The sequence below is a fragment of the Camelus bactrianus genome, chromosome 35 (genome assembly GCF_048773025.1).
Source record: "Camelus bactrianus isolate YW-2024 breed Bactrian camel chromosome 35, ASM4877302v1, whole genome shotgun sequence".
NCBI classification, from domain to species: Eukaryota; Metazoa; Chordata; class Mammalia; order Artiodactyla; family Camelidae; genus Camelus; species Camelus bactrianus.
In genome coordinates, this window is record NC_133573.1 from 17,892,405 (window position 1) to 18,180,762 (window position 288,358).

Genomic DNA, 288,358 nt, shown 5'->3' on the forward strand with positions numbered 1-288,358 from the left:
TCAGTGTTCAGTCAAGTTCTAGATTTCAAAGATACTTTGCGAGGAAGGATCTTGAATATGCTGAATGCCTTTTTGGCATCTAGTCAAGTGACCATACTTTTTCGTCAAGTGACCATACCTTTTCTTAAGATGGACGGACTGACAGACGGCCCGTTTGGTCTTCCCGAATACTCATTTGGACAACATCATGAATGATCCATTTAGGCGATCAACACTATCACAGAATTGTTTATGGTTCTCGTTTTTTGAGGGGGAAGAAGGTATAACTTTGTCCAGAATGTCCCTAGATGCTTTTCAGGGGAATCTGATCGGCATGGACTGACCCACTGAGCCCAGCCAGGGGACAGAGAGGACCAACTAGAGGGCTGATAACTAACAGGCCTCTTTCTAAAGCCAGAAATTGAGAAGTTGCTACCTTGACTTCAGCCTGAGCCTCAACTTTCTTAAACTGCTTCAGTGAGCTGGTGTCTGTGGGGGAGACCTCTTAGTCACTTTCCCTCTCAATTTCGGCGCCGGAGCCTGCCGGCCTGGAGATGCTATCCTCGTGGCAGGAGCCCCAGGTAGTCTGAGGGAGGCTCTTGGGAGAAGACACTGCGCACAGGCAAGGAGAATTTGTTTCTGCAACGTGGCTCTGTCCGAGAGGGTTCCAGCGATTCCAGGGCCTCCCCACTGCCACCCGGCCCCAGGCCGAGTGCCAGGAAGGCCCTAGCGGTTTTGACCACCTGCCTGGGGCCCAGAGACCAGCGCGGGGCGGACTGCGCGGCCTCCAGTCCCCCGCGATCTCGGGGGCCAGGAAAACACTCTTCCAGGGTCTGGAAACGAGTCACGGGCGGGCTGGGATCCTCGAAGCGCCCGCTGCCTCCTCCTCCTGCCGGCCTCGGCCCGCCCCCTGGGGAGTCCCGCCCCGGCCGGGAGCGCCCCAACCTGCGCCCCGAGGGGAGGATGCAGACGCCCGCGTCTGGCCCAGGTAGGGGCTGCGCCGCGGCCGCGGGTGCGGAGCCAGGCAGCTTCCCGGGCCGCACAGGACGTTTGGGGCGCGCGGGACCCCGGGAGTGCGAGAACCCCAGGCCCACCCTGGGGAAACCGGACCAGGAACGAGAGCGGGACCCGTCCCGGCCGAGCCTCGGGAACCGGTGGCCGGCGCCTCGGCGGGTCACCCTGAGGAACTCCTGTTCAGGGCTGATTTCTCTGGCGGCAGGTCGGTGGAGCTGGGGTCCCTGTCACTCCAAACGCCTCTGTTTTAAAAAGTATTCTTTTTACGGAGTGGAAAAGTGCAGACAAGTGTAGAGACATCCTCCCAGAGACGTAGTAGTTTCTGTTTGCACCTTTCTAAAATTTTCCTTCGAGAAATTAAAAAAAAAAACTTTCAAATAATATTTTATTGTTAATAGGACGATAGTTGGACTTAAGCCTTGAAATAGACTTTGTAATGGCACTAAAATATATCTTAAAAAGATTTTTGAAAAACTATGAAAACCCAAAGAAACCTCATGGATTGTTTGTTGTTGTTGTTTCTGCAGTTTTCTTGGTGATTGTATGGGTGCTTTTAAAGCCTCTTAAAATTTTTTAAAACTTTTCATTGATTTAGTAACTTTAGAGTTGTTTTATGCCAGCACAGGATGTGAAGTGCTCCTTGTTAGTTGTGTAAAAATGCTAACCCTGAGGAATAAATTATCGTCCTGCCGTACTACCTAAATGCTTCTAAGTTCAACTTCTGCACACTATCCCCAGATCCTTGATGCTTATCCCTGTAACACCTGCACTTTGTTGTGCGTGACAGGCCCAGGATCACAGGGGCAGCCTGGACGCTTACTCTGGGTCCCGATATCTGAACATTATTATGCATTATTTTCAAGCTTTGCCAAAAGTGGGTGATTAAGTCAACAAGCTTCTGAATTGGCTGGAGCCTAAGTGCCAAGTTTTGACAGATAAATGACGGTGTGTGTTATTCATGCCATATTGATTTTTATTACATTATAAAAAGATAATTGTTTTCAAATGGGAAAATTTAGAGGTGTATAAAATTTCAGAGATAGCTTGTTCTTTATGAGTATATTGATATGATGTCTAGGATGTGAAAAATTACTCTCATTTGTCTTAGTCCGTTTTTATTATTATTGTTGGGAACAAAAAAAAGTGCAAAGTGGAAGACTCAGTGTGGTGATCTTTAATACCAGATTGTATCTGTTTGGAGGGATTGTGGTCACGTCACAAAAGGAGAAGATTCATCCTTCACTTTTCTTTTTCTACTGTATCTTTACAGCCTACTTTTTTGTGCAAATATCCTTTGAAAAATAGCTTTTATCTGTCAAATCTGAACTATTTGAAAGTCCATTCGTTGCTACTAATAGTGTGATAAACAAATATTTGAAAGTGCAAATATACTTTAGACTGTAAGTGTAAATTATATAAAGTTTTGTTGTTTTATTATTTTAATAATTTCTGCAATGTCAGTGCTCTAAACCGTCACTTCCAGGTGTGGGGTTTTGTTTTGTTCTGTTTTAACAAACAAGAGTCTCTTCATTAGTTTTTTTCCCCTGGATTGATAATTTCAAAAATTGTATCTAACAAATCCCTTTCCTTAGCAATAAGAAACAAACTCAGTTATTCCTTAGAGCATAAAAAGGTTTCCTTTAGGTTTTCAAACTAAATCATGGAAGAACCCTTACCACTTTGGGGACACATAGGAAGTCAGGAACCACAAGTGGGAAGCATCATTCTTTTGAGCTGAAATCATCACGGAACATCAAATTTCCACCATGAACAACCTGGTATGCCTGGTTTGTTTCCTGACTCCGCCATTTATCAGCATTATAACCTTAAAAATTCTCCAATCCTCAGTCTTCTTTTCTGAAAATGGGGGTTTCAGTAATGCTTTTCTGAAGGATTTCTTACGAGTATTAAAATTAAATGGTATAATGTGTGTAAAACTCTAAGCCCAATAGGTACCTGGCATATGATGAACAGTCAGAAAAATGCTAGCCACTCCTATGGTCCAATTTTCCTGATGTCAGAGGGTGATTACGCCATGGGGAGGGTCTTGTTTATTGGCCATTTTTAACAAAGAACACAAAACCTCATGTAGACGTCATAAGCTGGTTGCATAAAGGCTGAATTTGGCTGGATTTGATATGTTTATTTGCATCAGCTTAGTACTTTAAAATAATTGAATACTTTAAAACTATTTACCAATGTTTTAAAATGTATAAAGTTTATGTAAATTCCCAGAGTCCTCACTTCTGAAAAAACGAGACAACCGGGCAAGGCTGGGCTTGCTGCTGCCAGCCGCTGAAGCCAGGACGTGGCCGCCCGCTTTGGAAGGGGCACGCACTCTCCACTTTGCCACCAAACATCTCCACTGCCTGCTCTTATTTCATCCAGATGTGCTTCCTTCCTGTGTTTTACCTCCTTTCCCCTTGTGGACATTTCCGTTTGTGACTTCTGTCTCAGAGAATATCCCCTACTAATTTGAATAGGTTATTGTGTGGCCAAAACTATACCCCAACTTACATCCTTAAAAAAAGAGGAGAGTAGTCCTGGATTAGAATTTACGAAGCATCGTTTCATCACAGGACTCATTTGATATTTGTATCAACTCAGAGAATTAGTTCAGACATACATTCTTCTATTTTACAGCTGTGAATATTGAAGTTTTATAGGTTTGTACTAAAACTTAAAATACTGTTCTGATGACAGTTTTTTGGGGTTCTCATTAATGTCACTTTTTAAATATGGAGACATTTTCTAGGAAATGATAGCATTTTCTTTTCTTTTCTTTTCTTTTGGTTCCAGTGTTTACTCATGTACTTTTATCCCAGTAATTAGGGAATGAGAAAATAAGTGGTGGAAAGCAGAGTACATGGATAGAAGTATATAAATAGAAAATGTTAAGCAAATTGAAGGGAACAAAACATTGGTTATGGCTCATTCAAAACAGACCATATGTACAACTGAACAAGTTCTGCTTTAAACCATACTTTATTGCCTGTGTTATTGGAAAACTGGAAGGGGATGTCCAGTTCATCTGGTCTGTAGTTAAGCGAGACCAGAGATTTCTGTGAGTCTGTGTTTTAAAGTTCTGTGTGAAAGAGATGCTTGAAACTTGTTTGGCGATTCAGCCTGGTGTCTCTGGAAGGTGGTTTTATATGGCAAACTCACTTTTCTGTAGGCTGCTTTTAACCAGCAAGGCTTTATTTTATTACTTGTATGATCATACCAGGAGACTAACCTATACAAAAAATTAAAATCAGGGACAGTTTCACTCACAGGTGCAGTAGCTGTATGTGCTCCTGATGAGATGTGACTGGGTCTGAGAGAAGCTCAAGCCAGCCATGCGCACCATTGGGGAAGTGTGTAGGCAGAGGCTCTGGGAGGTCCTACAGCAGAGAAGAGTTTACAGTGTTCCAAGACTTATCAAAAGGCAGCTGAGGCTGAAGTCACTGTGAGTGGTGAAGAAGAACATGGATTGAGTTTAGGGAGGTCAGAAAGAGCCAGGTCATTCAGGATCTGGAGGACTTGTAAGCATATGGACTCTGAAGGATTTTTAGGAGGAAAATAATGTAACCTGGCTTCTCTGTTGAGGTCCTTCTTGCCGCTCTGCCTGTGGAGAGAGACAAGTTCTGTAGCTGCCCTGCTGACGGTTCCAGAATCTCTCTCCCATTATAAGCAGGAACTGCCTTGAAATCTAACGTAAACTGTATGAGATGCAGTTTGAACAGCTTGGCAGAAGTGGTTGCATAAAGGGAAGGACCTTCCAACAGTAATCTGCAGGAAATGTATGACGTGTGCTTTTAAAACAGAGAATCACAGTACTAAAATATTGCTTGGTTTTGAGTAAAGCCATCTGCTTTTCTTAGCATCTTCTATATTATGGGCAGATTGCATTTTCATTGAGAAATGGTGTTCTCTGCCTGGATTTTGGAGAAGTTAACAATTAAGCTGATTAATGCTTGTATTTTATTAGACAAGAAAATGTGCTCATGTTCGCTTATGAAGCAGTTATCCCTAAATTGGGTTTCCAGCCCCTTCTACTGATAAATTTGGTCATTACATCTAAGGTATTAAAAGGTACTTGGAGAGAGTGATGTTCTGATATTTAAGAACTTACATACTCTCCTTAATGATTATATGAGTTAAGAACTGAGTGTTAAGAATGAAGGCCCATTAATGCATACATTGCAAGAAAAAAATAACTTTTATTTTTCTATTTCTTCCCTCTCTAATATTATTTCTACGCAATTGTGCATTTAATCTCAGTTTTTAAGTTTCTTGCTACAAAATTCTATCCTTTTATGATCTTTTTAGTCTCTGCTATAATTTGTTAGTGTTGCTCATCTGTACCATCTCTTTTGTTTGTTTTTTCTTGATCAGTGTTGTCTTTTTCTTGATCAGGGGCTTATCTATTTAAAAAAATTATCTTTGAAGAACTATTGTATTTATCAATCCTTTAATCAGCCTTATTCATTTTCTGTAATGTCTTTAATTTCAACTCTTATCTTCATTTTTTTCTGCACTCTGCATTTATTCTCTTCCGCAAAAGGTCTCTTTCTCAGGGGTTATTGTTAAACTCTATTTATTTTGGTGAAAAATATCTTTAATTTGCCTTTGATCATGAAAGATACTTTTGGGGTTTTTTTCTAGATTAACAGCTATTTAAGCATTTTGAATATACTATGTTACTGTTTTCTATTGAAATGTCAGCAGTCATTCTAATTGTTTCCTCCCATATGTAATATATCTTTTCTATCTGGAGAGTTTTAGGAGCTTCCTGTTGTCTTTGGCTTCCTATAGTTTCATTGCAGTGTGTTTGATGATGGATTTTTTAAAAAATTTATTGAGCTTCCTAAATTTGAATGTTCATACCTTTCACCTGTTTGGGAAATTTTCATTATCTATTGCCTTTTCTCCATTCTCTCCTTCTCAAACTGATTAGATGTGTGTTAGACTGAATTAGTCAGGAAAATAGAATTAATATCAAGTTGTTCAACAAAGGGAATTTAATATGGTGCTATGGTCTGAATACTTGTATCCTCCTAAAATTTGTATGTTGAAGTCCTAATCACCAAGGTAATGGTATGGGAAGGTGAGGTCTTTGGAAAGTGATTAGGTTATGAGGGCAGAGCCTCATGAATGGGATTAATATCTTGTAAAAGAGACCCCAGAGAGCTGGATCCTCCCTTCCACCATGTGGAGTTACAGCAAAAAGGCAGCCATCTAGAAAGTGGACCTACACCCAACACCCAATCCCAGTACCATGGAATGGGATTTCCCGGCCTCTAGAACTGTGAGAAAGAAATGTTTGTTGTTTATAATCCATCCAGTTTATTTTTATTAAAATAATAGAGCAGACTGAACAGGCTAAGATTTATGGGGAATTCGTTACAAATGTTTTAGGATATCTGAAAGACAAAGGGGGAAGAAAGAGGCCATCTTAAGAGTTAGCAATAGCAAAACACTGCCATCACTCCTCAGGCTGCAGAGTTACAACAAAGAGATAGTCTTTCCAGAATGAGAAGCTGAGGCCATCTAGACCATGGCAGGTCTGCCCTGTGGAAACAGGGTAATCAAGGAGACAGCTGCTGATGGAGGCTCTACATGACCAGAGGAAGCAGAGGGAAAACACCACCCCCAGCCATCCAGGCTCCTGCCTGGCACTCTCACTGACAGAATGAGGCAGGAGAGGAGGCCAGTGGGACAAGGAATGTGGGAAATACAGTTTTGAGAAGTCAGCCCCCAAGTTTCAGGACATGGAAGGTCATGCATGGATCTGAGAGCAAGCCCACCATTCCAGCCACTCTTCCGTATCTTTCAGTTTGGCTTTCCTCTTTTCCATTACTTTGTTTCCCTATACTACATCCTGAATAATATTTTTATTGTGGTAAAATGACATGACATGCAATTTACCCTTTTAACCATTTTAAAATGTGCAGTTCAGTGGCATTAAGTACATTCACATTTTTGTACAAGGATCACCACCATCCAACTGCACAATAAGTTCTGCCTGTTCAATAATAATTCCCATTCCCTTCCCCGGCTCCCCTAGCAACCACAGTTGTACTGTCTGTCTCTGAATCTGACTGTTCTGGGTACCATATGTAAACAGAATCATACAATATTTGTCCTTTTGTGACTGGCTTTTTTCCACAAAGCATAAGGTCTTCTAGGCTTTTCCATGTTATAGTATGTGTCAGAATTTCCCTCCCTTTTAAGGCTGAATCACATTCCATTATATGTATGTATTTATCCATTCATCCATTAACAGACATGTGGGTTGCTTCTGCCTTTTAGCTATTGTGAATAATACTGCTATGACCATGGATGTATCTCTCTGAGACCTTGTTTTCAATTATTTTGGATATATCCCCAGAAGTAGAATTGCTGGATCATATGGTAATTTAGTGTTTTCTTGAGGAACCACCACCTCATTTTCACAGCAGCTGCACTATTTGACATTTCCACCAGCAATACATTAGACTTTCCATTTCTCCACACCCTCAACAATGTTTGTTTTTCGTTGCTTGATAATAGCCCTCCTAATGGGTGCAAAGTTGTATCCCTTTAAGGTTATGATTTGCATTTTCTTAAGATTAGTGATGTTGAGGATCATTCTCTATGCTTATTGGCCATTTGTATATATCTTCTTTGGACAAATGTCTGTTCAAGTCCTCTGTCCATTTTTAAAAGTAGATTATTTTGTTGTATTGTAGGTGTTCTTTATATTCTGGATATTGACTCCTTATCAGGTATATGACTTGCAAATATTTTCTTCTATTTTGTGGGTTGTCTTTTCACACTGTTGACAGTGTCCTTTGATGCTCAAGAGTTTTTAATTTTTATGAGGTCCAATTTATGTATGTTTTCCTGTTGCCTGTGCTTTGGTGTCATATCCAAGAAATCATTGCCAAATGCAGTGTCATGAAGCTTTTCTTCTATATTTTATTCTAAGTTTTATAGTTTTTAGCTCTTCTGTTTAGGTCTTTGATCCATTTTGTGTTAACTTTTGTATGTGGTGTAACATGAAGATTCAATTTCATTCTTTTGCATGTGGATATACAATTTTCCCAACATCCCTTTGTTAAAGAGACTTATTTCCCCACTGAATGGTCTTGGCAGTGTTGTCAAAAATTATTTGACTGTATATGTAAAGTTTTATTTCTGGGTTCTCCATTTTATTCCGTTGGTCTACATGTCTGTCTTTTTGGCAGTAAACTACTATAGTTTTGCAATAAGTTTTGAAAGCAGAAAGTGTGAGACCTCCAACTTTATTCTTTTTCAGATTTCTTTGGGTTATTGGAAGTCCTTTGAGATTCCATGTGATTTTAGGATGGATTTTTTTTCCTATTTATGCAAAAATCTCATTGGGATTTTGATTGGGAATGCATTGAGTCTACAGATTGCTTTGGGCAGTACATATTGACATATTAATTCTAATATCTTCCAATACATGAATGTGGGATGTTTGGTGAAGCCATTTGAAAATTTCTGTTTCCTGTTTTCTGTTCTCTGTTCATTTCTCTCCAATATTCAACAAATACTTATAGAGTACCAGCCATGGCTTTGGAGTCTTTGGGATACATCAGTGAACAACTTGGATAAAATTTCAGCCCTCATGGGCCTGACATTCTAGTAGCATAGACAAATAATGAATAAAATTTAATAAACAAGAAATGGTGTAGTGTGCAAGGAAGTAGTAAGTGTAATGAAAATAGAGCAGGGTAAGGGGGACCTAGAGTTGGGAGGTAGGATGGGGTGGAGGAGGACAGGTTGAGACTGTAAATAGGATGGTCAGGGTAGGATTTGTTGAAAGGTGAGGGCTGATGTAAGCTGAAGGAAGTGAGGGAGTAAGTCATGTGGATATTTGGAGAAAGATAATTCCAGGCAGAGAGAAGAGACAGCCCAATGAGAGGTTATCCTTGCTGTATTTTAGCATGAGCCTACAGGCAGTTTGGTTATTTTGTAAAGAAGAGTTAAGTGCAGGTTTATTAAAGCAGTCAGAATAATTGCTGAGATGAATGTTACAATCCTGAAGTAAGTTCATTTTGTATTGTATTATGGTCTCTTTTCTATCATGGAAAAAAAACCCTCAATAGCTTAATATATAATACATCAATTCAAAAAGATGATTCTTCATTTCTAAAGGTATCTTTGCAAGTACTTTTTCAGAATTATGACAAATACATATATCAGAATACAGTAAACGTGTGTCAAAAGTAATTTTTAAGCAATTATGTTTTAGTTTTATGAGCTAGAGAATTATTTTTTATTCCATGAGTGCTAAAGGTCTAGGAAGAAAATGAACATTGCTATGTAGAGTGCAATTTACTGTAATCATTTAATAATTAATTATTTACCCACTGTGACTTTTTTTATATTCTTAAAGAATAAACAACTGGGTATTCCAAAAGGTACAGTTTAGAAGTTGTAAGATTTGTTTTAATTCTTACTCTTGAAATTCTTTACTGTTTAATTTTGAGGAAGTCACTTTAGGCTTCATTTTTTCCCTACTTGTTGGGAGTTTTGTTTGTTTTAAATGAGATTTGTCTAAGCGCTTTCTGTTTCTGAAATGCCTGTGCTTTTGTCATTCTGTGATAATTGTTTTATATTGTTTTATCACATAGTAATGCACTGCTTTACATATTTGTCTTATGGAGAACTTTAAAGAAGAAATTATATTTTAGACCAATTTCTGTTCTTGTCCGGTGTCCAGCTCTAATACTGCTTATTTTCTGTATCTTTTCATGATACTTCAGAATTAATTGCTTCTTCACCTGGGCTACCTGGGTTAATATTTCTATTAACACTTTTGATAATATATTATAGTTACGTTTTTATTTACCTATCCATGAGTTACCTATCTTTGTATCCCCAAAACTCTAAAGTACTTTGTGCACATTTGGTGTTCAGTCACTTTTAATTGAATTCTCATGCCTGTATATTTAAAGACCAGTGGTTAATTTCTGATAGTTAAAATAGCAGAAATTAAAATTGTGTTCAATAACATCACCACTTGAAAGGCTGTATTCCATAAATGAATGTTTCTTCTGGTTGAAAACTCCTTTTCCAGACATTTAACAAGATTTAATTTGGTCTTTTGGTCTGACTTTTACATTATATGGCTGGCATAAATGCTTATTTGCATGACTCAAGTAGGTAGAAGTAAGAAGTAGTTATCTTGTCACTGATTGTGAAATCACTAAAGTGGATGATTATTACTGATTACCTCCTACTTGTTCCTTTGCATTTTGGATCAAAAGCCCAAATTCATAAAGATTAAGTGTTCTAAGAGTTATTCATAAGTGTGTTTTTATGTAGTGATATAATTTTCAGCAGGCATTCATAACCATTTACTGGATGATGACCCCTTAAATATAATGAATCAGAATATGATCCTTATTTTGTTTAGATTTTCTAATTCTTTTCAGCTCCTCCTAATCCACATCTCTCTCTCATTTAGAAACTTTTTTAAAGAACTGTTGATTGATTTATTCAACAGCTGTATGTTTAACATCTACTATATGCCAGGCACAGAGTTAGGCATTATTAGATTTGTAAGTGAGCAAGATAGATAAGGTCTTTGCTGTCAGAATTAACAGATAAAGAAACATTTGCCCTTTTAGCCAGCATTTCCTAATTATCTACCATACCAATAGGTGTCATTCTGGGAACCGTGGATACAGTAGTAAAAATAACAAAGACCATACTGTCTGTAGCTTATGTTCTGATGAAGAAATAAAATATACAGGGAAGACCTTTCTGAGAATGTGATGTTTAAGCTGAGATATGAAGGATGAGATGGAACCGAAGAAAAAGACTGAGGCCAAAGAGCAATTACTAGGGGAGGGTGTAGCTCAGTGGTAGAGCACATGCTTAGCATGCATGAGGTCCTGGGTTCAATCCCCAGTACGTCCACTAAATGAACAAACAAACCTAATTACCTCCCCCCCAAACAAACAAAAATAAATAAGTAAAATAAAATCTATTTTTTAAGAGAGCGACTACTGATAATACGTGGAATGAACTCCTAATGTTTGGTGCACATTGGTTCGTAGATTTTGAGATGTGAAGATTAAGGAGTTTATTATTGCTGCCATTTTTTCACTTAATTATTCGATGAGGGCATTGGGAAGTTTTGGGGAGGGGATGAACAGCAAAGAGGCAACACTTTGTGGAGAGAGAAATTTGAGGAGAGGGATCACTGTGAAATAGTCTCTCCAGAGAGAAGGGGATGTACAAACCCGGGAAGCGCAGTAGGATTGCTGGGCGCTGCTGAGAGTCTAAGTTTTCATCCTGAATTTAAAGTGAAACGATTCAGTGTGGTTGTGTGGTTTTCTCCAGCTACAGGTGCAGGTGTGAATAAGATGTAGAGCTTAACCAGAGTTGGTTTTTTCACCCCAGGATGCTGGTAGGGGAGAAAGAGAGGCAGAAGAGTGCTGAGGGCATTTGCAGGGAAGTCCTAATCATTCAAGCTGTAGAAGTTATGTGGGGGAAGGAGAAAATGAAGAGGGAGTGAGGACTGAAGAGAGTTGATGAATATAAAGAAAGTGAGGAAGCAGTGGATTGGTGGATTGGATGAGGTTGAAAGTCCTGGTCAGACAAGTCAATTTCATGGGCCAGTATTATTATGTGATAGTAACACATTTATGAAGAGATGTGCTTCTATGGGTATGCGCACACATACAAGCACTACTGCAGTCAACTTTTTAACATTGAAAAGAGTGAGCTTTTGCATAGGTAATTTAAAAATTCTGAGGGCTGCCACAAGTTCTGTTTGCTCTTTCTGTTCCTTTTTTTTTTTTTTCTTAGTCATTTTATACAAATGGTTGAATGCAATATACGGAGAATGTGAAAGGTTGAAAGCACCACTTGGAAGATCTTACCTCAGGTTATATATAAAATTTCCTTTTTAAAATCACTTGGCCTCATTGGCCGTATTCTCTCAACTATTTCAGCCCTGTGGCAGGTGCTGGGCATACAGTGATATCAGATCAGGGTGGGTTCAGAGTGCCCTGGAGTACAGAGGTGGGCATACAACCCAGATGGGATGGAGGGTGGATCCATCTGGAGGAAATGACCTCTAAACTAACATCTGGAAACATAAATAAGAATTAGAATTTAGCAGAGAAGCCACAGGCAGAAGTGGGAGGAAATTGTGTATATTAAGATCCTCAAACAAGAAAGAAGTAACCTAAGGGATCCCAAGTGGCTGGTCTGTAGTGTCTGAGGGAAGATGTGTTGAGACATGAGGCTAGAACATTAAGCAAGGACCATATATTAAAGAACCTGGTAGGATGTGGGAAAGAAATTTCATCCTAAAAGCATTGGGGGATTACAGGGTTTTGCATAGAGCAATAATATAAAATACAATCATTTTAAAGTGTGCGACTTGCTTTGATGAAGAAGTTGAATTTTATCATCTCTAAAGTTAACTCTAAAATTCTTTGATTCATGAGTATAAAGCAGTAAATCAAAATGATTTAAATATGTGTCTCATTTTAATCTGAAAATAATTAGTAGCAATTAATATGGGACTGTATTAAACATAGAAAGCCCTGATTACAAAGCATTATTAGACTCATATTAATCTGTTTGCAAAAAAGAATTGAAAGTAAAATTTTCTGTGACCCCGAGGACATTTGGTTACTGCTGTGTATTTTCCATCATATCAGTGAAAATGTTAGATAATTTCCCATGAGTCTATGTGTGCTGTTTAATATCACCAATCAAATGTAGATTAAACTCTGTTCCTTTTCCTCTCCAGTGAATTAAACTTTTGAGATGCTTCCATTAATTGGAAAGACAATCATCTTTGATAACTTTCCCGATCCTTCTGACACATGGGAAATCACTGAGACGATTGGCAAAGGGACATATGGAAAAGTTTTTAAAGTGTTGAATAAGAAAAATGGCCAAAAAGCAGCAGTCAAAATTCTGGATCCGATTCATGTAAGTCACACTGGTTTGTTTGTTTGTTTGTTTGTTTGTTTGTTTGTTTTTCCTGCTAATTAGCTTTTGAAAAAATCTGTATTAAACAGGCAAAATGTCTGTAGGCAACCTATCTTGATTTATCACAATATCAGTTGCAATTTGAAGACAATGTTTTTTTTTTAAAAAAAAAAAAAGTCTACTTGTTAGATTTTTCTTGTTCATATGCTTAACATGTATAATAGGGCCCAATACATACTTCATAAATGAGTAAATATATACTACAAATAAGTGTATAAATAAATACAGCTCTCAACAGCTCAACAGTTGATTTAAGATCATTTTAGACTTTAGAAAGTTGTCCGAATACAAACTCATGGGTCTAGACGTAATCCTAAAATGTCATCTTGACCAGATCTCCTTTTCTTCCTGAGTTTATTTAGGACTTCAGGCAGAATTCCTTTTATGCCAAACCAGAAATATATTTTTAATTAAATTTCTTTCAAAGAAGGAAAATTAATTTCCAGGTTTACTTAAACATTTCTGAAATAAAAATGGTGTTCCTTTATAATCAGGGTGAGATTCCTTGTGAAGAACAGAATTTCACTTTCAGCCCTTATGGCCTCTTTTCCAGCAGTGCCCCCAGTGGGATATTTCTTTGGTTTTTTTGGAATAGCCATGGTGATAACACACCTCATCTTTCTTTCTAAGTGAAGTAAGTCAGAAAGAGAAAGAAAAATGCCATATAATATCACTCATATGTGGAATCTAAAAAAAAGGAAAGAAAAAAGGATGCTATGAACTCATCCACAAAACAGAAACAGACTTGCAGACATAGTAAACAATTGTATGTTTAATGGAGGAAGAGGGTGGGAAGGGATAAATTTGGGAGTTTGAGATTTACAAATGTTAGCCACTATATGTAAAAATAGATTTAAAAGTTTCTGCTGTATAGCACAGGGAACTATGTTCAATATCTTGCAATAACTTTTAATGAAAAAGAATATGAATACAAGTATATGCATGTATATGCATGACTGGGACATTGTTCTGTACACCAGAAATCAACACATTGTAACTGACTGCTCTTCAATTTAAAACAAAAGAGCATGATGTGGTGAAGGAGGTTCCTCTTTCTGGGAGTGAGAACTAGACTTTGGGAGCATCTTCAGCTTCTGGGACGTAGCTCTCCCATGGCATGCGGGGATCAGAATAAGCTCAGTGATCCCATAATACCCAAACCTCTATTGAGAGCAGCTTCTCCTGTTACTCATCTCTTGCCCATGTGATGAGAGTGTGACATGCTGGAAATGATGTGATGTGTGTGGGAAGGGCGTCTGAGTCCTTGTCATAGCTCTTACACTAACAAACTGTGGGACCCTGCAAAAGGTCTCTGGGACTCTGCTCATTTGGGGGTTTCTCTTCCTTCTTTGACGGTTAATTTCTGGTAAACCCATTATAACTACATTGTTTCATATTACTTTGAGCAGAGGAGGGAGAGAGTGAAGGTTTCTTTCCAAGCAATGAATTAGATACACTGAAGGGGGAAAATTGAGAAGCACTAAAGCCCAGGTTTAACTGATGCTGAATGTCTTCATAGCCCCTGTTGGAAAGTTCTTACCATTTAAACCGAGTGAAGAGAGACACAGATTAAGCTGTACCAAAGTAATTTTGGGCTTTGCAACTATGGGTCTGTCCTTTGGCCTCTGCTATTATGGGTTGGGGTTCATGGTGGCAAAAGAAAGGCTCCAACCTGATCCGTGTCTGGGCCCATAGTAAGTGTCTCTCTCCCATCCCTCTCCTTTATGGGTGAGAACAAATGGTTGGTGAATACATGTAGCTGTTATTCTTTCATAATTTATTCATGTTTGATATCCTTCTAACCTTATAAATCATGCTTTTGTTCTATTGCTTTAATGAGACATACTGATTTCATAACAATGGTATAAAGTGTGTTCTGCTGCTGCTTTTATTCTTGTCATGGAACATGTATATTTTTCTAAGAATTACTTATTTACTCTTCATTCATCATGCCACAAGTCAAATAAAAAAGATTTATAACCAGAAGATTATAATCTTCATAAAATAAATTTCAGTGCATCCAAGCATTTTAAAGAGTGACTTTTTGATTAAAAGCATCTTACTGTTATGGATTTTGAACTAGTAGTTTTCTCTCCAAGAGAGGGATGAAATGAGCAGGACTAGAAGGTAGTAGGCATTAGGCTAGTCCTGAATCTTACACTAACCACCTCTGTGACTTCCCTGAGCTTTAGTTTCTTCCTCTCAAGTTAGAGCTCTGGTCTAGAATTGTTTCCAGCTCTGTGATTCTGGAATTAAATGTTAGACATTAAATGTTACCGTAAAATCTTAGAAGGTTTTTTCTTATTTATGACTCAATGAGTTGTTTTTTTAAATTTAATTTTTTATTTAATTGCACACAGAAATAGCCTTTTATTTATTCCTTTTCAATGAAATTAACTACAGATATATTTGATTAGCAGGAACATCACAGTTTCTCCCATTAAACAGTCTAATAATAAACTTCAACACATGGTACTGACCCCAGTAAAAACTATCCTGACCTTGCTTTGACAAAATAAAATTCTGTATTTGATAGTCTTTAATATGCTTCTTTGACTTTACTCCTGTTTTTCTCACAGTTCTCTTCTTATGACTTTTTGAAACTAGGATATCGATGAAGAGATTGAAGCAGAGTACAACATCTTAAAAGCACTTTCTGACCACCCTAATGTGGTGCGATTCTATGGCATGTACTTTAAGAAGGATAAAGTAAATGGAGATAAGCTGTGGTTGGTCCTTGAGGTATGTGTTTCAGCATTATTTTAGAGGTGGAAATTTGCAAGGTGGTCTTGGAAGGACTTCATGTTTATGTGACACTGACCCCTTAAAGTGGTGCTTCCAGTATGTTCCTGACTGGTCACATCCTCGGCAGAATGTTGTGCCGAGTTCTGGCCTTGCCATCTTGAGACACATCAGGAAATGAAAGAAAATGGACTGAAGATTAAAATAAAACATTTCTGCAATCAAAGACAAAAGAAAGTAGGGTTATTTTTCTGGCAGAAGAACAAGCTTAAAAGGGACTTCATTGTCATTTTTATTTATTCATCCGTGTTTTGTTCAACTAACACGTGACTGATGCTCGGCACTGGGTGCTGTGATATAAGAGAAAATGTATGTAGCTGAGGCTTCATTAGACAAAAATGGTGAGCTGCGAATTTCTTTTTCTGGCTTCATTGAGTACTAATGACATAAACTCCAGAACCAGGTATAGTTGGTCCTCTGTATCTGCGGGTTCCGCGTGGTCAGACTCAAAACAGCTGTGATCGCGGATACAGAGGGTCAACTGTATGTACATTTATGGGGGAAAAAAAACCTTACTAGAAATGGTGAATACCGAATAAGCTACCAAAGGGAAACTGTAAAGTCTTCTTTTCCAAGTTTGGAGAGTAGGTTGGGACAATTCTTTCAATGCAGAAGTCCTAGAAAGTGCCCCCTAGGGTAACTGCCAGTCCTAGAAGACTGTGGTTTTTCTAATGTTCACTGAATATTTTTACCCTAATGAACTAATCATTAATTCCAATAAAATAAAATAAAATTTATAAAAATGTTTGAAAGTTGCTTTTATTAAACTCAAAGCTAGTAAAACCTTTATTTGATCCCCCCTTAGCAATATCTATTGATTGCATTCACATTATTTTATTAGCGTTTGACTGTTCCATTTCTTTTTTGCAATGTGCTATTGGTTTTCCTGCAGCTCCATTGGTTTTCCTGCACAGTAATCATTTATAAATTATATTGTCTTTATACTTTATATTTTTTTCTCTTACAGTGTTTAAATGATTCTACAAATAAGTCATCCCTGTAGGAAATACTTGAAACTATAAAAAGGAACACTCTTAACACTGAACATATTTCCTTCATCTTTTTTGTATGTTTAAAATGATTGATAGTTTTGCTTATGAAATTATCCTTTTTTCCAGTTCATATAATTTCAGATAGACTGAATCATTTTTATCTTAAAGAAATATACATTCACTTGATTAATAAAAAGCGAGTAGAACTAAAGGGCTTATAATACAGAGCAGTACTAATGTAGATCCAGGCACGTGGAGCCCCTTCTCCTGGGCTGTTGCTGTGCTGATTGCTGTACCTGGAAGTAGATGGCTGAGCTTGTCTGCTCTTCCATTTCCTAACCTGTGTTCAGAATCTTGGCATGATTATTAATTGCGGCTCTGGAACCCTGTGTCCTCCTGCTTCATTATGGAGGTCTGCCGGGTATCTGACCTTTGATATCTCTCCACTGCTCACCTGGGTGGAATCCACTGCTTCCCAGATGGTCCCTTGGCCTCCACTTTCCAGGTTTACTTCTCTGTTTTGCACATCATGTAGTTATGTGCCTTCCTCTCATTACCCAGTGCCCTGATGTCACCAGATCTTGAGTCCCTTCAGTATGGTTTCTCTGGGGAACAAAACTTCCAGTCCTGTGTGCTGGTCTGTGTGTGTGTGTGTGTGTGTGTGTGTAGTGCTCAGGCAGGCTCCTGGATGTTGATGCTTTGTATGTGGGGTAAGAGGGTGTCAAGTCTTTTGATTAGAGACCTCCAAAGGATCCCTTGTTTTCTGCCCCTCCCCCACCCCCTCCGCTGTCACTGTTACCTCACCCTGTCTGGATTAATCTGCTCAGGTGACCTCAAAATAGCACCTTAGTGTGTGGCTTCCTCTGCTTTGCTAAATCAGCTACCGTTCAGTCACCTGTGTTCCATGTCAAAAAACTTTGTTGAGATATTCTCTCCATTTCTTTCCCTTTTTGTTCTCTTTTCTCTTGTGGTTTTATACTGTTTTATTCCTTTATTAGCATTTTAATGGCGGTTCATGGGTGAGAGGAAATGAACTTATGTTTTTAATCTGCCATTTTTAATTGAACTATAGAGCCTTTCAAAATTATGAAATAGATTTCTCAAGAACCTTTTCAGAATCTGAAGCTGTGTATTATATTATTTTATAGCAGTTTAATTTTTTTTCACTTCATGTTTGTGTGTATTTGAGATGTAATGCTGTGCAAACCCTTAATGTAGCCTTGAATAAAATTTTGTATCTTTATATCCTTTAGACTATTTTTGATAAGCTTATCTGTAATTTTTTTCCATGTAGAATCATTGGCAAATTAGCATTTGAAGATTCAGGTGTTCTGCCTAATGTAGGCCTAAATGGGCAAGAACACAAGGTATAAATCTTTGTCCAGAATTTAAAAATACTGAATGAGATCAATCATTGTCTTTTATGCCTAACCAACTCCTGTTCTAATTATATTGTCATTTCTCAGTGTTATCACTTGGAATTAGGTAAGAACTGGAGACTCCTGATCATAGTTAAATGTTCTTTGGCAAGAGCTGAAAAGATTGATTAAAATGGTTTTGGAACATCCAGTACAAGCAAAGTGGCTTCCTGATATAATGAATCAGCACAGACTTAACAGCTTCTTTGAACTTTGTCCTTATAGTTTATTATCAGATGGAGGCATTGGAAATATCCCTGAAAGGCTTGAGAAAAAAGAATAAATGGTAGTTTATTAAAATAGTGTTTCAGACATCTGATCTATCTGAACTTACAAAGCGGGGAAAAAACATAAAATAAGAAGTTGGCAATCTGTGTATAAGACAATTGATTTGCATATGTAAATAGGCTAATTACATATACACATAAGTGGCTAGATGTACAATTACCTGATTTATAAACATGAATGGTGCAGGTGCTGCTTTAGAGGCACTTTCAGAAAATTGGCTTGTGGCATCAATACTTTATTCTACAAAATGACTGCTAATTATACCTCTTATCATAATAAAACCTAAATAGATTATTTTGCATGAGGATACCAAAAGCATGGCCGAAGAGGGGCTGCGGTGTTACCCAGAGAGTCATGCTAACAATGCTAGACTCAATGCTAGACTTCTCCTGTGAAGCTGCATAAAGAAGGTGTGTCCTGGAGGGGCTGAGCCACCAGTGACACCCTGGCTTGTGGGGTGGGGCAGGGGCTGTACCCGCTTAGACAAACTCCTGCCCAGAGAGTCTTCATCATGAAAAAGTCATTTTATTTATAGTTCAATCTAAAATTGAAATTCTAAGAAGAGAATACTTACCCAGATTTTCCCTGGGTTATTCTTTATTCTCTATTATTTAATTACAATTTTTGAATTATTTCTTCCATTTTGATACAGTTTTTCTCCTTCCTGTATTTATTGTTGTTGTTGTTGTTACACTGTAAATTTTTGAGCATGAATGATATACAGGGCTCTGTTTAGGAATTATTTCCTTCTAAATTCTCTTTATGTTCATTTTCAGAACATACAGAAGAGTCCTAGCTGCTAGCCCTATGAAACTCCAATTGCATACTTGTAACGAAGCTACCTAGGAAGAAAAGGGGTAGAAAGTTTTCTGCTGTGGGAACTGTCTTTTTTTTTTTTTTTAACAAATCACCTAGGGGGATTTTTGTTGTCAATACTTTACGGTTTCCTGATGATGTCAGCATAAAGGGAGAACTAATGTTTTGTTGTTTTTGTTGTTTTATTTATGTTTCATTTTGAAATACCATGCTTAGATTAATTTCTGCTAATTGCTATCATGTTTCTTGACTTATGTTCTTTGTAAAATGTAAAACCTCTTTTGCTTTGTGTTTCCTTTAACTCCTAGTATCTACTGTTGCAGGTCCGGAGCAGGACGGAGGGGGACCTCAGGAGGTAGCAGTTGGTTAGGTTTCTGCATGTGCTTATCACTAAACCAGGAGGCTGAAAAACAGCCAAAACTGAGTTAAATCAGCCTGGAGTCAGGCATTTGCTACTGATGAGCACAGAGGGCAAAACTGAGATTTAACTGTAATTTCCCCCTTTTTGTTTGGATGAACAGCAACACCTTAAGTATATAAGTAAGGAATCCAGTCTTTTGTCCCAGAGTCTGTTTGTCTAGTGTGTCCTCAGCCATACTGGAACCAAAACTCAGAGTTAGGAAGGAAGGAAGGACATCTTTCTGTTAAAAGATGCTGTCCCTCATAATCCAGTCTTAGCTATAATTGCTCCTTTCATGGTGGGAGTACAGACTGCATTCTGTTGTTTATCTGAATTAGTCCTGATTTGTTCATTCTTAATAGTGACACTGCTTTCTCTCATTGCTTTCCAATTACAGCAATTTTTCTATTTGAAATTATATCCTTTTCAAGAGTTCAAAGACTGGAAATCACAGGTGGTGTTTGGAAGCACAAAACTTCAGTAAATAGTCATAAAGCCCCTCAAATTCACATTTCTGGTAACAGAAGTGGTTTTCATGAACTTAAATATGACTTTCATATGTCATACATTATTGGTTATTCTGTTTTTATACTTATATCTAGTAAGTAAGATACGGTCCATCATGAGGAAAGGAAAACTATAAGATGACAGAAGGAAAATGAGTTAGAATGACCTAGCGATTTCTGTTTGTTCAGCTATTAACCCTTCCATGTTTCTGCCCTGGAGGTAATTCGTACTCGGAAGGGGACAAGAAGCCCCTGCAGGCTTGTACATGGCGGCAGAGGGGGGCAGTCCGGGGAAGCAGGGAGGAGTAGAAAGCTGGGCTCTGAGCTGCTCTAATAGCACAGTGTCATTTTTTTCCTTTCTGTAGCTGTGCACAATTGCAGTGGAGCAGCAGACTGGACAGGGTGATTCCTTTCATGTTCTTAGGGGCTGGAACAGCCATTCCCAGCTCTTGTATAAAGGGCTGTTATTTGGTGTACTTGCAGCAGAACAAGACAGACAATTACCTAGAGTCATCTCATTTTATTTTTTGTTTAAAGAGCAAGATGGAAAAGCAGTGTAAATGTACTTCTTTGCACTCTTCTAACCCAGAAAATACTAAATAATTTATATATGATACTTGTAGGTGTTTTTCCCTTAATACTACTTCAGTGCTTGCAAAAGCATCTGCTCTCTGAATAGGAGTGCAACCTTACAGTATTAACTCGGAGGAAAAATATGAGATGATTTGCCATTTGATGAATCAATATATGTTGACCATATACATTAAAATATTTCTCCTAAGTTTTTTTCTTTTTTATCATAGATTTCTTGTTGCTGACGTTACCAATGTTTGATGGTATTTTCCCAAGAATTTTGAAACGTTTTCGGGTGAGGGATATGCCTTTGTATCTTGATTTAGGGGTTACAAGATCGTATACAGTTATCAAAATACATCAAACTGCATGCTTGAATGAGTCAGTCATAGTGTATGTCAGTAATACGTTAACTTTGCATTTTATATTTTTTAGTATCTTTAAAAGAAAAATCACTGTCTGAAATCACAATTATAACTATATATTATAGAATCATAACAAGCAGAACTAAAATGCGTGCCAGCAACAGCGGAGGGACAGGAGAGGAAAAATGGAAATTAAAACACAGTTTTAAGGGTCTTACATTATATATGAAGTAGTATAATGTTGTTTTAAGGTATATTGTGTTAAGTTAAAGATGCATGTTGTAAACTCTAAAGCAACCACTAAAAATAAAATAAAAATATAGTTAGTAAGCCTGTGGAACACTGCAAATAGTCAAACCAAAAGAAAGTAGGAAAATAAGAAAAGAACAAAGAACAGATAGGACAAAAAGAAAACAAATAGCAAGATGGTAGACCCTAAGTCTATGGAAATGGTCTAAACTCTTAATGGTCAATTAAAAGGCAGAAATTGTTAGACTGGATGAAGAGGAAGACCAACTACAAATCTGCTTTAAATATAAAGACAAAGATGTATAGATGAGTTAAGAGTAAAAAGATGGAAAATATCCTGCATACATTAATCTTAAAAAAACTGTAGTGGCTATATTAATATCAGACAGAGTAACTTCCAGGCAAGCAGTATAATCAGTGACAGGACATTTCATAACAACAAAAGGGTCAATTCATCAAAAGAATAAAACACTCCTAAATTTCTGTGTGCATGATAACAAAGATTTAAAATACATGAAGCAAAAACTGATATAACTGGAGAAAAAATAGGCATAGATATATCCACAGTATTAAATGGAATTTCAACATCCTGTCCTCAGTAGTTTAAAAAACACATAGAAATTCAATGAGAATAGAGAAGACTTGAATATTATGTACTAGAAAACAAATCTCAACATATTTAAAAGGATTGAAATCATAAGAAGTATGTTGTCTGATTATAATAAAATTAAATTAAATTTCAATAAAATTAAGATATTAAGAAAACTCCCAAATATTTGGAAATTGGACCACACACATTTCAAAAACCACCCTTAGGTCAGAGAGGAGAATGAGAAGAGATTTTGAATGGAATGATAATGGAAACATAGCATATCACAATAGTGGGGTGCAATTAGGCAGTGCTTAGAAGGACAGTTTTACTTCCTGTCCATGTCTATATTACAAGAGAAAAAAAGTTCAATATCAATCATGTAAGATTTTTGCCTTAAGATGCTAACAAAATTGAAGCAAATTAATCCCAATGTAACTTGAAAAAAGGAAAAAATAAATATAACAACAGAAATCAATTAAATAGAAAATGAACAAAAACAAAAGAGAAAATGGACGCAAAAGTTGGTTCTTTGAAAAAGTCAGTAGTTAACTTGATAAATCTCTCTAGACAGACCCAGAAAAAAATGAGAAAATATAGATTACTAATGTTAGGGATCAAATAGGGAAAATCACTATTGAATCTACAGACATTCACATGATAGTAATGAAACATTATGAACAACTTTATATTAGTAAATTTAGCAACTAATGTGTCTTCCTTGAAAGACACAAACTGTAAAACTGACAAAAGAAGAAATAGAATAAGTAGCTTTGAATTAATAAAAGAAATTTAATTAAAACCCTTTTACAAAGAAAATGCCAGGCCCAGTGGCTTTGCTGGTGCATTCTGTCAAATATTTATACTAACTTAATTCCAGAGAGATATAGAAGTGTTATTCCCGTGTAACTCACCTCTGTCTTCCTCCTTTTTATGCTCTTGTTTTTGTGCATATTATGTAAATAAATAGTATGCTTTTCAAATTATTACTGTATATAATTTTATGTGTTTTAAAGAATCTCAGAGAAGAAAGGAGAGCAAGTATGTAATTACAGAGTTTGTTATATTAACTTTCTTATTTAACATTTCTAGTTCTCTTCCTTTCTTCCTGTGAATTTTGGTTACCATCTGGTGCCATTACTTCAATATAGCTTTGTTCCAACCCACTTCTTTTGTGCTGTTATGTTAAATATATTGTATTTCTGTATACTATAGGCCCAACAATACAATTATGTACATATTGTTTTATACAGTTGCTTTTAAAATCAGAGAAGAAAAAGAAATATGCATTATACTGTCTTTATAATCCAATAACTACCTTTATTGGTGCTCTTTGTTTTCTTATGTGGAGTCAGATCACTATCTTTCATCCTTGAAGAACTCGCTTTAATATTTCCTGGAAGGTGGATCTGCTAGCAATAAATTCTCTAGGTTGTGTTTACTTGTGAATGTCTTTATTTCTCCTTCATTTTTGAAAGATAGTTTTGCTGGAAATAAGATTCTTGGGGGACAGTTTTTTTTTTTTTCTTTAGCACCTTTACCATGTCATTCTTCTTTCTTCTGCTCTCCATTCTTTTTGATGAGAAGTCAGCAGTTAATCTTTTTGAGTATCTTTTTTACATGACAGTTAATTTTTCTCCTGCTACTTTCAAGATTTTCTTTTTATCTTAGGCTTTTAATATTTCCATTTTATGTAACTGGCTGTGGATCTCTTTTGTTAATCCTACTGTGAGCTTCTTGGGTGTGAAAATTAATATTTTTTAAATCAAATTTGGGAAGTTTCAGCTATTTTTTTTCAAATACTTTTTTCTTCTCCTTATTCTCTCTCCTCTCTTCTGGTATTCCCATTACATGTATATTGATAGATTTCTCTGAGACTGTTCTTTTGTCTTCATTCTTTCTTCTCTCTTTTTATGTTTTGTAATGTGGACTCTTTCTTCTGTCAATTCAGATCTACTGTTGAGTCCCTCTAGTGAATTTTTCATTTACATTTGTATACTTTTCAACTTTAGAATTTTCATTTTTTTTTATTTCTGTCTCTTTATTGGTATTCTGTATTTGATGAGACATTGTCATCATACCTTTGGCTACTTCTTAAAGTATAGTCTTACACATGTACAAAAATTAACTCAAAATGAGTTATAGACCTAACTATATGTAAAACCTGAAACTATAAATCTTCCTGAAGAAATTATAGGAGAAAAATTTTGTGACCTTGGATTAGGCAAACATTTGCTTGATATGACACACAAAAAAATTCCATAAAATTTTTTAAATGATAAAGTTAGAACTCCTGCTTTTCAAAAGATACTTAAAAGGGCAAGCCACAGAATGAGACAAAATATTTACCAAACACCTAATAAAGAACTTGTATCCAAAAATATATAAAGAACTCTCAAAACTCAACAATAATAATAAAAAAAATTAAAAAATGAACCAAAAATTTGGACATTTCACCAAAGAAAGTAAATGGACAGCAAATATATATATGAAAAGATGGTCAGCATTATTAGTCATCTGACAAATTCAAATTAAAGTCACATGAGATACTAAGCATTTAGAATAGAATGGCTTTTTTAAAAGTCACAATATCAAGTGCTGGTGAGGATGTGGAGCAACTGGAATTGTCATTCTCTGCTAGTGGGAATGCAGAATGGCAAATGCCTAGAAGGTCAAACATGTGATCTATAGGACCCAACAGTTCCCTCTCTTATGTATTTACCAAAGAGAAATAAAAACTATATTCATGGAGAAGCCTCGATGTGAATGTTTACAGTGGTTTTACTCATAATTGCCCCAAACTGGAAACAGCCGTGGTCCTTCAGTTAATGAATGGATAAACTAACAGCGGTTTGTCAATTTAGTGGGATACTCAGCATTAAAAAGGAATTAACAACATTAAAACAGGATGAGAGAAGGAATGTGCAGCAACATGGGTGAATCTCAGATTCATTGTGCTAAATCAAAGAAGCCAGACTAAATGGGCGACACGCCCTGTGACTCGGTCCCCATGGCAGTCCTGCAAAGACAAAACCATAGGGACAGAAAAGAGATTAGGGGTTGCCAGGGGTTGGGGGAGGGGTTTCAGTACGAAGAGCCATGAAGGTAGATTTTTGTGTGACGGACTTGTTCTGTATCTTGACTGTAGTTGTGTTAACATGACTGATAGTTTTGTCAATACTCAGAATTGTGTGCTAAATTGGGTGAATTTTATTGTATGTAAATTATACTTCAGTGTACTTTAAAAAAAAAAAAACTGAAATGTGTATCACAAAGAATCCTGTATTCTCAACTTTACTAGTTGGGGAAAATAACTATGTCACAGAAATACTGATACCAGAAAGTGATATTTGAACTGCTTAGTGAAAACTCTATGATCACATTAGTTCTTTTTTTTTTTTTCAATTTTAGTTTTATTTCCTGCATATTCTTTATGGCTCCTTTATTCTCTTTGTAAGATCACAGATGTCTACTCTTTTTTTTTTTTAATGGAGATACTGGGGGTTGGACCCAAGACCTCGTGCATGTTAAGCACACTCTACCACTGAACTGTTTACTCTTGTACTAACGTAATAGTCAACCACAGTAGATGCCGCCAAAGAGAGGCCACCCTTCGGAGATCTAGGAACAGACATTTAGTCTCCCTACAATGAGGTTTGGAAATGTTAAAGCTGGTCCTAAGACTTGGTTTTTTTAAATAAATGCTTTGCAATTTAAAGGACTCTGAATTTCTTTTCAGTCAATTTTGAATTATTTTGTGAACCATTAGTGCTGGGCCACCGTGAAGCAGTGGGACCCTGTAGTCTGCTGCCAGGACAGCAGCACCGCTTATCCAGTTACAAGGTGTTCCCTCTCCTGCAGAAGGAAATGCCAGGTTTGGAACACTAGGGCTGCACCTACTCCTGTAGAAGATGAACATCGTCTTTCTACGTAGACAGACTCCAGTTGTACATGGGGTTGCATCTAAATGCTCATTTGTGAGTTTGTGTTTAGATGTTAAGCACACTTACAAAAACGATATCATACATGGTGGTTAGATCCACCAGCCCCCCAAGACAGCCTGTCGAGGGATCACGAGATGTCATGGTTAAATGGAAGGCTGGGCCCTAGGGTCAGAATGCCTGATTTCAGGTCTCAGCTCTGTCACCCCTGTGTAGTCTTTTCCAGGTTACCTTATCATTTGCACCTCCCTTTCCCAATCTTTAATACGGAAATGATAATAATACCTGCTTCACAGAGTGGTGAGATAGACAGGTAATGTGTGTAAATGGATTAGAAATGTGCTCGCACAAAGTACGTGCCCAACACAGCTGTCATTGTCCAGCCCATGATGGATCCCAGATGTTCAGGCATCCAGTAAAATCCACTGACTGTGTTAGAAAAAAGTTGGAGAGAAAATGTCTTGAGTATTTCAGGCCAGGATGCTAGGACACACTTCCTCTCACCTTCTTTCTCTGCCTCCCTCTGTCAGTAAAGGCAGGGAAATGATGGCTGGCTCTTAGTTCCCAGGCCCTGAGGTGGCAGAGGAGCCCCAGTAGGTCAGGGTAAGGGTGAGGGGACCATGGACCAGAGCCCTAGGAGGAGAGGTGGGCCTGACAGCAAAGGCTAAAGGATCAGAAGTTGGGGGTCGAGCGCTCATGGGGCCAAGTTTTGTTGGGACCATTTGCCTGGTTGTCTCCCGTCTCACGTTCCACTGCTCGTGTCAGTGTTTCTGTTCTGCAAATACACAGCTCCTTTGAAAGTTTTCGGTGGGACTTTCTGTTACCTAACTTTGGAGAAACCTGGATGTGAAAAATTCCCCTACCGTGTGCCTCCCTCCCAATTTTCCTTTTAGATTCCTCTTCTCTTTGGAGAGCGGTGAGGAGGAGGCATGACATTTAAAACAGTTTTCTAACACACTATTTGGTTTTGCTTTGCTTTGTTTTGTTCTCTTTTTTTTAAAAAAATTAAAGTATTGTCAAGTTACAATGTGTTGATTTCTGGTGTACAGCATAATACATTCATTTATAATACATATATTTTTTTTTCATGTTCTTTTTATTATAGGCCATTGCAAGGTATTGAATATAGTTCCCTGTGCAATACAGTAGGACCTTGTTGTTTATTATATGAATAGTAGTTAGTATCTACAAATACTGAATTCCCAATTTATCCTCCCCCCATACCCTTTCCCCACTGGTAATCATAAGTTTGTCTTCTGTGTCTGTGAGTCTGTCTCTGTTTTATAAATAAGTTAATTTGTGCCCTTTTCTTTTTTTTAAGATTTCACATATAAGTCATATCATATAGTATTTTTCTTTCTCTTTCTGGCTTTCTTCACTTAATATGACAATCTCCATGTCCACCCATGTTGCTGCAAATGGCATTAATGTATCCTTTTTATGGCTGAGTAGTATTCCAATGTGTGTGTGTGTGTGTGTGTGTGTGTGTGTGTGTGTGTGTGTGTATCACATCTTCATTATCCAGTCATCTGTCTAAAATATTATTTGTAATCCTTAATTCAGTGTACTCTGAAATTTTACCAGAAAGAAGGTGTATTTTTTAATTAATGCACATATGAAACAGTATATAGCCATGGATTGAGGTCATAGACTCTATTACACTATTAAACTATCAGAAATCAAGAATGCTTTTAAGCCCTAGATCCTAAAATTGGGGATGAATTTATAGAATCAAAATTCCCATCTTTGAATTTCAAAATCAAGGGCAGTACTTCTCCAAATTCTCTTCTAAAAATTAATGCATGTGAAAACCATACTCCAATAATTAATTGTACACTAGTACAAGTGTATGTGTTCATTTCATTTATGAAACCATAAGGATGATGGGAATAATCATTTGAAACAAAAAATTGAAAGAATTTTTTTAAATGTTTTGAGGAAACCTTTGATAGCAAGTACTTAAAATGTCACATCCGTTTCATACCTATCTTGAAATACTCCGTTACAGCTGTGCAATGGAGGATCAGTGACAGATCTTGTGAAAGGATTTCTGAAGAAGGGCAAAAGGATGAGTGAGCCCATGATCGCCTATATCTTACGTGAAGCACTATTGGTAAGGCAGTTTAAATTGTTCGTGCATTAATTATGAGGCAGTTCTAGTTAAACTTTAAAAAAATGTGGATCCTATTTTTATAAAAATATCACTACATTAGTATTTATTGATGCAAGAGTAAGATACAAAAATCTGAAGTGTTAGCATAATGAATTCCTTTTTTCCATTAGAAATCTACCCTCCTTGTGTCAACAGAACCCTGAGTTTTGATCTCCTGGTATATTTCTGAGGTTGATTATGACAAAGGTTGATAATGTGGTTTTTTTTTACTAATAGTTGGATTTTCATTTGGCATTATTTCAAATAGCTATATAGAATGTTTTCTTCTTTTGAGATCAGCACATTTGAAATAAAAGATTTGCTAAGGGCTAAGGAGTATGCTCTGGTTTTTTTGGATTTTTATTGTCAACTGAAAAAAACACTCAGCCTAAAGTTAAGTTAAGTTTTGTTTGGTGGGAGGACTCGAGCCGGGATGACAGCCTCTCAGATCGCGCTGAAGGACTGCTCCAAAGAGGCAGGGGAGGAGCTAGGATATGTAGGAGCTTTACAACAAAGACCAGGTAGTTGGAACAGTAAAAGATTGCTTGTTATCTAAAGAAAACCTGGCATCTCAAGTTAAAGAAGGTAGTGGTTTTCTATGTACAGGAGGAAGCAAACATTTGGGCTCATTGTATTCATTCCTTTGACAAGCACCTAGCTGTCTAGGGCCAGTATCCTGTCCTTTCTTATTCTGAGTCTGCTCAGAGGGCACCGTTGTGAGTGGCTGCAGAGGCTGGGCTGCAAGCCTGTCCTCACTGGGGGGGACAGGGTGGCAGCCACTAATGACTTGGTTTCAGCATTCTTTGCTTACTGATATGGTTGCAGTATTTTCATTCACATTGCAGTATTTTAGTTCACATTATACGGTCCAAAGTGGAGATGAAATGCCTTGATTTGACTAACTCAGTATGAAACATCTAAAAATGTTTGAAAGTTAACTTTAACATGTTTCCTACTGATTTTGTATAAATGCATCCATCTGAAAAATGTGTTTTCTTTTGATCCTTTCTTTCAAAGGCGTTATGTATTTACTTCCCGTTTCTAGGGACTTCAACATTTGCATAACAACAAAACTATCCACCGTGATGTAAAAGGAAATAACATCCTATTAACCACCGAAGGTGGAGTCAAACTTGTTGACTTTGGTAAGTTTTGTTTGAAATGCGTGGATTTGGGCTGCGAAATTAGTAGTATGATCTGATTTGATCATTTTCCATCAGCCTTGCTTTCTAGGCATTGAAAGTAGATAAAAAACAGTATCTCAGTGAATTGAGAAAGGGCAGGGATTTTTTTACATTTGGCAAATGAGAGATTCGCAGGAGAAAGAGCCACTTGCTTTCAAGTCAGCCAGCCTGCGCGTGTGACACCAGTGCAGCCGCGTGTGTGCTTGAGTCTCTGAAACAGATGGGCCCCCGACGATTACACGAAGTCCAAATGATAAGCCCATGGCCGTTACTGCTGTTGGCTTTCCTAATGGGCAGGTGCCCAAATCCAGGATTTTGTGATGTGAGGGGAACCCTTTAAACGTCTCTGGGGAAATCTTCCATCCTAAGGCAGCACAAGGTGGTCTCTTTCTTCCTTGGGACGTTCTGTGTCTTATTGTGAGCCTGCAGCCACCTTGTTCTATCCTGAGATGTTCCTCCATCCCAAGTGGAAAGGCAGCCCTGAGAGACGGTAAGAAAGAGGGTCCTTGATGACATAATTCAGCCACTAAATCAGCTTTGGAACCTGCCCTATCTCTGGGCCTTTTGTTCTGTGAGATAATAGGTTCCTGTATTCACTGAGCCGGTTTGGAGGGTCTGTGTCAGAGCCAGAGGCACCACAGCTGATACCTCTGCTCTTCAGCAGGGTGGTTGTTTTCCAGTTGTGACAGTGCTGTTCCCCTCCCCCTCACTGGGTCCCTGCTAATTCACTGCACCTGTGAGAGTGGGCAGCATCATTCTAGGACATTAAGTGTCCTTGTCATTCTCCCCTTCCTGCACTCAGGCTGGGTCAGGTGTCTTTCCTTGTGCTTCTGTACCCTTTATATTTCTCCATTTTTGTGTTCATCACATAGGATTATAATGATCTATTTAGTCTTTATATGTAGATCAAGATACTTGGACAGATAGACAAGGTCCTTAAGAGGTGGGATCGTGTCTTCTATTTTGTAGACCTAATGCTTTGGGAACAGTATTTCAGTAATAGTTGAATGAATGAGTGAATCTTCCTTCATTTTGCATTTTGGAAAATGAAGCTTAGGGAAGGTAACTGACTAACTTTAGAATTTAATTGTTTTAATATCTGGGTATGTATCACTCTCTAGTGATCTGGCTGAACCCAGGAATGAACTTCAGGGCATCTAGACAGGAAAAGTTGAATAGGATATCCATCAAATGACCACACATGTACTTTTTTTCCTGCAGCTGAGCATTTGAGAACTCCGGAGCAGCAGTGAGCTTGACAGTCAATTCCTGATTAATAACAGGGACACAGCTAGTATGTGTTGCTAGTTGAGTTTAGAGCTGTGCATTTGAACAATTTGGATGGGCTAGGATACTAAGAAAAAACCTGTTCCTGAAAAAAAAAGAAGAAAAAAAAAAAAAGGCAGCAAAACACTCTTCACTTTATCCACTCTTCCATGGATAAAGCCATGACTCTCCTCAGACAGTAATTTTGGCTCCACCAGACCCAAATGGAGAACTTAATATTTAAGTTAAGATCTCATAATTCCCTTATTCTCAAAATTGGCTACACTATATATTGCCCAGGTGAAAGTTGTTAAAAGTGTAAGTAAACATCTTCTTCAGTCACAAAAGAAAAATGGGGTAAACCAGTAGCTCTGAGAAATGCAGCTTCCTGGGACACCTTCCAGAGTAATCCAGAGTGAAAATACACACCTAGATAATAAATAAAATGGCCTTTACCATATCTTTAGAAAGGAGTCATAAGTTAGCTGACAAAATGAGAGCTTTGGTTTTATATTAATTGACTTAAAGACTGCTTTCAGTAACAATTAGAAAAGAGGGCCAGTTGCCTATTAAAGGTGTTCCTAGTGTCTCATACTGAAATGCTATTGTTTGCATATGGAATGATGCATATATTTCTATTCTCCATGGTAAGAGGATGTGGATTCAGGTCGCCTAAGATAGTTTAAGGTTTTCATGTGAATTAAAACCCAAAGACGGAAGAGCATGCCTAGTGAGACTTCTCAAGGGCAGAGGGAATAAGATGTACTAAGCCACAAGCTGCAGAATCAAACTGAAATCAATGTCATCATTTTATATTTGGATCAGATTTTCAGAGAGGGCCACAGCTGGGAGTGAAGAGTTTTAAAATACATTCTATTTGAATTTCTCACCTCATAAAATATACGGTAGGCTCATTATTGGATATTGAAGCTCTGTACTTGGATGGCTGCCAGTCCTCTCAGAATGTCCAGAATGGAACTCCACCACCTCATCCATCCCTGGAAATCTGCCTCAGATCAAGAGTTTCTTGTCTTAGAAAAAAGGTCATTAGTATTTATTTTGTTGCTCAAACCAGAAATCTTAGGCCTTCCTTTGTCTTCACCTCCCATGTCTACAGCGAGTCACAGAACTCTTTCTCTGTCGTAAATCCCCAGACTGCATCTTTATTGCTCCTCCCTGGTCCTGGCCATCACCTCTAGCCTGGGCTCCTGCAGCTGCACTTTCCTGAACCCCCTGCATCTCATCTCATTCCCTTCCTTCCAGGCTGTTCTCCACACTGCAGCCAGAAAGGTCAGCTGACCCTGCCACTCGCTTGGCATAAGGAGAGGGACATTCCAGGGCTACACCGTAGGGTTTCCTGTAAGAGAGAGCAGAAGAGGGAATTCTCAGGTAACTGTGAAAGGTGAAACAGAGCAAGAGGCTGGACGGTGAGATGAGCTTTTCAGAAGTGAAGGTGACAACAAGGGCAGAAAGGACTCACCCTCACCCTTCCCCCCACTGTCATCCAGAGTAAGCCACCTCAGAGTCGTGGTCCAGACTGCGTGAGCCGCACCAGCCTTGCCTGGAGGTGTGGAGTCATTACGTAGAGGAAACACTCAAGCCGCGCTTCTCCAAACGGCTACCCTTTGTTCCCAGAAAACCAGAAGCCACTGTCAATCTGGCTGGGGAGATTCTCCAGGGAGTTGCTCAGGATGGAGAGTGAGACATAGAGCAGATCACCTGGGCCAGGTCTGAGTAGGAGTCCCAGCCAGACCTCCAAGCCTTCCCAGCCCCAGCTGAGGCCAACCTGAGCCCCGGTCTGCCAGGAGGCTCTTCAGGAAGCCCTGCCTGCATGAGAACAGGCCACAGCTCACCGGATGCAGACGCTGGCATGGGAGGCCAAGGGGGAACCATCAGGCAGTCAGACAAAGGTACATGGCCCCAGGGACCAGAGACCTACCACACCCAAGAACCCTCTCTCTTCTCCCTGCCTCAAGGTCGTAGAAGCCACCCCTCATCCCACACAGACAGTACCGTCTTCAGGGGAGAAGAAGGAAGGGTGTCAGTCGAGGGATGGAGCAGACACTTCCATCTGAGAGACCGAACTCCATCTAAAAGGACTTAGGGTTTGGATCTTTACTTCTCCCAGCCAGCAGGGAGAGGCACAGGGAGACGCCATAATAGTTAGAGGCAAGATGAAGAAAATTACCGTTACAGTTTGTCTGTGTATCTTATTGGTGTCATTGAACTTTGTGACCTGTTACAAACATGATGCTTTCCCTGCATGGAAACTTCCCCTCAGCCCTGCACCCAGCTAACTTCTGTCTGCCTGGCTGGGTGCCCCCCACCACGCTCTATTTTCTCTAGCCAACCAGTTGTCACACTTGATTGTAATCATCTGTTTAATTCGTGTACCTTCCTTGCTGAGCTGTAAGCTTCATGACACCAGGGTCTGTGTCTGGCCTGTCACTCTGTCCCTAGAACCAAATATTGACTGACACATTGGAAATGCTCAGTAAATACTCCTGAATACATGAATGAATGGGAGGCAGAACATCCCATACATTTGTGTGACCTTGAGAAGGTCACTCAGAGTCTCCAGGGACATCAGGTATGATAAAGAACAGTTTGTACTTCACACGGTTGACAGCTGTGGAGAGTAAACGAGGTGATACAGGTGGACGACCCAGTATAATTATTGAAAGTTTGCAATTTAAAAAATCTGAGCTCTCACCAAAATCATGAAATAATACTCTCATCTCGCCCCTAGCTCAGTGTTGGTCATATAGTAGGTACTTAATAAATAGTAAATAAATACTTTATTTAAATAGTTGCTAAATAACAAAAATCTGAGTTCTCAAAATGGGTGCTTCTTTCTGCTTGAAATAAATTAGCCCTTTGCTGGAGTAAACTGGGCATTAACTTTAAATTAATCTAGCTATTTAACTGCACTAAAAGTAAGATCCAGTTCGCTGATATGTTGTGAATACAGCCTTTAGGAAAAGCTTACTTTCTTGTTAAGTGGGCCGGGCTTTCACATGAAACCAGTAGACACCTCAGAGACTAAAAAGACAAGTGAGCTTGCAGACGTTATTAATGAAACACATTAGCAGTCACTTGTGTGTATGCTCAGTCAATAAATAATATGCCCTCCCAGGAAATAAACCCCTTTCGGCAAGTCAGCTAATGTCTGAAAAAGCAGTCCTTGTTTGGGATAGAAAATGGAAGAGAGACTAAACTTAAAGGGCAGTTCTCAGTTCTCATCTCTACAGATTTCTCTCTGGAGACCTTCGTTTCTAATAGAATAGTTAGCATTTCAGTACGGAAGTACGGAATGTACTTCTTGTGATTTATTTAGACATCGTTCTTATGACAGAATATTTTATGGCTTTAAATCTCTTATTACCCACATGAGCAAATTTAGACCAAATCCCCAATGAGTAATGTAGGTCAAAGAGAAGTTGTGATTTATTTATTAACAGCCTGCTTCTGTAGCATCAAGTGAGGCAGGTACACCTGAACTTAAAAACCATGGCGTTCCCTTCATCCCTTCCTTTCCTCCGGAATAATTCAGAACCAGAGCCATTAGATGGGGCTGAGTAAGTGTGGGACCCAGGGAGCAGCTCGGCACGTGCTTTGGGCCTGAGATGGGTGAGGAAGGTGGCCACGCTGGGAGGGTGGTGGCCGTGGTGGCTCTGCATGGGGTGTTGCATCCCCAAGGATATTTGTCCAGGGGGATGGTGGTGACCCCAGTCAGGTTGTCAGAGCCTGCATCTGCATAGGGGTCAAGATGGATATGGGATAGATTACATAAAGGGGGCATAATACGGCCAGGAAATATAATGAGGTTTCTTACTATTAGAGATAAGAATTACAGATGTGGAAAGGGAAAAAACTGAGCCCAGTGATGTTGGATTGGAATTGGAAGTATTAGTGTGAGCTTCCTGTTATCAATATATATAGAGGGATATAAAAGTTAATATAATGTGAGATGTATGTGGGGTGTGTTGTGTATGGTGTGTGTGTGCCTATGTATAGGTTATCTAGCTACTTCCACTAAAAGGACTTGCAAGCTTGATGCCCCAAGAGCAAACACATGAAGCCCCTAGCTATTAGTTTTTAAATACAATTCTCAACTAATAGGAAACAAGGGTTCTTGGAGAAAAGCTGATTTTTGTGGCTCTACAAGATGAATCTGGAACTTAATGTGCCAAAAAGTAAGGAAAGGAAAGAATGATGGAGACAATGTCAAAGGGACACAGAAGCCAGACTGAAGCAATTCTCCCTGACCAAATCTGGGACAATTTGAACATCAGAATAATAATAATGATGGTAACAGTGGTATCTCTTGAATAAAGTAGAAATCCATTAATTCATGCTTGCATACTTATACACATCAATAAATGAATGGAAAAAAGCAAAAGCTACTGTATTTTAAAGAAGAATGGTAACTAAAGAGGAGGAGTAGTAAAAAAGAATAATGAAAGTTTTAGAATTATCATTTGGCAACCATCATAGTAATAAGTAATTCATCCAAAAACTTCAGTGGATGCTAAACTAGTGGGTTAAGTTTTGATTAGAAATAGGATATTTATGTAGTCACAAAAGACATCCCACAAAATACTTAATTACAAAAGAAAAGGAGAAACTTCGCACAGAAGGCTGGCAGACACAAACTGAATCAAGTGAACAGAGTGCATACAAGCAGTGATGCGAGGAATGGAGATCACATTCCACCCGACAGGGTGCAATGAGAAGACTTCACGTCCATCATATTCCTGCCAAAGTATAATCACGAGGGAATATCTGACCAATCCAAATTCAGGAACATTCTACAGAGTAACTGGCCCGACATCTTAAAAAAATATCAAGGTCATGAAGTTCAAGGGAAGATTAAGGAACTCCTCCAGGTTGAAGGAGACCAAAGAGACGTGACATCTCAACACAACCCATGATCCTGGGTTGGATCCTTTTGTTGCAAGGACATATCTGGGACAATTGATGAACTTTGAATGGAGTCTGTAGATGGTAGAAATGTGTCAGAGTTAAATTTCCTGATTTTATTAGTTGTATTATAGGTACGTAGTAGGGGAATGTCCTTGCTTGTAGCAATCATACACAAAAGTATTTGGGGGTAAAAGGGCAACCTGTTTACATACTTACATACTTAAATGGTTCGGGAAAGTAAATAATTTGTACTTCTCTTGCCAGCTTTTCTCTAAGGTTGAAATTATGTCAAAAATGTTTTTAAACTCTGGAGTAGAATTGGAGACTTAGCACAGACATCTAAAGATATTTATGTATATGTCTAAAGATTGTATATATACACATGTGTATCTACCAAATATCCATATTTGGTAGTTGAATGTTATGAATCTAGAAAATGCGAGAGCTAGTGCTTTCTGTAATGAAATGATATATAGGGGGAAAAATCTAGACGGAAGAACCATTTTTTAAAAGTTGGCAGAGCTTTAGAATTTTCATACCTATATAAAAAATTAAGATTTTCCTCAGCTAGAATTTGTCTTTGTACTTCAGGGAGGTGACCTTTATTTGAAAGGAAAGACGTTTTTAATTCTTTCAGTTTGTAAACAAAACCATGAATAAATGGACTCTTGTTTTAGACCTTTGTGGTTCCACCTGAACCTGTGGGCTCAAGTGTTCCAAACTGAACATTTTCTGAAGTTGAATTAAGCTGTTCAACATCATGGACAGTGCTGTATGTCTTGGTCAGGGGTCTTTCGGTTCTAAGGACATGAACCCCAAGCCAGCTCCGAAGAGGAGTGGGTACAAAGGGCAGTCTCGTAGATGAGAAGAACTGGAGGCGGGGGCTGGAACGGGTGGAAGGACGGGAAGCAGAAACCAGGACTGCTTGTTGCCTTTTACTTCTCCCTGGAGGAACCGGATCGCTCCGCTTTGACTCTCTTTGAGCGTCTGCAAACTAGTCTCTGGACTTTTCATGTTGCCCAGCAAGGCTTCTCAGAAACAGCAGCCTCCAACCTCCTGGCCTTCATGACCTTATGAGTCTAGTGCCAACAGCTAACTGGCCCAGACTTTTAGCACCATAAATTGAGGGAATTTGGAGTGGGAGAAGGAGATCAGTTGGACAAGCTGGCTCAGATAGCCCCTTTGATCCAATCAGGCATGAGGGGGGTGGGTGGAGGGGGTTAGGTGGAAGGGGGGGATGGGCTGATACAATCTGCTTGGTTCTTCCTATCCTGCAAGTAACTAAATATTTATTTTTTTTAAAGAGGGTTATGGAAAGGGGGAGACAAAGGCATTTTTAAATATCCTAGAGAGTATTTTTTTCTTAATTGAAGTACACTGCCCTATATTCTGAGACGTTCAAAAATTTAATCTTTAATTGTTGCAAATAAATTACGTACTTAACATACACCAAAAAATTCTATTATGAAGTTAAAAACGAGGTTTCAGACATTTTGAAAGAGTTTTTTTTAGCAATAGATAAAAGGAAACTTTATAACTAGGGATTTACTTAACACAAAAACAAACTAATCAGCTCAGTACAGCTTGGAAATGTTAATATAAGTCACCAATTCTGCCTTTCCATGAGGTGATAGCTCTAGGCGAACCAAAGAGGACTTTCCTTCCGTTTTTTTTTTTAAGAATCATCTCTTTGCCTTCTCAGTTTTTCTTGTTGTAAAATAAATGTTTTGATTAAATGATGTAGTCTGCAGCTCTAAAATGTAAATTCCTGAAGAACTTCAAGTAAGTAGATTTTTATGAAGGAGCAGGAGACAGGACAATGGGAGAGGTCAATGGGGAGAAAAAGGAATGAAAAAATAAAAGGCCAGTGATAATAGTGTAGCATAAATGCAGAGCATCACATATACTCAGCTCTCTATAACTGAGGTCCAGTTCTGTGCGTATATACACACGTCCAGACTCATACAGGATTGAATGGCCCGGACAGCAGAGGTGCATAGTTCACATGTTCAAAGCAGAGAAAGGACAGCGAGCAGTATGGTCTTGATGCCTTTAGAGATAGCACTGCACCGTCTCCATTATAAGAGATGAACTGAATATTAAAGAAAAGGAGAGTGCCGGGTGGACTGGAGAGGGGACAGATTTTCAAGGGAAATCATATTAGTATTGATAGGAGTGGTGATTGTATAGAATCAGCTACCTGTGTCATTTTATAGATTTATTGGATGTTAAAGCTGGCGGTAACCTTGAATGTCGTTTTGTGTATTAAGTACAGAAATGTCGGAAGATGTTTGACATCCCTTATATGCAAAGCATTGTGTGAATGTGAATTTCCTGGTGAGAAAGTATAAAGCTTTCACAAAACTCGCTGAGTAGTTGTGACCCAAATGTAATAGAGAATCATTGATTTATTCCAACCTCCTAAATTAACAATGACAAAACAAAGCCTGAGCTCATTCTGAGATGGACCTGAACTAAAGCTTCATTGCTCACCTGACCTCTGTTAAGTCCCAACTCTGACTGGGGGAACACAGTGACGTTTGGGGTCTCATGGAATTAGTGTCAGTTCAGAGTTAGTGTCCAGTAATCCCAGAAAAGTCTGCTTATTTCCTTTTCCCCCATGCACACTTTTCCTCTGGTAGAGGGCCAGTAGTCCCTTTAGGGAAGGCTGTGAGAAAGATTAATAGTATGAATTTTTGGCAGTGAGCTGGAGTCCTTCCTTAGGGGGCCAACCTCCCCTTCATTTGGGGAATTCCAGGTAGGTAAACCAGCTCAAGTCTTGGCATTGACTGAGGGGCCATGACCATCTGTTTTTACGTTTCAAGTTAGATTTTAGTTCACCTGGCTTAGAACGGTTTTGCTTATGGAGGTCAAGTAAGACATGTACATCACTGCCAGTCTGCTTCTCTTTCGGGAACACCACGATCGGTTAGGCAGCACCATCGGTCCCTGCAGCTCAGACTGTTCTGAACGCTGCTTCGGCTCTGTCATCCCTTGGCCCCTGCCACTCTGTGGTCCATGACTCCCATTGAATTTCTGGTTTCCAGCTCAGGGGTAGCAGTTGCCTTTGAGAAGAGTGATAACAGAGCTCTTGAGAGATGCCGGGGCTGCCCTCAAAACTTACTCTCACAGTTGTGTCCTCTGGACCATCCCATGTTGGGTGGTAGGTCTTAAATGACAAATCCACTCTTAACATTACAGTCTTCCTAAGCCTTTGAACCCCTTCTTCTGGAGTAAGCCAGTGTAATTCTGGCATTTCAAGTTCGTTTACTGGGGCCAGTTTTTGATCCATGTCTGAGCCAAGCAACCAACCAAACTGTTAGACGCCACGTGAGAAGCAGAGTGTCTGCTTACTGGGCCCACATCAGTAAATTCAGCCTGATTCAAGTTTATGTTCCTTCTACTGTTACCCCACACCCTTAATATCCATCCCCCACGGAGTCTCTGAATACCTGTGTGTATAAGTTTGAAAAATCAAGTAGTTCTTTGGACTTTTGGACCTCACCTTTAGGGTTCTGCTGGGACTTGAGTTTGATTATAGGTTTAGAAGCAAAGAGAGGTGGTTGGGATGGGTCCTGAGAATTCTCAGTGTCTTGTAAGGCAGCTCCATCAGAGGAGGGCGAGTGCAAGCTTAATCTCCTCAGAAGGGGTTAGAGATTTGCTTAGGGGACAGAGAAGACGCATCAGAATCTAGGGGTTCAAAGCCCCTGACTTCAACACACCCAACTTTCAGGATCCTATTTCTTCTGAATCCATGCCTTCAGTTTAATAGCAGATACCCTGTGAGGGTAGGAATTCAGCTTACATCATAATTTAGCCACTTGCAAGATGAGATTCTGGATTTGGCTTTCAGCGATCTCAGCTCCCTGGCTACGGGAGAGACTGGTCTCTTTCAGGGCAGACACATGAGTTTTCAGGTCACTGTACAACACATGAGCTGGGAATTTGAATTCCTGAGATCATCCTTCTCTTTCCTCACTTTGTCCAGCGATATTAGAAACAACCAGCCACTGTCAATACTCTCGTTCATTTGGTGGAAATGTTCAAAGATATCACGTGCGTGGTCACCCTGAACTCTGCCTCTTGTTGATGCAGGAAAACGGATGTGGGGCATGAGGAGGGCTGTGTCCCAGGTCTCGTTTGAGCCCCTGGAACATGCCCTGCCAAGTGTGGGTCCTTGGCTTTGTGCAGGAAAGAATTCAAGTGTGAGCCACCATTGAGTAAAGGGAGATTTATTTAGAGAGATACACACTGCATAGAGTGTAAGGCATGAGAAAGGCAAGGAAAGAGGTGTGGGAATTGGGTGCTCAGGTTAAAGTAAAAGTAGATACACACTCCATAGACAGAGTGCGGGCCGTCTCCAAAGAGGAGGGAGGGGAAAGGGCAACTAGGCATGGTGGTGTCAGTATTTATGGGCCAGTAGCTTCACCATTCCAACAGCCCTGGGGAAGGGGCTGGGATTCCCATGAATTGGGCCATTCTTTGGCCTTTTGTGTTTATCCTTGGGACTGTCATGGCGCCTGTGGGCATGTTATTTGATCACGCTGTTACAATGAGCATATAATGAAGCTCAAAGTCTCCTAGAAGTCAAACCTCTTACTCCTCAAGGCCAACTAGGGGGTGAATCTTCCACCATTTTGGTGAATCTTCTACCATTTTGGTGTTAAATTACTGTCATTCCTGGAGCAACTGTGCCCTGTCCCCTTCCCTCCTGTCTCACTGTAAGTGTGTAATTGCAAGTGATCAGTGATGACATCTTGTGTGTCTCTATTGCCACATCATGCCTTGGACTGTTAGTGCTCTCTTTCCTCCTGGAAATGGAGCCATTCATGTCTTTTAATCTAATCAGATCTGAGGGTCAATTCCAGAAACCCCAGAACCAATTCAGAAAACCCATCTTTAATATTCTGTGCCTCTACAACCATCCTCAGTACTAAAATCTGGACTAGTCAGAGTTCTCCAGAGAAACAGAGCAGACAGGATGCTTATGGATATACAGAGAGAGATGCCTTTTTTTTTTTTTTTTTTTTAATGGCTTATGTGACTGTGGAGGCCTGATGACTCCAAAATCTGATTGGAGGCTGGCAGGCTGAAGACCCAGGAAAGAGTTGCCAGTTGAGTCCAAAGGCCATCTTCTAGCTGGACTCCTTATCCAGCAGAGGTCAGGCTTTGTTCTGCCAAGATCTTTCACTCAGGCGATGGGGACAACCCACATTATGGAGGATAATCTGTTTTACTCAGAGTCCACTGATTTAAATGTTAATCTCATCCAAAAACCACTTTCATAGAAACATCCAGAGGAATGTTGTATCAAATATCTGGGCTCCATGGCCCAGCCAAGTTGACACATAAAATTAATCATCACACTGTCTTAACCTCACCAACAAAATGAAGGGATTAGATGGTATAATAAATTTTTTGGCCCCTACTGTTGCAAAAATTCTATAGTTTTATGACTTCAATTCTCATTCCTGCAGTATTTTGCTTTTAGCAATAACAGCAAAACCCCATGCTCTTCCTTTTGCTCTCTTGAGATGTCAAGCAAGGGCTTTGCCTTGACAAATGGTTATGGCAAATCAAGTTCCCTGAAGCCATCTGGTCTGTTTGAACCAGTTTGGAAACTACATATCTGATGTTTCTTTTGACTGAAGAGTTCTCCTGACCACAAGTGTGAAGCCTGCATGTTTCTCTCCCTGGAAACAGGACTTACTTATGCCATAGAGCTACTGTATAGGCATCAAGTGGCCCAGGAAGCCTCATTGGAAGGACTTGAAAAGTCCCCAGCAGTATAATCAAAGCAAAGGGCTGAAGAATCATTAACATAAGCCTCCTTCGTGTTCCTGTGGCCTTGACTTTTAATGGATTATTGCCCTCTCCTCTAGCTTGCTTTCTGTTCACCCCTGATGTCTTGTGGGCCTCTTGTTTCTTCCAATATCCTCTCTCTATCCCAACTTTCTGCCTGGAATTTTCCATCTTTGGCATCTTCTCCTCTGAGATGCTTATGTAACTGTTTACTTAGGTGACCTACTCCATTAGCTCCTCCCTGCACAAGATGATTTTCCTAATCTTCCTTACTTCCTAGGGCTCCTGAACTCATAATTTGAATTGCCTTTTAAAGTAATTTATGTCAATCATTTCTAATAGAATTTTACATTTTTCTACCTTCTGGGCTCATTTTCTTGTGAGAATTTAAGTAAAAATGCCGTTTGTCCTCAGGAGACTCATTTTTCTCTCCAGCTGAAATTTACTAGCCTGAAAATGTGCATGTTAGATGTTATGACCATTAAGTTGCCTTCTAACTCTGAAGTAGTTGGTTGTGTTGCTAAAATGATCTTGAGGTATGACAGTCATCACAGAAGCGTTCAACAAACGTGAAGACCTTCCTTTGTCACTCTTTCATAATTATGTATGTGTCCCAGTTTTAATGTGATAATCATCCGGTATTCTCAGGCTCAAGAATTTCTTATTTTGCCTACTTGCATTGTTCCTTTTTCACTTATATTGAGACTTTTTGTTTTTCCTTCTTCACATTCTGGACTGAATTTTTCTTGTTTCCATCCAGTTTACAGGAACCAGGTGTAAAACATTCTTTCATAGGCTCCCAAAGACGCTAAACAGTATATGAGGCTCCATTGTAATTCATTATCCCAGATGCCACTGGAGTGTAGAAATACCCATACCTGATTAAGGAATATTCATAATACATTTATTATTTTAATATCATCCTTTAAAATTATCTTTAAACATTTCATAATGTATATGGTAATACACCAGGAAATACATAGAAAGTTGTATGTATATTGAATATGCTCGCTCAGAAGTTTCTTGTTGTTTGGGATGTGTGACAGAGTTTGGAGACCAAATGTTTGCTTTAGAAAATTCTTAATTTGTATTAATACAGATAAATATATAATCTCATATTAACATAAAACCTAATGACTCTTAGGCTTTGTAAACTCATTATTGACTACTACCTGTGTTGATTTGCTCCTTTATATGTAAAATCACTAGGTTCTTGTATTAGTCATGGTTCCTTGGCTACAGGCAAAGAAATTTATCTCCCACCAACTTAGGTGATGATACTGGAAACGACACTGCGTGACCTACAAAGTCACGGGAGAAACAGGACAATCCAGCCTCCTAAGAAAAGAGCTCTGGCATCCCTGAACCTCTGAAGCAGCATCGCCTGCATGAATCCTTAGAGCCCTGACATTGGGTGACTTGCTCCAGTCTCCTCCTCCCTGAGTGTCTCCACTCAAGAATCACGTTTCCAAGAAAAAGTCTGAATGGTCTATCTGAGTCACATGCCACACCCTAAAAACTTTTCTCAGCATCCTTCCCTGTATATTTCCTGTGGAGTGTGGAAGGATGGTCCTTTCCTGTCATTTATATCTATAAATTCAGGTGCCAGTGTGTGACTGCTTGCTGAAAAATGCCAGTTCTAGTGATATAATCTTCTCTTTATCTCCAGAAAGAGGAAAAAAGTTTCATATGATTAGTCTAAAATGTCACTTTCTTGCCAGGAGCGAAACTTCAGATATTTTAGTGAGTTACGGTTTTTTCCATCCCCTTTACATTTCACTTAAATGACATTTGAATTTTTTATTAAACATTTTTTATTGATTTATAATCATTTTACAATGTTGTGTCAAATTCCAGTGTAGAGCACAGTTTTTCAGTTATACATGAGCATATATATATTCATTGTCACATTTTTTTTCTCTGTGAGCTACCATAAAATCTTATATATATTTCCCTGTGCTAATACAGTATAATCTTGTTTATCTATTCTACAATTTTGAAATCCTAATCTATCCCTTCCCATCCCCCACCCCCTTGGCAACCACAAGTTTGTATTCTATGTCTGTGAGTCTATTTCTGTTTTATATTTATGCTTTGTTTGTTTGTTTGTTTTTCTTAGATTCCACATATTAGCGATCTCATATGGTATTTTTCTTTCTCTTTCTGGCTTACTTCACTTAGAATGACATTCTCCAGGAGCATCCATGTTGCTGCAAATGGCATTATGTTGTCAGTTTTTATGGCTGAGTAGTATTCCATTGTATAAATATACCACATCTTCTTTATCCAGTCATCTGTTGATGGACATTTAGGCTGTTTCCATGTCTTGGCCTTACCTCTTCATTGTAATCCTTCTGTGTATAATCTCTCTAAAGAAAAAGGGCTGATTCTATTGATGGTGTTGGTTTAAGGAGATGTGGTTAATTAGAAACTTCCAGTCAGGTGTGATTTGTCCCAAGTTGATAGATGAAAAATAATTTTATTTACAAGTCACCTGCTTTGTGCATCCCACCATATAAAACACTCAAATTCACCAGAATTTAGTAGTGGGCAGAGGGAAGAGGGGGTGCAGGTAGCCATACCACTCAAATCACAACAACATGCCAAGACATGCAAAACAGACAAATAGTTTAAAATCTAGAAAGCCAAAAGATATAGCAGTTAGGGTGATCAGAAGCAGATTAAGTCAGATGGGGGAACTAAAACTTGTAATGGGACTTTAAGGATGGATTGATTTGGATATGAGAAATAGAAAACAGGAGGACCGTTGTGTATCTTGGCTTTGCAGACATCCTGACTTTAAGGTGAAGTTCAAGTCCAGTGGCAGATGTAAGGGATCCGAATTTTAGTATTAGCTCATAAGCAGATCTATTGTGGTTGGAATCTCCTTACATGAGTCACAAATGCGAGAAGTAAGTCTCATCTCTTCCTTCCAGGTGTGTCTGCACAGCTCACCAGCACCTGGCACCGTCGGAATACATCCGTAGGAACGCCGTTTTGGATGGCTCCTGAGGTCAGATAGAGTTTTTTGCTTTTTGTTTTTTAAACTGGAGTACAGTCAGTTACAATGTATCAACTTCTGATGTATAGCATAATGTCCCATTCATGTCTGTGTGTGTGTATACACACACACACACATATTTGTTTTCATATTCTTTTTCATTCAAGGTTATTATAAGATATTGAGATAGAGTTTTGAAGGAGACAAATGTAGTATTTGATCCTTTCTGACTTTTGTTTTCATGCGCACTCTATCTCCATGTGGTTTTGGAATATACCAGAAGAAAATGTCAGTTATGTTGTTTTTATGTGAGATTTTTGCATGTGTGAGGAGGGACATGGGAGATAAGTGAGCTGTGAATGAATATGTAAATAAGTCAGGCAGGGTGAAGAGAAACTACAGTTGAACAGCACAGGTTTGGACTGCGGGTCTGCTTATACGCACCCTTTTTTTCCCCCAATAAATACAGTACCTGTATTTTCATTTTACAGATCTTTCAATTAACTAAGTGTGGGGAAAAGTTTGTGTTTGATCAGGGCTCACAATACGTGGAATCAAAAGACCTAGGGTTTGGGGGAGGGTATAGCTCAGTGGTAGAGTGTGTGCCTAGCATGCACGACGTCCAGGGTTCAATCACCAGTACCGCCATTAAAAAATCAATCAATCGATCAACAAACTGATTACATCCCCCACGGGAAAAAAATTAAAAAAAAAAAAAAGAACTAGGGTTTGTGTCCCGAGTCTGTCCAGACTGTTTCAGCCTCCCGCCCTAGGGGGAGTCATTTGTCAGCGCCTTTGTTTTTGAGCAGAGTTAGCAGTGTGTGGATTTTCAACTGTGGGAGGGTTGGCACCCCTACCTCCATATTGTTCAAGGGTCAGCTACACATGCAGCCTTAATTTTTCATTAAATATACTTTTAATTTCTTAACTTGTATCTCTGTTAATGATATTTAGATTCTACTTTTAACTTGGATAGAAATATAGAAGATCAGATTCAGGCCTATGAACCTGTGTGTAGTAGGTTCCCATAATGAGTCACTCTACTCAGGGCCACATGCACCTCGGTAGATTCTTTTCACCGTTACCTTGGGGAAGTTGTAGAGAAACTGCTATAATAGTTGAAGAAAAATGTTTTCTAGAGTCACATCTTCTCTCCACAGTCACTGTTAATGCCTTGAATCCTTTTGATTATGTTTCTCGGTAAAGAACACTGATGTTTGAAAACTCTCTGCAACCTTTGGGAAAAACTCTGCTATTTACCTACAGCTTTCTAGGGAGTGAAGGGAGATAATACTACATTAATATTGCAAAATCTTAGAACTAAATTTGTTTGAGGATGAAGTCCTGGTGTACTGTTTCTATTTTAGTACTAATTCAATTACTACTTGCAAAAAAGGTTAAAATGTAAAAGGTTTAAAGTAAAATATGGAGAAAGGATAAATTACCTTAAGAAACCTGAAACTTCCAATGGCTTCAAAAACTTTTTAATAGGGAGAACATCTTAAAATAAAGGTAGAAATTATAGTCATATAAGCAAAAACAAAATTGAATAAGAATATCAAATGAGGGTTTCTTCAGTTTGTTCTGATATGTTACTAGTATTTAAAAGCTTATGAAAAAAATTTTTAATGAGAAGTTAATAAAATTTAGCTATAATTCCAAGCTTTGTATCTTATTCCCATATATTAATAATTACTACAATAAATACCATAATATATAATAACTGTATAATTAATATTAAATAATTAAGTCTCCCTTTATCTTTTCATATGTTAATTTATAGTAACAAAGCCATTATTATATTTTAAGTTTGCCATTTAGTGACAGCAATTTTGATTAGTAGATCTTGGAACCACTATAATCTATGAATAAAAAGAAATACTTTGATCTATCTAGAATTTAACAACCAGAGTAATAAATGAAATAATAATTAAAATTGATACTCTCTAATATGCAATTGCTAGATAGTCATCTTACTGATAAGTCATTATTTATTACTAGTAAGCCTATGGTAGCACAAACAGGGTTTGAAAGTGCTTACCTACTCAGCAAACCAACGGATATTATATCAAAAAGAAAGGTTCACTGCAGTCTTTTCAAACTGTCATGTGAATATATGTTCAAGATTTTCTGCATATAATATTCCTCTCTCTGTAATAAGCATTTTCCAGCTTGTGAATGATTGGCAATGTTTCAGTAAATCTCCACTTATCTAGAATTACTGAAGAATGTATTTTGAATAACCAGCTATCTAGTTAATGAAGACATCACATATATACCAGCTCTATGTTATTAACGTCACATTTCTAAGAATTAGAAAACAGTAGGTAAACTAATTTAATATAGTCTTCATAATTAATGCATAGAATTATTTCAGTGTTTTTAAGGTCTCAAAGGCAAGCTTGCTCAAATCAATTATCTTGAAAAATCAAAAAGTGAAATTCTTTTTTTTTTTTTACTTTTAACTTGTCACCTTGTTTATTTTTTTATTTTTATCTTTTTTAATTGAGGTATAATTGACATATAACATTATGTTGGTTTCAGATGTACAACATACTGATTTGATATTTGTATATATTGCAAAATGATCACCACAATAAGTCTAGTTAACATGAAAAGTGAAATTCTTGATTTGACATTTTTTTCAATTTAATTCTAGATCAAAGGTAACATTTGTTGGTTACATAAAGTCATCCTTCCCAAACTTGAGTATGGGGGACAGGGGGCAGGGGAGACAGTGGCTGTGGTAGGTGACCCTATAACTTACTGTACAAGCCGGGACACCTTGGAGAGTGAAAGGAGGTGGTGTTTATCATGACTCTAGGGAAGCAAGCATAAACCAAGAATGTCGTGGGCAAATTGGGGCATAAATTCACCCAAGCCTATGAGGAAATTTTCCCAGACCACATGTGTGAAGCCATAAAATAATGGATTATCCTGAAGCAGTCATTTTCACTAAGAAAAAATAAACTGGTGGGGTGAAAAATATTATTTTTATACTAAAGCAGACAAAAATATATTACACAATAGAATAGAAAATTCATATGAATATATTTTTATTTTTAACAGCTTTTTTGACATATAATTCACATAGCATATAATTCACTCATTTAACATGTACAGTTTAATGATTTTTTAGTGTATATTTGCAGGGTTGTGCAACCGTCATCACAGTCTAATTTCAGAATATTTTTATTCCCCCAGAAGAAACCCCATTCTCACTAACAGTCACTCCCCATCTCCTCCCAAACTCTCCTAAGCTAGATAGCCACTAACTTGCTTTCTGTCTGTTTGATCTGGACATTTCATATAAATAGAATCAGCTGGTCTGTATCCTTTGTGTCTGGCTTCTTTATCTTAGTGTCCATCCATGTTGTACCCTATATCACTCCTTTTGATGGCTGAATAATATTCCACTGTATGTAGAAATCACATTTTGTTTATCCATTGCCAGTTGATGGACATTTGGGTTGTTTTCACTTTTGGGTTATTATGAATAAGACTTTTATGAATATTTGTCACATGAGGTTTTTTTTTCTTCTTTTTTTAGAAAATTGCAAATAAAAAGTTTAATTTCAGAAACTGAGTTCACCATTTTTAAATACACTAAAACACAGTCAGTGCAAATTCAGGTTAATAGGTATGGTATTTTAACAAAACAACAACTTTTGCAAAAGGTCATAGGCAAATCAGTGACGTGTTTCACCCAGAATATTTAACTGGTTTGAAGTAAGAAAATGAACCCTTCTCTAGATGTTGAAGTAAAAACTCTGAAGATGAATTACTGTTAAAACAACCTGACAACCAACACTCCATTCTGATGTCCAGGAGTCTAAATACCCCACTGATGGTTGAGCTGTCCCAAGTATAAAAAATAAAATCTTAACACCTAAGGCTAGTCTTACAACTGTCCTATAATAGTTTTCTTCCCTGTTAATAAACCATTTCTTCTAAAAAGAATTTTATACATAATTGATCAAATTGGGGGTCAGCGCACAAATTTTCAAGACAGCTTCATGGTGTAGAGTCGCCGAGTCATAGGCTTGGAGGTTTAATCAACAGGATGCTGTAAACAGGTCACCATGTGCACCACCTACACCACAGGCACCACTGGCGCTCACTGCAAGTAGTTGGGATGTGTCCGAGCTAGCGGACCACGTGTCACATGAATTGTTAGTAGAAAACTTGGGACTCTTGCTTCCAGTAGTTCAGGCTATGCTCTCTGATTTCAGCAACTCACTCTCCTGTGTTAATAAAAATGCTTTGGTGGGAAAAGTTGAGAAGGGCTGTGTAAGGTGATGGCCCCATCCTCATCAAACTGCCTCTAAATTGGGAAAATATATCCTGTTTCTCTCTTTCCACACACATGCGTGCACGCGTGCACACACACACACACACACACACAATTTATTTATTTATGTATGTATTATTGGCCTTCAGGTGCTTAGAATTGGTTTGGGTCATGGCTTTCTTGTTTATTTGCCCATGAACTCACCACGCAGCCCAGGACGAGGATGTCACCTCTAGTGCACATTTGCTTCTCTGCTTTTCCTCTGTCCCATCCTCTGACCCCTCCCTCCCTGGAGTGATCTTGTCCCACATGTTGTGTTTGTCATTGCCTCCATTTTACTTTTAATCACACTCGTATGTTTGTATTTAAACTCTTTTTTTTCATTGCTGTGAGTGTCAGGTATGAATAAAGATCTACCTGGGAAGGTGTCACCCTTCCTGGATGGCACATGTGTAGATGTTACTGACTAGACTGCACTGTGCCAACACAGGAATTTTTTTAATGTGTTAAGCCTGATATTAAGTGGAGTCAGAAAGATGAAATATTGTTCCAGACAGGACCTTAAATTTCCTTCACTTTGCATGTCATTTCATTGCACTATAGTTAAATGATAAAACTCTAACCTGCCATTGTCTCCAAATCATTTTTTTATTTGTCTTGTGAGTTGGCTGGCATTCACAAAATGTAAAATTTATTTTAATGTAAAAAATAGTTCTAAAATTTTAAAGTTGAATTTTCTTTTTGTTATCACTCATTGATGTCACAATTATTATTTGCAGTCCATCTTATTTATAGTATATATTTAGAAATAAATGGTGATGTAGCTATGTAATAATTCTTCTGTGTTATATTATGTCACAATACTGCAAAAAAAAAAAAAAAAGCCCACCTTTTTTCCTCATTTCTGAGTGATGTCTTTAATTACTGGAATTTTTAAAAACCTGGTTGTAGCTTGACTCTTCAGTGTTCTCCCAGAGAAGCTGCTGATAAAGCCTTATCAGTGTTTGTTGATTGATTGATTGATTGATTGGGGGAAGGTAAGCAATGTTTATCCTAGGAAGAGCAACTCATTGAGAGATAAAACCGTTTCAAAGTTTACAGATATGTTTACATATCTGACAGTTTAGAGCTTTAGCTTTTTAAACTTACATAGTTATCAAAGGAATAAAGCCAACCACAAAATAAGAGTCAACAAAATGCGGTAATCCAGTAATAAAGGACAGTCCGATATGCTTACACATATTCAAGAAATCAATCATCTAAGTTATAAATAATAAGTAGTTCATTTGTATCCCTTTTTCCTAGATTCCACATGTAAATGGTATCATATGGCATTTTTCTTTCTCTTTCTGGCTCGCTTCACTTAGAATGATGATCTCCAGGGCCATCCATGTTGCTGCAAATGGCATTATTTTATTCTTTTTTATGGCTGAGTGATGTTCCATTATAAATATATATGTGTGTGTGTGTGTGTGTATACATATACATATATACACTACACCTTCTTTACTCAGTCATCTGTTGATGGCATTTGGGTTTTTTCCCATGTTTTGGCTATTGTAAATAGTGCTGCTATGAACATTGGAGTGCATGTGTCTTTTTGAATTATATTTTTCTCCGGGTATATGCCCAGGAGTGGGATTGCTGGATCATGTGGTAAGTCTATTTTTAGTTTTTTAAGGAATTTGCACCCTGTCCTTCATAGTGGCTGCACCAATTTACATTCCCACCAACAGTGTAGGAGAGTTCCTTTTTCTCCACACCCTCTCCAGCATTCATCTTTTGTAGACTTTTTGATGATGCCCATTCTGGCTGGTGTGAGGTCATATCTCATTGTATTGATTTGCATTTCTCTGACAATTAGTGATGCTAAGCATCCTTTCACGTACTTGTTGGCCATCTGGATATCTTCTTTGGAGAAATGTCTATTGAGGTCTTCTGTCCATTTTTTGATTGGGTTGCTTGTTTTTTTGATATTAAGGTGTATGAGCTGTTTGTGTATTTTGGAAATTAAGTCCTTGTTGGTTGCATTATTTGCAAGTATTTTCTCCCATTCCGTAGGTTGTCTTTTCATTTTGTTGATGGTACTTAGCTGTGCAAATCAATGTTTATTTTTATCCAGTTTATTTTTCTCTTATTAATGGTGTAAGCCTTTTTACATTTCTCCAGACTTGTCTCATTCCTGCCTTCTAGTTGTCAGAAAAGGTCAAGGCCATTTAAGTAGACTGCTCTAGAGCTTAATTTTCTTTACCTCCTTCTTCACTTTTAACTCATTAAAGATACATTCTTCATCTTTGCCATGATGAATGACTCGTCCACTCATCAAATGTTTACTGAGCTCTTGTCATTGCACAAGCTTTAGCTGTGTGATTGATCCCATCCCTTCCCATCCACTGGGGACACTGTTTCATTCCCCTTTCTGTTTTGCATTTTCAAAAATATTTTTTCCCATAGGCTTCTTCCCTTATATATGCAAACCTGCTAAGATATTCTCTGTTCTCAGAATAAAGTTGCTACTACAGGTTGTGATGTGAGCTTTTACTCCCCCATGTTACTGCCTTTGATCGTAGCTATTAACCTCATCAGCTTGAACTTCCACACTGTCCTGAGCTTTTTGCTTTGTGCTTGTTAAAGTCACAAATGTCACTTTTTTTTTTTTTCTGTTTTCTATTAGGTGATTGCGTGTGAACAGCAGTTGGATACCACTTATGATGCCAGATGTGACACGTGGTCCCTGGGGATCACAGCCATCGAGCTCGGGGATGGAGACCCTCCACTAGCCGACCTGCATCCCATGAGAGCGCTCTTCAAGATCCCAAGGTCAGAGGGCTCTCACGTGCGTCTGGCACCGGCAGCCCTCCAGCCACTGACGGCTCGTCAGGCTCCTCATGGAAATATCCAGCTGTACTTCACCAGACTGGGAGCAGGGTGGTCTGGAATATCATTCTGCTTCTTCCAAGACACTCTTATTGTCCCACAGTTTCATTTCTCTAGTCTAAGTAAAAGAGCTTTCTCTGGATATAATGTGTCTTTTTCCCTTCGGTAAGGATTTGATCTCAGAAAACAGCAGTTCCTCCCATTCTTGGTCCACTTCCTCACTCGTCACTGAGGCTCCCTGATCCACAGTCAATGCCACAGTGATGTGCTGAGTTTCGCTCCATCAATCTAGTAATTTTTGCTATTTGCTTAGACTTCCCTTTGTTTAGAATTTTAAAATAATAGCATTAAGAAAATTATGAATAAAATTTACTGATCAAATAATAAGGATTTTAAACATGTTGCTGTTCTGAATATATTAATGTAAAACACTAAGCTCTTTGGAGCCAGGAAGGCACTTTCCTCTGTAGACCCCTCCCCTTCAATGCGTTTATTGACACACTTTCCTCAGCTTATCTGAGAGCTAATTAATCACTCTCTTATATATGTTTTGGTTAATTCCTAGATATTTCAGAAAACTGATGTGAAAAGTCTACCTATTTTTATTATAAATCTGTTGTCTTTTGAGGACTTTTTTAGGGATTTTGCCTGGCTCCTTAACTTTAATGAAATGCATAGAAAGGGCCTGTGGTGACAGGGTCCAGGGCAGAGAGGTAAAGTATGTTACAGTTTGTTACCACACGCTCCATTAACTAAATTTTGTGGTCCTAATGCCCACAGAACATTGAATCATATGTACAAAGCCCTGGTGGGGGTGTTTCCAGTCCTAAAGTAATAATGCCAATATGATTTATCCATTTCCAAATAGATCCATTTGGAATATTTGGCATATACTTAAATTGGTATAAGACCAAAGCATTTGAATTTGTTTTTAACCTTACCTGGGAGTTTCCTGCCCTATTTATATATTGTGAATTGTAATACCCTAGATAATCTATATACCATCCTTTACATAACAATTTCAATGTATCTCTCTGGTCTTACTGTTTGTGAAATATATTGTTTATTTGGTAAAGAGGGAAACAAGATTATTTAAAAAAAAAAAAAAAACAGGAAACCTGCTCTATACCAAGTCTAAGACATTTCATTAAATTTGAGGAAAACAAACAAACAAAAAATCTGTGTGTCCTAACTCCTACTGTCATTCAGTATGTATGACGAAGGACCATTCTTTCTGAACCATCTTTATGGTCAAATGACTGTAGTTAGCTTAGTGTTACTGCCCTTGGTGATGATGCCATGCAGAGGAGGGAACGCTAATGTTGATATATTTTCTAGCAACAAGCAAGGAACTTCTGGAAACTGCTCCATCTTAGTTATTTCTCATTACTTCTACCGTCAGTATGTCTCTAAGATGGAATTCTAAGAATACGGACTGTAGAAATAATTAGGGGAAAAGGGCATCTGAAAAGCTACCCAAGTTCTGAATTGTTCTAGATCAAAGCCTTGTTATACTCAAAGCAAGCCAATAGATCTCTTAGAAAGAAAATTATCAGGAGAACAGGAAACAAGGCATGATTGTCGGAGAAAAGAATTGCTTCTTTTAATGTGCAAATCAGCAATCTTCAGATAGTCCTGAGGGTCATGAAATGAGCTGTAGGTGTGATCTCGGGTAGATGAGTCGCTGCACTTTCCTTTAATGAGCCAGTACAGACTGCACATTAATTTCATTAGAAGCCGTTTGAGGAGTAATGCAGAGCTGAAGACAAAGTGCTTCCATTCCACTAATGAAAACAGAGAGCCGTTCGAATTAACATAAAGCAGTACTTCAGCAAACTCAACTCTCACAGCTGATCAGTGGTGCTTGATTACAGTTAGATTAGCCTCATTTTCAAATGATGTTCCTTTGTATTCATGAACATACCAAAAAGGAAAAGGTTTGCTCAGCTTAAGATGAAAGGAATTAATAACAAAATGTTCTAAGTGGCATTCAGAGCTTTATTGCTCATCGTATTTTCCAGTTCCTCGCTTTTGTAACCTTGTTTCCAGCCACCCAGTAACAACAAAACAGGTCTTAAAGTCATCCTGCAAGAAAGGTCCCTCTCTGCTGCAGTTGTCTCCATGTTCTGAACAATTCTCCTTTCAGGCCACCTCTGGGTACCCTGGATGTTCCGCAGAGTCTTCTGCAGAACCGAAAGTAAAAAATCTTTTCCCCGGTAATCATTGTTTCTATTTGGCTAAGTATTTATGTTTTCCTCTAGGGCTCTCAGTTCAAAGCAAGAAGATTCTTTCAAAGAAAAAAAAAAATGAACAGTTAGAAAAAAATGGGTCATGTATTAAGTGCTTTCAGAGAAACAAGGAACCTGTCATTCCACATACAGAATGATTAATAACTCATGATCCTTCTTTGAATTGGAAAATGATGGTAATGCTTGATTATACCAGGCAGAGGCTGGATGCAGTCATGTCTGTCCAGCCTGTCCAGCTCTGCCCCTTAATTTTGTCCTGACTGAGCGGTGTGCACAATCCAACCTTGTATCTTACTTTTCTAGGAATCCACCCCCAAAACTGAGGCAGCCTGAGATATGGTCGGCAGAATTCAATGACTTCATCAGCAAGTGAGTAACAATAGAGTCTTTTAAAAGAACCAAAGATCCCATCCTGCTATAATTTTGAAATGTGCCTTTTATAACAATTCCTCCACCCTTCTGAATCTCCTCCTTATCTTTTAAATAGCTCCAGGAGTTTCCATTATTTTCTTCAAAACAAGCATTTGTAGTGTCTTCTGAAATGTTCGGTGAACTCATTGTTGTTCCAATAATGACCTTGGGGTCCTGTTCATCTGCTTATTGATGACAGTGCTTCTGCGGACGTTGCATCGTCCACGGACATGCTCTCTGTGCACCTGGCTTTTGTAGCCATGCCCTCAACACCTCCCACCTTCTGACCATCATCTTATTCAGTCAGTTATTTAGCCCTTCATTTATCTGCATCGCTAATTCTCATCACAGTCAGGGAATTTTCATTGCAAGTGGTGAGTCAGATAATCACATAGATAAAATGCTTATACATTTGAAATTCATTTTTAATATGACAGCTACTTAGGACAAGTGCACTGGCCTCCAGACAGTTGGCTGGAAGCTATGAGTCAGCCCTTTCTAAATCTGTCCATGAACTTTTCTCGTAATCTTTATTAGGACTTCACCTTGGAAGACTAAGGTGAGGGATGACTCTGGGTTGTAAGTGGAAGAGAGGGGTCATTAACTTTTGATGTGTCACACTTCACTCAGAAAATGTGAAAAAGAAACAAACTGTCAGGTATCAAATAAGCTACGAGGATGTACTCTACAACATGAGGGATAGAGCCAATATTTTATAATAACTACAATTGGAGAATAACCTTTAAAACTTGTAAACCACGATATTGTATACCTGTAACATATAATATTGTACATCAGCTATACTTCAACTTAAAAAAAATGATACTGTAAAATAAATACATAAATAAAGTTTAAAAAAAAAGAAAATGTAAAAAGAGCAAAGAAAGCAGAGAGACCCATCACACGTGCCCCTACTGCTACGGCTGGTTTTCCCACCAACAATAGCTACTTGTTTCTATAAAGACAGAGGCTTATTTAAGGGTTATGAAGGTGCCAGAAGGATTGATAATCTTTTTTTTTTTTTTTTTAGTTTTCACTTAACTAGTTATTTCTGAGTATGTACTGTGCTCTATAGGATAGTCACAGATCTCTTAGGAGAATTTTTGGTAACTTCAAAGGGCTCCCCATCATTCAGTCATGCCCACATCTGCAGATCCTTCCATGCGGACTCTCATCGGGGCTGGGTACATTGACATATCCCACGCCGTTTCACCTCCTGAAACACATCCAGGTTTCCTCCAGGCAGGGAGGGCCCTGCCGTGGGTGCTCTCATTGCACTTTGCTGCACCTGCTCTGGCAGCATCACCTCTTTTATTCAGCTTCCTGTTTAGAGGTCTTTCTCCCAAACGAGACTGTAAGTAACTCTAAGGCACCAAATGTGCCTTACTTGTCCTTATGACTTCAATGTTTCACAGGGTGGCTGGTACCCATCAGCTATTTGATGAGGTTTTACTTGAATAAAATAATCCCATATGTGACTGAACTCAGTGCGTAGCTACACGTGCTGCAGGTGGCAGAAATTGACATATTCTCTTAGACAAAATGAAAACTAAGAGTGTCATCCTCATTCCTTAGCATATGTTAGCATCCCTGGGTACGATCTTTTTAGTTAAGCCCAATAGAATAAATTGCCAAATTCCCATCCCAGGAAGATGAACAATACAGATGAGAAATGGCACGGCTCAGGTCAGGCATGGGTTCCTTCTTATTTTTTTCTTGTTTTCTGTCCCCACATGACAGCCCAGCTGTGACCAGTGTTCTCATAATCATCGATCCTCAGAACCTCAGGGTTGGAAGGGTATCCAGAGCATGAATCCTTCTAGAACATGTGTGCTGAGTGACCATCCAATCAGTAAACCCCTAATAAAAATAATCATGCTTCTCAGTGCATCCCGTTCCATCTTTGATAAGATTGACTGTCAACAAGTTCCCCCTTACACTGCCCAGAAATCTGTTCTCTCTTAATTCTACCAGTGATCCTAGGTTTTTTGTCCCTTGTGACCACTGAAAACTAGTCTAATTCCTCTTCCAAATATTTGAAGACAGCAGGCTAAAGATCCAGTGTTTGTTCAAATGCTCCTCTTTGATGCTGTCACCTGGTTGATCCTATCAAGACGTGTGATAGTGCACTCGTCCATCTACTGTAGGACCTCATGAAACATTCACTGTGCTATTGTGGAATTCCAACACCCCCAGCACATAAGCCTTCGCAAATGGGTTAGCAGTTTTATCACGTAGAAAGAAACAGATCAATTGAGAAACCTTTAAAAGCATTAGTGAAGGGACACTGAAAATTTTGTTTTAATTTTAGATAAGCATTAAAACTATAATGACTTCATTGTTGTTTATCTTTAGCTACTGACTTGTAAAGGAGTCTTTGCAGTGGAGACTGAGTTCAATTATCACTCTGCAATAAGACTTGCTGGGAGGCTAGGGAAGTGGAATTTAGTGGAAGTTGGTATCACTATAGCATAATCACTCAGGGATATGTGCACTTTCACAGACATTAATTCATCCTGTTGCAGTTTTAACATTTTTTGAGATATGTTTCTTGGGCTGAGCATTGATGGAGAGCATCATTCCATTGTGTTAGAGTAGTTTTTAAGACTGTGAATAATAATTTCAAAGCTCTAACTTATCTAACAATTGCATGTTCTTTTTTTGCCAGTGCAGGTGCTTGACTAAAGATTATGAAAAGCGTCCAACAGTGTCAGATCTTTTACAGCATAAATTCATTACTCAAATTGAAGGCAAAGATGTGATGTTGCAAAAACAACTCAAGGAATTCATCGATATTCATCAGTGCACGGGAGGCACAGAAAAGGCCAGGTAATCAAATCATATCTTGACTCCAAAAGTCCAAAGATCATCTAAAGAGTTGGGCAGTTAGATGATGTGGTGGTTGTTAAGGTGAGTAAGGAACTCCTTGGTTTAATTATTTAAATTTCCTACTTGTGGTTTGGAGATAAGATGGTATTCGCATGAAAAGTGAATGTCACATGATGAGTTGCAGTCTGGTGTAGGTAAAATTACTGGCAGCATTATTTAAACAACTTCATCAGAACAGAGAATGTAAACCTCAATAGGTGACTAGTATTGGCTTATATTTTCTTGTGTTTTCTGCTCTTCTGTGGAATAAGATATCTTAAATTTGGAATTTAAAAAGGAACATAACATTTGAAATACTTTTTGACACTATGATTTTTTTGGTATCATTTTTCCCTGTTTGAATTATATTCAGAAGTAACTTTTAATATTTTTATTTATGCTTCCTATTTTGATTTTTAATGCACTACTATGTGTAGTTTTTATAATATTGAATTTTTTTACTTATTATAGATAGTATATAAGTTCATTTTATGAAATTTAGAAGATACATAGAAGTGTACAACATAAAACTGTTTATAACATTTTGATCTATAACATTCTAGTATCTCATGAATGGAAACACATTTAAAAACAAAATTGGAATATGTGTCCTGAAACCTGCCTTCTTTCACTGAATAATGAATATCTATGTCTATAAATATCCTTCTACCACAAAATTTTTAATTGCTGCTCAACATTCTCTTGCGTGACTTATTCAATGATTGATTTAAATAATCCCCTATTATTAGACACTTAGGTTGTTATTTATTGTTTTTATTCTAATAAGTCACACTGTAAGGAAGAGTTGTACACAAATCTCTTATCATTTCCTTAAGATAAATTCCTGTAGATGGTACTGTTAAGTTGAAAAATAATCTTTTGTAATTTAAATTTATTCTTGAGGATCCCATTAATTTCATCTCAGGAGCATATATCACTATTTAGGGAGTTGGGAGAAGTGGGTAGAAAACAAGGCATGACCTAAAAGGCAGTTGTATTTGAATTCCTAATGCAGTTTAACACATTTAATTCCTATTTCTTTAATGCCTACTATGCACAGGACATTATGTTAGGACTTTATATGATGTCATGTGATTTTACAACAACTCCAAGGGAAATGTTTTATGATCCCAGTTTTCTCAGCTGAGAAGAACTGAGGTTTGCAGAGGCCAATTAACTTGTATGAAGCTGCACAGGTGAGGAATGACTTAGCAGGGATTCAAATCCTAATCCCAGAGACAAAGCTTTATTCACACGAGTGTCAATGGCCAATGATTGTGGACAGTCTTGGGAGGTAACAGTCCCTGCCTAAGTGAGTTTACAGCCTTGCTGGAGAGACCTTCAGTGGGGAAGAATTTAAGTTGTGAGTGGAATAGAGTGCCAAAAAGAAGGAAGCAGGCATGCCGTTTATAGTGGGGAGGTAGTTGTGGGTTCATCCATGCCCATCTTTGTATCTTTGTGTGGATACTGTTCCACAGTCGGCCATGCTTCCCAAAGCAAATGGACAAACAGCAAGCAAACAAACAAAACAGAGATTGAGGTGAACCAATATTATATGGGATGTTCAATGTCAACAGTTCTGAAGGATCTAAGATTTTCTCCCACTTGCAAGCTAACAGGTTGACCTGCCCATTTCATAAATGCTGGCAGAAGATACAAGACTCCTGGATCAGAGACAGGGGACTTTCTTACTCACAGTTAAGCCCACAGTGTGAGTTTTATGTTCATGTCAGTTGTTCTTGCCCCATAAGTCCTCGGGGTGACCTGGAATGGCCTTGGTAGATGCTGTGTACACAGTGGGTTTGCCTCACAGTTTGGGAACCTTAAGCTTGGGAAACTCTAATCTTTTAAAGGGATTGCTAGTATATCTCCCTAAACTTTGCCCTGGAGCAGACGTTTTCTTCACTATTCTGGACAGCAAACAAAATTTCCATATATTCTGGAGGGAGACACTTTCTTTCACTTCCAAGGCTGTTTGTATAACAAACATAGCAAATATAGTCTAGAACAAAAGCTAATACAAGACATGAAGAAATGTGAGAGACTCTTGGAGAATTGCCTCCCAGCATTCAAGCATTATAAGAATGGTTGAACTATACAATATTCAGACTGAAAGCCTGGTGCTCTAAGTTCTAGTGATTAAAAAAAAATTATTGAAAACTACTGTTTTCTGCATCCCAATGTTCATAGCAGCATTATTCACAATAGCCAAGACATGGAAACAGCCTAAATGTCCATCAACAGATGACTGGATAAAGAAGATGTGGTATATTTATACAATGGAATACTACTCAGCCATAAAAACCGACAACGTAGCACCATTTGCAGCAACATGGATGCTCCTGGAGAATGTCATTCTAAGTGAAGTAAGCCAGAAAGAGAAAGAAAAATACCATTTGAGATCACTCATATGTGGAATCTAAGAAAAAAACACAAAGCATAAATACAAAACAGAAATAGACTCACAGACATAGAATACAAACTTGTGGTTGCCAAGGGGGTGGAGGGTGGGAAGGATTAGACTGGGATTTCAAAATTGTAGAATAGATAAACAAGATTATACTGTATAGCACAGGGAAATATACACAAGATCTTATGGTAGCTCACAGAGAAAAAAATGTGACAATGAATATATGTATGTTGATGTATAACTAAAAAATTGTGCTCTACACTGGAATATGACACAACACTGTGAAATGATTATAAATCAATAAAAAATGTTTTAAAAAAAGGAAAAAAAAGAAAACTACTATGTTTTCGACACTGTGTTAAGCTCAGTACTTCTGTTTGAGTCACAAAATATATTCTTCTTTATCCAGTTAAGAATTTAGAACGTGCTTTTGATATGAGAACTCATGACTTACTCAGTTAAGGAATTTTTTCAGTCATTAGTCCTTTAAATATTGATCCTCTTGCATTCTTTTTATTTTCTGCTCCTGAGAGATGAGTATTGGAAGTCCTAATTTACTTTAAATATCTTATTTCTCTTTTGTGTTTGTCATCAGTTTCTGAATCTCTGCTGCATTTGAGATGATTTCTTCATAATTGTTTTCCGATTCACTAATTCTCTGTTAGACTAGACCTAGTCTAGAGTATCCTATATACTGATTTTTCATGCTGATATTTCTATCAACACCTGTATTTTTCATTTCTAGAATTTCTCACAGTTTTAGTTTTTAACCATTCTTTTCTCATGTCTGACTTTTGTATCTGGCCATTCATACCTTGCTAATTTCTTTTTCTTTTTGTGAATGTAATTCTTCCCTTTTTCTCTTGATCTTAGACTGTATAACAGTCATTTTTTGATTTGTATTTCAACAAGGTTGTAGTGTCCTAATTAATGAGTTTGTTTGCACAATATGTGGTTTCCTTCTGTGGTTTAGGATTTTAGTTTGTTCTTCCATCTTTAGTAGGTGATGTTTTGTTTTGCTTTTTCTTTCTGCATTCCATTCTCCTGTTTTTGAGGTTTTGCCTTTGCTATAATCTGGCTTCAGGAGCCCCCTAGTCCAAATTGCCCTTCACGACTTTGAGGATATTGAAAATCTAGTCACTCAGCCAGTATGGCATAGACCCCATGTCTCTGCTCGGTCCTGCCAGCTCAGGTACTTGGCTCCATAAAAGGAAGAGGGTGCAGAACTTTATCAGTCTTCTCTTCCAGACAGGGCATACATTCAGCTCCATGCTCCCCACCAAGCCCAGGTCAGGGCCTTCGTTGTGAGGGTGTGTTTTGCTTCCTTACCTTCCAGGTACCTTTCTACCTATTTCTAGTCCTGGACTTCACATCACCTATAGTTCCTGCCCTCTTATCCAGTGTGTGTCTCATCTGTTAGGTCCACTCTCATGTTCACTTGTTTTAGAGAATGCTTTTGTCATTTTAATTCTGCTTAAAAATATTTTAAAAAGTATCTTTCACCAGTGTGTATTTGGAGGGGTTGGGAATGAAGCTTGAATCATGACCCCATAGCACTCTTTGCCCACAGATCTATGACTTTATAGGAGAGGGAAGAAAAATGCTCTCAGCATTTTCATACTAGTCCCAAAGTGTGAGGCATACTCTGGTGAAAGAAAAGAGACTGGAATGCTGGCACCACCTTGGGCAAAAGTAGCCCTCTTCAAGATCTTGCAAGATTATTTGATTTGTATAAGTTCCCAGCATTGATAAAACCAATCTAAAATCCGACTGTACTAAATCAACGTAGCTGATTCAAAGCTAACATTTGTTTATATGTGATACTAACCTTTGGAATTGGATTGACGTATGTGTTGGGCAAGATAATTTTTTTTTTAATTCACAATTCAGTTTTAAAGAGGACTGTCCTATAAACTGAATACAAACTGAGTTCTTTAAATGTCTTGATGATGGGGAGGGGTGGTGGTAGAAGGTGGTGTGGAATGGAACAAGAACTTCCTATTTTAAGTCAAGGCCCGAGTTTAACAAACAAGTCGCTCTTATAATTACTCACCTGTTCTGAGGACTTGCGATGCATGTGAATGCAGCAGCCTTGTTTGTGGCAAAGTCCTCAGCTGTGGGATTGCATTTTTCACAGGAGTTAAAATTTAGGATGTTCACGTGCAGGCTGAATCAGTGAAAAACATGAATTATAACGTATTTCAAAAGAAAAGTTTTACTCTTGAATCCACTATTTTAAAATATTCAATTATCCAATTTAAGGGGAAAAGATAAAAGTCATTTGTAATTGAAATGCACTATTCAGCATCTTGACTGAAAAACAACATAAGCCAACTTGAGAAGGAAAGTAATTTTGTGAAAAATACTGGATGGCTCAGAGATCTGAGAGGAAGGCAAAGAGTAGGAAGCGAAGGAAGCAGGGGCCTCAGACATCCTTCCTCAAGAACTGCCTGCTAAGAGGCCACCACAGATACCCACCTTCAGCACTGCAACATTTCCTGCAGCAAAGCAACACTGGTTTCTTGAAAGCCACAACCACCTCAAAGTATTTATAAACTGATCTGAGCTTTGTGTCACTCCCTTGATGTTCTGAGTTCATTCCAGGACCATTGCTTCCCCAGGCATAGGTCACAGGCCCTGCTGTATGTGAAAAATGAAGTGAGAAATACTGGGTCCTCCCTCACTTCCGGTTTCTAGACTGAGAGGCAGAGCCCTTCCTCACAGCCGTCCCGGAAGGCTATTTTTAGCTGCTGAAGCAATGAATACCCATTATGTGGAATATGCAAACAGGGTCCTAAAATTCTTTTATCTATCTTGAACATTTAACTACAAATATTATTTAAGCAATGATTTGCATATCTTGTAAATAAAGGAAAAACCTAGCCCCATAACTACTTGAATAATAAATTCCCAATTAAAATTTCTTTTTGTGACAATGATACTCTAAACATGTTATCTTTTAAAATTTCTTATATGCAAAGCAAAATAACTTGATACCCTTAATATGTTAGTGGTGATTGTCTTTGATATGTATAAATTATATTTTGCATGTAATTCTATAGAAGCAAAAAGGAACATTTATAAGAATTTAGTAACTCAAATATAATTATTTCTTAGGCCAAAAATAATGGCTTTTTTTATAGTGCTGCTTTAATCATTCCACTCGTCTCAACACATATGGTTCCCAAACCGGGATGTAAGGCATATTTGAGACACAGCTCAAAGGATTAACAAATGAAAGACAAACTAGAAACTTGTCCAGCCATTCCGTGCTAAAAGGGCCTGGTTCAAGCTGTCATTTCTTTATTTTGGTATGGGACTTGATGTAATATAAATTTGCTAGAATGGGATTTTGATTTTATACAAAAAAAAAAAAAAAAAAAAGAAGGAAGGGAGGGAGGGAGTGAGGAAGGAAGCAGAATATCAACAGGAAGTAATACTCAGGTTCTTTCAGTTCCATGCAGTGCATAACCCCATTTTACTTTCCGTTTTCTGGGCAAGGTAATTTTCCTCTAATGGCTGTGACTATGTTGTGGCGAGAATTATTCACCCTTTGGAATATTTGCTCCTTGATACATAGGACTTCCGAAATGCTCTCCTGGCTGCTCTCGTAATAACGCCTTTTGATTCCTGTCTCCACTGAGTATTTCAAAGATGCTCTAAACTCAACCTGTTCAAAACTGAACTTCTGCAGTCCCATCATACATTAGTTCTTTGTTCCTTTTCTTATTGGTGTCACCACCACTCGTCCTATTATGCCCACCAAGAACCTAGGGATTATCTCAACACAGTCTTCTCCTACTTCCTGTTTTCAGTCCATAGCAAGGCTACGTTTCTTACACACCTGCTCAACCCATTACCAATTGTGATATACTTCCTGCTACCATAGAAATTTTGGGTTGAGACAACATTCACATTGTTGCCATATTAATTGAGGCCATTGGGTAAAGCTCTGGATGAACTGCCACGCAAGGGCCTGACAGCTGAAGCAGCTGTAGGCTCTGTGACCTGAGTTATCTGTCTTGGACAGACACGCCACCAGTGAGGGACATTGATGAGACATTTTCTCCTAGATTTCACACAGACAATTCCCTTTCCTCCTTACTTTGAATAAGACAAGATCCTAAATAGTATCTTCCTTTTTAGTGAAAGGGATAAAAACGAACGTATAAATAACCACTATACAAAGTTGGACGTTTCCATACCATAAAAGGAACACAAATAATGTCCTGTGCGAGGTGTAGAAGAAGCAGAGAGTGGAAGAGACAGGGGGCTTGTGCAGGAAGTGGCCTTGAATCAGCACTGCAGGGAATAAGCAGGACTTAATCATGTGACAGTTAGGGTTACCGTTACACGAACATTATTGCTGGAGGGAACAGCCTGAGCAGAATCATGAAAGCCAGGAGACAGACTCACAGCAAGGCAAGCAATTAATCAAAGTTATATTATAAGGGTGAAAACTCAGAAATAGGATTGGAGAGACACGCAGAAACCAGTCCAGAGAGAGCACTGAAAGTCAACTGAGAGGTCTGACCTGTGTTCTTGTTTTGTTTGTTTTATGAGGGGGTGGTAATTGGGTTTGTTCATTTCTTTCTGTTTGGAGGAGATACTGAGGATTGAACCTGGGACCTCACGCATGTCAAGCATGCTCTCTACCACTTGAGCTATACCCTCCCCCCAGACCTGTGTTCTTGACAGCCCCATCGAGGGTGTCCGCCTAAGCCACCTGTGTCCTACTGTGCACCATCCTTTTGTGGTTCTAAAAGGTACACTGTAGATATACCAAGACAGACCACAGCAGTCATTTTGAATGCATTTTGTTTTTCCTAAGATTTCTTCCTAACTTTAAACTACTGTTACTTCTTTCTTTGAAACTGGTTGATCCCCATCATGTTAATTATCAAAGCAGTTAGTGGCTATTGTTTGGATATTTTGAAATGAGGAATCTATTGACATATTATTTCTGTTATGTGAGGTGTGTGTGTGTGCACATGCACATGTGCATGTGTACTTCTAAGTATGCTTTATTTTGGAAAATGCTAATCTTATTTTGGTCAAAATAAGAGTGTGAAGGAATTATCCATGTGAAATTTAGGAGAAAATGTCTTATCAGGGCATGAGCTGGTGGCAGTGTCTGTGCAAGATAGATAATTCAGAGACAGATGAAACTCTGAGAATATAGTAAGAGGACCCATCTGAGACCAGGAAATTTAGAAAAGAAATGATCACTTCTCCTTCCCCACCTGAAATATTTCCTTGTGCCTTTCTTCACTAATCCACCCCCACGCTGGAAAAGGTCCTAAATAAGAGCTAAATAACTTTTAAACATGGTCTCCAGGAATTTTATAAGGAAGAGGTTATTGAATCAGCTCTCCCTGGAAAGGACCATTATGAGTATTTGCTCCTAAGTACCAATAAATAAAGGAATTCAAATAAACAGTGAGAGCCAGTTTCTAAAATGTACTTAGAAGCTGGAAATAATGCCTAGGAGCAAATTACATGGATGCTTCAAAACAAGACAAGACAAAACAAAACTGAGTAAAGAACCATCACATTCATACCAACCTGCCTTCTGTGTTGACTCAGGTAACTAGAGGAAACTGAGACCCAGAGAAAAAAAAGATGCGTTCAGGGTTATGTCACGTCATAGAGAAGAGCTGGGGTCAGAACCCACTTGTTCTACCACTGTGAGTTCTGTTCCTGTCTGTATCATGACGCTTTCTTTTTTTCTCTGCAGAGAATAATCATACAGTCATTGCTAGAAGGGAACTTTTCTCCTGGTTCCTTATCAGAGATCGGAGAAGTGAATCCTGCTGATTCAATAACCAGTTAATAGCCGGCTCTGGGCTAAATAAATTTGTTTTCAGACCAGCTCTTTTACTAACTTCCGTATTTCTCTCTAGTATAAGTTAGAACAAAACTTGTTATTTGAAGAGTATTCATTGGACTTTTTGGGGGCTGCTTTGTATGATTTAGTCATATTGGGCACTTAATTTAAATTTTAACCAATTTCTTTGAGATACTACAATTAAGAGTTTGCATCCCTGAGTAGTGTATTCAAGGGGTCAAGAAATCTTTGTTCATGTTTTGCCAAAGACCCTTTTTTTAATTTAACTGAGAAGATAGAGTTTGAAAACAACTAAGTTTGTTTTTTTAGGTTTTTTTTTTTGTGACTTATTTATTTATTTATTTAAAAACATTTTTTATTGTGTTATAGTCATTTTACAACGTTGTGTCAAATTCCAGTGCAGAGCACAATTTTTCAGTTGTACATGAACATACATATATTCATTGTCACTTTTTTTTTTTTTTTTTTTTTGCTGTGAGCTACCACAAGATCTTGTATATATTTCCCTGGAAACAATTATGTTTAAATGACAATCTAAGTATGAAATGTTTGGGATATAATCATCCAGGAACTGCATTTTAATGACTACTTGACATGAGTTGATGATCATCAACATAGTGATCTTTTTATTTCTTTTGGAAAGAGCCCCTCATCTCTGTGATGAGTTCAAGGATTTTCATTTGTTTTTACAAGTTATCAGCAGGGGCCAACAAAACTGCATTAATTTCAGAAAAGCCATTAGTACCCCTTTTTTCTGGTAATTACTACTTGAAGTTATACTGCTCTCTGAGATGTTGTTCAGCATGTTATTTTGTCTACTCTGTGGTATCTGTCACTCAAACCTTAATTTTATTTAGGTCAAAAATGGCAAGTTCTCAGTGGCTTCCATGATGCATCACTGATGAGAATAAGTGGGCCTGTGATGACCAATTTGTCCATCTCTTCCCATATACCCATATTCTGGCCGCCAAGCCACTTGGTTGCTGAACGTATAATGCTTTTCATTCCTCTCTATTTTGGCTCATGTAGTGTTCTCTCCTTGAAATCTTCCCTCTTTATTCACTCCTTGAAAATATACTTCAAGGTCAGTCTTCATGATACTGAAGAGCTGGTTCTTCAAAAAGATAAAAAAAATGACAAAGTTTTAGCTAGACTCAGCAAGAAATAAAGAGAGAGTATTCAAATAAATAAAAATCAGAAATAAAAGAGGAGATAATACAACTGATACCAAAGGAATACAGATGATTATAAGAGACTACTATGAATAATTATATGCCAACAAATTGGACAACCTAAAAGAAATGGGTAAATTCCTAGAAACATACAACCTACCAAGACTGAATCAAGATGAAAAGAAAATCTGAACAGAGTGATTACTAGTAAGGAGATTGAATCAGTAATCAAAAACCTTCAACAAACAAAATCCAGGAACAGATGCCTTCACTGGTGAATTCTGCCAAACACGCAAAGAAGGATTAATACCAATCCTTCTCAAACTCTTCCAAAAAATAGAAGAGGAGTGAACTCTTCCAAAACTCATTTTATGAGACCAGAATTACCCTGATAACAAAACCAGAAAAGGGTGTCACAAGAAAAGAAAGTTTCAGGCCAATATTCCTGATGAACATAGATGAAGAAATCCTCAACAAAATATTAGCAAACCAATTTCAACATTACTTGATCATATACTGTGATCAAATGGGAATTATTCAAAAGATGCAGGGATCATTCAGTATCTGCCAGTGAATTGATTTGATACACCACATTAACAAAATGAGGGGTAAAATCATGTGATCATCTCAATAGATGCAGTAAAGAATTTAACAAAATTCAACATCCATCTATGATAAAAACTCTCAACAAAGAGGGTATAGAGGGAACACAACTTACTATAATAAAGGCCACATATGACAAGCCCACAGCTAACATCATACTAAATGGTGAAAAGCTGAAAACTTTTCCTCTAAGATAAGGAACAAGCCAAGAATGCCCACTCTCACCACCTGTGTTCAACATAGTATTGGAAGTCTGAGCCACAACAGTTAAGCAAGAAAAAGAAATAAAGGATATCCAAATTGGAAAGGAAGATGTAAAACTGTCACTAATTGCCAATGACGTGATATTTTATAGAAAACACTAAACACTCCATCAAAAAAAAAAAAACTGTTAGAACTAATAAACGAATTCAATAAAGTTGCAAGATACAAAATCAATAAACAAAAGTATGTTGCATTTCTATACACTAATAGTGAGTTATCAGAAAGAGAAAATAAGAAAACAATCCCATTTACAGTTGTAGTAAAAAGAATAAAATAAATTTAACCAAGGAAGTGAAAGATCTGTATATTGAAAGCTACAAGACAATAATGAAAGAAATCGAAGAAGACACAAATAAATGGAAAGACATCCCATATTCATAGATTGGAAGAATCAATATTGTTAAAATATTCATACTACCCAAAGCTACATATAGATTCAATACAGTCTGTATCAAAATTCCAATGGCAGTTTTCACAGAAATAGAACAGAAATTCTAAACTTTGTATGGAACCATAAAAGACTCCAAATTGCCAAGGCAATCTTGAGAAAAAAGGATAAAACATCCATTAGAATGGCAATTATTAAAAACACTAAAAATTACAGATGTTGGCAAGGATGTGGAGGAAAGGGAACCCTTATGCACCATTGGTGGGAATGTCAATTGGTGTAGCCACTGTGGAAACAGTATGGAGGTTCCTCAGAAAATTAAAAATACAACTAACATATGATCCAGCAATTCCACTTCTGGGTGATTATCCAAAGAAAATGAAAATACTAATTCAAAAATGTGTATGCAGCCCCTTGTTCATTGTAGCATTATTTACAGTAGCCAAGATATGGAAACAACATAAGTGTCAACTGGTGGATAAATGGATAAAGAATATTCAGCCATAAAAAAGGAATGAAATCTTACCATTTGTGACAACATGGATGGACCTGGAGTGTATTATGCTTAGAGAAATAAATCAGACTGAGAAAGACAAATGTTACATGTAGAATCATACATATATGTGTAAGATATACATATGTAATAAAAGTAAGCTTATGGATACAGAGAATAAATTGATGGTTGCCAGAAGTGGCAGGTAGAGGATGGGAGAAATGGATGAACTGTTTTTGTTTTTAGTTTAAATAAGTTGAATTAAAAAACTAAAACTAAAAAACAATATTTTCTTACTCTAAAAAAAAATCTCCAAAAGTCTCAAGGATGTGTTTACATTTTCTTTCTTCTATGGTCACACAGTACTTTGTTCATACTTAAAAGTCAGAAAGACCTGGAATCAAGTCCTCATCCTTCCAGGTACTTGTCCTGCCATGTCCTAGTTTGACTTTGGGCAAGTTATGGAACCTCTTTGAGACACAGTTGAACTTTGTTTATGACATGGGGGCACTAATGATACCTACCCCGTTGAGTTGTGAGAATAAACGAAATAACACCTAAGAAGCATGAAGCACTTTATGGATTGTTATACATGTCTGTATTTTGTGAATCATAATCATCTTTGTATGTCATAATGCTGAGTCCAGAACTTTGCATGTAGTAAGTGCTCAATAAATATATATTATCTTGAATTGAAGAGTTTGTTTTAAAATTTAGAATAAGAAGTCTTCATCTGTCTCTATATAGTCAATAGACACAAATAATAGTACATTCAACTATTACTTAACTACGAAAAAAATTGGATAAGCGAGTAACGTAAAAGCTTTTTCTTGAGAGAAGGGTTTTAAACATTTTTTTCTAGAGAAACTTTTTTTTTCAATAGTTCTCCTGCTGGGTCAGTGGTAGAAGCAAAGAGGACTTAGAAAAAAAATGATAAAATTATGGTAACATCTTGTTTGCTCCTAAAACCATCTCTGTGAAGTTGTATGATGTGGACCACAGCCCTTCTTTTAGGTGCAGTGAGCTAGTGCAGAACTAGGCCTGGCCGGACTCTCAGTTTCATCTCTGTGCTGTTTCTTGAAATTTATTCAATCAGCAAAATAACCCAACTGATAGCCGGGAGTGGTGGGAGGGTAAATTTTATGTTTTAGAGGTGTTTTACTAGTGAATGTTATAGGTTAAATGGATTTGGTCGTGCCATTATCCCAGACCCTTTATAACCAGCACATACGGTTCTACAACTTAGTAGGCAGTGCTGGCTCTTGCAAGAGAATATTACATTTTCATCTCGAAGCCCCTTCTTATGGGGCTCAAACTGTCACTATCACTCTGGTTTTAGCAGCTGAGCTAACAGCATTATGCGTGTGCTCCCACTGCAGTTTTGTCTTTGCCTGCTTTTGTCCACTTTGCCTGCTTTGAGTCACTTTTTTCAGATAGCAGTGGATTGAGCTTTAAAACATGCTTTGGTTTCCTCTGTTTCTGAATTCTTTTGAAGAAATAATGAAAATATTAGCTTATTTGTAAACTGTGACCTTCATTTTTTTGTAAAAGTGACCCTTACTGGTTATTAAAAAAATCCAATCAATGCATAAACATAAAAAGAAGCCTTAGAAATTCATCCAAAAACACAGCACTAAGGAAAAGAAAACAGCATAAACATTTGATGAACACAATTCCAGATTAATTTTTCAGTGTGTGTGTGTTTGTGTGTGTATAAAAGAGAGAGAAAATCCTTACAAATATAGAATTATTTTATACCTACTATGTTTATTGATGTAATTCTAAATTTACATACATTTGTAAAAAAAAAAAAACAATTCAGATGGACCCCGCATACCCACTACTCCAATTTTCATTTAATGGTTATATTTTTCCAAAACTATATAAATATTATTTTAAGTGAGCATTTTCCTCAAATTCAACAAAAGAAAAAGAAACTAAAGTGAAAATGGAGATATTGTTGGAGTTCAGATAAATGTTTATCTTGCTTCATCTCAGGAGTTTTGGGCTTTTGCTAAAGTTTAAAAGATTAGATTCATTTTGATTCAATTCTAGGCAGTATCTACTACCTTCTCACTCTGAAGGATGGAGCTAGTGGTTCCACTTCCCTGCCTCTCCATCTCCACTTCCTGTATCATTACACTATCCTTTTGCAATGCCGAGGGTTAACATTTGTAGTCTGTCTAGAACCATCATCGTTAGGGTGATAACCATCTTTTTTCTGTATTTAAGTTGATTCGGTACTCACCACAAGTCTTTTGGTTTGTTTTTTTTTTTTAACTGTACCCTCTCCTGAGTTCTTCACTTATTCTCTTGGGTAGCTACATTGCCTCATCTCATGGTTATTTCCAGAAAGCCTCAAACCCTAAATTCTTGCCTGCTTGAGCCTAAAGCTCGGTTTAGTTGGATAAAGTGTACTAAGGTTGACATTTGTTTTCCTTGAAATATCATATACATTGTTCCACTGTCTCTTTGGCAGCAAGTGTTGCTGTTGGAAGAACCAAGGCAGTGAGATCCCTCCTTTTGTTCATGACTGGCTTTTCCTGCAGGGTGTCCCTAAGGTTTTCAGCAGTTTCTCCCTGCTGTGTCATCATGTCAGCCCTCCCGTCTCGATCTTGCCTGTACCCTGCAGCGCACTGGAGCCGGCTCCCATCCGCTCCTGAGAGCCAGCCGGGTCTTTGTTCTTGTTCTGTGTGCTGCAACCACACACTCACCACATCTGTGGGCTCCGTCATGGATGTGCTGCATATTCTGCTGCCTTTCTCTCATGATTATCCTCCATTTCTTTCCTGGATTCACCTGCCTCAGTTTTTAATCTATTTCTGTTGCCTTCTTATCTCTTCATTGACGCTTTGTACCCTCTCTTGAAGACTTTTCTCTTTTCATGAGACCTCATGTGAGAAATGTCTGTGAGGGATGGGGAACTTTTTCCATGATTCCTTCATGTGGTGTGTGGTCTTCATCTGCCTTTTGTCTATAATCCTTAACTCTCCCTCTTCCTTTTTTAAAATTATAAGTGTGTAGTGATGAATCTCTTCTCAAGTGATACTGGGAACAGCTGTGTTCTAGCAAAAAAAACAAAAAGTGAGAATGATGGAAGAATGATTTAGGAGGCCTTTCATTGGAATTAGGTTGATTCTCTTGAACAGCCTCTCACCAAATCTGTATCTTCTTTCCCTTGGCACATCTCCCCTCAGTTCTGAACCTTGAAGAGGTCCGTGTACCCAGCCACTAGGTGGTACAAGCCCGGGTAGCACCATTCCTGTCGTGTTCTCTGTGGCTCCCGGCAAAATCCCACAATGACAGTCTTTCTCTATCCCAGTGTGGCAGCTGCTACTGCCTCTCTTCTTTTCGTCCTGCCACCCTTTGGCCAGTGGCCACCCCTCGGCTGGACGAGTAGGTCACTGTCCCATCGTCTTCTCCAGGGCTCAGCACTTTGCTCTTTTGCATGTCGACCTGGGTCTCATCAGGTGACCCTTTCCCACTTCCCGCATGGCCCACCCATGCCTCCAGAACTGACCCCTCCAAGCACTGGCTCATCACGTAGACGTCTCAGGGCTGGGCACTTTCTTCTTTTTTTTAAGTCTCTGTAGTTACTGATTGAGGTCTAAAGAATTATGTGTTGGTTCTCAGCTTCCTCTCTCATTCTTTTATTTGACAGTTATGCTTTATGGATTGTGGTTTGGGACTGTGGCCATGTCTGTTTCTCATAAAAGAAGGAGACGTTTCTCTACTTTCCATTCTTTTTTGTTGTTTATAATGAGTCTTAAGGGAAGGAAACAATCACATTACTCTGTGACCTTTAACATGAAGTAACTCTCACCCACTTTCTCAGCAAAATAGGACAGGGTGTGATGGATTGGAGACATCACAGTTTTTTGACAAGTCTTGTGTGAGAGCTGGAGTCTGTGTTGCCTTCCCTTGAATCTGGCATTTTCTGTGACTTTGATTAGTAGAAGATAGCAGAAGTAATGCTGTGACAGTTTTGGGCCCAGGCCTGCTGAGGAATGCTAAGCAATGGCCAGCCTGGCCAGCAAGGGCTCCACGTGCTGAGGGAGCAACATGGGTTCCCGAAAGTGACCAAAGAGGTGTCAGTCACCAATACGTGGCTGAGCAAAAGCTCACAGTGGTGTCCAGCTGAAGCAGATCTGTCCAGGAGCACTGGTGAGACCTACTTATGGGGATTTTCTGAGGTCACAAGAGTCCTACATTAGCATGTGAAGGCGATGAGCAAGAAAATTTGGACTCCTGGCATTCTGACCACTGTGTGTGGGATAGCCCACATTGTACAACTCCATGAGACACTATTCATTTCATATTCCAGGTGAGTGCTCTCACCTTGGAGCGTGGAGACAGAACATTGATGGTGGCCCCTAGAGCTGTACCATGTGGATGATGGATCAGGAGCCTGGGAAAAATTCTGAATGCATTTGTTTTACAACCCAAGATAGATTCCCATTGGTATTATTGCTATAAAGAAAAGACACATTTATTTGCATAGAATTACATTTACTGTTGAGTTCTGCAGTGCCTCACAGGAGACAGGACACTGACTATAGATGATGATACTAATTTTTTGGCAGCAAATTGAGATGCACAGACTGAATGGAGGGCAGAGCAACAATTTTTCCCCAAGTGCTTTCACATTTTTAGTACTCTAAATCCATTTTTATCATCATGTCAAAGGCCTTAGTAATATGTATATTGAGAGTAACTTCCTAGAAAAATTTTGCTTAAGATAGCTAAATGTTTTAACCATCTTTTTGCTGAGGAAGAAGAGAGAAATATTTTTTAAGATAGTATCAAGTTTAGAGCAGAATATTTCAGCCTTTGAGTAGAATTCAAAATGACATGCCCCCATTCTTTACTGCTAGGCATGGAAAGCTTTATCTCTGTTCAGCTACCCTAATCTTGTTTGCTTCCCCATTTAGTTTTGTAATTTCTGCAAAAAAAAAAAAAAAACTGCTGTATTTAACAGAATTTTTAGTTTGGGAAGATTATGATTCACTTTGAAGTTAGAGTTTTATACATTTATATAAATACAGCTGGGGTTTTTTTTTAAGTGAAAAATCTGATGTCACAATCCCCAGTGTTTTATCAAAAAGAAGGAAAGAAAAGGAAATAAATAAAAAGCTAACTAATTGCTAAGACTGGCAATTCCAGTCTTGGGAATAGAAATTTAAATAGAATCCTATGATTTCATGGTTGATTCTTATATAGATTTAACTATACCACAAGATCCCCTCAAAAAATATATATGTCTATTAAATACATATATAATATATAAGTCAATATTTAATATGTAAATATACAAAATACAAATATATATAAAGTGTATAAAATACATATATATAATATATATATATAATATGTATATATATAAACATTATCTGGGCATCCCAGCCTAAAATATGGGTGTTGTTCCCTGTCCATGGATGAAAATGTAATTCTCCTGTATGTATTTAAATACAGTGGAGGGTGGTAATGAATTCTGTTTGGGTCATGTTAAATTTGATATGTCAATTAAACATGAAAGCACAGTTATCGAGTAGATAGTTGGCCAAAGGAGTCTGGACTTCAAGGAAGAAGCCCATGTTGAAGATAGTCATTGAGTCACTTGCCAGGACAGGTGTTAACGCCGTGACACTGGCTGGGTCACTGACTATGAGGGTTTAGGAATTTAGCAGAGGGAGAGGAGCCAGAACAGGTGATTGCAGGACTGTGGTCCTCTAGGGAGGGAGAGCAGGGGAATGTGGTCTGTGTTGAACCACATAAACCAAGTGTTTCAAGGAGAGAATAATCATCTCTGCCAAATAGTGCTGAAAATTTGAAAAAAAAAAAATGAAGCGATGTTAAATTTGGACACACCAAGTTCTTCAATGACCTTGGCAAGAGTCATTCTCAGCAGGGTGGGATGGAGGGAAGCCCCAGCTGGGAGAAGTTAAGGAGAGAGGTGAAGTGAGGAAGAAGAGATAAGGAATAAAAACTACTCTTTCAAGAAGCTCAGCTGTAAAAGGAGAAGAAATGGGGCAGTAGCTGGAAGGCATGGAGGTTCTACAGGGAGCTTGTTAAAGATGGGAGATGCTAGAGCGCGTTTGTATGCTGACAGAGGGAGAAGCTGGTGCCACCAGTGAGAGGGGGGGCATCACAGCAGTGAGTCCTGGGGAAAGCGAGTGTACAGGTAGCCTTTGCCCCAGGTGGGGAAATTTACCCCTCGTCACTAGAGAGGAGGCTGAGATAAGATGACACAAAGATGAAATCCTGTCGACTTGTTTAAAAACACTGTGCATGTATAAAAGAATAAAAGGAAATACCAAAATGTCAACAGTGGTTATCTCTTGGTGATGCAGTTATGGGTGATTTTTTTTTTCTTATACCTCTTGGTATTTTTCAGGTTTTTTAAGAAAAGAAAGTATATTAGTTTTATGCTTATAAAAAATTAATGTAGTAAAGATAATCACACTTGCTCCATGATCCTTCGTGCTGTTATTCCTTGAAAAGTCAGACTACGTGAAATTCCTCAGCTGTGTTTGTTCTTAACGAGATCGTTTTTCTGCACTGATGTTTGTCCTACAGATCCTTTGAGTGGCGCTGGTAACTGCACTTTGAGGGAACTGTGCTTCTCCAGCAAGAGTCTGCTCACAGAAACAGTCTCTTCTCTGCTCTCTTCCTTGGCTCTAATTGAAGGGTGAGGAGAGGAAAGCTGTTAGTAACTCTTGGCAGACGGAGGATAACCATCAAATATTCTTGCAAACACAACTGTCAGTTTCATTTCAACATCTCAAACCAGGTCACTCTAAAATAAGAGCACAGAGAAGTCACATTCACAGCAGAAACAGACAAGATTTCTCAGCGGGAACATTTTTCTTCAGCCTCCAGATAATTGTGTGGAAAGAGGAAGGGCTCTGTTAATGAAAAGGGCAATCAAAAGTGTAGTGGAGCTGAGTGACGATGATCTCTCTCACTCCCCTCATCGCGAGAGCTGATCTGCTGATCTGGCCGGCCAGGCTGATGTGTGCGTCCGTCCCCACCATCATTTCAAAACTGCACATTTGACCAAAGGGGTCCAATTGCAGATAGATAAAACTAGTCTTCAGAGCACACCAGTGAGAACCTCTGGTCCACTGATACTACCAGTTGTGACTTTGTTAGTGGAATTTAAAGATGGATAAGGAAACTAAAACAAAACCATTGATTAGATTTTTGTTTAACAAAGGATTTCTTTACCACCCCAGTGGCTCCTGAATCACCTTAGAAAATAAAGCTTGATATTTACAAGAGAATATTTAACCAAAGTAAAAGCAAATAAAGCTGTTGCATTATAATAATACAACTGAATAGTAAGGCTAAGAATTTAACATGGAGCCACAAGAGTTGTTTCTTTTTTCAGTGTGTAGAACTGAAATACAAGTGAAGCTATAATAACCACCCCCAAGGGTATTGGTGACCTTAGATAACACAGAAAGAAAATATTTGCAGTCTGAAACTATGTCTCTCCAGCATTACAGAGTAAATGAAAAATAGAACCTGGTTAACAAGCTGTACTTTTCACAAGAGGACAGGAATCTTATTGGAAGGATTCTGACTTTTCCTTTCCCAAGTCTTACAGAAATTAAATATGTAATAAAGTAACAAGAATGGAAATTAATTCTATAAAATGAAGGCAAAAGAAAAATGTTAAAAGTGTAAAGTAATCTTGAAACACATATAGGTGAATACACATATGTATGTATTTTTTTTTTCCATTGAGCATTTCAATTGTTTATAATGAGAATAAAAAATAAAATAAATTTCCTTGGTCCCACAGTAGATGAACATTTAGTAAAAGTAAAATATTCATTCCTTTTTCCCAGGAAATAAATTTTGAGAACCTACTATTTGCAAGACTCTAGGAGTATGGGGCGTATCAATCAACAGATTTTAAAAAAGGAAACAACTCTGTTCTCGTATCAATGAGAAGAGCTAGGGAAATTTTAGTAAATTTGTAAACAGTGTAATAGACGGTGATGCACGCTAAGGAAAAATAGAGCGAGGTCAGTTGGAGGGAGAGTCAGCGGGATTGGTGGGGGTGAGAATCGCAGCATTAAAGAGAGTGGTGGCTCAGACCTCACAAGGGAGGGAGGTACAGTAGCCTATGGTTCTCTGGGCAGAGGGAAGTCAGGGCGAGCCTCTGAGGCAGGAGTGTGCATGGCAGGGAGGAGTGAGCAGGGGAAGGGTGTTAGAAGATGAGGTCAGAAACAGTGGGGTAGGGATGGGGTCAGGTTACATGGGACCTTTCTCTGAGTGACATGGGGACACTGGATGGTCCTGATCAGAGAGTGACATATCTGACTTATGTTGTAAGATCATTCTCACTATTTGCAATCATGCAAGTAAGAAACAGTGGGGCTTAGATCAGGGGAGTAGCCATGTAGGTTTGACCCTAGAAGTAGACATTGAACTTTCTATGAAATACCCTCTCTGTTTAGGAGCTAGAAGGAGAGCAGACTACTGTTCAGAGATAAGAAATGCCTTTATTTTTTAACCAGTGTATCAAGTCAGCAGTCCCAGGCAAATTTTCTAAACTGTTCTTACATATGTTCTTTGCTTTTATGACATATGATTTGTGCATTGTTGTGAGAGATGAGAAAGGTGGTAGATCAGATAGTTTTGGTGCCTAAACTGACTTCTGATTAAAAGGCTTACCAGAAAGGGTGGGATGTGAAGTAATAGGGAAGGACATAGAATCAGTCACACTAAGAAATACTGCTCTTTGTACACCCACTGGCTGGGTAGGGCTCAGTGTTGCAATTCAAGCCACCAAATGTATTTTTACATCTTCATATCCTTGATGCCAGGCATAGAAAGATGAGTAACGCTTGGTTTCTGCCCACAAGTTTATCCTGGTCTGTCAAGACTGAGGAACAAACACGATGCAATGTGAAAGCATTCCTCCTTGTGATGCATTCTCGCCGGAAAGTTCTGCAGTGACTTCACAGGGAAGGTGTTATTTGCACAGAGAGCCTGACTTTGTACAATAAGTACAGTTTTGCCGGACATGGAAGGAAAATCATTCCAGGCAGAGAAAACAAAATGAACAAAGCACAGACTCTTGAAAATGCTTGCCCTTTGGGGACTGTTCTGTACAGATAAGACAGGTGGTGGTGTGGAAAGCTTGAGACAGACTCTGAAAGTCCATGAATTCCATGCCAAGGAATTTTTAGGTCATACTATACAAGATTTTAAGTCATACTGTCAGGGTTTTTAATCATCACAATAACAAAATATTTTCTATGTTTTTTGAGGCTAGTACCAAAAGCATCATGGAGGATGAATTCATAGGAGGGAAAGAGTGAGGGTACCAGCCAGCCAAGACTTGACCTGTCACCCTGGGCTTCACCATCTGCTCCTTGTCATTCTCCAGGAACAGTCTTTGGATGCCAAATAGTCCCATAAAAGCAGATAAAAAATTCAGGGCTCTTCACTTAAATACATAATTGGATTTCCTTTTCTAGTTTCTTAAAGATCATGTATTGTATGAGTTTCTTTGGAGGTAGGGGGATCCATACGATAATACTTGTCGAGATCAGCAAAGGTGGGCATTAACTGTGTGCAAATCCTGTGCCAGAAATCGTGGGAGATATACATTCACTCATTCATTCAACTAAAATTTATTGAGGACCTACTATGTTCTAAATCATTTCCTTGTTGCTAGATACAACAGGAAACTAAAGACATACAGTCTTGTGTATCTTGGAGCTTACACTGTAGTAAAGGATTCAAATACTAACTAAATTATCCATACAAATAAGTACATAACTGTAAAGTTTTAGAAATGCTGTAAAAATTATTATGGAAGAATCTAAGACTTATAAGTAGGAGTAAACACTGTTCCTGTGATTAGATACAAGTCCTTAATCAGATATGCTTTTTGCAAATATTTTCTCCCAGTCTATGACTTCACTTTTTATACAGTGTCTTTCACAGAGCAGAAGTTTTTCATTTTAATGAAGTCTACCTTATCACTTTTTTCTTTCATGGATGATGCTTTGGGTGTTGCATTTATAAACTCATTTCCACACCCAAGATTATCTAGATTTTCTCCTATACTTCTAAGAGTTTTATAGTTTTGCATTTTACACTTAGATGTATGACCCATTTTGAGTTAACTTTTGTGAAAAGTGCAAAGTTTGTGTCTAGATCCTTTTTCTTCCCCCTGCATGTGGCTGTCCAGTTGTTCTAGGGATAAGATATCCCTATCTTGAGGAACTTTACAGTCTAGTAAAAGGAATAAGACCCTTATGCAAATGATTGACTGAAATGACTTAACTAAGATATTTGTCCAGAGAAATGTAAAAAATTACGCTGAGGGTTTAAAACAGGTGGCATCTGAGGTAGACTGTGAAAAGTGAACAAAGTTCCATCACACAGATAGGGCTGAAGAGAAAAATGAAAAATCTTACATATTTTAAAACATCACTCTGAAAGCAAAGGTGGCAGCAGGGAGGTGGCTGTGGCATGAGGTGTAATAGGGGGCAGGTGCCGGTGCGGAGAGATATTTGGTTCTAGATGCAATCTGATGACAGAGCTGGTGGGTCTGTGTGTCATCTGCAGGAGGGATACAAGAGGAAAAGAAGAGCCAGGGGTCACGCCAAGATTTTTTGCCCGAACAGTCAGAAGAACGGCGTCCCCAGTGGCTGAGATGAGGACCATGGACAGGAGCAGGTTTGGGGCTGGGGTTTTCAGGAGCTTGGTTCAGGATGTGTTAAGTCTGCCACCTCAACTTCCAAGTGCAGTATCGAGTGAGCAGCTGAATGCTTAAGTCTGGAGATCAGCAGAGATGTCATCTCATAAGTGGTATTTAAAGCTATGAAATCAGGAAGTAAATCTTGGTAGAGAAGAAAATAGCTCTCAGGACTGAAGCTCAGGAGATTCCAAAATGTGCCAGTGGAAAAGATAAGGAGGAACCAGAAAAAGATACTCAGATGGAGATGCCAGTGAGGTAAGGAAGAGAGTCAAGAGAAGGGCCCGGGACGCCAAGACTCATGTGTTTATGAAGCATTTGCCCAAAACTAGTGGTTACCAGTGGGGAGAGAGAAGGGGGAAAGGGCAAGATGGGGGGGGGGGATTAAGATTATAGAATAAATAAGCTACAAAGATATATGGTACATCACAGGGAACACAGCCAATATTTTATAAATGGAGTATAATCTATAAAAATTTTGAATCACTATGTACTTGAAACAAACATAATATTGTAAATCAACTATATTTTAATAAAGAATTTTTTTTTAAAAGCCTTTGTCCAATGTCACCAGGAGGTTAAGGAAAATGAGGACTTGGAATTGACCATGGAATTCAGCAATGTGTTGGTCATTACTGTCCTGAATGGTAGCTGTTTCCGTGGCGCGTGGAGATGACAGCCTAATTGAAATGGGTTTTCTTAATAAGCGCAGTAAAATTGAAGAGATTAAGCACAGATAATGCATTTGAGGATTTTTGCTGTAAACCAAGGAAGAAGAAACAAAGTCAAGGACTGGTGGTTGGTTTGTTCTGAGAAGGATGCTGTTAACAGCTGAGAGGGGGAAATGAGTGATGTAGGCATGAAAGAGGAACCAGCAGGAGTGATGTCCTTGAATAAGTGAGAGGAGAGAGAATCTAGTGCCCAGAGCAGGGGTCCAGTGCTAGATGGAGGTGAGGACCATTATCAGTAGTGACTCAATTCTCTAAACAATGAGAACCCATTGAAGTTTGGTGAGTAAATAGTATGATCCTTATTATTCGTCGTAATCTGTGTATTCCTTCCCTTTTTACCAATGGACAAATTCAAGTGCTTAACAGTCTGTCCAAAAATAAATACTGAAAATACACTTCTGCCCAAAATAAAATGGACGATGATTTCACGTCCAGGAAAGTTGAAACAAACCCTTGTGTTTACCTCAGCAACTTCTCCAGACGTGATGTCAAATCAGGATCTCTGCACTGCTATTGAAATTGCTGAAATGTTTCACTTTGAAAATAAACTTCCTAGTGCCTGAAATCAATTTTCTATGCACATTTTTTGAGAGTCCACAATGTGGTTTATTTTGTATTCCTCTTAAATTCTGCTGAATACTAGTTTTTCAGATTATCTTTCCTTGACCATCAGTGGCCTACCACCACCTCAGACAAAATTGGAAATCTAATGAATGCAGATCTCTCTGACTCACCACTTTATAACAGATTAAAATATACATCAGAATTTAGAGAAAGCTTTAAAGAATATAGATAGAGGATAGTTCTTGATGGAAATAATGAACTCTTTTGATTATCCATGAAGTAAGCTTGACATGTTGCGTTTTCCCAGTGAAGAGAAGAAAACAGATCAAATACGTGAGGCTGTTTGCTGGTAAATTGTTACTGTTGACTTTAGTAAATCAGCTTCATGGAATTTTTCAGTCTCTTCTGTGTCTGTGTCTTACTTCTACTATGATCAGTAATAAGTTCTCAAATCAGGAAGTGTCTTCTTTCTGTATTGCTCCTCAGACATGAACGTCTTTACACCAAGAAAAGTAACTTCAGCAAATCTCTAATTTCCGGCCTGAAGGATGTAGATGATTTAGCAACCCTGGAGGTTTTGGATGAGGTGAGAAGCTCAGTTTAATTAAACATTCTCTCTCTATTTTTTTTTAATTCACAAAAGTGGTATGAGCAGGAGATTCTTGGCCTCTCTTGGCTTCCTGATCATCTCTCCTGTCTTCATTTTTAATACGTGTAACACACATTTCCAGATCTCTCCAACCTGGTGTCAACTTTTTCTTCTTTTTTTTTGATACTCACAAAGGTGCAAGTTCACACAAGATGAGTTGCTTAGAGCATAGGCCCCCTCTTCCCCTCAGTTCTCTCCATGAGTCTCAAAGGGATGATTTACTGCAGTCAGAAAACAGTTTACCTTTAGGGGGAGGGTATAACTCAGTGGTAGAGTGTGTGCCTAGTGTGCAAGGTCCTGGGTTCGATCCCCAGTACCTCCATCAGAATAATTAATTAGTTAATTTAATTAACAAACAAACCTAATTACCCCCCCCTTTTTTTTTTAAATAGACTACTTGAAAAAACAGAAAAAAGAAAAAACAAAGAAAACAATTTGCCTCCTACACCACCATCTGGCTTCCCCCCTCCTTTTCCTCTCCTGTTCTACACTCAGTGGCAGGACCCAGAGTCTCTGAGATACCTCAAGAACCTGTCTGTCACTATGGTCAGTGCTCCCCCTCATGGGATCACACAGCCCACCTTTTAGGGAATGACCTCAGAAATATTTCAGACATCTCTTGTGAAGATACAAGTCCAGGCCAGTAAATTGTAGTCTCAGCCGCTTTCTCCTCATCTCCTTTTATTTCAGATAACCACATCATTGGAGACATAAATAGCTCCTTTTCAGTAAAAGGTCGGGATCACTATCCTGCCTGACCCACAGAATTTTACTTTTTAATACTTCTGATACATGCCTGAGCATTTTGCTTAAACATGCAACTAATCAGGAGGCATTTTCTGCACCAGAAGTAGTTATTTGGTAAGTGGAGGGTTGCATGAACAATTCAAGTACTTCCTCAGAATAGTCACTCTTGAGAACATCAAACATCTTGTATCAAATAGTGTTTGCAAGTCAGAGATTGCCAACACCTTTGTGAATCTTTGTGTATCGGATTCTCCAATGATGTGAAGCCCCAGGCTCATGGATTATAAAGAAGGCTTTGCTAATCACATTGATGACCTTTGTCTTAAACACTGGGTTGGTTTGTTTCTATTGTGTGTGTTTGATTTTTTGACCTAAGAACTTTTGCTCTTGTGTCACGAACTATAAATGATGGTTTCTGGCACTATTAACCTTGATTCCTTTGTACTCATATGACTTATCACCTATGGAAGTTACTTCTCTGTACTTTTTACTCTGCTTCAAAGCCAAATACTTAAGCAAAGGGCCAAGACAATCCACAGAACCAGTGAATAACCTCGATTTGGAATAAAATCATGTTAGCTGTATCTTCCCTTCCCTTTTCTAGTGTCTTTCTCTTTACTTCATCTACTGCATTTACTTAGTTCCTTGAAAGCATTGTGTGTATGTATTCCCTGTAACACACAGTGTGTCCTGTGGAAAATGCAGAGAACAATGACACCCCTCTATGGTTCTCAAAAGAGAAGAAAATAACCCATCAAGGGTAGTTGCTGACCCACTGCTACACTTCTTACTACCTATTTCTTTCTGATCTTTGCTCCACATTCCAGATGTTTTGTTTATTATCATTTGCTTTTAAAGTTATAATTGACCATCAGTGATTTTTGAGAAAAGTAAATTGTTTTTATTTTATTACAGAATACAGTCTCAGAGCAACTTGAGAAGTGTTACTCCAGAGATCAGATTTATATCTATGTGGGAGACATACTCATTGCTCTTAACCCTTTTCAGAGTCTGTGTCTTTATTCTGCAGAGGTATGTGGTGTGGCTTGTGTCTTCTCACTTTGTACAAATAATTATACTATTCAGATATTTAAATTAATTTAAATTATGCCAAAGAAAATTTGGTCCAATATCTTGAATAAAGAGTTAAATAATTATTATTAAAACACAGAAATAGAGAAAAACAGAAGGTGAATTGATCTTGATGCAGTTTGTGGTCTTTATGTGAAATATGTTAATTATTTCAGTTACTGGTAATTGGTAACTGGTCTGTATCACGTATCATATCAATAAACAGATGCCTAAAAAAGTGCAGACTTAATATCTATCTCTGAACCAAGGATGGGAGTGTCAAAAGTAAAATTGCATTGTATATACAGGTGCTATATACTTAATGGCTATAAAACTTACCATTATGTGTTTAAAAAGTCCTTTTGACCTGCAGATTGGCTTTTAATATCAGACAATATGTTTTATGAGTATAAGTGTCTAACTATCCATTATTCAACTCCTAATGTTTAAATACGGAATAGTATTCTGGAGTTAGGCTAGGCTGTTTTTGTGTTTAATTGGATGCATACTCATCTAGCTATTTGTGTGCTCTAGAATAGCGTTTACTACTGTGCTTAATGTTATTTTGTGTGTGGATGAAAAGTATGTAATTCTGTCTCTTTACCACTTTAATATTTACAAGAATAATGGCAAATTTACGAACCTTGACTGAAGTAGAAGATCTGGGCCTTAGTGTAAATTCTGCTCTCAATTAACTATGTGATCTTGGGCAAATCAAATGAGAATGTATGGTAAATGACGTGAAAGGAAAAAAGTGGTGATTGTCTGCCAGACATTATTATATCCAAAGAATAGTCAACAAAATGTTATCTGATTGTCCTATTTATAAAATGTCTTCTTATTTAAAGAAATAATAGTATTTTGAAACCTTAAGTTCTGCTTTGGAAGTGGTATGCATTTCCAGAAGAGTCTTCTTTTAAATGGCACTGCCAAAGTGATGTCATATTTCGTCATATCATGTTTCTGGGCTTTTTTTTTTTTTTTTTTTGTCGCTTTTATTTTACAGAATTGTCCATGATTTGTGCATGTCTGTGTGTATATAACATATGTGTAACATTTTGCTGGTATGAAACTGTATTTTGATTCATGTTTTGCTCTTTAAAATTAGTGCTGTATCTGTAAATAAATGGGGCTGAAACAAAAACAAGACTCAAAACCCTATGAATATTCTTTTTAACCTTTAGCATTCCAAACTGTATATGGGAGCAAAAAGAACTGCCAGTCCTCCTCACATTTTTGCCATGGCTGACTTAGCATACCAGTCTATGGTAACATATAATTCAGATCAGGTAAGGACCGTCTCACATTCATAGCAATTCCCCTCTTAGGCTCTTGTGTGTCCACTGAATTTTGTGAGGATGAAGTCTTACAGTTTGCTCCTCTCACTGTGCAGTGCATTGTTATTTCTGGAGAAAGTGGTGCTGGAAAGACTGAAAGTGCTCATCTTCTAGTTCAGCAGCTGACAGTGCTTGGAAAGGTATAATTTATTTTTTGTCTGTCCTAACAGGAACATTTCTGATATTTCACAACTTAATTTAACCAATTAGGTTAATATTCATAAGTTCCCACATTTTATAATGCACAGAAATCATAATGCTCTTTGTCGTCCTTTGTGAGTTTAAAATATAACAAACAATAGAAAGTATGTATGCTTTGTTTTGAGGATACTTTTATTTTCATTCTCAGTAGGCAAGTCTTTATTAATTTGATTTTCTCTCTTTTTCACCCTAACATATGCACTGAATGCTTTCTTTACTTCCTCTCCTTTTGTAGTTAGCAAGTTAAAAGGGGAGTCAATATGCAAAAAATAATTATTTAATTTATATTTAAATATATTTAAATAAATATGTATCACACACATCCCATCGATGATCAATTAGAAATTTAAATTTTAAAGTGTCATTCATAAATAAATAAATAAATAATTTAAAAGCAAATAAAATAAAATAAAGTGTCATTAGCACCACAAAAACATGAATACTTAAATTTAGATCTTACAAAACAAGTGCAAGATTTGTATGCTGTAAAACAGAAAAAAGTTGATGAACGATATCAAAGAAGTCCTGAATAATAGAAGATACATACCACATTCATGGATTAAAACACTTAATATTATTAAGATGTCAGTTCTCCACAAATTGATCTGTAGATTCAATGCAGTTACAGTAAAAATCTCAACAGGATTTTTTTTTTTTTAGAAACAGACAAGTTGACTCAAAAATTTACATGGTAAGGCAGAGTAACTATAATAATCAAACGGTTTTGAAAAAGAACAGTATTGGAGGATTAACACTACTTTATTTCAAGACTTACTATAAAGCTGTAGGAGTCAAGATTGTCTTATTTGAAGAAAAGATGGCATACAGATCAATGGAATAGAAAGAGGAATCTACATATATACGGTTTATCGATATTCAATAAAGGTGCAAGGTCAGTGAATGATAGTCCTTTAACAAATGGTGCTGGAATAATCCCATAACTAAAATATTGAATCCTAATCTGGACCCCATGCACTACAAAAAATTAACTCCAAATAGATCGGAGACCTAAATGTAAAACCAAAAACTATAAAATTTCTAGAAGAAAACTGTAAATTAACTTTGTTCTCTGTCATCTGAGGCCAGGCAAAGAGTTGTTACGTACAACATGAAAAGCATAATCCATAAAGGTAAAAATTGGATTTCACCAAAATTCAGAACTTCTGTTAAGAAAATGAAAACACAAATATAGGGTGGGGAAAAGAGAGGGACAACCACATAGGCCCACTGGCCTCGACCAGGGTTCCACGTCTCCCACCCACACACCCGAGCTGTTCCTGATTTGCACAATTATTCCCTCTCCTCTGCATCTGAGTTTACAGATTATCTTTACACCCTTAGTTTCAGGTTTAGCAGCTTCCATGGAAGCAAGAGAAGCGGTCCAGGCTTTGGAGAGCATTTGGATGGGGCCCCAGGCAGGTGGAGGAGGAATAACAAAATTTGAAGTGTACCTCAGTTTGCATAGACTGCTTATAAATTGTGTTCATAAATCAGGAACTGAACAGAACCATATCCGAACAGAAAACGTATAAAATATCTGTTTGCCCCTCTGAGAAGGGTAGTGAGTGGTGCACCTATGGAAAGGGAAAAACATACTAGGTCATAACATCTGGCAACATAGCGAGAATATGCTCTTGTGCATTCTCATCTACATAAAGTGCTTATCAAAGAGGAGACCTTTCATTCTACACAAAATTAATTTAAAAAAAATTTTAAATATCTTGACATTTTCTCTAGGCTAATAACAAAACCCTGCAAGAGAAGATTTTACAAGTGAACAATTTGGTGGAAGCCTTTGGCAATGCCTGCACTATTATAAACGACAATTCCAGCCGATTTGGAAAATACTTAGAAATGAAATTTACCCCTTCTGGAGCTGTTGTGGGAGCACAGATTTCTGAATACCTTCTGGAGAAATCCCGAGTTATCCACCAAGCCATGTAAGTTTGTGTCACATGTTTGCTTATTTCCCAGGAAAACATAAGCAAAGATAATGCTTTTCTGAATAATAAAACATATTATCATTTAACAAAATTTCAACAAAAATTCAATAAAATTTTGTTGATTACCTGCTACGTGTGAGCCATTTACTGTTGGAAGCAGAGATCCCTCAGCACTGCCTATTCTCTCGTGTGTTACATCCAGGAGAGGAGTTTATAAATAGCCTAAAGTTGATGAAACTAGACAGAAAGCCCAACCCATTATAGAAGTACTAACAGGATAAGTTAAAGCCATTTCTGAAATAAGAGATAATATATTTCTCTACACAAAACTAATATGAAATTTAAATAGAAACAAGTCTTTCTCTTAAATGCTGGTATATATAAATAGATCTTTGTATTAATTCTATTTTTCTTAATGTTTATACACAAGGTACGAAAAAAAAATTCAGGAAGGGGCTTTATTGTATTGTCCTTTTTCTTGCCGGTTGATTTAAGCCACCAATACGGTATTTTGGTATGTTTAGATTGAATGAATTCCAATTGGCAGTGTCTCTCTTGTCCTAATGATTCCAAAACATCCTTGTTTGTTGTTCATATGCAAAAACTATAATCACAACATTGGATATGTACCCTGGTCTTTATATTATTTTTTTTTAATTGTGGCAATTTAGAGTCTTCTGTTTTTCTTATGTCGGTTTTGTGCTACACATATCTACATTATGGTAGTAATGTGTTGTATGTTAAATTCCTGGAAACATAAGCTGTTGTTAGGTATTAGTGCATTAGTATTTAATATAAGTGCCTTCAAATTTCCTGTCATTCAGTTTATGAGTAAACTGTGAATGTAAGTTGCCTGGAGGCACCTCCCGAGCTCAGCCTTCAATGTGGAAAGTTATCCTCTGGTCTTCAATTCTAAATGTGTAAGGATAATTATTAGGCAGTGATGGCTTCGAATGGTGGTTCCATGAAATGTTACTCACCTTGGGTAAGCTATTTAAACTTTAAAGACCCTTATAGAATCTTGTTTCTGCAACTTACTGTGTGTATAATTTGAAGTGCTTAACCTCCCTGCACCTCAGCTTTTCATTTTTAGAAAGGGGTAGCAGTGGTCCCTACCTGTTAATTAAGAAGATGCCTGTAGAGTGTTTAGCACAGTGAGGAGCACACAGAAAGAAACCTGTTAAGTTTAAGCCCTTATTAGCAGTTGTAGTGTTCATGGTTGTGTGGAGATTAGAAATAACATCTGGTGGGGGTGAGATAAATTGGGAGTTCTGGGTCTGCAGATACAAACTACTATATATAAAATAGATAAACAACATGGTCTTACTGTACAGCACAGGGAACTATATTCAATATCTTGTAATAGCCTATAATGAAGAATATGAAAAAGAATATATATGTATAACTGAATCACTGTGTTGTGCACCAGAAATGAACACAACATGGTAAATCGACTATACTTAAATAAAAATAAAATAACATGTAGCACAGTACATGAGACACTGAAGATGTCAGTAAATAGCCGCTACTGTTATCAACGTGTGCAGCCGCTCAGGACTTAGTAGGCATGATTGTTAGTGCCTTTGCCAACCTTACCGGGAGGAACCACCTGGTCTTATGCAGGTGTAGAGACATAACTGGTTCTCAAAACAATTTGTCCTGCTCTCATAACCATGTAAGACTCTGTACTTCTGGCCTTTGGGGAAGGTCCACCTAAGATGCTAAAGTATTGGGATTTAGATGGGGTGCCATGATGTGAAGTGTCGGGGGCACCATTCACAGTGGGTTCTCTGGAGTCTTGCGCTGCCGCACCTGCATGTAGAATACCATGTGAGCGGTGCCCTCTGCGGCTACACATTGAGGCTGTGGATTTGTAACCATAAAAATAATCTCATTTATCCGTATTGAACCATTGCATCATCAAGTCCAGGAAATAGCACAATTAGGGTTATATTTTAGGCATACTATTAAGTAAGTAAGCTTATTTTCAGCTGGCCTAACAGACGATAGTTTAACAACATTGTTTATTGGTGAAAAGTATTCCAAATTCCAGTTCATCATCAGGTTGATAAAGATCTCAGTTACAACTCAAGCACATTAGCCGTATAATTTTTCTATTTTTCCAGGGTCTTTTTTTAATATCTATTTTTTTTCTTTTACTTAATTTGAATTGCATTTTTAAATTCTAGAGAAGCTTTTTGTAATGATCTTTAAATGAGAAAATATCAGAAATGTGATAGAAGAATTCTTAGTTGGTAAATATAACTGTGCTATGTAATTTGGGGACTGAAAGGAAAGAACCAGTTCAAACGGCTTAACTGAGAGGAGGTAGAAGGCATCAAAGAACCAAGAAGAAACGGTGAGATACCCACATATGAACAGCACGGAGAAATCATTGCTGCTCCTGGGTCTGAAGGGCAGAACGTGGGAACACTCCGTGGAGCCTGGTGAGAACCAGGGCGGGGAAGAGGATACTGCGTGTAGGGAGCTGCTGCCCAAAGGAACACAGTTGTCCCTCGGTGTCTGCGGGGCGTTGTTTCCGGAGCCAGCTCCCTCCACGGGTGCCCAAGTCCTTGGATGCTGATTGGGTCCTCCGGGTCCACGGGTTCCGCATCCACAGATTCGATTGGTTGAATCCGTGGATGCGCAACCCAGTGGATATTGAGAGCCAACTCTACCGCTCCTGGGAGGGAGCGAGCAAGCGGAGGAACACCTCGACCTCGTTCGTCCTTCATCTCTCCCTGCAGGCTCCTGCCTGTGCTTCCTCCCGGCCCAACCCAGCGGGAAGCCGGAGAGCAGGGGAGCCCGGGTGTTGCCGTCTCTGGAGGTTAGCGAGCAAGGCAAAGAGCGGAGAAGAATCTGCGGTGGCAGAGAAGAACCGGAGCGGACCATTATTTTTTAAAAAGGAATTTACCTTTTCTCTTAATGGAATAAATGCTTTTCTTTTTGCCTCTTCCCACATTATCCCACCCCAATCTCTGACCCCATTTTTTTTAATACTTCCAATGATGGTATCTCTAGTGATAGGACTATCATAAAGTTGTGACTGACAGCCTTTCCTAAAATGTAGACGATTTTAAAGAGGACATTTCAAAAAGAAGTGACTCAATTCCAAGAAGAAAATGAAGCATCTTAACGTCAATGCTGTAAAATGCTCGTAAATGTAAATGGTAGCTGTTTCACCGCAGTTTTCCCCTGTTCCTACAGTTTAGTTCAGCCAAGGACTGACTGCGTTTCTCTCACGTGCCCGGCACTTAACTAGACGCTACGGGAGACATCGGCCGAATGGCACGTGTGTGCTCTCCTGTGGAGAAGGCGAAAATATTACTTATGGAGCAATTACTCTGTCAGGCACTGTGCTTTGTACTTTACGTCCCTAATCTCTTCTGTTCCCTCAGAGATGTGACAGGGTATTATTGTCTATCCTATACAGGGGGCAACAGACCAAATATATTGTAATAAGTTGCCTAATGTCAAAAAGCTAATATGTGACTGAACCGGGGTTTGAACCCATGTCTCCCTGTTTGACTCCAAAGCCCACCATTTATTCATTGATGCACCCATGTGGCAGACATTTATTGGGTACCTACTATGTGCAGGAGCTGTTCTGAGTGCAGGAGATACAGAGCGGGACGAGAGGATCCCTGCGGTAAAGCAGCGCCTGGCCTCCTGGGAGCCGTGTCTGATTTGATACAGGGCTGGTTGGCTTCTCATCTCTCAGGAAAGTAGGCAGCAAGTTCCTCTGCGAGGGGTGGGCAGGGAGATGGCAAGGGAGGGGGACTGAGGAGACGGGACATCCTGGAGAAGGGAGTCCTGGAGGAGGGAGCGGTACTGACAATGAGCAGCTGGAAGCACTGTTTCATGAACACCCTGTGGAGCTTCATAAACGCAAGGCTGTGTTGTTGCTTTTCCAAGCCTCATTTCGGGCCCCTTTGGTGAAGGGCAACTCCAAGGTTGACTTTCCCAGGTCGGGTAAGTCCCTGCCTTGTGAGGACTTTGCCACAGTTTTGAGGTGCTAGAGGCCTTGGCTGCACAGGTGATCCCCAGGGTCCTGGGCACACGGGACAGCCTGGAGGGTCTTCCTGCCAATGGCTGGGTGGGACTCTGAGGAAGCATTAGAGGGTCCCCAGTGGGGGTAGGGCCAGAGCCAGAGAAATAAGTCGACTCTTGAACACCAGGGGGTTTAGGGGCACCAACCCCGCCTTGCAGTCAGAAATCTGCGTGTAACTTCTGACTTTCCCCAAACTTAACTACAAACAGCCTGCTGTTGGCCAGAAGCCTTGCCAGTAACATAAACAGTCGGTTAACACATATTTTGTATGTTACATATGTTATATACTGTATTCTTACAAAAGAGTAAGCTAGAGAAAAAAATATTATTAAGAAAATTATAAGGAAGAGAAAATACATTTAAAGGACTACACTTATCGATGCCATTAAGTTTATGTGTTCTGTTGACAAGACGAATCACCCATCAGTGCCTGTGTCCGTGTTGTCTTAGTTGATACAAAACACTGTAGATGTTATGCTGACACTGGACATCAAAAACAAAAAGATAATATGAGAAAGAAATGCATATTTATTTACAGGTATAACGGTTCATGCGTTGATCATAAAGAGGCAGCAATCAGATTGCCTTATGTCACCTCGTGTAGTCAATACAATTGCCTCACGGTAGCCTGGTCTATATGCTAAGGAATGAATCTTATAAAATTTTATGGCATACAATAGTTCAGTCATATTCACAATACAGTATTAGGAACTTCGGTGCATTGTCTCAAAAACCACTTTGTGACAATAGGCTGATATGTAGTTTCTCCAGCTATGAGAGAGAGGCATACTGTATGGTAACGTAATTCTCTGAAGACAGAGTGATCAACCAGTAAGAAAGTGACACATTATTCATTTTACATTAACTATCACTCACTTTAGGCCCATGTGGAGATCGGTTATCCACTCCAAGTCTTGTACACGATATTCTTCACATTTTTTTATACTTATTGAAAACATTTATGCATAAATGGACCCACACAGTTCAAACTCGTGTTGTTCAAGGGCCAGCTGTTTTACCTGGTGGCTTGCTGAGACCCCACATTTGTCCCCAGGCCATCCTGACCTGGGAACCAGGTCCCGCTTGTGCGGGACGCTACGGCGCTGTGCCTTCTGTGAGTGCCGCTTTCATGTAGCTAAGGTGGGACACGAGATGGGTAATCTTCGGAGGTGACTTATTTTCCTGTTCCTTTAATCCTCTAGTTGTTTATCCACTGAAGGTCAGTGTGTTTCCTATAGCATCTCCAGGTCCTGTCGAATTACAGCCCTCAGTAAATGCAAACTGCTAATTAAAGAGAACTCCACCAGTTTTGTGTGTCTGTGTGTATGAGTCACTTCTCTAATTGCACACTGCATCATTAAAGGTGTGGCACAGAGAGCAATCAATGTGATTCCATTAGAACAAAGCGAACTAAATTATATGCTGTGCCTGTCTTAGAGAAGTTTCATTATTTTGTGGTGAGAAAAGACAAAGAACTAAACTTTTAGTTTTGTTCTAACCTTAACTCATGCCCAATGCTAGTGTTCATCGAAGCATTACTTGTGACTGCCGCAAATAATGGCTCAGGGGGTGGAAGATGCACATACAGCCAGCTGTAGAGAATGCTGCCATCCTCACTTCAGCACCTCAGCCCGTGTGTGGACACCCCTTTTCTTGAAACACCTGTCTTTGCTTCTATGACTGGACCCTCCTGTTTCCTCCTCTACCTCTCTAAGTTTTTCCTCTCTGATTTAGATTCATCCATCCATTCCCTAAATGTGCACTGCACTTACCAAAGCTTTGTTATTGTAGCATTTCTCTTTTCTCTCTGTATTCTCACACTTAGCAATTTCTTTTGATATCATGGCCTCAGCCGATAGCTCTGTGTGATTGACAACCAGAGATGTGCTTCTCACTGTCTCCTAAGTTCACATTTTTCATTTCAGCTGAGTACAGGCACAGCTCAGAGATATTGTGGGTTCAGTTCCAGACCACTACAATGAGGTGAATATCATAATAAAGCAAGTCATGTGAATTTCTTGGTTTCCCAGTACATATAAAAGTTTACACTGTGCTGTAGTCTGTTAAGTGTGCAATAGCATTATGTCTACAAAGACACTGCACATACCTTAATTAAAAAGTACTTTATTGCTAAAAAATGCTGACCCTCCCTCTGCTGCCATTTTATCTCAACCCCTTGTTCCCTCACACCCACGCATTCAAGAGATTTGATTTCCTGGACATTGGAACTTTCTTCCAGGGTGTCGGGATTATGCCCTCCCAGACTCGGGGGGCAGTCTCAACCCAGAATGCATACTAATCAATAGCACTGATACTTTTCTCTTTCAAAATGCATCCCTTCTTTTTGAAATATTAACAAGGAGGAGCAGGAACCCACATTAATCACTTTATCAAGTAGTACACTTTTGTATGAAGTATTTTTATATGTGAATTTTCAGGAAAGTCTATAAATGATGCCCTTCTCAATCCCTGCTAACTCTCTTGCTTTGACGTCAGCTTCGACTGAAATTAACATAATTACTCCTGCTTTCTTTTTGTTTTGTTTTGTTTTTTGTACTTTTTTTTAAAGAATTTAAGCCTTTTTTTTTGTTTGTCTTTGGGGTTTTTTTGTTGTTGTTTTTGCTTCTTTTTTCTTTTTTTCTCCTGCTTTCTTTTGATTGGCATTAGCATGGTATATTTTTCTCCATCCATTATTTTTAATCTATATGTGTCTTGGTATTGAAAGTGCATTTTTCAAAGAAAGAAAAAGACAAATGAACATAAATACAAAACAGAAACAGAGTCATAGACATAGAACACAAACTTGCGGTTGCCAGAGGAGAGGGGGCTGGGAAAGGACAGACTGAGAGTTCAAAATTTGTAGATACTGACAGACATATGTAGAATAGATAAACAAGACTATACTGTATAGCACAGGGAGATATATACAAGATCTTCTGGTAGCTCACAGCAAAAAAGAATGCAACAATGAATGTATGTATGTTCATGTATAACTGAACAATTGTGCTCTACACTGGAAATTGACACAACATTGTAAACTGACTATAACTCAATAAAAATGTTAAAAAATAAATAAAGTGCATTTTTCATAGACAACATATAGTCGGATCTTGTTTTTTGATCAACTCTGACAGTCTTGATTAATTGAGGTATTTAGACCATTCATGTTCAAATTAATTACTAATATAGTTGGATTAATATCTACCGTGTTTGATACTGCTATTGTTTCTAACTGCTGCCCCCATTCTTTGTTCCTATTTTTGTCTCCACTCTTTCTCTGCCTTTTTGTGGTTTTAATTGAGCATGTTATGTAATTCTCTTTTCTTTCTTTTCTTAGGATAGCAGTCATACTTCTTTTTTTGCTTTCTTAGTGGTTACCCTAGGATTTTTAATATATTTTTACAATTAACCCAAGTCCACTTTCAAATAATTCTATAGTGCTCCACAGATATTGAGAACTTTATAACAAAATAATCCCAATTCCCCTCTCCCATCCCTTGTGTCATTGCTGTCTTTGATATCATTATCTTTAAGCATACATAAGCATTTATAAATGTATGTATATATTATACATACACATAAGCATATGTAATTGAATACATTGTTGCTATTATTGTTTTCAACTAACTCTTACCTGTCAGGTCAATTAAGCATAAGAAAACGTATTTATTTTACCTTCACTATTCCTTCTCTGATGGTCTTCTTTTCATTATGTTGATCCACATTTCTGACCTACATTATTTTTCTTCTCTCTAAAGCACTTCTTTTACCATTTCTTCCAAGGCAGGTCTACTGGCAACAAATTTCCTCAATTTTTGTTTTTCTAAGTCTTTACTTCTCTTTAGTTTCTGAAGAATAATTTCATGGGGTATAGATTTGGAGGGAGGTGGGTTTCTCTTTTCTCGGTACTAAAGATTTCAGTCCCGTCGCTTCTGAGTTGCATGATTTCTGATGAGAAGTCAAATGTAATCCTTGTCTTTGTTCTTCTTCAGGTAAGGTGGTTTTCTCCCTCTGGCTTCTTTCAAGATTTCTTCTTTATCTTTTATCTTTTTCCTTATCTTCTATAATTGGAAAATGATATGCCTAGGTGTCTTTTTTTTTTTTTAAGCATTTCTCCTTCTTGGTGTTTTCTGAGTCTCCTGGATCTTGGTTTGGTATCAGACATTAATTTGGGGAAATTCTCAGTCATTATTGTGTCAAATATTACTTCTATTCCTTTCTCTCTTTCTTCTCCTTCTTGTGGTCTCATTAGGCGGGAACGTTGCCTAATGGATTATGGCAGGTAGATGAGATCAGACAGCACATACTGCCATCTGGCACGACACACTCTGTTTATCATTAACTTGTTTCCTTTTCCGTCTGGTCCCACTGGCACGTAAACTCCAAGAAGTTCGGGCTTTTGACTGTTTTGTTCCTGCTACATCCCCAGTGCCTAGAACAGTGCCTAGTAGACACGCTCATACAAAGTGTTCAGCAGTATCTGGAATTTGATGACAGTGGTTGTTGAAAATAACAACAGTCACAACTACAGAAAGGCAAACTCCAGTATTCTGGGACACCGACGTGGGCACTTAACAGTTGTTGTTCTGATCATTATATTGCCAGGAAACTTCAGCAAGTGATAAATATTCTTACTAACTGCCTTCCTGAAAATGTCTTATTTTTTCAGTGGAGAAAAAAATTTTCATATTTTTTACTACGTCTACGCTGGTTTAGCAGAAAAGAAGAAACTAGCCCTTTACAAACTGCCAGAAAATAAGCCTCCCAGGTAACAAAGCAGGGTGGACTTCCATAAATACTGCTTCCACTTTCCACTTAATTTCAGATTTTCACCTATCCTTTCATATTTTTTTTCAGATACCTGCAAAATGACCATATCAGAACAGTACAGGACATGATGAATAATAGTTTCTATAAATCCCAATATGAGTTAATTGAGCAGTGTTTCAAGGTCATCGGCTTTACAATGGAGGTGAGTGTGAAAGACACGTGAACCTCTGCAGGAAGTGTCTTTTTGTCGTCACGAGTGGTAAGAGTTAGCATTTGTTGAGTGGTCACTATATGTCAGACGTGGCGCTGAGGGCATTACATGGATCTTTTTTTAAATTACTGAAATGGCCTTATGAAATAGCTAGAATTATATTTACCTTCTACATGAAGAAACTATGACCTTAAGATAGAACCAAATGGTTTTGTTCGTAATCTTTTATTTTACTTGCATTTGCATCTCCCACATATGTATGCAATTTTATTTAAATGAGTAACTGTAACCATGTCTCATGTTCTTTTTTAGCGCAATCTGTTTTTCTAACAACTTTATTAAGGTATAATTCACATCTGTACAAGTCAGCCGTTAAAAAGTGTACACTTAATGCAGTCATGAGGCTGTGCATCCACCCCCATAATCACTTTGGGAATATTTCCATGTTCTAAATTTTCCACCCCAAAAGGCGACAGGCTGGTGATTAGCAGTCCTTCCTCATCCCCATCCCACCTCTACTTCCTATCACTCTAGATCTGATTATTGTGGACATTCCACACTCATTTACTGATGCCATATGTCACCCTTTGTGACTGACTTCTTTAGCATAATATCTTCAAGGTTCATCTATGCGGTAGCAGATATCAGTACTTCATTCCTTTTTATTGAGAAATAATCCATTGTCTGGATTTACCTCACATTATTTATCCAGGCATCATCATTTGATGAGCGTTTGGGTTGTTTCTGCTTTGGGGCTATTATAAATAACGTTGCTGCCATCATCCAAGTCCAAGTTTTGTGCGATGTGAGTTTTCACTTCTCTTTGGTGTGTACCTAGGAGTGGAAGTGCCAGGTCGTGGAGTAACGCCTGAGGAACTCCTACACTGTGCCCCAAAGTAGCTGCACTATTTTACATTCCAACCAGCAGGGTATAAACGTTCCGATTTCTCCCCATCTTCCTCAGCACTTATTATTATCTGTTCATAGCCTTTCTATCAAGTGTGAAGTGGTGTCTCATTGTGGGTTTGATTTGCATTTCCCTAAAGCCTTATGATGCTGTAACTTTTTTTCATGTATTTATTGGTCCTTTATCATTTATAAATCTTTGAAGAAATATCTGTTCAGAGTCTTTGCCTATTTTTAATTAGGCTGTCTTTTTATTATTGAGTTGTAAGAATTCTTTGTATTTAGATACAAGTTTCTTATCAGATACATGATTTGCAAAAATTCTCTCTCATTTGTTGTCTTTTTACTTTCTTGATGGCATCCTTCAAAGCACATTCTTTGTATTATTGATTTTTGCTTTTTTATATTTTTATCAAGTATTCATTTGGTTTCTTGTGTTATCCTTTTGCTTAAGGAGAAAACTTGGTACCTCTATTTCTTTATTTAACAATGGAAACATTTAAGGCTACAAATTTATCCCTGAGTAATAAAGATTTCTTTCTGTGTCATAGGTTGTATTTTTTAATTTTTATAACAAAGTATCTTGTTTAATAGGGGCTCCTGAAGGCTTTTAGAGAAGCTTTCAGGCTCTGCTCTTAGCGGTTTACTGTTTGCTGTGTTATTTCAGCCCTGCAATAAAAAGAGCACTTCACTCTGAATGTGAATCAGGCTTTTAGTTGAGCTCTTTCAGGAAAGTAATGTGCAGTTGGTTGATTTCAATTTCATTTCATAAATGACACTCCTGCAACTTGAAACAGTTAATATGTCTGCTTAAGCAGTATACTGAAATTTCTTGGATTATCAAATCTCTGCTAAGAGCTTGAGCTAAAAATAATACCTAATTCTTCTCCAAAAATTTGGAAAATTTGATCAGGAGGATGTGAAATGTAGAGATGCTGATAGAAGTGAAATGTTACAAGAATCATTCAAGTTGCGTGCAGTGAGGTTATTGAGTTTAATCATTCTGTAGCATGTTTTTAAGGCACTGTGAACTCCCTTTTAAAACGGAAGGCTGTCTGCAATAACTGTTAGTCCACTGATGCATCTGCTTGCTAGAGAATAGTATTTCTAAAGCTGTGTTTGTTCTCAGCATAGAGAAAAGTTTGCTACTAGTGTGTTTTCTCCAAATACTGGAGCTTCTGCTGTTGACAGCTTCCACAACAGGTGGCCCCCCAGTCTTGACTTTCCTTTGAAAGCCTTTGGTTCCATCCACCTTGGGTCTCCTCACTCAGGGCTGAGGGGAGGACTTCCTTAAGACCTTGATTTTAGGGAGTGAGATGTGATCTCTGCCAGCTGGGTGAGGTTGGAGAAGAAGGATAGATAAACAGCTTTCTTTTGTCTTGAAACTAGGGCCTTACCTTCAGGAGTGGTTTTGGTAAACCACAGTGATCTTTGTCCATCAGGACACATTTCAACTTTCAGAGCTTTTTCTGATGTGGCCTTTCTCCATAGCCAAGAGGAATTCACATTTGATGGGAAGACTCCCTACCTGGCTGCCTTTACAGCCCCAGAATTTAGAGTCTTCCTTTAATTCTGAATTCTGAATGCCACTCTGTTTCTAGACAAGTGGATTGGTCATGGGGAGAGGTGGGTGAGAGCTGTGGGAGCCCAGGGGAACTGGCAGGCTGTTTTCAGGACCAAGGGAGGAGAAATAACTCCTCTTGGGACCAGAGAAGAATATTACCATGACTTTCCCAGAGCTCTCGGTTTTTTGCCAGAAGACTGAGAATTATGTGGACAAGAGGGAAGTGATACTGTAGATTCATGGGCAGGCCAGCATTGAATGCATACTTAGGCACATACTTTACTCACGGGGAGTCTTGAGCTGAAGTTGAAACACCTTTTGGTTTAGCAGTAGAAGCTCCAGCTCAACCATCTTTATTTCTGAATGGTGCGTTCTTTCCATGGATTCCTAGAGGCTGCCTGGAAATTTGGCTAAACTGCAGCTCGAATCAGGAAGCTCAGTGGTTCTGCAGAGGTCTCTAGGCAGGAAGCAGATGATTCAGGACCTTCTCTCTGTTGATGCATTAAATAGCTTTTAGGCTGTAAAATGGAACAAAGAATCCATTGTTTGATAAGATTTCTGAAGGTTTTTAGGAAAGCTTGCAGACTTTGCTCTTAGCTGTAATGTTACTGCAGAGAATTTTCTACAGGTGAGACGGATGCATTTCTTAAAGGGCCAGTATATAAATCTCACTCCCCTACTCCACTCTCACAAAAGAAAGAAGGGGAAAAAAAGAAGGAGGAGGGCAGGGAGGCAGAGGAGGAGAAGCCACTGTGGCAGCAAACGTTGGCAGGGTGACTGGACTGATGTGTGAGGACAGGACAGTTTGCTTGAACAGTAGCAGCCTTTGCTGGAGAGTTGGGAGGAAAACGGTGAGGACAGAACAGGAGAGAACAATTGGGAGGTTCCTGAGCTTGCAGAACACATTGTGGCCATCTCACGGGAAGAGCGGAGTGATGTACACCCTTGTGTGCACCATGAGGTCTGGGTGGTGGACACCATCTGAAAGCTATGTTGTCAACTGTACCTGACTGCCTTTGGTGTCAGAAATGACCCTAATATATTTCCTAATGAAACAGATGGCTTTATACCTAGGGAAATAAGTGTGTTTGCCATTGGCTCAGCTCTGGGGAGGAAGGCCCTGACTTGAAAGGCCTGAGTGTCACCCATATTCCAGGTGACGTATGACTGTCACCCGGAGATTTCAGACAAGCCATGGGAGACACTGCAGGTGATTCCACATGCCACCCTGGTCCAGACATAGTAACATTCATTCGCTCTAATTCTGAGGTCCCAAGCCTCACTGGTGACCACCTGGGTCTTTCACTCTCATTCTGGGTGAAAGGGATCAAGATCTCGTCCTCCCCCGTGTGTTAGCACACTATATAACACCTAGAGCAGCTGCAGCAGGACTGAAAATAGGATGCTTGCTGCTCCGTCAGACTAGCTTGATGCTCATCAGTTTCAGCTTAGCTCTACCCCGCTCCAAGCCCTTCCTGGTCATGGCTGCTTCCGGGTGCATCTTCCTCAGTAACATTGGCCAAAATTCACATTCAGATCTGCCTCCTCCCCTACTGCTGCATCGCTGTCCCTCCCCCGCCGCCCCTAATGCTGCCATCACCGGCAGCTTGTACCTGTGGAGACAAGTTAACTCAAGCCCTTAGAGGGTATCGTGCCTCCTAAAGCAGAAAGGGGTGCAGCAAATAAAGAAGAAAGCAGCTCCTTTCTCCAGTTCTTGGTCGTAGAATGGATGTTGCTAGAGGCCGATGCCCCTTTGGACTGTGATCTGGCCCCATTGGTTGCCTGGTTACGGGAAAAGAGGAGCAGTGAGTTGGATATCAGAGCATCTTCCAGCCCAGAAACATGCTGTACAGCACCTGCTGCCCACCAGAGGCTGGGCCCCATTGAGTTCTTTCCCTTTTTTTTTGTCGGAAGAGCTCATTTTCTCACCAGTTCTTTCCCCCAGAGGTTGCTGTCTCAGAAACAGGGAACCATTTTTAATTTTTTTTTTTTTTCCCCACTTCTCCGTCTCGGTCATTAAAGGCAATGTTTCACTTATATGGGGCTTAACTCCTCTCCCTCGCCTGGTAGAGTAATGTTTAGTCACATTAAAATGAAACCAGTCCTGCAGTTAGCATCTAGTGACAAGTGTAATTCATTTATGTAAAACTGTACAGTCCAAATGTAAACATACTCAATGCTTATTGAACATCCAGACACACAGCTTAGGATAAATTAGGAAAAATATAACATCTGTTTCTGGAGCTGAAGCACAGTCACTTCTAAGTAATTTGTGCAGATTTCTAGTCTGGTTCAAGGTGACTCTCCCAGGACAGGGTGGTCTCCCACCTAAAAGCAGGGCCTCAGACAGTTAACAGGGCAGACAGCTCCAGTTTGCTGACAGTAGAATAAACCAAGCGGGTGTTTACTTCCTTTTTATCCCACTCCTGATTTTTTCATGTCCTCTCACTGGCTTTCTTGGGTATGTCCTTGGTCTGTAGCTGCTTCAAGTTCATTTTGGAAAGAGGCAGCCTTCAAAATCAAGTTAAATGGCTCAATTTTCACATCCTCTAAGCACAGCTTGCCACCATCACATTTTACTGCTGCACAGGTTGGGTGACTCTCCAGTATAGAGAGTGTCTCTCTCTCTCTCTCTCCCCTTGTCTTTCTCTGGTTGGTGTCAACAGCACCCAAGATGTGTGTGTCCCTTTAAACATTCCCCGGGTTTGCAGTTCACCTGTACGTTTGTGATTCAGCACACGCCTGGCAAACTGACAGGCAAATCAAAATTGAATATTCTCTAAAAATAACGCAAATTGGAAAACCTCTAAAACTTTTCAAAACATAAATGATTTCCTAAGCCATTTTCCTGCCATAGTTTAAAAATAAATCATTAAAATAAATGAGTAGTTTTATGAGTCAACTCATTTAGAGGCAATTTCTATCGTATCATGACACAAATTTTTATTTGTTTCCCTTTGCACAAAGTCATATGTCTTTTGTCCAAGATGAGAAAGCCTTTTCTTCCTGCTTTAATTTTGCTTACATTCCTTATGACAGTCTGAAATCACCAGCTAGTACATTCTCTTTGGATTATCAGTTATGGCTTTGGTTATGATCAAATAATATTTGTGAAGTAAATTTTGAAGTATTTTAAAGCATCACACAAGGTATTGAATTTCTGTGAAATATTTCATTTTTAAAAATCGGTTTTAATCAGGGTGCATGGGGCATAGGAAGTCCCTTTTAGTTAGTCATTTGATAATAATTTAAAAACAATAATTTGATACCTAGTAGTCTGCATTCAAAATGCATAAAATAAGTATACAGTTCTTGAATGTCATAATTCAACGAACATTGGTGATTTGAATGGAATGACAGGACCAAAGAAGCCAGTAGATTAAAATAAAAATAATTCTGTACCAAAGAGTCAGAGTCTGTGGGTTAAAGTCCTTGGCCACTGCTTGTTTGTCTTTAGAGCAATTACTAAGCCTCTCTGCCACTGCTTGTTTGTCTTTAGAGCAATTACTAAGCCTCTCTGGTCTAAGTTTCTTTATCAGTAGAAGGAGGGCGGAGGAGTGGCTTATTTGAGCCACTTCTTAATCTCACGATCTTTGATTTTGTGACTAAAATTAAGGCCATTTAATTTCATTCTGATATTTGCAAATTGTTCGTGTCACCTTATTGCTTTATTTATTTGCAAAATTCAGCCTAAGCATACAGAACGTATTAATATTTGTTATATACAAACAACTGCAAATGCTGATGGCTCAGCTTCTCCTTTCTTCTCATCAGTTCCTGTTTGCCTGGTATGTGGGCTCCCATAGCATCCCGTCCTGTGGTACTTGCCCAGCCTGATCCTCTCCGTCCTGCCTTCCCTGTCCTTTCTCACTGGCAGCATCAGGACCTTGTCTCTCCGTGGACTAGACTGGGAAGGGCCACGTTCCCCAACTTGGGCTGGTGTCACTTCACCATGGTCCATGGTGATCCCCACCTGCTTTGAGGTCCATGCATCTTTCCCCCTCTCCTTCCTTCTCTTGGGTTTCAGTTAGGTGACAAGTGTGGGCTGAGGCTCTAAGAGGGGACTTGGTGCATGTCACCCAAAGAACCCTGCACCAAACGCAGTCTATCCAGCCTGGGCTGTAGCTTCCATTCCCAGAACAAAATCAGAGAAAGAGGATCATGTATTTCCCAACTATAAGGCTCTACCACTTAGAGGAGTTAATTGGCTTTTAGAAGAAAACAACTTGGCTTAATATGGTCTCTTGGCCTCATAAAATCTAACTACTGATTCAGGATGCAAAGCCTGAGACCAAAAGAAGGGGACAGTTACAATTTTTTAAAAATCTGAGGAGGATAAGCAGAAACTGTGAGACACAGATTAAAAGACTTCAAGACAAATACGAGAGAGATTGTTTTGAAAGTGAAGGAAATTTTATTGTCACTTGACTGACACAAAAGAAAACAGTTGACAAGCATTTATTGAGTGCCAGTTGTCTACCAGATCCTATGTTAAGAATTAGAGGCATGAATTAGGCATGGTCTCCATCCTCAGAGAGTTTATCATCTGATAAAAGACACATACACTAAGCATAATTTTAATAAAGTGGAGCCAATTCTATGATAACAAATAGAGAATGGTACAGAAACGTGAAGTCTGGTGGTTGGTCAGTGAAGAGTTCTGAGAAGAGATTATGTGTGAAGAATGGGGGAAAGAACACATGAGCTGGAACTAAAGTATGAAAGTAATGTGGAATTCGTGGGAACCTGTAAGAAGTTCGGCTGGCTGAGAAAATAGCTGGAAATTAGGGTGCAGAGTCAAGCAGACACCAGACACCAAAGAGGCACTTCTTTGGGTGCTTTAGTAAGAAGTCGGAACTTTATCCTTAAGGGAATAAAGGCCATTGAAGGATGCTAGTTGGAGACATAGATGATCTGGTTTGCCTGCTGGGAAGATTGCTATGACAGTTGTATGGAAGATGAACTGCAGAGTCGCAAGACCAGAGGCCAAGGGACTAGTAAGGGGCATCATGCCAGAGGCTGAGTTTGTGCATCGATCACGTTTTGGAGTCTAGCTGGGACCCTGATCCTGATGGAGAAACAAAACTAAGGCCAGGCAGTTTACCTGTGAGTTGTTAATGTTCGAAGAAGGCATGTTTTTGATAATTTATTCCATATATTAATGATTTTAAAACCAAGTACCTAATTTTTTCCTTAAGCTCTTAAGTCTTGCTTATATAACCTTTTTTTTAAGGTTTCATTTTTTTAGAGAAGTTTTAGGCTCACAGCAAAACTGAGTAGAAAGTACAGAGATTTCCCATATTCCCTTTGTCCCCCCTCTACCCCCAGCCTCCTACACCATTCACACCCCACACCAGAGTGGTATATTTGTTACAACCGATGACCCTACGTTGACTCATCATTATCATCCAGAGTTTATAGTTTACTTTAGGGTTCACTCTCAGTGTTGTACTTTCTTTGACTTTGGACAAATGTATAATGACAGGTAGCCGTCATTATGGTATCACACAGAGTAGGTTCACTGCCCTAAAAATCCTCTCCTCTGCCTACTCATCTCTCCCTGCCTGCTAACCCCTAGCAACTACTGATCTTTTTACTGTCTCCATAGTTTTGCCTTTTCCAGAGTGTCATATAGTTAGAATCTTACAGTAGGCAGCCTTTTCAAATTGGTTATTTCATTAGCAATATGCAGTTATGTTTCCTCCATGTCTTTTCAAGTCTTGCTAGTACTGAATAATATTCACTTGTCAGAGTTCACCACAGTTATCTGCTCACCAACTGAAGGACATCTTGATTGCTTCACATTTTGGCAATTATGAATAAAGCTGCTGCAGACACCCAGGCACAGGTTTATATGTAGACATACATTTTCAACTCCTTTAGGTAAATACCAAGGAGCATGATTACTGGTTCATGTGGTAAGAGTAAGTTTAGTTTTGTAGCAACCTGCCAAACTGTCTTCCAAAGTGACTATACCATTTTTGCATTCCTACCAGCAATTGAATGAGAGTTCCTATTGCTCCACATCCTCGCCAGCATTTGGTGTTGTTGGTATTTTGGATTTCGGTCATTCTAATAGTGGCACAGTGGTATTTATTTTGTGATTTTAATTTGTGTTTCCCTGGTGACATATGATGTGGAGCATCTTTTCTTGTGCTTATTTGCCATCTACATGTCTTTTTCAGTGAGCTGTTTATTAAGATTTTTGGCCCATTTTTAAATTGTGTTGTTTGGGTTTTTTTTTTTTTTATTGTTGAGTTTTAAGAGTCCTTTGAATACTTTGATAACAGTCCTTTATCAGATGTGTTTTTTGCAAATATTTTCTCTCAGTCTTTGTTTGCCTTCTCTCACCTAAATGAATGCAGTAGCCTCCTGACTATTCCACGTTTCCATCTGTTCCACTTAGTAACCAGACTCATCAGTTTAAAATACAGCTATTTTACTTTCTTCATAGCCCCTTTTTTCCCCTGAAATGTCATGTTTAGCTACTTGTTTATTTACTTAATGTCTGCCTTCCCACTGCCTGAATCCCCCAAAGGAACAAGGATCATCAGTCTTGCCTGCTGCTGAAGCCCCTTTGACTAAAACAGTGCCTGGCATGAAATATGTGTTTATTGGATAAGTGAATATATAGCTATATACATATTTATTCACTCAACAGATATATTCATTTAAATATTTATTATATTCATTGTATATATTTGTTATATATGAATGAATAAATATCCCCAAAGATTGTTTTCATATACAGTTTCATCAAAATTGTGGGGTGTTGCAGTGGGTGGGATCATTGTTTCTGTTAAGTGCAGGAGCTGGGCTGGAATAAATACAGCAATGTAAGAAAATGATAAAGGATTTTTTTCTGTCCTGTACCTCACTGAACCATGAACATGATTGGAATGACACCTAGAAGTACCATAGACTCCTTGACAAAATTCTTCCAGTGCCTCCAAGAAGCCGTGTGTGTGTGTGTGCACACGCGTGCTTGTACGTATATATGTATATATCACCCAAGATTGCAAGGAGATACTAACAAGGCGATGGTGGATGACCTGGAAGCCACTGGTTGAGACTGAGTGAGAAGGATTATAAAGCAAATGGAATCATCTTTTTGTAATCTCCGGAGTGGGGGGTGCGGGAAGGGAAGATGAGTAAACTATTTAAGATGAATAATACAGAGCTACACCAACTGATCTCTCTTGCAGGTCTTGGGTTTGGCAACTACTGGATGAGAATATATATTTATGTGTTTGTAAATGTATTTCTGAACGTACTTTTGATGTACTTTAGGGTTTTATGACTATAAACTCTAAACTGTAGTCCGGATTTCTGACGTCCTAGTTAAACCATACGTAGCCTCTGATTTTGGTGCTGAGATTTTTTTATTTTTCTTCCTTAACTCTCCTTTATCCACACATATAGCCTCGCTTTTGAGGGGCCTCAAGGAAAATGAACACATGGAAATGGACACATCACATTCTGAAGTTAAGTTTTACATGGATTGATTAATCTATGTTAATTTAATGAATTAGGTTTTCTACTTCTTCTGAGGGCTGCTTTTCATTTCTATTTTTTATTCATATTTGCATTCATAAAATGTTTTTAATTACTCAGTGTTTTAGGCACCATGCTCACCTCTAAGATTAAAATTACTAGGAAGGCCGAGCTTAGTTGGGTCCTTGCCTACTTGGGTCTCTTAGTTTGACGTCATAGTCCATGGGATGACTTTGTTATGCTGGAGCCTAAAGATTCTTTCCCCAGTCTGTCCACAGCCACGGTCTCTGCCTTGTTATGCTTACAGCCTTTCTGTGCTGTGTTTCAGCAACTTGGAAGTGTGTACAGTATACTTGCTGCAATCTTGAATGTTGGAAACATTGAATTTTCTTCTGTGGCAACTGAACATCAGATTGACAAGAGCCACATTTCTAATCGTGCAGCTCTGGAGAACTGTGAGTTTTATTATCTTTCATTTAAAACTGAACTGTTGAAAAAAAAAGTCTGATGACATAGTGCGAGTGTCACATAAGGATCATTTTAAGCAGTTGTACTTTTATGGAATCCTAAAAAAGAATACTCAGATTCAATTTGTGTAAAATGAAGTTTTTAAAGTCCAGTATAAACAGATCTCATGCCTACAAATTAACTAATTACTGCAGAAGACACAATTAAAATTTAGTAAACTGATCTGAAAAAGACTTAAAGTTGTTATTGTGTAGATCTGGCATCTCTATCATTTTAAAAGTAATAAAGACTTGACTATTTATTTTCATACTGGATGGGTATTTTTACACACGTTCATCTTGGGTTGATTAATTTTGGAGTCATTTTCTATGCAAGAAGTACATCATGGTATTTGCTTCAAATCAACTTTTCTCTTACCAGCAATTTGATGAATTATTTCAATAATTTAAGGTTTCTCACTGATACCTTCCAGTGGCAAAGCTTTTTTATTTAGAATATACCCTATTTTTTATTTTTAATATTGGCATGTGCCCTCACAATTTCAGATTTGTTTCATTCATAATCTGGGAAATGAATGAAATCCCCATCATCTCCACCCCCTGAGTCCCTGAAACCAGCTTGGTAATACAGCAGAACAAGTGTCTGAGGTTGGCATATAATGACTGGCAGGTATCTGGAAACCATTCTGGTTTTTCACATATAAAGGAAACTTAATTGGCACATAAGGTATTAAGTTATCAAAAGTGGAAAGAATAACCAGAAAATTCCAGCAATAAGATTCAACCCTCACCATCTGATCATAATTAGAAGAGTTATCACCAACCAATAGAAGAGCTCCAACAAGATATGTTGTAGATGTGAGTGTACTTAGAAACTGCAAACTAAAACCTGATTTTGATGACTGAAAACCTATTTCCATATAGCATTAGACAGTTATATGGATCACAAATGGTTTGTATTAATAGGAATATAGTTAAAATGAATTAAAGCACAGTCTGCAACAGCCACTCATGGAAAATAGAAATTTTACTAATTTACATTAAAATAATTTATAATTAAAGTTACAAGGAATTATCTCCAAGCCAAGGCCATGTTTCCAGATGATTTTACAGATGCATGGTCTCAACCATGTCCATTCTATCCCATAACTCTCTCCCAAATATGACCTTTCCTCTTTATCTCCATCACCATCACTCTCATCCAAGACAACATCATGTCTCACCCAAACTAAGTGACTGCCCAGTTGTTTATTCCACATTAGTTCTCAAACTTTTCCAGGACTTTCCCCACAAGTCATTCAGAAACCACTTAACACATGTATAAGTGGGTTCCTGCAATCTCCCTCCCCCTTCCTTGTCCCTCTGCCCACTTATACTTCTTGGTTAGCTTCCCATTCCCTCTGGATAAAGACCATCAGGACTAGAAGTTTGTCATACAAAGTGTTGCACTTAGTAGTATATCCCCAGGTAAAATGCCAGGCATGTAGTACACACTCACTAAATAAATATGTCAAATGATACATCTCAAAAATGTTCTCCTAGGGCAGTCTACACAAGCATTAGAAATAAAAGCAAGAATAAACAAATGGGACCTAACGAAACTTACAAGCTTCTGCACAGCAAAGGAAACCATAAGTAAAACAAAACGACAACCTACGGAATGGGAGAAAATTTTTGCAAATGAAACTGACAAAGGCTTGATCTCCAGAATATATAAGCAGCTCATATGACTTAATAAGAAAAAAACAAACAACCCAATCCAAAAATGGGCAGAAGACCTAAACGAGCAATTCTCCAAGGAAGAAATACAAATGATCAATAGGCACATGAAAAAATGCTCTGTATCACTAATTATCAGAGAAATGCAAATCAAAACTACAATGACATATCACCTCACATCAGTCAAAATGTCCATCATTCAAAAGTCCATAAGTGACAAATGCTGGAGAGGCTGTGGAGAAAAGGGAACCCTCCTACACTGCTGGTGGGAATGCAGTTTGGTGCAGCCACTGTGGAAAACGGTATGGAGATTCCTCAAAAGACTAGGAATAGACTCACCATATGACCCAGGAATCCCGCTCCTGGGCATATATCCAGAAGGAACCCTACTTCAGGATGACACCTGTACCCCAATGTGCATAGCAGCATTATTTACAATAGCCAAGACATGGAAACAGCCTAAATGTCCATCAACAGATGACTGGATAAAGAAGTGGTGGTATATTTATACAATGGAATACTATTCAGCCATAAAAACCGACAACATAACACCATTTGCAGCAACATGGATGTTCCTGGAGAATGTCATTCTAAGTGAAGTAAGCCAGAAAGAGAAAGAAAAATACCATATGAGATTGCTTATATGTGGAATTAAAAAAAAAAACATAAATACAAAACAGAAACAGACTCATAAACATAGAATACAAACTTGTGGTTGCCAAGGAGGCAGGGGATGGGAAGGGACAGACTGGGATTTCAAAATGTAGAATAGATAAACAAGATTATACTGTATAGCACAGGGAAATATACACAAGATCTTATGATAGCTCACAGCGAAAAATAAAATGTGACAATGAATATATGTATGTTCATGTATAACTGAAAAATTGTGCTCTACACTGGAGTTTGACACAACATTGTAAAATGACTATAATTCAATTAAAAAAAAAGTTTAAAATAAATAAATAAATATGTCGAATGAGTGAACAACGTGGGAATAGAAACAGACATACCAATCAATAGGGCACATTGTTCAGAAAGAGATGCAAGTGGAATTCCCAGAAATGGCATTACAAATCACTAGGGCAATCAGTTTTGTAGGGACAGCCAACTGGGTGGCCATTTGTAGGAGAGGGAATCTGAAGCCTTCTCACACACCACATACCACAGTGAATTCCAAACATGTATCGACTTAAATGCAAAAAAGTAAATAAATAAAATGAATACACAGAGCAAAATGTATTTATATAATCCTAAGATGAAAAAAGACTTAAAGAACTCTATGTGCAGAAAACCAAGAGCAGAAATGATTTTTGAAAATGAAGATTTGACTACATAAAAATTAAAACTCTTTCATACTAAAAAAAAAAAAAAAGGAAAATGAATGAAATTGCAATGCAAATGAAAAAATGAGGAAAAGTATTTGCAGCATACATATCATTATTCTCTTTAAACTGTAAAGAGGGCTTATAAATTGATTAGGAAGAGATGAATATATCAGTGAAAAAAGGCAGTTCACAAAATAAGAATGACGAATCACTAATAAAAAATATGAAAAGAAAGTATTCAGCTTCCCTAGGAATCAAAAACAAATTAAAAGAAGAAAGCATTACTTTTAAAAATAATAATCCTGTGTCCATGAAATTGTGTTGAAATTATTTAGCTTTCATCTGGCTGATACGAGAATAATGGTTCAGAATTTTTGAAGAGCAACTAAACAGTATGTATTAAAAGGCTTAAATATGTTTATACACTCAGAACCAATTGCAGAATTTAGGCAATTTATGCTAAGGAAATAATACAAATCAGGAACACAGATTCATGCCCAAAAGATTTATCCTAGCATTCTTTACAATTGTGAACATATGGAAATAACCTAAACATCCAACTATTTAAAAATTAATGTTATAATCAACTATACTTCAATAAAAAATAAAATTCAAAAACTTGATGCATTATGATACATGGCAGAACATTATGCAGCAAATTTAAATTTTATTAAACAATAGTCAACAAAATGGGAAATGCTTAAGACATTAGGATAAAATGCATGGGCAGAATAATGATAATAAACATGCCCAGAAGGAAAAGAAATGCAGAATTTTTCTTTGAAGGTAGGATTTCTGCAGTAAGCCTATAGTGCTTCTACAGAGTGAAAAACTATTTTGTTTAAATAAGGTTCCACAGTTTTATCCATATAACCAAGAAATATCTTGTCCCAAATGCTAAATGTATATTTAAAGTGTTCAAATTTTTTTAAAAGGAGAATAATTGATTTGAAAGATTAGCTTGACATGAAATAGTTTGGGTTAAGTATGTTTATTATATTCAAAAATGAATTTTGTTCACTGAGTTTAAGTGCTATTCACTTAAAATCCCCTGTGATATTTAATTAACATTAAATGTTAAATGTTCAGGCAACAAGTTTTAGCAGACTTTTGTCATTGAAGTATGTAACTGAAAAGTAGTATGGTAAAAAGTATATGAATGTCATGATGTTTTATGCAAATTTGTTTCTATATTGCAAAAGATACTTAAAATGCATTAGTTTGGGTAGTCGTGGCCGAGTGGTCAAGGCAATGGACTTGAAAATGCATTAATTTGGGTATATCCCTGAAGCCTAGGTAACCTTACAATCAATTTCTACATTTTGAAAATGTGTATATAATAGTGGTATCCAAATGATAGCAAAACTGTTCATTATGTTTTTAAACTATTTAACATAATTCAGTGAAATTATGTTTGGCATCAGCTAAACAACCACTGGTTTGTACAGCTGGTCACTCTCAGCCAGTCCAGGCTGAGTGGTGCTACATTTTACAACAGCCAACATTTGACCGGTCAGAGTAAGCAGAGGAAGATGATTAAGAAGAGATGAAGGACTCCAATTGAATAGTGACTTATTTTTACATTATAAAATCTTCACATATTTATTTCATGTCATTTGAAGAAGGTGAACTACATTTTCATTCTCTGGGAAATTACTCGATTGTCATAATTTCTTCTAACCACCTATCTGGTTTTTTGTTTGTTTGTTTTAGCGGCTTCTTTGCTTTGCATTCAAGCAGATGAGCTGCAAGAAGCTCTCACATCCCACTGTGTGGTCACCAGAGGAGAAACCATCATACGACCCAATACTGTAGAAAAAGCTAGTGACATCAGGGATGCGATGGCTAAAACTTTATATGGACGCCTGTTTAGTTGGATAGTCAACCACATTAACAGCTTATTGAAGCACGATGCACCACCCAGGTAAAAATCTTCATAGAAATGTTTTCCCCCAAATGCCTGGTGATGTAAATCTGCTTTCTAATTTACTGATTTGTACATGAGTCCCTTTGAAGATATTTCTAATTGGTATCACTTAATTAGTAAAGGTATACTTCTAGTAGGTCTGTTTGGTTTCCCAATGGTACCATTTCATTGCACCATGTATCTGCAAAGTTTTAAAACTGCTGGACCATAAAAACTGTAGCAGTATGAATAAACATAATAGAAAGTGATTTTTTAAACTATTTCTTACTATCAGTTTATATGTTCTTGGATTAGAAGATGTGCCGTGATGCACATACCATTTTACACTTGCATAAAATGTCTGTTCAGCAGTTTTTTGTTTTAAGGGATTGAATTTAATCTTCAAGGCAAAAGAAAACATGCTTTTCATATTTTAACTCTCACTGTAACCCAGTAAAGGTAGGTATGACCTCCAATGAAATTTGGTTCAGAAATGCTCTCAGTAACTAGTAAATCATGGAGCAGAATATGAACAATGTTACAGAGCCATGACAGATGTAAGATATACAGAACTTAAATCTACGACCTGCCTAGTACCTTGTCTTTGAAATAAAGATAACCACAGCCACCACTGATGGAGGGCTCTCCACACACCACAGATTGTGCATAGATATGTTCATACATTTACATCCAAAGCTTTGTTCTGCCATAAATTATACAATTGTCAGAAATTTGTATTTGAAAAATAAGATGGATTCCTACCTTAAGATCACCTCATGTGCACCACACTTGCTTACTAAGCATAAAAGATTTCATATACATTTCAGGCATGTAATTCACTGTTATTTCTCCCTAAATACATGTCACATCATAATATTCAAAATAATCTAAGAGATTATCCATTATCCCTCCATGTTCTTAACTGTCTGTCCCTCAAAATTGCTTCTTTTCAACTCCCTGTCGAACTGTACCCTATCTGACTAGATCTGCAAATCACAACCCACTTTGCCCGTTACAATTTAATGGCCAAGACAGTTTGTATGTTCACGTGTGGCCATTTGTAGGATGCCAGGCTTTCAGGTGAAAATGGAGAAATTCCAGAATTTTTCTATATCTGTGTATTCCGTAAAATGTAGGCAATATCTTCAGATACTTGACCTCATTTTCTTAGTTGTCATCCGCATGTTTGACACTAAGTGGTACCCAGGAAGCTGTGACTTATAAACAGGTGAATCTGCTGCAGTAGCCTGCCACTGCTGGGTGACTTTCCTTTCCATACACTGATGAAAACTGTTCAAATCTTAGATGTTTACACTTTTGGTAGTTTAAAAAAAAAAATTAAAAGAAGACCATTCGAGTAGTTTGGTTCAATCTGTCAAGATTTACACCAAGATTTTGGAGAGATGTGTTCTGTGCCAGGCTTGCCCATCAACTCGTCGTGTGACCTTGGGCGAGTTACTGCATCTCTCAGCCTCTCCTCCTCGCAGTTAAAAAGAGGCATGGAGTGACAAGTCGTGGTCTTCATTGTTGGTGGGTATCCTGGAGCCTTTTAAGAATCTCTTGAAAACTGTATCCTCCACTCCAAAATAAAAAAATGGATCTTTTTCTACATACCCACCAAAATATTGCACACAGTTGTCATTCCAGACCTTTTGAAGGCCATTAACAGATCCCAGTTTAAGGATCCCTGAACTAGCTCGTCTCTAAGATCCTCCTGGCTCTAACACATTATTATTATTATTTGAGTTAAATAACTATCTCTGTGGGACCCTGTGGGAAAAAGAGATTGTAAAAGAATAATAATTTTGACTAAACCAGGATAAATTTTAACTAGACATTTTTGTCTTATGTAACCACATTGAATTACACTTACTATTCAAAATAGGAATTTTCAGAGACATTCAGGTATCTTTCCTTTAGTCCATCCCATCACATGTTCAAAGTATTTTGTAACTCTGTATTCTGAACTCAGTCAGTTCTTCCAAATATAGGGAACACCCATCAGTTCACAGCATGTGGTTGCTAGCTGTCATCTCCAAAGTTAACCGAGAATACATAAATAATGAACAGAAAAGGAAAGGTTTGTACTCTCCTTTTTAAATTCACAAGGAAATAACTTTGCAGTATATATATTTCTTGGAGGAGGAGTATAGTGTTTGACCAAGTCTCTGACCTTTAGTGAACAGAGGTGACCATTATGGAGGGGCAGGGGGAAAAAATGCATTTGGAACACTGAATTGTAAAATAGTATTTAATTGTATTTTAAAGTATTTAATTCTAAAATAAATTCACATATGCTTATATCTTTCTCCAGGTTGCTATTTATTCCGTGTTAAAAAAAATTAGGTGTAACTAATTCAAAAACAAATAACAATTCTTTAAAGTAAGTAAAATAGTTTTAGCAAGATGTTTAAATTGTTCTCTAGTGAGAGACTAAATACTTTTTCATAGAATTTTTGATTTTCTGGTATGGTTTATATTGAACATGTTTATTCTGTGTTCTCAGTGCTGGCTAGGTTTTCCCTGCGATTCATGAGTCACTCAGGGCTGTGATTTTTGTGTTTACAAACCCATAGGAGAAAAAAACATTTTGTTTAAGTATACAAAAGAGTATAGGAGTGGTTTCTGTAGTACAAGGAAAATATTGTAACATCTATATATTAAAATCGATGCTACCTACTTTATATTCTGTGGACAGAAGCTTTTTCAATTAAAACAATTTTCACTCTATATCCTGGTACTAGGTTTTTTTGGGGTTTTTTGTTGTTGTTGTTGTTGTTTTGCTAAATCACAAAAATGAGTCTGAAAGATCCTGCTTTAATTACCTCCTGAGAAAATAAATAAGAACTCAAAATAATGTCTCCTAAAATTTCCAGTAGGAATGGTGATGAACTAAGCATTGGCATTCTGGATATATTTGGCTTTGAAAACTTCAAAAAGAATTCCTTCGAGCAGCTGTGCATTAACATTGCAAATGAACAAATTCAGTATTATTTCAATCAACACGTCTTTGCATGGGAACAGGTGAGCTGTGGTATTTTATTCTACGTAGTATAGATGCATGTGTGTGTGTGTGTGATGTGCAGAACTGTACTATGAAGCAAAATCTAAATCATAGATTTAAAATCTTAAGCACTTGATAATGATCAAAAAAAGATTTCCTTTTCTCCATGCTCGCAGTGAAAACAAAAACAAGCCAAAAAAACTAGTATAAACCTAGGGTGCCTTGTTACGTGATGTTGGGTGTCTTCCACCAAAAATCATCAGACTCACCTCCAAAACTTAGCAGCTCTGAGCCCTTACAAGCAAAGAAGTTTCCTTTGGAAATTTAAATCAGCAGATATATCCAGCTGTTTCTCTTTCTGTAGACTGTATAGCTGAAATTCTGTTTGAAATTTAAATACCCATCTAAAATGCATTAACTTCAGAATTCCAGTAGCTAGGCAACAGAACGCAAGATAATAGATTTGATGTAAATGCCATGAAATGATAATTCTGTCAGAGTGCCATGTGTAATTTATGATTTAGCTTCAAAAATCAGAGACTTACTTGAATTGCATTTGGCAAAACTGTAGTATTAAAATTATTTTATCAAGTCTAAAAGAAGTAGTTGTATTTTATATAATGTAGTGTGTCATTGCTCCTTTAAATAATACTAAATTGTTTTGTGTTTACTGATTAAAACTGAGGTTTTTATTAAGTCATATGAGCTGCTTATATATTCTGGGATCAAGCCTTTGTCAGTTTCATTTGCAAAAATTTTCTCCCATTCCGTAGGTTGTCTTTTTGTTTTACTTATGGTTTCCTTTGCTGTGCAGAAGCTTCTAAGTTTCATTAGGTCCCATTTGTTTATTCTTGCTTTTATTTCTATTGCTTGAGTAGACTCTTCTAGGAGGACATTTTTGAGATGTATGTCAGATAATGTTTTTCCTATATTTTCTTCTAGTAGGTTCGTTGTATCTTGTCTTATGTTTAAGTCTTTGATCCATCTTGAGTTCATTTTTGTGTATGGTTTAAGAGAGTGTTCTAGCTTCATTGCTTTACATGGTGCTGTCCAGTTTTCCCAACACCATTTGCTGAAAAGGCTGTCTTTATTCCAGTGTATATTCTTGCCTCCTTTGTTGAAGATGAGTTGACCAAAAGTTTGTGGATTCATTTCTGGGCTCTCTATTCTGTTCCATTGGTCATTATGTCTGTTTTGGTACCAATACCATGCTGTCTTGATGACTGTAGCTCTATAGTATTGTCTGAAGTCTGCGAGAGTTATTCCTCCAGCCTCATTCTTTCTCTTCAGTAATGCTTTGGCAATTCTAGGTCTTTGATGGTTCCATATAAATTTTATTATGATTTGTTCTAGTTCTCTGAAATATGTCCTGGGTAGTTTGATAGGGATTGCATTAAATCTGTAGATTGCCTTGGGCAGTGTGACCATTTTAACAATATTGATTCTTGGGAAAGATGGCGGAGTAGAAGGACGCTCTCAGGTCACCCTCTCCCACAAATACACCAAGACCTACATCTACAGACCCACTCAGCCAACCAGAGCACCTGTGGAACTCCGACAGAACATCGCCCTCTTCAAAAGATAAAGACGCCAAAAATCTGGTAGGAGAAAAGGAAAAAAGAAAGAACAAAAGGCAAAGCAGCGCGGGACGGGTCCCGCGGGGAGGGAGCGGCAAAGGAGGACTGGCGCTCGCTCGCTGGGTCTCCCCTCTCCAACTGAGAGGCCAGCCGGACGGAGGGGGAGCCTCCGAGGCTCGGATCTGTACAGAGCAGCCCTTGACTAACAGAACTAAGTTAAACGGGCACAGAGCGTCCCCCCGACACCCAGCCTGAGACGCGGGCCGGCAGCCGCGGGCAAGGCCAGGCTGCACAAGCCGGGCGGAGGACAGAAGTGGCTGCACGGAGGCAGCCCCGGGGGAACGCAAGGGGCTGCGCGCCGTGGCTGTGGGTGCACAGGGCAGAACAACCTGGGCCCTCCATAAAACAGCAAGGTTGATGTGCTCTCGGGGGAAGGGTGCACACCCCCATCTCTGAAAACCCGTGGAAAGTTTTTGGGGGAAGAGAGGCGGTGCTCAGGCACAGCCGCCATATCCTCCGCGCTGAGCACCCAGGCGGGGGCGGGGGCGAAACCTGCATCCGCACCGAAGGGCTTAGCAGCCTCAAAGGCCAGACTGAGACTGGCCTGCAGCCCGGGGCAGATAGGATCCTTCCATCCTGGTCCCTCAGAGAACTTGTTCCACAAAGACAAACAAGGAGCTGGGTTCTGGCTCGGAGCAGGGACAGGGCTGATCCCTCGGTATTCCCCGAGCCCACCCGCGGAGCGCCGACCAGGGCGGAGCGCGCAGCCGCACACAGCAGCGGAGCTACAACATCTGACTGCGGCATCCGGAGGGGCAGCGACCCGCCCACCCACAGCAGAGAGCTGTACCTGACCCAGTGTTAGGAGGAGGCGCGATCTGCTTGCTGACAGGTGCTGGGAGCAGCACAGAAGAGGGCGCCAACGGAGGGCCTCTGAAAACGGCAAGCTGAGCTTCCAAAACAGGACGAAGACAGAAAGACTTCACATTAAAAGCACACAGACTCCAGGAGAACACTGACAACCCCCCCCTTTTTTTTTTAAATCTGTTTTTACCTGTTCTATTTTCTATTACTCTCTTAATCTTTACTTCTTAATTCATTTCTATTCCTCTTGGGTTTTGATGTCCTGCTATTGATTAGACACAGGTTTCAAATACATCTATTCATCTCCCCCCCCTTTTTTGGTAAAGGTTTCAAAAGGACATCTCAACCCGATTAATACTCTGCTTCAACTCACTCTTCTATTATTCATTATACACTGTTTTCAAACCCTCTTTGTCCCTTCTTTTAAAATTCTTTCTCTCTCTCTCTTATTTTTTTTTTTTCTTTTTTTCCTAAGTTCTATTCCTAAATAGGCATCAGATAGATAAAATCCTTAAGGACCAAAATAAACAAGTGATACTCCATAAACCACAGTGCCAAAGAGGTATGAGCAAGATGAAGAAGCAGAAAAACCTTTCCCAATTAAAAGAACAAGAGAAATCCCCTGAAAGAAAGATCAACAAAATAGACATCGATAGCCTACTAGATCAAGATCTCAAAAAAGGAGTGATCGAATTGCTGAAGGAATTAAAAGAGATAGTGCTTAGAGATATAAAATATGTCAAAAATGAAATTGAAGCTATAAAGAAGAGCCAAGTAGAATGGGTAAACTCATTGACAGAGATGAGGAATGATCTAATAGCTGTGCAAAGCCGACTAGATAATGCAGAGGAACGAATTAGTGATCTAGAAGACAGGGCAATAGAAAGCACCCATTCAGAAGAACTACAAGAGAAGCAAATAAAAAATAATGAAAACAGCATAAGGGACCTATGGGATAATATAAAGCGTCCCAATCTTCGCATAATAGGGGTCCCAGAAGGAGAAGAAAGATCAAAGGGGATTGAAAAGGTTTTTGAAGAAATCATGACTGAAAACTTCCCAAACTTAAAGAAGGAATCAGATATCCAAGTACAGGAAGCTCAGAGGGTCCCAAACAGGAAGAACCCAAATAGACCCACACCAAGACATATCATAATCAAGATGGCCAGAGTCAAGGATAAAGAAATGATTCTAAAGGCAGCAAGAGAAAAGCAAAGAGCAAGTTACAAGGGAACCCCCATAAGGCTCTCAGCTGATTTCTCTACACAAACACTACAGGCCAGAAGGGAGTGGCAAGATATATTCAAAGCCCTGAATGAAAAAAAGATGCAGCCTAGGATCCTTTATCCAGCAAGGCTATCCTTGAGGATAGAAGGAGAAATAAAGAGTTTCACAGACAAAAAAAAAAGCTGCAGGAGTTTAGCAACACTAAACCCATGCTAAAAGAAATATTGAAAGGGCTATTCTAAATAGAAAAGCAGCAGGATGCTACAGAAATGAGAAACACACAACTGGAAAGGTGATAACTCATGAATTACAAATAAAGTAAACATGAAATTATAAAATAAGACATACAAATCACTGAGAGTGAGGCAGGGAAATATAGAATATTTTTTTCTTTCTTTTTAAAATTTTTTTAACAGTAGGATGGGCTTGAGATCATGTTACTATCAGTTTAATAAAAACAGTTATAGTAATGGGTTGATAGATTTACAAAAAAGGGTAACCACAAGCCAAAAATTTACAAAGGAGTCACAAAAATTAAATAAAATCCATGATAATACAAAGGAAAATTACCAAACCACAAAACGAAGAAGAAAGGAACAAAGAGGATATACCAATTCAACTGCAAAGATAAGTTCAAAATGGCAATAAACACACATCTATCATTAATTACTGTAAATGTTAATGGACTAAATGCTCCAGTCAAAAGACACAGAGTGGCAGACTGGATAATAAAGCAAGAACCTTCAATATGCTGCATACAAGAGACCCACTTTAGGGAGAAGGACACATATAGATTGAGAGTGAAAGGATGGAAAAGGATACTCCATGCAAATGGAAAAGCCAAAAAAGCAGGTGTTGCAGTACTGATTTCAGACAAAATAGACTTTAAAACAAAGGCCATAAAGAAAGATAAAGAAGGACATTTTATAATGATTAAAGGAGTGATACAAGATGAGGATATTACACTCGTTAATATATATGTACCCAATATAGGAGCACCTAAGTACATACAAGAATTACTAACAGAGATAAAGGGGGATATTGATGGGAATACAATCATAGTTGGAGATTTTAACACTGCATTGACATCACTAGACAGATCTTCCAGACAGAAAATAAACAAGGCAACAGAGAAATTAAATACTACAATAGAAAAACTAGATTTGGTGGATATTTTCAGAGCATTACACCCCCCAAAAATAGGATATACATTCTTTTCAAGTGCACATGGAACATTTTCCAGGATCGATCATGTACTTGGGCACAAAAGAAACCTCAACAATTTTAAGAAGATAGAAATTATCTCAAGCATCTTTACTGACCACAATGCCATGAAACTGGAAATCAACAACAGAGAAACAAAGGAGAAAAAAAGGAAAGCATGGAGATTAAACAATATGTTATTGAAAAAACAATGGATCAATGAGGAAATCAAAGCTGAAATTAAAAAATACCTTGAGACAAATGATAATGAAAGCACAACCACTCAAAACCTATGGGACACAGCAAAGGCAGTGCTAAGAGGGAAGTTTATAGCGATACAGGCCTTCCTCAAAAAAGAAGAACAATCTCAAATAAACAATTTAATCCACCACCTGAATGAATTAGAAAAAGAAGAACAAAAAGCCCCAAAAAGCAGCAGAAGGAAGGAAATAATAAAGATCAGAGAGGAATTAAGTACAATAGAGATTAACAAGACCATAGAAAAAAATCAACCAAACCAAAAGCTGGTTTTTTGAAAAAGTAAATAAAATCGACAAACCTCTGGCCAAACTCACAAAGAAGAAAAAAGAGAGAGCACAAATTAGCAAAATAAGAAAGGAAAATGGAGAAATTACAACAAACAAAATAGAAATACAGAATATCACACGAGAATATTATGAAAAACTATATGGAACCAAACTGGATAACCTAGAGGAGATGGACAAGTTTCTGGAAACATACTGTCCACCAAAACTGAATCAAGAAGAAGCTGAACACTTGAACAATCCGATCACTAGAAAGGAAATAGAAATAGCAATTAAAAACCTCCCTACAAATAAAAGTCCAGGACCGGACGGCTTCACTGGGGAATTCTACCAAACATACAAAGAACTCATACCAGTCCTTCTCAAACTCTTCCAGACGATTGAAAAGGAGGGAATACTCCCAAACTCATTCTATGAAGCCACCATCACCCTCATACCAAAACCAGGCAAAGACACTACCAAAAAAGAGAATTATAGGCCAATATCACTGATGAACATAGATGGCAAAATCCTCACCAAAATTTTAGCAAATAGAATCCAACAACACATAAAAAAGATTATACATCATGACCAAGTGGGGTTCATCCCAGGGACACAAGGCTGGTTCAACATACGCAAATCAATCAGTGTAATACATCACATCAACAAGAGAAAGGACAAAAACCACATGATCATCTCAATCGATGCAGAAAAAGCATTTGATAAAATTCAACACCCATTTATGATAAAAACTCTCGCCAAAGTGGGTATAGAGGGAACATATCTCAACATCATAAAAGCTATATATGACAAACCTACAGCCAGCATAGTACTCAACGGTGAAAAACTCAAAAGCTTCCCACTAAAATCTGGGACAAGACAAGGATGCCCACTATCACCACTCCTATTCAACATAGTCTTGGAAGTCCTAGCCACAGCAGTCAGACAAGAGAAAGAAATAAAAGGGATACAAATTGGAAAAGAAGAGGTAAAAGTGTCATTATATGCTGATGACATGTTACTATATATAGAAAACCCTAAAAGGTCCACACAAAAGCTACTAGAGCTGATTGAAGAATTCAGCAAGGTAGCAGGTTACAAAATTAACGTTCAAAAATCAGTTGCATTTCTTTACACTAACGACAAATCAACAGAAGAAGAAAGTAAAGAAACAATCCCCTGTAAAATAGCACCCAAAGTAATAAAATATCTGGGAATAAATCTAACCAAGGAGGTGAAAGAATTATACACAGAAAACTATAAACCATTGAGGAAGGAAATTAAAGAAGACTTTAAAAAATGGAAAGATATTCCATGCTCTTGGATTGGAAGAATCAATATTGTTAAAATGGTCACACTGCCCAAGGCAATCTACAGATTTAATGCAATCCCTATCCAATTACCCAGGACATATTTCACAGAACTAGAAAAAATCATAATAAAATTCATATGGAACCATCAAAGACCTAGAATTGCCAAAGCATTACTGAAGAGAAAGAATGAGGCTGGAGGAATAACTCTCGCAGACTTCAGACAATACTATAGAGCTACAGTCATCAAGACAGCATGGTATTGGTACCAAAACAGACATATAGACCAATGGAACAGAATAGAGAGCCCAGAAATGAACCCACAAACTTTTGGTCAACTCATCTTCGACAAAGGAGGCAAGAATATACATTGGAATAAAGACAGTCTCTTCAGCAAATGGTGTTGGGAAAACTGGACAGCAGCATGTAAAACAATGAAGCTAGAACACTCCCTTACACCATATACAAAAATCAACTCAAAATGGATTAAAGACTTAAACATAAGACAAGATACAATAAACCTCCTAGAGGAAAACATAGGCAAAACATTATCTGACATACATTTCAAAAATTTTCTCCTAGAAGAAATAAAAGCAAGAATAAACAAATGGGACCTAATGAAACTTACAAGCTTCTGCACAGCAAAGGAAACCAGAAATAAAACAAGAAGAAAACCTACGGAATGGGAGAAAATTTTTGCAAGTGAAACCGACGAAGGCTTGAGCTCCAGAATATATAAGCAGCTCATACGACTCAATAAGAAAAAAATAAACAACCCAATCCAAAAATGGGCAGAAGACCTAAACAAGCAATTCTCCAAGGAAGACATACAAATGATCAAAAAGCACATGAAAAAATGCTCAATATCACTAATTATCAGAGAAATGCAAATCAAAACTACAATGAGGTATCACCTCACACCAGTCAGAATGGCCGTCATTCAAAAATCCACAAATGACAAATGCTGGAGAGGCTGTGGAGAAAGGGGAACCCTCCTACACTGCTGGTGGGAATGCAGTTTGGTGCAGCCACTATGGAAAACAGTGTGGAGATTCCTCAAAAGACTAGGAATAGACTTACCATATGACCCAGGAATCCCACTCCTGGGCTTGTATCCAGAAGGAAATCTACTTCAGGATGACACCTGCACCCCAATGTTCATAGCAGCACTATTTACAATAGCCAAAACATGGAAACAGCCTAAATGTCCATCAATGGGTGACTGGATAAAGAAGAAGTGGTATATTTATACAATGGAATACTACTCAGCCATAAAAACCGACAACATAATGCCATTTGCAGCAACATGGATGAACCTGGAGAATGTCATTCTAAGTGAAGTAAGCCAGAAAGAGAAAGAAAAATACCATATGAGATCGCTCATATGTGGAATCTAAAAAACAAAAACAAAAACAAACAAACAAAAACAAAGCATAAATAAAGGACAGAAATAGACTCACAGACAGAGAATACAGACTTGTGGTTACCAGGGGGGTGGAGGGTGGGAAGGGATAGACTGGGATTTCAAAATTGTAGAATAGACTACACTGTATAGTACAGGGAAATATACACAAAATGTTATGATAACTCACAGAGAAAAAAATGTGACAATGAGTGTGTATATGTCCATGAATAACTGAAAAATTGTGCTGAACACTGGAATTTGACACAACATTGTAAAATGATTATAAATCAATAAAAAATGTTAAAAAAAAATATTGATTCTTCCAATCCAAGAGCATGGGATATCTTTCCATTTTTTAAAGTCTTTAATTTCCTTCATCAATGGTTTATAGTTTTCTGTGTATAATTCTTTCACCTCCTTGGTTGGATTTATTCCTAGGTATTTTATTACTTTGGGTGCTATTTTAAAGGGGATTGTTTCTTTACTTTTTTTTTCTGTTGATTCATCATTAGTGTAAAGAAATGCAACTGATTTTTGAACGTTAATTTTGTAACCTGCTACCTTGCTGAATTCTTTGATCAGCTCTAGTAGTTTTTGTGTGGACCTTTTAGGGTTTTCTATATATAGTAACATGTCTTCAGCATATAATGATACTTTTACCTCTTCTTTTCCAATTTGGATCCCTTTTATTTCTCTCTCTTGCCTGACCAATCCAGAAATGGGCAAAAGACCTAAACAAGCAATTCTCCAAGGAAGACATACAAATGATCAATAGGCACATGAAAAAATGCTCCATATCACTAATTATCAGAGAAATGTAAATCAAAACTACAATGAGGTATCACCTCACACCAGTCAGAGTGGCCGTCATTCAAAAATCCACAAATGACAAATTCTGGAGAGGCTGTGGAGAAAGGGGAACCCTCCTACACCGCTGGTGGGAATGCAGTTTGGTACAGCCACTGTGGAAAACAGTATGGAGATTCCTCAAAAGACTAGGAATAGAATTACCATATGACCCAGGAATCCCACTCCTGGGCATATATCCAGAAGGAACCCTACTTCAGGATGACACCTGCCCCCCAATGTTCATAGTAGCAATATTTACAATGCCAAGACACGGAAACAGCCTAAATGTCCATCAACAGATGACTGGATAAAGAAGCAGTGGTATATTTATACAATGGAATACTACTCAGCCATAAAAACTGACAACATAACGCCATTTGCAGCAACATGGATGAACCTGGAGAATGTCATTCTAAGTGAAGTAAGCCAGAAAGAGAAAGAAAAATACCATATGAGATTGCTCATATGTGGAATCTAAAAAAAAAAACAAAAAACAAAAACAACAAAAACAAAGCATAAATACAAAACAGAAGTAGACTCACAGACATAGAATACAAACTTGTGGTTGCCAAGGGGGTGGAGGGTGGGAAGGGATGGACTGGGATTTCAAAATTGTAGAATAGATAAACAAGATGATACTGTATAGCACAGAGAAATATACACAAGATCTTATGGTAGCTCACAGAGAAAAAAAGTCTCAATGAATATATATATGTTCATATACGACTGAAAAATTGTGCTCTACACTGGAATTTGACACAGCATTGTAAAATGATTATAAATCAATAAAAAAAATTTTTAAAAACTGAAGTTTTTATTTAAACGTAAAATAAATTGGAAGTATATGAACTTTTTTTGATTCAAAATATTTGGGCTTATTGCAAATTTACTTTGAAATCGCATTTTAAAAACAGCAGTCACACAAAAAAGTTTAGATTGTGACATTTCTTAGGTCAAAAAAGGGACTTAAGTTTAGGATAGTATCTGTGTTTGCACAGTTCTCAACTATCCCAGGGTCTTGTTCCAGCAAACATTCATTCTCTCACCCTCTCCCTCCGCCCCTTCCCCACTTCTCTCCATCAGGGCCATCCTTTAGCCTAATTATATGATGGAATCTTCAAAAGTCTCTATAGTCATGACCCTCTCTCTTCCATTCACAACCAAGCTCCTTGAAAGCATATTCATTATTCATTGCATTGTGTTGATTCCTTCCCCACCTGGATACACTGAGTCCATAGCACCTGGCCCTGACCTCCCCCGTGCTATTGGAATGGCCCTAAATCTCATCAGTCATCAGTATCAGAAACATTTTAGTCTCCCCATTATTAGCCTTTCTGTATTTCTGACCCTGTTGATAGACTCCTGTTTTTGGAAATTCCCTCCTTTGGCATCCCTAATGTACTTTCTGTTTCTCTGCCTCTTTGATGGGTTCCTGCTTTACTCTTCCTGCACCACCCCATAAGCCAGTGGTTCTTGACCCTGGCTGTATCTTAGAATTACTAGGGTATCTTTGTAAAATCTCATTGCCCAGATCCTGTCCCAGTCCATTTAAATCAGATCTCTCAGGATGGACCTAGGTATCACTATGTTTTAAAGTTTCCCAGTCTATTCCAGTGTGCAGCCAAGGCTGAGAATTACTGTCCCAAATGCTAGCTTGCAAAGAGTTCCATCCTTGACCCTTTTCTATTCACTAGGAAAGAATCTATTTCCATTATTTCAACTGCCCCCTTCGTGCTAGGGGTGCTCTAGTCCCACCTCCATCCCATGCCTCTCTCCGAACCTCCTCCATTTAGGACAGCTTCCAGAACTTTATCCAGAATTGAGCTCATCATCTTTCATTCTTACTTATATTCTTTCTCAGAGAATGACATCTCTGTCTACCGACTTACTCCAGCCAAAAGTGTTATGATACATTTCATTTCTCTGAAATCCAAACCCAAAAGACTTATATTCCTCCCTCCTCTACACTCCAGCAAAAATATTTGACAGTACAGTATTTGGTTTACATTTGCATTTCCCTCTCGTTGGGCTGAAAAATCCTTGAAGCCAAGGATTGTATCTTAATTCTTCTTGTATCTTCAGAGCCTGACATATAGCAAATGCTCAGTAAAGATTAAATCAATGTCATCTTGCTTTAATAAGACTCACAATGTTCACAGAATCCATTCTAACCAGAAATTGAAATAAGTAAGTTTTTTTTTTTTTGCTTTGGGCTATTTGATAAGGATTTGTTAGGATTATTTGTTTCATGGGACCAGGTGCATCTTCCTCCATTTCCCATTTGATTCATTAACAACTTGTGTTGATAGACTTCTGTTAGTCTTATCTTTCAGGGGTTGAGGCTAAAACCTGGTTTATTGGAACTACTCTTTAAAAAATCTTTCAGTAATTATTTGCTTTTTAGTTTTTACAGAATGTTAACAGTTTACAGTTTGATTTACACATTGATTGATAGCCTTGAATTTCATTTATGATCCTAACACTCTTAATTCTTTTGTCTTTGGGCTTGCTACAAGTGAAGCTATTCTATAACTTTTTTAAAAAATATCCTTGATTGGCTTTCAAAACAAAACCAACTCAAAATTGCCTCCAATGAATTAAAAATGCAACTAGGATCTGGGATTATGCAAAGCACTTTGAGGAATTAAGGCCGTTCCCAATCCCTACAAATGCCTTCCTAGGGTAATGACCGAAGAATCCCTGCTTCGTAATCTTATTAGGCCAAGCACTGGCAGCTGAGTGATCAGATCTGTGAATCTGTGATCCGGAGGGCTCAGGAGTAGTCAGTGATTCTGTTGAGTTTAACATGTGAGTGCACCTGTTTGGGTTTTTTTTTTTTGCTTTCACCCTTTCACTCCCCTGTGAAAGCAAAAATTATAACTGAGAAATTTTTATTTAGCTGTATTAGCTATCACAGATAAAGAGAGCACATTTACACCAATTTCTATACGTGAGAAACAGCCATTCAGCCAAATCATTAATTAAAATCACTGTCACACTTTTTCTGGTCAAATAAGAGTTCCTCTGTTTAATAAAGCCATTATTGCTTATCAGGAAGGCATAGTGTTGTCAGTTTCATGGACATACACATGACGTGTCCAATCTGAGCAGGATTAGAAACCTTGCAAGCCTTGGGCTGCATCTTCACAGATGAAACCACTTCTGGTCCTGCTTAAACCAACAAGTATTACCTTTATTGACAGTCCTACAACATCGGAACATAGGTTAAGGTTTTGCTAAAGGCATTTCCTTTTTCAGCCTTAGTTCGGTTTGCATGTAATGTATAGCAGAGTTGGTTGTGAAGACACTTTGAATATCATTTTCCCATTACGTTCCATTACAACAATAATCAACAGACTGCAGTAAAACACTTTTAGTGAAAGAGTTTATGCCAGTGACCTAATCCATAGTGTTGAGTGGACAGTTTTGTTTCTTGGTATGGTTGCCTCCAACCAACCATTTGTGTTCCTTTTGAAACATATTCCCAAATCATTTTCAACTCGCTGGCAGCTGTGCCTCCTTTCTTCCCAAAACCTACTTTTCTATGGACGTAAATTATATTCCTCAGACTCTCAACCCACAACGGGGAGCACCCAGAACTTGTATCTTTTTTTTTTTCTCCTTATTATGTAGATATTTAGAATGTCTAAGAGAGCTAGTATGAAGTATTTTTTTTTTCATTTTTCAGTCAATAGGTAGAATTGTTACAATTTGACTGCATTACAATTTGCACATATACAATATATTGTGTGTAAATACATATAAAAATATACTGCACATATTTTTAGTTTACATATATGTACTGATCATTGTTTCTAAGATAGAGTAGTATTTTTCTACTGTGTATAATATATAGCTTCTGAAAATTTTCTGAAGTTCGATATTTCATTTGAAGCTAGTATTTGAATATAATATTTGAAGCTCCCATACTCTTACAGCACTAGAAGAACCATGTGACTTTAATAAAGTTTAAAGGAACAATCTATATTTGAAAATGATAGTTTGAAAATTGGATAATAATCTAGGTCCCCACCCCTGCAAACAGACAAAGAGGAGTATGATCGCAATCTTTTAAAATTCTAGACTCTTCTTAGTAATGACTCCTCTAAGTAAGTTGCAACTGAAAAATGTATGCTCTTCTCTTAATTTTATTAATTCCATGGATGGAGTATCCATATTTCAGCCTTCCCTGATCCATTTGTATAGCATTATTTTAATGCACACTATTTTCATATTTTTCAAAAAGCTTTTAATTAGCAGTTCAAGGAGCAGCCAACAAGCCATTGCATTTCTGATAAGGAAGGTAGCTGTTTGAGGTAGCCCTCACGCTGAATCTCCATGGTAATTATGCAGCCAAGATTTTGTTTTTGTTGGGTTTGTTTTTGTTTATTTTCTGGTTTTCTTCCATATGAAAGAGAGCTCAACAGTAATGAAAGTGTGATAGAAAGCCTGAAGTTCTCTTTGACTGAGAGTCACGCTAGTGCTGTAGCTGTGGGTTTTGTCCTTTTACTTTTGCACGGTGGTGTAATCATAGTGGTACAGAACATACAAAAAGAAATAAGCCCTGTTCTCTAGAAGTTCACAATTCAAATCAAGGGAACACCAACCATTGATTAGTCCCCCATGGGCATGAGTTTGAATTAGAACAAATGCCATCGTTCTGTAGGGCTGTTAGGCATCCAGAACTCTGTAGCATTGTGCTGTGGTCCTGAAGATTCACTCTACTTCCTCATAGGCCTATTTATACCTCGGATTAGCTTTCTGATCCAGGAGTGCAGCACATTTTTCTGGCCATTAACTGAACTAAAGTGTATTTTTAAAGTGAGCTATTAATACTTGGATAAGCCCTATGAGGATAAGCTTTTGCATATATATATAATTTATATATGCACCCATGAATTTAGAATTAAAAGTCAGAAGTCATTTTATAAGCAGGAAGCTATTTGCAGCACATAATGGAACAATAAGTGCAATTATGGATCTGGCTTCTCTCACAGAAAGTGATGTGTATGAATTTTATCTCCAGCTGTTCATATCCTAAAGTTTAAAGCTTTTGGGATTTTGAGTGTGGGCTCCAACATATAATTTGTGACAATTACAAAGAAGAAAAAATTCGTTCATTTATATAGTATCTATATTTTCAACGTTTTTTAATATTTGTAAAGTAAAAAGAATCAGTCATCTGATAAAAAAAAATGTGTGGGTAAATTAATACAAACCCCTTCTAAGTGCTTTCAAATTGTTGTTTGCAAGTGTGAATTTTTATTTTATATCCAGCTTTCTCCCCTATGACACGCACCATGTGTGTGTGGTGATGTGGGCACCATTTATAGGCATTTTCCTTAAACATTAAGGCAGCTGTGCATTTAAGAAACCCTTGACAGACAATACATTTTCTTTTATAAAAGCTTAGCCAAGTAAGAGGTTACTGTTTGAGATCACGTGCAGATGTTCCTTAAATTTCTCACACACTCGGTGAATGTGGAAGTTGATACCCAAATGAGTAGGTGCACGTGGAGCATTGCTGGGCATCTCCTGGCTGTGAGTGTGTGCTCTCCGCCTCTGGCTCCCGCAGGCAGCCTCCTGGGCTCCTGTGTCTTCCCCGTCCCCCATCCCTCACTCAACACCTGGACTGCCCACACTCTGTTTCTCTTTCATCAACTAAGTTGGTCAGCACCCCTATGTGATGTGGGGATTTCTGGTATTTATTTTAACAATTTGGCAGTATTTTTAAAAAATCTATTAATTATGATTAAGAAAAATTTTGAATGAAATATGCAATTAAGAGCATAGATCCATATGCAGTTACTATAGTTTTCTACATGTGAGGTTAGAGCATAATCTTGACAAACCGAAATAAAAGTTTTTGGTAAAGAGTTAAGCATGACAATAAATGAGAAATAGTTTAAGGTGGAAGAGATCCTGGTGCAGAGAAAACCATTTCTGAATTCCAAACTGAAACTCCCTCTTATCCTAAACCAATACCTGTCAATAGAATATAAATTTGTAAAGTCCTTTATGGCTTTTAAGACTTTTCAAGGATAGGCACCATACACATAAAGTGACTAGATGAAACTTTTTATCTCAACATGTGTTTGTGTACCGCTTTTTCTGCAAAAGGGAGCTGTTCTAGGGGGCATCGTTTAAATCTCCTTTCTCCAAAGTTCATTAAATATGTGTAAAATATAACAAGTATATTTTATTAGGAATTATCCAAAATACTTTCTCATTAGGTTACTTGTCAAATTCTGGATTAATGACCTATGTCATCTCAGGTTAATGATGATCAGCATTCCCCGTGGCTTGTTATTAACATTAATGTAAAAATCAATAGGACTGTTGATATCAGCTTTGAATAGAAAATACAGAAGGAAATAGATGTCCAATCATAAATTTTATTTGACATCAAGAGTTTAGATTTTTATACTTCAATAAAAAGAGTTTAGATTTTTACAGCATGCATATTTACCACTTTGCTTTCTTCATTTTTAGTTTTTTAAAATATTTACCTCAGTAAAATGTTATTACTAAAAAAAAATCTATGTACAGAAAGAGAGCAAATGATAAAGCAAATGTGGGAAAATGCTAGAAACTGAGGAGTTTGGATAAAGGGTACATGGGAGTTCTTTGTACTATTCTAGCAACTTTTCTGTAAGTTTAAAATTATTTCAGAATAAAAAGTGGCAGGTTTTTTTTTCACTATGATAAACGTACTCAATTCACCTCGACAGCACCCTAAATCCCAGATTTTCAACATGTAAAATCTTTCTCTTAGAATGAAGAGGGGTTTTTTGTCAATGGTTAGAAAGAGGATTTTTCTCAATGGTTTCTTTCCACGTGGGCAAATAACTATGTGTACTCATATGAGCAGTTGGTGAGTAGGAATTCTTTTACTGAAAGAGAGACCTGAGAAAATAAATGTGTTTTTGTGGCTTCCTTCCCCTCTCAACAGATCTTTATTCATTCATTCATTAAGTTTCACAGCATGTTCAGGACGTTCTGGCATTTTGAAACCTAAATATATCATTTCCATGTCATAGATATAGATGTCTCCCTCTGACTTGCCCAACATTACAGGCTGGTTAAACAAAGCCAGGACCAGACTTCAGATCTCTATTTTTGTTTGTTTGTCTGTTTGGATGGTTGGCAGGTACAGGTGAAGGCTGTGTCCCGTGTTCTAGGAAGGGCCTGTGGCCTGTGTCTTCCAGTGGCCGGCCTGAACAGATAGATGGAAGGAAGGATTGATGGACCTTCCATCGGTGGAAGGATGGATGAATATGTGGATGGATTTTGGGGGCTCCTGAGAGTGGAGGATACCCATCCAGGGTTCTTCTCATGAGCAAACAAATCAGCAAAGTTGAGAAGAACCAGGGATCTAACAAAGTATTCTCTTGTAGAGAAGAAAACATACTCTATCTGTTTGAAAGAGAGAAGGAGGGAGAGAGAGAGGAAGGAAGGGAGGGAAAGAGAGTGAGTTAGTCAGTCTTTTCATGTGAAAGACCAAGGAGAATCAGCGTTAAGTCAGGAAAGAAGGAAATTGGAGAAAGCAGTAGCGCTAAGGCAAGTGGCAGTGGTAACAGAGACTGTGACAACTGGAGAGCGAATAGATGGAGCAACTGAAAAAGAGAACACAGCAAAAGCAAAGAAATCCCAGGATGTAACTCAAGGATTGGAACGGAAAAGAAGAGAGCATTTCTGCTGTGCCCTAAAGAACAGGAGCTCTGCCTTTCTCATCTCTATTTCTGCCTTCTCCAGTCCCACTCACCCCTAAATATACACGTGGTATGTGCTCCACAAATGTTTGAGGAATTTTAGTGTGTAGCATCGTCTGCATGATCTACACAGAGACAGTGCCACACACCTAAGTGAATTCCAAATTCCATCCGATATAAATCCCATTCATTCTTCTTCCATGACTTGAAATGGATAAAAGCATTGAAAAGTGGGCTGAGGAGGGCGCCCGACCTTCATGGAGCACTCGGCTTCGGGGGCAGGATCTCCTGTCCTCACGTATTTTAGGGCGAATGACGGAGGCGCCGTACCTCTTTAAGTCCAGTTCTGCTGCATGGGCATTGCCGGCCCCGGATGGGGACCCCTGAGGCTGGGGAGGCAGCGACCATCGACCCAGGAGACACCCCGTTGCATGCTCGAAGGAGCGAGTTGCCCCAAATGCAAACGAAGAAGCTCATCAAATAAAGTGTGGTATCTGCACACAATGGAATGTCCCACCCAGCACTGTGGGTCTAGGACCACACCCAACAGCAGGACGACTCACACAAGGTTGGGGGAAGAGACCTCAAGAATGCAGTGCACAGTTTGAAAGGAGAGGCCAACAGCCCTGCTTTAGAAGTCAGAATGGTGGTTACGGGTGGAGGGAAGGAGACAGCTGGTATGCGGGGCTTCTGGGGACTGGGAGCCGCTGGGGGATCTCAGTGCTGCTAAAAGGCCATAATGGGTGTAACTGCTCTGCGGGGGTTCTGCCCACCGTGAAGAGAAATGCTGACTCCTCCTCTGCACTGCATCCCTGGCCCCCTGCCCCCCACCCCCATCTTGGCAACCAAAAATGTCTCTAGATGTTGTCCAGTGTCCCCTGGGGGCACAGTCAGCCCAGTCTGAGAACCACCGGACTGGGGGATGGTTTCTAGACTAGAACACTCTAGACCTGCCCCGTACAGTACAGCAGCCACTGGCCACATCCGGCCACGAGTGTTTGAACTGTGGCTGGTCCAGACCGAGGTATGCCGGGAATGCGGAACAACCAGATTTTGAAGACTTATCATGAAGAAAAGCATGTAGAATACCCCGTGTCTAATTTTTGAATACTGACATGATGACATCTTGGATATTTTGTCTTAAATAAAATGTATTATTAAAATTTTTTTTTAAAAAGTGGGCTGAACTTATTAAAAAAATGAAAGAGATACTGATTTATAGTTTGAAACAGCAAATACAGGAGAATAAACATTGAGGATCATCTAAACCAACCCATAATATTTCCAGATTCTAAAATACCTAAAACTGTGGATCAGTGTCAGATGATGAACACACCTACATGAGAAGGACATGACTTCATTTCCCAGGTGTGAGTTTAGTGTAAGAATTCAGTATGCCCTGTTACTGAATATAACCAACCTGCATAAAACTAAAATTTCACATAAGCCAAACTCCTTGACTGAAACCTTGATTTCAGGAAAATAGTTTTGAAACTTCAGATTTAGACATCACATTTCCTGGTTTCAAACTGTATTACAAAGCTATGGTAATTAAAACAGTATGGTTTGGGCATACAAACAGACATATAGATGAAAGGAACAGAACAGAGAGTCCAGAAATAAACTCAAGTGGACATGATCAACTAATTTTCAACCATGGTGCCAAAAATACACAATAAGTAAAAGATAGTCTTTTCAATAAGTGATGCTGGGAAAACTGGGTGGACACATGCAAAAGAATGAAACTGGATTCCTTTCCTACATCACATACAAAAATTAGCTGAAAATGGATTAAAGACTTGAATATAAGACCTGAAGCTATAAACTCCTAGAAGAAAACGTAGGAGTAAGCTTGGCATCAGTCTTGGCAAGGCTTTATTTTAGATTTTCACCAAAAGTAAAGGCAACAAAAGCAAAAATAAACAAGTAAGACTATATCAGACTAAAAAGCTTTTTGCTCAGCAAAAGGAACCATCAACAAAATGAAAAGTCAACCTACAGAGTGGAAGAAAATATTTTCAAATAATAAATCTTGTAAGGAATTAATATCCAATATATATTAAAAACTCATACAACTCAACAGCAAATCAGTAAAGAAACAATTTGATTTGAAAACAGGAACAGGAACTGAGTAGACGTTTTTCCAAAGAAGACACACAAATGGCCAAGAAATATACAAACAGATGCCCAACATCAATAATCATCAGGCAAATGCAGTTCGAAATCCCCTCACAGCTGCTAGAATGGCTTTCATCAAAAAAAGATGAGTGATAACAAGTGTTGGCAAAGGTGTGGGGAAAAAAAGGGCTAAGTTAGTAGGAATATAAATTGATGCAGCCACCATGGAAAACAGTATGGAACATCCTCAAAAAATTAAAAATAGAACTATCATGTGATCCAGCAATCCCACTTCTGGGTATGTATCCAAAGGAAATTAAAACAGGTCTCCAAGAGATACCTTCATTCCTACATTAATTGCAGCATTATTAACAATAGTCAAGATACGGAAACAACCTGTGTCTGTCAAAGGATGAATGGATTAAGAACACACACACACACACACACACACACACACAGAATGAAATCTTACTCAGCCAGGAGAAAGAAGAAAACGCTGCTGTTTGCAACAACATGGATGGGACCTTGACGGCCTTATGCTAAGGGAAATAAGCCAGATAGGGAAAGATAAATACTATATGTATCACTTATATGTGAAAATCAAAAAAGCCAAACTCATACAAACAGACTAGAATGGTGGTTACCAGCACCTGATGGTCAAAGAGTATAGACTTCCAGTTTTAAGACGAATAAGTCCTAGGGATCTAATGTACAATATGGTGATTATAGTCAAATAATACTTTGGTATATACTTGAAAATTCCTAAGAGAATATATCTTAAATGTTCTCACCCCATAAAATAAGTGATAATTACGTGATGTGATGGAGGTTGTTAGCTAACTCTATGGTGGGAATCATTTTTCAATATATAAGGTGTATCAAATCAACACACTGTACATCTTAAACTTACACAATGTTACATGTCGGTTACATCTCAATAAAGTTGGGGGAGAAAGAAGATAATTTCCCAGGAGAGTCACTCACAGGTTCATTCATTCACTCATAATTTATGGAACATGCCCAAGTCTCCCTAGATAGAGGAGAATGGTGCAGAGGCGAATCAAAGTTCCTTTTCTCATCAAGATTTCATTCTAATGAGAGAGATGGAGAATAATAAGGAGAAATGCTAGAAATACTGAAATAATTTAAAGCAGGGCAGCTGGGGCGAGATAGATAGCGGCCAGTCGAAGAAGGGGTGGGGGCTTGCTGGATTAGACCAGGAGTTGGGAGGAGGTCTCTCTGAGGAGGTGAGACCCCAGTGACACGTCACGCCTTTATTGTGTTATGGATCTGTACTGAGTAGTCCACGCTTACATTGTCACCTGCCCTAGAAGCCACGTGGAAGCCTGCAGCCTGATCAGCCTGTGATGGCCACCCTTCCACGCTGCTGTGTAAGCCTGAGGACTCAATGTAGTCACTTCAGATTTCTCCTGGGGTGACACTTTGGCCCTAAATATTTGCACTTGTTTAGGTCATAGCTGCAGGTGCATCTTCTGCAGGCTTCCTGCTACTGTGTCTTTCCACAACTCATACGCAAAATTCAGTGCAAAACGAGGAGACCTTAACTCACTCGGGTGTGAGGTTTTCTAACATCCAAGGCTTCTCACTTCCTTTCTCCTTGATATATACTTAAAATAATTATTCATCGACCTTTTTGCAAAAGGGAATTTGGGCCATCTGAACAGAGTAGGGATTATATATGCTAAACAGCTCAGCTTTACTGCAGTTAGTAACCCTGCTCATCTGCTTTAAATGTATTTTTAATGCACAGGGCCTAGCAGAGGACTTTCTGAATAGTTAGATGAGCTGTATTTCCCCACATGTGCTTAAAAACAATGAAACGCTTTGAAATCATAGCAGCTATATAAATACAAAGTATGTTGTTTTAGGCAGGACGATTTTCCTAAAAGTGCTTTATAGTCCTGGGTAACAGCCTGTTTTCTCCATTGATTTGCCCGGAGTCTGTAATGCTAACAAATTTCTTAAAGGTCTAAGCCCGTTGTTTTCCAAGTTACTCATCTCTGTTCTGTACAACCTGCCACAAAGGCATTCGGTGGATTTTGACACAGGCAAATAGAAGTGACAGATGCATTGATTTAGACCTTAACCTCACCCACTTTATATATGAAACATACAAAGCCTCTTTTGAACTTTGCGGTTGCCATTTAAGCTGTAATCTGCTGTCAGCATAATGTGTCTGACAGTCAAGTAATTCTAGGTCTGCATACATCTCCCAAGGTCACCTTCAAGTGAGAATGCTGTGAAACTTCAAACATTGTTTCCATTTTTTGTACTGGGCAAACTGAATGTCTTTCAGGTGATCCACCTTTTAGATCAATGGGTTCTGCCTCATTTTTATGTATCAAATTTTGTCTTATTTAAAAATTTACATGTGTTTTTCCCCCATGATGCTCTTGAGCTAAGGCTTCAATTTCATAAGGCTCCAAAAGTAGTGATGAAAAATTTGGCTTATTAAATGCCCCACTTGAATTCTTCCATGAAGATGCCAGAAATAAATTCTCTTTCTCTGAACTCCTTGTAGGACAGTGTATGTAGCATTTATCTATCCTATGTTACCTTGCATTTTCAATATTTGTTTACTGAAATTATCAGTCACATTTTATTTTAAATCCACTGAGGGCTGGGAGTTTGTTTTAAACATCTCTTTATCACCCGTCATAGTTCCTTAGTATAAGGTATCCAATGAAAATATTTAATGCATTAAAGAGTTTATCAAAACAGTAATGAAAATGGCCTGTAATTTTAATTTGTGAATGGTGCAGGACATTCTGCCCCAGTCAGTGATTATCTGATACACTTCCCCAGTACAAAGTTGCTTTATCACCTGAGAACTGGTGAGTACCCTCCAAGTCATGCTTTAGAAGTTATGTTGTCCTCTCTTGTACAGACTGCAGCACTGGGGTGGGGACCCGGTATGAAGGCAAAAGTCACAGAAGCAAAGCTGCAGGACAGTTCTTCCTGTCCCTTTTCTAAAGCAGATCCTCAGCCCCAGTGTTGTGCTGAGACCACCATCTTACAGTAATTGTTCATTGTTTTTATTTTATGCATCTTACATTACAATATTCTCAACAGCAAATGATTGCTAATGTACCAGACATTTTTACTTTGTTAGATGGAGATTGTTCCTTCCATTTAGTAGATGAGAAAAATGGAAGTTTAAAGAGTAACAGAATTCCAAAGGATTAGACAGCTAGTTAAGTGGCAGAACCCAGATGGGAACCTCTGTGTTCTTGGTTCTCAATCCACTGGTTGTTCCTGTGACCCACCCCCCCAGGCTGTTCACCCCCAAAAAATGCAAATGTCATCATGACTGAAAAGTTATGTAAATGTTTTTGAGAGATTCAGTATTTCTGAAATTAGATAAAAGATTCAAATTAGAGGGAGTATAACCTGAAGATACACCTAATTAATATTTATAAATTCTAGAACATAATTTTATTACTGCTTATGAGCAACACTTTGAAAGCTTGAGATGCCTAAAATTCTAGTATAGAGACTAGAAACTTTTTATGAGTACCCCGAGTATCACCCGGGCTGACTCTAATGAACTAGTGGTTCTGGAAAGAGAAAATAAAATACCCTCCGTGTAAGGGCAAGGTCATAGGGAGCAATTTATTACAACATATGTAAAGTAGAATTTTAGGTACTTGCTGCTAAGCTACACATTATTTGTATGATTTTAAGTGAGTGTTCCTACATGTATCATGTCCTGTTATAGAATGAATACCTAAGTGAAGATGTTGATGCCAGAGTTATTGAATATGAGGATAACCAGCCTCTACTAGATATGTTTCTGCAGAAGCCAATGGGCTTACTGTCCCTCCTCGATGAAGAAAGTGGGTTTCCCAAGGCCACCGACCAGACTCTTGTAGGTGAGTTTTAAATTCAGTATGTCTGCATAGTTTTCATGTAATACAGTCATGCAATTCTGAACAATTTTTTAAAACTTTAATTATCTGGGAGAAAAATAGCTATGGCAAAGCCTGTTTATCTAACTTTAAAGAACAGACTTTGGATCTAATATCTGGACCAGTGAATGTTTATAATAGGGTGACATATTTAGGGATGAATTAAACAAGTTTGGATATTGGACTTCTCTGTATATTATGCTTGAGCCCCAGCTGTAGGGTCTCCTGTTATAAATGACCTTAGGAATTACCCAGCCCAAAGTTAGAAATAGGAGGGCAGGGCAAAAGGACGGCTCTGAAACTGGAAAAGAGATCGCTAACCAGGAGGAAATTCATCTGTGATGTTCTAATTGTTTTTCTAATAGAGGTAAATAGCCTCAAACACCTTAATAATCTCTAAGTTAAATACATTAATAAACAGCCATGATAGTAATCCTGAGTCATCAAAGAACGATTAAACATATTCATTTTTCCATTTGAGAGGCAGAGATGTGTATATTATATTTAAGAAGATTATCATCTAAAATGGTTAAAAGAAAAATGTCCTACCCCTTAAATTAAAAAAATAAAAAAGAAACTTTAGATTTTTCAGATATCTGAAAAAACCATTTTCCATGTGGAAACATATTCCCTGATATAAGAGATACTCATTATGTATAATAAATACTTTGAGAACATTTAGATTCCCATTTTTCTCTCATTTCCTTTTGGTGATACAGAGATTCTGTTTCTTACCATTAAGTCTGTGATGTTGCTTCCTTCAGACTCTGCAATTGGCTTATTCTCTCCTCTAGTTGGACAATACTAGATGGAAAAGAAAACCCCAAGGTTTGGGGGAAATCTTTTCATACTAATTACTTGATTTTTGATTTTAAAATGTACCTTCCATGACATGGAATAACAGAGAATTGTGTTGGTGTAACTGTTGTAGAAATGCCTTTGTGATCCTATTGTGTTTCCCAGATAATCAATAACAGCCTATAGCTTCTCTTACAGAAAAGAGAGCTAAAATACCAAATTTCTAGACTCAGGGCTTCACATCAGACTGTGTTTCATAAAGCTCTCTGGACAATGTCAAGATGTCAAGAACATAGTTTCCTTTCTCTGTACCAGTGGTCCTTAAAATGTGGTCCCCAGACCAAGAACACCAACATCATTTGGGAACTTGCTGGAAATGTTAATTCATGGATTCTACTCCAGATCTACCGAGGCAGAAACTCTGGGGGTGGGACCCAGCAGACTATTTTAACAAGCCCTCCAGGTCATTCTGATGGTTGCTAAGGTTGGGGACCTGCTGTTTGAAATCATATTGGAATGGTAAAATTCATGACCTTGAGTTTTGTCTTACCATTTATGATTATATTACAAATATGCATATAACAGCTATATAAAATGTTCTGTGTTTTTTTCCACTGTGTATTGTCAGTTTTATGGTGAAAGAGATGTTACAGTCAATCTGTATTTTTTGAGGGCCCTCCTACATGCTTGAGATAGGAGTTACATTTTTTTCTGCAGAAAAATTTGAAGGCAACCTGAAATCACAGTACTTCTGGAGACCTAAAAGGATGGAACTTAGTTTTGGAATTCATCATTACGCAGGAAAGGTAAGAACTCTGAAGCATTGTAACTGAGTTTCTCTTTAGTCTTTCACTGAATAATAAGGCTATGAAAATTATGGCCCAAATATTTATAGACAGTTATAATGAGATAGAGACCATCTTTCTGTTCTTAAGATCTGGCTTGGGATGAGGTTGGCTGGCAATAAGTACCTATTTTTTCTTTCCTTTAATGATAACTGGGAACCTTTTATAGAAACTGCCTTCTTCAGACTTCAGATGCTTCTCTGTCCATTGCAGCCTTTGTCTCTCCTCCTTCTTAACAAGAGAAGGTGCCAGGCTGGAGGTAGGACCAGATAACTGAGCTAATTAATTAGAGAGAATTAGCTGACGAACTGTCATGCGGTTGGTGGAAGCAACGTTTGTACACTGATGGATACACCTCCCCACACCAGAGCAAACCTGAGATACATCATCCTACACCCAGAAGACGCTTTACTTCCCTTCTATGGAGAATAACAGGTCTTTCCTTCACAAAGATGTTATAAATATTGGAGGACTAAGAAGATATTCAAATCAAGAAGGAATTCATAAAATGAGAAATACATAAGCAAAATGAAATAACACTGAACCCCAAGCATTTAGTCTGCTAGAATTTCTGTGTCAGTCAACATTCCATAGACTTTTGTCATTGAAAAAAAAAATCTACCTAAAGTATTATAGTTATAGCCTTTCTCATGATTATCAGCATGTTATTTTCCAAATAAGCCTCCTTTAAAATATCCATCAAGAATTTTCTATGATCATCTTATCCAGTTGTTTTTAATAACCATGTTAGTCTTCTTCGGCTGCCATAACAAAAATGCCACAAGCTTGGGGGCAGGAGGGGCAGCTTAAACACAGAAATGTATTTTCTCATGGTTCTGGAGGCTAGAAGTCCAAGATCAAGATGCCAGCAGGTACGAATACCTGGTGAGGCCTGTCCCCCTGGCTTGCAGGTGACTGCCTTCCCGATTGGCCTCATGGCCTTTTCTCTGTACATGGGAGGGAGCGAGAGAGATCGCTGGTGTATCTTCCTCTTCTTGAAAGAACAGTAGTCCTGTGGGATTCGAGCCCCAACCTTACAGCCTCCTTTAACTTTCATTACCTCCTTAAAGACCCTGTTTCCAAATGCAGTCACACTGGGGATTGGATTTTCAACATATCCATTTTAAAGGGACACAGTTCAGCCCCTAACAGCAACCGCTTTGGACCATCCTACAGAAGTCTTTGACTTACACTGATCTTTAGAAAGTCTTCAAATTATTTAGAGGTTCCAGAAACACAAACACCCACAGTGCGTTTAGACCACACTACTACTGAAACAGAATCTATAAAGGCCTTTTCACTGCGGGTGAATCAGTTATCACAGAAATGAGAATACCTTGGTGGCCCCCACCCTCCAAATAGAGAAAGGAAACACACAAAACTGCCAGCATAATAAATGGGAGGAATCAAACCTCTGGTTATTTCAACCCAAATGAAATCAGTGAGACATGAATTTTTCTCTGAAAAGATATAGTGTAAGCCTGGAGAGGTTCACTTTTCCAACCAAGTTGTAAGGGACTACCTTTATAAATCTTTGTGTGTCTGTCACTCAGCACTGAGTGAGGGCTCTCAGTGAGTATCTGTTGATGATGATAAGGATGATGACATTGGCTGTGACAATGATGGTAACGTACTTTATCAACAGGTCATCTACAATGCAAGTGGGTTCTTAGCTAAAAACAGAGACACTCTTCCAAACGATATTGTACTGCTTTTGAGGTCATCAGAAAACAGTGTAATCAGGCAGCTAGTCAGCCACCCTCTGACAAAAACAGGTAAGCTAAGGCAATTTCCTTTAATTTTTTTGATGTGTGAGTTGGTTTTAATTTGAGAAGTTTCCTCTGGCCCAGTCAAGTAGTTTCTGACTCTGTGATTTTTATGTGTATAACCCTCAGTTTTTTCATGTTGGTTTGTTTTCAGTTCTATAAATATGTACTTATACCCTCTGCCCAGATCACCTGAAGAAAATATAAAACAATGTAAAGGAGCTCGGTTTCCATTAAAGAAAAGTGTCTGCATCACATATCAGAAAATACGATGGGGTCCTAGCTGCTCACTAGGAGAGTTCAGTCACCTCCGTGGAGTTCAGAACCACCTGCTGTGTCAGGAATGGGCAGCTTTTGGATGCCTCTTTGAGATACTGCAGGTTTAGTGAGTTCTGCCTTATTGACTAAAAATTCACATGCCTTTGGGGGGACGGTATAGCTGAGTGGTAGAGCATGTACCTAGCATGCACTGGGTCCTGGGCTCAATTCCCAGTATCTCCATCAAAATAAATAAATACCTAACTACCTCCCCCAAAACAAAAAAAGAAACAAACCAGAGAAAATTTTTTTAAAAAAAAGTCACATGCCTTTGTTCCAAACAACTGTGTCGTCCTTGTATTTGCTTTTAAGTAGGAAAAAAAATGTAGTTTGGTTTGTTTTTCTTTACTGGAGTTTGAAATTGTTCTCTGTACTTCATTGAGGTGTAACTGACATACAATAAACAGCACATATTTCAACAGTAAAATTTGATGGGTTCTTGACATACATAGATGCCTGTAAAACTATCACCACAATCAGTAGTGGACAAGTTCATCATCCCCAGGTGATGTTCCCCCTTGAATCTTCATGGTCCCTCCCTTCAGTCCTCCGTGCCCCTACTCAGTTGTTCTAGCACCACCTGTTTAAAAAGATCATTCTTTCCCCTATTGAATTGCTTGGGCACCCTTGTTCAATATATACATACTGAATATAATATTGAAAATATTGAGGCTTCACCTGGGTCCCCCTCCCTGCAGTGCAGTGTGAAACCTCATCAGACAATACTGGGGCCATAACAGGGCTCACCTCACTTTTCCCTTTTCTTGAGGATCAGTGTCCTGTACTGCTTGTTGCAAAACTTGTTGTTCCTAGACAAATACTACATGATTCCAGCTACATGAGGTCTTAGTCATAGAGACAGACAGTAGAATAGTGGTTGCCAGGGGCTGGGGTCGGGGGAAATGGGCAGTTAGTATCTAACGGGTACAGTGTTTCTGTTTTACAAGATAAAGAGCTCTGGAGATGAATGGTGGTGGTGATTGCACAATATTACGAATGTAGTTAAAGCCACTGAAATGTACACCTAAAAAGATTAAGGTGCTAAATTTTACATCATGTCTATTTTATCACAGTAAAAAAAAAAAAAAACTGAAAATAAAAAAAGAACTGTTTTATCAACTTTGTAAGTCTTTATAGTTGTTTGAGGTGGAAAGGTTAATCCAGTCCATGTGACTTTACCTTGTCCAGAAAAGAAGTCTTCAGTTTTGACTTTAACAATTGTCATCTCTTTCTGTATCCACTGACAGTGTCAGTACATCTAACTTCATGTTTCCACCCTTTTAAAATATGCAGCCAGGTTTTCAATTCTATGTCATGTCTCCTGACTTTCAACAAAACAGTGTCAAGTTGGCTGGGGAGGAGGGAAGAATTTTCTAGTCAAAGGTGTTTCAGTAACTCAGAGCCTCAAAGCTATCAAAGGCTTTTAGGTTTTATATTCAGCTATATTTGCAAACATGTAATAGTAGTAACAGTAATAACACTAATAAATGACTTTGTTCAGAAATTGCAGTGTGCTAGTCACTGTGCAAGGACTTTCATTTACTACAAAAAACAACACTCTGGGAAGGAAGTACTTTTATAGATGAGATGCCGAGGCTGGGAAAGGCTGAGCCGCCTCCTCAGTGTTACCCCACCAGGGAGTCCTGAAGCGGGTGTGAAAGTGCAGACTCTTCAGTTCTGTATGGTGCTGTCTCCCAGATTCTGAAATAACCACGGCCCTTTGCATGTATGACTTCAAATGCAAAATATGGTTGTCAGAATCCAGGAAATACATCAGAACTCCTTGCAACTCACATCTCTAGTTTGTTTTGTTGCAGAAAAATGTGTCACAGCTCAGTGTTACAGCTCAATTGTGACAGCAACCTGGATTCAGGAGAGAAACCAAGCAGCATTCAGAGAGTGGGAGAGCTCAGGTTTATTACCCCATCAGCCAGCAGAAAAACACGAGTTAACACTTCAAACTCTGAAACCCAACTGCAGGTTTACACAGGCCTTTTATAGACTGCCAGTTTTACACTTTGCAACATCATATGCAAATAAAGTACAACAGAAGTTGACCAACCAGGAACAAGCTTTGTAGAAATAGACCAATCAGGAGTGAGCTCCATGCAAATGAAGTACTACAAATGGACCAATCAAAAGTTAGGGAAGTGGACCAATCAGAAGTGAGAGTAATAACCAATCAGGAGTGAGAGTAATAACCAATCAGGAGTGAAGGAAATAACCAATCAGAAGTGAAGTAAATAACCAATCAGAAGTGAGCTCAGGGAACCAATAGAATTCTAGGTGTAAGTTAGCCGCTTTAGAGGCAAAAAGTGAGATAAAAGCCTCTGGGCCAGGGAACCACACGGCGCTGGAAGGAGAGCAGCGGCCTTGCCTAGGGGTCCTGCCTGTCTTTTTATGGGGCTTCCCGCCTCAGTTTCATCACAGTTTCATTCATCAGGTCTACTGTAAAAGCAAAGTCGATATAATTTCTGACGTTAAGATCTGTGCTCATTTTAGTTCCTGTTGATATGCATGAATGAGTTTTGTAAAAGCTCTCATTTATTTTCCTGTTAAATAATTTTACAACTTGTATATAAATTTTGTTAAAGGGAAATTATTAATTTTTAAATTTCCTCTAGTGGTTTAATTTCGGATAAACTTAAAAGTTTAGTGTATGTTTGGTCAACATTAAGTAATGATACCTAGTAAGCAATGGGTCTGTCCTGATTAATGTGCTGCTAGTACTTTGTATGTTCATCTTGCTTCAAGGAAATCTCCAAGTCTGTGGTTGTTCCCCCCCCCCCCCCCCAATTAAAATGTTTTTCTAAAACTTTTCCTGGTAATCCTGAAAAAAAAAAAAAGAAGAAGAAGAAGAAGAATTCCTGAAGCTGTTCCTCTGAAAGCCATCAGTGACTGCTCTACTGTGTTCAGTAAGACTCACATTTCAAGAGTGAACAGTGCCGTATGCAGCCTCAGCCCCACACAAAAGCCACGCACCCACCTGGCACTTCTGCTGGAATGATGCGGGGACAGGGGACAAGCAGAGCAAAGACCAAACCCCATGGGGGCTCCTTCCTGCACTGTCATCTCAGAGCCAGCCTTTTGCAACCACAAAAAGAAAAAGAAAAAAAAAAGGATTTGCCAAAACATGCAGCCTCTACTTTCTGCCTGAAAGAATGAGAGTGGAGAGAAACAGTCTTCCTGAAGTGATCCTGAATTCTGGAAATATTTTGATGACTCCTAGGAGGATAAACTCTCAGACTGTGGGTTGGTGGGTGTGTTGTACTGGGTGGGAAGGGAGCAAACGTTAACTGACATTTCCAGGCACCCACCATGTGCCAGACATGCTGGCACCAGAATTCTGGGAGGTAGAAGTTATCATCCGCATTTTCTGGATTCAAACTGCAACTCAGAGACTCAGAGTAAATGATGCATAACTTAAGCACCATAGCTGGTATCCAAACCCAGGTCTTCCTGGCTTCAAAGGACATAATTTCTTCACTACTCCGTAATTTTTCACAGCCTTGTGTTGTCTCCAAGTACACAGCCCTAGACCAGGGACCTAGTTCTGAATGTTAGGTCGAAAATGGCATTTGCCCTCAACCATACTAGACTTGCTTATAACCACTTCATGTGAATTGAAATCCATAAGGTTTTTAAGGCCCACTGTAAAGCTTTTTTTTTCAGTTTTCAGTTTTAAACAGGCAGAATTGTTACAATTTGACTGCACATATACAATATATTGCCTGTAACTAAATAAATACAATATACTGCACATTTTTTTAGTTTATATGTATGTACTGATCATTGTTCCTAAGAACAGTTTAGAGCTTTAGCTTTTTAAACTTACATAGTTATCAAAGCCAACCACAAAATAAGAGTCAACAGAATGCAGTAATCCAATCATAAAGGACAGTCAAATGTACTTAGACATATTCAAGAAGTCAGTCATCTAAGTTATAAATAATAAGTAGTTCATTTGTGTCTCTTTTTTTTTTTTAGATTCCACATATAAATGATACCATGTGGCATTTTTCTTTCTCTTTCCAGTCCGCTTGACTTAGTATGACAATCTCTGGATCCATCCATATTGCTGCAAATAGCATTATTTTATTCTTTTTTATGGCCAAGTAGTGTTCCATTGTATGTAAAGCTCACATTTGCATTAAAGAGAATCTCAGATGCCATTTAATACACACACACAAAATTGCTCCTTTATCATAATTACCCCATATCTTATAACAATTAAAAGGAAATCCAACACTTACCTCTCCTTCTTCAGTTCTCTAAACTGGAGGGTTTTTTTTTTTTTTCTGAATGTAAAATTTGTTATAAATTTCCCTTTGTATTATTTTATCCCTAAGTGTCTCAGTCACTAGATTAAGCAAGCATATGAGTATGAATATTGTGGGATCGACAGTGCTTCTTTTAACATTGAAATAAAGGGAGGAAATCTTCTATCTGTTAAGGTTTCTAAAAGGTATATTAATTTTATCTACATTCTCATAGGTAATCTGCCACATTCTAAAACTAAAAATATAATAAACTATCAAATGAGGACTTCAGAAAAGTTGATCAACCTGACAAAGGTAAGAAAACGCACTTTTCATGGCAGTGAATCTAAGACTCTGGCCTTTACAATGGCAGTATTTGTATGCTAAGAGTAAACAGCCTTTTCCTTAGTTTCCTCCCTTTGATCTTTCTTTTCTGCTAAAATATTTATGTTATGTTCATATTACCACTAGTCACTAAAATAATCATGCATTTCCAATATATTCCCAACTTTTCATTTACAGCTAGTTTTTATATTACACTAAGACCAACTGAAAATGTATCAGCTTATGTCAGAGAGAGTCACATCCCACGCAAAACTGGTTAGAATCCCAGTGAGACTGGCAAGTTACCTGAAAGTAAAAATTCAGCATTTTGTCATTCTATGTGTGTGAAGGCATAGACGAAGGAAAAGATCACTGTCTTTCTTGGTCTTAGGGTGAAGCTGGAGAAGCCACACGTCACGCCAGAGAGACCACCAACATGAAAACACAAACAGTTGCATCATATTTTAGAGTAAGATACTAAATTCTACTGTGTTGTGCTTAGACGTGTCATTTGTTCTAAGTTACCGATTAAAAGAAAGTAACAAATATCAGTGTGCTGTTAGCAAAAGAGAGTGTTTATTGTGTTTCATTTACTGTCTGTTAGATACATGACCTATCAGAGTGTATTATGGATTGGTTTCCTTTGGTAGTTTATCTATCCAGTTATTATATACTAGGTCAATCTTAATGGAGGTCTGTAGCTTCATTAAAATTTGGTCCAGAATCAAATGCGTTTCCACTAGAATGAAACCTAAGAGGGTTTTTAATTCAATGGTATGCTAACCATCAGTCCTCCTCTCTACTCCTGAATGATCTTAGGGTGGACAGATGGGACAAGATGGAGCGTCCATCTCCATTCCTTTATCTCTCTGTACCTAGAGGAGCTGAAAACCTCAAAGGAAAAATAGAGGGGGTATAGACACAGGGCAAGGAGACAGGACACCAGGGAAACACAGTAACATGCCAAGGCTGTGAGTTGCTGTGTCCTTCGTGTGGGATCCTTTTTCCTTGGACAATGTGGGAGATGGGGGAGAAAAGGAGCATTTCACATTCTCTGTGCTCTGGAGAACCAGCTCTAGATCTCCCTGCCTGCATTACTGCCTCCAGTTCTTGTTTATCTCTTCTGATAAAGTCATTTTATCCAGACAACAAAAATTAATAAAATACCACCCAACACCTAGAAATTAATCATATCATGTAATGTGGGGGAAAGGGGAGGAAACTGGGTTAAATTTCCTATGTGTTCAATAAATAAATCCAATTCCCTAAGAGAATCATGAAATACTTTTAAAAATAACTGGGTAACTTTACTGAGTATTTTTCAAGTCCTAAGCTTATAGCAGACAGTGTGCGCTTCCTCATCTGTGAGGAGCGCCGAGTGCATTTATGTGCCTAATATTTCATGTTTGCTGCTGGTAAACCCACCTTCCATCAGGCTGCAGCACAGCTGAATGACTGAGCCTATTTACAGCCAAATTATTTTCTTCCCTAAGTGAGTTGTCCGGGACTAATTATCATACCACTGCTGTTGACGTCAAACACCATGTTTATGTTTAAGCCATTCGATCATAAAGTCATTTTACACCTCCAGCAGCACTGAAAAGTGATGGAGATAATTCCATATAGCATGTAACGTATTTTAAGTTATTTTTCATCCTGCAGAGGAGAATGGAAATAATGTAACACTCAGCCTTAGTCTCCGAGAAACACCATGCCTCAGCTGCAGGGAGCTCTTGCTCAGGACACCGACAGACACGTGTATCACCTTTCCACCTCCAGCGCCTGGTGGATGAGTGCCTGGCTCCCTGAGTCTGGTGCCCAAGAGGAAGCCCAGCAAATCCAGTGCTATGTCAGTTTCCCAGTTCCAGGGCTGGCTTGCACTGGCTTTGTATTTCCGTCACTAAAGGAGACCCAGCCGCCAGCAGCTATCCACGTCCAAACGTTCATTACCTTGCTGACAGATTGTAACCTGGTCTGCAACATAGTCATTTTTGGAGATTCCACTTTTAGCTGAAGCATGATTCTGCTAATGTGTTATACTTAGTTGTCTAGCAGTTGGTGGCTGTTTTAATACGGTGTTGCTGCAGAAGACAGTTTTCATGTCCATGCGATTAAAATATTTCTAAAATAAGAAATTATCAAACTAGAGCAGATTACTTAAATGGATTTGCTTATTTTTGTAATCTTGTCCTATATATTATAACGCATTAACTTCTCAGTTCTTATTTTAAACTAGGAGATGATTCTGACAGGGATCAAAGTATTCACTTTCGTACTTTCTATTAAAAAAAAGAGTTAGACAAGGAAGTTAATTGTAAAAGAAAGAAAGCAGATCGTGGGCCTAAATATTGTAATTTGGCAAATTTCTCCAAGACGATATAATTACTTACAGACAAACTCTATCAAAATAATCTTATTTATTAATTAAAGCTGCCTTAAGAATTTACAGGCAGCCTTGTAATAGCTAAGTTCCTAATTATTACCTCTTCATTTTTATGAGTAAATATGTATTTTTAAAAATATACTATAAATAAAATTTTTATTAATACATATTTCCCTCACTTATTGTGAATTACTGTGTAACCCTCAGTTTTCAGATTTTATTTTGATAATACAAAGACCTGCAAGCTCGTAAGTTTTTGTGTGTGACGCTGGGAACTTAATTTTTGTTGTATGTTTATAGTATTCTCTGATGGATTTGTTATCGAAAATGGTGGTGGGCCAGCCTCACTTTGTCCGCTGCATCAAACCAAATAATGAACGTCAGGCAAGAAAATATGACAAAGAGAAAGTTCTGCTGCAGCTTCGCTACACGGGAATTCTGGAGACAGCAAGAATTCGAAGGCTGGGATACTCGCATCGGATACTCTTTGCCAACTTCATAAAGCGGTACGTGGATTTCTTAAGTTTCCATGTACAGTGTATAGAAAAATTCTTGAGGAGAATTCTAGGAAACAAAAAGAGAATTACTTAGGCATTCTAGGAAAGGAGGCATTTTGTTGACGAAAATGATTATGGATCAGAAGAGAAGGCAGATATGAGCTGGGGCTGGAACTTTCTGTTGGTGGCTGGGGGCTGCCCACGTCAAAGACACACATCCCAGGATGCGTGCTGGAGACAGTGTGATGGAAAGGCCAGTTGGAGGACCTAATTCTCGTCTTAGCTCTGCCACTTGCCATGTGACCACTGGCCTATGGCAGTGATTGTCACCAGGGGGAGACTTTGCCCCTCAAAGCTCCCGTAATTGTGTGGAGACTTTCTGGGTTATTACAGTTGGTGTGAGGCGGGTTGCTGCTGGCGTCTGATGGGTGGAAGCCAGGGATGCTGCTAAAGATCCTAAAATGCACAGGACAGCTCCCCACGACAGTGAACTATCCAGCCTGAGATATTAGCAGTGCCGAGGTGGAGAAGCCCTGTCCTGTAGGGGACCTCCTTTCTGTCATCTAGGAAACCTGCCACGACTGCCTGATGGAGTTGTTACAAGGATCGAGAGATTGTCTGTAAAGGTGATTTAGAAGACATAAAGAATCAATTAGGTATTAGGAGTCCTTTTCAATGTTTGAGATTAATGTAAAATGAATTATGCTATGTATTAAATGTATATTATTAACTAACATACTAGTGGCGCTAAGGTCTGGTTTCCGTAGTGTAGTGGTTATCATGTTCGCCTAACATTTGCGTAACTCTATAGAGGTTCAATATCTTACATATTTAATATTTTAAATGCCTGTGTTTCTGTTATTTATCGCTTCCATGATTTCTCTTAGCCATTAAACTTGAAGTGTCAATTTTCAAAAGTGAAGTCTATTACAATTTTCAGGTAAAACCTAGCATTGAGGAAGTCTCCATGGGTAAAATTCTCTGGCCCTTTCAAGAGTGTCTAAGTTAATATTAGGAATAAAACAAAGTTTTGTGATTGCACAACAAACTTGATTTCTAACTCCCTCTGCCGAAAAACAAAGCAAAACAAAACATCATCATGTGTCAAGCATTCTTTTATTTTGGGTAACCAAGACCTTTTCTAAATGAAATGAGATTTTTAATTCTTTTTGCAGATTTTCATATTTTCAGCAATTCATGATAGGTCTTGATTTTTTTCTTTAGAAACCTAGGAAAGAAAAGAAAGGTCTTCTTTTGAAGTGCCTAGGCATAAAGAAAACCCCACCATGCATTCATGATGGAGAGCAAAATTGCATAAATGTGGTGACTTCCATACTGGCAAATCTTTTATAATAGTTTAAGACAAATTTTAAAGACTTTACGTTTTAGAGTTCAGAAGTACAGCCAGCATTTAGTCACTGACTTTACCTCTCACAGAGCAGACCCAATTTTATATTCAAAACTAAGAAATAAAAAACATTGGAATTTCTTATTGGCCAGTAGGTAAAGTCTCCATTCTGTGCATAAAAGCAGGTAACCCAAATGTTCCTGAGTTTCAAATTTCAAATTAAAATTTGACCTTATTATCATACTTTTTTATTTTTTAGAAGAGTCAATCTTTAACTTGCTTGAATAGCAATCTATAGAACATTAGTATAATTTTAATATAAGTACCCTTAAATTTCAGTGACTTTTTATTCATATACAAGGCACTGTGCTAAGTGCTATGGAAGACGCTGAATGTTAAAGCGGGCTTGATCCTCAGGAATTAACAGTTCAGTTAGGATTCTCGGAGCCATAGACATGGAATGTTAATAAGCAATGCAGGGTAATAAATTCCAAGAGCCAAAGGAATGGTACAGAGTGTAAGAGTTCGGGGAAGAGAAGAATCTCCAAGAGGGCTGATAAGAGAGAACATCAAGAAAGAGGGCTAAGCTGGGATCTGCTGGTGGGTGTGGTCTGCGGAGAAGACAGGAAGGGGCTTTCTCCGTGTACAGGTCAGTGTTCCAAAAACTAGAGGGACTTGGATTAGACTGGCACAGCCACGTGTGTCACTGAAGTGACACAAGGTAACATGTGATCAGACGGGAAAACTGAGCCAGTTAAAGTTATGAAAAGAGAGCCTCGAAGGCTAAGCTAAACTAGTAGTTTCCCAACTCTCCGGAGTTTTACAGCGGGGACCAGACACGACCTGTTTTCTTGATGATATGGCAGCTGAAAGGAGCTTAGTTAGAGGGTCGAAGTGAGAATCCATTTTTAAATATGTTTCCAAGCCCCGTGCTGTTATTGAACAGCAAATTACTGCACGATAAATAAAAAGGGGGAAAAACTCAGTTGACAGACAACATGTGAATAGCTGTTCTGAATGTAGGAAGCCCCAGAAATAAAAGGCTGAATTTTTTCAGTCACTAATTTGAAAGCTGTCATCTGAATTGGCATAGACTCTTAGGAAAGCAGGGCAATTTGCAAAGGCCCTGCAGAGGTGTAAATAGGACTAAATAACCCTCTTCTGTCCAGCCTTAGCCTTGGACTAACCCTCCTTGTAAAATGCAGAATTCATCAGATTCTTTGTCCATTCTGTTGTAGATAAGCTCTTTTGTTTTGTAAGAAAGAAATAATCTTAAAGGAAGATACACGACATGTACTTGCTTGGCACAACACACTGGGGTTTTGCTGTAGTTGTTTCAGGTGAACCCTTATGCTGAGAAACCACTGAAATTGGCTCCGTGTTTCCACCTCATACATGGGGTTTGGCTCTCCGAGCTCTAACACATCCAGAATTTATTGAAGGGAGTAGTAGAGTACACCTGCTTTGAAGTCAGAAAACCCAGGTTTGAATCCCAGTTCTGCCACTTAATAAATGCATGGCCTCGTCCAGCATTACTTGAGTGACATTCAATCTTCGATCTTTCCCATCTGCAAATAAGGATGATGATAATAGTATCTACTTTGTATGTGGTTATGAGCATTAAGTGAAATAATATATATGAAGTTTATTAAGAGAACCAAATGTTGACAATACATATCAGCTGTAATTATTTTCACTATAATTTTTGCCTCAGCCACAAGCTCCCCAAATTACTTATTACCTACAGTGCTGTGGTCTCAAAACACCACAATGTAAACCATGAAGCTAACCCATTAAAAAAAAGAAGAAGAAGTCAGTATGTTGGCTTTAAAACAAAGGGCACAACAAAGCTCAGGTCTGGGTCTTTCCTCCGTAAACTCATCTGGTCTACAGAGATGTTTCTTTCCACCGCAAGTCCCAGAGACAGTCCATTAGTCACTCAATAAGCATTTAATTGAGCACTCACTATGTTCCGGCCCTTGAACTGGATTAACGCAAATCTTAACCCAACGGTTAAGGATCCAGAGATTAATAAAAGAGCTTCTGATGTTAAGAAACTCAGGCCAGACTAGTTGTGGGAACAGGGATCTGATTGTTAGCTACATGATCACACAATGTAATGTGAACTCCGGGAGGCCAGAGTGCTGGTCTGCTGTGTCCCCGAGCACTTAGCAGGGTGTCTGGCACATACTAGGGACTCCATAAGTATTTGTTATATGAATGAAAGAGTAGCAGATATTTTTAATGAAAGTGTGTATATCTGAGAGCATGAAGTAGAGCTGGTGTAAGTGAGGAGGGAAGGGAGAGAGAGATTATAATAGAAATTCAGAGAAAGGAGAGAATCATAAAAGTAATATATAAATACATACTATAAGTATATATTAACTTAGAACATGGACATATATTCACTTTTTCAGTCTTTTGATATAAGCTTATTTTTTTTTTGAACAGAAGTCCACTAATCAGAGTTCATTGACTCTGACATAAATTATCCATCATCCCTTATTTATGATTTCAATTGATATTTCTTTCTTGTCGTTGTTAGAGGAGGTACTGGGGATTGAACCCAGGACCTCATCATGTGTGCTGAAAGCACACACTCTACCCGTGAGCTATACCCTCCCCCTCGATATTTCTGGAAGTGAAGCAATAAGTTGAAGATACTCCTGAAACAATTACAGGGCTGACTATCTCTGATTCTTGTGATTCTCCTTAACCTTTTGTAATGGCATCGCCCATGTTTAATTCCATAGTTTTTTAGAATAAGTACTTCTTTACGAGGTCGTACCACAGCATTTGATGCAGTTTTAGAGAAACAGCTCTCTGGCTCTCCTCACTCAGATTCCATCAGTTTACCTGCTGTTTATTTGAACACTGCTCTGGCAAGCGCAGCTGGAATACACAGGTTTGGCAGCAGACGCAGCTTCCCTGGCAGGAGCAGAAGCACCCAGGCACACTAGCCAGAGCTGCTCCCAGTGCGCTGCAAGGGTGCAGTGGACGCCCCGGGGTGTCTCACACAGGGAGGGAGACTGTCACTCGGTCCAGTTAGTCTGTTCGTTGAAGATGCGCTAAAGAGCGTTTCTAGAATGTTGAAAGAGCTGGTCTTCCTTGAGGGGACAAGGAGTGAGAATGGAAAGACAGTCAGGCACAGAGAATGACACACAAAGGCGCAGAGCCAGGAGCAGAAGTGGCCCTTTGGCATCACTGGGAGTAACTTCCGTGATCAGAGCTCAGAATGTCCATGGAAGACAGCAGTAGGTGATGCTGGAAAGGCAGCCAAGGACACAGAGCAAGAGGGAGCCTGCAGACTCGACCTCATACATGGCAACCAGTTTTAAAGGCCTGCTTCTCAGCAGGTGTGACCTTTGCATTTCCCACATTTCCACTGCTTCCCAGCTCATATATTTCCGTGACCCCCCAGCCTTGGAAAGCACCTGCTTTTGCCATCCCAGCTTAGAACTTGGGACCTTCTCAGGAACTTCCAAGTCAGGAAAGGACTTGATCAGACTTTCATTTTATTAAGGCAGTTCAAACAGAGCTGTGGTCGTTGGCTGGGGAGCGGGAGCAGTGTGTGAGGATGGACGTAACCAGTCAGGAGGCGGTTACAGAAGTCAAAGTGAGAGGTCCTTAGGAGAAGATTTAAGGTAACGGCAGTAGGAATAGAGAGAAAGACATGCATTCCAGAGAGATTTTTCAGCTTCTTGGATACACTCAGTAAAGACAGGGGAAGAATCTAGGATGAATCACAAATTTCTACCTTTAGTACCTTTCTGAGAAGGGGCGATGGCATTCACAGACATGGGAACTAGCAGAGGAAAGAGAAGGCAGTGAATTTTGCTGAATTTGGAGTGACCGTGGGATAACCGGGCAGGGATGTAGAGGAGGCAGGCAGGAGTCATGCAGTTACAGTTTATGTAAACGGGCTGAAGATGCACATACAGGAATCATCACATCCAGGGAAGAGTCAGAGCCGTGCCTGTAGACCGGACACTTGTGGAGGGAGCTTAGAAACAAACGGAACTTTGTAGAACCCTAGCATTTAAGCAGCAAGTCTCAATATGAGGCATGTGGAGGAGACTGAGAGGGAGGAGGAGAAATGAGGGACCAGGGTGGCATGGGAGGGCTGGGGACTTTCTCTCAAGTTGGAGAACTGCATAAAGAACACTCAGGATCAGGATAAAAACTGGCCCCCCACTAAGACATCATCACTAAAAGGTCATATGCAGTTAAATAAGATTCCAGGAGCTGAGTAGTGATGGGAAGGAGAGACATGAGACAGTTGTTCTAAACCGTCTTTCGACATATCTATAAAGCTAGCAAGGGATATAGTTTTCAGATGAGAGACACTTAGAGGGGTTGTTTTGTACTAAATGGAAGGAGCCAGGGGAGAGAAAAGGGTTTGAAAATAAACAGAAGGGGAGAGGAAGAGGCAGAGGAGGAGATGATGTCGAGAACACAGGCAGGTGGAGAATGAATAGCTCCTCCTCTGAAGGAGGAGGGACGCGTCGATCGTGGACAGATGAATTTGTAGTTGGGGAGACGTCAGTGGAGCTGGTGTCTGGTGGGCTCTCATGAAACAGTAGACGAGCTCACATGCAAAGCGCAGTGCAGAGGGCAGGGGCAGGTGGACAGAGACGTGCAGAGGGCAGGAGAGATTGAATAGCTGCTGTGAGGATGGAGAGAGGAAAGTGGCCGAGGACACCAGTCAGGATTCTGAGCATCCTTGTGGGCCCAGCTGAGTCAGGAAACAGCCCGTTTACAGGGGAGCACTCTGTGCACGATGGGAATTTTCTCTGGCAGCGCCCCGAAGCCCAACTTAAAAGCAGATGAACAGGTGCTTGGGTGGTCCAGGTTTGCAGGTTTGCAGAGCATGTACAACAAAAGAATGAGAGTGAAAGGGTCTAGGGGGCTCTTAGATGGTGACTCCGGGGATGAACCGTGAGATCTTGGCTGGCTCTAGAAGGCAGTGGAGCCTGGCCTTGGGTGGCAGGCTGAAAGGGCAGAGTGGCTACTGGGGTCACTGCATATCCACAGGCAAATTTAGTCCTCAAGTGGGCAGGCCTGAAGGATGGGGGAGGCCAGTGGGCACTCTCTGAGGTTATTTGCACAGACAGCAAAAGCTATGACCATCACTTCATTCTAGGCCATTCTAGGCCAGGAATCTCCAAAGAGCCTGATGTCTGCAGCTGAAATGGGATGAAACTTGGTGGGGCTGGAATATATTGCTTTATAGCCTTTTTCTCCAGGCTTATTTTCAGACGAGGAAATAGATACTGAAAGAGGTCGCACAATGTGTCCAACTTTACACAGATAATTAGTCGAGATTAGAACTCGGCTTTTCGACTCCCGGTCCAGCGGGCTTCACTTCGCCGTGCTGCCTCAGCTTCTGCACTTCGCAGCCTCTGTTCTGAATTCACAACCTACCAAATCTTGCTGCTTTCTTTCCTCTAGACTGTCAGGTTAATCTTGCACCAAGAAATTAAATAAAAATAAAGGAGTGTGGAAAACTGTAGAAATCTGCCTCTTGGCACAAGGCTATTGACCAGTGTAATCTGGTTTTCCTTCCTTTCATTCACCCCTTTTTCCAGGAGACTTTGGGGTTAAACTGAAAAACTTGGGGCCTCTTTCATTTCCCTCCTGCAGTAACCCCTTACTCACTTCCTCCCCTCAACAGTTGATGTACAGTGGGAAGTTTGCGTAGAATTAAACTGCTCCATCCAATTTGAAGATCAGCTTCCAGTATTTTTGTGAGGGTGGAAAAAAGAAGGAGAAAAGCTTTCCCTCTGCTTCTGACACTGCGGTCCTTCTGCTTTTAGTGACCGGGCAAAGGTTGCTTTGTGAAAAATATCCAGCCAACCTTTTTTAACAAGTTTTGTGGGGGATTTCAGTGTCGTGTTGAAAAGCAGTCACTGAAGTGAAAAACAATGCTCAAATCACACAAGCAGGCCGATGTGGATTTGCATCAGTCTGGAATTCAGTTTACCCCAGAGTCGTTCTAGGAAGCCTGAAGGACTCACCAGGCTCCCGAGGTGCTGAACTTTTATGAAATACTAACCGGCCCTGTCTCCCATCCAAAGGTACCACGTTCTCTGCTACAGGCTGTGCGAGGAGCCTCCACTGAGCCCTGACACCTGTGCCGCCATTTTGGAAAAAGCTGGTCTTGATAACTGGGCTCTTGGAAAAACCAAGGTAATGTCTTCACGTAATTTTCAAGAAAAAAAAATGAATACCTATGGAGGATGTACTGAGAATTACAGCATTTTACAATGATTGAAAAGATCGTGGCTTTTTATGTTGTAGAATCTGTAGCTTAAAACAGGAGAAGGAGATTGAAACATTAATAAAGCTTTTCTTCTTCGGCAAAATTAAACACTTTGCTCTCATAAAGGTTTCTTCTAAGAAATTAAATATATACATATATATGTATATATATATATATACCTTGAAGATTTATCCAAAAAAAGGATGAAATTTATGAGCCTAGAAAACAGGCTGATATATTTTATATTTTCTCTATTTTATCATCACCAAATACAGCCAGAAAGCTGTAGAGAATCATAATGATCTCAGTAGGATTCTATTTTTTCTTTTTTTCCTTATTCTCAAATCTGCTCTTACTGTAAACCTGAAATTTATCCAAAGTGGGATATTGTTACTAGACTTGCTATAAGTGTTTGGATACCGGTGTGTTTATGTATTAGATTTGAGAGCCTATGAGATCTTAGCTTATTTAACTCTTTAGAGAATGAAGTACAAAATCATAACCCATTTTGAAAGGATGCATTTGACTTATCAGATATCCTCAGAGCATTATAAGATGGGGATAAGGAGACAAACAGGGTACCAAGTCCTGGGCGTAGACTAAATGCATCAGTGGGGGAGGATGGAGAAAGAGCCAGTCTAAGGCAAAGAAGTACTCAGACTGATCACTCAGGAGTAACTGCCGTCAGCCGCACCGTAGATGTAGACTGAAATTCCGTATTTGCAGAGAAATGTGTATTAGCTGTGGGAGGTGTGTTCAGATGCAAAGTTAGTCCTGTAACAATTTAAGGAATTTTTTTTTAGTGTTTATCTTATACTGAGCATCCTGCCTATTCGGTAATCCGTATTTACTTTAGTATTTAGTAAGAGGAAATGCTGAGCATTAAAAAGATGCGCATTTTATACACACCATTTTCTTTTAGATTCTCCCAAAGATGAATATTGTCAGGCTGAAATCTCATGATTTATGGTCTAAAACACATGCCCAACTTCAAATGGAGTTTTAACTTGTAAAAAGGCCCTTTGCAGTTCTCGTTTTGCATGATATTTAAGTAGCATTTTAAAGCTATTTGTATTTTTCCACTTCACCTTTTCCAACTCATTAAGATGGATAAAAGTATTCAATATGAGAACATTTCTAATGCTGCGCAAAAAAAAAAAGATGATGACCTTTTTAAATAGATTGAATTTTAAATGAATTGTCAACAGTAGAATGGACTAAATATATTAACATCTAGAGTCCTGTAGAAATTAAAACTAAATTCAATCAAAACCTATAATGCTAAACTGTTTGCCTCTGGTGCCAGGCTTCCAAGTGATGGAACGCTGAGAGAATTCTGCAGGCAGGGTTACCAGGTCTTGTGACTCAGCTATTAAATTTGAATTTAAGTGACCTTCTAAGTGGATTCAATGATTTCTCTTGGAGGTGACTTTCATTAGTAAATTTAGCCATTCGCAGAAAAAAAGAAAGAAAACTTCCTGTTTCCTGGGGGTGGTTGAGAACAACTTCAAGCCTCCAGGCTCCTCCATGGCTCAATTCATTTTGATTTCAGAATCATCAAAAATCAGCCCTCTTGCTTCACAGTGGCCACTGGGTCCAGTGAGGATGGCTGGTAATTCTGCATGGGGCCCTCTCTCTGCCTAATTGTCTCCACTGACATCACTATGAGCCCCTGAAGGGCAGTGCCCTGGTTTATTCACCATTGTATCCCAACAGAGAAGTACATAGAATAGGTCTCAATGAACATTTGGTGAGTGAACGGCTATACTGTAATTGTCCTCTTACAGATAGATTTGTAAGATTTTTAAATTGGGGAAATATAATTGTCTCTTCTTTAAGAAAGCATACAAATTAGCTTTGCCCAGAGTAGATGATACTAATAAAACTTTGATAAAAGAACTTGATCTCCTCCACTCATATTGGCCCACCCGACAAAACCTAGGTACCTGTTACAAAGAAACAGTACGAGTGTCAAACTGCATTCCTTCTCAAAGAGAGGTTTTCTTCCAACATGAAAATCCATAATGTTCTAGCAACATCCAGGCCAGAGAAGCAAAAGATAGTGATTTCCAAAATCAAAAAATATTTGAAATATAATCGAGTCTTCAAAACCCCACACATGCCTGTTTCACGTCTGCGTGCCATACTTTTATTTTTTGCTTTATTTTAATTCTTTTAAGGTGTTCCTTAAGTATTATCATGTGGAGCAGTTAAATTTAATGCGAAAGGAAGCCATTGACAAGCTTATTTTGATTCAAGCCTGTGTCAGAGGATTCTTGGGTTCCAGAAGATATCAAAAAATACAGGAGAAAAGGAAAGAGAGCGCTATAATAATACAGTCAGGTAATTACTCAGACCTTCTCACTACGTAACAAAACATCATGTTATGTTTATATGTGGGCATGAAATCAAATCTTATATATAAGCCTCCAATTCTTATGTAGCTTTTGTGTTTAATTCCAAACTGTTACCTTGCTACTTTCTCTATACTAAATCTGAATGATTGCTTTAGTGATTGACACTTTTAATATCTGAATAAATGTTCTGTTCTAAATAAAAGAATTTTTAAATGTTCCATCACAGTGAAAACACAATTGACCTACAGTGCAAGATACAGCAAGTGCCTGAATGAATTACAGATCTCAAAAGTCAGAGTATTAGAACCCATTGGACAATAACATTTTCCCTGCTTGATTCCAAAGGTTGCACTTGCCATAATTTTCAACAGCTTAATTAAATCTCATTTTGTTAAAGGGCATCCGTTTCTTTCTATTAACTGTAGGGAAATAATATTTATAATCATATTTCACACAATTTTTATTAAATACATCAATAGACTTGGAATTCCATTTTCCTTTTTTTTCTATAAGAAACTAAGTTTAGAACCTAGCATGGCTTAATACAGTATCTTTAAAAATTTTTGACTGGATGTCCTTAATAAAAAAATGTATTTTCCTCCATAACCCGGTACACACACACTACAAAGCATGCTCTCTGACAGTTTTCTATTCTGGTCTATTCCATTTCATTTTTAGATATTAGATTTAGCCCACTAAATCGGTTTTATGATTCACTATTTGATTTGCAGCCTGTGTTCTGAAGGATACTGGCAAGGTGGGCAGAGTAGCTGACTAACACTCAGGAGACTGGAGTTCCAGCTCCAGTCTGTCTGTCCATGACTCACCATCATCGTTTGGAATCTTAAACCCTCAACTTCTGACTAGGACATCAGACATGCAAACCCTGTGATTGGGGATCTAATTCTTTATCCTCAATTCTAAAAGTCCTAAAACACTGAAAAAGAGGTTTTGCTTAACTCATTTAGAAGTGAAACATGACCTGGTATTTACAGTCCTCTATTCATCCCAGTTAGTAAAAATTGTGTGTTTTTCTGGAGAAGTAGTCACTTGTTTGATTATGGAATGTTGACCTGCCATGGGGAATGTTACAGAATATATGTTATTTGGTCTGAATTACCTTCCTAAAATTAAAAAAAAAAGAAAAGTTTTAATATGAATTCTGAAATAAATCTGGCTCCCAGGAAGATTGGCCAAAAGGTCCAAAACATAGACAAATAATAGAGGATTTCTCCCATGAATAACTGACTATGGCAAAAATAAAAGGAACATAACCATTAGCAGATTTTAAGCAAATGAGTGAGTACATTTTGTCTTTTTCATCACCTTAGCTTATCTCTATCATTTTAGTTTCATCTTCATACTCCCCTTAATACGAAAGGTACTTCAACTATTTTCTCGTTAAAGCACGTTGTCTGGAAGAGTCTTTAATGAGTCCCATATTTTTTATGAACCTGTTCTATTTGTCTTTAACTTCATTCCCCTCTTTGACACTGATAGTCAAAAACCATTTGTTTGTACCCCGTCAAAGTAATGTTCTTTTGTTATTCTGATTAACACTACTCTGGGCCTTGTATGTTCCAGCTGCAAGAGGACATCTAGTCAGGAAAAAAAGAAAAGAAATCGTTAACACGAAAAACACAGCAGTAACAGCCATTCAGACTCATGATCAAGAATTTGACTACAAGAAGAACTTTGAAAATAAAAGGTAGAATGGTGTTCATTCTTATGCCATTTTGACATTACAGATTTTTCAGATACGGAAAGTCATGAAATAAAGTTCACAGTCTTTCTCATACCTCACCAGGTTCCTGACACTGATTCATCAAATGTCAGTGGCCACTTCTGTGTCCTTTATCCTATTTTGGAGTTTGTTGGCATTTCACGCCAAAGACCACACTTTCCTCCTCAAGGATTTTTCTTCCTAGGCTTCTGCTCCTAATTTCTGCTCCTAATTCTAAGTGTCTTTTGCTAATTCCCCTTTTCCCCCTATTTAAATCCTCCTCCACTTCTCAGTAATGCCCCTGGGCTCACTCATTCCCATGGCCTTTATGACCAATATGCCATTGGTCACAGTCTGTTTTTCAAAGCATAGCACCTTTGTCCTATCTTCTCCTGAGCCTCTGAATCTAGAATTCTAACTGCATGTTAGCAGATACACCTGAATTCATTTATACAGGAGGCTTCCTGATAAACAGTGGGGACACACAGACAAAAGAAGCAAAATCCTTACCCTCAAATTGCTGCCAGAGTCTTGGGATAGAAACATGACAAATAAATACATGATTCTAGTGACATAAGAATCTACTAAGTTTGACTAAACCTCTACTAAAAAAAATCTATGCAAAGGGTAGAGTAGGCCCATAGAAGAGGGTTGGTTGGCAGAGATTAGGGGAAGGAAAAAAATATCCAGATTTTACCTAAGTGGTGAAACTTGAATTGATTGAAAGATGAATAAATGGTTCTCTAAAGAGGTAAAAGTCATTCCAGCCTCTTTGTCTTTTTTTTCCCAAAATTTATTGAAATTTAATTGACACCTAGTGTGAGTTTAAGATGTACAGCATGATGATCTGTTACACATATATGTATTGTGAAGTGATTACCATGATAAGATTAGTTAACGTTTCCCTCATTCATATAATTGTAGTTGTGGGGGGGATGTCAGGGTAGCGAGAATGTTTGACAACTATTCTCTTAGCAACTTTCAGTACGTAATACAGTATTATTAACTATAGTCACAATGATGTGTATTAGATCCTCAGGACTTATTCACCTTTTTAAAAATCTCAGCTTAATTGAGGTTTAAGTGACATAAAATTAGAAGATATTTAAAATGTACATTGTGGTCATTTGATATATATACACACACTCATTGTGAAAGGACCCCCCATCTAGTTAATCAAATCATCCACCACCTCACAGAGGTTTGGGTTTTTGTTTTGGGGGTTTTGGTGAGAACACTGAGGTTTTACTCTCTTAGCAGATTTCAGCTGTACCATCCTTATCAACCATAGTCACCATGTTTTAACATTAGATCTTCAGAACTTATCTTAAGGCTGGAAGTTTATATCCTTTCACCAACCCCTCCCAGTTTCCCCCACCTCATCTCCCAGCCTCTGGCAACAACTTTTCTGCTCTGTGTTTCTATGAGTTTGACTTTTTTTTAGATTCCACATATAAGGGATACCATGCAGTATTTGTTTTTCTTTATCTTAGTTAATTTCACTTAGCATAATGCCTTCAGGGTCCATCCATATGGTCACAAAAGGAAAATTTTCCTTCTTTCTCATGGCTGAATAATGCTCCATTACATATGTATACCATATCTTCTTTGTTCATTCATCCATGGATGGATGCTTATGTATTTCCATATCGTAGCTCTTGTGGATAATACTGCAGTGAACATGGGGATGCAGGTAACTCTTAATTTCTTCTGATATACACCCAGAAGTGGGATTGCTGGGTCATATGATGGTTCTATTTTTAGTTTTTGGAGGAACCTCCATACTGTTTTCCATAGTGGCTGAACCAGTTTACATTCCCACAAGGATTCCCTTTTCTCTGCATCCTCACCAGCATTTGTTATCCCTTGTCTTTTTGATGACAGGGGTCCTAACAGCTGTGAGGTAGTATCTCATTGTGGTTTTGATGTGTATTTCCCTAATGATTAGTGATATTGAGCATCTTTTTATGTACCTGTGGCCATTTGTATGCCTTCTTTGGAAAATTTTTCTATTCAGTTCTGCTGCCCATTTTTTAATCAGATTGTTTGTTTTGTTTTGCTTTGCTGTGAGCTCTGTGAGTTCTTCATATGTTTTGAGTATTAACCCCTTATCAGATACATAATTTACAAATATTTTCTCCCATTCTATAAGTTGCTTACTCATTTTGTTGATGGTTTCCTTTGCTGTGCAGAAGTTTTTTACTTTGCTGTAGTCCACTTGTTTATTTTTGCTTTTGTTGCTTTTGCTTTTGGTATCAAATCCAAAAAACCATTGCAAGACAGATATCAAGGAGCTTACCCTCTGCACTTTCTTCTAGGAGTTTTACAGTTTCAGGTCCTAAGTTCAAGTCTTTAATCCATCTTGGTGATTTCTGTGTGTGATATAAAGGAGGGGTCCAGTTTCATTCTTTTGCATGTGACTATCCATTTTTTCCAGCACCATTTATTGAAGAGACTGTCCTGTCCCCATGGTTTACTTTTGGCTTCATCATCATAAATTAATTGACAGGAAATGTGTGGGTAAATGCATAAATTCTGGGCTCTCTATTGTAGTCCATTGATTGATGTGTCTATTTTTATGCCAATACCATACTGTTTTGATTACTATAGCTTTGTAATTTAGTTTGATTATCTTCTTTATTAATTGCATTTTAACTAATATAAGCATTCTCTGGGGCGTGTTATGAAGATATTCAAAATACTAGAATACCCATTCATCAAAATTATGGTGTCCTGGGTTCCCTACCTAATTCTCTGATCCCTGGCATAATAATAGGGATTCTGTTAGGCCTCGTGTATAAACCTAAGGATGCCATAGGGGGCCCAGGAAGTGACCAATGGGATTAGGAAAATTGAGGCCCAGTAGCTATTCCTAAGTGTGACCCAAAGAAGAGTCCTTCTTTACAAACAAAATGTAAAAGATCCAATTCTCCCAGGGCATTCCTGGGCCAAAACTGGCAGAAGCCCCCCAGGTAGCATGTCCGGTGTCAGGATATGGCTTTTTGACTCCACCTTAATAACCTTGTCATGTTCATATTGTTCTTATGAGGCTTTTGCCCTCACACACACACACACACACACACACACAAAAGCTATGTGGCTAAATAAAAAAAAAAATTTTTAAAGATGAGTAGAGAAGATCTTATCTTCCAGTTAAGGGGAAATCATTTTGGAAGGATATTAATAAAGTAACAGCTGTGAGGTTTTGGCCAACATACCAGAAGATCATGAACTGTAGCAGGGACACTCCCTTTGCTTTAATTTTGTAAGAAATTTCCTGTGATCCGCAGACTGAGAGCTTATCAAAGTACAGCACACCAGCCTAGTGAACACACCCTGCTTACTGGGCTTGGATCTAGATGTGGTGTCCACGTCTCATCACCAAAGGTACTGTGTTTGAAAAGGACATACCTTGAAGTGATTGAATTCCTAGGATGTTGATACCTCATCGAGTGAAATTATGCTGGGATATTTCTCACTCTAAGTTGAAGTTGGTTTTTTTTAATTATTTGAGTAGCCATCACAGTTGTCTCTAGAGAGGACACTTGGAGGAAAGACTTGATTCTTGTGACTTGGTAAGTTTTCACTCTGAGCTTTTTTGTCCCCTTGCTTGTCTCCCAGCATAGTGTAACCCATGCTGTTGGCCAAAAGAGGTAACAAACTCTGGTTTAGTATCATCTATTCAGATACAATTTGTTTTACACAGGGACTCTTTTGTGAAGAAACAGACAGAAAATGTGGTCTCTACTAACGAAACAGTCATTCCAGCTCCAAATAATAGACAGAGCACCTCTGTGGTGAAGACTTCTGCCTTCAGAGCTGAGGAGGCAGCTGCAAATGCTGTGGAAAGTAACGACAGAGGGCATCAGCCGCAGAAAAAAATGAACAATGTGTATGAAGAAGAAGCTGAGCAAGAATTATGTCTAGCGGGGGACCCTAGGGCAGAAGTAAGCCCCAATAAGAAGTATATAAACAACTTGGAAGAAGATAGCAAGATAAGGAAAGTGGAAATGGAGGACACCGTGGTCCAGAATCACTATGAGAAGTATACAGAGGAAAGGAATTTTGAAGACTCAAAAGCAGCATATCTAGAAAGGAAGGCCTTATCAGAAAAACCAAGCTACCCCGGACTCTGGTTAGCAGAGAAGGAGACTTCAGCTCAGAAGCAGGCTTCTTTTAAAAAAACTTTGGAACCGAGTCTTAGCCAAAGGTCTGTTTGTCAAAATGCAAATAGCAAGGAAAGAGAAAAGAAGACATCTGTGGTCACCCAGAATGCACCAGTATGCAGCCATCAGAGAAGCCACATGAGGCATGGGACGGTCCCAGAGAGGCAGGTTGAACCAGCAGTATCAGCCCAGGAAGAAGAAGAAGATAAGGCGGCAGTGTTCATCCAGAGCAAATACCGGGGCTACAAGAGAAGGCAGCAGTTACGGAAGGACAGGGCGGCTTCTTTTAAAAATCAAAAGGCTGTTGCAACACCGACAGAAGGAGCAAGAAACACTCACAATTTGTATTCCTGTCCCACAACACTCGAGGACTCCTGTAACATCAGGATGAAGAGTGATAAAGACGCAAAAGCAGTTTCAGAAAAAGACGCATGTGATTTGGCAATTTTTTCAAAACAGGTATGTAAATGAACAGGTTTCCTTACTAGTTCAGATCTCTGGGAACTCCACAACAACCGAATTAAACAGTCGATAACCGCTAGGGTGTTTCATCTGTTCTTAGGAGACTACAAACATTTTCAATAAAGTGTCTCAGGGGCTGTGCCATTCAGGTAGCTATAAATGTTTAAACAATTTTCTATGATAAAGATAGTATAAAACACGCGAGGAATCTTGTGTAGTAAGGAGACCAGCCATTGGTTTATGCAGCCCTGACTGAAACGCTGCCGTTTGACAGTGCAAATTTCCATGTATCTCAGAGTTTCCATTATAGCACTAAGAAAAAGTTTTCTAAATCCTCTTAAGTCTATGCTTCTCTACCCCAGATTTTGAGAAGACCTAATTCTGTATCAGAATCAGGTGTGTAGTGTTACATGCAACAAAGATGAAAGGTCTGCGTGTTCCATTATGACAACGAGGAATCATAAAGACCGCAAGGGAAAATCCCCTTCGGGGACTATCTCGTACCGTTGGTAGGCATGTTTCAGCTGTTTCTAGAAGCAGGCAGTTGGCTTTAGGGCCTCTCCCACGCAGACGTGGAGCTCTGATCATTGTGTGCTGTGGAGAGAGCCCAGGAACGGCTCCTGTCCCTGCCTGTTCAAGGTCTTTCTCTCTTTCTAGGTGTTTGACCTTGAGAAAATCACTTTATATGTCACCACCCTTATTCTCTCCTGTGTAAAGCGGAGGATTTTCATTACACAACCTCTAAAATGCATGTTATAAATTAATCTGTACTACCAGGGTGGTCAGTAGTGAATCGTAAAAGAAATGTCATAGTGACTTAGTTCAAATTCAAAGAGGGATCACCTTTAACTCCTGAGTCCCTAAGCTCTGCTTTTTGTCTGACGGTGGCTGAGCCACAGTAACTGCCCTCGGACACCCCCTGACCATTGTGGGTGTGACCCAGACATCTCCCATCTCTAGCTGTTCATAGATCTGCCGTTGATTAATTTAGCCCTTTCCCGTTTTACTTTTTTAAGCACATGGAGATGGTGAGTTTAATATTCAAGCAATCCTTCCTCGCCTTGTGATAAATCTGCTCACTCTGAAGGCCAAATCAGGGATTAGGACCCTGACCTGCCATGCAGCTGAGACACTCAGGAGATGTCGAATTGCCAGGCATCTACCTAGAGCTGGCTGATGACACCATGGAAGTGGGCTCAGTGCTCACTAGAGGTGAAAAAAAGTTAGAGGCAGAAAAGCAGGGGCCCCACTTCAGCCTAGCAGGACAACCGTGTTGGCAGACGAGGCCAGGGTGGAAAGAGGACCCAGGAGAGAGAGAGTAGCCCTGAAGTCAGGCTAAGAAGACTGGACAGGAAAGGAGGGAAGTTAACATAATCAAAGTCAGCAGAGGGTTTCCTCAGGATAAAAGCAGAAAGGCAACGGCAGCAGAATGGTTAAGGACAGAAGCCAGATACCAGGGACCCCGGCAAGGAGTTACCAGGGGAGAATGCTTCTGGAGGAAGACATGTTTGGCCATTTTGAAAGGAAAATGTAAGATGGGCAGGTAGCACAAAGGGGGAGGCCTTGTCAGGTGAGGACGTACCTGACCTTGGAATGCAGTTAGGGCGGGAAGTGTGTGCGGGTCCCGGGGGGAGGGGATGAGGAGTTTATCAGACCCCGGAGTACCTGTGCAGCTCTCTGAATTCTTTTCTTTGATTTAATCTGACACGTGACCTTCTTTTTAGATATCAAAGCTATCTGAAGAATATTTCATTCTGCAGAAAAAACTGAACGAAATGATTTTGTCACAGCAACTGAAGCCTCTTTATCTGGGTGTCTGTCCTCATAAGCCAGTCAATAGACGAGTTTCTTCTCAGCAGTGCATCTCAGGTAAAAGTGGGTAGAGCTGGACCTTCCTGAAGGGACAGGCAATGCCAGATACTTTATTAGTCCCCCGCCTTTATTCTATGGCCGATGTGAGGTGACTGTGTTCTGTCTTGGCGAGAACCTTCATTTCATTTCATTTTTTATAAGTAGACACACATCTTTGCAGAACATTCCATATGCCTCCTAACCCCTCTGATTTCATTCTCCTCCTCTTTTCTTTTCTTCCTTTTTCCCCTTTATATACACTGTAGCTGGAAGTTGGACTATGACACCAGAAGGGAATAGAAGGATGGAGTTGAGGGTGGGTAGGTGGGGTGCAGAGGGCAGGGTGCAGTTTTGATGGAGCAAACAAGTGAAATATGTCTATTCCCTGGTAACCAGCATTCTACTCCCTGCTTCTGTGTTTTCAGCTTTTTTAGATTCCACATGTGAGTGAGATCATGCTGGTTTATTTTCTTTCTGTGTCTGGCTTATTTCGCTCAGCATAATGTCCTCCAGGTTCATCTACAATGTCAGAAATGGCAGGATCTTCTTTAAGGCTGAATAATATTCCAGAATGTGTGTGTGTGTGTGTGTTTGTGTGTCACATCTTTATTCATTCATCTGTTGCCAGACACTTAGGTGGTTTCCCTGTGTTGGCTGTTGTGAATAATGCTGCAGTGAACATAAAGATATCTCTTTGAGGTACTGATTTCATTCCTTTGGGATATATACCCAGAAGAGGGATTGCTGGATCTTATGGTAGTTCTATTTTTAGTTTTTTCAGAAATATCTAATTTGTTTTTTGTAACGGCAGAACCAATGCTTACAGGGTTCAACCAACGGTATAGAGGGTTCTCTTTTTCCCACATCCTTGCCAGCAATTGTTTCTCTTGTCTCTTTGATAACAGACGTCCTACTACATGTGAGGTGATATCTCATCGTGATTTTGTTTTGAATTTCAGAGATGATTAGTTATGTTGAGCACTCATTCATATACTGTTGGCCATTTGTATGTCTTCTTTAGAAAAATGTCAGATCAGGTTATCTGCCAATTTCTAAATCTGGTTGGGGGTTTTTGTTTGTTTTTTGCTATTGAGTTGTATGAGTTCCCTATTTTAGATATTTGGGTATTATCCAAAATATATCCAATATATGGTTTGCAAATATTTTCTCCTGTTCCAAAGTCACCTATTTTATTTTGTTGATGATTTCCTTTGCTGTGCAGAAGCTTTTCAGTTTGATGTAGTTCCACTTGTTGATTTTTCTTTTTATTGTCTGAGCTTTTTATTGTCTGACACCATTGGTGTCATATCCAACATATATTACCAAGGCCAATGTCAAGGAGCTTCTCCCTACATTTTTTTCTAGGATGTTTACGGTTCAGGTCTTATGTTTAAGTCTCTAATCCATTTTGAGTTGGGTTTTTGGTATGATGTAAGGTAAGAGTCCAGCTTTATTCTTTTGTGTGCAGTTATCCAGTTCTCCCAACACTATTTATCCTTTCCCCTTTGTGTATCCTTGATGCCCTTGTCAAAATTAGTTGACTCTATATGCTTGGGTTTATTTCTGGGCTCTCTATTCTGTTCCATTCATCTGTGTGTCTGTTTTATGCCAGTACCATACCATTTTGATTACTGTAGCTTTATTATGTAGTTTGAAATCAGGAAGTGTGATGCCTCCAACTCTTCTTCTTTCTCAAGGTTGCTTTGTCAGGGACTTTGAATAGGTCTAAAAGCAGCAGCATTTTACTAGGAAGTCAGAATAGTCCATTTTATTCTTCAATATGCCATTTTAAAAAATGAACCTAAGAATATCAGAAATCAATTCTTAGCTTGCTGTGATTCAGAAGACAATTGTAATTCAGTGACATTTCTTTAATTCTTCGGGTTTAGAGGGAGAACCTTTTCTGTGCATACGTAGAGAGGTTACATGTTCGACTACACTTGTTTACAGCTAACCTGGCAAACATCTGAATTGTCCCCTGTCCCTGAGAGTAGCAGAGGAAGTGCCCGAGAGAGGGGGGCCGAAGTGGCCTGAAGAGGGATCTGGGCAAACCTGACACCCCAGAACTAAGGAGAAAGGGAGGACACTGGGAGATGTGGTCGGTGCCTGTGACTAGAGACTGGATGGTACAGTTACTCTCAGCAGATGCTAATGAGAACCAGGAAGAGCTGCAGAGCAGATGGCCTGTCTCCACCACCACTGTGAAGCTGCAGAAGTCCCCATCCCCACCCCCAACTCAGATGTGGCCTGGAGAGAAAAAGAGGAGGGTCAGAACCTCAAATGACTAATAAGTTTACTCAGAAGATGCTAAGAAAATGGAAAACAACTGAGTTTAACTAGGATTCATGAAAAATAACATAATGCTAGAAAAGAGAAGTGAGCACCAGGCAGCAGGAATTCAGTCAAGTTTTAGGGACATCAAGTGACATTCTGTTCATCTGCATTGTTGTAAATTGTGAGCTTAACCTGCTCTAGACAACAGCACTTTTGAAAGATCATCCTGATTGCATGATATGAATAAAATTTGATGGAACAGCAGGAAATGTGGGAGGCCAGTAAGAGATGAGGGTGGTTTGGACAAAGTGGTAGCTGAGACAGTTATCAGTTTTAAGCAAAGGTTAGTTGGAAGATGACCTGCCAGGCAGGTGGACATGTGCATCGTTCCTGAAGTCGCTGAGTTGATGAGATCGTCCTGGAAATCCACCTACAGGGAGAAGAGAACCCAGAGCGTGAGTTCAGACATGTACAGGTCAGGTAGAGAGGAACCAGCAGAGGACCAACCGGAGAGGCGGAAAGAGCACCAGGGATTTTGGCCCCTCAGAAGCCGCAGGAAGAGGGTGTGTAAGATGTTGTGCAGAAAGATGCTGACAGAACAAATGGGGAGAGATCTATAAAATATCCATTGGATCCCCTGTACATTAACTTCCCCAGAGGTTTTCTCAGTATTACAATAGACACAAAGCGGAAAAGGGGGATGCAAATAATGATTTTGCTCCTTCTGGGAGATTCAGCCCCAATATTTGCTGGCTTTATCATTGGATATCTTTGATGTTCATGTATTTTAATGACCTATGCAGCTTTTTTTTTAATTCCTTGAATACTTTATAAAAGTTCACAGTAAAATATAGTTCAAAGAATTCAAGCTGAGGTCACCAATTGGGCCGGATATTGCTTGATCAATATGTAAGCCCTGCGAGGGGTCTAGATCCATCATTGTACCTTTGGATGCACTAATTTATCTCAGGAAAGGCAAACTCCATCTTAAATTTCTTTATAAACCAGCCCAGGTTCGCCAATCTTCTGACCACATTTAAACCAAGAACTCCCACCACCCATCCCCTCTTCCTCCAGTTCTAGTGATCTTCCCTGGTATATTTATAGACCTACAGACATCGCAAACTCCACACGGGCATTCAGGTGCCCTCTTACAGGAGGGAGTGGATTATCCAGGACCACAGCCTGCATTTACTTATCCTCAAAGTTATTTCATGTAGATTAGTTTTGTCTTCCTCAAATAGATTTTCAACCCTTTCAAGCAGGACCGTGCCTTATACTATATATTCATTTTTCTGTGACCCTAGCACACTATTCATCACACAATAGACATTTAATAACTGCTTACTAATTGTCTGGAAAGCTGTTTCATTTCCTCCAAGAATTATATGTGGAGCAAAGTAGAGTGGTCAGTGGAGTGAAGATTTGAAAGTTTGGTTTTTACTAAAACTAAAAATATAACATTACATTCTTTAAACGTTCATTTATTTTTGTATGGTATAGGCTTTTAAACTCCTTCTGGTCAGGAAAGGTCTTATAATATGTAGAAGTCCTGTGTCCTTAGATCATCAGAGTTGCTAACCACAGAATTTGGACCCTCACCCTGCAAGCAGCTGCCCCCCACCTGCAGAGGCAGACTTAGCTGATCTGTGGAACCTGCCAGCTGGGGTTCAACAGGCCACCCCTGGGGTACCAACCTTCACAGCAAACCGTACCTCCCCATGAAACATTTCACTTGGAAAACGAAATCAAGCTCATTTACAAATAATTCTGTCATTAAAATAAGCTTAAGAGTCACCTGAAGTTTTAATTATCTCATGCTTCTCAAAAACCTATAGGCATTACTATATATAAAAATAGATTTTTTAAAAAGTTTCTGCTGCATAGCACAGGGAACTATGTTCAATACCTTGTAATAACCTTTAATGGAAAAAAAAAGAAAGTAAATATATGAATGTATAACATGACTGAGACATTGTACTGTACACCAGAAATTAACACATTGTAACTGATGGTACTTCAATAAAACAAAACAAACAAACAAAAAAATGAATTGTGTACACCAAACCTCAAAAAAAAAAAAAAAAAAGAATTGAAGGGATGAGGAATTATAGGATTTAAGAGATTACTTTTGAGGTTTCAGATAATTTTAAAAATGCCAAGATTAAATTTTGATCTTCTGAAAAAAAAAAAGAAAAGGCTACAGGCATCTTCATGTAATTGCTACACCCACCTCTTTGGTAAGATCAGCCCGCCCTAGCTGGAGCATGCAGAGTGACCTGGGAAAGCTGCTCACCTATTCTAAAGAAAGCCCTAAAAAACGTGGATAACAAATGAAGATAATTAACTTTTCAAATTTATTTCAACAAACTGTAACTTTCTTTTATAAGATTTCTCTCTCTGTGTGAGACATCCCTTTAAATGTGCAATAATGTCAAAAGTAAAATAATGTCCAAAGGAAAACTGAGGAACTAATTATGAAGTTTAAAAATAAAGTAATAAACTAGTTATTTCATATCTTTGTTTTGATAATAGTTGTTATAAATTGAAACTGATAGGAGTTAACTGCACCTGCATTTTCATCAAGAGAAATATGACAGGATTTATGTGTCTGGGGCATGGCCATTTGATGATAAATTCTCTGCTGTTGTATTCATAAGCATACAATGACATTGCATCATTTCTCTTTGAATAATGTGCACAGTTGCTCATTTTAGGGGGGATGTTTTTCTTCTTACTTATGGTGCACCTGGCAATCTGTGTTGACCATTGTGAAGAAAAGAAAAAGATTAATTGTAGGACAAATAAATCCCAGTAACACAAAAACATGTTTTCTTTCTCTCTTTTCACAAAGAAGCTATGACTGTCCAATAGGCTGTAATTTTTTAATGGGTTGCAAGGTTAACAAATCAGGACACTATTATAATTCCCATGCTTCATTTACATAATATCATCAGTAAATTCAGCACTAAATCAAAGCAGCCCCTTGGCATGCAAACATACAGTAGATACAATGAGAACGCTTTTGTGTTGCTCTCAGAGTAAATGTCAGAAGAAAATAGCAATCTTCTGTTTATTTCTAAATTTTTATGGCATCTAAATTCATGCAATAATACTAATATTTTCAGTTGTGATGCAGATTTGGGTTTTTGGGGTTTTTTTGGGTTTTTTTGTGTTTTTTTTTTGTTTTTGTAGGTATGCCTGTCATTTACCATTGTAATGCTGGCACCTAGAAATGCAGTTTGCAGACTATCCAAGAATACATATCCACATGTATCTGTAAACATACTTACATTCATGTAAAGACTGGGTAGCTCAAATAATGTTGAGTCATATATTTTATAGGAATATTTTTTCATTAAGAGTAGAAAGTAAAGAGATATCAAAAGTAACATTACTTCCCACTCAACATACCTCTGGTGAACACTTATCTTCCTAAATGTATTTGCTACTATTCTCCCTTCATAAGAAATAATACAAATTCCCCCAAAATCTTTAAGAAACAACTTTCAGTATCCAAAAATTAATGATTTTATTTACAATCTCACAATTCAGTGAATATCATTTATTTTTAGCATTTTAATTATATTAAATACTAACCTTAAAAGCAGTTTGCCTTATATCTGTTTACATTCTGAATTACAGATTTCTGATAAGTTAACTGATTTAACTCAGACAAAACAGTTGACCTAGAAGCCTTGGGTGGAAACAGCTAAACTTTTTGTGCACAAATTATTTCTTCTTATTCCATAATTTTTATCTATTCTAAACTACAGAGGACACAGAGCTGCCATGGAAGCAAGAAAGGAATAAACAATATATTTCTCCCCAACTTCCCATTAAATTTCTGATAAAAATGCACAAAAAAAGACCAACCATGTCAGCCATACTGGAAACAGTTTTTTTTTTTTTACACATTTTGACACCATAATACTTAACTACATGAGATCAATTCAAAGGGAAATTACATATCATATTTGATAAAATAATATAGTCAAAAGGTAAATTCACATAGTTTATAATTTCATACCACATAGAGAAAATACCTTCCTAAATATCTAGTATATTTTTAAATTTTTCCTATAACTAGATATATTGGGCTAGTCCATAAACTTCCAAATATCAGAATTCAACCAGATTACATTTTCTGCTCATGATGCAATTGAGATAGAAGTGAAAAAAACAAATCTGCAAATTAAAAACTAAGAAATGTGAATGAAGAAATTAATAATTAGTGTTATCAATTATTTTAAAATAATAAAAATGAGAATAGCTACATATAAAAACTATGAATATAATGCAGGCAGATTCTACTTTCAAGGGAAAAGTCAGATCATTAAATGTTTTCACTATTAATTGAAAGAAAATTATGAGAAAAGGGTGTAAATTTAAGAATTTTTTTGTGAATGAAGAACAAGTATTATTCAACCCAAGGAGAAACAGAAAAGAAATAATTATGATAAGACAGAAATATATCAGATATCTAAAGGTAGCTAAAATAATATTTTTTGAAAATAAAACAACAAAATAGACTATTCCTTAAAAAGAAGCCATGAAAAAATTAGAAATAAGAACAAGATTATAAGAATTATAGTTTACTAAAATCTTGGCAAGCTATGAATGCAGTCAGTTTCACAGAGACAATTTGAGGCTGAAATACAAATTTCTGGAAAAATACAAATTTTTCTTTTTGGAAAGAAATAGTCAATATGATGATATGTCCTTCAAAGAATTACCTTGAAAAAGAGGTTCAAGGAACTCATAGTGTTTTAGGCAAATGGAACAGATAATTCCCATACTGTGTGATCTGTTCTTGAAAAAAATATAGAAAGAGAAAGAAAGTTACCTATTTCATGAAGATCATCTACCCTAGAACCAAAGTCTGACAAATAACCTTTTTAGGAAAAAAGAAAGGAGGGAGAAGAGGAGGGAGGAAAGAAAAAAGAAAACAAGAAGAAAGCTATGGATCAGTCTGAGGGGTTTAGTGGTAAAATTCTTAAGTATAGTCTTAGCTAATTGAATGCAATATTATATTCAAAGACTATCCAAGTAACACATACCAATGTCACGTAATAGCAAAAGGTCAAAAGAAAAAAGCCATCTTATTAAATACTGAAACAGCTTTCAATAAAATCTGACACAGAGTCCTGATGAAAAACAAAACTCTTACTAAATTAAAAATAGGAATTCTTTAGCAATATAAAGAATATATTTCTTAAACCAATTGTCAACATCACAATCAATGGTAAAACACTGAAAGTAGCTCCATTAAAAGGCAGGCTGCTACTAGCAACACTTTTTTACGTTATTTGGAAATTTCTAGCTGAAATAATAGGATAGCGAACAGAAGTTTCTGAAAAGCACAGTTATTGAAAAGAAGAAGATGGGATTGTAAGAGTTTTAGTGCACAACATGAATTTTTACCTTAAAAATACAAAGACTGAACCAAAATAATGATTGGTACTAGCAGAAGATTTCAGCAAGGGTATGCAGGTAGGGGCATATAGATATTCTTTCCTGTAATAATTTGTAACAGAAAAGAACTTACTGCAAATAGCAGCAAAAACATATACAACACCTTGAAATAAAGCTAGCAAGAAAACAACAAAGGGCTTAAAAAAAAAAAAAAAAAAAGAAGAGGTGGGTAGTGGAATGACACTTTTTCTGGATTGAAAAATAAGAAATTATAAATATACTATAAAATTGAATTCATGGTTTAAAAAACTGCATTTAATTTCTATGAGATTTTCTTTAGAACTTAATATCCCTAAATATCATTTGTAAATTTCAGGGGAAAAAATAATTATAAATGAGGACTTGCCTTTTAGATGATAAAAAGAATAATATAAAGCCATCATTAAAACCATATGCCTCTGTCATGAAAATCAACCACAGATTAATGGAACAGAATAGATGGCCCTAAAATTGACTGTAGTATTTAAAAAAAAAAAAAAAAACTGTCACAAAAAGATACATGGCAAACCAGTAAGAAAAGGATGGATAATTCTTAATTTTTTTCTGATTTGGGGAGAATAAATAAAACAGTCTTACCTTATGAATATCCCAGTATTTCCCAGATTATTAATGATGTAAATGTGAAATGTAAACCAAGAGAAACCAGATGGTATGAACTGACTATGTCACAGTCTCTGCTTAGGGAACGACAAAGCATAAGAAGCAGTAAAAGGAACTGCAGAGAAAAATTGTGGTCAATTTAGACTGTGTAAATGTTAAAACCTCGAAGAGGTTAGAAAACATTGTTAAACGTTAAAGAGCTGCAGACAAACTGGATAAAATATTTAGAACAAATGGGAAAATGGTCAACATACATAATGTAGAAAGAGCTCTTATAAATCATTAGGAAAAACACTAACACCCTCAATGGAAAAATGGGCACAAGACATTGATTTATTCATAGAAGGGCAAACGCAAATGGAAAACAAGCATAAATATGATCGCCCCAGAAATTAAAAAATATATAAATTAAAACAAGTTACTATTTTTGACTCATCACAATGGAAGGGACGAAAAAATATTTAACAATGATGAGAATGTGCTAATTTAATTATCCTCAAACACTAATGGCAAGACTGCAAAGAGTAAACATTTCAAAAAGTGATTCAGCAAAATCTAGAAAATGTGTTGAAATAGTTTATATCATTCACTAGTAAACTCACTTATGAGAACATAGCCTAAGGAGATAATCAGAGCTGAAAGAGATAAATTATGTACATGGCCAAAAATAAAATTACACAATAAGAAAATGATTAATAAGTAATGACACATTCATAAGTGGAATAGAAATAGCCCTTACAATTCATTATTCAAAGAATAACCTTGGCAAACTGCTAGCTAATCTAACAATAGAATATAATACTGCAGAATTTGAAAATACTATAAATCAGGTGGCTTAATCTTCCTTCTCCCATGTCAGGTGGTTCATAACAGGAGCATCTATACAGAGAGTTCTAGAAGAGCCAAGTGACGGGTTGAGTGAGGACAGAGTGCTTGCTCTCCAGTAGTGGACACTCTCCAAACTTCCCCTAACTTGGACCTTCAGAGTCCACTTCCGTATAAAATGAGTATGATCTGAGTAATGTTCCTGCAGCCTGGTCCTCCATGCAGGATAAGACCAGAGTGCCATCTTCAGATATGTCATCTTTACTGCCACGCTGTCTTGAGCCACTGAAAGCTTGCTTGCCGTCTCCTGTGGCCATGCTTGTAACCAGACATGCCCTCATAGGGAACAGTAGCTTTTCAAAAATGTTGGTGTATTTAACCTGACCTTGATAGGAACCATCTATCTGTTGTTACAGAGTATGAGCAGGGCAGGGGAATCAGGCGGAGACCAGAGAAAACTAAATATTGCTTATTTAAAATCAAGTAATGTGTTCCCATTCTATATTTTTCAAAGGCTAATGTGAGAAAATGACCATGAGCAATCAATAAATAATTTTCCAAAATTTGGCTTTTTGGAAAAAATGAGTGTAAATTCCCACCTCAGGCTATATACCCAAATATTTTTCAGATAGAGTAATATGATCTTGAAAACTAACCAAGAGTTAATTAGGGGGGAACTTAAATGCCACCCCTGAGGTTTCCTTATTCTCCAGCCAAGTAAGCATGTATCTCTGTTGTTTGACTGTGTCCGTAGTCCCACGAAAGGATGCATGCTCACAGTTCAGCATGACACCCAACAGCGGGTCACTCTCACAACACCATGGGCATCGCTGGGTGCATTCCCGAAGGCTTCTTGTGGTGTGCCCTCGTTCTGGGAGTGAGGGAGTAACCTCACCCCATGGACCAGAACAAAACTACCTGGCCTTGAGCACTCTAATCCATGACTTCTGCCCAACGGAGATGACAGAAGTAAATGGCGGATAGGCAGTCATCATGCCCAAGAGACAGATGGTAGTCCAGAGGGCACGTCTGTTGGTCTCACCATGCTAACAAAACTGCTTTATTCTCCTCTGCTTCTCCTCTGCCATAGCTAGACAAGACTTGAGGGGCAGCACCTTACCTAAACCTAAGAGTGTAAGTTAAAAACTAAATGTTCAGTTTCTAGGTTCTGGTGCAAAGTACAAAAATCCGAGAGCAGCATGACCTGTCAGATAAGGACAGGTGTAAGCTGGATCTAGGGCATCAGTGTTCGGTGGATAGAAAAAGAATAGCAGTTCCAAATGGGGGTGGGGGCTGGCAGCTGCCACTGAGAAGGTCCAAGGGAGCTTGTGAATCAGACCACTCAATGGTACGGCATCCCCCAGTGTTAAGGGCACTCAGAGCAGGAGCACCTACTCTCACAGCTCTTCACCTCCAGACAACTCAAGAGAACAGGGTAAAACAAGGGGTCGAATCCAGTGCAACCATGAGAAATGAAAATACCTATGGGAACTCAGGGCATGAGGCAGCGCGAGGCAGCGAGAGGCACTGAGGAGCTGAACCATCCACACAGGCTCAGAACCTGCATCCAGATCTTTTCACAGGTGCCCAGCCCGGCTGAAGGGCAGATGAGGGGAAAGGCAGGAAGAGCAGCTTCTGGAAGGCAAGATTGCAGCCCTGACTGGGATGAATTCTGCCTCTAACAAAGAACAATGAATATTCCTTCCTTCTAAGATTTCCTTTGGGTCACTATATTGCTTAAAGTTCACAGACTCTCCATTATAAATGGAAATTTACCAAAAGTAAAAGATTGATTTCTTAAGGAAGAACTTACAGTAACATATGTGCCTTTCTGTTCTTCTAATGTCTGATTTATACACATGATACTTTTGCAAATTATACTCTGCAAGGTTTCTTAAATAAAATAGTGTATTTATCATTAAAATGAGAATAATACTGAAACTTAATTTTCTAAAGCAAATATTGGCAATGAGTTTTAAATCTGTCATCTTTCTTCTGAATGAGAAATGTTGAGATGTTTGTCCATTTATTATTTTTCAAATGTGCATTCCCGATCAACTCAAACACTTAATGAAACCACTACCAGAACTACAGTATAGATAAGTATTTTACCTTCTGGCTATTTAATATGGCAACAATCTTTACCAGCTAATATTTATCATGCACATCACACAAAATAGTCACAAACCTAATTTTGCTACTGCCAACGTTGATATGCTGCTGATAATTTGTGATTATAAATGTTTATGTCACTTTTGTAATTAAGGGGTTAGAATGGGGTTAGCAGACAATATTTGTATTCCCGCAAAGGAACAAAAATTTAGAGGGCGAAATAAACTTAACCTTTCTGAAATATTTGTTTGCTGATAGGTTCATGGGCAGTTTGTTCTTCAAAAATACAAAATAGTCTGGGGAAATTTAATCAAAACAATTGGATCCCGTTGAATACACTCATCAAAACTTCACACTTACTGGCTGCCATGTTACGGGGCAGTATCTCAACCCCCAGATTCAGATTATCTTGGAAAAGAAAAAAATCAATAAACTACCACTAAGGCAGATTCTGCAAGCTGTAAGAATTAATCTGAAATTCTGAAAATTCAACACATTTTGAAATATTTTTACCTCCATAATATACACATACCTTCATGCATAGTTATAATTTTATTTTATTTTATTTTATTTTATTTTATTTTATTTTATTTTATTTTATTTTATTTTATTTTAAATGTATGATTCCATTTATATGTAACGGCCAGAACAGGCAAGTTCACAGAGGCAGAAATATTGGTGGTTTCTAAGGGATGGTGGGAGCAGGAATGGGAAGGGACTGCTCAGTAGGTACAGGGTTTCTTTTTGGGGGGATGAAAATATCTGCAGTTAGAAGTGGTGATGACTGCACAACACTGTAAAGCCACAGAATTTGCACCATTTTAAATGGTTAACATTTTGAAGTTTATGTCAGGTGAATTTTACCTCTATAGAAATACTTTTTAAAAATTTAATGTGCACACAAATCCCCTGGGGATCTTATTAAAAATGTAGATTCTGATTCAGGAGGTAGGGCCCCCAGTTGTGCATTGTTGGTAAGCTCCCAGGTGACGCCCCTGCTCTTCACTCACGGCCACACATTGAGTAACAAGGCTACTCGAGGGCCCTTCCACTGTGTCGCCTTACGATACTGGGCCTCAGCTGCCTCTCCTCTGTGAACCTACTCCTGCCCTGTCCGCCCCTATAAATGAGGAGGGCGGAAGCCCAGACCCACTGAGGCTCCGAAGTCAGCCTGTAGGGGGTGTGAGCCTCAGGGCATGACAGCAGATGGAGAAGGGGTTGTGGCTGCAAGGGTCACTGACAGCAGACACAGAGGGGACCAAAGGAGGAGTTTTTATTTTGCACAAAGCTGAGGAAGGCAGGCCAAAACGCAAGGATCTGTTCTCAGAGGAGAGTTGCTGTATCACTGCCAGCGGCTGGTGCTCAAAAGCGACCGTCTCCATCTCCTAGGAGGTCAGGCATCGGGCTGAAGGGCCCTGGGAGCAAGTTCCAGGCCAGCTCCTCCAGCTGACCCAGCAGGCCTTTTACTTCTGCCTCCAGGTGCTCCACCGTCTTCTCCAACGTCTCCTCCAGGACGTCTAACCGGCTGTGGATGGCCATGTGCCTGTCACACCTTGTGGCCCGAGCTGGGTCTCCGCGGGAGGGGATGAAGGGTTCGGCAGCGGCGAAGGCGCCCGCGGCGCGGAGCAGGGCGAGCCCGGCCAGCGCGCAGAGCAGGGGCCCCGCATGGTGCAGGCCGCGAAGCGCAGCGCAGTGTCTGCCCGCGGCCGCCCTCCCCCCATCCCCGGGATCGCGGCGACCCGCCTGGCATAATTTTACATAAATGCAACCATACATACATTCCAAGATTCCTTTTAATGCAATATTTTTTCATTTTCTCTTTTTTCCCTGTTGCTTTCCCTCATTCCCCCTCTCCAACCCACATTACTGTCTCCACCAAGGAAACTCTTACAAAACTTGGGTTCTGTTATATCTTTTGTACATATGCATAAATGTCCTTATGCACACACACAGATATAGAGATTTTTGTCATTGTTTTATATAAATAGGATCATAATATAAACACTTACACATCTTGCTTATCTCCCTCAGTCCCTTAGCAGGAATTTCTGTACATCAGCAGGTGTAGTTACAGTTCATTCTTTTTAATAGCTGTATAGTATTCCATATGAAGATCACAATAATTTATATAAACTTTCCCCTATTGTAGATATTCACCTTGTTTCAACTTTTTGCCACTATGAAAATTGTTGCAGTGAACATCTCAGAAAATGTTCTTGTATACTGATTTTCTTTTTATGGGCTAAGCCACCTGGGGTGGGGTTATTGAGTTGAAAGGTATTTGAGATTTTGATAGACTGTGTTTCTAAAAGGCCCTAACAATTGATGTTTTCTTTTCATTCCTTTCCGTAACAATTTGAGTACACGTTTTCTGACATCCTGTCCAGCAGTGTTATCCCTCTTTTTAATCTTTGCTCAAGTATCTGGAGTAAAATAATATTTCACTGTTATTTTAGTTCCTATTTCCTTGTCTGCTAGCAAGCTCATTTGCCTTCCATGCTTATTGGATTTTTGGATTTTCTCATTTTGAACTTCCTATTTATAGCTTTTGCCCAGTTTTCTGTTGGTCTGTATTTTGCAGTCATTTGCTGTCTTTTTATGACTTCTGAGTTTTAGTTAAGACATTTGTACCCCCAGATTGTTCACGAAGTCATCTGCATTTTCTTTCAAGAGGTCTGTTGGTTCTTTCATGTACATTTATCTTTAAAACATCAGAATTTATTTTTATTTCTGGTGACAAATAGTGATGTACTTAAGAAAACTATATTGAGTACCTACTCTTCACTTAACAGCATGTCTCTAAGCTGAAGTGGAATCAGTCAAACCTCTTAGCATCTCCAAACACTTGCCATGTGCAGTCGTCTGTGGAAAGGCAGGAGGCCAACACAATGGAAGGCATAGTGTCCATCATCCAAAAACATATGCTCCCACTATTTTAAAAAAAGTCACAGGTAAAATTAGTAAGTGGCAAGAAGTATAAGATTCAGTGTTATGTTATTTTGCTAAGGCTGCCATAACAAAATTCCACAGACTTGGGATTAAACAACAGAAATGGGGGAGGGTATAGCTCAGTAGTAGGGTGCCTGCTTAGCATGCATGAGGTCCTGGGTTCAATCCACAGTCCCTCCACTAAAATAAATCAGTAAATAAGTAAACCTAATTACCTCCCCCCAAAACAAAAAAACAAACCAACAAACAACAGAAATGTTATTTCCTCACAATTCTGGATGTTAGATGTCCAAGATCAATGTGTTGGCAACGTCGCCTTCTTCTGAGGCCTCTGCTTGGCTTAGAGATGCTGTCTTCTCCTTCTGTCTTTATATAGCCTTCTTTCTGTGCCTGTCTGTGTCCTCATCTCCTCTTCTTTTGAGGACACCAATCATATTGAATTAGGGTCCACCATAATAACCTCACTTAAAAGACGCTTTCTCCAAATGCAGTCTTATTCTGAGGAACTGGGGGTGAGGACTTCAACGTATGAATTTTGAGGGGACACAGTTTAGCCCATAACACATTCCAAATAATCTGTACAGCCTGTAAATACCATTGGTGGTCACATGAGGAGGAAAGCCTTGGACAGTCAGTGGAAGCTTCATGGAAGAGCTAGAGGCAGAGACAGGCGCTGAAGGATGCTTCTGATTCGGTGAGGCCAGGAAAAGCCTTTCTGTGAGAATAAGCGAAGTTAACGCTATAAACGCGGTGTGCTGAGGTTCCAGTGAGGTCACCAGGCTGACCAGAGGAGATGGTTCGTTTTGGGGGGAAGGGGAAAAAAGAAGCATTGTGGATTTTTGGAAAGTGCACTGTCATCACTGTCATCATGAGAGTAGTACTGAAGGAAAGAAAATCTGGCTTTCATCTGTGAGACAGAGCGCGGAGGGCACATGGAGACTCTGCCCCAGTTATTAGAACAGTTTAGCCCAGAGTGGGAGCACGGGCAAATGGGAAGAAATGGGGGATGAGTGTTAGATATTTCAAAGAATGTATCCAAAAAACTGACAGAAGTTGCTGACTGCCTGCTTATAGGAGGTGAAGAAGAGAACTAAGGCAAAGGTGACATCAATATTTTAAACCTGGAGGACTGAAATATCACCACTGAGGTTGTGGTGTATCGAGTCTTAGATGGAGGAGAAAGCTGGCCCCTGATTCATCTGATCTGAGAGTTTTAAATGGAAGTATTCAGTAGGAGTAAGAAATCAGGGCAGGGCTTTGGTGGGTTCAAAGTGGAGGTATGTGTTCGGAAGTCATCTGTGCGGACTCACTGTGCAAAGTGCAAGGAGCTAGGAGCATGAGGGTGCAGCCCGGGAGGCAAAGGATTCTTTAGTCATCAGCGAACTTGCATTAAGCACTTCCTGTGTGTCAAGCATTTCCTTAAAAGCCAGGAATTCGAAGATAAATAAGATACAGTGTCTGCTCTCCGAAACCTCACCCTCAGTCATGCAGGGAAGGGGCGGTCGATAAAGTTAAACGATGAAGAAGTCAAAGATAATGAGGGCAGAACAAGGGTCTTGGATTAGTCAATGAAATTGTCACCCTGGACCATCAAGAAGGCATTTCTGTAGAGTCTTCGAGGTAGAAATCGGATCAAACAGCAGCATTGGATGAGAAAGTGGACCCAAGAGCAAGACGTCCTTCATTCCCACAATCTGTTTTTCACCCTCATAATAGTTATTCAGGGTCTCTGCCACCTCACATTTAATGAATTATTATTACAGTAGTAATGTTCTGACATTTTAATTCAGACTTTAAATATTAATGTCAAGTTAAAATTTAGCCCCAGGTCACCTTCATGTTTCTGAAAACAATAACTTGATACTGTATTTTAATGTTTCTTGCCGTTCAGACTCAATTAAGTAACATAAGTGGATACGGCCAATGCGTTTAAAAATGATGAAACTCTGCAAGAGCCAATAGGAGCTGTTTAATAATCAGCCCTGGGAGAGATGATCAGTAAGGGGAAGGGAAATAATAAAAGACCACTGTGGGTGGTGGCGGCAAGAATCAGGTTTTGCCATCTTTCCTTGTGCCTGTGACTGTCTTTTTAATAAGACAGGATTCAGATAGGGCTCCAATATCTGGGTTCCCTCTGTCTCCTCCTTTGGAGAAAAAGGGAGACAGAATATGGGAGATGAGCCTCCAGGGATTGGTTGGAAAAGTGCTTCCACTCTTCTCGTCTGTTACTAATCACAGTATAACGTGGTCTCGTTAACAAAGATCCCATTTCCTTGTGTTTTATTCCAAAAAGGACAGTAATGAATGATGGTCCTGGTTTTCTCTGGTTCGCATGGTTCCATGTCTTACACCCCTATGACATACTCACCACAAGCTGATCTGTCTTGGTCATTTCTAGCCATTTCCTATAAATTTTAACATGAATGAGCTGGATGACATTAGGAAATGAAGGCTGCTGCGATAAGCCTGTTCACCCAGGGGGCTGGCCTGGGATTAGAAAGTCAGGCATCTATAAGTCTCCATTCTGGCTGAAATCATTTTACACTGCCAGTCAGTAAGCATTAAATATTCACTGATTTGATTAGATTTAACTTGATTTGATTAGAATGGTTTGGGGCAATTCAGTTTCTCAGTGTATTTCTACTTCTGAGGAGTAAGGATCATTTTTGCCCTGTTATTATATGTAATAATGATCTATTAATGCCCTTAGAGCCCCGCTGAGAAATCTGTGCTCATTTATCTGTGGAATGCAGGCTGTTCTCCAATAAGCCCCCATGCCCCACTCCCACCCCAACCCTGAAGTTTTTATCTTGCAGACAGTCCTGCACAAATGCACTTAGGGGATGCGTTGGTCAAGAATCATGAAAAAGAGACAAATTCTTTGTAAAAGGCCTATTAATTCTGTCAATAAAAAGCCACCTGTAACGAACACTGACAACCAAGCGTGAAGGTCATCAGAAGCTCTGATGATGTCGCCAGGGCTTTGGGAACGAAAAACATGGCTCTAGGGGTAAAAAGAGCAGGAAAAAGAGGACAAACTTAATTATTTCTTGGCCAAGGTTTTTTGAAGTCTGATCTGAACGTTCTGATAATTTGAGATTCTAAATTTTGCTGAAAGACTAGATTAGGCTTTTAGAACAGAGTCCAGCCTGCAGACAAGCAGTCTCTTGATGTGGGCCATAACATGAGGTGGTACTTTAACTGAGAAACATGCAGTGCTTGGATGGATGGATGGTGGGTGGGTGGATGGATGGATGGATGGATGGATGACTGTGTAAGGCCATGGCAGGGGCAGGAAAGAAGACAGTGAGATTCTGTGAGCATAATCCTCCTTTTTAAAGACTTTCTGGCAGCTTTGACGCCTCACCCCGCCCACTCTCCGAGCTGCTATGCCCTGTTCCACATCACCAAGCTGCGCCTTTCTTGTCTTGTCCTGTCTCGTCTTCCCTTACTTCTCAAAATCCTAGACCCTCAGACAATTGGAAGGAAGTACATGGTGAAGAGGGTATGGTAAGGGTTGGTGAGAGGAACAAAGGAATTTCCTCTTTATCCCAGTTTTAGCCCCAGTTGTGTGTGCGTGTATATATAATTTGTTATTTAACCCAAAAAGAAAACACTGCTTGATAATAGCCTTTGTAACTGAATCTTTATTTATGATCATCTCTCTTGTAGGTATCTCAAAGGGGGAAGAGACAAAAATATTGAGACCCCCAAGACGGCCCCGAAAGCCCAAAACGTTGAATAACCCTGAAGACTCCACATACTATTCTCTGCTACATGTAAGTGGCTCCCTCTTATTATCAGATGGAAGCCATGGCACCCTCACAGCTGGCCAGCGTGGAAACTGACTGCACCAGTCCTGTCCACAGGGAGGGCTCTGTAGCAGGGGATGCCCCCTCGGTTTCTGGTTCCCTGTCCCTCCCTTGGCTGACTGTCTGGGCACTGGCTCTGCTCCGGCCCCTCTTCCTCAGGGTCCACGCCTCTGCCACAGTCCTGTAACCCCCTTGTCCTCCCAGAAGTTTGCTCTGCTCATCCTTCAATCTGAGCCGATGTGCAAATATCACCCCAGAAAGGGAAGTGCATCAGAGCGGGAGCTCTCCAGAGAGGGATGTGAGTGGAAATGCCCCAGTTACGGTGAAAGTAGAAGGAAGAGGGGGAAGGAGACACTTATTGAGCACCTTTTAAATTCCAGGCCTCGAGTGAGGGATGTACATTGTGACAACAGTCAGGCTGTTTTCCGGGGTGCTGTGAGGAATCCACCTGGCGTCACGGAAAAACCCCCGAGGGTCTGTTCATTCTTCTGAGGCTCTCAGCCCATGACCACCTTCCTGGAGCACAGCTTCTGGGCTAAAGGACAAGCTATTCTGGGTCAAGAATGTACAGGGAGTGGAGAGTGAAGTGGAAAGGTTGGGGGCTGTTTAGCACAGAAGCAGTTGAGCAAGCGAAGCAGAGATGAGGGTTTGGCAGAGAAAAGAGAAGAGCAGGTTGCGAGAATTTTAAGCCGGGATGAATCAGCAAACAGCTTGGCGTCAGGGAAGCCCTTTTGCGAGTCAGCTTCCGGCTCTTTCAGTAGCACGTGTGAGTGAGCGTCTGCTCGTCCCCCGCCTGCCTCTCCCTGGTGGGAAGGCAGGGGCTCTGCGCACGCCTACAGCCCCGCTGGTGCTCGTAACGAGAACGCTGTTTGCTGAACAACGCACGACATACTTTAGACAAGGCCCTCGGGGGCTGCCAAGCTGTGGCCGTGACACCCCTCACACTTGCCCGACATGAGCAGCTGTGCTTACGGCTGTCTGACTGTCTCTGCAGCTTTTGTCTCTCCTTGGACGTCACCACGCCCTGTGGTCGTTCTGACTGCCTTGCCAGCAGGACCAGCTCTCTTCCCTGGTTTGATGCTCTTACTCCCTTCCATCTGGGAGATGCTGCCGTTGCTGTGTGCAAAATGAGAGTCAGCTGAGGCTGAGAAGCATGCCTGTGGGGGAGGGCCCGTTTGCCCCGCCGTCACGGTGCGTGCTGCCTGCTCTGATGCTCGGAAGCTGTGCAGCCATCAGCAGAAATGACTCAGGGCCGATGCAGCTTCCTCCAAAACTGAGTAAGGAGCACCGCCACTTCTCAGGACATTTCCGGTCCTATTATTTTCTCTGGACCCTTCCCTCAGCTACGGCAGTTGGTGGTTTGGCCTCTCCAAGGTCAACCCCCCCCCCCTGCTTTTTTTGGTCTATATTTTGGCAGCCCTCTTCATCCCTGTGAAGACCTCTGAGTATATAATGTATTAGTGAATGTCCAAAAGGGAAGTAAGATTGTGTCCACCATGATGTACTGGAGATGAATCTTAAAGTTTTACCATCAAATGTATTTCTTTATGTCAGGTGGGAGGGAGGGGGAGTGAGATGCAGCTGATTGAGGAACAGTGATCTTCAGTCCTCTGAGAGAAGTTCTTGGTACTTTCAAAGGCCTCCTCGAGAAACAGCCACACTGGGCAAAAAACCTCCTCCTTAAGTCACCTCTGTTTCCTTGTCTTTCTCTCCTCTTCACTCTAGTTCGAGAAACTGCTATGGGACATTTGCTACTTTATTTGCACTTCAAATTTCAGGTGTGTAGTTTGTCCTCTCAAAACTCTGATTGTTGGTCTTAGCAGTTCAGACAGACTTCATTTTTTTGTGCTTTACAGATACTGTTTTGGTTTTGTTTTTGTTTTTTTTTTACAAATTGAAGGTTTGGCACAACCCCGCATCCAGCAAGTCTATTGGTGCCATTTTCCCAATAGCATTAGCTCGCTTCCTGTCTCTGTGTTACGTTTTGGCAATTCTTGCAATATTTCAAATCCTCCACGAGCATTTTTATGGTGCTTTTAGCAATAAAGTATTTTTAAATTGAAGTATGCATTTTTTTAGACATAATGCTATTGCACACCTAATAGACTATAGTATAGTGTAAACATAACTTTTACATGCACTGGGACGCCAAACGTTTGTGTGACTCGCTTTATTGCATTGGCCTGGAACCAAACCTGCAATATTTCTGAGGTCTGTCTGTAAACACCCCTGATATAAAGCCCCATGTGATGAAATTCTTATTAAATCCTCCTCCAAGAAGCACAGTATCCTTGTTCATGATGAAGAATGCAGTTTCACCCACGCCCTTTAGTTGTAGAGCCTGGGAAACTATGAAACAGCTCAATGTAAGACTCCATCTTAATGCACGTCTCTTTTTCCCTCTTTGGTCCTTATTTACAACACCTATTTTATTGCCTTAATTATGTAATTGCTTTTACTGTAAACCATCGTAAATAATTTTTGGAAAAACGTATCACTGAGTTGCATTTCATCACAATATTCTAGCACAGGCAAGAATGAAATAAGCCTGGACAGTAGTTCCTCTTCTAGGAGTTCCTGTAACTGAGAACCAACTTACACACACCATCTCCCAGAGGGAGATGCTGACCCAGAATAAAAAGGGGTCCTCACCAGCTTGAGAATTCAAGGGCAGAACATTATTTGATTCTTGGTTGTGTAAAAGGGGTCTGTCACTCAGCATTGTTCAGCATAACTTTGTATTATAGAAAATTGTTATCGAGAACAAGAGAGACACTTTTTTCAGATGACAGATCAAGGAGGCAGGACCTCTCATATTGAAACAACCACCACCACAGCAAATATCCACCCAGTTCCAGGGATCATTAACTGGACTGCTAGGGGCCAATGTACCTCTGCTGGTAACATCAGTATTTGTAAGCACCTCCAAGCCTCGGGCATTGGGTCAAGAGTGCTAAGTAACAGGAAACAGGAAGGAGGGCAGGAGTGTAATTGGTGTCCTTTACATTGTTAAGTCCTGAATGGTCCACTCCCAGACTTGATGCATTTAAGCATTCACCTCTACCTCATCCACCCACTAAAGCAGCAAGCAATCAGAATAAAAGAAACTGTGAACTATTCGACTCATCTAACATTTCAGGGTATTACAAGTGATAACTTACGAGAAAAATGGCTCGCTATGTCTAAAGATAACCTGGGAAAACCCTTGATATTATTAACTGCCATTTTTATCGTCTCGCATGTTATGGTGCCAGCCAACTTGACATTTGCATTTGGGGTTCCACAGTTATAGTATCTTCAGCTTGTTCAAAGTGAGTGTGGCATTTGTTTTCTCAGCCTAAAAGACCTGTATGCTCTTTTCAACATGTAGATACAGGAGCTCAAATATACTGGGCTAGCACACAGTGAAACACATTACCAGCATCACAATACAAAAGGTAATACAGCTTTGCGTGTAAGATCAAATGAAATACCATTTTGTTAGTGTTTACACTGAAGCACTGATTAAAATATAGCTAATTATCTCTGTAGTTAAGCATTCTAACTTGTGCCTTGATACATAAAGTTCTCAACTGTGGAAACACGTCATCCATGCTGCTACTTTCATGCCATAAATGGACTCTTCTGGGTTAATGAAGTCAGTTTCCATTCTTTTGTGCACTGTTGCACCTGCCCTAACGCTCCACCCATCTGCTCTACCTGCAGGCAAGGAGGGCACATAACCAAGACATCAGAGCAGCCTGATTAACCCGCTTAAATATAACTACGTTTGTGATAGAAATGGACTGTCCAGAAAGTCTGAAATTTTTGTCCCCATTTGTAGGTAGATAAACCTTAGGTAATCTTGTGTAGACTGGTCACCACTACCACAAATTCATAATCAGTAAAACTTGAGTAAATTAAAATTTTTAATTGAGTAAAATTGTCTTTAGATTGTAAATAGATTGTGTCTACTTGCTTATTTCCAGATCAGCTTTATTGGAATAAATTTGTATGTTAATACTATAGTAATATCTCAATTATATTAAGATCATAATGTTATATAGATTCTTTTAAATTATTCTATTCCCTTTAGAAGTCAATCCAAGAAGAAAAACGAAGACCAAGGAAAGACAGGTAGTTATTATTTCTAAATTTTATTATGTCATCTTATCGAGCCAAAATGTAAATCCATGTGTTCAAATTATGACTAAAAAGCACCTATTTTATATGGCTAGATTTGGAAAGTAGTGTGCTCTCAATATATTGATATTATAAATATGTGGTTTATATGTAATTTATAAGATCTTGCCTATTGGAAGAATACTGAGCTAACATTGTCCAAGGTGTATACTGAGAACCCAAACAGTTTTGAATGAATTGTACCATCCAATACAGAATTTTCTTTTCTTGTCCCATTGGTACAGTTTTGATTGGGCAAACTGAACATGCCCGTGTTCATGGTCTTTCTTTCCCCAAACTCCTCTGTACTCTCTTGTTCTTCAACACAAGCTAAATCTCACTTTTTCTAGTGTTCATGGATTTGCTGGGAAGATAAGTTTTATGTTACCTGCAGGTGTGGCACACTTAAATTTCCACTCTTCCCCTTTTCCCTGTAATATTTCAGCCCACCTCTGCTTGGCTCTGTTAATCTTACACCACCATTTCAATCAACTAATTTCCAGACAGTGCCCAAAACAACAGAGGTTTCTGCTATTCAGCGTGAGCAGACACAGAGTTCCCAATTTATGAATCGGTGGCATTCTGAAAGTTCATTTACAAATTGGTATCCATTAACTTGAAAAGCACGTTTCCCCAGAAACACTGTAACACCCGGCAGTTTTCCAGACCTATACCTGTGTCCCTGAGATGACTCCCATCAGACTGCAGAGACCGAGCCCCACGGGAACCAGAAGCCTAGTCCGAGTAGGTCCGAGAACGCACGTGGTTGCAGACACACCCCTGTGCGTGTGTCACGTGCAGCAATTAAAATCTAGCACAGAAGCGAATCCCCTGAAGACCAGCGGGTAGGAAAGGACAGGGGCCGCCTGTGAAGGAAGTGGGTGAGGGGTGGTCAGGACACTCTGTGCGCCTCAGTGGGCTGAGAATGCATAAAGTTGCAAAATGCTTGCGTTAGTACATACAGGTCAGCTTTCTTCATAGTGGCCCAAGGGTCACTTGTGACCCCTGACGTAGACAGGCCAAACTGGGGCGTTGTCACGACTGGCCATCTGGAAACTACCAGTTTCGTGCCAAGCTGAATGTGGTAGCCGTGGGAAGCGCTGCTCCAGCAGCCAATGCTCTCTGAAACGTGAGAGGTGAGGGCACTGTTTTTCTTTCTAATTTATGGTATATTCTGTTTTTGCACATTTCAAGACTTTTCTCATCTCTATTGACACGCAAGTATTACTCTTTAATTATTGCAAATACTTTAAATGAAGAAAACAGGTAATCTTGTAAGTTTAAATGAGTAGAAAGTTAGCTTGACACTATGATGTGTTTCTGTGTTTGTTTGCAGTCAGGGAAAATTATTAGATTTGGAAGATTACTATTATAAGGAATTTTTGCCCAGTCATCCTGGACCAAAGGAATGCAGCCCTGGTTTAAGAGAACGGAGACCACAGAGAGAACCCCAGAATCAATGTTTTAAGGCTGATGAAAGGTAATAACTTACATCACCGTACAACAGTGTCAATGTTATACTCATCATTGCATTTCTAAAGTACTTTTACTTTATATATGGACAAATGGCAAAGCACTCTCACTGAATACTGCATTTTATGGTTGATATGTTGTTTAAAAGTAAAATCATAAGGATTATTGCAGGGTAACCAGGCATCCCAAATTTTCTAGCACAATCCCAGTTTTTACCTGTTTTCTTGATGTTATCATTAATAGCTTCCTGTTTTAAAAGTACCCCAGTTTGGACAATAAATTATATAGTCATTATAATTAGAACTAATTTCTGTCTTTAATAATATCCAAAACCAAAAAATAATAATAATAATATCATCCAAAACCTGTGTTTCAGCTCTAACGTGATTTCACTTACTTATTGGTTTCTCAGTTATGCTGCGTAACTTCTCAGAATCCGTAATGTCAGACCCAAGAAATATTTCGGAGAAAGATTCATACAGAAATATGTATTTTGGATTTGATTCTCACTTTGCCACCAACTTTGTTTGACATTTAACTAACTTAAATCATTTGTAGCTTACTTACTACTTTGGGAAGTTTTTTTTTTTCTTTCCCCAAAAGTTCTTTGTAAAGTTTTGAAATTGAGAGCACATAAGATGGAAACGTGGTGTATGAGAAAGGGGAGCAATGCCAGGCCATGAAGAGCTATTTTTCCAAAATCCTAAGTGAACATCCTGTCAGCGCAGGGCACTCAGACCCCCTCACCCACCTCTTTTACAGTGTGACCTGTGGTTCAGAGAAGAGGCTTCAGAGTCAGGCTTAGATTTGGATTCTGATTCTGCCACTTAATAGCTGAGTGACCTTGCTCGTGTACTTTGCCTCTCTAAGCTTCCGTTTCTACATCTGCAAAAGGATTTACTAATTGCCTCATTGTATTGTCAGAGTCAATGAAATGATGAAAGCGGGGCACTTAACACGAGACGTGGCGCCGAGGAGGCGGCCCATAAATGGTGGCCACTGTCATTTTGATTTGTTTTTCCAGAAACTCCTTGAACTGGTCTCCAAAAGATGCTTTCTCCCATCTTGAGGCCAAGAACTGTAATGCATCAGAGCTCAGAGATGCTCTAGTCTAACCACAGAGTTCAATACGGGAAAATACCAAGTGCCAGAAAGATGAAGGGGACTGGCCCAAAGTCACCCATTGAGTCAGTGAACTAAAATCCAAAGGTTTTCACTCCCCGTTCAAATTGCTTCTCACTGACTTACCTGCTTCCCATTTTAACAACCCAATCTGCCTCCTCTCCAGCATGTCCTCCCCTCCCCCGGCAGCAGACACACCTCTGCTGTGAGGCAGTGTCCCTGGTGTCCTGGTGGTGTGTCTGGATGTGTAATGAGCGTTCACTAGGACAGAATGCTAGCAGCCCGCGTTGGTGAGTGCTCGGGTGTCCTGGGCTCGCTAGGCTGGGCTGTTAGCCCTTTCTCCTTGTTGTTATCTCTTTTAATCCTCCCAGAAGCTTGTGAGGTGGTTACTCTCATTCCCCCATTTTACAGATGAGGAGGCTGAGTCTGCAAGATTTCATACTGCAAATAGTCACCCAGATAGTAAGTGATGGAGCCAGAATTTGAACACAGGCCTTTTTGAGTTTTGAGCTGATACCCTTAATCATTACTGTCTCCTGCCTCCTTATGCAGAGCCCCACGCTGGGCGCTTGAGGAAGTGCTGATGGGGTGGTGCCCAAGGTGTTAGCCTTACATCCACACCCGAGGAGCTTGACTCCAGAGAGAAAGTATACCGATCTAACAGTGCTGACAAGGGAGCTCCAAGACGGGAGTTTTCTCCGCTAAGGAACATTAAAGAGGCAAAACAGCCAAGTGCAGTAGGTCAATCTTGATTGGATCTTGGCTTTAAAATAGAAAATAAAAGAGGAACACAGTTCTTAAGGACATTTTGGGACAACTAGAGAAACTTGAGGCCAAAGTATATGTTGGAAGATGTTATTACAGAAAGAATATTTGTATATATCTTATTATAGAAAGAATTTATATCTCTTATTACAGAAAAAAGATTTTATATATCGGGGGGAGGGTTTAGCTGAGTGGAAGAGTGCATAGCATGCACAAGGTCCTGGGTTCAATCCCCAGTACATGCATCAAAATAAATAAATAAACAGACAAACTTGATTACCTCCCCCCCCCAAAAAAAAATAGGTTTTAGGTATCTTATTAAAGTATTATTTAATAAATATATTACATGTTTTATATATTATATTACATATAAACATATAGTAGATACTTGCAAAATATATAAATTATTGTATACATATTTGAACACACACCCCTGACGTACTGACGTCAGTACACCAGGAAGTTACGAGCAGGTCTGGGATTCAGAGACAACAGCAGTGATGAGTTGAGTGTCTCGTGAATCTGAATGAATAAAAGCAGGTGGCAGGTAATCAGCGATTAGATGGATGGCTGTCCTCCGAGCTGAGGCCAAGCCTTCCCTTTGTGCCCTGAATCCTAGTCCCTCCATCTACACAGGAACATAGTCCTGCAATTGTGCCCGCTCTCTTCTGCATCTTCAAAGTTTGCTCTCTTTGCTGAACCATTTCTGACAATCTGTGAACGTCATGCAATTGGACCCATCATAAAAAGTACTCTTGACTCAAACTGGAAGTCAACCTTGACTTCCAGACCACTCGCTTTCCTGCTCCTCATTATAGCAAAAGAGTAATAATACTTGAGCGTGATCCTCCCTCCCCCAGGTCCTCTCTTCCTGTCCTTTCCTGAGCCACCAGACTCAAGTCTCCATTCCTCACCACTCCATTGAAACTGTCACTGACAAGGTCACCATATCCCGTGATCTATTCTCAATTTTTACCTCTCCCGCAGCAGCACTTGACATTTTTTCTTTCAACATTTTCTTCATTAGCTTCCCCAACAGTAAGTGGTCTTCTTGGTTTGCCTCTTCCCTCACTGGCTGCTTCTCATTCTCCTTTGCTGGTTCCTCCTCATTTCACTGAACTCTTAACACTGGAGAGTCCCAGTTCTTTGCATTATCAACACACACGTTCATGACCTTAAATGTCATCAGTTTACCGGAAATTCCCAAGCTGAAATCTCTAGCCTAGATCAGGACTTATATATGCAACTGCCTATTCAGTATCTGCTCTTGAATACCTAGTGAGTATCTCAAACTGAAACCAAAATATTCTCCCCAGAAACATTCTCCTTCCATAGCCTCCTCATCCCGTTAAATGGCAGCTTCACTTCCCACCTGTTTAAGGTAAAAACCTTGGAGACATCCTTGATTCCTTTCTTTGCACCACACGTTCAGTCCATCAGGGAATTTATTCTACCTACCAAGTATGTCCAAAATCTGACCAGTTCTAACCTCCTCTGCAAGCCTAGTCCAAGCCACTCTCAGTCTGACTTGCACCACGGCAGTATCTCATAGCCGGCCTCCTAACTTCCATGGAAGCATTCCTCCACTCAGAACCCTCCAGTATCTCTCTCGCTCTAAGGAAGAGTCAAGTCTGTGCCCTGGTCTCAAAGATCTATGTTGTCTGTCACGCCTTCCTGGCATCCCCCCTGCTCTCATTCCTTGCTCTTCTCCCCCTGGTTTACTCCATTCAAGCCTCAGTGGCCTCCTCGCTGTTCCATGAACACAATACATACACTGTAGTCTTGGAACCTTTACATCTTTCCGGTCAACCTGGAATGACTGCCTCTCCCCAGGAGATCTGCCTGGCTCACTCCTCGCCTTCCTTCAGGTCTCTCATCAGATGTCATCTTATCAGAGAGGGCTTCCCAGATCGCCCTCTGTGAAATTGCTTCTGCACACACATACATACACACATACGCACACCCACATCAGCCTTTCCCCATGAACCTGCTTTACCTCTCTGTAGAGCACCTCCCACCACCCAGTGTACTGAAGCTGTCTGGTCCTTCCCTCCACAAGGCTATGAACTCCACGAAAGCAGGGACTTGTGTTCACCCATCACTTACAATGGCGGCTGATCCTTAGTGCCCCAAGAATAAACGAATGAATCAGTGTAGCTGCATTTAGGGAGCACCCCACTTCCCCCAGCAAAACTGCAGAATCTAAAGGTAACTGTTGGCAGGGTTTCAGAGCAGTGGGCTCAGGAAGGTGGCCCAACGGCCTCGTTGAAAACATTGAAACACTGAAAAAGCTGACAGGGTACGCTGTTGAGGCTAACAAAGCGATTGGTCAGATTGAGCAGGGAGAGCAGTTGCAAAATAATGGTTGTCTATATTGTCACCTTGAGTTTCCTGTTTGGTCAAAATATGTTCAAAATTAAGGTACTAAAAGAAATGTTTGTTTATTGGTTGTGAATTATTTCAGCCCAGACGAAGCTCACCTTTCTGAACTATACTTTCTGACGCTTTCCTTAGCTGTCACCCAAACACAGCGTCACCGGGTTCCACCAGCCCTTCTGCTCCTGGCTCAAGGGTTTTGAAAACCGCAGGAGATATTGCTGATCCCGTTTGGCTACTGCCCTGCTATTTTCAGTGTGCGGTCCTTAAACGCCCACCGTTGGCGGGCGGTGTGGGAGGAGGGCAAGCCCGACTCCGGGGGGGGGCGCGGTGCACGATGGCGCCGCTGACGCTCGGCCCCGGGTCTCGCCCGCAGGTGCGGGGCGGCGAAGAACGGCGAGGAGGAGGAGAACGGGCCCCCGGCCAACCCCTACGACTACAGGAGGCTCCTGCGCAAAACCTCCCAGCGCCGCCGCCTTGTCCAGCAGGTGTAGCCCCTCTGCTCGGCGGCCAGCGCCGTTGGGATGTGCGCGAGACTGCGGGGCGTGCAGGCGCCAAAGCGGGGACCCCCGGGAGGCGCTGGGGCTGTGGCCCTGACACTGGCAGGGGCTGCGCGCTCTGTTCGCCTTTCGAGAGCCCTGGCCAGCCTCTGGTGCTCGGAGGACGGAGAACTGAGAGCCTTTCTGACGCCGAGCCTCCTCAGTCCCGCATCCTCCACTCCCACCAGCCCCCCTGTTTGGACGTCCCTGGCCATGGCCCTGGCCCGCTATGTGTCTCCTCGTTCACTTGTTTGCGACTCTTCCCGTGGACCCGACTGCACCTGAGCTCTCGCCAACTCCTCCTCTCTCATTTTGGGCGACTTCAAAGATTTCTTCCTTCTTGGAAACGGCTTTGCTAGGACTGAGGGACCCTCGCAGATGGGCTGAGCCTGTGAGAACAGAACAAAGGCCAGGTGGGAGGAGGGGAGGGGGGCCTTGAAGATGAACTTCATCCCAAACTCACGCTTTCCCTTCCCTTGGTCATTAAGGTTATTAAATAAAGCAAGTGCCTTGGGAAGTCCATGGCTTTGGGGGCGTTCCTGCTGTCCGGCTGTGCAGGTGGCAGCACACGGGTGTCTTCTGTCTCCATCAGGGAACAACACCCCCACCCAGCCATTCCAAACAAATATACCATCTAACTTAAAACCGCGTTCTTGAGGTGTGGACTCCACACAAATCTCCAAATCCCCCAACACGCAGCAAGTACATGAACACACAGTCTCATACATACAGTCACACACACACACAGTCTTCCCAGTGTGGCTTCCTTTGGCCCCACCTATAAAGATTCCAGTCCATCCACTGAGCTAAATTATCAGATTTTCTAGATTCTCCTAGTCTGCAGATTTGGGGCCATCTCTGCTGCTCAGAAGTTTGTTGTGTTTAAGATAGAAAGGAGGGTGGTGGGTCAACAGCGTTTGCCTTCCTCTGTTGACTGCATTTTATTTTAAAACCCAGGTTAAGCTCTTCTATGGAAATGGCACCCTCTGCGTCTATGCAGCCTGGAGAGGGTGATGGAAGGTGGTGCGGTGGTTTCATGGACGACTGAGTTGGGAGAAGGGTTCTGGCTGGGATGGGGGCTTTGTCCCTTCTGCTGGTGTCGCTGGCTCCCGTGCCTAACCTCCCCGAGCCAGGAGACTTGGGGAAAAATTCGAGGGCACCGTGTGGCCGGCTAACTCTGTTTTTTGTGCCACGTGCCCAGTGGGTGGTAAGGTTTTCTCCAACCTGAACAGTTGACATCGAAAGGTCCCCAGCGATGACTCGCACAACCGCATCCTTTTACAAAGCGGGCCAGCACGAGGGGAAACCTCCCGCTGTGGCAGGGCTGAGCTCCCAGGCCAAGTGTGCTCAGGTCCTGCTCCTTAACCTGGGTTCACGCCGCGGCCTCCACTTGGGATTGAGAACCGGAGGGAAAGAGTCACCTCGGCGGTGCAGACCGCTGGTGCATCTGCAGGCTGGGCCTGGCCCAGGCGCCCAAGAAACGAGCCCTGCAGGGCACTGCACCCCAGGGGGTGGGGTAGGGGGTTTAGGAGTAACTGTAACCCTAGTTGGCTTGGCTCCCTCCGTTGCTACCCACCCGTGTACCCCTTACCAGGAGGCCTTAGGGGCAAGAAACAGCTCTGCTTCATTGCCAGGCCCCTTCAGTCCCCTTCAATCCAAGCTCCCTGAGTAGCCCCTGCAGACTAGTGCCCTGGCAACCCGGCCTGCAGATGGATAGAGAAGCAATTGTCCCCTCCCCTAAAATCCACTCTCTCCCTTTTTAAAGTGGGACTAGGAAAGAGAACAGCAAACTCGGGATGAAAGGTTGCAATGTTTTTGTTTTTCTTTTGAATTTTTTTTTTTGAGTAAAGGTAGATTTATTTAGAGAGGTACATAGTGCATAGAGTTTAGGCTGTTTCAGAAGGCAAGAGAAAGGCCCTGAGGTGTGGGGGTTGGGTGCTCAGGTTAGAGTAAAAGTAGGTACACACCCCATAGACAAGAGTGCGGGCAGAGTCCCAAGATGAGGAAGCAAGAAGAGTGGCCTGAATTTATTTTTTTCTCTCCTTTTTCCTTCTTTCTTTCCATCTCTTCTTCTTTGTCCTTCGACATTTAAGCACTGGGAGGACACAAGGGAAATTTTGTACCCGACATTCTTCTTTGGCAGGCCTGCGATGCGATTTCTGGGTAAACCACGGACAAGAAACAGGTCAGCCAGGGAAACCACCCTGGCTGCAGCACCCCTCCCCCCCACCCCCGCGCGTGGGTCCCTTTTCCCTTATTCGAGGAAGGGCCTTGGAAAGCTTCCCCCCGCCTCCCCTTCGCACTCGTGGCTGCCTCCTTTGTGAACTAATGACTGTAATTATTACCTCCCAGAGCTCTTTTGTTATCTCCAACCCTAAGCCCATGTGAGGGGCGGGGGAAGTGGGCTCTTTTGCGAAATGGAAGTCTTTATAAAGCAAATTGCTGTCTAGGGAGGGACGGTTTTAAGGAAAGGCAAATCAGATCCCACATGCATCTGAAGACGCTGTGTTAAATAAAAAATGTAAATACCACCATTAGATTCAAAATACTCCAGAGTTGAGGGATTTAATGGAGTTTAAAGAGTAGGATTTTAAGCCATCTGTTTCTTTTTTTTTTTTATTCTGTTAAATTCAGGTGTTGTGATTTCTACTTTTCTTGTATTTTAATCCGTTTCTTCATGGTTTTGTGTTTTAAATGCTTATTTTAAAGAATCTTTTTTGTTTTTGACTGCTTATCCAGAGCAGAAAAGTTCTGCAGCTCCAGTCTGCCGGCTTGAAGCGAAATATTTGCAGAATTTGGTGTGGATTTTAACAAAGAACTGGTCTCTCCGACTCGTATCTGCACGGCTGTAGCAAGAGCTGCGGAGCCGCCCTGCTAGCGGCGCAGACGGCGGAACCACGAAGTCCTTGCTCCCCTGGAGTTGTTACTTGGATCCACTGGAGCACTGGAGCCGAGGGCGCCGTTAAGAAGGGTGGGACACCGGCCTGGTATCTCGCCCACCGCGCGGCCGCAACCTAGCGCAGACATCTCCCCACAGCCGGCTCCGCGTCAAGCCTACGACAAGGTCTCGGCCAGCGCCCTTACGCGCCCCTACTTCCAGGCCCAGGTCTGCGGCCACTGTGTAAATCCCACGGTTCCTCCAGGCTCCAGCACGTGGGAAGAGGACAAAGCTTTGTGGAGATAATTGACCTGGCTTCTGCGTGCATGGGGGCACAGGACTTGGGTTTGTACGTGGCCACCCCGGGCCCCAAGATGCCCTTCCTGAACAAAGAGTCGAGAGATGGTAGCCAGGACTGAGGACCCGTGGGTATCTCTGCTTTAGTAGCAGCTTTGGTGACTTGATTCGGAGATCAGAGAAAGAATGACTTGTGAACACAGTGGAAGTGAGAAGCGCTCACACAAGGGGAAGGCACACACCCGGGAGTGCCCACCCCGGGAGGCCATACGCCCCCGTTTGCCACCCAGGTCATTCTCGCCCTCTCTCTGCGCGCCCAGGAGCTGCAAGGTGTACTAGACACTGATCTCGACCTCCAAGGGAAAGCTATGCAAACTCAACCGGCCCCAAATTTTCAAGGCGCCCTCCCTTTGTTTAATAGCGTGTAGGGAAAGGAAATTGTAAAAGAGGAGAGATTTTGACTTTCTTAGGGAAAGAAAAAACCCCTTCCCACCTTGCCTCAGACACAGGGAATCTCCCGTCTCCCCCAACCCCACCCCATCATGAAAATCCCCTTGTGGGAGGAGGTGGTCACTGATTTGAGGCTCAATAAAACGCGGGCCCAGCTGGGGATGCCTTCTTTCCGCCTTTGGAAAGCTCAGATTGCTTATTTGGAACCTCGGTGCACAATTCCCACGCACACAGCGATTCTCGTGACACACGCAGTGGGCCCTTCCCTGCCTCTGCAGGCCGAAGTCACCAAATGACCCGACCCCATCAGCCGTCAATCCTGCGGCTCTAGCTGCCCTTCCCAGCCCCCTGCCAAGAAGTTTCCATTTGTTTTATTTCTCTGCCCAGCCTGAGGTCCTCGGTGATAGGTTCCAGCGTGGATTTTAACTGTCTCAATCAGCAGTCTTTCTCCCCAGCCGTCAGTCAGAACCTGGACGGTGGGTTCGGCTGGCACGCACTCCAGAAAGCAGAAATGGTGCGCTCCCAGGGACTGCGCGGCTCAGTAGGCAAGCATTAGGCTCTACTAAGGAACTGAATTGAGCCCATCAGTGCATAGGTGACCTTCCCCCATCGTAGCCTCCCCAGGCTCGCGAACCACTCTTGCTTCCTACCCAGCTGCCAGGCTCCTGGGGTCACCATGACCTCAGCACCCTCTTGGAGGAAGGCAGCACGGGAAACGCGCCTCCTTCCCCACAGCCCGAGCCAGACCTCAAACAATACGCCAATAGATACAAATGTAAGACTGTCTCGGCCACCCTTCCCGCGGGGCAAAGTCTCTCTGGTCTACCCCTGTCGAGGTCGGCAGGCGGTCAGTTGCCTTAGCCCTCCGGACAGCGCGCCCGGGCCCGCAGGGACCGCCGGGACCGCCAGCACACTTACGCCTCTCGCTGCCCTGGGGCTCCCCTGCACGCCTCCCACCCACTCACACTGACTCCAGCTCGGGCGTGCTGTCTGCCTCGCACTCTCACGATTCAGCTCCCTCCCTCTCCCATTTTTTCCCTCCTCCGCCCCCTCATCCATCCCTGTTGGGCTCCCTCCCCTTCAAAATCACTCAGGCGCTCCGCGCTTGCCCATCTTCAGGCTGTGAGGACCCTTCAATTCCCTTTCCTATTCAACCTCCAAAGCTTTCAGAGCGTTGCCACGTCTCTAAACCCTAATCCCAATACACACACACACACACACACACACACACACACGGCGCGCGTGCACATGCAGACACACACATTTCCTGTCCCTGTGTGACACCCACCCTCTGCCGTGCCACCGCGCCGGTCCCCCCGCGGTGTCCTCCTCCCGCCACACACACAAACACGCGCGCGCGCGCGCACTCACACACAAGCACGCGCGCGGGGCCAAGCAGAGAGCAGCTCGCTGACAGTTTGCACTCAGAGGCGTCCTGCTCCAGTCTCGCAGCACCGATGGCATCTCCCGGCTCCGGCTTCTGGTCCTTCAGATCTGAAGATGGCTCCGGGGATCCCGAGAACTCCGGCACAGGTAGGAGAACCCGGACTTGCAGGAAGCGAGCTTTGCGGGTGGACTGGCTTTTGCAGGGCTGGGGGAGATGAAGGAGGTTTTTCCACCTGCAACGGGAAACTTCAGAGGCTTCACCCTTCCCTGGGGGTAGGTACTTGATGGCCCAAGAGACCAAAACCCCCACAGGCCCTTATCCCCTGGGAAGATACCCAGAGAATCTCTGGCCCTTTCTGCTGAAGTCTGGGAGAGCCTCCTCCCCAAACACGGCAACATCTCCTTGACACTGAATTCGTGGGCTTGGGGCACTGCCACCATCTTGGTGTCTGGACCCTGGAGAGGGACGGAGTGGCGGTGAGGAAAAGAAATATTGAAAAGGGGACGAACTCTTGGTATGGAAGGAGAGCCTGCAAGGAAATGGACAGCCTCGGTGTCTTAGGAAAACTCGCCCGAGCGAGGCAGGAAGGGGAGTTTGCCCTGACCGATTGACACCTGGAGGGCAAGCAAAGGGTCGCCGTGTGAGCAGCTCCTTGGGAAAAAAATCAGCGAACCGAGGGTCGGGCCAGGCCGCCAAGGTCCCGCGCACCGCCCGCACCTGCCCGCTGTGCCGGGCCCCAGGAGGCCCCTTCCCGGACCCTGGGTTTACTGACGTCGTTCACAAAGAACGAAATTTCACGTGTCCGTCTACTGTTTTCTTTCTGCCTCGCCATCCTCCTGCCTGTCTTTTCTTGCAGCGAGAGCCTGGTGTCAGGTGGCCCAGAAGTTCACGGGCGGCATCGGAAACAAGCTGTGCGGTGAGTGCCGGTGCCCGGTGGAGGGAGGCGGACGTGGCCAGGCTCCTCGGGGCCCGCGGGGACAAAGCCACCTTCTCTTCTGAGCATCCCATCACCGGGGTCGGGGATTCTTGATTCTTGGCCAGGGATGGGCGGGAGCGAGGGAGCCAGGCGGGTAGGCAGCTGACCGAAGTCCGCGCTCGGTGTCCTTGCCCAGCCCTGCTCTACGGAGAGGCGGAGAAGCCAGAGGAGAGCGGTGGGAGCCAGCCCCCGCGGGCCACCTCCCGGAAGGCCGCCTGCGCCTGCAACCAGAAGCCCTGCAGCTGCCCCAAAGCAGATGTCAACTATGCGTTTCTACACGCAACAGGTAAGGGCATCTCGCGGGGGGGCGGGGTGCCGAAGCCTCTGCCCCTCTCCTTGCCCTGCCTACCGTGGCCAAGTGGGTCCCGGCTCCGGGAGCCTGATCCGGGGATCGAGGTGGAGCGCGGAGGCCGACCTCAGAAGAATCGTCAGCTGATAGTGAGACACGCTGGGCCCACCCCCTCGGTCTGACCCCCTACTGCGTTCCAAGGGGCTCCAGGGCCTTGGCGATCTTCCCCCAGCGCCGCCCTCGGGTCGGTGGGTGGCCTAGGCGCCCAGGCTTACCCTAGCTCCAGGTCGGCTTCTTGGTGCCGCTGAGGCCTCCGGTAGGACTCAGTTTCCAGTTCAGAATTGCTGAGACTTTCGAGGTCTTTAATGCGGGAGTAATTTGTAGCTGTGATTTCACAGGAGAACAACTCACATGAGACCTGCGCGCGGTTTTACTCCCTTGCGCTTACACACCGGGTCACCCAAACAAATGCACTCGCGCACAGACACACGCATGCACGCACACGCGCGCGCACACACGGACTTTGGAAACACCAGGCCTTCGTAATAGGCCAGAGATCCTAACATTGCATGTTCCACTTTGTCTGATTTGCCCTAAAGGCATTCCTCAAAGATTATTGACCTGAAGTATTTACATAATCATCTAAGATGATTTATTGAGAAATAACATTTAGGACGTACCCCGGTGAAACAGATGAGTGGAAGCATGCTCCGAAAGAGAGAAAGAAAATAAAAGAAAAAGCAAGTAAGTTACGAACTGAAATGCAAAAATTAAAATTAATTAGGCATAGGGAGAGAAATAGGGGTTTTTTTCCCCCCATTCCTTCATCTTTGAAAAATACCTCCCCTTTAAAGAAAATGCTCTGCCTTTCCAGAAGACTTTCTTTTTAACGTAAAAATCTCTCGGTTTAAAGAGCTTGCTTAGATATTTTCATTGTTAAATTAAAATGTGGCATTTTGATTCCATTCTTTAGACCTGCTACCAGCGTGTGATGGAGAAAGGCCCACTTTGGCGTTTCTGCAAGATGTTATGGACATTTTGCTTCAGTATGTGGTGAAAAGTTTCGATAGATCAACCAAAGTGATTGATTTCCATTACCCTAATGAGCTTCTTCAAGAATATAATTGGGAGTTGGCAGACCAACCACAAAATTTGGAGGAAATTTTGATGCATTGCCAAACAACTCTAAAATATGCAATTAAAACAGGTATTGTCCAGTCAGAAATAATAAAGCTCTTTTTTTCTTTTATAGTTTATATTTTTTCTAGAAAAAAATGTTTCCTGGTTTATGGGGTTAGTGATATTTTTCAAATTTACCGTTATTTTTTCATCATTTAAAAAATAATCATGATTAGAGTGTTTAACATTTTACCGTTAGTGTTCATGCTTTTGAAGTTGATAATATCAGAGACATTATCTAAGTGTAAATCACCAGATTTTACATTTCACATATTTGGCCATGGAAATTGACCACTAATGTAGAAGCAACCATTTGTCAGTGAAGTCCAGTCAAAGCGACCCAAAATAGAGAAAGAGAGGGATTCTGGAAAATGAAAGCACAAAAGAACGTGATCTAGACAAAAGCCCAAATACCGGAGCAGTGCTGGTACTTCCTTGGTGTAGAAATGGTCAGAAATTGAACTTACACCCGGTGTAATCATCGAACCAGAGGAATGATATTTTGGCCTTGTCTAAAATGCCCAATACTTCAGATTCAAACTCCGGATTTTCCTCTGTTTTTAAAGAAATGTACACAAAAGAAAACACAATACAAGCTAGCTTAACAGTTCAGCCCCGCTATACAAGGATGTGCGAGCTTCCTAACCACTCTTATACAAGAGAAAGGAAAAAGGGAGAGAGGGGAATCAGATATCCTTAGGGACAAATTTCTTAGTGTATTTTGTGTTTATTGCTTTTTTATCATACTCGTCATAGTCTATCCAATTTATAGCCCCGGGTGTAACATTTATGTGGGTGCATTCTAAGCTTTCATTTTATCTACACAAATTCAGCTCTTCATCTCCCCAGGTCATGATTATCCCTTCCTTTTCTACTTTGCCTCTAATCACCCTGATACATGGTGGCACTACACTTCATTAAAGCAATAAAAATAAGTATGAATGAATTTCAGGGGAAAGGGGCAACCTTGTGGATCTAAATTGATTTGTAGCTTTAAAAAGATTTGCTAACAAAGCAATATGTAAAATACTACAAAAATATTAATTACCCTAGAAACCTAGATCTTTTTCTTAGCAAGTTTTTTGTTAATGAATTATCAGTATCATTCTGACCAACAACAAACTTGAAAAATGTTTGCTATGTGGCTTTTAGCCCCTTTTTTGTGTTTTGATTTTTGCTTCTGCATGTTCTTTATACCGACAGAGAGGAAAGATGTGCATAGAAGAAGCCTGGGGAAATTGATTTCCCGTTACTATAATCAACCACTTTTGTGAAAGTACAGATTTAGAATTAGATACATAAGGAAAAGAATTGAACTTAGAGATTTCTATCAAGCTCAGTCTGTGGAGTATGATTTCTGAAGGCTTTTTAGGTTTCATTCTGAATTATGTTCACAGAGAATCCATGTATATACTAGGCACGGAAGATGTCCAGATTTCCGTGTATCTGTAGGTGCAAACCTGGGCAATGCTTTTAATTCATTTTTGTTTGACCTGTTGCCCAATCTAATATTTAAATATATTAAGAGTAAATTGCTACCTATTACTTTTATTGCTACCAAACCAAAAAAAAATCTATAAAAATGTTTCCCATCTTCACCCTTAAAAGCTGGTGGTGTCTGAAATGCAATTTAAACAGTTAAGATAATGGGAATTGCTGGTGAATGAAACTAATAGTTCTGTCTGTCAGTGTTCCATTTAGTGTCAGGAAAAGATGGGCCGATTCAATACTTAGACTTTTGCCATAGTGCTTGTGAAACTGTTGGTCAGTGTAGCCCTAATGCATTTTATTTAAAGTTCAGGGAAAAAAAATATGATTAAGTTGAATTTCTGACCAAGGCATAGCAATAGTAATTTGGTATTAATATTATTCATAATGTGTGTAATCTGGTCCTTCCCTCCACCTCCAATAGCATTTCAAATAATTAGCAGCAGTCACCTTCCTTTTTGACTGGAAGGTGTATTGGCTTCATGCTATAACTTGCATTTGACAACTAGTACTATTTAGGGTCTGTGAACTATTTACCATCACTGCTACCTTTAGGCATTTCAATGTCCCTTGGGAGATTCTTTTATAAAATGCATGTTATCGTCTGCTTTCTACTGAGAGTTCTTAACCTAACTTCCACTTGGGCTCCAAGCTTAGAGAGAAGTAAGGGGCACTGGGGAAGTCTTCATGCATTGTTAAAATTACCTCTAAGAAATATTGGAATAGAAAATTGGAAAGTGCAGACAATGATAGAATTCTGGAATAATGAGTATCTGCAGGGGTCCTTAGGTTGGGGAGGGGGTGAAGGTGTTAATGTTGTTTCGAATCTCTGAACCCAATGATCTGACAAAGGAATTGAAGCATCAGTAAACGAGGCCGTCCTTGGGTGTGTGTTGCCCGTCCAGAGAGAGCAGCCTGGACTGACTTGGGGCTCCTTCCCAATGGATTGTGGACACCAGGGTCAGAGCTGCCTGGGGCTGGTTGTTTGCACAGTTTGCGCATCCTTCCTGGCTCATTTGCCCATCTGTCGGGAGCGTTCCAGAGGCAGGAGCGGCTCTCATCTCACATTTCAAACTGGCTGTCTCCAGAGCAGCGCATGGCCACCTGATTCCTTGGCGGGACGCTCGCTCACAGCACAGGGCCAGGTGGGGGCGGCCACCGTGGCAGCTGGATGCCAGAGGGGCTAGGACAGCAGGCAGGCTCCCAGACAGGTCTCAGGGCACCCTACCTGGATGTGCCAGCATTCTGTAGGTTCATAGGAAGAGAATACATATATTTTTATAGAAATCATACTCTGATCTGTCAAACTATCTTCCCGCATATTTCCACGTCATTGTTACTGAATGAAATATTTGAGGCAGGAGAGCTTTAGGTGAAATAGACCAAGGTCAAAAAAATATTTAGAAGAAAGAAGCCAAACCATTGAAGCATCACACTTCTTTCCACGGTTTCCCCCAGGCAGTCATCACGGTGGGTTGACCTTCTGATAACCTAGGGCACAACACACGTCTTGGGACCCTCAATTTTATGCAGAGGTTTTCATGCTAAAGTTTCCATAGAATTAAATAGTGTGTCATAATAGATACCAGATTCGTCCAGAAAATGCATATGAATTGGGAGTGTTGATTAACGGGTAGATTTGCTAATCCTTATTAATTTCCTCGCTTCAAAGAAATGGCTTAGGGAAAGGGAAATAAAGGGGCATCAGGAGGGAGAAGCCGGCTCTGATGTCAGCTGTGAGTGCTAATGAAATGGGGAGTCAATGAGGCAGAGAGGCGTGGAGGGCTGTTCCAGAGGCAGGGCAGCCACAGCAAGGAAGGCTTTTTCCTTTTCCATGGATGCATAAACTGATGGGTTAACATCAGAGGGCCTGCAAAAAAGCTGAAAGCTAGAAGGGTACCGTGCAAGGCCACAGGGCAGTGAAACAATGCCGGAGAATGAGCGAGACCTGCACAAACCCAGTCTCTTTAAGATGAGTTCTCCCCTGGCTCCTATCCTATCTTTCCTCGGTGTCTAATTGTCTAGCTGCATGCCGCAGGCTGATAAGAGAGCTCTCCAGTCCCGGAGATAAGCTTTGTGTTGACTTTCGTCTCTGCTTTCCCCACTGCCTTCCTTTATCTTGTTTCGTCCACGCTGGCCTGAGAGACTATCACATCTCCAGGCTTCAGACAGGTGTCCAGTAAGTGGCGGATGCCTTTTTATCAGAAGCTATTTCCATAATTGTTAATCTCCCAAAATTCTTGCTGCTCGATAAATCACAGATTTATAGATAGGCTTCTGCAGGGCAAGAGAAGGGAACAGAATTCTAATGAGATCTTTGCAGTCACATAGGAGTATTTGGGTGTCAATCCCTTTAGATAGAGTTTTAGAGAAATCCAGAAGTTAATGAGATAAACCTTGCTAATGGACTGATAAGCCCACCGAATATACCTTCATGTATCTTGTGGACAAGACAGTGAAGTTGACTGTATTCAGCTTTATTTTGAATTTCGATGATGAAGGAGGTCTGTTGTTTATGATCAAATATTCAGACAGAAAAGAAAGGACAAGAATTAGGTTTGTTCATACCACCTTTAGACAATCATCACCTTTTGCATCCAGGGCAAATCACTCAACAGAGTGTCCTATCTTCTCATTTTTTGCCTTGTCTTTTCTGATCATCAGCCATTTGTCACTGATATTACTATGAATGTTGGCGTGCCTGGCGGATGTCATGCTATATGACTGATTTCCAGAACAACTTCAACAAAAAAGGATTTTTTAGCAGCATGAGTGTAAACAAGAAGTCACCTGGTTTGAATAGCTTTGGATTGCAACAGCATTTGAATTTGCAAATGCATGGAAAGAATGCTAGAAAATAAATTAGCATCCATGATGCAAACCATGTTTGTTACTTTTTTATGGGGTATGTTTAAAGGATGATTTTTAGAGTGTGTTTTAAGAAATACCAAAACCCAAAATAGTCTCTCCCATTAAAGGAAATGCTCCTTTGGGATGTGTATGTGCATGTGTATGTGTGAGTTCGTGGTAGGTTTCTGAGCATGGATTTCCTATAACTGAAGGATCGTTCAAGGTTCTTTAGCTGGAGAAATCATGTGTTTCAGAGGCATTTATTTTCATTGGCTTCATCCTGATCCTGGTGTTCCGTCTAATTCAGGGCATCCCAGGTATTTCAATCAACTTTCTACTGGACTGGATATGGTTGGATTAGCAGCAGACTGGCTGACATCAACAGCAAACACGAACATGTAAGTTGCTAAATGTGTTTCCGTGTAATCCTGGATAATTATTAATGCGGTTCCATAGTCTTCCTTCTACCTCTCATATGAAATATCTCTTTTTTATTAAGTAGCCCCTAAAATAATGATACAAATTTCAGAGAGCATGGTTGTTCACTCTAGCTTAAAAGAAGAGTCCTGATAGATCTTTCATGTACCATGGTTTAAATACAAAAGGGACTTATTTTTTACATGTTGGATTTATAATTATGTATCATATGAAAGAAACAGGGCTGAATGCTGTCCTTTATATAGTGTTACTGTGTTACTTTGCAATGTATTTATTCACCATGATAAATGACCCTGTGCATTAAGCCAATAGTGAAGCTCTTGACTTTAGGAACATAGAAAACTGAGCAAATCTTTTTTTTATATATATACACATATTTTTTTAATTGAAGTATAGTCAGTTTACAGTGTTGTGTCCATTTCAGCAAATCTTTTCAAAGACAATTTTCTCTCTGCTTAATGCTATAATTGTAAGGCTTTGGAAAAGGAAGTTGTTCTGCAGATACTGTGATGATGAATTATTTCTTTGTGTTTCGTACATAAAATGTGGCCATTACTACATTTCAGGTTCACCTATGAAATTGCTCCTGTCTTCGTGCTTTTGGAATATGTCACGCTAAAGAAGATGAGAGAAATCATTGGCTGGCCAGGGGGCTCTGGCGATGGGATATTTTCTCCTGGTATATGATATTTCAACCTTTCTTTGTGCTTTTTTTTTCTTTTGCTATGCCATGCCTTACTACGAACGTGGAAATAATTAAATGTCTAGTCTGTATTTCTGCTTAGGTTAAACAGGCAATATGCTGATCAAGAAAAGAGTGTGATTAAGGACACGTGACCATTGACCACGCCTCCAAGCCGGCTACTCCTTGCTTGAATATTAATTATTTGTGTTTAAAAAAGAGCATAAGCATCAATGGGATTAACCCAGTACTTCTTCTGTGATCCTACACATAGCAAGGATGGATCACGTGAAACAAAGGAATAAAGATTCCTAATAAAGGAATTAGGGAATAAGGATTTCACACTCTCAAGAATCAGGAAATGGACAAGGGTAGCTTCATTTAAGAAAGCCTTCTCTGTTTGAGGGTGCGTAACAAGGAAGAGCTACAGGATAGGGCGTCTGCGCCCCATCCCTTTCAAATAACAAGCAGGGAAGCTGATTCACATAATTTTCAGGGAGGATAGGAAGTGTCTTGGGAGACAGTTTCTTAGAGCTAAAAAAGAGGGTGATGATTTCTACAAGAGGTTTCTCATTCCCTTTCTTCTTTCTGGTATCATTCAGTCTTTCCCAACCTGCCTTTCATCTCCAGCCATTGTGTTCTAAGCTGCATTATTTACACCTCTTCCAGCCAAGAAAATCGACCTGAGACAGAAAGTCCTGCCCTTGGCTCCCGGGTCTGTGTGGGTGACCTTGGTTTGATGCAGAGAAGAAATAGAAGTTAGGAAGGCAGTGGGAAGAGAGAGAGTCACTGACCCATGGAAAAGAAACCTGGCATGCAGACCGTCACCTCGTCAGTGGCAGGAGGGGGGTCATTTGAACGGACGGACGCTGCCCTCGGGCGCAGGACTCGCAAACTGGCCCCGCTGGGGAGGCCAGAGCCACACCTGCCGTTGTGTCAGGCACAGCAAAGGCCAGGCCCCGATCTCGCTTCAGCGAATCTCCAGACACAAGGGGATGATGAGGGAGAGAGAAAAATAAAGAAAAAGGCAAAAGGAAGAAATGATGTTGTGTAACAGTGGCCTCGAGGCCAAGTCTTAAATTAAGCAGCTTTATCCACAAGCTCAGATCGGCTATTTTATTTTCTGTTTCTAGAGATAAAGCATATGTTTTCAGGTGCTGAAGGAAAATGTGTTAGTTAAATGAAAGGGAAAATTTGCCCTTTTTTTTTTTAAGTCACGGAACACCAGCTGTGATGAATTTTAAGCTAGTTTTATTTTGTAGGGAACTGAGTACTTAGTGTTCCTTTGGAAAACCATCCCCGATAGAGGGAACTTTGTCAGCATTAGCTGGAACTGATGCTCTTAAGGTATTTTTCATGAGGAATTAGGTGGCGTTCAGAGATCAACGTTCTTTCTGCCTTTATTTGTCCTCCTCTTGTAAGGTTGGTTGTGTGACTGAGCTGTCCCCGAGGAGCCAGGAGCACGTTGGGCTCTCTTTTAATGTTTTCCAGGAGTGGGAAGAGAACAGCTGCCCCTGTTGACCCGTGAAAGTTGACCACAGGGGGCTGGGCCAGGCCTAACTTACCTGGCTGGTCTTGGAACCCACCTGCCCCAGAAAATACACACCCAGAGAATCTTATTTGGCAGTTCTGCTAAGCCAGGTGTGGGCTGCCACCCTCATCAACGATGGGGAATGATCAGGTAGAACAGACTTCAGCTTGATCCTGAGGCTCCTTCCTTGGATCCCAAAGACCCTTACGCTCTCACCCCAAGATGGAAGCCATAGGTGCCATGCTGCAGGGTAATGCAGACTTTGCAAAATCGGGAAGGGACAGAAGAAAAGGTCATTGGCAACCTGTTTCTGCTCTGCTGTCGACAGGCATTACAGAGAAGAGATGGATCATAGCATCCTCACTTGCCAATGGATGCCTTTCTATGTAGCATCCTACCTTATTCCTAGGGGAAAGCGTCATGATTTTAGGGTCAGACACAGGGGAAATGACACAGGCACAGATCTTTTCCTGTCCACAAGATTTTCAGAATGTTTCAGGGCTTGTCTTTGCTCCATTTCTCTGGAAGATTCCTGGGGAATGAGAATGTGTAGGGCTTATACATCTGTCCTCATGCCTGTGTTACACAAGGCAGTCTGCTCTGTCCAGGGACGCAGAGGCCTCCCCATCCCTGTCAGGGCTGCTGAACTTTAGACAGAGAATGACCGAGGTGTGTCATGAAGAGTGGGCAGGCAGAGCGGAAGCTTCCTGGATGATTACACTGTGAACTGCACTTTCTTTGCATCCATCTTCCCCTTTTTCTTCTGCCTTCCTTCCTCCCCATCCTCTCTGGAGAGAACTAGGGCAGTGGTTCTCAATTGGGAGCTATTGTGCCCCCCAGGGCACATTTGGCAGTATCTGGAGAAAACTGTGATCATCACAACTCACTGGGGGTGGGGAGTAGTGCTGCTGGCATCGGGTGGGTAGAGGCCAAGGATGCCCAGGAAAGTGCCCCCACCAGAAATCATCCAGCCCAGAATATCCTTGAGTGCCAGGATGGAGAAACCACGAGCTAGAGTGGAACTTCCTTTAAAAGCTGGTCTCTTGGGGCAGGGGGTAGGGGGTGGTATAGCTCAGTGGTAGAGCGCATGCTTAGCATGAACAAGGTCCTGGGTTCAACCCTCAGTACCTCCATTTTAAAAAAAAATCAAGAACTCCCCCCGCAATAAATTAAATAAATGAAATGAAATGGCTTTTAAAAACCGTAAAAGCTGATCTCTCGCCCCACAGCATCCTATACGGTCAGCCTTTTAGACAGGGTGTCTGCTCAGAGCAGGCCTGACCTGGATTCTATTTGTCCTGCATCTCTGGGGTCCAGAAGAGGTAGGAACTGCCCTCATTCTGAGTGATGACAGATCCAGGCTCTGGGTGACAACTGCTCTGTGCCAGGGCTGCCTGCTTGCGTCAGAGCCCAGGGCTCATGAGGCAGAGATCATGGCCCAGCGTGGACCACTCCCCTTGGTACAGAGATACCTTCTGGTCCACGGCCACCAGAAGGGAAGGGACTTGGAGCACTTGCGTGACCCCTTGGGTGGGAGGAGGGACTGTACCTTCCCTCTGCCTCATGGTCTCACAACTCCCACACCAGCTTGTTCATTTGCATTCACAACCATCTGTCTTTTACCTGGATAGCAAGAATCCTAAACTTTCCAACAATCCTGGGGGAAAGCTCACTTTGCTTTGCTTATCAAATGAACCTCTACTTACAAGATATAAATCCTACAGTACAAAATCCTTGACAGTCTTAGGATGACCCTTGAAAAGTAATTAAATATGGACTCAAAGTTCCCTTAGTTGTGTGTTTTCTTATAATTATGAAATTTTAACTGTTAAAATTGTATTCTGATGATGTCCTTGAAAAGGAGAACCATTCGGGGGGAATTAACAGGCAAGTATGATGAGATGGGCTTGGATGTTCATCCTCATCCTATAAGGACCATCATTAATAGCAACTGGTCTTCCTCAGTCCAGGTGCAATGCTTTGCATGAGCTGTAATGAAAAGAAATGTCTTCTCCATGAGGATATGGGTAGGATTTTTAGAGGCTTAATGCAGAATGACCACACTCTCAAGCTGAGTAGTAAGGCAACACTTTGTAAGTTCTTAAAAGCCTCTCCCAAGGGCTCCAGGCAAGAGCAGAATCAACTGCAGTTACCCCAGGGACTGAGGTGGGTGTGGAAGGCTGGCCCCCATCCTAGGGTTGGGCTGACTGCTCCTTCTCTGGACCCTCTTAGCTTGTGCCTTTGATGATTCAACTCAAAGGACAGCCAGGAGGACGGTCCTCTCTTGTGTCCAAGGAGGACTCTAGGTCAGTGGACGTAAGGAATGTTGCTTGTATGTGAATGATGTTGACTAGGACTGGGAAAGGTAACTGTGTTGCTCTGCACTGTAGGTGGCGCCATATCTAACATGTACGCCATGCTCATCGCGCGCTTTAAGATGTTCCCGGAAGTCAAGGAGAAAGGAATGGCGGCTGTCCCCAGGCTCATCGCCTTCACATCTGAGCATGTAGGTGTTAATGTTCTTTCCAAGTTTAAGGAGATATTTCATAAAACCCGAGTTGAAGGAATGATATTTGGAAATGCTTTACCCCAGTGGTTCTCTTTCCAGAAGATACTTCTTGGGAGAGAATGAGGGGAGAGATCAGCTGGGTGGTTCAAGGGGTAAGCTCCTTTCTCTTTGAAATTCAGGAAAACACTCAAAGAGAAAGCAGAGTGCTTTTACCCCTCATTCCTATACGTACTTCTCTGTGATAATGTTACGTGTTGGGAGAACCGGGGGAGGAGAGAGGACAGAGTCAGTCTGAATCCATTGGGTCATCAATGCTGTTCCTGCATAACTCAAAACTCCAGCATGTCCTGTTGATACGATCTTTCTGTTAGAAAACTCTGATCAGATACTCTACCCTCTTGGTGCCTTGAGGCACTTCACGTAACCCTTCAGCTCGCTTGACCAGAGGTTGTATCACTGTAGAGAAATGGTGTAGAGGTCTGTCATGTCTGATCTCTGGGCCAGATCTGTCCCAGCCAAGCACAGGCTCCTGCCCACTGCCAGGCTGCTTCAGGGCTTCTTTGTTGAGCTCCAGGCAACAGTGCTTCATCTTCCTTCCATGGCCTTCAAAGGGTTAATGCCATTGTCTCTATTACTACTTAGACATTGAAAACAACTTCCCATCTGTTCTCATAAATGGAACTAAACAGCTTTAGCCTGCCAGGCTGCCATCTTTCCCCCACGTGCTAGGATAGAGCAGCACACAGGTTCAAAGCCACACTGCAGCTCTTTGAGCAATGCCCTTATTCTGAACTATCCTGCCACATGGGCTCTGCAGTGAGCCAGAGACCGATCTGGACAGGCATTAGTAAGCATTACCTGCTGTGTAATTTCTAAGATGGTTCCTTCATGACCCCTGCTTAAAAGTAGCCTAGAGTCTGGGGAACAACTGCCTTGAAGAAGATCAAAAAGCTCTGTGATGGCTGGGGAACTAGGAGATGGGGAGGGAAGATGGGTCTACATGGAGACTGGGGGATCCTTACAAGGAGATGTCAGCGAGGAGAAGCAGGGGATCATAGTGGACCTCAGATCTACTATAGAACTTTTCTTTTTCCTGTTTTAAGTGGTGTGTGTGTGTGTGTGTGTGTGTGTGTGTGTAAGAGAGAGAGAGAGAGTTCATAACAAGGAAACAAAAGGCAAGTACAGATTGGAAGCCAGTGATTACAATTCACAACCACTCCACTAGCCATGGAATTAAAGGAAACTAATGATTTATTTTAACACGTTATCTTTAGCATCTTGTTTTTAGTCATGTTTCAGCATTTTAATTTTTTTAATGCCCTTCCTCAGTTTATAGACATCAAATGTAGCAGAGAAGACTACAGCCTGAAGTCACTTGATGTTTCATTTACCTATTGCTGCTGGAACAAACTACCACAAACTTCATGAGTTAAAACAGCATGAATTCATTCTCTTACAGTTCTGGAGGTCAGACATCTACAGTGGGTCAGGCGGGGCTGTGTTCCTTCTGGAGCTTGTCGGGGAGAATCCATTTCCTTGCCTTTCCAGCTTCTAGGCGCTGCCTGCCTTCCTTGGGTCATGGCCACTTCCTCCATCTTCAAAACCAGCAGCAGCAGATCTTCAAATCCCTCTCTCTCTCTCTCTCTCTGACCACTGCTTCAATTACCACATCTCCGTCTCTGGCTCGGACTCTCCTGTCTGCCTCTTTCTCGTATAAGTGCCCTTGTGATTACGCTGGGTCCACCCCAGTAACCCAGAGACTCTTTCATTTCAAGATCCTTCATTTAATCACATCTGCAAAGCCCCATTTGCCACGTAAGGTAACATATTCACAGGTTTCAGGGAGTAGGATGTGGACATCTCTGTGGGGAGCACATTATTCAGCCTTCCAAGCCAAGTTCCCCACCATGAGCTAGCTCTCAGTTCTGAGCTTCTCCAAGGGTGGAAAGACATAATGTAATGTGTCCTCCACTTACTATTTCCCTAAAGTGGATTTGGATCCCTAAACAGCTACATGTTACTCTCGGTCTCCAAACACCCAGATGGTCTTCCCTTGGGCATCTTCTTTTGGCTTCCATGCTGTTCCCACAACCTGAAATGAGGTTGACCTACCGGCAAGCTTCCTTGTGCTCTCTGGTTTCTGCACGAGCTTCTTGGGCTCAAGTTTAATGTAAGTTCACTTAATGTTGCGCAGAAAGTCCAGGTCACTTGATCTGAGGATAATTTGGCCATGCCTCTTTTCCTTGATATTGCCAACTTGGGGTCTGTTTCTCCATTTTCTAAGGAATGAAAGGTGATTCAGAAAGAAATGGTTCTGCAACCATCATCTGATTCCCCCTCCTCCTCTTGGTGTTTCTATCCTTGCCCATAATCATGAAGGGACATTCCAAAGTTGTGAACCTTTCCTGAAATACCAATTGTTTCTAACTTGAGGCTTATTTTGACAGATGAGCTATCGTTCTAATGCACAGTACCCTACATCTGATTGCTACTGACCATTTCCAGCTTCCAATAGACACAAATTCATTTGATTCACAACAACCTTATGGGCCAGGCAGAACAGACATTGTTTTAAAAAAATGTCTCAGCCCTTTTTTAAATGAAGAGGCTGCAGTTAGTGGGTAGGTAGAGCCAGGAAAAAAAAAAAAAAAAAAAACAGATTTCCCAACTCCCAGACCAGTGAGGGCCCTGCCATGACCACCAATGCAGAAACCAGATTAAATGATTCAGTGACAGAGTTTTATAAACCACAGCTCATCAGTTGCTTTAACATTTTCTACCTTCCCATATCAAATTAACACCAAGAGTTTTTTCTTCATGTAAAGGTGATGCTAAACTGTTCCTCATCTGTCCCCTCACCAAAAAAATCCCCCTCATTACCTCATAGGATTGGGCTGGAGTGGGCTGTCAGAGCTTGATTGAAAGCGCTCCGCTGTCTCGCTGAGCACTTGATCCAGCCCATTCTGGACAGATGAGCCCTGAAAAGTGGGTCCTGCCCTTGGAGCTCCAGGTTAAGAGGTAGCACAACCCCTGCTTCTATTTGCTTCTGGGCTCCAGACCTCAGGGCAATTCCATCCCGTTCATCATTCAGTATGGCTCCTTCCAACTGCAGGCCCGGCCAGATATTTCCTAACTCTTTTTGGATTTTACAATCACTGTCTCCTCCAGCCCCAGAAATAGATCTTCACAGGCTAAAGAAAGAAAATTACCGAGTCAAGTCTCAAATGCCTTTTCTCTGGGCTGGTCTCCATTTCTGCATTTCTGAATCCCTTGACCTGCAGGGAGAGAGGGTGATGGAGAAGATGCCATGTGGATCCAGGGGGCCCAGGGAGGCCAACGGCTGAGGCAGGAGCTGCTTCACGTATGGTCCCTCCTCACTCTCTTTGAGAGTTTCCAAGGCCCAAGACTCGGAGAATCAAACGAGAGCCTTAAAAATCACTTCCCTCAGTTCCTGGGACATAGAGAGATCTACATAAATATTAGGTAACTTAACTGCAACAACACCGTGTTTTATGGATGAGGAAACCAAGCCCCAGAGATGGAAGACATTCTTCCCAAGGTTTCATGGCCAGTCCATGGCAAGGTCAGACCGAGAGCCTCAGTTTTCCAACAATCCCAACACTGCTTTCAGCTACTAGGTTGGATGACCTGGATGCCACTCTAGCTGATTGTTCTACATTCACTTGAAGCATCTTTTCTCAAATTCTGTTTTCCTCATGTTGGTCATTCTAGTGCTAATATAATTTCCTGATCTATTGAACCAGGTCAGGTTACTGTCCTGTCTTCCATTCTGAGCACAGAGTTTATAACTGGACATGTTCAGAGCCATAGAGATGGAAACAGCATTTGAGAAACCTTCCAGCATCCATCCAGAAACTTCTCACACTCAGAAGGGAAAGAGTCATCCTCTGCTTCTAGGCGACACTTCCCTCTCTCTGTGTCACATCCCACAAGGCTACTGTCACTTTTCTGGTTACCAAAACAGACTAGAATTTTCCCTAGTTGATAAGGAGGACAAGCTGTTTTTTGTTGGTTCAAAGCAAACTGTTTTCTTGAAATTCAAATAGAACTAAATCAAACACTCAGGACTGCGATGAAGGACAGAAGAACATAAATCACTGAGTGGAAACAAGAGCTAGCGTTTGAGTTTTGAGTAAAGAGTTACAAGATTATTTTCTTCCAAAATATAGAATCACAGAATTGGAGGGGATCTTAAAGATTACAGGGTTCAGTGCTCATCCTTTGCTGGAATCTCATCGAATTCAGTCATTGAAAAGCTTCTCAAAGATTAATCTGATGAATTTTAGGTACTTTCTTGCAAGTAGGTTTAGAGGGAAACCAAGATCCCAGCTCAGTAATTCACATCTCTCTCTCTAAATGCTTTGAAAGCCCCAACCATGAGCTTAATTCCAAATTCCTCTTATTTCCTCGTGTGACACAGCCTCTTCCAGAAGTAGCCTCAGTGAAACAGCATAATTGCATCTGGGAAAAGTGTTCCTTGTGACTGTAACAGACATTGGGATCTTTTAGGCAAATCACCATAACTAACTCACCCCACTGTTGACACGCCAGGCCCAGCTCACGTCACCAGTGTTCTGCTGAGGCCCCCTGTGGCCTTAGCCCATGTCTGGGGGGAGGAGGGGGTGATGCTCCTAATTGCTTTAGAAATATGGTTTTCCTATCACAATGCTTTTTGAGAGGGTGTCCAGTCCCAAAACAGACATCCTTTATGTTAAAAACAAAAGCCTGGTAGTGACCCAGGCAGCTTGGGAGACGCTCCCATGTATGGAATGCTGCTCATTAGACAGAACAACTGACAGAACGTTCAGAAAGTGAACCAAACTGGGTTCCCCTTTGGCGCCCCGGCCCCACCTCCATGTTCCTGCCTCTTTTTCGTCACAGGGCCCTCATCGCCCCCCTGTTATTTTCTCTCCCACCCAATCCCATCGAAACCTGCTCTCAGGAAATAACCTGAGCTGTGTGACTCTACATGCTGTCTCTCCTAGGGGTATTTGTCACTGCAACAGGAGACCGAGGAGTGAGGCAGTGAGGCATAGGCCAGCCGCTGGGCCGGGAGAGGTTTCCTTCACTCCTTCCTCCCTTCACGCGGTGCTGCTACACCAGGCGTGGCCCCAGGCACTGGGGGGACAGCAGGGGACAGAACAGACCCAGTGCCGGCTCTCAAGGAGCGTACACTGCAATGACAGAGAAGGGAAAAACAAGAAGTGGACATGTTAATCCCAGTGCCCCTGAGATCATGGTCCACATTGGGACCATGGGTGACTCTCCCTTGCTCCAAGAGCCAGGTCAGGAGTCGCCTGACTAGGAGTAGATCTGTTTCAGGTTAGTGGATAAAGCCCATAAGCTTTGGAATGCTCTAAAAATGATGACAGGCCTTGCTCTGCCATGTCTCAGGGCATGACTTTGGATTACCTACTTCATTTCTTCCTCATCCGTAGAATGGGGATTATAATACCCAGCTCACGTAGCTCTTGGGAAGATGAAGAGAGATAATACAATGCCTGGCCTTCAGTAAAGACTCCCCGAATGGCAGCTAATACTCCCCTTATGACCAGCCAGCCACTGGTGTCCTATGTGGGGGTAGAGCTGAGCCCCTCCAAGAGGCAAGATGGAGGCATATCTGGGGGGTGATCATTTTCCTAAGGTGGATAATGGTCCCCCTCCCAAAATACCAGAGCAATACTCAAGGAGTCACAGCTTCGGGAGAGTTTGGGTTCTCTGTTGTTCCTTGTATGATTTTGAGATTTTTTTTTCCATGCTCTAATATGGCATCTGTTTAAGACATAAAGTGAATCGATGTTACTTTTGTTTGAAGATTTCAAAATTCTGCTCAAGGTACCCAGGGAGGGTACACATTAGGCAGGAGGGTGGAGAATTAGAAGGGCCACAGCTTTGTGAGCCTCTGTTGATGCCCATGATCCGTAGGGACTTCACATGCAGTAGCTACACTTCTCACACCAGCGAGGGGGGAACTCATCACTGCCACTGAGCTAACAACGGCTCAGAATGAGAGAGTAACTCACCCAAACAGAGCTGATCATTTTGTCTCAAATGACCTTTTCCCATTACATACTTTCATTTCACTCTTCTCAGGATCCTAAATCATGGAAATAATTGCTTTCATGTGACTGAATCCCTGCTTCATGCCAGTGTCCCCGTCTGTCACCGCATGTCACCACTGGGTCTACTTAATCCCAGTACATGCCATTCCTTTCTCTTAAAAGACACTTAGGACACAAGCTCACAATGGGGTGACTTTAAACTACAGATCTGAGTGTGAATGATGAGGTGGTAGCTTCACAGAAATGCCCTGCGTGCAGGTCCGTTACCACCTCTGACTCACACGGAGTCTCTGAAGAACAGGGTGGGTAATCGCCTCCCTTCAAATCATAATAATTAGAAATGAGTGAGGCGGGCTCACAGAGTACAAGCTTCTTTGTGAGTCAGATGCTTTCGGAGGCAGTATGCTCTCTGAGGTCATTTGATGAGCAAAAACCAGGGCAAGAGCTACCAGTTTCTCTAAGACAGTAAAGGAGGTAAATTACTGAGTGTCAGGAGAGGATACGGAAAAGCAGGCGGACAGGAGAGGACTGCTGGTCCAGTCACTGATGCAGGAGGGGGCGTTCCAAGGCGTAGGGCGGGTCAAAGAAGCAGATTCCAGCTCAACCATAGGTTGGGCTTCCTTGTTGGGAATCCATGGTGTATAATGACGCGTGATCCCTGTTCTGTGTTCCTACACACTCATGCCATTCCCTCCACCCACCAAGGGAAGGACTGTTGGTAGGAAAGGATCAAGTCCAAGGGCGATTGATAGACCTTGGAGCTAAAGGGTAAAGCTTTGGCTGGAACGTCAGGAGAGTTGAAGAGCTAAGACTTCCAACTGGTGTGTCCTTTCTCTTTGTTTGTTTGAAGGATTTGGGTTGCTTCTTTCTTCCCCCAAGCAGCTAGTCTGGTTAGAAGGGCCCACAGCTGCCTCCTGCTTGGGAAGGACCCCATGTTAGGCTTTCTGGGGTGGGTGCCGAGAAGACCTCTGGGCTCACTTTTAGAATGAGCCTTAGATTAGAGGCATTGGAGTCCATTTAAGCCACCATCATCTGGCCCCAACCACCAAAGCCACACCAAAACATCGAGATTGGTGGCCAGAGATTTATGGCAATAAATACTAGCTATTTCCCTGGACTTGTTCTCTGAGCACGTGGCCAAATACAAGTGCTTTTTAAATGCTTCAAAAAGTCTTTGCCCTCATGCAGCCTATTCTAGTAGGGGAAAGACTGTAAACTAATAAACATTTACTCTAATGTCATGTGGTGACAAGAGAGTGCGGTCATAGTGGGCTGTTTTACAACGTGGTCATAAAAGGTCTCTGTGGAGGTGATTTAGAGCAGAGACCTACATGGAATGAGGGAGCGATATATATATGTGTCTGCGAGGGAAGGGTTTTCCAAGAAATGGAACAGCAAATAAAAAGGCCCAGAGGCAAGAACAAGTTTACCAAGCTCACAGAAGACCACGAAGGGCCCCTACCAGCAGGTAGAGAGTGAGAGAGGAGGGGAGATGGGAGACGAGGTGGGTGGGGGGTAGCTGGTACTAAAGGCTGTCTTGATGATATTTGTGTCCCCTGAGCTTAGCAGAGGTTTTCCCTGAAATCTGTGGTCCACAAGGCAGCTGAACTTGAGCCTCAGTTAAATATCTGGATGTGACCAACAATGGCTTGAAAGAATTAACACAGCTGTCTCAACTGCTTATCTAAATGGTGAGAGAGGAAGAGAAATGGCAATGATTTGTGCCAGAGCTTTCGACTCTTGCCCTGTGAACCCCCACACCATCCCTGAAGACAGGTGAGATTTACTGTCCACATTAAAGAAGGAAGGGACTGAGGCACATTCTCTGGTCATGGGGCCGGATGGAATGGGCTGTCATTGTCACACATTCTTACTCTGGATAATCTCATCCTTCTCAAGCCCAGAAAGCCTACTTACTTTAACATCACAATTATTTTATAACTATAAAATCCCATATTTAATTGCAAATATTTTAAATTATGTAACCTGGAGCTAGATTACTTATGATACATATTTTTTTAAGATAGAGAACTTAATCTTCCATCAACCTTGAATTTTCTATTTAGTATAAAATAAAAATCATATGGGTTTTTAACATCTATTACCCTTGAATAGAAATATGATTTAGTCCTAAGTAGTCACTAGATTCTACGGGGAGAGAAGGGGGCTCTTCATTAACTCATATCCCCCAGCCACTCCATTGATGGACAACTGATCAGTACAAGAGTCTTGATAATTTGGGGACACATCAAAATCCTTGTAGCTTCCATATTTTGTTCGTGGTTTTATCTTCTGAAGTCACCCAGAGCAGTCTATCCCTCTGCCCCCGACCCTGGCACAGCCCTTCTGATGTGAAGGCCACCCACGCCACATGTCCCCCGTGCCCTCTGCTCTTACTAAGCATCCTCTGAGCTCTCTCTAGATTCCTGGTGCCCAGGCCCCTCAGCTTCCAGGATGCTGCCCTCTGCTCTGGTTAATCAACAAGTGGTTCCATTAAACATGGTGCCAGGGTTGCAAAATGATTCTCGGTGCATTGTCTCACCAGCACAGAGTCCTGCCATTTAAGCCGTCTTTGCTGTCTCTTCCTCACTAGGTAGTCTTTTTTTTTTTCTTTTTTCTTCCCACTCAAGTTCCTTCTTTCCAAGGTCCCTTGCTTTTTCTGGATAACATTTAGCTATTTCCCTCTCCCTTCCGTGAAAATATAAACAGACTCAGTGTTCGGTACCTAATTTTCTTTTTCATGCCTTTATTCTCCATCTTGAAAAGCTTCCTATTTGGGCACGTGTCTTCCTTTAAATGTGTGGCATTCGGTCTTGTGACCCATTGTCCTAGGTAATTGCTCCTCATTTGAGAATCCCCATTCTTCCTCATTAAAGACCAGACAAGACTGCTTCCTCTCACTGACCGCGTGCACCAAATCTCTTACTTATCCCCCATGTGCCATTTAGCTATTTAGTGCTGTCAAAAGTTCAGGGGGAAAAAAAAAAACAAACAAAACCAGTGAATCACTGAAGTCCTAATTAGTAAAAGTGTGCTGTGCACACACCAGAAAGACAGCTTGCAAGCCAGGCGCACACAAACCAAAGCATGGGCTGAGGCAGAAGTGTGTGGTGAGAGAGAAGCTCGCATCTTGTGCAGGTGGGGACTGTTGATTCTTCACAGTGACTGGTGACCACATTAGAATTTTATCAGCTGAAAGGGGATCGTCTAGTGGTTACCTCGTGTCAACTGGGGAGAATAATTGAAGCCCCACTTACGATTTTCAGAGGCCTGAGAAGTGACCCAGGTCAAGTGAGCCTCACTTGTCTTGCAACGTAAGCTAAATTAAGCTTGGCTTGTCTGATTAAACTGGTTTTGTCTGCTCAGGGAATTTTCAGGGCTCCGTTTGTGTTTGATTTTAACAGTGCTTATGAGCTCATACACTGACGGGCCTGATTCGGGCAGCGTGTGCTCGCTCAGTGGGGCAGCTGGCCCCTCGGTTCCGTGTTCTCCTGGCAGTAACAGACTTAGCATGGTTTTCCCCTGAGCACCTTCTTTTTGGGGTCATCCAGGGACCCACTAACTACGTAAGAGAGAACACTTTTATTGGTGGGGGAGCCATGCAGCTTTCCAAATCCAATTAAGCTTTCCTCTTTCCAAGTATCTTGGTAACGATTGTCCACTTTGTCTTTCTGAGGCTGTAAAATGAGACTAATGACCCTTTCTCATTACTGCTTTTAACTAAACTGGGCTTTTAAAACTCCTCTATTCAGCGCCTTGTTTATTGGCTTATATCATTTGCTGCTGTGATAAAGGTGATTGCTTCCTGCGTATTAGCCATACCCCCTAGAAATACGCATGTTAACAGTTCTATGCTGCGTATTTAAGAATTTGGAGGAGTCCAAAGTGGGCATTCGAAGACGGTGCACTCTGGAACCATAACTTGAAATTCCAGTCAGCAGCCCTCTGGAGATGTAAATTGAGGAAGCAGCTCTCCTTTTGGACAGCTTAATGATCTGTAGTTAATAGTGAGAGGCTGCTCACAGATGCAGTACAGCTGGGCTAGGTTAGCCTCTCTCCCTCTCCAAATTGCACAGTGATTACAGCCATTGAGATTCAGATTCTTACCCGGAATCAATAACCAAAAGCACAAAGATTCAGTAGGGGCTTGTCAGGGTGGCCTTTCCGTATGCACTGTTTGCCCAAGCCAGTGACCAATGCCTCCTTCCTGATCCCACCCCGGGCTGGACTGTCGCCTCCACAACAAAGAGCCCCCCCCCCCCCCAACAAGTCCAGGATGAAGAGTGCTGGATTTAAGGCCAACTTCTCTTCCTGGAGTGCACCAAATGTCACTGAGCTTGCAAGAAACTGAATGTAATCTCTGGGCAGCAAAATATAAGCCTGAGAGCCATCCAGTACACAGCTGCTGGAGGCAGTTAATGTGTTCTTATGCCTTGAATGTGAAATTGGCCTGGATTACTGTGTGTTGGGGTAGCGGGTTCTTTGATAATTTCCAGGGTCTTGTTATCTTCATGCAAAAGCCCAAGTGAATTCAATAACAACAAAAAAACCCAAACAACCCCATTCAAAAATGGGCAAAGAACTTGTATAGACTTTTCTCCAAAGAAGATGTACAAATGGCCAATAAGCACATGAAAAGATGCTCAACATCACTCATGGTTAGGGAAGCACAAAGCAAAATCATTCTGAGCTATCACTCCCACCCCCATTAGAATGACTATTGTCAAAAATCAGAAGACAACAACCGTTGACAAGTATATGAGAAATTGGAACTGTTGTGCACCGCCAGTGAGAAAGAAAAATGGTGTGGCTGCAATGGAAAACAGTATGGCAGTTCCTCAAAAACACAATTACCATGTGATCCAGAAATTCCATTTCTGGGTATATACCCAAAGAATTAAAAGCAAGGCTTAAGGAGATATTTCTACACCCATGTTCATAGTAGCATTATTCACAATGGCCAAAAAGTGGAAGCAACCCAAGTTTCCACCAATGGATGAATGTAAAAACAAATTGTTGTATATATATAAAATGAGTATGATTCAGCGTTTAAAAAGAAGGGAATTCAGACAACATGAATGAACTTTGAGGACGTTATGCTCATGAAATAGACCAATCATAAAAAAAAAAAAGTATAGTTCCACTTATATGAGGTACAAAAGGAGTCAAATTCATAGGATAGAAAGTAGAATGGTAGTCACCAGGGGCAGGGGGAGGGAGGAGTGGGGAGTTCTCGTTTAATGGATAGAGTTTCAGTTTTGCAAGATGAAAAGAGTTAAGGAGATAGATGGTAGTGATGGTTGCACAACAATATGAAGGTACTTAAGGCCACTGAACTGTACACTGAAAAATGATTACAATGGTAAATTTTATGTTGTGTGTGTTTCACCATAATTAAAAAAAAAAAAAGTTTGAGTAAAAGATACCATCTTCTCTCAGCAATCCAGGCTTTGAAAGGACAGGTTAGAAATAAAAGGAAAGAGGGGAGTACGTAGCTCAAATGGTAGAGCACATGCTTAACATACACAAGGTCCTGGGTTCAATCCCCTGTACCTCCTTCAAAACTAAACAAGTAAACCTAATTACCTACCCCTTAAATAAATAAATAAATAAATAAATAAGAAAGAAAAAGAAAAAGCGGCCAAAGGAGTGGATCTTGACTTTATATGCAACTAATTACAAATATACTTTTTTTTTCCAGAGTCATTTTTCCCTCAAGAAGGGAGCTGCAGCCTTGGGCATTGGAACAGACAGCGTGATTCTGATTAAATGTGATGAAAGGTGAGTGTGAAGCTGCAACCCTTGCTGGTGAGCAATGTGCAAGTCGTACACGTACACCTTTAAGTCTGAAAACCGGCAACGCCTGTGGAGCAGGCAACCTGCCCCCCTCCCAGCTGTTGGCATTCACTACTTCTTTTTCACATGGGCTCTAGCTTGGAGTCCTAGGACCTTGTTCCTCAATGCCACAGAGGCATTCACAACCTTTGACTGAATCAGAACCTTTGTTAAATCAATCAAAATATTCTGCACCAAGAAGGTGCAGAAGGACGTCCATCACTTGGGCACTTAAGCAACAACCAGCAGGTTGAGCACTGATTTATGGCGGTGTCATCACTCCAGGTGCCATAGATGGCGTGAACTTGATGGAGCGATGACAGGAGGGAGACAGTTTAGTGAGTAAGTGGTAAATAATTTCCCCAGCAACTCATCAGCATTGTGCCTGAGCCAAAGAGCTTTCTTAGGGGAGCTTTGTGCCTGTCTTAAGTGGCACCCAAACTCTGGAAAAAGGTGGAGTGGGGGTGAAAATATAAGAAATTAAATTTAGTCTTCAAAGGATTGAATAAGAAATTTCACTAAATTAAAAAGAAGCCACTCAAGTCACCATTTATTTATTCACATGAATCTATTAGACAGACATATATGATCACCCACCATGTCACTAGCAAAGCACAAGGCCGAATCCCAGCCCCCGAATGCATGATCTGGGTGGGGAGACATAGGAGCATTGGAAGGACGGGGGCTGACCTGATGCACAGCGGTGGCGATGAAGTGCTAGAATTAACGGGAGTTACTGACTGACTGGTGTGCAGACTGAGAGAGGAGTCAAGGGGGAACGGCAGGCTTCTGGCTTGCCAGCTGAGTCCATGTGGTGCTTCTCTCTGAGATCAGGAGCACCGCCCAGGTGGCGAGTTCAGATTTGGAGAAGCTGAGTTTGAAGAGCTTATATGTCCAAGTGAGGGTGTCAGGTATGGAACTGAAAATATTAGCCTGGAGATCAGAAGGTAGACAAAAGGACCCGTGGAGAGGGGGCCTAGGAAAGAACTCAGGAGCATGCACACTTCAGGGACATGAAGAGTCAGAGGAGCCTGCAGTGGGGGCTGAGAAGGAGCAGCCAGGTTTGTTGGAGGAGAATCAGGACCCGGGGCCACGAGGGCCATGAGAGAGTTTCTAGAAGGAGCAGTTAACAGCATCAGATGAGATGCAAGGAGGGTCACCAACTGCCCCTCAACTTTCCCTGCAAGGAGGTGGCTGATGAGTTTGGGAAGAGAAGTTTCAACAGAAGGATGAGGGCAGCAGGCTGAAGATGAGCGGGAGAGGAGGAAACAGAACAATTCCAGACATTTCCAGAGGCTGAGCTGTGAAGTGGAGGAAGTAGGACAGTAGCTGGATGGAGAAGACGCTGAGTCCAGGATGGTTTGGTTGTTTTAAGGAGCAGCCTATTTAAGTGGCAGGGAAGGATGTCCTAGAGAGGAAATGAGTAGTGCATGGGGGGAAAAGAAGGGATAAAGTAGCTGAGGTTTAATTTCCTCCGTGAGTTCCTTATCCTTTTGGCTAAAATTGTGTAGGAGCTTTGTCTGAAGAGCTCACATCTTACATTAAACGACTGGAAGGAGACAGAGGGGAAGAAAACAAGGGGTGCTGGTGGAAGGGCGGGGGTGCTTCCGAGAGGGCTGGGGATGCGGGAGCACTGGTCTGGGCTTACACTCCGCTGACAAGCTGTTAATGGGCTTCAGTTCGGAAACCCTCAGAGTTGGAAAGGTCCTCAGACATGAACTCATCCAGCCTTTTTTCTTTTAACTTTGTATTTTTGTGAATAACTCCAAACTTAAAGAAAAATTGGAAGGATGGTAATAAGAACACACACACCCAAAACCCAAGTTCACCAACTATCATCATTCCAACATATTTGCTTTATCAGTCTCTTTCTCTCCACGTATATAATTCAATATTACATATTTAATGTAATAATATTATAATATTACATATATAAATTATATGCATATCATAGATATAATTTTTTCTGAACCATCTGAGAATTCCTTACAGACATCATGCCCCTTACCACTTAATACTTCAATGTGTATTTTTTGATACAAGGAGATTCAGTTACATGATCACCGCCCAGTGATGAAAATCAGGAAATTTGACATTTACACAAGACTTTTATTTAATCAATACACCTGATTCAAATTTCATCAGTTGTCCCAATACTATCCTTTAGAGCTATTTTTTCCCTCTAGACCGAGATCACAGATTACATTTAGTTGTCACATCTTTTTAGTCTCCTTTAATCTGGAACATGTCATCATCCTTCCTTTGTTTTTCACAACATTAACATTTTGAACAGTGTATACCATTTATTTTGCGCCTTCATTGGGGTTTGTCTGGCATTTCCCCATGATTAGATTCAGGCGATGCTTGGGGGAGCAGGATTCCAGGGAGGAGATGTTTGTCTTTCTCCAGTGCATCTTATCAGGAATAATGTCCGCTCTGACCATTTGGTTAAGGTGGTGTCTGCCAGGTTTCTCCACTGCAAAAATGACTATTCTCTACCCTGCATTTAATAAATATCTCCAGGGGATGCTTTGAGACTTTGTCAATATTCAGGCACTAGTTTAGTATCCGTTGATGACTCCTGCCTCAGTTATTATTATGATGGTTGCAAAAGAGTGATTTTCTAACGCATCATCTCTTCCAAGTTTACTAGTTTCTTTTATTCTACTATAAATAAGAGATTCCCCTTTCCGTCTCCCTCTCTCTCTCTCTCTCCCCCTATTTGTTATCAGTGTGGATTTACAGGTGCTTTTAGAAATTAATTCTCCCCAGCACTCCCTTCCACTCTCTTTGATTTCTCCATCGCTTCCTCCTCCCTTTACGGCTCCTTTTAACTTACCTAAATTACTAGGAAATTGCTGTTAAACCTTACGGAAAATGAGCCTGACTAAGATACATGATACCTGGTTGGCACAGGCCTAGAAGAGTCACCGGCCTCCCAAGCTCCCTTGTACCGCAGGAATTCTGTTAGCTATTTTGATTCATACTGTGATACCACACAAATTAACTACTTACGCTTTTGTATACATTTTTGTTCTTTCAACATATCACTTAGCTTTATCAGTTACAGTTAGAATATATTTCACCATGCTTGTTAAGTACCACACTTCAGCATACGATTGATTCAAACAACTGAAAGTATAAATAATCTGGGGTCATTATACTCTTTTATTAAATTAACTGAATCGTGGCCAGTGCCTGAAGGAGGTTAGGGAAGCTAATTTAACTCTTCCAGGTGGTCAGTGAACTACTGAGTACACTGTTATAGGGTAGACTTCACAGAGATCCTGAATCAATTATTGAGCAGCGCTATGGTGAGCCCGCAGAGTGTCATATCTCCTGTGAATTTAAGATGCAGAGAATTCAGAGGTGCCAGTGGTGTCCGTGTTTCATTTTGTCCTCCATCAGGAAGGATTATAAAATAATAATAACTGACACGTATTGAGTGTTTAGTATGTGCCAAGCATGGTGCTGATGTGGCTCATAAAGAGTTTCTATCCATACAATAGTCCTAAACAGTATGATGAGTTCCCTTTTCTCCATCTGACTCATGGTCCTGGCGCGGTGTGACAGGTCCGAGGTCACATCGCGGGGAAGTGAAAGTTCAGGGCTTGGACTCAGAAGAGAACTCCGAGTGTTCACCAGCTAAATAGGGTCCTTTCTTTTTTTGCTTTTTCCAGTTTTTTTAAACTGTGGTAAAATACATATGAAATGTACCCTCTTAACCGTTTTTTAAAGTGTACAGTTCAGAGATATGAAGTACATGCACATTGCTGTGTTATCCATCTCCAAAACTCCTATGTACCCTCTAAACCCTCTATTTGCATTTAAAACAAAAACTCCCCCTCCCCTTCCTCCAGCCATGGCAACTGCCGTTCTGCTTTCTGTCTCTGTGAATTTTACTATTTTCGGTACCTCACTCTTTTGCGTGTGTTTTTGTGACTGACTTGTTTCACTTAGCATAATGTCCTCGAGGTTCATCATGTTGCAGCAAATGTCAGAATTTCCTTCCTTTTTATGGCTGAATTATGACTCAGTTCATCTGTTGATGGACACAAGTTTATTTCCTAATCTTGTCCATTGTGAATAATGCTGGAATTACACGGGAGTACAGATAGCTCTTTGAAATACTGATTTCATTTCCTTTGTGTGTTTTTCTCTTTGGAGGGGGAGGTAATTAGATTTATTTATTTATTAAGTTACTTTTTAATGGAGGTACTGGGGATTGAACCCAGGACCTCATGCATGCCAAGCATGTACTCTAACTACTGAAATACACCCTCCCTGATTTCATTTCCTTTGGATAATTACCAAGGGGTGGGATTCTTGGATCACATAGTACTTCTATTTTAATTTCTGAGGAACCTCCATCTATACTGTTTTCCATTCTGGCTGTATTGATTTACATTCTCACCAATCTACAAGGGTTTCCCTTTTCTCTACACTCTTACCAGCATTTGTTTTTTCCTTGTCTTTTTAATAATAGCCATCCTAAGAGGTGTGAGGTGATGCCTGATTGTGGTTTTGCTTTGTATTTCCCTAGTGATTAGTGCTGTTGAGCACTTTCCCATATACCTGTTAGTCTTCTGTCTTTTTATATATTTATTTACGTTGAGGGAGGTAATTCAGTTTATTTATTTATTTTTAATGGATGTACTAGGGATTGAACCCAGGACCTTGTGCATGTTAGGCATGCGTTCTACCACTGAGCTATACCCTCCCTAGCTGTTAGTCTTCTGTATGTCTTCTTTGGAAATATGTCTATTCAGGTCCTTTGCCTATTCTTTAATTGGGTTATTTGGTTTCTGCTATTGACTTGTAGGAGTTCTGTACATATTTTGGATAGTAACCCTTTATCAGATATAGGTTTACAAATAATTTTCTGTTATAAGTTGCATTTTCACTTTGTTGTTTCTTTTGATATGCAGAACTTTTTGGCTTGATGTAGTCTCATTTGTTTATTTTGGCTTTTGTTGTCTGCTTTTGGTGTCAAGTCAAAGAAATCACTGTCAAGACCCAAATCAAGGAGTTTATTGCCTGTGTTTTCTTCAAGGGGTTTTGTGGTTTCAGGTCATATGCGTAAGTCTTTAATCCATTTTGTGTTAACTTTTGTGTATTGTGTAAGGTAGTGATCCAATGTCATTCTTTTGCTTGTGACTATCCAGTTTTCCCAACACCATTTATTGAAGAGACTTGTCTTCCCAACCACCCCCCACCCCCCAGCCTTTGTGTATTTTTGGTGTATTTGTCAAAGATTACTTGAGTATACATGTGTGGGGTTACTTCTGGGCCCTCTATTATGTTCCATTGGTCTATTTGTCTGTTTTTATGTCAGTACCATTCTGTTTTGATTACTGTAGTTTGTAATACAGTTTGAAATCAGGAAGGGTGATGTCTCCAGCTTTGTTCTCTTTCTCTAAATTGCTTTGGCTATTTGGGTTCTGTTACGGTTCCATACAAATCTTAGGAGAGTTTCTTCTGTTTCTGTGAAAAATGCCATTGGAATTTTGATAGGAATTGCCAATATTAACTTTCCCAATCCATGCACATGGCATATTTTTCTGTTTGTCTTCTTCCATCAATGTCTTACAGTTTTCAGTGTACATATCTTTCATCTCCTTGGTTAAATTTATTCCTAAGCATTTTATTCTTTTTGATGCTATTGCAAATGGAATTGATTTTTGTAGGTTGATTTTGTATTCTGCAACTTTACTGAATTTTTAAATTGGTTTAAACAGTTTTTTTAGGTAGTCTTTAGGGTTTTTCTACATACAAGATCACGTTATCTGCAAATGGAGAAAACTGAACTTCTTCCATTCTAATTTGGATATCCTCCCCCCATCTTTTTTTTTTTTTTTCTTTTTTCCTAATTGCTCTAGCTAGGACTTCCAGTACTATGTTGAACAGAAATGGTAAGAATGGTCATTCTTGCCTTGATACTGATCTTAGAGGAAATCTTTCAACTTTTCACCCTGAGTATGTTAGTTGTGGACATGGTCTTTATTATGTTGAGGTACTCTGCCTCTATACCATTTGTTGAGGTTTTCTATCATGAAACGATGTTGAATTTTGTCAAGTGCCTTTCCTGTATCTGTTGAGATGATTATATGATGTTTATATTTTTTAATTTTTCATTCTGTTAATGTGGTGCTGTCACATTGATTTGCAGATGTTGAACCATCCTTGCAACCCAGGGATAAATCACATTTATCATTGTGAAAAAACATTTTAATGAATTGTTGAATTTCATTTGCTAGTATTTTGCAAGGATTTTTGTACCTATGTTCTTTAGGAATATTGGTCTGCAGTTTTCTTTGCTTGTAGTGTCCTTATCTGGCTTTTTGTATGAAGGTAATGCTAACTTAATAAAATGAATGTGGAAGTGTCCCTCCTCTTGAATTTTTTGGGAGAGTCTGAGAAGCATCAGCATTAATTCTTCTTTAAATGTTTGGTAGAATTTACCTGCGAAGTCATCTAATCCTGGGCTTTTCTTTATTGGAGGTTTTTGATTACTGCTTCAATCTGTTTACTCGTTATTGGCTTATCCAAAAATTCTATTTATTCATCACTCAGTCTTGGTGGGTTGTATGTTTCTCAGAATTTATCCTTTTTTTCCTACATTATCCTATTTGTTGGTGTATAATTTTACCTGGTAATCTCTTATGACCCTTTGTATTTCTATGGTATCAGTTGTCTCCTTTTTCATTTATGATTTTATTTATTTGAGTCCTCCCTCCTTTTTTCTTATTTAGTCTAGCTAAAGGTTTGTCAGTTTGTGTATCTTTTCAAAAAGCCAACTTTTAGTTTTGTTGATCTTTCCTATTGTGCTTCTAGTCTCTGTTCATTTATTTCTGCTCTAATATTTGTTATTTCCTTCCTTCTGTTACCTCTGGGGCTTACTGTGCTCTTCTTTTTCTAGTTCCTTGAGATATAAAAGTAGGTTACTTATTTGAGATCTTTTATTTTTCTCAATGTAGATATTTGCCACCATAAACGTCCCTCTTAGAACTGCTTTGCTACACCTTGTAAGTTTTGCTACGTTGTGTTTCCATTTTCATTTGTTTGAAGGTACTTTTTGACTTCTCCTTTGAGTCATCGGTTGTTCAAGCCTGTGTTATTTAATTTCCACATGTTTATAATTTTTCCAATTTTCTTCCTGTTATTGATTTCTAGTTTCACACAATTTCAGTTACAAACATACTAATATGATTCCAATCTTCTCAAATTTTTGACTTGTTTTTATGGCCTAACATTATCCTGGAGAGTGTCCAGATGCACTTAAGCAGAATCTTTATTCTGCTGCCGTTGGATGGCCTGTTACTTGTGTGTCTCTTAGATCTATTTGGTCATTTTGAATTGATTGTTTTGGTTGTTTTTATTTTTGAGATTAAGTAGTTTTCTCTATATTCTAGATATTAATCCTTTTATCAGATATATGATTTGCAAATATTTTCTCCCATTCTGTGGTTTGCCTTTTCACTCTATTGATAGTGTCTTTTCATTCACAAAAGTTTTTAATTTTCATGAGGTCCAATTTGTCTATTTTCACCTTTTTCACCTTTGTTGGTTGGTGCTTTTGGTGTCATATCCATGAAACTATCTATTGCCAAATCCAGTGTCATGAAGCTTTTGTCTTATGTTTTCTTTTAAGAATTTTATAGTTTTAGCTCTTACATTTAGGTCTCTGATCTATTTGGGGTTTTTATATGTGGTGTTAGGTAAGGGATAGCATCCCTTCCATTTTTTTTAGAGACTAGAAAGGAGTTTATTAGCGTACACTGTCATGGACAACAGCGAGCCACACAGACGAGAGATGCCTAGGAGAGCCAGCCTCTTCCTTTTTAAAAAACAAATACAATGTTTTTTCTTATTCCAGAAGCAGAACATATTCACTGTACGAAAATAAGAAAATAGGAGGACCTAAACATAATCTCTCATAATACTTTGATGCATATAGTTCTGAATACATTTGTATATTTAAATTAAAAAATTATTGATTAAAATTTTATTTTTTACATAGTAAAATATTATGGATGATTTTCATGTCATTAGAAATTCTCCAGTATAATTCTCAGTCACTACTTAATAATCTATTATTTAGAATTTATATTAGTTAACAAATCTCCTGATATTGGACATTTAAGTTACTTTAAATTTTCACTATTTAAAAAAACAATTCTAAAAATAAATAAATGAAAAATAAAAAATTTAAAAACAATTATAAATATTATTGAGACTAAATATTTGCACATGTATTATTTTCTTAGGATAAATTCCTAGAAATAGAATTTCTGAGCCTAGGACTGTGCCTATATGAAGAATTATATTTGTTGGCATGTTGCCCTTCAGAAAGGAACAAACCAACTTATACCTCCTCCAATCAATGTACAGGGGTGACTATTCATTATGTCCTCATCAATCCTAAGAATTAAAACCTTAAGTGATCTGGCTCAATTTGATGGACAGGACCTTTTTTATTACTGATGTTTTCATTTGCATTTTTGATAATTTGCAGAGTTAGGCATTTTATGCTTATCGGTTATTTATAGTTAAAAAAGAAACAAAATGCTTTTTGTCACATATGTTGTAAATATTTCCAAAATGTATACCTGCTTTTATATTTTATTTGTGGTATTTATAGACATGTTCCACCTTTAGTGTCTTTAGAAAGTCTTCTCCATTCTTAGGAAACTCTTTACCCCATCATGGGTAAAGTCCTCAGTTGCCCATCACTAGAGTGAGTGTGTGTGTGTGTATGTGTGTGTGTGTGTGTGTGTGTGTGTGTGTGTGTGTGTGTGTATAAGCCAATGCTTTTGGAGAATGTAAAAATTTTTTAATTACTAGAATTAGACACAAACTCATCAAAAACATCCTGCTCCCATATCCTGACTGTACTGCCAAGGGATCCCATTGTGCATACTGGAAAACAAATCTTAAAGGAGAAAAAATACAGTTCATTATTATAGTTAAAATTCTTTTCCTGAATCAAAACTATATATTAAAGGGACCAAAGAAGTTCACTGTTTATAATTATGGGCAAATTTTTCTCTTTGCAAAGGGCTTGGTTTTGTAATACCAGTACATCCTGAATGATCTGTGTTGACTGCTATTTTATCAGTTTATCTCATGGGCCTTTCCTAGGATAAGTTACCCACATGGCAGCAGCCACGTGGAGACACATGCAGCTCTTTTCCCCAAGGTGGTCCTCGGGTAGGTTTTACTGCTGCTCTAATAATTCCTGTGATGTTTCTTTTTTTTTTCTTTTTTTTTGCCCCAAGTCAATCCATGCCAATTGTCCCGTCACCACACAGTCCAAGCAATTTGCAAATTCACTTCAGTCCATGAATTCCCCTTGCCAAATCCATATTACAACCAATGTTAAAGAAATAGTTTTGTTTAGCCCTGACTAGTTAAAAAACAAAAAACAAAGAAGTAGCAGCTTTCTGTTACTCCTGTACCCATTGGGGACTACACTAGAGAGAACAGGGCCATCTAAGGATGACAGAGCGATACAATTTAGCAGTGGGTTCCATGTTTTTCTTACTTTACTAATCAGTGCTATTGGCAGCAATAAGAATTAGGATCACAGAACTGCTCAACCCAGGGGGCTTCCGAAAAACCATAGTGGAAATATTACCTACATCACTACAATTCTAGGACTTAACCTGAAAGATTTCTCATTACGTTGAGGCAATTGGCATTTTGTTTAAACCCCATAAATGCTTCGGAAGACATTTATCATGCAACCCTGAGAATCTGGGTTCTGATGTCACATGTTCTCTAAACATATATTCGTAGCTGTAAGTTTGAAACCTGACACCACTAGCTGTGTGACATCCCGCAGGTCACACAATGCTAGTTCTACTTCCGGTTATAACAATGACGAGACTGTCTAACGTGTATTGAGTGGTTACTGTGTGCTAAGCAGAGTTTTATACTTCGTGATTTACAGTGTTTTATATTTACCATATCCTTCAATCCTTGTGTAAACCTTGTGAGGGAGGTACTCTCAGCAGCATTTTATAAATGAGTAAAGGGGAGAACTTAATTCTTCAAGTACACACACTGAGCGTAGGATCGGGTTATTCTCTCTCCATGTTTCAAGCTTTTAGCCACGTTCATCTGCTTCTCTGAGCTTCAGTTTCCTTATCTGCAAAGTGAGAACAGTGATCATTCTGTTGTAGGGTGGGCATGAGGGGCCGAGATCACAGAGTCAGTTTTTGGGCCTAGGGATTGAAAGCTCCCCACCCCAGGTCTTTCCCCGCCCCCCCCACCCCTAGCCCCCACCCCCAGCCTGCCCTGTGTTCCCTCTGTCCCTCCTTCAGAGGCCCATCTCACAGAAGTTCCCCAAAGGTGGGCTACTCTGAATGAGTCACACCCTCAGGACCAAATGTTCGTTGAACGCCCTTTGTTCCATTCCAGCCCAGCTGACTAATCGCTGATAACACCTCCATTGCCACTGCCGGGTAATTGCACTTCAACTGCCTTTCTTTGGAAAACAGCTTCACAAAAATCAGTGGTTCCCTGTGCTTGCAGGACTAATGTCAGTTTTATATGCCAACTATTTTGTAATCCCTTCTGTTAGCCTGAAATGAAAACTGCAGAAAATGTAACTTACCTACTCTCTATGCCCAAGTTATTTTTTGTAAGATGAAGAAACATTAGAAAAGTAGTTTATTTTTTCAGTCTTTTTTTTTATATATATAAAAGTAGTTTATAATAAGATAACATACTTCAATAGGTAAAGCGTAGGCAAGACAACACCAGAAGATGCGAAGGAGCCCCACTGTTTGCTCTGTATCTACTGAAAATCACAAGGACCACCACAAAAGGCTGTGGAGCTAATCCCAGAACCTCATGTGCTGCTCCCTGAACGCCAGGAGCATCCCCAGCCACTTATTGTGACAGCCTCCTTCCCATAATTAATTTTTTCCAAATTGCCTTTTAAAAACCTAGATCAACGACATGGATGTGAAAAGTTTAGCTATTTTAGCAACCTCAAGGCAGCTATTTCGGTTTAAAGACTCGTTCACTACCTCCAGAACCAGGTCGCTACTCTGTCCTTGGCCTGTTTTCCCAGAGTCTCGGGGTAGGAATGTCATCATGCATAATCACTCTCTCAATGATAAAAGCTCACATTTATGGAATGCCTCCTCCATGCCAAACTCTTTGTAAACAATTTTGCATTTATTAACTTATTTAATCCTCATAACTCCCTAAGTAATATTACCACTCTGTTCCAGGGATCATGATAATAGGCACAGAAATTAAGTGGTCGGACTAAGATCACACCTCTCGCTGCATCGAGCTTCTTATAGAAATCAACTCCTTTGATTCTTATAATGGTGGGGGTTTATAGTAAACAAGGCACTGGCTGTGTTTCCATTTGAAGAAAGAAACATTTTGGAGACGAAAAGATGTTTCTTGCTCAGATGCCTGCCTATCTGTTTGAAATTTGAGCCCATGAGTTCTTGGCCTGCTTTATGCTTTTAGCCCTTGGAATGTAATTAGGTAGCTTTTGACTGAATGTTTTCATTCAGATGTTACAGAGTGGATTTTCTCTTCCTGGCATTTCGTTTATGTGACGCTGCAGGTCCATTCGTTGTAAGATCTGGAATTTAAATCTCTATCTGAACTTTGCTTTCATTGCCAAACGTCTTGCTCCAAAGTAGGTTTGTCCTAACGAATTAAGAGGTTTGTTCTAACGAATTAAGAATTAAGATCTAAAAACAGGCTCCATCAGAGCAGGGGGACACGTGAACAGTGTGGTCCGGCGTCCCCTAAATGTGTCAGAAATTACAGTCAGGCATCATTCAGGGAGGAGATGCCTTTCCTTCTGGAAATCAGATAACCTTGGAATTGTTCTATCTGATCATTATTATCCATGGTTTAAGGTTGGACTTTTACCCTCCCGCAGCTCCTTGTAAACATAACAAAGTAAATTATTCAAAGCAAATGTATTTTTCCTTTCAGGGGGAAAATGATTCCATCCGATCTTGAAAGAAGGATCCTTGAAGTCAAACAAAAAGTAAGTTTTTGGAGGGAGCTTTATCTGCCCATAAGAAGCTGAGGGTGTATATTTCCCTTTCCATCCAGTAGGGAACACGTTTTTGTTTTACTTTTAAAAGAGAGTATGGAATTTGGCATTCAGTCATTGCTTAGTTTTCTAAGCTCTGCATTGGAAGGGTCAAGTTACTGAATAAATATGATACACAGTGATATTGTAACAACTTCCAAAGTAGTTTGTCTTCCTGTGTGTTGAGGATTGGCATTTAACAGACACATTCTAAAGATTGTATTCACAAGTGGAAAATCCTGGGAAGCTAATTTAGAGTGTGGGGAGTTGCCACATGTGGTTATTTGAAAGGGGCCAGTGTTTCCTGCCTAGGCACATAGTGAAATGATTGGCCCTCCCCAAGCACCTCTTTATTCAGGAAGTAATTTAGTCCTCCTTTTAGAAGTAACAAGTTCTGAAGACCTGCTAAAAGCTCCTACAGAGCTCTAGAAAGTTATTTGCATCCCTGGATGGTCTGCAAGCCACAGCTTTTAGTAAATGCAACCTATAGTTCAATGACATAACGGATGGATTTTATTATTAGGATTTCAGGAATAATTATTCATTTCCATATCCTTTTTTGTCCCCCTACAAAGTGGCAGCAGGATGGTTTCCCCTTGTTCTGATACTAGACCGACTTCTAGTCACATAAACCACAAGATTAAGCCTTTGCTGCCCTCTAAGGACTGACTCTGTAACATCATGTTATTTCGTGTCTTTATGGAGTAACTGTTCATCCCATCTCAGGCATTCTTCTGCCATCTTTCAGCAGCCACCTATTCTATCAATTTTCATCTAGCCGTGGCCAGATAGACCAAGCCAACTTAGAGGGATAAAAGTCACGGCTTATTGTTTAGCCGCAAGTGAATCCTCTCCTCTAAGACTACAAATAAATAAAAACAGGCTCCTTGAATGCCTCTGTTACATTATTTGGGGCTTTCTCATTTGTGTAGGGGTTTGTCCCTTTCCTTGTGAGTGCCACGGCTGGGACCACCGTGTATGGAGCCTTCGATCCCCTCTTAGCTGTTGCCGACATCTGCAAAAAGTACAAGATCTGGATGCACGTGGATGTAAGTATCCCATCAGGCCTGCCCCTAAACTGTCCCTGCACTTTTTTCACCTGGAGCTCATGGGATGAAATTCATTCTCTTTTGTACTTTAGGGGTTTATTTTCAGAATGGTGATAGTTAAGCTTTTAAAGATTACAGAGACAAAGTTGTAGACAACTCACAGTACATAACATTCACTAGTCCGAGGCTTCATTCTGCCTTCACAGTCCCAAATAAGGACACAATACTCTCATTTCTATGACCAGTTCTTGAGCTGAGCATTTAGTTCTCAATTCACTGGCCACAATGTCCACGGAGGAATATAGCCAGCATACATACACACATAGGGTCACACACGCAGTCACACACGTGCAAAGCTTACCTCCCTAGGAGAATGATCAAACGAGTAAATAGGAGTTGCATGTATACAGGAAACCCAAGAGATAAAAAGTTCAGCTCAAGTCAGATACTAGTATATTTGACTTGACAACTGGCTAGGAAATATGTCACCAAATTTCCAGTTTTTTTTATCTTGGTAGCTAGTAAGCTAAACTATATATGAGATATTTTGACTCCAGGATTAGTCACACCAAAAAAATAATGGAGATGTACCCATCAGGACAATTTCAAATGAAAAAAAAATCCATTTTTAGAAGGACAAATTAAAGAGATTTAGGTTGAGACCAGTATTACTCCAAGCATGGCTCAAACATCAGTTTTTGTCTGCAAACTGTTAAGGACCCAGGATGAGATGAGGAATCGGTGCCAAGTCATTGCCTAAGCACAATGCTTGGTTCAGCTGACGTGTTTTTCATTGTGAGACTTTCTTGACAAGGGAGGCATAAGTTGATTTACATTTTGGTGCAAGAGGCTTATGTCACTGAGTAGACTGAGTTAGATTATTTTGGCTTTACAGTAAGCATTCAGACCAAATTAATTCCCCTTTCTTTATGAGCAGAAAACCTCCCCTGGCTGAACTAGGTAAATTTCCATTACCCCAGAGTCGGCCAGCCTGCAGAGCAGTTACCCACCCTCTTTTCCTTCCCTGATTCGCAGTGTGCGTTGTTCATTAGCCTACCAGAGACCCATTTTACACAGGAAGACACTGAGAAAGGTTGGCAAACCCAAGTACCATCAGTGACCTGGGTCTTGGAACTAGAGAGCCCGTTAAATCTCACTAGCTAATTCAGGAAGAGGGTTACCCTCACAGCTCTAAAAGAACAACAATGTATCTTCTGAGCCAGCAGATGCTATGGTGTCTCTGACAGAATGTCTGCTTAAAATAGAACTGGGAGATCTTTTAACCAATTGCATTAGCTTTCTTCAAAACATAACAAGTTTACCACTCATCCTCAATGTTTATACATTCTATAATTAGACTAGAAAAAAATCTTAAAATATTACACATTTGGAAAATTGGATAATTTTTCAAAGTGTAAAAGGACTGAAATTACAACAAAAGAAAGTGCAATTATACCCAATTTTTTTTCTTTAGACTTGTCCCAGGATTATTTTTACACCCAAAGCATGTCAACAGGTTTCAATGAATCTCCATCTTGACATCCTATCTTTAAAGGAGGTCTTTACACCAATTCAGACCTTCAAACTTGAGTACAAATTTTTAAAGGGACACATTCTTTTTTTTTTTTTTTTAACATTTTTTATTGATTTATAATCATTTTACAATGTGGTGTCAAATTCCAGTGTAGAGCACAATTTTTCAGTTATACACGAACATATATATATTCACTGTCACATTTTTTTCTCCGTGAGCTGCCATAAAAAGGGACACATTCTAATTGCTCAACTAAAACTAGTACAAATCTTTCCTGTTTGGCTTTTTTTTTTTTTTTTTTTTTTTTTGTCTGTTTTGTCTGTTGTTCGGGGGTTTGGGTTTTGTCTTTTTTTGTTTTTGTTTTATTGACAAAGAAATTATCCAAAATTATACATTAGTCAAATAGGATTATGAAGGTGCTTCCTCCCTCTGGAATCATTCAGATTTGTCAAAAAAAGTTTTCCTTCCAAAATGGAAGTTGTTTAAAAGGTCCCAGCCCATCTTCTCTACCTTAAACTGTGGAGATAATAGGGTTTTTAGTTTTGAGAGTATGAGCTTCACTAAGACTGAGAGCGGAGCTGATGGTTGGGAAAGAATCTACCTCCTTCTCGTGCAGACTCAGGAAACGTGCCCTCAGTTTGGAGCCTGACACCCATGTAAACGTGGGGTGGAGCCTGAGACCTTAAAGCAGCCCCCGATTTAACCTTTGGAAGTCTAGTGCCAGGGAAGGGGGCCAACCCTCTAAGTTTCCTGGGGTTGAGGATGTAACTTTCACCCCAAGAAACTCTGAAGTCACCAAACTCTAGAAACCCAGGCAATGAACAAACACTACCTTTTCTCTGTATGCTCTCCCTTTTTCAGGCAGCTTGGGGTGGGGGATTACTGATGTCACGGAAGCACAAGTGGAAGCTGAGCGGCGTGGAGAGGTACCCACATTTTTCTCATTAACAGCGTAAAGTGTGAAAGCTAAATGTGAAAAGCAAATTATACCGGGTTTTTGAGAACTGCTGGTGTACAGGTGAGCCCATTCTGCGCAGTGCTGTGTCCCTTGCCTTGTGTGGTCATATGTGCACGAGTATTGTGTGTAGACAACAAGAAGAAACCAAACCCCGCATCAGGCGACCCAAGTGGGATGTCTCTTGAGCACCGAGCTTCCTAACTGGCATCCGCGGTTGGCCAGACAACTCCCGAATGACCTTCCTGGGATCTCTGAACCAGCTACCAAAACTTTACTTCAGGCTGTTTTCAAGGGAGAGCTATAGCTTTTGTGTTTTGTAAGAGGAAGATGCCCACTGCTTTAAAGAAACCAATAAGTAATTTTGCAAAGTAAATAAGCACCTTATAATTGATCAGTGTTGAAAGTGGGGCTTGGGGTTCAATATGGCCAGTTTACTTAAAGGGAAGCATGCTTGTGATACCATCATTGATGGTGTCATCCCCATGGTAATTTTTTTCTAGTATAGCTCTGGTTGGTGTTTCAGAGCACCTTTTATTCAGAGAATAAGCAGTAGACCATAGAGAAGAGCGGCAAACCCCGAAGGACGTAATCTTTGATTCACAAAAAGCAGACTTGGGTCCAAAGGAAAAAGAAAAAAATGACAGGATGCAAATATCAGCCTCAGGCTTGGGTTCTGGACCACGTGCAGAGAGAGCTCAGAGCTCCTGGTCCTCCCATCACAACACGGCAGGTCAGGAACAGCGGTCAGCTCTGACACTCCAGGCAACGGAGAAAGCCGGAATTCATCCGAGGCTGCCAAGTGCCCCTCTTGACCTGCCAAGTAGCCAGGTGCTGCCCAGAAAGAGTTTCCCACTGGCTCTGCCTCTGGACATCTTGGAACAATTTCTGTTCCAAGGCGAGGAGAGGGGCTGGTGGAGCTGGGAAGCTCGGTGAGCCCTGGTCACACTGGACAGTCAGGCCAGAATGAACACGCTGGGTGTGCTGTATCATATCCAGGCCTACATGCACAGAGAACCCGTGGATGTGGAAGGGGGCTGGAGTTACAGTGGCAGAGTCTAGGGCACCTGCCTCATCATTGGAAAGAAGGCTGGAGGCAGACCAGGTAAGGCCCATGTCAGAGGGGGACCGTCCCTCAGCCTGCGGTCCCTGCTCGGATAGCAGGTACCCGTTTAGGTGTGAGTGGATGGAGACAATTTTAGGTCTCTGCTTCTCATCCTTTGGGCTGAATTCCTTGAAACCAGAAGCTTAAGGTGGAGGCAGTGAACTAAACAGTGAGAGATGATGAAGAGAGAACCATTTAGAAGGTGCCTGTTCAGAGGATCAGAACAAGAATTAAATTGATGTGCTCCTAAGAGACGTGGCCTGTACACAGAACCTTCTTTTCTTGGAGGGCCTTTCTGGTTGGCCTGTTACTAGAGCTTTCACGCCAGCTTTGACTCCGAGTGCTGAAAGCCAGCCACAAAGCACCCTCCACCAGGGAGTATTTGAAACCTCACTAAATCCCCTACCCTGGGCTTTGGAGAAATAAACACCCACACGCTTTTGTACTAAAGAGTATTATTTGAGAGCAGAGCTTAGAACATTCATCATGGAACATAGAGACCTCTCTAACTGCCACAGTTCTTGAAATTGTATTGTAACTAAATCTACTAAATGGAACAGCCAAACAGCAAGTCCTAAAAAATAAGGAACTGTGGTCGTTGTGCTTTGAGCCAAACCCCCTCAGCCATCCATTTACCGGACAGAATCCATCTTGGTGACTTCTTAGCGAAAGTCATTCTCTCTTTGGTGAATGGGATGGTAGAGCAGTGGAGACCCCCTGCGGAATGTGCCTGGGCCCACGCTGAGGAAAGTAATTTGACTCATTTGGGGTGTTTGGCATTTTCCCAAGTACTAGGACTCACTCTAAAGTGGAGGAAATCCATGGTTGATTCTTGTCACCAAATCCAGAGGTGCCCAGTGGTCACAGGGATCCCAGAGAGCCATCCTCTTAATAAAATGGCACACACACCTGGAGCCCAATTCTGCCAAATTACCAAGTATTGCCCTCACTCTGCCTGTGAGCCAGGGGTTCAGAAACTCAATTCACTGGTCCCTGAGCCTCTGTCATTTGCAAGTCACAGCAGCAGGCATGCTGAGCGCATGTCAAGCATGGTATGAGGCCTGTCTTCAAGGAGTTTAGAATCTAGTAGAGAAGACTGCAGTCAGCAAGGGGTTTGATTCAAGGCGGAGGAAGTAAAGGCTCAAAAGAGAGACAAGCGAGCTGGACGGCACAGAAGACGGACTCATTCTTTCTAAACAGGGTTATTACAGGAAGGGACCACCCCCAGGGTGAGCATCGAGCATCACCAGGCAGCCGTGGAAGGAGGGCGTTAAGGTGAAGAGCAGGGACGCGGAGGTTTGAGAGGGTCCTTGGAGAAAGTTCAGACAAGTCTGGTTGGAGACCGGGATGGATTCGTGGCGGTGACTAGGAAGCCAGGGGAGTGTCCAGAAGTCCTGCCCGTGAGTGTCCATGGAGGGCCTGCCCCAGAGCCAAGTCAGGGTCAGCATGAATCCGAGCTTAACCTCACTGCTGTGTGGGCCACTTTAGGCACGGAGAGTGTTACATTTCTTGGGTTGAGGAACGCAAAAAGGAAAGGTCCCCGCCGTGACAGCCATAGCGGGGGTTTGAGGAGAGGGGCAGGATTACCTGCGCTTTGGAAAGACAGCTCTGGATTCAAGAGCCCACGGAAGCCGGGCCTGGCAAGAGGCTATCAAGGCATCACAAATGTCCGGTTCGAGTGGAGGGCAGAGATGCTGAGGGCGGGGAGCAGGGAGGGAGCAGGGGAGAGGAACCCAGGAGCGTTGCTCCCATGGAAGAGGACGCACCATCACAGAGACCCGCTCTTCCACGTGGTGGAGTGCCCGTGCTTCGGCTTACCTCACGTGCTTCTGAAAGTGTGTGTTTTGGTGTGTGTTTATGTAGAAAAGCCGCACTGGATTACACTGGAACACCATATGTTACAAAATGCTTAAACACTCCTTGCATGCAATGCTTTCTTTTGCTTTGCTGTACTTTCCAATACTTTAAGAAATTCCATGCAGGAGAGTATAGAAAACTAATTGCCCCCCCCCCCCAAAAAAAAAGAAATTCCAGAGAGTTCCTTCCTGGACAGATTTTACAGTTTTGTGTATTATGTTGAAAAGCGTAAGGGACATATGTTTGTAGAGGTCTTTGATTGAGCTAGCATTAGCTTGTATAGAAAATATCTTTCTCAAAAGTTCCATCAAAAATCTAGCACCATCATCGTGGGGATTTATCCAGACTGCCTGGGGAACTTTCTCAATATGCATATACCGGTCGCATCCCAAGGAAACATTGCAGACTCTCCAGGGCTTAGAGTGAATACGTGTGGCGTTAGGCCACGGTCAGAGCAAGGACCCGGTACACAGGCAACATTTTGAATCCTACTTGCTGGTTGTATGCCCTTGGGAAAGATGTCTGGCCATCTACAAAACTGTTATTGCTACAATAACAGGAAGTACCTCCTGGGGTTACTGCTGTAAGGAATAGATAAGTTGATGCATGTGAATCAGTTAGAACAGTGAGTGTCATATAGTAAGTACTTATTAATTGTAGTTAGCATGTGAATGCTCAATATTTTCCAAGTGATTCCCATACACCATCCACACACACACACAGAGAGAAAATCTAGCACCAAATCACTGTAGAATAATGTATTTTATGCAGAATTAAAAAAAAAAAAAGAACAATAAGGAGTGATATCAGGAGAGGGGAAGAAAAGAGAATGAAACCAAAACACTAAGGTTTGGGAGCCGAATGCTTGGGAGGAAAGGGGTGTGAGGAATTGAGGCCCAGGATAGAGGAGAGAGGACAGATCCAGAAGGACCAGGAGGGGGGCAAGTTACTGAGTTCATGTCAGGGCTGCTGAGTTTGAGGTGCAAAAGACTGCACAAAGATACATCTCAGAATGGTCCCAGGGGACTCAGCTCTCTCCAATTTATGGAAAATCAGAGGCCACATGACTGAATCCCATGGCAAAACATTTTGGAATGAACCTGAGGCTGTTTTTCACAAATTGCCAACATTTCTCAGATAAACTAAGGCCATGTTGTTGAATCAGTCTGTGCATCTTTTTGCATCTTTATGAGAGAATTTGGTGACAGGATCGGTGTGGGCCTTGGCAGCTTCTAGTCTAAAAAGACAAACTGGTCGCTGCATAGGAATAAACACCCTCAGTTAGAGGCGTGGAGAACAGCTACTCTCTTCTGCATCAGGTGTCATGCCTGATAAAGCTGCGTTTCCTCAGGATCGGGCACAGAGTGATAGGATATTATAGAATGTATAGAATGGCGGTGTATGTGCCCAGTGTCACAAAGCTCATAAATGACACTTGAAATCAGTATCAAGAGCCGATCTTGTTTAATGTTTACTGTGTGCTGGATGCAGTTATAAGCACTTTACCCAAATGATTATTATTCTGTTATGTTTACAAAGCTAGGCACAGAGAGGTTAAGCAACCTGCTCAAGGTCACACAGCTAGGAAGTGACAGAACCTGCATGCAGACGTAGACTGTCTGGCTCCCAAGCTCCGCTCCCTGAACGACTATTTACCTATTGCTCAGAGCCCAGGTTTCTTGACTCCAGGGTCATTGTAAAGAGCAGGGAGATGTTTTCCCGGAAGGAGCTTTTTAATACCAGTTCCATTATTATTCAGGAAATCTTTTAGTCCTCTTTCCAGGGGTGTAGCCACCTGGCCATGAACTGCCTTTGCTTCTTTCCCCACTTTCAACCTATCTGACAGCCAGCGTCAAAGCTCAAGGAAGACCAGCAATGAGCTGGACTATCTATTGATTCAGATAAGATCCCCAGGCCAGTAAGTGTTCTCGGACCATCCAGCTAATGCCTGCTGTTCATCAACTAGATGAATGGGCTCTTCCCCAGCATCTCCTTTCTTCCCAAGGTCCTCACACCTTGAGCGTGGGCAGCAGGGGAGCCCTGGTCTGCCGTTCAGCCAGCAGAGAGGCAGCCATGCAGGGCACTCTGGAGGTAGCTGCCACGGATCGCCCCGCTACGTTCCTTCTCCTGTGAGTCTGTTCATGTCAAGGTCACATTCCCAAGCTTCATCCTCAAGGAACCCTCAGTCTCTCCAAAGACGTATACAGAGACTCCTGCAACGTGAGCAGCCGCTTTCCCCGGGCACTGGAGGAGGAGGGGCTTGGAGCGGTTGGAGAAGTTGAAGGAAGTTGAAGAAGGCTGCAGAGATATACTTGATTGGCCTTTAAGAATAAGTAGGATTAAATTAGCAAGTGAAGTAATGGGAGATGACATTCCATGAAGAGGAAATAGCATTAGGAGACCCAGGTGCATGAGAATAGAATGTTCTGAGAACACAGTGTCCTCTGGTGTGATGGAAAGTGACAGGACTCAAGATGGGACACATGGCCTGGGGCTCACCTGGGTGGACACCATGAGCTACCCTCTACAGTTTGGAATTTAGGCTGGAGGTGGAAGGAAAGAGGAGAGAACCATAAACAGAGCTGGAAAATAACTCTAGTCCCGGGTGGAGGATGCAATGGAAACCAAGCATCAGTTAAGACAGTGTATCTGGATTAAAATAATAACAGCAATTATTATTATTATTAAAGAAATCTAAACCAGGGCTGTGGTTTAGGCTTTTCAAATAGATTCAGTCCCTGAGCTGAGAATCACTATTACTGATGGAGAGCATTCTAGTTCTCAAGTACATCGGGACAAAATAGATTGAAAATTGCTGAAGGAGCCACAGCATCTCTCCCCCACAGTCCAGAAGGCTATCTGTGGATTAGAAAAGAGATGGAAGCAGGGGATAAGCTGGAAGCTGTAATGAAAGGACACATTTGAAACATTTGGTAATCAGTTGAATGGGAAGAAGAAGGAAGTGGGTTGGGGAAAGAACAGAATTAAGCAGCGGGAAGAGCCACAGCTCTGCGCTCCAGGGCACTGCATTTGGGTCAGAAGCAGGAACGGTGGAGGCACACGAGGCCACCTGCCTGGTGCTCTGCTCCGCGGTGGCCAAAGGACGGACCTTGGACTGGACGATCCCAGTCACCCAAAGAAGCTCCCAGACCACCGTGGCCGCTGAATGGATTCCTCAACTCAGGCGACACCACATGGAGACACTAGCCCTCACCTACTGTCTCTGCAAACAAAGAAAAGGTTGTAGATTTGAGTCCACTTTTTGTCCTGTAAATTAATGTCACACTGGAATCTAAGAAACAGTGCCAAGAATCCTGAGCGGTGTTGCCCATGCACAGGGTCTTGGTAGTCTGAGCCTGTCACAAGTGCCACCCTCGTAACGTGATTTGTTTCCTTTAGGGCCAACTCTGTGACGTGGAATCCGCATAAGATGATGGGCGTCCCTCTGCAGTGCTCTGCTCTCCTGGTCAGAGAAGAGGTATGTCTCTCCTGACTTGCAGCCTGGTCCACCGGTGGGGTTTGATAGCGTAAATGTGTGTAGTGACGGACTGGAACGGTGAGCCACATCCAAAAAGGGGAAACTGTCAATGAGGATAACTGTAAGGTCCTGCTCTTACGTCCAAATATAGGATAGTTATATTTTGACCAGACAAGACAGGCATGCTTCACGCATGGCCAAATTGTCGTCCTTGTGAAAAAGGCCTAAGATGTATTCTGCAGGGTCAATAGTGGGTCCAGAGAGAAATACCATTCAAAAAATAGTAGTGGGACAAAAGACGTGGAGTTTCAGGATGAGGGAAGTGGTCACCCCCCACTGTCCTCTAGTTAAACCACACCTGGAGTGCTTCGCTTAAGTTAGTGCCAAATCTCATCAGGGACCCCACCAAGCTAGGATTCAAACGTGAGGAACATTACTAAACATGGAAGTGAGGTGGTTGAAGGAGCTAAAGATGTTTAATCTAAAAAAAATACAAAATTAAAGGGCTGAGAGGATGGCAGCCTTCACAGTATAAATGACACTCGGATCAGAGAGATTTTTTTTTCTTGAGGTTTCAGGGAGCTGGGTGGTACAGCTTTGATGGCACAATCAGAATTACCATGATTTGAGATCTGACTTGGGGATCAGCAAAAGGAATGCTTTTCTAAAAATTAAGCTGCCCAGCTGGTAATGAATGACTTAATGCATGAATACATTCATCATCGCAGAGGTGACTGAATGGAGATTGGAGAACCACTTATTAGTAACAGGATAGAGAGGTAGACGGAGAAGGAATAGATTAAGAGCTCTAGGCTCCCTTCCAAATCCAAGAGTTCATGATGCTCTGACAGCATTTCCCTTATCGGGGTCCAAGGAATAGAATTGTATTAAGTTTCCTGTGATAAGAGTGTTCTTGGTTTTAAAAAAGCTTTGGGGGGGATAGGGTATAGCTCAGTGGTAGAGTGTGTGCTCAGCATGCACGAGGTCCTGGGTTCAATCCCCAGTACTTCCATTAAAATAAATAAACAAATAAAAACCTAATTACCCCCCCAAATAAAAATAAAAATAAAATAAAAAATAAAAAAAGCTTGAGATATATTAGATTACAGAGTTAAAAACAACTTTCATTACTCCAGGGTTTATCACAGCCTTTAATTGCTGGTGTATATTATAAATATCTCAAAAGAAGGTATTTATGATAGTTTCCTAAGTTCATGTGACCAGGGGGATTTCTTTGACAGCACCTGTCTTACCAGCAGCTGTTAATGTATTTAAAATCATTTGGGATTTAATGGCTCAGGATATTATCTCACCAAGGCCCTTTCTGTGACTTTGACTTGTCCTTTTGCACGATGAGGCTGGTACTGTCCAACCTTTTAGAGGTCATGTGCTTTGAGCTGCTTTTCTGATCCTAGTCTATGCATCATTCCACACTCTCTGGGGTGGTCTCCCTTAGGACTGATGGCACCTGGTCATGGGCCTGCGTGGCTGGGATGAAAACGGTGCCAAGTTTCTGTGACCAAGAAACGAAATAGATGCACCTGTTGCAGTTTTCAGTCTTACTGTCTTCAAGTGAATTTTGGTTTTCCAATTCAATGTCATTCTACTGCTCTATTACAATTATATTGTATTTAATTTCTGTTAGTCTCAAAAAGTTAATGTAATGGATTCCACCAAATATGAAGCCCAAATCACAAGAAAGACTGAGCCCAGTTCTGTTGTCTTCCACCTGTGGACGTGGGCTTTCAGGACAGAGATCCAATTTTACTTGCATTTTGTTTTAGTTTGGATAATGTTTAAAAGAGTTTTCACTTCTAACTTCAACTGAGTGACCACAGTCTAGTCTTTGCTTCTTGTTGTGAGTCACAAAAGGGAAAAAAAAAATGCCAAAGCTTCTGTAAAATCACAATTACACTGTAGGTAACAAAAGCGACAAAGACTTCCTGTGGTTCATGACAGACTGAAACATGGTGAGACTGGTGATGCTGTTTGAGTCAGAGAGCATGATTCATTCCCTGTTCTTTGGAATAGTTCAGTCACTTTGCTACCCATTTTCCACAGTAAGCTTGCGGCGCTGGGGCAAATTCATGGTCATTGACAGTGAAACTTTCCACTGGAACTGCCGTAAGCAACTGAGTATGAAAACCCAGTACTCAAGCTTTAATCACTCTTGAGAGAGGAACGTGATTTTTGAAAGAGTCGTTATTTAAGACATCTCGGGGTAGCTATGTCTTTTATTTTTTCAGATTTTAGCATATCTAAATGAGAGCAATGAACTGTCTTAAAAGCTGTGATTTCCATAAAGAACCCAAACCTTTACAGCTGAATGACAAAGTCCTTGAACTAAATCTGAATGAAAGAGAAGAATCACACCAATAATATTTTATAAAACCAAAGAGTTTCCAAAATAGTTCGATTACAACAAAACCAGAACATCAGGATATTCTCCCAAACAATGAACATTATACTCTGATTTTGATTTTTTTTTTTTTTAATAAATGCCTTCTCTTAAGAAGGAGAATAAAAGTATAAACATACCCTGTTGTTAACCTCTGGTAACATTTGACCCTGAGCCATTTCGCCCATAGAATTGATCTATTACAACAGCCCATCCTGCCCAGATATTGGCCTTAATTTTTTTTCTCCTTTGATTCTTACTGTTTTCTTTCTTTAGGAGATTCAATGCCTCTTTCATTCTTTTTTGTTTTCTCCTTAATAATTTCCACCACAGCGTAAGTCTAATAGAATGCCTGATAAAGTCAGTAGAGTTTCCTAAGTTTTCTCTTCTCTCCTAGGGACTGATGCAAAGTTGCAACCAGATGCATGCCTCCTACCTCTTTCAGCAAGATAAACACTACGACCTGTCCTACGACACCGGAGACAAGGCCTTACAGTGTGGACGCCACGTCGATGTTTTTAAGCTCTGGCTCATGTGGAGGGCAAAGGTGAGCACGTGCGGGTCGGCTGAATGTTGACTGAAAACAGGAACTAGATCTGCTGACCCTTATGATGCCCTGTTAAAATTGATTTCCAAATTGAAAATTATTTACCCAAGATTATATTTCTTTAAGCCTATACCTAGTTTTCTGCATTCTCCATGGGTAAGAATATAATAAAACCCATTATGTGCTTTTTTTTCTCTGAAGTCACATTGCTTCTAATGCTCACTTGTCTAGAAAACCAATTAATGTTGCTTTACCCAGCAGAACCTCCTGATTCCCAAGAGGTGTTTCATTGTGCTTCTTGTCCCAATTCTCAGTTTTTACCCAGTGATTGATCCCTTGGGGAGGTTAAATGCAATCTTTTTGTTTGGAGAACAAAAAGGAAACGTGAAAATTAAAAAGTATTACTGCTTATTTTTGACATTTCATGGGGTGGCCTCTAGATATACAGCTTTTTTAAAAACTCTGGAACTCGCTAGTGACCTCCTTTTGTATAATTTCTGTATCTGCCTCAGAATTTAACCGTGGATGATCACCTCCCCCAACCCCTCTCAGAAACCAAACTCTGTAACTAATGGTGCAGCATTGGTTGGACCTAGTTATAGCTTTAAAAGAGCGCTGTGTATGGTTAAACGTAAGCAGGCTGGAAAGGTCAAAGACTTCATTTTTCATTTTGACCAGATTCCCAACCTAAGTGTCACAAATCAGTGACTTCCCACCTGGCTTCATTTATCTCCCGCAGGAGGCAGTGGCCAGAGCCAGCGGGCCACGCTGGAAAAACCCAACTGGTAGAAAGAATTTCAACTGTTAAAAGAGTATGTGAGGGAAACCTTGACAAAGGGAAATGAGAAAGTGAGAAATTAGAGGGAAGTGGAAATACCCCAAGGTCCTGTGAGTTTTGGAAACGGTCCACCAGTTTGACTGTAAGCTTTCTAAGTAGACTACACAAAGAGGTGATGGGTTTTACCCCATAGGAACAAGCAAATATTTGGTCAACTGGATAAGATCACAGAATGGGTCCTCCCTCGGATCTGTGTATGAGGTATGAACCATGTTCACAGCACCCAAGCCATACATAAGCTGTTGTTTGTAGAATTGTCCAAAGTAAACTGAATTGCCTTACACACTTTAGAGAGGCAGATGGCTAACGAGAGAAAGAGGGCGCTTGGAAGTGAAACAATGCAATTGACAACTATTTTATGGAATCTTCTCTAAACCCATCCTGGAAAAAGGCAGTTTAACTAGAAAGATGATCTTGCTTAATGCAAAAATAACTGTTAGATGGTTTCGGGGGGTGGCTGGACTAGACAGTCTTCAGGCAAGCCTCCATAATGGTATTTTCCCTGGTCAAATTTTCTCTAAGTATTGCTAAGTGTCACCACCTGGAGTGAGGCCCAAGGTGAGTTATTTCCCCATAAAGGTGGGTGACAAGTGAGCTCAAGTCCCTTGAGCTGGGCAGGGGGTGCCTTCCTCCTTTGAAAGGTGAGAGCCTGACAAGGACACATATCTGGTCCCCAGCACCCAAAATGAGACTCATTCTGTTGGCAAGGACACTTTCGTTTGGCAAATTTGGCAAAAATAAACCAACCAAGAATGGGGATCATTGGTGTCCTCTCAGGCTGTTTTAAAACAGGCAAGTTTTTTTTTCTTTCATTGATGGGTGGGCATTATAAAATGACAAAAAATAAATAAATATCAGCTAGTAAGTCGAGGAAAGCTTGGTCCTAAATATTGTTCAGTATCACTCTTTGTGTCTCTTGTTCCCGTGGCGTTTTTATTAAGATGATGCTCATTAGCTATATTTACACAAAAATGTTTCTGCCATGGTTCATTAGTTCCTGCTGCTCCCTTCCCATCTGAAGCCTCCTTGCCAGCGTGGTGCAGCTGGCTGGTTCTCGGAGAAATAACTTGGAGGACATCAGGTGTCGATTAAACAGTAGGACCAAACGAAGCCTGAAATAAAGGCAAAGGATCCCATTTCTCAAGCACTGAAGTGCAGGCACCAGAAGAGGGGATAGAGAGAGAGAGAAAAAAAATAAAGATCACAGTTGCTGCATATGTATTTTTAAAATTCCTTATGCAAGCCCTTAGTATCTAAACATCTAACTGGCAGGCACATTCATTTGGCTTTCAGCTTAAGGCTGCATTTTTTGTAAAATGAAATAATAATTGTTAAAGTAATATGCTCAGTCCTGCAATGCAGATCGGAGGTGAGGAAAATTAGCCTTCAATATCCCTAACTCTCTAGTGACGCCAGCCAGGGTAGAAGTCATCCTTTCCTGAGAAGAACAGCAAAAGAGTTGGCCATGTCATTCTATTTTGTGTCTGCGAAAACAATAATGAGGAGGAAGAGGAGGAATAGGGCTTTAATCAGCAAACCCTGGATTATCAGGTACATCTGGAGAATATAATGTTCAAGTGAATCCACACTGTCTCCTTAGTAAGATAAACCCCATGAAAGATACTCATCTAAGGATAAATTACTACTCTTTGACTTGTTAATAACAAACAGAATTAAGTGCACTGAAGGCAGCCATCTTACTGAGTCCAAGATAACTTAATTAGAGCAAATTTATGCCCCCAAAAAATCAGAGCCTCCGATGGGATGCTGGGAGGAGATGCGGTTGGTGATACAATTTGTCAGCCTTTCATGGGCAAAGTCATTGTGTTTGCTCTCAGCTCCATTCTTATGGGGTAGACCTTTTATTTTGTCTGCATTTTATTAGGGAATCTTAGGACTTGATTATTTTCCACCTTGACAGATTTCCTCAGTGGTTAAAGCTTAGTGGTAGACAGAAAAACAAAAAACAAAGAACGTAAAATTTGTCCCCTGTTGAGGACATAGCTACTATAGCTACTGAGCTTTCACCGTAAATCTCTGTGTTTTGTGTAAGATTGTGCAAATTGGCAGATTTCCTTATGGTTTTCTGTGATCGGCCTCGTAATTAAAATGTAGAGGACAGAGAGAGAGGCAAATGGCTGAGGGTTAAAAATAAGAGGAGGAAACTGTTAAAGGGAAATGGATATCTGGCAGTCTTTGCAGAATGACTGAATGTTCCCTTCCTCTCTCAAATATCCATTGGTTTCAATGAGTGCACATGAGCATCTTTTACTGTGCCTGGTGTTGAATGGGACAAGCGGGCTACAGCTTTCCAGGCAGGAAAGATAAACGCTCCAATAATCATCTCAAAAGACAGCACATAGCTGGTTATAAATGAAACACAGACACACCTGGGGACTTAAGAAATGGAGTGCTCATTCCTAGTTTGAGAGCCAAGAATGATTTACCAAGAGGTGACCTTTGAGATGGGTCTTGAACAGGGTAGGTAGACTAAGTAGAATTTCAACCAGCAGAGCTGGAAAAAGAACGTGCCAGCAAGAGGGTCTGCCAGAGAATAGAGGGTGTATTCTGAGCTAGTGGAGAGTCTAAGCTGCCTGGAGGAAAATTAGCGCTCTGCCATCCAGATGAAAAGTAAGAGGGCCTGAGAATGGTGGTGGCAGTGACAATGGAGCTGACAGCCGGAGATTCAGTCATTCTTCCAGACGCCACATCTCTGGGGCCTGAGAGCATGAGGTGAGGGCTTTAAGAAGCAGAGATGAATCGTGAGCAGCACTTGAGATGCCGGGTCCCAAGATGACAGAGGCACAGGCGAACCCGGGGTGACAGGTGGCAGAAGACGGCCACACAGTGTTCCTCTTCCTGAAATTCTGACTTAGGAGTCTGGGGTGGGACCTGGGACTCTGCCCTTTCAACACAGTTCACCTGGTTCTGATGTAGACGGTTCTTCAGAACATATTTTGTAAAAACACAGCCCCGGGGAGTAAAAGTTATCCTTCCTTCCTTCATTCATTCAACAAATATGTATTGAGCATCTAAGACGTGCCCAGCCCTGCTGGTGCGAGGGATACAATGGTGAGCAGAAGAAACACGAATCTGCGCCCTGGTGGAGTATCCGGTTCAGCCAGGGCCATCTAAACCAATCCTAAGTGGTGGGGGTTGGGGGGGGGGAGAAGATATAAAACATCTTTCTCCTGAAGCTCCTTCAGCCCTGAGGCTGGGATCCTGCCACCCACCTGGAAGTGCCCATCCCAGCCCTCAGCTTCTTTCACAGCGACTTGGGTCACAGAGATGGGATGCCTGGGAAGGTTTTACATGTGCCTTGTGCGTTCTCACAAGAAGAGCTGTGTGATATATAACCATTCAACAAGCATTTGATGAATGAATGAATTTTGGAGAATCTCCTAAAGACCTGGAAAACCTTGAAAATGAAATATGGCTCTTATTCCCATCAGTACCCAGCATGAAAGGAGGAGCCCTGGGCTTCTGAGGGCACATGAGCCTTCCCTTGTCCCTCCCCTGGCCTCTTCAGCTTCGACTGAAGGGGCAGTCACATCACTCCTGATCGTCCCCGGAGTGAAGTCCGAGACTAGCGAAGGCTGGAGGACTCCCATTCCTGTCTGTGAAAATCACCCCCTTTGCAATACAATCATACTCACCTTCAGAGCATTCACTTTACCTCCCTGTGTCTCTGTGTGGGGAATCAGACAGGCACCGTCATTCCCACGTGACCAGAGAAGGTAGCCAAGCCGTGTGGCTGGACAGGGTCAGAGTCATACTGGTCCTGGGCAGACCCTGGATCAGGTCCATGCCAGTTTAAATCTGACTCTAGAATGGTCCCAAGGATCCAGTTTGGAGAAGAAAGGTTAACTTCCCTCCCTCTTCCCTAAGGTCCATCCAAAGGGGACCCAAACTGCCAGGTCGGTCCAATCCTTGGCACCCACAGGCTCAGGGAGTGTGTGAGTGCTGGCCTGACCATACGGGTGTCAGCCCAGGCCCTTCCTTCCCAGGGGCATCAGGAACCAGTCAGTCTGCCTGAACCAATCAACTAGGGTTGCCATCTCCAAAGGAATGAATTTCTGAACCCATCAAGGCAACCCACCCTTCTTTAATGCGGCTTGTTCTTAAATACGTTTCAGATGTTAAAAGCCGCTGGCCCCACTGGTCCCCCTTTTAGCTGAGACAGTGAGGCTGTGTGTTACAGGAAAGTGGGCTCATCTCATCTCCGTTCCAGTGGCTTCCTCTAGTCTGCAGGTTGGAGGAGTCACTGCTAGGCCTGTTCCCAGAGTTCCTGGGACAAGCATTAACTGTCTTTCCAAGCTTTCCCTTGGTATGTCACAAAGACCAAAGGGGTTATTAGGAGGAAAGCCATTTTGAAAAGTGTGTGTCCTGTTGTCTGTTAAATATTTCCTGTCCAGGGCTGCTGTGTTGTTTGTCACAAGCCCATATCCTGGGCTCCCAGGAGCTGGCAACTAAAAGCGATCATGTCCACGCATTACAGACACGGGAGTCATGCATCCCTAAAGGAGAAATCTAACGAGCTTTGCAAAATGACAGGCTAACAAAGCATCTTCCAACCCCTTAAAATTCATTCATTTGTCCAACAAATATTCACTGAACAGCGACCCTATTTGTTCTATTATGGGGGGTACCTTGGTAAACAAAAGTGGGCTTCGGAGATGGCAAATTTACCTGATGGGCAGAAACTAAGCAGGCATCCTGGGGGTGGGGGTGGGGGGCTCTGATAATGCTTCTGCTCCAGGAAAAGAATAACCCATCCCTCCTGTCGTTAATGACTTCCATAATTACTCCTTTGAACAGCAGAGGCAAATTTTCCCCTCGAGTAATCAAAATAATTGCCTAGGGACTGGAGGCTCGGATAGAAAAGGATTCTGCTGCGATGACATGAGAGGGAACAAAAGCACCTGAGTAGGAGAGCATTAACGGAGACATGACTGCCAGAAAAGCCTCCAGAAGCACAGTCTTGTGTAAGGAAAGTGCAGAGCTGAGACCCAGGGTGCAGAGGGGCCACCCGTGTCCAGAGAGATCCATTCCCACGTCACCACCCGAGACCTCACCCACCTCTCTCAGCCTGCCTGCTAAGCTTTCTTCTTCTCTGACTTAGGGGACAACTGGGTTTGAAGCACACATTGATAAGTGTTTGGAGCTGGCAGAGTATTTATACAACATCATCAAAAACCGAGAAGGATATGAAATGGTGTTTGATGGAAAGGTATGTATATTCTGATTTCTCTATGCCCAAAGGTTTAGTAAATTCCTGGGGGGAGGGTATAGCTCAGTGATAGAACACATGCTTAACATGCACAAGACCCTGGGTTCAATCCCCAGGACCTCCATTAAAAAAATTTTTTTTAAACAGAGAGTGATAGCAGTCAGAAAGTGGTTATCTCTGGGGAGAGGTGGTGGGTATCGATTGGGATGGGATACGAGGGAGACTTTCAGTACTGGAGATGTTCTGTGTATTGAGCCGTGTTGTGGTTATAAGGCTGTGCGCGTGTGCACACACACACTTCATGCAGATGTAACCTAAGATTTAGGATTTACTGTAAAACTTCAAAAAGAAGAAGAATGAAATGCGAAAAAAGAAAACCAACACTTCTAAAATACTAATATAAACCAGATACTGTCATGGAGGCTTTTAAGGGACATTGGTAAGAACAACAAGAAAAACTACCACCATTTATTAAGTACCAGAGACATTAAGTTTGTTGTCTCATCTGAAAACCACAGTGATCCTATGAGAGGGGCATTATTATTTTTCGAATGAATAAACAAAAACTGAGAGAGGTTAAAAAAAGTGTAGTCAATATCACTAATTATCAGAGAAATGCAAATCAAAACTACAATGAGGGATCACCTCACACCAGTCAGAATGGCCGTCATTCAAAAATCCACAAATGACAAATGCTGGAGAGGCTGTGGAGAAAGGGGAACCCTCCTACACTGCTGGTGGGAATGCAGTTTGGTGCAGCCACTATGGAAAACAGTGTGGAGATTCCTCAAAAGACTAGGAATAGACTTACCATATGACCCAGGAATCCCACTCCTGGGCTTGTATCCAGAAGGAAATCTACTTCAGGATAACACCTGCACCCCAATGTTCATAGCAGCACTATTTACAATAGCCAAAACATGGAAACAGCCTAAATGTCCATCAATGGGTGACTGGATAAAGAAGAAGTGGTATATTTATACAATGGAATACTACTCAGCCATAAAAACCGACAACATAATGCCATTTGCAGCAACATGGATGCTCCTGGAGAATGTCATTCTAAGTGAAGTAAGCCAGAAAGAGAAAGAAAAATACCATATGAGATCGCTCATATGTGGAATCTAAAAAACAAAAACAAAAACAAACAAAGAAACAAAAACAAAGCGTAAATAAAGGACAGAAATAGACTCACAGACAGAGAATACAGACTTGTGGTTACCAGGGGGGTGGAGGGTGGGAAGGGATAGACTGGGATTTCAAAATTGTAGAATAGACTACACTGTATAGCACAGGGAAATATACACAAAATGTTATGATAACTCACAGAGAAAAAAATGTGACAATGAGTGTGTATATGTCCATGAATAACTGAAAAATTGTGCTGAACACTGGAATTTGACACAACATTGTAAAATGATTATAAATCAATAAAAAATGTTAAAAAAAAAAAAGAAAAAAAAGATTGCATACATAAAAAAAAAAAAAGTGTAGTCAATTCCAGTTCTTATCCCGGGTATTTTCTGATGTTAGCGGTGTGCTGTCCGGGTAAGTGGGACCGTTACAAAGGAGAAGCAGGGATGAGGGGGTAGCCATTCTGAGCTGGAGTCAAGATCAAACTCAGAAAAAATAACTCCACATGAGGTCGTGAAAGTCAGGCCCTCTCAAGGCAATTATGGATTTCAAACTAGGAATTGTATCCAGAAGCTGGATTTGAAATGTCCTTGGAGTTTACAGAGTTGCCAGTCAGGGCTGAGTGTGAATCTTCCTCTCCTCTCTGCAGCCTCAGCACACAAACGTCTGCTTCTGGTATGTGCCTCCGAGTCTGCGGGTCCTGGACGACAACGAAGAGAGAATGAGCCGCCTCTCCAAGGTAAGGATGCTGCCCTGACCCATGACGTGGTGTGTATGTTGGGCCTTTCACGTGCACATCATCCTCAAGACAGACCATGTGTCTTTAGAAGAAATCCATCCTCAGCCTTGGTCACGGGCCCCCTGCCCTCTGTGGGGTCCTGCAGAGCCAGGACATACAGAGCTGCCAGATCCAGACTCCTGACAACTTGCTTCTGTTTTCTGAGAGCATGTTTATGACATCTCAAAATAAGCAACGAGGTCGTATCTCTACTGGCATTCACGACTCAGCAGGAACCTGCTGACGTTGCCTGATCTGCCAGGAGAATCTGGTGCTCAGTGACAAGCACGGACAAGACTCCAGGCATGAGAAATGGTTAGAAAACAGCGCTCCTGCTGATCCTCTTGAGATGCCAAGGTCAGGGCTCCTGGTGGGGTCTTTAGAGCTGTGATGACCCCCAGAAGATAACAGAGCAGGAGGCAGTGATAATAAAAGCCACCGTTAGAGTGGGTCCTGTGTCCCTGGTTCAGCTCTGATGTAGCATTACGTCACTTCGTGCTCACAGCCGCCTAGTGCAGGAAACACTGTGGTCTCCCCGTCTGGCTGATGGGGAAACCAAAACACAGGAGGAAAAAGTCACTTTCCCAGAATCACACAGATTGATTCCAGAGCCTGAGGACTTGAGCTTCACATTCTCTTGAGGCCAGTAAGACACCCTTTATCTTTCATTCTCTCCTGCTCCCAACATTTCTGCGAAGGTGCAGTGTAGTTTGTAATGTGCACCAAAGAGAGCCTTGAAGGGAGAGAAATGCAACGGCCCACCTCCCACTGTGTTGGAGGAAGGGGAAACCTGTGTACATAGTTATTTCATAATAACTATAAATGGAGTATAACCTTTAAAAATTGTGAATCACTGTGAAACATATACAATATTATAAATCAACTTTACTACAATTAAAAAATACTAATAAAAATAAAATAGTAAGAGTTTATAAGAAGTATTTAAAAAGTACATTAGTAAGGAAGTAGATTGGCCTCATATCTGACTCTTTTCAAGTCTAGGTTATTCAATGTAATGGGGAACTTAATTGGTGATATTTTAATGTTTTCAAATATCTTACCTATGGTTATTCCGCTTTTTAATTTTTCAAAATTTCTCTCAAGCTTCCAAGATTTAAAAACAAAAAGGTCTGTTAATACATAGTGAAAAATATGTTTCTGTAACATCTCATAAGTTTATTTTATAATACTTTAATCTGAGGCCTCATTGGAGGACACAAATATGGATTTAAATTATGGAAGCATTCCCTGGTTACTGTTTTCTAAAGGACTGAAAAAGCTAATGGCACAAGACAGAAAATGATACCCTAAAACTCTTGAGGCATCCCCAAACAGCTCTTGTCAATTAAGCCTTTTATGAATTCTTCAACATGTGGCCCCTCTCTTCCTAACTTTGTTTATTCAGCAAAACCAAGAATGTGACCAAAAAAAAAGTCTAGAACAAAATCAAAATAAAAAAATGCTGTATATTCATCAGAATAGTCAGAATCTTATTTTCCTTCTTCACTTGCAACTAGTGATTATGCAATGAAGTAGATGTTCCATATTCCTGCTAATTTTAGTTCATCAGCATTTTCTGGAAGCAACCAAAAGTCATATGTATTTAGACAGCTGTGATTTCTGCCAACCCAGCTTCAGGAACTGGGGGGTTTCAGTCTTAACTTTATGCCAAAATATGTTTGGGATAGTGACTGTTACCATTAGTCTTTTGACCTCTGGTTTGCATGTATTTGAAAAATTTGACTTGATCGTCCTTAATAATTAACCCATTCCTATGTGTTCTATTTGCATTGCCCATGAAAATGCAATCAGAGTTTAATTCACTGAGTAAAGCATTATCATCGTTTTATCAGTGCTAAAGAACAAGCATGATTTTTGCACAAATGATTTTTTCCTTCAGTTCCTCCAGACACATGGACTTGGAACTCCTTTTCTAACCTGGGATTTCTCTTCCCAGGAACACATCAACTTGCCATGTGACTCACAGCACAAAGTGTGATACCTCTCATGTCCTTAGGCTAATATATTCTAGTAGATTCATTTTCAGGAACTAATTCCAGACTTAAAATATTTATTTTTTTTTAATATTCATTCCCTGGGATGAGTCTGATGCTCTGTGTACATCGTTCACTCTTTGGGTGAAAAAGGATCACCCCAACAGAAGCATTCCTCTTTGCATTACCTCCTTGTGGGAAAAGGAAGGAGCAGGGAGGGATTGTTGCAACTTGTTCACCTGCAATCAGAACATCCCAATGTGGGCATCACCTTCCACATTCACTTATAGATGAGGGAATGAGGTTCAGGATATGAAGTGAAAGTGAAATGAACATGAAGGTAAAGTCTGGCTTGGGCTTTGGTTTTGGTAGCTAACAAATAACTAGGGCCTGGTGAGAACCGTGTTGATTTTGCCGTTGAGTACTTTGAGGATTAAACCAATGATTATGTAAACGTTGATATTCAAAAGTCACATGATCATAATGCCATTCCATTTGAATCTATCCTTCATTTAAGATGAATCCAACTGTGATAGAAGGCATCGCTTCCGTACTGAACTGCCTTGCAGACTATGTATGTCTAACATAAGCCCAAAGCTTCCCTGACATCTACATTCCTCATTATGTATTTGCAGCAATGACCCTAAAAGATCAGATTGTGTATTTACAAACTTCAGTGGTAAAATATTGGACAGATCCTGCATACACGTGGACATAATTTAAATGCATGCCTCATCCTAGGAGCTGGTCCTCTTCTGCCACTTTTTACAGTCAGTAAAGACTCAGGGAGCCCTCCATGTGCACACAGTGCTGTGCTGACAAACAAAAGAAGTAAAAGACACTGTTCCTACCCTCCAGGAGCTTACAGTTGAAGTACAAAGATGAAGTGTATTTTCTTATAAGTGAGAGGGACTATAGGAAATTAGAATACAGTCAGAATCTATGGATAAGGATTGTGTACTTACACCTTAGAGAAAATAATGCTAACGGACTACAGAAGTCAGGAAAAGCTCCCTAGTGGGTGTAGGACTGTGGTGGAGCCTTGGAGTCTGCGTGGGATGCAAACCGGAAGAGAAAAGGGATCCTAAGCAAAGAGAACAAGTGTGACATGCTGAGACTGAGGACCAGAGTGAAGGGACAAAAACAAGTGCGGTACGCCCAAGGGATACTGAATAAGCAGGTCTTGTCAGAGCTGCAGATCCATCTGGGTGAGCACTGGGGGATGAGTCCTCAGAGCTGGTGACAAAAGGCATTTGTGCTGAACTAAAGAGTTCGGGCTTAATTTCCTACACAAGAGAGGACCGAGGGCTGTAATTATCCGTCTGGCAAAATCTTGTCTGTGATCTGATTTCCCATAATGTTAAATCCTTGTGGGTGCAGCTTTTTGCCTCAGCTGATTCTTCATCATTATTAGGGAGAATATTTCAAAACATCTTATAAACTGAAGGAATGCAAAAGGAGAATAAAAAGAAATTAGAAAGCATAAACGTCTCAAGAAAGCAAGCTGCTTTAGGGTCTCAAAAATCTGCTTATTTTCATACATAACTTCATAGTGAGGCTATGTCTCTTGGTCACCATTCTCTGAGCTATGTCTTACGACCAATGTTTTTACCTTTCCTGAGGGGGGGGGGAATCCCCCAAATGTTGTATTGCTAAACTCTTCAGCCATGGAACAAACATCAGATTCTTCCCATTCTCCCAAAACACAAAGTAGAAAGTCAAAGATACGGTGTTAAGCTCGTGATAGCTTACCATTTATTACTCCTTTGAGATCTTGGACGTATTAAACCACTTCAGCCCTCTGATCCCAAAGAAAGCGGGAGGCAACTCCTTCAAGGGAAAACAAATATGGTTCTGATTGTTCAGTTAATAACTAAAAATGCCACTTGGTGTTGGGTTCTCAGATGGAGGGAAGAGTCCCCGGGAGAAACAGTCACCATTTGTTGTTCTTGTCTCTCCCACAGGTGGCTCCAGTGATTAAAGCCAGAATGATGGAGTACGGGACCACAATGGTGAGCTACCAGCCCTTGGGAGACAAGGTCAATTTCTTCCGCATGGTCATCTCAAACCCTGCAGCCACTCACCAAGACATTGACTTCCTGATTGAAGAAATAGAACGCCTTGGGCAAGATTTATAATAATCTAGCTTACTAAGCTGTTTCAATTCTCTAGGTAGACAATTAAGTTGTCACCAACTGTGTACATGTATTTGTAGTTTGTTCCAGAGTAAATCTATTTCTATATTGTGGTGTCAAAGTAGAGTACAGTTTAAAAATTGAAAAAAAAAAAAACCAAACATTGCTCCTTTTAAAAATCCTTTCTTAAGTTTAGAATACCTCTCTAATAGTGACAAAAGGCTGTGTTCTAATAAGTAAGGAAAAGCTTAAAAATTGTTACAAATACTTCCCTTACTTTTAATATAGTGTGCAAATCAAACTTTATTTTCACTTCAGAGTAGTAGGGTTGAATAGTGCCAAATTGCCCCTGAATCATAAAAGGTTCTTTGGGGTGCAGTGAAAAGGATAAAGTAAATATAAAATATATGTTGACAATAAAAAAAAAAACCTTGCCTTTTTCATAGTATTACAAAAGAAAATTTCTAATTTACCTATAGCAACATTTCAAATGTATTTAAATACATATAATTTTACAAAAGGAAAAAAATATATATATTAAAAACAAATCCTATTTTGTAACATATAGATTTTTATTTTATATGGGTTATACAAACTGCCGGGACAGGTACAGAAACTAAGCCAGACTTTTATTTTTTTTTTCCTTTCTTTTCATGGAGGCACTATAAAATATTTAGCAAAGTTATTTTGAAACAAAAATAGGCCCACAAAATTCTTAAAAGATATGATATTTTCTTTCTGTTCATTTTATGGTGTATCACATCCCTAAAGTTAGTATTACAAAGCAAACACAAAAGTATACTGCAATTTCTTTTAAATGACTGGTCAGATCAACAGTAAGATGCTCTTCCCATTTAAGGTTTTCACCCATTTGACCCTAGCAGACCTGCTCAGGGGGCACGACAGCCCACCTCCATCCTAGACCAAATTCGGGGACTCGTCTCTGCTCTGCTTTCCAGTTTGGCTGTTTCAAACAGCAGGTTGATGCTGCTTCTTAAGATATCTTCCCAAACAGCATTCTTTTCTTAGGTCATTTGGATTAATTAGAGAAAATAAAAATAAAAATCTAATTGGCCCAAGCAAAGAGGAATGAAGCACACTCCAGAACCCAGAAAATTAAACTTAGCCTTGGATCTCTGTGTGAGAATGACAACTTCATCCTGGGTGCCATGCTGCCCCTGCCTGGGAAGAAGTCATTTCCCTCCTCATTCCAGCCCACAAAAGTCCCCCCGCTGATCTCCTCATCACTGGGATCCCAGATAGTTAATTTCTACTCCCTGGGTGGTTATTTGCCCTCTCAGGAAATGAGCTCCTCGCCAGGATTTTGAGACAGCATCTTAAGATCTTCTTTCCTCTGTCTCCCATCAAGATGCAAAGTGACCAGAGGATGCGGAGACAATAATGTGCTCCTTAGAATCCAAAATAATATTTTAGAAGCATCCTTCTGCCTCTGCAAACCTGATGGAGAGACATGAGCTAACCACAGCTCCCACAGACATGTAGGGGGCACAGACTGTCGGACTCCACATCCCGATGGGAGGGCAGGGGAGCCACGTGCACAGACTGCAGATACATGTTTAAGAACATTGGTCTTTTTTGTATGGACCAGTCAGATCTCTCGTCAGGAAGACTGCAGGTATCTAAGGGATGAAAGAGGACTCCATCCCTCATAAGATAGAAAAACCCTCTAATACAACAGCAGGGTCCAACCCCTGAAAGCACTGTGAGCTCGCCCCTACGATCTCTCTCCCAGGTTATACACAAAAACGTTCATACTTGAGATGAATCCAGCTTTGGGCTCTCTCTGTCTAGGAAGCAAATGGATTCCCTATGACTTGTAGAAGAAAACTCTTTATCTGTGCCCCAAAATTTCATGAAGGAATAAGCCTTTCATTCTAGACTATGTCTAATGGCCAAGCATTCTTTTCCTTCCTTGGAATTGGCTGTTGAGAGTAAGCACACAAGTGCCCACCTATTCGTGAGCCTCAGGACAAAAGGCCCCATCTCAGAGGCAGAGACACTGATGACCAAACCCGCCGTCCTGCTCAGAGGAGACTGTGGAGCCCAGTGCCCTGATCTGGACAGACCCCGTTCTACTGTGGGATGCTTCTACCTAGAGGTACAAGTTCTCTCTCAGAAGCGGCAGCTTTTTCACTTAATTGTATGACAATTTAAAGGAGGAACATTTGTGCCTGTGTATGAAATTCCAGCAAAATCATTTTTTACCAATAGCTTGTTTCCCTGACCCCCTGCCCCAAGTGTGCTGGGAGCCTTGCTTAAGCCTATGCAGTGAAATCCTACCAACCATAACCCAGGGAAGGAGGAAAATAAAAGCCTGACAGGTCCCAGTAGCTTAATAAATATTCTTCAAAATAGGTTTATAATCCACTCAGGAGGGAGGGAAGGAAGGAAGAAAGGGAGATTGTTTTGAACTTTAGCCCAAATTCCCAGTGCCAAAGGCCTTTATAGGGGACCATCCTTTACAAAATATTAGAAAGTTTTGGTTTTAGCTTTAATCACAGTTGACATGGCCATTTTCATTTATACAGCAATATTGTATTTATTATTTTTAAATACTTGAAAAAAAAAAGTGTGATGTGTCTTCACTGGATACATGTAAATGGCACTGACTTCCTGGACTGTCACAGGGATGTGAGGAAAGGAAAGGAAATCAACCGTGTGTGTGACTGTGTTGCCTTTATCATACTGATGGTACTGTCTTGTCACCTCAGATTGGGGTTGTGCACTTTAGATCTGAACTGTACAGTGTTGCAAATCTACATGTGTTGCTGTAAAAGCTTCTGCAGTATATTATTGATGTGTCTTTTTCTGTGTGGTAGCTGTGCTGATGTTCCCAGAACCACATTCCCATCTGTTCCCGAGCTCTCTCCTGCCCTCTCTCTGCTATACTGTGTGCCCTCCTCCTCAGCTGTAACAGAGAGAATGCCCTCGGCCACGCTCACTACCGACAAATCTCCTTTGAGAATTGTGTGATTTCACAAAACATAAGGGGAATGCTACTTCGTCTCCGAGAACAGAGGAAACCAATATGGAGCACCACAAACAACCAACATTGCAGGAACCATCCCTGCTAAGATCTGGAGTCCCTGCAACTCAGAATATGGACCAAGAAAGCACGGGTGTAAATATAGCAGCAGGACAAAGAATCCGGGAGCCTGACAGTTGGTATCATCTTGCACGTGCCCTCCTGCTGTCAAATGCTAAGTGCAAACACTGTGTATCGATTAGTTACCTGCGCCAAAATACTGTTCCCAACTGGTGTTTCTGAAAGACATCGACATCCCCCCCAGCATCTCTCCGTCACTAAAGACAGAAAACAATAAAAATTATAAACACGTGGCAACCTGTTCTTCCTACCAAATATAAACTTGTGTATGATCAAAGTATTTTATCTGTGTTGTCTCTCTAAACCCAAATAAATGTGTAACTGGATATATCTCAGGCTTTGGATTCTTATATCTGGCTTTGTCATGTTGTGGGGCTCATTTTTAATGAATTACCCGCATAAAATGCCCTTCCCTTGTCACAGAGCTCAGAGTGTCTTTGGATCTTTGTTTGGGAAAAAAGCCCTTACTTTTGCAATTACTTTTTTTTTTTTTTTAGTTGAAGTGCAGTCAATTACAATGTGTCAATTTCTAGTGTATTGCTTCTGAAGGATATTGTTTCACCGCTCTGATTTCTCCTTCAGTCAGATCCTTTTTTTTTTTAATGTATTTTATTACAGAAAATTCCACATACATACAAAAGTGGAGAAAACAGTATAGTAACCTTCCACAAAGGCTTCACCCAGCTTCAAAAGTTACTAATTCAGAGCCTGAATCATGTTTCATCTATCCCCCTACCCCATATCCTCCCCAACACCCAATTATTTTCATATGAATCCATAAAAGATAAAGACTCCTTTAAAAAAAAAAAAGTTCTCAAAACAAGGATTACAAGTGAAACTCATAATAATATTGCCATAATGAGATCAAATATCCAGTCAGTGTTCTCAGTTCCTGGATTCTCAGTTCTAAAGCAAAACCCATGGCCCATGGCCTGTGCCCAGGAAGCTCAGTGAGGCCGCACACACCTTTCAGGACAGCTGGGACATATTGTATACAATTTAGGTGCAATTGTATACAACAGTGCAAACCATACACGTGCAGGCTACGCGTGGGCTGTTGTGTATTTCCTTTGTGTCCGGTTTATTTCTGGACCTCTGTGGATTTGGGAGGCATCACATGTTAAGGGGATTTTCTCCCAAGCTCTCGGGGGTTAAGAATGTGTGCAGGTTAAAAGCTAGAATTTAATTTAATTAGCGGAGTATATCCTGATTTGTCTTATCAGGTCCAGGTTGCCCCTATGGGCTTGAGAGGCTCTAAAAGATATTAGTCTGGAGTAAAGAGAGAGCACTTCAAGCAGACATGGGGGAGGGGAGGACATAAGAGAGGAAGTTTCTGGATAATTTCAATATTGCTTGTAAGGGAACCAGTGGAGAAGCCAGATGTGGCGGGAACACCTTGACATTCCTGTCTTTGTTCCCTCTATTCCCTCAGCCTGGGGAGAATCTCTTAGTCCTCCTCATATCTTCATGGATGTTGTTATGACAGTGATATTCTTCACAAGGTTTTTGTGGGGGTTAAATACATCATTAGCAGTTAGCGTGGTGCTTTGTACCCAAGAGCGTTCAACAAGTCTTGTTGTAATGACAGTAACTGTACATGAATTTTATAAATCAGCTCTTGCTTAATCCTTAAACACTCTCTTGGTCATTAGTATCTGTGCATAACAGGTTCAGGCTGGAAACATCTTTTGCATGTTCTTCTGCTCACCCAGGTAAAGCATGTGCAGAGTCTGTTTCTTATCCTTCTGTGTTATCACCTCTCCTTCCTGGCCCCCTCCAACAACACACATACCCTGACAAGATTCTCCGGTCTCCCGTGGTCTCCTACAAGTAGAAGGCACTCCACCAAGATCACTGGTTCTGCCCCTGGTCTGGGGTGTGACCTTAGCTACGTCCATTCCTTCAGCTGAGAAATGAGTGTGGGACTACCTCATCTCCAAGGAAGGATGTAGGTGGGAGATGGTGATTTTTTCTGTAAATCGCAAATCTGAGAACCACTAATTCCATCAATTCTTTCTGATTCTTCCACCCCCATACTCCATTTCAAGGCCCTTAGCTTTTGCTTCAAAAGACTGTGGACTGGGGCATAGTCTACATGTTGTAAGAAGCTACTCATCTTCCAATAATATTTTCATTTTCAGATTGACACACATCCCAACTGGCATTGGATTCCTCATACCTGATTGCTTGCATTTTATCGCAGTTTATCCAGGCAGGTGCTGTCTTTGACTCCACTCTGGCCATACAAAATAACATTTTTTTTCCCCTGGTAACCACTGAAAGATATTAGAACCTAAAATCTTTTGTGATATTTCACATAAACAACGACCTTCAGAATTAGTCTTTGATGGGTGGAGAAGTTGTGACTCTGAAATATCAAAACTATCTCTTCATTTCACTCTGTTGACTTCAGATGAGAGTGAGTTCTAGTCTGTTTGAGGAGCTAGCAGTTTCCCAGTCTTTAGCCAGTAGAATGGCAATTCTTTTTCTACTTCACATCTCCTAATGTTTCCTGGGCTGTGATTGAAACAAATGGACACATTTGACATTGTTTGCCTGGCATGGAAACTGACAATCCTCAGCAACATGTATCAAAATGTCTGCTTAGGAAAAGCATCTGGTCTAAATCTGTCTTTGCTTATGTGAAGGAAGCTCTGATTAGAAATGACTTAATAAACTCAATTCTTTTCTTTATTCTTGCCATCCCAGTTAATTCTTAGTGGAAGTTTCCAGTAGTGGGTAGGGAGGGAGATGAATTTAAGGAGAGAGAGCTGACTCTATTCTATTTTAACTTCTTCATCCCAAAAGGACATCAGAGAAGTTTGTTTTTCTTCTGGCCTTCAATGAGCTGCAATTCCCAAATATCTATGCAATGGGTATATGTAAGTACTTAAAGACAAAATGACTAAAGAGATTTGTTTTGACTGTAAAAACATTACCCCGATGTATACGAGATTTTTAATAGTGTCCCTATTCCCATACCTCACTTGATATTTTTTCATCTGTTAGTAGTAAAGAGATTCCAATTCTTATGCTAACCCAACCAGCATTGAAATTACCAGCCCAGTGTTTATGATAAAACAACAAACCAGAGCAGTTAATTATGAAACCAAAGGGGGCCCAAGGGTTCTGCTTCTTGTCCTTGACATCCACTGAGGCACTGAGTCCTATTAATTTCCTTCCCAGGGACTACCATGGCCACATAAATATAATCTAATTTAGTAGGTGTTACGAGTGCTGTAATTTCAGGGAGGAGATATCCTAAAGGGCGGGGCTGGAGGTGGCCTGGACACCTGGGCTCCTGCCAGGAGAGATCGGCGCTGTTTGCTCACCTTTTCATTCCTTCAACAAGGCAGCTGCTGGAGAGACTGCCTGGCCTTGAACGCCAGCTCTGCTCTTGATTAGCTCTGAGACCCTGAGCTGATCACTTGACCTCTCTGAACCTCCGTTCTCTCATCTGTAAAGCGAGGACAAAAATAGGGCTTCCTCCTAGGGTGGGAGTGAAGATTCAGATGAGAGGAGAACCCAGTGCCTGGAACACAGGGAATGTTCAGGATATGCTAATTATCTTTTGATTCTGTGCTGCTGCCTGTAAGGACCAGGCTTCCCGGCCAAAGCCCTTCATCCTACTTTAGTCACATAGACAAGATCATCTTAAACACACAGAGGACATGGCAGCAGCATCTCCCCGTAGAAAATGACACAGCCGCAGACTCAGCCTTTGCTTTTGCAGAGAAAAAAGACCCAGAAGGGCTGGGCAGGGTCACTGAGGAGAAAGGAGGAACAAGAGGAAGTAAGCTACCTCAGCTGGGATGAAACATCCAGACCAGTTTGCACCCTCTTCCTCAGGGAGCATCCTTGCCTCAGACAGGCACCCATCAGAGTCAGAGCGAATGACATGGGCCATTAGCTCTGGCTTCACTGGAATGACTAATATGGTCCCGTCCCCAAGCCCTCCCAGCTTCCATTGACACAAGGGGAATGGGTCACTGGCAGCACACGAGGAGGAGGAGCGACTTGGTCTCCCCAAGCCGTTAAAGACTTCCCAACGCCTCAAAAAGCAAGTAGTGAAGAAGCATCGAAAGATCCACACTGAAGGTCCCCCCTGCCCAGGTACCTGCTGCCACCAGTCCTGGCCTTGGAGAATGTGCACCAAAAAACACAGGCTACAAGCTGTAGTGGGATTCTCTACTTAGCAACCCCTTTCCCTCTTTTGGAAAAAAGGTTTGTGGTCTTGATTACAGTGTCAGAACTGAGGTTTCTGGCTGTGGGAAAGCAATTAAAAGCTTGTTACAGTTGCCAAGGAAATGACTTTCAAGAGGAATTTTAATTTATTTAAACGCAGTAACTTTGTGAATTCCAAGAAAATTCAATTGCACAAACTTGAGCAAAGGAGAGATTCAAAGAGTGTCTTTCAATTCAGATTTTAGTCAAGAGGAAATCTTGCTGCTAAGACTGTTGCTTTCTTCCTTACATCCTTATATGTCTGTGTTAGGATTGGGGCGCTCAAGAGAGTAAAGAGGAGGGATTTTCTTTAGTATTTCTTTTTATTTAAGTTGTTGCACAAGGTTTCCATTCCCTCTGTGCTGTTGAGACCTGGGCTAGAGGGAGGACGCATTCCTCGGTGCGAGTCTCCATGACCGGCTGGGCTCGGGCTGGTTTACCTTCGCAAAAGAGCAAGTGGTTCCAGTTAATCCTTCGTGGCCAAGAAGGAAAGAAAAAGTTTCCTCCTTGCTGTGTAATGTGCTTGTTCAAGTTGCAAAAACAAAGCATCCGTTCACTTCACTTTTTTAAAAGGATGGATGGAGTTTCAGGTAAACGATGTTCCCTGGATGAACCGTCTATAGTTAGGCATGGGTGGGAAATTAAATTCTGGCATTGAGTGATTCTCTCTGCTCCTGTCATAACAAGCGGTAATAATTTATTATGAGAGATGATCTAGTCTAGGAGAAAATTCAATGCATGAAGGACTGCAACCCACTGACACCATTAATCTAATAATTATAGCAATATTCCACGAGGAAATCCAGAGATGGAGGAACGGGCCAAGGCCTGGCTTAATTCTTTGTCTGAGACTCACCCTGAGCCTGAGGCAGATATTCCCAAATTCCAGAAGCTCTTTCGATTCTTCCTGACTAATGACCAAATTCCCTACTCCTCAATAATATATTGTCCCTTCTCTTTATAAATTCTGAATGTCTCTTCCTCACCTGTAAAACCGGGTTGGGGATACTTATTGCAGGAGATTGAAAGGATTCGATGAGAAAATATCTGTTAAGACCCTTGGCAACAGTAGGCTGCCAGTAACTGTACTTTTCTTGCCCCAACTCTGTCCTGGGACTGCCCTTCCTCCCTGTGGGATTAGAATCACCTCCTGAAGGGCCAGCTGCAGGCAGTCAACCAGATCAACATATTCATTATAAATATGATTATTTGCTACCCCAGGTAGCTCTTATAGAAACTAAGGGGGTTTCGGTTTTTGTTTTCTTTGTTTAAACAAAACATCAACTGAGACCAGGCACTTCTGCAAAAAAAGAGCCAGGGGTTGGTTTGATTTTATTCCACTAAACTCATTTATAAGGACTTTATTGGATTCAATTTAGAGAGGGGCCCACAAGGGACAGAGCTGATAATCACCTATTAGCTGGTGAGTGGCAGCCACCTGAGACAGAGGACCCCAGGTTGACAGATGCTACCACAGCTGCCTTTGCTGCAAAGAGATGATTCATGTGAGCCTTGAAGGCCACAGCACAAGGAATGGAACCAACTAGGCTGCACCAGCCTACATCCCACATCCAACCGCAAGACTGGCACTTAGGAAGCATTTGCGTCAGGCCCAGGCTATGGGAAGCAGGCCTCCTGGCCTCTCCCAAGACCGTTAACCAGAGCACACACAGTGGTCCCCATCAGGTAAGAGAGACCCCAGGAGGGACCATGTCCTTTCTAGTTCTGTCTGACACTGAAACCATAATTGCCTCCCCTTCCCTGTGCTCCATCAAGGGATTTCTCCGAGAGAGGAAATGAAGGAAATGGAAAAGCCAAAGAAGAGATGTTGATCTGTGATTGAAATAAAAACCATTTTACAAATAGTTTCTGGTTTACTAGCATCTGAAAACTTGAGTAAATGTGATGGTGCTGGGTTTTCTCCTAAACAAGAACAGAGACTTTCAGACACAAGTTGTTTGTGTGTGTGTGGTTTTGTTTGTTTGTTTTTTTGTCAATTAGCATGAGGGATAGTAGCATCCTCATTTTATTTGTGACTTTAATACAAATGCTTGTGTTTTGCCATAAGTATGAGCCTACATCTTAGTTTGACAGATTTATCTTATCATATTAAAGAAATATTCATTTGATTGTATTTTACTGTAATTTGTTTGAAGTCAAGAATAGGCACTTTTTTGAGTGGGCTCGGGTGGGGAGATAATTAGGTTTGTTTATTTAGTTAGTTTTGGAGGAGGTAGTGGGGATTGAAACCAGGACTGACCTGCTGCATGCTACGCATGTGCTTTACCACTTGAGCTACACCCTCCTCTGCAACACTGACTTTTTACCAAATGCCACTTCTACACCTATCAACATGATAATATCTTTTCTTTTGACCTATTTATATGGTAAATAATTATGTTAATAAACATCCTAATACTAAGCCTCTTATAAAGTCCTAGGATAAACTCCACTTGGTTTTGTGGACTTTTTTCAGTTTATTATTGGATTTTATTTTCCTCCTTAGTCAGGATTTTTGCATAGATATTCACATGTGAGCCTAGCCTATAATTTTCTTTTTTGTGCTATTTCCATCAAAATTTATATGCTGATTTTATTAAACAAAACAAAACAAAACAAAACAAAACTTTTCTTTCTCTGTGCTCTAGTACAGTTATAAAGTCATCAGAATTTTCTGTTTCTTGAACATTTGAAAGAATTCACTGAGGAAAAATTGGATGCCAGTACTTCTTAAAGGTATAGCTTTTAGAAAACCTGAATAGACCAGAAATAAATATATAAATAAACCTGCCCACTTCCCCAGACTCTCCCAGCTGAGTTCATGTTCTAGCTCACTTCTGAACTTAGTGCTGAGAACCAGAACAAAGGCCAGTTTTCCAGAAGATTTCAGGTACCATGCCACCAGACTTTAGAACAGCCTGGAGAGGGCTTAGGGAGGTAGTGGGTGTGCACCTACCTACCTCTTAAAGATCAACATAGTAGTTCCAAGAAAGTCTACTATACTGAAAAATTATTTGCTTGCCAGATCATAATCTTCTTAAGGTTGGCTCCAAGTCTCGTAAAATTCTTTTTTTTTTTTTTTCCAATTTTTTAAATAGCTTTTTTTCTTTCTTTCTTCCTTTCTTTTTTAAAGCCTTACCCTTATTTGGGGACTGGGGTATGTAATTAGGTTTGTTTATTTGTTTGTTTGTTTGTTTGTTTGTTTATTTAATGTTAAGTACTGGGGATTGAACCCAGGACCGCATGCTAGCTAAGCATGCACTTTACCACTGAGCTATACCCTCCCCCAAAGTCTCCTACAATTCTAACAGCTCTATAAAGTTCCTGATAATCCAAAAATAATTTTCTAAATTTTTTAGGCTTTTGTCTGCCTTTTCAAATCTCACATCAAATCCTCAACAATGATGTACTTATCCATAAGAAAAATATTTCAGATTTCATCTATACTCACCCCTGCTTGGTGCTCTGATGTTAGTAAAGCTTTCTTCCTGAACTTGAAGGGAGCATAGAAATTGGATAGCAAAGTGTGGTAGGAAATGTACTTCATAATACAGGAGATAAAATGAATAAAGGAAAGGAGACAGGAAAGCAGAAAGCAACTTTAATAAGAAGTTGATGCCTTTGCAAAGTTTGATTTGGAGAATGGTGGGGTGTAAGGCTGTGTGATAAGTTAGGGCCGGACTGTGGAGGACGGGGCTGGCATGTGGCTGTCTCGTCACGGAACTCACCAGGACTCTCGGTATCATGTATCTAGAAATATTTTTAATAGCATGAAGCAAAAATCCCTTAGTGTCCATGTTGCAATTCCAGATTCCCATGAGAGAGAACTGGGGTGACTCATTATGAGGGTCAGGGGGCCACTGTCACTCCACTTTCACTCATTCTGTGGACAAGAGTCAATGTCACATAGAAGGAAGGAAAGTTTCCTCTGGGCTACAGGGACAGTCAGGCTCTCAGAGAAGGAGGTGTGGGCATTAGGGAATTGATTAACTTCTTTGTCCCCAATTCTGTCCTTTTTATGTGTGACTGTTCTTCTAATTTCTCAATTTCTAATTAAATTATGTTCTATTACTACAAAATACCAGTATAACTAACAGTTTTTCAGTCTCAACTGATTCAGTATTATGTGTGAATCTGATGTGCATCTTCTTGTTTTCCCTTATCCTGATCACTTGTGAAAACATTTTAGATAGAAATTTGGCTTCCTAGTGTAGCATCACAGAAGGCTCAGGTTTCTTCCAAAAAAAAAAAAAAAAAAAGTGGGTTTAGAAGAAAAATGTTCTAAAAACCAGGAAGCCCAAAGCAAAAGGTTATAGACTGCATCTGTCTGTAGTAACAGATGGTAATACTAATTGTTGTTCAGGAGTTGCATATTGTTTTAATTTTCTCAAGGGTGAAATATAAAAGTAGACTTGCATGGATTATTAATATCCCATTTCTACAGTCACCACCTGAGCTTTGCAAATTATGTGACTCTCTTAATATGTTTGATTCTCTTAATATAATGTATCTTTTTTTTTTGAAAGGATGTGGCCCTTCTTTAAGGAGAAACATTTTCAGAAATTATCAAAAAATATCACAACTTAGAAAAACTCATTTGAAATTAAGTTGGATATTTGCATGTGAATGGGGTGCTATTTCTGTTCCTTTTCATACCATCAGCATTCTGCTTCCGGTAATATTCAGAGACTTGAATATCAGATTTTCATTTGCAAGTCACCATGATGAAAAGTTTTGCATTTCTCACAATTCCAGAGGACTCAGAACCTGCCCTCTGGTTCACGGGCTCCTTTCGTGTATATATGGGATTTTAATACATAGGGGTGCCAGGATGGACTTCAAGGGGTTCTAAGATGGACTTTTCAGCCCACCTCACTCTAAGTATTTCATTCTTTGCCTTGTCCTTTCAGAGAGCAGGTAAATATACTGTCAGAGGTCTATCCCTTTGGATGAAGCATTGCCCCTTCCAAGTGTCCTCTTTAAAAAATGTTCCTTCTGAGAGGTAATACAGAATATCAGTGACGTCTTCCCCTGAGAGGGTTTATCAAATAGCTGTGGAGAAAGTGGGATAACAGGAGGGGAGGAAGGAGCAGAAAAGGGCACGTGGGGACACAGAGGATGCTGTTTGTAAGTTCAGCTCGGGTTCAGTGATTGAGTTGGTGCTTTTCTCAGTGAAATACTTCTATAACTAACAAAATTGCTTCAAGTTTGGTTTTTCTTTTGTTAGACTTATTGAAAGCAATAAAGTATCCTGATCAGACAGCCCATGTGACTTGGATTATATTTGTACCAAAAGGCTCTTCTGCCACATTAAATGAAGTGATGGCCACCACCTTCACTACACATGGAGAACCCAAATAGCCAGTATGAGTTAATTTGCAAGTCAGTCACTATCTTGTTCTCAGTTTCCAAATCAACCTAGAGCTGACATGAAAATGTATATAGATACTTAGCACAGCACTGTGCTTTTGGGATTAGGACTGGCTATCAGACAGAATTTTATTTAGATACCTTTTACATAAAATGTCATATAATATATCCATATACCATTATATTTCTTTCTCCCAAGAATTTGTAATGAGGGAAGAAGAGAGACCCCTTATGACTGGGACTGGGACACGTCATTGGAGAGTGTGGGGTGGCTGCATTCTGCCCTTTGAACTCAAGAAGTGAGAAAAAGTTAGACTGTTAAAGAGCACGATACAGTGGGTATGCAGTGGGGGTCCTGGCAGCTTTGCAATTCCCAGCTCCAGTCCCATACTGAGTCCAGCTGGGGTCCGTGAGACACCCCTACATCCAAATAACAAATTTCCCACAACTACCTTTCTATTTTTGCTTTCAGTCAGCCTGCATTGAATATGGTTGCTTGCAAACAGAGTTGAAACTAATACAGTTCTTAGGATGGTTTGGCAGATACACCACAGGCTACACTTAAGATGTCAGGGAGAATTTCTGATAAGGCTTCCAAAAGGGGATGGCTTGTGCTAATTAAGGGTCTATGTCTATTTTGGAAGAATTACATGCATGCCACCTGGAAAACTAAGCAGTTGGCCATTCCTTTCAGGGTTTAAGTCTATCATTGATATACCAAGGACATGAAAACAAGACAAATAGGATTGGCCTCTGAAGACATGAAACATAAAATCAACACACAGTGGATCAGATTAGATATAAGCCAAAATATCATTTTTAAACATCAGCATGGTCCCTCTGCCAAAATTCTGATAATAACGTTGAATGCAGAAATTAGGTTCATTGGAATTCTGAGATGACTTTGATCAGCTGCAGATAGAGCCTGGGCTAATAGGTTTCTGGTTTTAAAATTAAAAGATGAAATTCTCAAAAAGTATAAAACTTACATAAAAGGAAATTTTTTCAATTGACTTTATGTAGGTGGATGTATTATATGACTTTTTATGTAAGAGGTATATATATAAAACTGGCACAGTATTTTGAACTTTTTTATTCCGTAGTAATTAAAGACAGGAAGAACTACATGTAGCATTACCGTATTTTTTTTTAAATAACTGCACAGCTCTGTATCTAATGATAAGAGTAGAATTATGTTAGAGGAATTGGTTATTCATTTGCCTTTAAAGAACATAGTGTAATTCTCTATGTATTTATGGATTCCTTTATACAAGGTCATATTTACTGCAGTCCTATATGAATTTAAATATTTGCAGTGCCTTAGGCTCTTGCCATATTCTCAAAATAAAATTTCATTAAGCTCTAGTGAATTTTGAGTAAAAACTTGAATGAAGTCAGGGAGCAAGCCTTGATTTATGGCTAAGAAGATAGTAAGTAGAATCATGGATGGAAAAATGCATGTTTTAAGACACAAAAAGCAATGTTATGTAGTAACTAAGGCAGCAGTTCTCAAAATGTGGTCCTTTGAATCTTAGGGATCCCAGTCCACTTTCATGGGGTCCATGGGGTCAAAATTATTTTCTTAATAATTTTAAAATGCTATTTATCATTTTTTAAAACTGTGTTGACATTTTAGTGCAAAAATAACAATGAATAAAATTCCGTGAGCTTTAGCATGAATCCAGGTGGTAGTTCCAAACTGTACACTATACTGGGAGTTATTATAGCCTGCACCACCATGAAGTTATAGTTGAAAAAATCCAGTTGCACTGAAGCCTGTCCTTGATGCTGCAGTAAATGTGATTAAATCTCCACCTCTGAGTACAAGGTGATGAAATGAGAGGCACACATAAAGTACTCCTGCTTCATACACTGTTAAGATAGTTGCCTCAAGAAAAAATACTTGTGCACTTTAGTTGCAAGCTAAACTAGCCACTTTTTTCATGGGACATCATTTGGCTTCAAAGAATGACTGACAGAAAAACTACGCTTATTCAGATTTTAGTATGTAGCAGATTTTTTCCCCAAAAGAATGAAAGGAGACTGTCACTTCCAGAAAAGCAATTGACAGTATTTTTTACCAAAGATAAAATTGAAGCTTTAAAGCAAAAACCTCAAATTTTAGAAAAGTTGAATCCACCACCATGAACTTGACAACTTTTAAAGACTTTTTGGATGAGACCAATGGTGATTGTTAATGAATACGATTTTTTTTAGATTATGTAATTAAATGTATCAGTATTTGGGAATATCTGCCTAATTCGATAAGTTGGTATTTTCCACATGACCAGTACATGTTACACAGCTTTTTACACAGATTTAAAAAATAATACACAGCTAAAGGACCTTTGCAAAGTATAAGAGAGATCAATGGATGTTAACGTAGCAAAGAACTAAAATTTCATTGATACGGTTTTTGATTCACCATTTGCAATTGACTTTTATGTGAAAAAGCTACTAAAAGGCTCCTTTGCCAACTGCATATATGTGTAAGGTCAGGCTCTCTTCACATATTTCAATCAAAACAACGTATCACAGTGGATTGAATGCAGAAGAAGAAAACGTAAATCTGGCCTGTAAATGCGCGTCTTGTATGGATACAGCTTCCTTACTGTTCTCATTTGATGAAAGGATGTTTAGCTGACTTAAGATCTGATATGTTGTCAGAGAAAAATCTATTTGGAACATTCTTATAGGGAGTGATTCTATGGTTCCTCTCAACGTTAACAGGAGCCAATATTTAGAAAGAAGCAGAGTGGTTCCTAAGCAAATATTCCAGTTTCGTTTTCCTCTTTTCTCCTCTCTTCCTTTTCTGTCAAGACCAAAGTTTTTACTCCAGTGCTTTCCAAGCAGCAAGCATTGTCATGTATATGGTTTTGAATACAATAGATGAGAAAATGCGAGCTACTCACAATGGTTTCAAATGAAGTAAGATTTGCTACAGCATATTATGAAATGGCCTTGCACTAGTGTCCAAGGTCACTCAGGGCCTCTACACACCTCTGCTCCAGTTTTCCACGAGAACCTCACTAACGTTCAGTGCGGACACAGAGACCCCGGCCTCATAGACATATTAGTGACACCTACCAGCCAGAGGAATTGCACTTTCTTAGTTACGTAGAATATTTTCCTTTTACACATTCACTATTTGAAATAATACTACCCTTGGAAAGTCTGTTTTTCCAAATACTGCAGAAAATTTTTAATGGAAAGTCAAACTCAATCATAAAAAAAAAGATAGCATTCTAAAATGGGAACATTTTAAAGTATATAGTTGTTTGGAAAATCCCTGAGAGAAAAAATTCACGGTAGTTTTTCTGTGTGAAAGTTACATTTGCATTGTAGCAGGGCTATTCCCCAATATTTAATATATACATGAGTAGCCTTAAATATATAGAGAAATGATTCTGTACTTGATGCACCACATTCGGAGGGTTTTAAACTTGGCCAGGCATGAGAAATGACCTGATGAAGAAATTCAGGAAGCAGTGAGTGGCCATGACCAGCACTTCTGCTAAGGTGGCACCAGGTCTTTAGAAGGAGGAGTGTTTCATCCTGAAAATCACCTGCCACTGAAATCTGGCTGAAACTGTGCCATATTCTGTTTCATTTCTACATCGGATCCAGTGTGGAACAAGTTTACAACAGCTTAGGCAGAAGTGGTAATCAAAATATTTAATGTCTCGGATAGGGCGTGGGTGCTGATCACTCAGAATGGAAGCCCAGCCTATCAGAACAGATACTGTATTGGTATGTATGTGCTAGCATCAGCTCTGATCTTAGAAACTCACTGAATAAGAAAAAAAAAAAAAAAGAATTTGAGATAAAATCAGTTTAAAAAAAAGAAAGAAACCCATAGAAAAATAAATCCAAGGGATTAGCTATGTCAATACGTTGGATTGTGTGTACTTTTCATATGCCTTTTGGTCATATTTAAAAAATGGTTTGGGTAAGAGCCTCACTTCTTAAAGTAAACTTGAATATTAAAGTTGTATAACTATACAATTTAAAATTGTAAATTGAATTACCAAGCAAAAATTTCCTACTTAGTAGAGGGTGCCTAGTGCACTAACTGAATAGCGTGGGCATAGTGGGTAGTTAAAATAGTGGTATTAGTACTATATCCTTCCTCTCCCCGCTTTTCTCCCTTTCCGGGCTTGGTTTCCCGCCTTTTCTTCCCCTCTCGCCCCTCCTTCCCAAGCCCCTCTCACCCCCCCGCCCCACCCCCCGCCCCCGCCCCCGGGCCGAACCGCAGCGGAGAGGCGGAGAGCCGGGCAGGCGGCGAGCGGAGTTGCGGGCAAGGCCCGCAACGACTGGAGATGCAGGCAAGGCTCGCCGCGGCCTGCGGAGGACAGGGCAGACGGCGGGCGGAGACGCAGGTAAGGCCCGCCACGGTCGTCCGAGAGCCAGGCAGGCGGCGGGCAGAGATGCGGGCAAGGCCCACAACGACAGGAGATGCAGGCAAGGCTCGCCGCGGCCTGCGGAGGACAGGGCAGACGGCGGGCGGAGACGCGGGCAAGGCCCGCAACGGCCCGTGTGAGGTTAGACTTGTTACTAGCATGTGACGCAGTTCCAGTGCCGGGCCAGTAGGGCTGAACATTTATTCAGGAGTCCGTAGAGGCTACTGTGTCCTATGAAGAAGACGTCTAACAGTAACACTACTCAGGAGACCCTGGAAATAATGAAACAAACAAACAAACAAAAAGCTGGTGGAAGAATCTATAAACAAAAACAAGTTTATATCTAAGACTTCAAGCAAGGAAGAAACTGAGAAAGAGAGTGAAGACACCAGTTTGCGTCAGGTGGCACAGCGGCGGACATACAACTGTGCTCATGCCAGGAAAAGAGCCACGTCTGATTCTGAGCTGAAGGTGGTGGGCGGCGTGCAGTATGTGAGGAGTCCTCTGCACCGTTTCCTGATGGACCACTAGAAACCCAGGATGTAATTCAACTGCACATCAGCTGCTCTTCTGACAAGGAGGAACAAAAGTCCACAAAGGATGTCTCTGAAAAGGAAGACGAATAAAAACAAAGAAAAGGTCCCAAGGAAGATGCTGTCTAGAGACTCCAGCCAGGAATATGCAGACTCCACTGCAATAGACCTACATGAATTTCTTGTATATACACTGAAAAAAGAATCCAAGGGACAGAATGCTGCTGCTAAACTTAGAACAGGAGATTCTGGAATTACTGACAACCACCACCAGTTCAAGAAGTTCCCTCAGGTGAACTCTATAGGCCTCTGCCTGAAGTATCTAGAGAACAAGCCATCGGATGAATTGATAAACAAGCTGTGAGAAATGTCCCGTAGCTAGCTGGATAGGAGGTGGCCTAGGCAGTGCATCCATGTGGTTGGCTGGCTAGCCAACAACGGGTAAAATCCTCAGAGGAGGACAACCTAAGACAGGCACAGCCGGCTGAATACAAATGGGCTACTTAATGAAGTTTTGTGACGAACTTAAAAACAATCTGTCCTTGATCATGTAACGTTCTGTGCTTACTGCAGGAGCCTGGGACCCTGGAGCCTGGAAACCTAAATAGCTTAAAATTAACATTGTTATAACTTAGATGATATGTGAGGCACCATGCACGTTCGATGTAAATCCTTTTCTAAGAATCTATAGAGAACTGCTTTGCTTCTCTCCATATGGTGTTCGTACATACATGATATCGCACCACCGACAAGCTCATGTCACCGGATGCTGTTATACCGGGTGGCTGCCTATTTCAGGATGGACCACAATTTTGATCAAACTGGAAAAGTTGTCATCATCAACAAAACCAGTAACACGAGAATCCCTGAAGAGAGAGTCTCAGAACATACAAAGGATGAGAAGAATACAGAATTCCAGCAGAGATTCATTCTCAAGAGAGATGATGCCAGTCTGGATTGAGATGATAACCAGATGTGAGTTCCTTTGCAGGGTGGACAGAGGAGCAAGTCAGTAAAAGAGAGAGAGAAGGAATATGAAAGGGTCCGAGAGAGAGTATTTGCCTGAGAGACTGGCCAGAACAGGTATCTAGATGACATCGGGGGGAACCACGAGGGGCTGAGCCGCACCTCGAGCAGCTGCCAGCGCAGCACAGACAGCGAGCTCAAATCCCTGGAGCCTCGGTGTTGGAGCGGCATGGACTCTGACAGCTCTGTCCAGACCATGCGGCCCCGTGTCCCCAAAGCCAGCAGCTTCAGTGGAACCTCTATCCTCACCCGGGGTGGCAGCATTGGGAGCAGTAAAGGTGGCAGTGCAGAAAGGATCTCCAGGCTAGGTGTGGCACTTGGTGCCCCAGAAGTGGGTAGCCAGGTCTGTCTGGGGCCTTGTCCCTTGTACTGCCCAGCAACCACAGCGGCAGCTCCCTGCTCTCCCACCCATGCCTCTGCAGCAGCCACCCTTGAATAATCACATGATGTCACAGGCAGATGACCTCAGCAACCCCTTTGGACAAATGAGCCTTAGCCACCAAGGGTCTGCTGAAGCAGCTGACCCATCCTCAGCTCTGTTCCAGCCCCCACTTATCTCCCAGCACCCTCAGCAGACTGGCTTCATCATGGCTTCCACAGGGCAGCCCCTCCCCACTTTCGGCTATTCCACTTGTAGCCATGCACCACCTACTTCGCAAGTCCTGCCACCCCAAGGCTACGTGCAGCCCCCTCAGCAGATCCAGGTTTCTCACTATCGCCCTGGACAGCATCCTAACTCCAAGCAGCAATATCTGCCTCTCACCTGGTGGCCTGCAGCCCCCAGCGTAGTCAGCAGCCACCTCAGCTGTCCAGCAGCCTGGCTTACAGCCCGTGATGCCTAACAAGCAGCAGGTGGCTTACCAAGGCACGACTGGGGTCCGGCAGCCACAGAACCAGGGCCTGCTCAGCAGCTGGAGGAGCAGCATCGGGGGCCAGATGCAAGGCCTGGTGGTTCAGTACACTCCACTGCCTTTTTACCAAATCCCAGTGGGTAATGATTCACAAGATGTGGTCCAGCTGCCTTTCCAGCAACCCAGGCTGGTCCCTGCAAGTCAATCTGCACAAGGGGGCCTCCCAGCAGGGGGTGTACCTGTGCACTGCAGCATGATCCCACCAGCTCAGAAGAGTGGTACAGGCCCTTCTGTGGGGTTTCTGCAGCCTTCTGGTTCTGAGCAGTACCAGATGCCTGGAGCGGCATGGACTCTGACAGCTGCAGTCCCTGCAGTCCACCACAGATGCCACAGCAGTACTCAGGAGTGTCACCTTCTAGACCAGGCTTGGTGGTCATGCAGCTGAATGTCCCTAATGGACCCCAGCCCCCCCCCCCCCGAACCCATCCATGGCCCAGTGGAGTCACTGTAAATATTACAGCATGGACCAGTGTGGGCAGAAGCCTGGAGACCTGTACAGTCCTGACAGCAGCCCCCAGGCCAACACACAGATGAGCAGTAGCCCTGTCACATCTCCCACCCACTCTCCAGCACCTTCTCCTATCACCAGCCTCAGCAGTGTCTGCACAGGACTCAGTCCCCTTCCTGTCCTCACACAGTTCCCCCGGCCTGGGGGTCCAGCATAGGGTGATGGGCGCTACTCCCTTTTGGGCCAGCCATTACAGTACAATCTGTCCATCTGCCCTCTCTTGCTCCATGGCCAGTCAACTTACACGGTGCACCAGGGACAGAGTGGATTGAAGCATGGAAACCGGAGAAAGAGACCAGCACTCAAATCTGCCTCCACTGACTTGGGGATGACAGATGTTGTCCTGGGGTGGGTGTTGGAGGTAACAGCTCCCTGAGGATATCACCCATGCCGAGGTGAACAAACTCTTCTCAGCTTGCCTTGTCCGGCGCCAAGATCCAGTGGCTCAAGGACGCTCAGGGGCTGCCTGGTGGGGGTGGGGGAGACAACAATGGGACTCCCGAGAACGGCTGTCATGCGGACCTCGCTGCCTTGTACAACGTTGTGGCTGTGTTCCCCAGCCCCCTGGCTGCCCAGAATGCCTCCCTTCTCCTCAACAACTCCATGAGTCACTTCAAACTTCGAGTAGCCAAAAAGAACTATGACCTGAGGATCTTGGAGTGAGCCAGCTCCCAATGAACGGAGGAGGAGAAGGGACCGGCATGGCCTGGGGGGAGCAGGGTCCTGCCAGGCCACAGAGGCAGAAAGGTGACAGACACTAAACTGAAGCCTAAGACAGTAGGGATGAATATGGAAACAGACAGACACTGACTCTCTCACTGGACTCTCACTCCCCTGTCAAGGGTCCCCTTTTTCCCTGGTTGGCCCCACGTTGCTTCCTTCTCCTTCCTATCCTCTTCTATTGTTTTTTTATTTCTTCTCTCACCATGAAATTAATTTCTTTCATAATTTTTGGTCGGGTAGAATTGGGAGCCAAACTTCCCTGTTCTCCTGTTCCCTTGCCATCCCAAATTCCCCTTTCTTTTTTGGTCTTTATGAATATATTTATATGGACAGAATTAAGAAAAATGAAATTGATTTCCCCTTTTTCTCACCCCGTTTTGTTTCCCCAAGCCCCACAGAGTTAAAACTTGGGCCTCCCTCCACCCCCCAGAACACTTGTATATTGTTTGTTTGAGGTTTGTGCCACAGAAACAGACACAGTATTTAATTGCACATACAGTTGTTTGCTGGGTATATTCACTGTAAATTTTATTTAATCTGATTTTTTGTTTGGGGGGCTATCTGGGAGGAGTTGATTTTGTTTTTAAATATTAAAAAAAATCTGTTACTGAAAAGAAAAGTACTATATTGTCACCAAATATTTGTCAAATTTTATGGAAAATTTGTAACCACTCTGAAGACCTGTTTAGGTAATTTAGAGGCTTCACAACCATATCTGACAATGTAAAGAAGTCAGTTGAGTCCACACAGAAAATGATAGTAAGGAAGAGGAAGTTGATGCATCCATAAAGTAGAAGATACCAGTAGATAGGAAACAAATGAAAGGAAGTAAACTTAGGAAAGCCGAAATAAAAGGGAAGTGAAAAAGACAAGATAAGAAAATTAAGTAGCCTAAAATAGATCTTGTCAAAATCCACAACACTAGGATGTGAACGCAGCCAATAGTCTGGCAGCACAAAACAGAACTACAGTGTCCTAGATGATTTAGAGCAGTGCTCAGACAACCTTTCAGTGTCTTCTCATATTGTCCAGGATAAAAGTAGCCCTTTAAAAAGCCATGCAAACCGGACCTCCAAGAGCCTCAGAAGGCCCCAGAAGCGTGTGGAACTTGAGGCTCCTCCACCATTCACACCCGTACTCCAGTCCTTGGATTTAGCTAGTCCCAGGAGCCTACAGTCTTCAATTAACATCAGATGATAAATAATAAAGTGGCAAAACAAGAGACATTATTTTAAAATAATTACAGACATTACAGAACATTTAAGAGAGAATTGAGGACTGAAGAGTCAACCAGGATGGCAACATAGGAGGCTTCTGAGTGCTCCACCTCCCATGTGTGCACCAAATGTACATCTGCTCACAGAGCAGTTGCCTCTGAAAGAGATTCAGAAATCAGCTGAGTGACTTCCTAGACGTCAGACAAATGAGAAAATACCCACATTGAAACAGGAAAAGCTGAGATGCTCTCTCACCATAAATTCCCCATTAGCACAGCCAAAATGATTGGGAGGAAACCCCTAAGTCCCAGCTGTATTTTGAGGAGCGAAGGATTTGGACCCCATTTGGATCTAGCACTCCAACTTTTAAAACTCCCACCAGAGATACAGGTTCCCAAAAAACCTTGTTCTGAAAGCCAGCAGAGCTTGTGTCTACAGCAAACAAAGGAGCGATTCACGACAATGCATGATCGCTCCCTGCAGCTATCTCCACCCACCCCACCTCTGCCCCTGGTCTCAGTGCTGCACAAACAGGCAAAATCACCTCTATCCCTGTCTTCTCCTGAAAGAGGTTTAACTGCATACTTTCAAAGGTGCTACCTGAGGTTCAAGCTTCTAATTCAGCAAGCACTAGGTGCTGGCTGCAATCCATCCCAGAGACCAGGGAAGCCAGAGGATACCCTCTTGCCTTCTTCCTCCAACCCACTCCAAATCACCAGTATCTCTTTGGAAGGACCTTATACACACATGTGGAGCCCCAGTTTTTGCAGAAGTCATCTTAAGGATAAGCCTCCAAACCACCTAGTGCTAATACCAGAGATTGGTTCTGATACCAGAGCTTGCATTCATGAGTCCCATGGGACTAGCAAACGAAGAAATACTTCTTAATGAGTGCAGGAGCATCTCCTTGCAGCTATAACTCCCAGACACAGAGGGAAAAAACAAAAATGCCCATCTCCCAGGTTTCTCACCAACAGGAACTTAACTACATACTTTCCTGGCCGCTACCTAAGGGTCTGGCTTCTAATCAGCCTGCATCTTAGGTGATGACTACAGTCCTCCCCCTTGGGATACAGTACTCCCCTTTGTGATCACTGAGGGTCTTGACACACCCTCAGTTAGCAGGAGCCACTAAGAAGGAGGCTTAGAAAATCACAAAAATTTGAGAGGCAAACAGGAGCTAGGGCCAGGTTGATTAATGAGACTCATCTCCTATACAGACTACTCTGTCAGGACTGGCAGGTGGATGTTTTATTTAATGTGTGGAAACCAACACAAAGAGTCAAGAAAATGAGAAAACAAGGGAATATGCTCCGAAAAAAAGAACAAGATAAATCTCCAGAAACCAATCTTAATGAAATGGAAATAAGTTATTTACACTATAGAGAGTTTAAAATAACAGACATAAAGATGCTCACTGAGGTCAGGAGAGCACTGCATCAACAAAGTCATCCTAGGAACAAAGTCTTCCTCCAAATCACCTGGTTCTAATACCCAACAGCGCTTAACAAGGATACAAAATATTTAAAAGTACCAAACAAATCACAGAACTGAACACTGCAATACCTGAAAAGAAAAATTTAATAGAGGGGTTGGACAACAGACTAGATGAAGCAGGAGAAAGGATCTGTGAACTTGGAGACATGGCAGTGGAATTCATGTAATCAGAGGAGCAAAAACGGAAAAGAGTGAAAACAGTTTAAGAGACTTCTGAGACACTACCAAATGAACCAATATATGCATGCAAGATCATCCACGACTTAACTCCTAGCTACATTGTCACCATTATATTGTGATATCTATATGTTCTTGCTATTTTAACTTACGTGTGGGTCATTAAACACATTTTTTCTTTTTTTGTTAATAATACTTTCTCTCCCTGAGTGTGTCTCAAGCCCCCTTTACCTAGAGGTGAATTTCAGGGCTCGTTTCAGATCATTAATGCTTCTAGGAATTCTCTGCTTTCATATGTATAGGATTGTAGAAAGTACTAGAGCACTTATCTTTCCAGAGGAGAAACTTCTTGGGAATTAATGCTTTGAAATCTCTGCTCCCTTCTTCCCCACACTCCCACATCACTGAGTCAGTAACTCAGTGGCTGTCTCTTCAGTAACCTCTTTAATCTGCTTATATGTTGATGCCTTCATTTTTTTTCTACCCCTTTCCTCATCTGGTTCAGAATTATTGAGAGAGGTAGTAGAGACATCATCAGAAGCCAGGTGGTAGGAAAAACTACCCTAGCCTGTGAGGAGAAAGTTCAGCACCAAGGACAGGGGCACCCGTGCCTGTCCAGGCTTCCTTCCCTGCCCTCTCCTCCCCATCAGTGTTTGAGTTGTGCCATGTTCCTTAGGTTAAGAGCTCGTCCTCGTTGCTGAGTTTATCTCTACCATAGTTGTCACCTTATATTGAAATTACTTGATTCTTATTATCTCCCCTGCCACACTTACGGGTACCCTCCTTAGCACAACTCCTGGGGCAAAGTGGACTCAATAAGTTATACATGAATTAATGAATGAATCAATGACAATAAGCCAACAAATAGATTTCATAAAACTGAGTTAAGTCCAATAACACATTTAGATAAATCAAGTATGCTTGGAAACAAAGTCATGTTTTTATTTCCTCCTTTGGACATAAGTCCTCAACCCTGACTGTGCATCAGAATGGACTGTAGAGATTATTAAAAACATGAAATCCAAGATGCTACTCCAGAAATTTAGGATTAGAATCCTAAGGGTGAAGGATGGAGAGTTACCATGTGTATAGGAATGGGGCACAGGTGATTTCCAAGGGCATGAAACAATTCTTCCACAGATAGCAGTGAGTGCTGCTATCCCTAGAGGGAGAATCAGGCATCTGGAAGAGGGAGAAAGCTCCAGCTGCTTGTGTTTCTATGAGCAACAGGACCCAGTCATTTCAACTAGGTGAAACAGAAATCAAGAGGATTGTGTCTTTATGCTGACATCTACTGGTCTCTCATTTATGGTGTAAGAGTGCAGACAGTTATTCTTTCAGATCCTTCCCCTCCCATCTGCAATCTACAAGTAAACAGTCCTCAGAACCATCTCATTTCCCAGGAAGTGCCAGTAGCACAGGATAAGTCCACTCTGCTTCAAATAGGGAAGCAAAGAAATGCCAACAACAGCACAGTGGGTGTGAGAGACAACCTGTTTCAAGCTTTTGATTTCCTTTCTTTTTGTGATCTTCACCTTTCTAGTGATCTTTGTAGAACTAGCTGCAAAATTTTCTCATCAAAATATGAGGTGAAGCATGTTTCACTAACACTTGAAAGCTCATAAATTCATAAGTAATTTAAGCTGCCAAGCATATTTTTTTTCCATTAAGGCCATTTAATTTTCTTCTTTTGTCTAGAAAACAGGCTATTTGCATTTTAAACACTCATGTAGAGGGCTTGCTGCCAGATTTTCCAAAGACTAGAAGAATTTATTAAGTGGACCTTGCCATTCAATTCGATTCAGAAAAGTCATTCCTGGATCTCTCACTACATCTATCTATCATTATAGCATGTGACCCAGTCCTGTCCTCAGAGAGCTTATGCTCTGGTTAAAGGATAATGGGGTTGGCCTTAAGTTAACTGAATGAAGACTCTGACCATCCTCTTCATCACTCTTCTGCCAAATCTAGGAGCTCCCTGCCTTTTATAGCATAATTCTCCTAATCAACAAACAAGCCACATGACAAGACTACAAGGAAGCCTCATATTTTTATTGAATTTTAAAACTTCTGATAGCTGATTTATTAGCTATGATGTTTTCCAAAACTTGTACTTTAATATTTCTGAATCCCTTACTAATATTGCATGAAAGTTGTTGCACTGCAGGAAACTATTCAAACTCTAAAAATTATAATCAGTTTTAAAACATCAATTAGATGAAACACTGGAAACTTCAGTGTATTGAAAACATTTAGAAAAACAGGTTGTTTAAAATGTATATCTCCGTCAGTTAATATGAAATGTATGTTTTTTTCCTTTAAAAGTAAAAATACGCTTTCCACATTCCTGACCTTTTCAGAAAAAAATTATCTCCAAAATATAACAAAAACTCTTGTTGTTCAAGGAAAGAGATGCTGTCTTTAAATGCAACTGGAATCAATGTATATCGAGTAATATTATTACAATATGTGCCACATGGCTCCCATTTCCCAATTTGTCAAAATAGAAAAGACAGTGCTAAAGATACAATGAAAATGAGAAAACCATTACAGATCATCTGCCGATGAACATAAACTTTATAAGTAAACAATCTTGAGTGCGAAGTATCACACAGAGAAAAGCTATTTAAAGCATGATTCAGGACTGTGTATTGATTTATGTCTTGGAAGTTTAAAATATAAGGGATTACAAGAGTATTGCATCTAAGAAATAGAGTTTCTCTTGTATTAAGAAAGGAGTCTATTTTCATCAAAACTCAAAAGCTTCTTAGTAATTTAATTCAAATGCTACCTACATTCCATCAACAGTCCTTCCATCTTCAGCCTGGTAACGTATTTTCCAACCAGCTGCTTTTCATAGCTAGACTTGAAGCCACATGCACACCCAGACCTGCATTTCTCACCTTATTTGATTTTTTGCTCCTTTAACACCTCTAAGTCAAAAATAAATTAGTTCCACTACACATTTCTCAGAGAGCGCCTCTCCTTGGGAAGGCCAGGAGTTGTTAGAATCCTTTCCTAAAGAGTTCTTTGAAGTAATATTGGCTTGTATGGCAAACAATAGGAGTCAGAAAAACCATGTCCTGAGCAACCCACCTAACCTTTCCAGACTTCGGATATTTTTATCAGCTTCCTGTTTCTATTAAAAAAAAAAAAAAAAGCTTTGCAATTTAACACAGTAAAAATGGCTACATTTTTGTCCAAATATTTTGCAATTTGTGCCAGTCATCAATTCCTTGTCTCTCAGTTCCAAATCCACCCTTTCTCAACTTAAAAAAATTTTGTAACATTTATTCATATACCACACAAGTCACCCACTTAAAGTGTACAATTCCATGGTTTTTAGAATATTCACACAGTTGTGCATCACTACAATCAATTTCAGAACATTTCATTTTACAAAAAGTAATACCATACATTTTAGCCGTCACTTCCCAACCCTCCATCTTCTACCCACCTGATTTTTGTGTGTTAATTTTGTATCCTACAACTTTACTGAATTTGTTTGTTAGTTTTAACAGTTTTTGGTGGTATCTTTAAGGTTTGTTATATGTAATACCATGTCATCTGCAAATAGGGGTAGCTTTACTCCTAGTCTGTACATAAGTTTTCTACAAATCCCTTTACAAAAGCACTTAGCCAGCCCTGGCATGTTCAAATAATATAACATTTAGGTTAACAAATCTTCATCCTCAAAGCTTCTGTGTTGATAGCACACAAAAAACATGACAGTCAAAAGTAACAAAGCCCCTTCTTTGAGGTTTTCATGGGGCAACCCCTTTAAAGATTTTCTTTTTACACTAAGGAAATGGTTATTTTATGCTGAAACTCAGTGAGTGCTCACAATATTTTTTTAAATGAAAATCTAATGGAAACCAGACAAAAACAGCCATCCTAGGGAGTTAGATCCTTATCTTGGTGGTACTTTTTATAGTATCAGAGCCAACAGATTAGGAATATGACAAAAATATAGCCTCCTTTAAGGAGGGTTCCTCACACCATCACACTCGCCTTATGCCCACACCTCCACTTTTCATTCAAGGCTCTACTAAGTAATTATCTTCTGACCCAATGAACCCACCAACCTAGACTCCTAGTCACTTCCACTCAAGAGAACTATTATTTACCAAAACTCATCCAAACTAAGTAGAAATACAAGTTTAGAGCAGAAAATACCTTTTAAACATAATCCTAATTATAGGCTCTCAGTATAGTTCTCTCTCTACATGTGTATGTGTATTATTTTCTTTCCAGGAACATTTCACAGTTATCTTAACTTTACATAATGCCAAATAGTCAATCAAAATGATTGCCTACAATGCCTAACCTGCCTTCCTTAATAAGGCTTCCTGGGTCCTGAAGGTGAATAGGTTTAGATGTTTGCAATGACTACTTAGAAGGGAGCTAGCCCTGTTCTCATGTTTCAGTTACAAAAACAACAAAATTCCCATAGGCTGCTTGAATTATTTTTGGTGACTGGTGTCTGATGTACTAAAGAATCTGATCCATTCCTTTCTTGGGTTCAGTGTTAAATGGGCTGGAATTTGCCCACGCTCTCTACCATATGCTCATG

General features: G+C 40.4%; 2 protein-coding genes, 1 non-coding gene and 2 pseudogenes across 3 annotated transcripts; 4 read left to right on the forward strand and 1 right to left on the reverse strand.

The window, feature by feature from the left end:
• Positions 1–923: 923 nt before the first annotated feature.
• MYO3A (myosin IIIA) lies at positions 924–194,536 on the forward strand. The gene is made up of 34 exons (XM_074358211.1): positions 924–1,198; positions 12,758–12,942; positions 15,610–15,744; positions 27,950–28,054; positions 29,139–29,238; positions 44,208–44,284; positions 51,238–51,383; positions 53,993–54,058; positions 56,774–56,929; positions 80,651–80,750; positions 82,476–82,592; positions 83,816–83,920; positions 84,025–84,108; positions 85,907–86,109; positions 94,833–94,931; positions 95,021–95,135; positions 105,437–105,563; positions 110,336–110,546; positions 113,405–113,552; positions 136,061–136,214; positions 137,766–137,854; positions 139,539–139,668; positions 144,472–144,551; positions 144,952–145,029; positions 147,244–147,449; positions 154,866–154,977; positions 157,231–157,393; positions 158,992–159,115; positions 162,837–163,755; positions 165,483–165,627; positions 183,517–183,623; positions 187,732–187,772; positions 189,154–189,297; positions 193,930–194,536. The coding sequence occupies exons 2-34, from the start codon at positions 12,775–12,777 to the stop codon at positions 194,045–194,047; spliced, it is 4,872 nt and encodes a 1,623-aa protein (XP_074214312.1). The 5' UTR covers positions 924–1,198; positions 12,758–12,774; the 3' UTR covers positions 194,048–194,536.
• On the forward strand, positions 81,065–81,135 carry TRNAL-UAG (transfer RNA leucine (anticodon UAG)). The gene has a single exon. It is a non-coding gene; the product is annotated as a tRNA-Leu (tRNA).
• LOC123619883 (placenta-specific protein 9 pseudogene) lies at positions 178,165–178,671 on the reverse strand (annotated as a pseudogene).
• Positions 194,537–198,899: 4,363 nt separating the features above from the next.
• Positions 198,900–263,519, forward strand: GAD2 (glutamate decarboxylase 2). The gene is made up of 16 exons (XM_074358218.1): positions 198,900–199,250; positions 199,961–200,020; positions 200,217–200,366; positions 201,343–201,576; positions 206,194–206,284; positions 206,891–207,003; positions 210,928–211,043; positions 222,831–222,910; positions 234,938–234,992; positions 235,973–236,089; positions 238,485–238,549; positions 244,940–245,018; positions 247,814–247,963; positions 253,924–254,031; positions 255,815–255,904; positions 259,902–263,519. The coding sequence occupies exons 1-16, from the start codon at positions 199,175–199,177 to the stop codon at positions 260,073–260,075; spliced, it is 1,758 nt and encodes a 585-aa protein (XP_074214319.1). The 5' UTR covers positions 198,900–199,174; the 3' UTR covers positions 260,076–263,519.
• A 15,103-nt stretch (positions 263,520–278,622) lies between these two features.
• Positions 278,623–280,849, forward strand: LOC105076781 (R3H domain-containing protein 2-like; annotated as a pseudogene).
• The last annotated feature ends 7,509 nt before the right edge of the window (positions 280,850–288,358 follow it).

Excerpts from the sequence above, each read along its gene's own strand:
- MYO3A (XM_074358211.1), top strand. The coding sequence starts at position 12,775 with ATGCTTCCATTAATTGGAAAGACAATCATCTTTGATAACTTTCCCGAT. Across the intron at positions 94,932-95,020 it reads CCAGAAAATAAGCCTCCCAG|ATACCTGCAAAATGACCATA; the intron begins GTAACAAAGCAG and ends ATTTTTTTTCAG. Across the intron at positions 154,978-157,230 it reads GGGCTCTTGGAAAAACCAAG|GTGTTCCTTAAGTATTATCA; the intron begins GTAATGTCTTCA and ends AATTCTTTTAAG.
- GAD2 (XM_074358218.1), top strand. The coding sequence starts at position 199,175 with ATGGCATCTCCCGGCTCCGGCTTCTGGTCCTTCAGATCTGAAGATGGC. Across the intron at positions 211,044-222,830 it reads TCGCCTTCACATCTGAGCAT|AGTCATTTTTCCCTCAAGAA; the intron begins GTAGGTGTTAAT and ends TTTTTTTTCCAG. Across the intron at positions 247,964-253,923 it reads GGCTCATGTGGAGGGCAAAG|GGGACAACTGGGTTTGAAGC; the intron begins GTGAGCACGTGC and ends TCTCTGACTTAG.